General features: G+C 39.4%; 1 protein-coding gene across 10 annotated transcripts; it reads right to left on the bottom strand.

Annotated features, from left to right (window-relative positions):
* Window positions 1-7,840: 7,840 nt before the first annotated feature.
* On the bottom strand, window positions 7,841-240,648 carry PHACTR2 (phosphatase and actin regulator 2). 10 transcript variants are annotated; one of them, XM_074333669.1, is made up of 14 exons: window positions 240,329-240,646; window positions 239,786-240,105; window positions 93,637-93,804; window positions 65,965-66,045; window positions 61,065-61,223; window positions 55,327-55,566; window positions 50,928-51,450; window positions 45,411-45,613; window positions 43,585-43,741; window positions 40,009-40,064; window positions 34,962-35,023; window positions 32,259-32,396; window positions 22,676-22,752; window positions 7,841-12,336 (listed from the first exon to the last, which is right to left on the bottom strand). In XM_074333669.1, the coding sequence occupies exons 2-14, from the start codon at window positions 239,979-239,981 to the stop codon at window positions 12,321-12,323; spliced, it is 2,076 nt and encodes a 691-aa protein (XP_074189770.1). In that variant the 5' UTR covers window positions 239,982-240,105; window positions 240,329-240,646; the 3' UTR covers window positions 7,841-12,320. The 10 variants fall into 10 exon arrangements, with proteins under 10 accessions (XP_074189770.1, XP_019600025.2, XP_019600024.2 ...); XM_019744466.2 differs by lacking the exons at window positions 239,786-240,105; window positions 240,329-240,646 and adding an exon at window positions 178,944-179,261; XM_019744465.2 differs by lacking the exons at window positions 239,786-240,105; window positions 240,329-240,646 and adding an exon at window positions 123,381-123,645.
* Window positions 240,649-246,083: the final 5,435 nt, after the last annotated feature.

Raw genomic sequence — 246,083 nt, 5'->3', positions numbered from 1 at the left:
GAGAGTGTGCCTCGCGCCACAAAAACGGCAAAAGAGACCTGACTTGTCTTAACACAGAAAAATGTATTTCCTATCATTAAAATCACCCGTAACTGAAATATTATAGTAATGATAATACATCCAAACCATACTTCTACTCTCTGCTGTAATAAATGGCATGTATTTCAAAATGATTAGATAGAATTTCTGGTTTGGTTTAGGATTTGAAAATTTCCTTTTTATTTCCATATAAAATCAGCTTGCCTACTGAAACTGTGTTTATCATCCAAGGTCCAATTATATCACCTTCAGCAGTGGGTGTCTATAAGCATCACCTGAGGATCCCAATGCACCAGGAAACCAATGTTCCCAAAAGTGGAAAAAACTTGCTAGATCCTGCAGCAGTAACTTTAGGAATTATTATATAAATTACATGCTTGACAATATTAATAGAGCTTATGGAGGTACTTAATTTATAGAGAGGGTTAAGTGCATCAAGATGGATGCACCAGGATAGTCACCGTAAGAGAAAAAAAATTAAAATTCCATTAGTAAGGGATTAAACAAAAACATCCATACCGTGGTCTATTGTAATGCTGCTCTGAGGAAGAGGCAGATTGACGTGGACGGACACTTACTAAGTTGGAAAACAAGCAGTTTGCAGAATGCCATGGTAAATGGCATTTTTTTGGTTAAAAATATAAATAGAAAAAAAAACATTTTACACTGGAATATCATAGTACAAGCACAGAAAAACATTTGGTTGACTGTGCACCCAACTGTCCACAGCAATTATCCATGAGGAGCTGGGATTGCAGAAAACTTTCAATTTCTATTTGAGATATTTCTTTATTGTTTATATGTTTGCAGTGAAGATTTGAAGTATTACATTTGTATAAAAGTAAAGATACTTAAATACAAAAACCAAAGAGGGGGCAGGTTAGATACTAATATAATCTGGTTCAATATTGTTAAAAGATGATTTTTTAAAAAATGGTAGAATTATGATATATCTATATATGTATACATATGTATGTACACATGTACACATACATATGTATACATACATATATACAGATATGTAAAGTGAGCACATGTTAAAGATTATATTTAACACATTGTTAGGAGGGAATCAGTAAGATATTACAATTAGTTCAGAAGACAATCCGAAGAACAAAGTTATAGAGCAGGAATATGGAGAAGAATGTGCAAATGGAGACAAAACTGACAAGAATTATTCTACATTACTGACAGCTTTCTATAATTTACAAAATTGTAAAATAGCCCAAAGGCAAAGAAAAGTGCAAAGCTCACATAAAGTGAGAATTGGGAGGGCGTGCTTGTTTAAAAAGTGCATCGTTTTCCACTGAAGCACAAAACTTTCCCCACAATATTAAATAATAGTAGTATGCTTGGTATTCTAGCTGAACTTAGTTTCTGGGCTTTGTTTCACTCTCATTGTATAACCTGGGACAAAGGGGCTTCTTTTTTTTTTTTTTTTTTTTTTAAGATTTTTTTTATTGGGGAAGGGGAACAGGACTTTATTGGGGAACAGTGTGTACTTCCAGGACTTTTTTTTTTTCCCAAGTCAAGTTGTTGTCCTTTCAATCTTAGTTGTGGAGGGTGCGTTCAGCTTCAAGTTGTTGTCCTTTCAGTCTTAGTTGTGGAAGGCGCAGCTCAACTCCAGGTCCAGTTGCTGTTGCTAGTTGCAGGGAGCGCAGCCCACCATCCCTTGCGGGAGTCGAGGAATCTTTGTGGTTGAGAGGACGCACTCCAACCAACTGAGCCATTCGGGAGTTCAGCGGCAGCTCAGCTCAAGGTGCGGTGTTCAACCTTAGTTGCAGAGGGCGCTGCCCACCATCCCTTGCGGGAGTCGAGGAATTGAACTGGCAACCTTGTGGTTGAGAGCCCACTGGCCCATGTGGGAATCGAACCGGCAGCCTTTGGAGTTAGGAGCATGGAGCTCTAAACGCCTGAGCAACTGGGCCGGCCCAAAGGGGCTTCTTTTTACTCTTATTGTATAACCTGAGGCAAAGGGGCTTCTGTTAACTCACTTCAGTGTAAAATGGGAATTAATGTCATTAATACCTCGTAGGTTTGTTGTTGGATTAAATGAGAATGTGTGTTAAATGTCTGGACCTGTGTCTGGCTGGTGGTCAGTGCTCAGCAGAAGTGAGAGATTGTCCTGTTCCCAGGTAGGTGTAGTTACCAACCTAATTTCATTGTTGCCTCAGGATGGCCATCTCCTGAAACCAAGGCCTCCCCGGTATCTGGGATTTGTCAGGGAATGTGTGCTTTGCCTCAAATGAGGTTCACATCCTGGGAATCTGTTAGCTTGCATCTTGACCCCACTTGTCAGCTTCCTGAATCCCAGTCCTTTTGTTTCCCCTCAATCTCTGGTACCTTTCAGATCCTTTATATTACATATTTAGATTCTTTTACTTTCTTCTAGTCCTAGTAATTGAATGTTCTTTAAAATTCTTTTGAACTACAGAAACTGTTGATATTGGTTGGCTTTCTGTTCAGACTCTTGTTCTTAGGAGTCAAAAGTATACACATTTCATTGGTGAATACTCTTTGGAAACATTAATCCAAATTAGTTTTCTTCACTGTGCCTTTTAAATTATAAAGTGAATTTTGAGTATTCTTTGGTGTATTTCTGTTGCACTCATTCTAGCTTTAGGTTATAAAAAGCTCACAAATCATTACCAGTTCCCTTTCATTTAAGTGACAAAGACACTATTGAAACATGACAACTTTTTAAAAACATGGGATAATTAGATGATGCATGCATTTATGAATTTAACTCTATGCTTTCACCTAGCTGCCCAAGCCAGATACATGGGTGTAGTCTTTACTTTTCCATTTCCCTCAATTCCCATATGCAACAGTCACTTCAACTGTCCCTTGACTTCATTGTGTCACTTCATTCCAATAGTTAATACCTTAGTTGAGGCCACCATTACCTCCAAGCAAAATTATGGCAATAGTAATGGTCTCCATGCTTCCAATATTGTGCTTCCAATCCAGTCTCTACATTGTTAAGGCAGATCTGAGGCTGTTATCTCTGAGTTTAAATAAAATACTTCAGTGGATCCCTCTTGTCTTAAGAATAAATTCCAAATACCTTTAGAAGGTTTACAAAGACCTTCAAGATTTATCCATTGTTATGCTCTTTAGTTTTCCATCCCTTTAGCTGCCATCTTCAGTTCAGCTTTCATACTTAATTGCACCATCCTGAATACAACTCGTTTGTTTACGATGGAGTTCTAATCTGGTTTAACCCTTAAAGTTATAGGGATTGAAAAATGGTCTGAATATGTCTCTGTGGTTCCAATAGATTCTTCTGGAAAGTATGGAGCCCATAGAATGCATTTCTCAGTCATGGATTTTTGAATATTAAGCAAATGGTGAATCGTCAATCCAATAACTGCCTCAATATGTGAAATCTGCTTTTGTAGTGTTAAGTGTTTCTACAAGTCTGGGAACATTTAGAATTAAATGCGGATATTAAATCAAAGCCATAAGTAGTATTTTTGTGTTGTTTGTTTTGTAATTATTGAGACACTCTACATGTACTTGGTATTAAAGTATTCATAATCTCTTTAAAAACTGGAATATTGTAGAATTGGACCAATTAGCTATACGATTTCTATTTAAACTACATAACTAATTTTAGACTTGTAAAGTTGAAAAGGGTAAATATTTTTGACTTGTAAATAATACTGAAATGTTTAAGAAAATTTGATTTACTGTGTTTATAAATATATTAGAGTGTTGTTCACATGCTTGTTATAGTCACACTTGGGATTTCGAAGTAGTTATAAAGAAAATCTGTTAAATTTATATATGCCATTTAAGACTTTAAAGAAACTATAATGCAATAGCTGGAAAAGACATTTGAGTCCTTCCTAGAAGGATGGGTGGGATTTTAATAAATAAAAGAGAATTCCAGTTGGAGGGAAAGGCATAAAAAAGTTGTAATGTTGGAAGAGTGCATAATTGTATTTGGGGAAACATGAGTATTATTCAATTTGGCCCAAGCGAGAAATAAAAGGAGAGTAATTTGGAACCGTGGTCTGTGGTGCAACTACAAATCTGGAGGGTTAGGTTAAGCACCCGGGAGTCCTTTGGTACTAGGCAGCACGACTCACTGGAACATTCTGAGTAGGAATAATATGAGCGTTGTCCTTTAGGAAGAATAACGTGGTAGCAGGGTTAAAATGAATTGGTTGGGGAGAACTCAGAGAGTTAATGACCAAGATATCAGAGATAATCAGGGATTGAACTAAAGATGTAACAAACTTAAACTGACTGTGGGGAAAGATGATTTATAGCTTAAGTGTGAACTGCTGAGTACACCAACATGAACAATTCAGGGAAAATTCTCTGCTCCCTATTCCAGATTGTCTGACCTGGGCTGACCAAGGACAAAAGTCCATCCAGGAACAAATCTTAGGTCCACAAGCACTGAAAATACGAGTTCTCTCCTCCCTACGGTATTAATCAAATTATGAAAAGTCATCACCTCACAGGTTTTTTTTTCCTTTAAAATCCTAGAAATGGTACCTGTTTTTAGCTAAGAAACAAAAAAACCTTCATAGAAACTTTAGGTTCTTAGACTTTCATTAGAGTTTTATATGCTCTAATGCAGCTACCACCTTTTAAAGGGCGAAGAGTTTAAAGCTCATGAACTGAGCAGGACTTGGCTTGTATGTGGACAGCAGCCAACTAGCAGTGACTCCATGCTGTGCCTGAGCTGAGGTCCAGCGAGGCGTTCGCTCACAAAAAATCTGATGCAATGAAAGTACTACGTAAAACGAAAACATTGTCCATTTCTTTCTTCCACTGGGGTTTAGACAGTAACGTTTCAGTGCAGAACCTGCTTTAGTAAGAGCAAAAGTGGAAAGTGGTTGTTGAACTACTACGCCTACTTTCAGGATGTACTGCTAATTGTTAATAGCTGGCGCCAATTTTAATTTCCTCGTCCGAATCTCATCATATGTGTTCTGTCTAGAACAATGGGACCCAAATTGCTTTTTGACTTTCCTCTCATACCTTTGCTCTGGAGTTCAGGGAGGCTAAGCTACCATTTGTACCCACTGTTGAGAAACATGGAAGGTATATTCCATTTCCTTTTCTGGTCAAAATATGTCCCCAACCTTTCTCCTTGCTCATAGTACATTAAATAGTAAGCATCATGAGGAAGTCTGTTTATTTTCTATATTATAAATGCTAAAGGAACTACCTTTTATTTTTATACATAACAATGCCAATAAACATCAATAGCAAATATCCTCAGATATAAAAAGACAGCAAGTTTTAAAAATACACTGTAAGTTGCTGTTTAAAGCAGTAATTCTCAGACAGAGATTTGAAATAAAAGGTACAAATCACAAGGCCTTACATACAAAAAAATTTCAGTTAGACGGAGTTGAAATAACAAGCAATTAGAAAAGCTGTCTTATTCTTGCTTTACAGGTGAGAATTCTATGAGCTTTTAACTTAAAAAGACTGAGCACTGTCTGAATACAATAGAAATTGGAACAAACTAAAGCTGGGGGTTTCCCAATTATTTTATTGAGGTAACTTTTCCCAATTTTATACATATTTGCATTTATGTATACTTAAGTAAGCTACACCATGTTCTAAGGCACTTGGAATTGTGCACAGCAAAGTATCCTATAATATTATACAACTAAATAGAGCATCATTTTGCTTCTTAAATAACACAAATACCAGTACAGAATAAAAAAGATAATACATAGTCTTTCAGATTACAATAGTGGAATACATATACATATGTGTGTATACTTGCAGATATTTATACCCACATACTATAATACAGTACAGATCAATAACAACAACAATGAAGAAGAGAAACTGTCATGTTAGTTGGTGTACAGTTCCAGTTATGTACACTCACAGATATTATACCTGTGTAATATGCAGGATTAGATCACTCATTGGAAATCAGTCAGTCAGTCTAATAATGATCACAGCTTACCATCCTTATCACTTTAACCAAAGCTCGAAATAAAAAAGAACAGCTAGAGTGCTTTATTTAAAAATGACTGTTACATAGAGAAAAAGGACTAGTTTGAATTTTTGGGTAGGTACTAAATCTGGTGAAATCGGTGCAGAATGTTTTGAACACATTGGCACATTTCTAAGCCACAGAAGGAATACTTTAAAATATCAAAAAAAAACTAGTGCCTATATTTTAAGTAATGAAAGTGGTTTGACCCTAGATTCATGCAGATTGTTTTCTAATGCTACGTAGTTAGCACTGTAATGGCAACTTCTCCTTGTGGAAGTTCTCTAAGCGATGCAATAATATGAACTCTAACAAAAGCATTCAGTAAGGGAAAAGCCCCCCAAATTGGCAAGTGGCACAAATATTATTGGCATTTTAACATACCATAAAATTGACCTGAGGGTGGAGTGGCATTCTGCCTCATTTACTCCCTTCAATTGATTCTTAAAAACAAAAAACAAACAAACAAACACTGGTATTTATAATAAGACACGAATTCTTAAGCACCATCGAAAAGTTCACAATATAACCACCTTTATCAACTTTGAGTTGCTCTCTCTCAAAAAAGACATTTAAAAATTTCAGTATGTTATAAAATTTTAGTGGCTAAATTAATTCCATTCTATTAGCCACAATTAATCCACATCATTTCAAGACACATGTACCATTCAATTTTGGTGATAAAAAGCGACAAAGAGAGTAAGTATGTTTATGTATTGTTAGTATAATTTAATAATAGTGCACCTAGGTAAAACTTGTTTTGTTTTGTGCAGGGTGATCACTGAAATATAAACAATGTGCATGCAATCCAGTTAACCCACATTTCCTTCATAGCATTCACAAATCTTAACATAGTTGAACCACATGACTCTATTTACACAGGGGGAATTCAAACATTTGCATGTGGATTAAATGCTTTTTTAATAGGATAACCAGGGGACTGTTTTGGAACGCATGGGGTGCACCTTACCAGGTGAAATCTAATGGTGATCTCACAGACCACAGGTTTTGTTTCGATTGTCAGCTATCTCGTTTGTGGCTAAGTCACGCACGAGGACAAAGTCACGCATGACATTGACAAAGACTATGAGCAACAGTGGAGTTCGGAAGTAAAATGGTGAGGCCAAACAAAGGAAAGATTTTCTTCATGTGACATCTCTCGTGTACGTACATGCAGGGACTGGCCCGTGCTATGCCCATTAGAACTGCCATGGCGAACCAGTCACCTCCTCCCTGAAGAACTGGCAAATAAAAGGTCAAAATGAAGGGGGGAAGAAATGATTCAGAGCCCAAAGAAATGAATGCAAGGCAAGCTGAGAAGACATTTTGACAGGCACTTTTTCCTGTGTGTCCTCAAATTGCAACGGACAGTGGTATTGAAGGGAGGTGGTACTGCCCTCCCAGGAGGGCATTTGAACCTGGGGCATGTGGGGGAGGTCTTTATACGTTTGGTTTTTACAATGACTGGGCTTACTACTGGCATTTAATCAGCAGGGGCTTGGTACAGTAAACCACTTATAAGGTGTGGGACATTTCTGTACGCCAAAGAATCACCCAGCTCCAAATGCCAACAGCAACCCCACTGAAAAACACCAATCCACAGTGCTTTGCTCTTATACATAGCTGTACTAGCAATCTGACGAGCTAAATTATATATATATATATATACACATATAGTGTGTGTGTGCGTGTGTGTGTGTGTGTGTAGCAAATCCTAGCATAGCTAAAAATGACCCTTGCCAATAGGGTTGGCTTTTGGTGGGAATAGTTGCCACAGGAGATTCTATTTTTCTTTCTCTTTCTTTTCTTTTTTTTTTTGGGGGGGGGCCAGAAATCTTACAACATATATAATGGGATTTGTTAATTTGAAAAAGTCTAAGGAGACTATGAAAAAGCTTAAGTGGACTATGTTTTGGTTGTTTTCTAGAAAGGCTAATGGTGGTTCACATTCCCATACAGGCTAGAGCTTAATGATTGAAAAAAAAAGAGAGAATGGTTTGGGAGTGTCCTAACTTTGTTCCCACCCACCACCCTTTGGCCACGCTCAAATTATAGTGCAGTCCCATGCTGCTCTTTGAAACTTGAGTTTGAACTATCTGGAGATGTGCTCTGTCTCAAGAAATGATTCTATTAATTTGATGATTATTTTTGCCATTATATTCCCCTCTAGAACATATTTGTTTTAGAAGTTTATTTTGCTTTGTCAAATACAACAATGTGATACAGCTCACCAATAAGTAGAGAGCAAATACTCAATAGTGGAAGATTAACTATTTCAAGAGGCCAAGAGACAACTTTGTAAATAAATGGCATCTAAGTGGTTCTTTAGTGTTCACAGCATACTCTTAACGATGTGAATAAATTAATTTTTGTCTCAAAGTATATACTTTCACTAGTAAGTCAGGCTTAAAAATATGATTGGAATTTAGGAATGCTTAAGCTACCATCCTGATGAAGTCACATAGATTTATGTCTCTTGTACAATTTTGATTATCTCTCTCCTACTCTGAGGGAGTGTTCTCACTGTGAAACGTGCTGCTGGGACCACATAAAAAATGACTGACTGAAGAACATTTTGAGAAAGAAAGGAGGAAAAGAAAGCTTTCACTGTTTAAATGTGGGCATACTACTCTTATCTACTATATGGTAGACAAGACTGCCTTTTTCTATTGTGACTAGAGTATAATTTTTAAAGGTTGTGTTTGTGTGACTCCATTAAGTATAAATATAATGCCTGTTATGTATTAAAAATGTGGTACGTATCAAGATATTCAGTGTTAATGCAGATTTTTCTCTCTTTGAAATGTAAGCTACTGTATTTTTTTTTTAAGTCCTAATGCAGCACTAAATTAATTGCAGGGTGTAAGTCCCAAATTATGGGTTTTAAGGACTTACCTCTCATTTTCAATATTAGGTCATTTTTGAAGGGTGTATTCAATTCCTTTACTTTCTTAAATAGATTTTCATTTAAATTTCAGAACTTTCTACTTGCAGAATGTATTTACTAACACTAGAGAAAGATGAGTGAACAATCATTATGCTAATAAAAGACATAAAAATGAAACCAGAAAGTCAGTTTTTCTGGATAAATCAAAGAGATAGATGAGTTGAGTTTTTCCTCCATTTAAAACAGCTACTGAGATACCAAAAATGGTTCTCTGAATATTGTAGATTTCATTTAAATAATTTAAGGAATTAACATAAGGATGAACTATATTGACCATAAAAAAGGCAAGACATTTCACATACACAGGAAATTATCAGGCGGGCTGCCTTAAATTAACGCTGATCACCAGAGACTTAATTGGTAATGGCCATGAAGATGTTGATAAAGCCCATGGTATCTTCTTACTACCTTAATGTTCATGTTCCTTCTCTCCATTTTAAGAAAGATGGAAACGACCACTTTGTGTTTTACAGTCTGTCTAGTTCTTTCCCGGCTGGGACCTTCCTGGAGATGGGTTTGTTTTTTTCCTTCACCGTACCTTGGGGACTCAGGAAAAAACCACACACTTCCTCGGCCTAATGTTGCACTTTAAATAGGGACAAACCTGGAGCTATGTTACAACAATGCGATTCACACACATTTATTTTCTTTATAGAACTGCAGCTCATTGGCTGGCTTGTAGGAAGGAATGCTGACGTTGCAGAAATGCTCAGACAGAAGCATAATTAGATGGAGGCGGGGGAGGTCCAAGCCTTTGCAACCTTTCAGGGCTGCCCGGTGAGAGACCTCCAGACGGGCAGCTGGGGTGGATGTGCATTGTTTCTGCCTTTTAGATTTAGCTGTGAAAATAGAGTTTTATTCTGCAAAATACATCTTAGTTCATAATCCTTCGAGTCTTTCCACAGCTTCTTATTTAAAGAATCAATCTAATGAAGTAACTGGTGGTTCCAATTCTGAAATATTAGACTAGCAGCGATTCAATTTTTTTTGACTTTTAAACTTCTCTCTTTTAAAATTTTCTCTAAGCATGTAAATCAGTATGAAGGAAAAACATAGGTAGTTCATAAAGCTGACATGTCATACAAGAAAATTATGTATCGAGAGATCAAAGTCTCATTTTTGTACTGGGTGCATCTCATTGTGGGGATAAAAAAAATTGCATCACACACACCACTGGTGAGAAAAATTGTTCCTTTTATCAACCAAAGAGAGACTTTCTTGGGCATGTCTCCTGAGTGATAAAATGGTGCTGTCTCACTTTCCGTTTTTATGGAGGTGAGGCCTTGTGATTAATCAAAACAATATTTGAAGATCATACATAGAGAAAATTAAAATAACATTACATTCCTCAGTATTTTTCCCAAAACAATAAAATGATAATAAAATAAGGAAGAGGATGACTTCAGCCAAATATTTAGAACATAGTTCATGTTTATGGCTGGATTTAAACACTATGAAATGGACAAAACCTCAGCCAGAGAAAGACATGTGGGCATGTACAACATTTTTTCAAAGCAAAAATGTGTCTTCTCCTATTAATGAAATGATAGCAGTGCAGAAATCTAGGTTTATTTTATTAATGCACATAGCTGAGTGAGGCAAAAGGTGCAACAAGGCTGGTTACCTTTCTTAGTTAAAAATGTTCCTGGCTTTTTGTAATAGGCTAATTGGGGCTAAAATTTTTTTATTTTTAAGCAACATCATCCAATTTCAAGTAGTTTTTTTAAAGTATCAATAGATGCCAGGATCCAACTTTGTCCACCAGATGAAATGGTTGTTTTTTGCTTGAAACTGGAAATTACAGTCTTCCATATTATGAACCAGAATTATTTCAGAAAATTCTAGTCCAAGCTTTGAGAATAAAATAAAGTCTATTTAGGTCTTGTCTTGTTATTACACATCTCATGTGTAATTTAATGAAAGGGGAACAAAACAACTGTGAAAGAACAATTAAATGCAATGTTGTATTTATAGATGGTCATATGGACTTGGGAGCAGAAGCTGGGCTGTGCCCGTGAGTCTGTGGAAAATAGCAAGATGACAAGAAGAACTTCTTAATGTAAACAATACTGACTGTGGGCTCATCGGGAAACCTTCCACGACTTTAATTAACTCTGATTTTTTTGTACTGAAAGTCAATGCTATATTTACGGATGCAATCTGCAGACTGTTAAAATACAAAATGGGGTTCTTCTCACTCTCAACTTAGCAGAAAATTTCTGTGTTCTTTTAAGACTTTGGGTATTTTTTTTTTCAATCCATGTGCTTTATCTTTTTAATAGCAGCGATCCAACTTTATGCAGCACTGAAAATAAGCAGTCCTTTGAATTCTCGCTTAGAGCTAACTGCTGGCAGAACACTTGCATTTTGGTTAAGTTTTAACTTTGGATTCAGGTTTTTTAGAAAAAGATGTGATTGTCGATATCATCTTCCTTAGATCAAGGATGGTTGTTTTGACCTTGGAGATAATCAAGCTAGGGAAAGACCAAAACATTTATTTCTAAAGCTTGCTAGATTTATTGGGTCACATCATATCTGACTCTATTCCCAGTCCTGTCATCCTTGTGGAAGGTTGGTACATTAGGTGAGGAGTATAAAAAGAAATGTAAAGTGTGTATAGCTATGCTACTTAGAGCATGCAATAAAATTTGGGTAAGCATGCTGGTTAAGAGTCAGGAAAAGCCTCTCGCATTTAAGAAAAAGATGCATGAAAACATAGACTTATTTCTGGCAATTGGATTCACTGGCACAACATAAAATAATGGTACTATACTGCATCAACATAATGGTGAAACAAGAATATTCTTCTAGGATCAGGTCTTTAAGGAATCCATGTTGAGTGATGAAATCTCCAAATCCCTTAATAAGGTCTCAACTATCAAAAGCCTACTTCAAAAATACATTTGTTTCAATTCTCTCTTTTCTTCATTAACATAATGAAATATTTCTCTTTCTTTCTGATTTCAGCCCCCACCCCTTTCCAGGGCCCACCCATTCCAATCCTCGTTGTTGTTTTTTTTAAAACCCGCACTCTAACATTTGGCTTTCTGATAAAAGGGAGCCAGCGATTGTCTTCTGCTCGTCTTCTTTGATTAAAACCCCTGATGAAGAATAAATGGTGTAACCAATGGTGTCCCTTACCATCAGTACGCATGCTGGACAGCAGGTCACTGCACCCATCCCTTTGCTTGGTGGCCCCATCTGGGCTGTACGGGTGGGGAGCACTTTCCACATGCTTCCTTCACCACAAGATAAACGGAAACACACACATTCAAATCCCAGTGCAATATCAGCTGTTCGGGAAGCAAGGCTTCCCCCAAAGATGGTCAGTCTATGTTTCCAGGGTCTCGCACTTCATTACGGACGATGAAACCTGAAATAAGAAATGGAAGGTCTGTGAGTCTGCGGTGCAGAAGCACAGTCCACATTCAATGAACTGAACATGGTATGGTAATGCTTGTAATGACAGGTGGTTCTGGACATTTCCCACCTGAATTACTGTATAAACTACTGTCAGAACAGAATACTCTTACACGTTAGGTTGGAAAGTAGAGACAGCCCCCTGTACAAATACAAAAGACGCTGGTTATATCATCCAGGATACAGAGCAATCAATATACAAAACATCATTCTCCTTGAGGGTCATGTTCTGACCTGAATTGAGCAGAGTGAGATTATTTCATAAAGGGTTTGGTTACACCTGGTTTGTAGTTATAAAAGGAAAACATCAACAAATAGTCACTATTTCTTTACCTTCAGCTTCTCATCACCTCCCGTCGATGACTCCAAATCTACTTTCTACACTTGAATTTCCAAGTGCTTGCCTGGCATTTCCTTCCAAATGTTCCACAGGCAACATACACAATATAAGCATGTGCACAACTATACAAATTATCTTTCCTTGCAAAACTGCCTTTGCACTTTCTAACTTGGTACAATGTTCTATCTTTTAAGATATTTTTAGCCTAAAACCTCAGATTTGCAACTCATTTCTCTCCTCCACCCTTCCATATCCCATCAGTCATCAAGTCCTGCCTCAATTGCCCATTTCTGAATTCATTAAAGCCCTCACCACCTTTTGCTGGCACGACTTGAGCAGCATGCTAGCTAGCTAGCGGACTTCACAGCCCTCCATGCGAGTCCCTGGCAATTTGTCGCAGCCTGTGCTTTTGAACATGCTGTTCCCTAATACTACGTATGAGCCCCTGCCTTTATTGTCCATCTCCATTTTCATATTCAGGATCAAGGTCAAATGCCATTTTCTGCATAAGGCCTTACCTGGTCTACCTCTTCGGCCTACTTCTGTGACTCTTTTCAGCATTTATGCAACTCTATTCAGCATTTTGTCTTATCTAATCTATCGTTCACTTGCCCCAGTAAACCACTCTCCGAATTCATTTCCCTGTCCCAGGCCCATCGATTTGGAGACCAGTTCTATGCCCCACACTGTCACTAGCGTCACTAGCACCACCGTCATCATAAATACTCATTCAATTATTCTTCTTTGTTAATATCATTGTATTGTTCTCCATTCCCTATCAAATAAAATGTACATTTCTTAAGAGTGGTGATTGCGGCCTTTCATTTATCTAGAAACCCATGCTCCTAGATAAATCTCCCTAACTACCCCCCACATACCCTAAGTTCCAATCATTTGCCCCCAAATGCTCTCTAGATTTGTGCTGATGCATAAGAACAAGTGAAAGAAGACTGGCCATCAATTTTTACTTGGAGAAGCTGCGTCATGGATGCACAGGGTTTGTTATACGACTTTTGCATGTGTGACTTTCCAAAAGTCAAAATAAAAATAAGATATACCAAGCTTTCCAAAACATATGTGACTAACGTAGAAATGTGTCCACTCTGAGTTCAGTTCTTAACTCTACCCCGACCCTAAGCTTGGGCAGGTGTGTGAACACTGATGCTCTACATTTGTTAAACGGACACAATATTACTGTTTCTGTCACCTGGGTCTGATCATGGAAAGTTCCTTCCCACCTCAGACCCTCTGTCCTTCACCTTCTCTCTAATTTGGTTGACCCCCTTTGGGGGTGGAATGCTTTCCTCTCTCCCCAGAGCACCGATGGATTCCTCTTGTCATTTAAATCACAGAATAACTTTTATTTCCTCAGGAGACCCCTTTCTGGGCCCTCCTAGCTATACCCACCCTTGCCCCTCCCACAGCATCGTTACATTTTCTTCATAATACTTAGCACAATTTGATATTATCGTGTTTGTTTCCTTACTTGTTACTGGTTTTTCTTCCTCACTAGAACGTAACCACGTGAGAGTGAGGACGTAAAAGCCAGGACCTTATCGGACTTGTTCTAAATTCTGGCTCGTTCTGTGTGCTCAAAGAATATTTGCTGAATTCATCAATCAATATACTATATATATGTACTTAGAACGTTTTAAATTCTTTCTATAAATTCTATATAACTGAAGAATCCAATTAGGAGGCCCCTAAAATTAATTACAATTAAGTGTATGCGAATCTATGATAACCCATCCGATAGGACATTCCATCATGCTTTCTAGGAAGTCAACCATAACCTGAAGAAAAATATAAACATTCTATAAAAATAGTTCAAGAGTAATTGAAAACCTCTTAAATCAAACTTTTGATATAAAATGTGAGAGGCAGATAATTGTAATGATAGTTAATATTTACTAATGTTTACTATGTGCTCAGCACAAGTTCAACTGCTATACACATATTACCTACTTTAATCCTGAAAATAATCCTACGAGATAGGTAGGTGCTCCTGTACCCCTATGAACAGATGTGGAAATTGAGGCACAGGGATGCTAAGTCATGTGCCCAAGGCAGAGAGCTGGTAAGTGGAAGTGCCAGGCTCCCCATTCTGTATTCTTAACCTACACTAGACAATGAGATCAAAACATGCCTTCATCCATACTTTCATTCAAAGGATTATTTTGGTGTCCTGTGGGTAGAATGGAATAGAAAAGGTGAGCAAATGAATTTCCACATTTGCCAGTCAGTTTTGATTCATTTTGACCAGAGAAAAGTCCTTTTACATACCCTCAGACTATCTGATTGCTACAGTTGTCTCAGAAACACCTGCTTTTTGCCACAAAGGGAAATAGGTGAGCATGGGCCTAGCACAAACATTTTTGCAATTACTAGAAAAGCAAGTCCAGTGATGTCCTTGGGTTTGAAATGAGCAGCCTTACTGCCCTCTATGCAGGAAACACAAGCAGTGCCCACACCACGCAGAGGGAACAGGAGCCCTGGAGGCCATGACAGTACGGACAAATACAAGCATGCTGCCTCTGCAGGATATTTACACCATGAGCTACCAAACATCTGTGTTTGTTAGGTTCAGATTTTCCAGGAGTTACATACAATCTCATGTAATTCAGCAATTATTTTAGCTCTCTGCTACTTTGCTGGGCTTTGTACACCAAACATTCCACAATGTCCTAATATTCATTTGGTCCTGGATTCAAAGGACAAGTTTGGGGAAACACGACATGAGAGGTTTTCTCTTCCCATTGGGAATGTCTGTGGGACGAAGAAGGTAAATTAAAAATTGGGTTGGGTAACAAAGTGGGTCACTGGACCCAAAGAGATTTAGAACCTTTTAAAGCCCAGCATTTTCCTGGAAAGTGTCCTGCTTTTAATTTCCAAAAACTGCAAGACACTATAAGGTTTTTGGTTTTTTTCTGCAGACACTATTTGCCCATGGATTCCACCAGAGTGAGTTCCACAGTCCAGATCGCTTGGAAGGTCACAAACCATCAGCACAGCTTCAAGGGCTAAGAGAGGAAGGTGACCAACCAATAGTGGGAATGCAATAATATGCTAATAAAATCAGGCATCAGAAATGTACCCTCCCTTCATTTGGACTGCCCATATCTGGTAAAAATAAAACCAAAACCAAAAATCCTCATATATTTTCTTGCACTTTCAAATCAGAAAAGGACATTTATAATCCTGCTGAAATTAGGCATCTTATCTTCAAATTCAGCTCCAAAATTTTATGGTTAGAGGTACTGAAAATGCAAATTATGCTTAAGTTTGTTACTACTGAGTGGTTTACATTTATTTAGAAAGAGAAGTTCAGTTTTACTTCCAGAGAAGTTTGCCTACCTGACAGAATGACAGTTTTGGCTTTAGGCTTCAAGTTACTGGAGCCATAAATACATTATCTGTGCCCTAAGGATACTTCAGTTTTTCATCTGCTCTTTTTTTCCAGAACTTTCCTGAGATTCAAATTTGAAGTTATCTATATTTTCTTCTTCTTGTTAAAAATCACAATATATTTTTTCCTATTTCCATACTGTTGAAAGGGAATAAATAGGAGGAAACGCTATTTTTAAATCATGGAATTCAGGAGAAGAGAATTCTTTTCCATAAAGATGGTTCTTTCATAATTTAATTTTTAAAATTTACTCCTGTAATTTCATTCAGATAGTATAACACACAAAATTACTCACAAATGTAAACTATTACTTTCCTATGCGTCCCTATTTGATATACACAGAAATCCTGAATAATTCATTTCCTCTTTATTTAAAAGTGTAGGCACATACTCTCCTACACTTATATTAAACAAAGGAGGAAGTTCTCCTAAAACACTGCTTCTTGTTCTACGTGAGAAGCCCGACAGAATTTTATTATGTCGAATGCTGAACCAAGCTTTCAACTCTGGTGGTTAAAGCAGCATTTTGCAACTCTTTAGTTTCTGTCCAGGTAGCAAGAAAACGGAACACCAGTGGTACTTTCACACCATTGCAGAAGCAGCCTTCTTATTCCTCTGTGCAGGACTCTAATTTTTGTTTCAGTCACATGTGTAGTTCCTGCCATGTCACATTTTGATAAGTGTATCTAGAAGCTGAAAGAGTGGTTTACTTTATTTATAAATCTACATGAGATTGTAATACCTGAAGATGGTAAAGAATGAAATAATTGCTTTAAACACACACACACACACACACACACACACACACACACTATAACCACATTAAGGAAATTAGAAAAGTAGAGAAAAGAAAAAAACAAAACAAAACTATAACCCTACTCTGTAACAAACCATTAAGGTTTTTGATGTCATTTTTTTCTATGCATCTCAATTTTAAATAAAACATACCAGTGCTATACATATACAGTTAGTCAGTATCCTGAGTTTTCCACTCAATGTTATGTCAATGAGCCGTTGAGGCCCATTTTCACTCCAAAAGCATCAATCTAATGATTCTATGAGTCTTTGATAATATTCCTTAATGTAAGTATTACCTTGCACACTCTAAAAAAAAGTTCTCATTTACACAATTCAAAGTTTATTTTTTAAAAGCAATACTCTCTCGATTATAAATCTGATACAAGTTGCCATTTAAAAAAATTAGACAACAGAATTTCCAGAACAAAAATACAATTACCCATAATCTTACCATTCAGCTGTAACCACCTGAAAGTTTAGTTTTTAACTAAAACTTGACCTTTCATACAATATGCTTTTATAATTTAGAGAATTATTTTAAATAGTAGAAATGTCATTTACTATTTAAAAAAAAGTGGCTTGTCTTTGCTATGGTGATCTCCTTCCAGAATGCAATGACCATATTTAATGGCACATAGCCATTCAAATGGTGTTTCGGATTTTGCACAGTCATATGGGTGGTCAGCTGCTGGGGCAGAAAATAGAGGATGTGGCCAGACAAACATCAAGTGTTCTAAGGAACTAAGGTTAGAGCTTGGAACCTCTCAGGCCACAGGATGAATCCTCACAGGGACCACTTGTCCTCATCCTTGTTACATGGCCCTAGAATGCATTCCAATTCCGGAGAGCTACCTGGAAAATACTGGGAGAAACTGGAAGAACTAGATGAAAGGGTGGATCACTCCAACCCTACACTACACTACAGATCAAACATGTCCCAGAATGTATTCCATGATGGAGATTTCACAGGTGACTTCTTGGTACACCAATAGCAAGAATATCACAATTAATATTAGTGCCAGTACATAATTCAAGAAAAGCCAGCATGATGAAATTCTCCTTTATAGAAAGAGTAGGGAATAGATCCTTTATTTTTTCTGTTAAATGTTTATGTTTGACAAGGTAGTAAATTCCTATGTTTCAAAAATTCAAAAGGTTCAAAGGGTGAATAGTGAAAAGAATCCCTCCCATGTCTGTCCCTAGTCACCCAATTCCCCTCTCCAGAGGCAACCGATATTATCTGTTTTTTGTGTCTCTCCCCAGAGATACAGAAGCAACGGAAGCTATACGAGTAAATGGGAATGGATCCTTCCGGTGTTGACTGATACATCACTGTGTGGGAAATTATCTCTGGATAAAGCGGTACCTAGGCAGAGGGAGCAGGGCTGCCTCAACCGTGTGAACCACCCTAAATCCCCTGGGAGTTAACAGATTGAGGTTTTAAAGGGAAGGCTTACTTAATATAAAAGATAATGTCTGGCGCTAATAAGAAGAGCTAAGAAGTGAGCTGCTCTATTATCTTGGTTGCATTTAAAGAGGCAGATAATGATCCACAGCGTGTTTATTTCCTCCAAGGGTGGCTGGTGCTAAGAGCACCACTATGTTTTACATGAGCAATTTTCTAAATGTAAAACATCATCATATTTTTGTATTATTTTGATTAGACACAGCAGTGTTTACCAAAACCTTTTCTTCTTAAAAGAAATACTGAAAACAATTTGAAAATCATAAGCATGATTTTTATTAAGTCTCAGAGCCAAAATATTTCTGTATTGAAATGCAAGTTTAATGATGTAATGTAAATCAATGGAAAAATAGCAGTAGACATTTGCTTTACTGCCAAGTTTTTAAGAAAACTTAAGCAAGGCATATTTATCTGGGTGATATGAATATTTAATTTTTCCATATCTGGAAAGACATTTTGAAGAGTGTTAATCAATGTGTTTTTTGGAAAACTTTTAAAGCTTACCGTTGATATCAACTGCTACAGAAAAAAAGTCTGTAATTTTGTTTTGAAATGCGGCTCATCGCTGTTTGCATCTCTTAATATTTACTTAAACAATGAAGGTATCAATAGACTTTATGGAACATAAGACGCATACTCTAAATTTCTATAGATGAGTAAATACAGAGAAATAGCCAATAGATTTTTTGAAGGTGAGAAAATACCCTATTAGATATAAAAATATGCTACAAACCTATTCTTATTAAGCAGTGTGACAAATGCAAGGAACAGACAATAGCTTGTCTGAGCACAGAAAAGAATCTGAAAACTGACGTATGTGTATATTGAAGGAAGAATCTTACATCAAGAGGGAAATAAGTGGCATTGGGACAATTGACTATTGGTTTAGAACAAAGTAAAATTAGTTTACTCTCGTGAATCACACCCACAAATAAATGCCGAATGGATGAAATATCTAAGTGTAAAAAAAAGTATATATATAATTGAAGAATACTTTCATAATCTTGGCCTTCCTCCACAAAACAAAAAACAATGAAGTAAAAAATAACAATACAGACAAATTTGAATATGCAAACACTTATACAAAAGACCATTAAAAAGCTAAAATGTTACCAGTAGGTTGGAATAAAGTATCATGACATGCAACAAAGGGCCGATAGCCATAATATCTGAGTTTTTATGAAAAGGACAAACAACTCAAAAGAAAATTAGTCAGGGCAAATAAAAAAGAAATGGTCAATAAAGGTATGTTAAGATGCCCAACCTTAGAGAAATAAACTATTAACGTTCATTCTTCAGAATACAGATGCCTCACCACCAACATCACCCCAATTATTATGAGAGTGAGTAGACCAGCCATGCTAGTAAACTCTAGGTGACAGAATGTTATCTTTCAAAATGTAAAAAAATATATATCCAGTGACCTAGCAAATCCACTTATGGGATTACTATAAAAATATTCCTGTGTGTGCACAAAGATACATTTATAAAGCAAGTCAAGGTAGCATTGTCTTACTAATGAAAAACTGAAAATTCCATAAACACCTATCAATAGAATAATTGTTCAGTAACGTATGGTATATTACCTATGAAATGCTATAGAGTCATTTAAATGAATGAGACATACTAATATGGAAATATTTTCTAGATGTTGTTTTGTGTGTGACTAAGAAGGTGTACATAAATGCATACATATCACACACACACACACACACGTTTGTAAATGCACAGAAAAAATGTCTAGAAGGACCTACAATGACCTTTTACCAGTGGTTACTGGTGAGAATGGGAATGAAGTTGGGGAAAGAAGTGAAGGGAATTTTCACTACTATTTGATAGATTTTTGTACTGTTTGAATGCTTTATTAGACTATATTATTTGTACACTTAAAAATACATATATAAAAAAGAAATGAACTTTTCTTCTCCCTGCATCCTATTTTCTTTTTGCTTGTTCATACATAGTGTACAACAGAAAAGAACCTCTTTCAGTATAAATGTTTATTTCTCATAGAATGAGGACTTACTTCCACAAAGGCATTTTAAAATTTTGATTATTTTTTATTATAATTTAGTCTTCATATAATGCTATCAAGTGAGGTAACCAGATACTACGATTTCTAGGAAAGTTACTCAGCAGTAAAACTATCCTGAATGACAAATCCTGGGTTGGGTGCATCTCAGGGTTCAGGATTCAATGACACAAACACATGCCATCTTGCTAGTTGCCCGGAGGGCCCAGCCAGCTCGATGTCACCATAAATATCTAGCCACCTTATTATGATCAGCTTTACTAGAGAAGTGTGACCACAGGTGTCAGATATTAGTATGAACTTTTCCTGACCCCGGAAGTGGAAGGGAAAAAAAGAGTGGACAAATAGGTCCGGCTTGATATGGGCATGTGATGATGGGTCCAAGAGATTATGAAGCCTTCAAACAAACACAAATCTATACATTTAGGATGTCTGAAAGTACTACATGCATTTACAAATAAACACGATACAGGAGGAAACAAATAAGAAATATCTCTAGGAGAATGGTGAGTTTCTTGTGCAGATCAAGTAGTATTATTATAGGAGCAATAGGTATGGAGCAATGCAAGCCCCATGCATTTCAGGGAAGAGGTTTGCTATTAAGTCAGGAAGTTATGCTACTGCTTCTTTTATCATCTGACATGGTCCCCAGTATGGAACACCACCAGGAACAGGAACCACTGCTGAAAAGGTAGCATCATGATGTACAGCCTTTACAGAGGCTGTTTCCAGTCTAGGAGATCAGTATTTGTTTTCCATAAAGACCTACCATGGTCTTCTTTATGTAATCCTCTGTCCTGGTATGCTTTTTAACAACTCAATTTTTAAAGATTTGCTTGGCCTGAAAATTTCTAGGAACACACCTGTTATAGAAAGGCAAAGCACGTGAACCCGTGAGAAATACACAGCACACCTATGAAGTGTGGGGCTCAGACTATATAATCACTCAGGGCTCTTCCGGTTTTAGCAGCCCCTGAAACTAAATCGTGCTGGGAGGCAACATGGGAGGACTATAATGATTTGTGGCACCAGGAAAAATTGGATTCCTTTTCTAAGTTATGTCTTTGGAAAATTGAGATTCTATCTTAAGTTATAACTACTGTGAGCTCAAAGCAGACACATATGTGCCCACATTGGCTCTCACCATCTGTTCTGGGCATAAAACTTCAACTAAGTCTCTTCAAGTGGAGAATAAATGATGCTGGAACTTGTCTTCTGGCCTAGAAAATAAAACTAAGTAAAGAAACGAGAACAGCACCCTTTAGAATGATTCAGTGTTCATTAGATGGTGTTATGGTAAAGTGCATTTTATTAAATTACATTTATTGGGGTGACATTAGTTAATAACTATTATGTAAGTTATAAGTGTACAATCTGATAATACATCATCTGTATATTGCATTGTGTGCTCACCACCCAAAGTCTAGTCTCATTCCATCACCATATATGTGACCCCCTTTACCCTCTTTATCCTTCCCCCGTCCCATTCCCCCCCATAACCACCATACTGTTGTCTGTTCTAAACCGTATACTTTTAAAAAACCTTTAATTGTGGTAAAATACACATAACATAAAATTTACCATCTTAATCACTGATGAGACAAGTAAAAAGTTAATAGGAGTGGGTTTGTGAGCTGGCAGGACGGGACAGGCAAAGAGATAACAGGAGTGAGCTTGTGGGCTAACAGGAATGAGCTACACATTAACCACTTGGCTCTGAATCCCCCGGCTAGCACTCTACCTGCAAGCTGACAAGGCTGACAATCACCTTACATCCGTCATAGGTAGGAACAGAATAGTCTCCAATCGCAACAGCAACTCCCTGCAAGCTAACATCCATTACAGATGAGAACAGGACAGTTCCCAGGAGAAGACAATTATAATGGCAGCACAACCCCTCCCCGCCACAGCAAGCTGACAAGCACCCTACATACATCCTGCATAGAAAAATATAAAACCCCAGCACTCCTTCCCATCGGTGCAGCTGTCTCCATCATACTCTGCCCTGGCAAACTTCTGCCAGTATCTCTCTTACCACTCTGTCTCCACAGCTGTCCCTATTGGGCTCTGCCCTGGCAAAACTTCCCTTTGCCAGAACTCTCTCTCTGTCTCTCTATTTTTGATTTTCAATAAATCTTTTCTCATTCTTGTAGAGTCTCATAAATTCTTTTACATTCTGTGAACGACCAGGGGTTAAGTCTACGCCAAGACAATCATTTTTAATATGCTAAACTGCATTTTGTGTACCTACCTTGTAAACTGTCGACTCTCTTCATGAACTTCCATTTCTGTGCTTTTAAACTCATTTAGTTCTTTCCTTATTGCTGCCTAAATAGGAAAAATTAGATAAACAGAATTGTTACTTAGGTCACATATTTCCTGGGCATATTCCGCATCAGTGAAGCAGACCTTCTTTCAAGAAACGTCTTGGAAAAAGGGATTCCTAAATTCTGTCAGGTAAAGGTATGATAAATGTAGTATCATGCTATACCCAAACTAAAACCAGGATAGATTTCCTTCAAGTATCATTGACAAGGTGGAGAGGGGACTTTGTTAAACTTATCCTGGGGTCTGATGAGTCACGACCTCCCCCCCCCCCCACAATGACCACAACGATAGTGCAGGTCATGAAATTTTCTGGGAAACGATATCATTTTCCTGTTAAAGTTCTGCATTTAACACCACCCATGGCACTACATAGCTCTGACTAGCTGCCACAGAGCTACTGAGAAGGCAGTTGTTATTCATTCTTTAATACTGAAACTAAAGACAATTAGAATAAAAAATACTAGCAAAGCTCTTAAAGCCACTCAAAGAAAATATCAAATAGAATGTTATTACTATTCTATTTGCCAAACATATAATTCACGCCATGTAAGTGTTGGGGTTTGAAGAGACACTTATGTCCATCAGGTTGAAAAGCTGAGATACTCATCAAAATGTTCACATTAGTTGTCTATTGACAGTAATGGCTGGATCACAGATGGTTTTGATTTCAACTTTGTGCTTATCTTTATTTCCTAATTTTTCTACGAAGAATAGTTTCCTCGTGTAAATTTAAAAATACTAATTAAAACAGCTCCATAATCTCTTTGAAAAATGGACTCTTCAGCCAAAACACAGAATGCCATTACAAACCACAGAGAATTACTTCACTGAGAGATAAGAAAATCTGCTTTGTGGAGGGAAAATGATTAATATTACAAAAGGGAAAAGACAGAGGGAAGCCCTGAGGCCTCTCTCTGGCTTTCTCCCATTACTAGCTGTCACTCTGCAATATACAAGCTTTTCTCTCAACACCCCTTTCAATGTTATATTTAAATCCATCCTGTTGTCACAGATTGCCTCGTCTCCTCAAATATATTCCTCAGCTCTGGTAGTTTCTATGGGGAGCCTGTGGCTGCAAACTGTGGCAATAATTCTTGCTATTGATTTTTGGAAGAGATGAAGCAAGCAGAAAGATAGATGTTTTGGCCTGAGTCCCCTGTGATAAAAGTATACATATTGGCACACATGTGCGATCAACAGAGAGGATACGCATTGTTTTAGTCACTGTAAAAATTGGTAGCTAGTACCAGGAGCTGAAATAGTAAAGATGCTCTATACGAATGGCCCAGTGACATTTATCAAGAAGTCTTCTTTGAAAGGAGGTATTTTAATATGGATTGTGGCAGAGAATCCTGTCTCTATGTTCATTTTAAATTCTCCTCTGAATGAAAGGTTTCGGTAGAGAAAGTGGAAAGTAGTCCACTCGGAGTCAGAAGTCATAGATGCTAGTCTTCACCTATGCCTTCACCAGCAGTGTGACCCTCAGTGAGTTACCTGTTTTCCCATCTGGAAAATGGGCATGAAAATCCTTACAATATTATGAGACTCAATTAAGAGCATATTTGAAAGTGCTTTGTACACTGGACACTGTAAGTATTCAATAAAATGTCATTATTGTGAGGCTTTCAAAAAATGAGTTAAATTTAAGCTTGTGACTGTGACTAACAACTCTTTCATTTTTATTTATAGAGTCTACTATGTGCAAGCAGAAAATGTCACTGAAGGAGACTCAAAGACAAATAAGGCAAAGTCCTTATTCTCAACAGTAGGTTGGCTGCCGATCTAAGAGTCTGGCCAAAATCAATGAAAGCATTCTTTGAGAATTAATTGGGATATGGAATCTACAAAAAAAGTACTGTATCGTTTATTTCTGAATGTATGCTACACATCCATTATATTAGTGACATTTACAATTCACTTAATGACCATGTACATATACATACACTTTTTCCAAGAGAACCAGTTCAATATTTATGGGCGTATCCTACATGCTCATCTGCAATGTAACCTTGCCATTCCCTTGTCAAGAGATGGAGTCTATCTTTCCAACCGTGGATCTGGGTGAGTCCTGTGACTGCTTTGAACAACAGAACCCAGCGGAAGTGAGGCTGTGCCAGTCCCGAATGCAGCTGTTAACTGGGCTAGCATCTTTTGCTTCCTTCTCCTTGAAGCAAGCTGCCATGTAAAATATGTGCCTACCTTCATAGGAAACCACACTCTTGAGAGACCCAAGGTACAAGCAGAGGTGCTGGAGGATGAGATGCCAAGTGGGTACAGAGAGAGGCCAAGGAGCAACAAGGTAAAGACATGTTAGTGAAGTAGCCATTATGGAAGTAGATTCTCTAAACCCAGGCACCATCTTACTATGCCATATGGATCAGAAATAAACCGCCAAGCTGAGCCCTTCCCGAATTCCTAACTCACAAAATTGTGAGCAAAATAAGATGGTTGTCTTAAGTCACTAAAGCTTTGGGGTGGTTTGTTACAAAGCAGTTGATAACCCGAACACTATTCTAAGACTTTCATCTTACATATGATAATATGGAGACTGAATGACCTGCTAGATATCAAATGGACATTAAGGGACAAAGATGGGGCTCATGAATAGGCCTTCTTACTTCAAGACCTCCACTCTTTCCAGTAAAATGAGCTTCAGAGCCTAAGTCATCCAGATAAATACCTCAGATCTCCATGTTGTGTGTGCTGGTTTGTAATGAGAAACGATGAGTCAGTTACAGGCAATGAATGGGTTGTGAAATTATAGAACTAGTTGCTTGAAGAAATGTATCAGCAAGATGTAAATACAGGCAATTATAGAAATACAATACTCATTTAAAAAATTAACTGAAGAATGACCACACTTAACATTCCAAAAGTTACTTCCTCTTACTATCTACGGAGAAGGTTTTCTGAGAGTGTTATGAGAAGAAAAAAAAGTAAATAAGACCCTTTATGTTAGTGACAAACATGTACAATCATCTTAACTCTCTCCTTTATAAAGAAGACCAGATTTTAGGCCTAATAACTCTTCACGTAACTGTAAATGGGACTGATTTTGTTGAAAGATGTGGGATAGAAAGGTAGGTTGATGTAGAGGGATTGGAGCCCTAGTGCATTGGGTTGGAACAATGGGAAGTAACAGAGCCGAAACTAGGTATTTCTAAGATTGAAACAAAACAAGCACCCAGGAGGTAGCACTGAAACCAAATATGTAGTATTTTTTGGTACCATGAGAATTATAGAGAGGGAAAAGGAAACAAAAATGACTGAAAGTAAGTTTAAAATTGACTAGTGATGAGTGGTGATGGAAAGTCTGCTTAATCCCTGCCACTCAGCTCAGGGGTTACCCTGGCCAGACGCAACAGGTGATTTGTTTAAAATATGGGCCCTGCTGCCTTCTCAAATAACATGAACTGTGAAGGTAAGATTAATTAGAATTTCCATCATTTTGATGTCATTGTTTATTTTTTGGATAAAAATGTGATGGAAAACAGAGGGGATCCTTGACTACTCCAGCTCAACGACATGGGTAGGTAAGTGTATTCTCCTGCTGCCAGGGCAACCATGAACAGGCCAAAGAATATCTTCATATAGAATTAAAACCTCAGTCTTTTCTGGGACCTGTGTAGACAGGCGTTCCTGGGAGAATAATATGTTCTATTCATCTTTATGGCCACTGTATCTAAGATAATACTTAATGTATTATAAGGGTTTTAATAAATGATTACTGAGTAACCTGTTGGACAACTCCAAGTAGCATCTCAAAATTCTGGATTCTCTTTTACTGGATAATTTTAGACTGGATTGTAAACTGAGGCTTCAATGAATAGTGAGAATGTCACCAATGGGCAACAAAGTTTAGATTATCAATCCTGACCATGAGTGTCATACTGGTAAGAGCTACCATTTATTGATGAGCTGGAACTTGACAGATATTCCACCTTATTCTCAAGATAGATATAATTGGCTCTACTTTATTAGTGTGGAAACTCAGGTTAAATGACTTGGCCAATATCAAATAATTACCCAGTGGCCAAGTCTGGAGTCAAACCCATATGTAACTATTCCAAAGCCTATCCTCCCCTCTCTATCATGGAGCTTCCATAGCCTACCCCAGAGAGATGGCAGTGCGAGTCTCAGTCTTCAGGCCAAGTTGATGGCCTTCTCTAACTCCACCTGTCAATGTAGGGATCTTTCTCTACTTCAGCACAGATATAGATATAGGGCATCTATACCTTATTGTATGTATATCTGTTTCTAAAATTGAAAACTGTATTTTAAAGGTTAATTAAGCTCAATCAAATTCACAATGAACAAGACATTTTTACCACCATGTCTCTTTCCCAATTTGGGCAGTTTAACAAGACTATCAGATCTGTGAGATTCCTCACAGCACCCAGGACCGTGTTTTCATAGAATGGGCACTGATTGGCTATTGACTTATCGGCTACTGATCCTTTTCTCTATGATTGAAGTTCAAAAGACTTTTTAAAAGGCAACGTGGTATCTTAGTGGGGCTAAGAAAATACTACTAAGCAGAGGTGGAAATATTTACTTTTAATAGTTTTTTTGGGGGGATATATAGTTCAAAAGTTAAAAAAATAAAACCTTTTAACATGAAAGCTAAATTGCAGATTTTTATACCAATTAACTTAATAAAATACATCACAAAGTTTGAATATGATCAATATAATTACAAAACGCTTTATTTTAAGGTAAAAAGAAACAGAAACCCAGAATACTTCTTATAATAATTAGCATATGTTATTTTAATTCTAAAATAAAATATACATTAAGACCATTAATAGTTTTAGTATCTATGGGCAACGAGCAATATTTCATTATACTCATCTTTTAACATCTAGAGGAAACTATTTTTTCACTGTTAGGGAGAAAACAATGTTTTTAGAAAGTCTTAAAAATACCATGCATTGATATACATTATAATTCTTATTTTCTTTTTGTATTCTTGAATATTCTGATTTTTGCCAATGAACCCGTGTCACTTGTGTATGTACAATTATATATTAACAGCATTTTAAATTGTTGCATTTTTTTCTATTTTCTATCTTAAAAAGTACACATTTTTTCAATCTATAAGAAATTATTCTTATTTTTCGTCAAAGGAAAAAAAAATACCACAAAACCAATCCAGTTCTAAAAATGCTGTTCTTTAGACCTTAAAAAGTCTCAGGAGAAAGGAGACAATGTTGGAGGGAGAGAACGAGACTCATATTTGAGTAGGAAAGACGCTGTCTGTGTTCTGGGGCTCAGGTTTGACCTGCAGGGAAGATGACGAAAGTCGTATGCCTTTCAAGTACTTGTGAACAGACACTAAGCCTGCAGAAGAAAATCTGACCACACACAGCTCCTCTGTAGCCTAGAAATCCAGCACAAGAATCTATTTTTGTTTCCACATAAAATTCAAAATTCAAAAGAAAAATCCTCTGTTATAGCTAGAGATGGACAAGCTTTACCTGCCAACAACAAACAAGAGTCAGGAAGGACTAGGTATGGGGTAGGGAAAATTAAGTTTCCACCTGAGGGTGGTTTAGACTCTCACTGCTTGCATACTTTGTACCTGCTGTGATTTTTACTCATTTACCTGGCCACCCCTACCGGCCTTTCTGAAGTAACAAGAGAGCTGAGAATGGTTGGTGTGGCAAATTGTATTTTCCAAAGATGGCTGCAATAATACCTCTAGCTCAAAACATAACCTTGCCATGCACCATCAAAAGTAGAAAATAATTCCCCTCCCCTGGTATTGGGCTGACCTTATGACCTGCCTGTAACTAACAGAATGTGGTGGAAGTGAGGTTCGGCACCTTCTCTGGCTAGGTCAAAAAATGCCATGCATCTCTTACTGGCTCTCTTGGGACACTTGTCTGGGGAAAGCCAGTCACCATGTAAGAAGTCTGATAACTCGGACGCCACTGTGCTGAAGAGGCCACATATAGGTGCTTTGGTGGCTAGCCCAAGCTAAGTCCAGCCTCTGAGCCACCTTCACCAAGACACCGGACATGTGAAGTCATCTCAGACACGCCAGAACAGCCAATTTGTCAGCTGAGTAACACTGAGCGACCTCCATCAACATCATGACAAGCAGAAGAATCGCCTCGCTGTGCCCTGACTAAATCCCCAACCTACAAAATCAGTAAGGCATAACAAAATAGTTGTTGATTTCAGCCACTAGTTTTGGAATGGTTCACTGCACAGGAATGGTGACTGGAGTAGGGTAAATGAGGAGTCACTAAGTGAAAGGCGTGTGACTAAAAGTCTACATACAACTAAAAGGAAGGGAAGATGGAAGAAAACTGGCATAAAGGCGTATACTATTTGGTGGGTGCAAAAGTAATTGCGGTTTAAAAATTTAAAAATAATTGCAAAAACCGCAATTACTTTTGCACCAAGCTAATATTACTTGCAAAATGGTACACCAGGTGCCCTGAGTAGTCCTTCTATTGAAAAATAACTAAAATGTTGAGCTTAACATTTAAAAATTATCTTAAATGTACTGATCAGCTGGTAAAAAGAGAAAAGATACTTTGACAAAAAGAAAAACAAATGAAGATGAAGCCCAGAGAAATAAGATAAGCAGAGCACTGAAATTAGCTTTGACCTTGAGGGCATTTGTTGTGTTAACCTGTTGACTTCAAGCAGTCATTTTCATAGCCTGGTGAGATACTGAAGACCAGGGACAAAACATGTCCAAGGTGGGAAGTCTAATAAATGATCCTCCTGCCATAACGTGGGGCTCACATGGTGTATCCTCACTGTAAGGGTGAACTAGAATTTCTGACTCCCGAAGTATAGAAAAAAAGAATGCATGTTGGTACTTAGGGGGTGAAGGAGAGAGGATGAAATTTACCATGAGAATTTGAATCCATAAGTCAGCCCTCAAATGGGTTTATACCCTGAGTCAAAGTACTAAGGTGGTTTAAAATAACTCATCTTGATAACCTAGTTTTAAAATAATATCAGATAAAGCAGGCTTTACAACCAAAGCATTTCCTGAAATGGAGTCTCATAATAAAGGTTTCATCAGGAACATGTAATTATTCTAAACGTCTATACATCTATTGACACAACCTCAGAATATATGAATCAAAATTATAAGAAGGAAAAAAAAACCCCATAAATGTAGTGGGTGATTTAAAATATCTCTCTTGGTACCTGACAGATCAAGCAACAGACAAAAAAACAACAACAAACAAACTAACAAATAACAACAACAAAAAAGCCCCCAAAAACAAACCTCCCGCGCACCAAAAAAACCCCAATAAACGAGTAAGGATACAGAAATCTGAGTGAGACTTACAAGTTTGATCTTTCAGCATATTTAGAATACCATACCCCAAAACTGTAGAACACACATTGTTTTCAAGGATATATGGGACATTTATAATTACTGACCACATACAATAAAAATTCCAATGCATAAAGGTCATACCCCAAACCAATTAAATCAGGATCTTTGTGGAGGTGAGACCCAGGTATCAGCATTTTTAAACCTCCTCTGGTGATTGCAATGTGTAGCCAACATTGAGAACAACTGACATACAGGGTCATTGAGGCCTTCAGTGCTTACATCAGAAAATAAGAAAAAAATGAAAGTTAATGATCTAGACAGTCCATCTTACATTAGAAAAGAAAAGCCAAATAAAGTTTCAAAAATTGGAAGGAAGAAGATAAAAGAGCAAATAACAACACAGAAAACAAACATATACTAGAGATGGTCAGCAAAGCTAAAGGCATATCTCATACTTTCTAAAAGTGTCAATTCTCTGTAAATTAAGAACTTAAATGTGAAAGCAAAACTATAAACATTTTAGAAAACAGTGTAGGGGAATACATGTATGATTTTGGTATGGGAAGAATTTTTTTAAATACACACAATCAGTGGCTTGAGAGCACTGTGTTAAGTAAAGTAAGACAGAGAAAGACAAATGCTGTATGATCTTACTTATATATGGAAATCTAAACAACAACAACAACAAAAAAAAACCTCCCAGAAAAAGAGATCATATCTGTAGTTACTACATTTGGGTATAGAAGGCGCGTACTGCAACAGAATAAAGACCATATGTGACAAACCCACAGCTAACCTCATATTTAACAGTGAAAAGCTTTTCCTCTAAGACCAGGAACAAGATAAAAATGCCCACTCTCACCACTTTTATTCAACACTGTATTGGAAGTCCTACCCAGAGAAAGTAGGCAAGTAAAAGAAATAAAAGTCACCTAAACTGGAAAGGAAGAAGTAAAACTGTCACTATTTTCAGATAACCTGAAATTATATATAGGAAATCTTAAAGACTCCACTAAAAAACTGTTAGAACTGATAAACAAATTCACTAAAGTTGTAGGATACAAAATCAATATATAAAAATCTGTTGAGTTTCTAACACTAATAACAAACTATCAGAAAGAGAAATTAAGAAAACAATCTCATTACAATTGCACCAAAGAGAATAATATACCTAAAGAATAAATTTAACAAAGGATGTGAAAAACCTGTACACTGAAAAATAAAGGGCATTAACGAAAGAAACTGAAGAATACACAAATAAATGGAAAGATATGTGCTTGACACATAGTAGGTGCTTTACAGAATGAAGCCTCCTATTAAAAAGTGCCAGCACAGAGTGTAATTAAATACCTAGTTCTAGCATTAAGACTGGGTGTGGTATGTATTTATTTAACACTAAATTTTGCTGAGAGACAAAAATTAGAAATCATTTTTTGGGATCCTAACGTGAAGAATTTAAAAACAAATGGTTGGCAAAATTCTTTGGCTATGGAACAATAGCACTCATAAAATAATTAGTCTTTCTCATGGTAGAATCCTCTATATATTTCAGTTTTTCTGCACGGTAAGCCATGATATACATTAGAGGTTGGTAAACCATGACCTGTAGGCCAAATCTGACCTACTATCTGTTTTACTAAATAAAGATTTTTTGGAACACAAATTTATCCATTTATTTACAAACTGTCTATGGCTGCTTTCATACTACAGAGGCAGAACTGAGCTATTGCAACAAAGGCTCCATTGCCCACAAAGCCTAAAACAGTTACTCTCTGACCGTTTACAGAAAATGTGTGGCGGCCTTGATATAGATCAATACCTTTCCCATTGTTAGCATACCCCTTTAAAATAACAACTGGATATAAGTTATATTTTCTAAGAGTAAGACTAAATCATGGCTGAGGGAAAGCCCTGCTCTACCCACCTCCCCATATTCAGGTTTGAATGCAGGCAGGTCACATGGTAACTAAGAACTAGTTTTTTTCTGAGACTTAGTTGAAAGAACTATTATACATTCATACTACTAAATCTATCACATAAGTGGCTTAAATAATCAAAGATAAAAATTTGTTTGGATATTTGGTCATATCTAGCCTCCTAGAATGACTGAGTGGGGATAAGTGAGTACTGGAGCTTTTAGAAAAGCAATAAAATCAACAATAAATGAAACCATGGCTACAGCCACTGGAGTTCTTGCCTTGTCTGCAGGTGTTAACCTGGCCCAGGGCTTGTCAGCCCGGCGATCGTAGTCGGGAGAATCGGTGACTTCCACATATTCGTTAAACCGCAGGATCCTTCGAGCTTGGAGCTCTGCCACTGTGGGTCTCAGGCTGAGCTGCAGTTGAATAGGGACAAAAGGACGAATTCAGTAAATCATATACAGCCTCATGGTGGCAAGTTTTCTATAGAGAAATTCAAAGTTATGGTTAAATAAGGTCACTTCCAGATATTAAAAAAAAAAAAGAAAGAAAAAGAAAAAAGAGAAAAGGCAGCAGCATCTTGGGAGGTTCTAATGAGATCTAGGAAGCAATGTGCCCTAATTTTGAGACTATAAAAATCATCACTGTTAGGTAGGTCACAGACTTTGGCAACTGTGTGTATTATGCTATTTTCCCCAACTTGCCTGTTGTGATAAAGGCACCTGTCATCCCTGATGCAGGGAATGTGAAGCCACACAGACACAATAGAAAGCCTGATATAGGATGTCTGGTTTGGGGATTGAATTATCAAGACAAAAATCCCTGCAACTTTTAGAAATGACAATAAAAGATCTCATTTCCTATTTTATTAAACCTGTATATTCAGAAATGGCCAAAGGTATGACAAAAAAATGATCCAGGGAAGGGCATGCCTACAGCAGTCTTCCACGAGAGGTTAAGGACCCAGGCCCAGATTTGACATTTACACTTGGCCAGAAAGCGGGAGCAGGAACAAGGAGGGGGACTTGATGGAGAACTGCACTTTAGTGGGGCCCTAACTACTTAAAATCAGCTGCAACCTTTAAGGTACTTCTAGTAACGTGGATTCCTCCAGTCGTCTTCGTCAAATTCAAATTCATAGTTACGTTTAATTTTCCCAGCCCTGGGTGTCTTTGCTTTCCTTTCTCGGTCCTTTCTCAAGTCAAAGAATGAGACAGAGATGGTTCTGAGAGACCAAAGAAACACGTGCCCCTGGTTGACAGGCATCACCCACTCTGTTATTGAGGTTCACTCTTTTGTGGTCTTTCTCAGTTGGTGGGTGTCACAGTATTGTCAGGTAGGTAGACCCAGGCCTCTGTTTTACCCTTGGGTTCCATTTTCAGTATCTTTTCTCTCCATATACTATGTACTCTGCATATAGCCAGACTATCCATTATCTAAGTGGCCCTCTTGAGAGGTGTTCCTCATTTGCACAGGCTCAATTTTTGAGAAAATTAAGCACAATCACAAAAAATGTATTGTGGTAAAAAACACACCCTTTCCTGGGCTTCAGTTTCCTCTTGAGTAAAACCAAAGGCTGAACTAAGTCAATGTTGTAACATGTAAGGCATTCAACGCCTCTTTGAAGCCTGGGTCTACACCCTGAGGCCATGTGAGCTGGGATATGGCAACTGCAGCTCCTTCTAGCTTCATAAAGTCTTGGTAGGCAATGGACAAAGAATAATCTACGTGGTTCCGTTATGCTCTCAGTTGCTGTCCAAACTATACCGCTAGCTTCTTACTGCCTCTCCAGGGCAGGTGGGGTTAAGGAGGTGGAGAAACGCTTGCCTCTGGGGACTGGCCAAAAGGAAAGTGACTGATGGCCACACAGGTGAGAACTTCTCCATCCAGTCTTGCCCCTGGGGACTGTTCCAGGCACAGGGTAGCTACTAGTGCTACAGGCTGCCCTGCACCTATGGGAGGGAGCTCCATAGAGTGGGGGCAAATGGGGACAGGAGGAAGGACAGGCTCTGTTGCCTCCTGAAACGGCCCAACTAGATTGAGGAAAGACTACATAAATGCGTATCAGCCTAAAGCAATGAGGCACGGACTACTGCTTAGCTGGAAACTTAACAGCCACTGAAGGCTTGAAGAGCCATCTCTAAAAATTCAGTTCACAAAGCCTTTTTCAGCTTGATTATTATTTGATATTTAGGGTCTTTGCGATAGAAAAGGATGAATTAAGGGTCCCCCCCAAAAAAAAATCAAAAACAAAACCTCAAAATACAGTCTCCAACTCTTTCATGGGTACATACAAAATGTCTCTTCTACCTGCCTTCGAAGGCTTTTGCTGTGGACTCTCCAGCCAGCCCAGATAAATATGGGTCAGGCCACACACTTCACTGCAGATGTCATACGTGCTCTACTTATCCTGCCTTATCCAGGGTGTGAAAGGTATACTTGAAGAATTACTGAACAAGGATTTATAACGAAACATAAACTCTGACAGTGCTTAATTTTTCTAAAGACTATTATTATTTTGACACTTGCAGAAAAAAGAGATAGCCCTGGTATCAGATTTATATTTTCATAAATGGGAGGAAACAACTGTACGAGGTAAGCCTTTTGTCAATTTGCGCAGCACTGCAGTAGGCAGGCTGGATGATGACATTCACATAAAAACTTACTCACCCAGCTCAGATACGGAATAGTGGCAAATTTTGCATTTAATAATTTTTTCAAACAGGTTATTTTCATAATCATGAAATGCACTTTAAAACTTCGATTGTGAACATCAAAGTTCACATATGCAATTATAAATATAAACATAATTTACACTGTACGCATTACATTGATTTTAAAGTCTATGATCACTTAGTAGACTCACAGAAAGAAATAATTATTCCTAAGTATCAGCTTTACATGTAGAGAGCTGATCGGCACTGAAAAAATGAAGCGCATCTCAAAACACACATGATCATTCATAGTCACAATCTCATCACCTTTCTGCTGAGTCTGCGTTTAAGTTCCATTTTTGCTTCTTGCTCTTCTTCTTCATTCTTTTCTGTTTATTAATGGGGAGGGAGGGAAGGCATGAAGACAGTTACTATAAATAATTTTATAATCAGAAAGTTAGATCAGGCCATAATTATTTGACTCTAACAGATATTGATCAAACATTCCACCATCTTTAGAAAACTGTCAAAAGAGTTTGCAGCAAGATCAATCATTAATATGTGTGTGTGTGTGTGTGTGTGTGTGTGTGTGTATACATACATACTTTTTTTTTTCCTTATAGGACTGGTTTATTTACTAATTGTAAATCTTTTTGCTTCTTGACTGCTTATTTTATTCTGAAAAAACCACAAGAGTGCCCATATTCTGGCAAAAGCCTTTCGCTGCAGATCATCTCATGGGCTTATAAGCACAGTTTAACAGAATTCAGATAAAAATTTACTTCTGGATTTGGCCTTCATGTGAAAACCTGAGACATATCAAAAAGAACAAATTAGAACCATCTGATGCATGTCTGAGTTGCTTTCCACAGAAGCAGAAGGTAATCTTTTCTTTGGACTTTGCTATCAAACCAGAATATTCTGAATAGGGTTATGGTATACTGTTAGTGAAGATGATTTATTTTCTTGTGACTTTGACTTTCTAAAGTCTTCTTTTTCTCTAGTACTTCACCAAGTAGTGCAATTTAATGGCCAACTTAAATGAATGCTGCCCAACAGATGGAACTAAGAGAAAAATGTACAGAATTTTAAAATAAATAAACACCACTTCCAGGTTTTAATGGTTACTTATTTGATGAATGTCTCTCTGTTACTTCCTGTAGCTCATCATTTGTTCAGTAAGTGAGCACAGATTTTAGTCCTTGGGTACCAATGCTTACAAAAAAGTATCTTTTAGAGACCGCTGTTATGAAGTCTATTAAAGGAAAAAAATCTCTATAAAGGCTCAACCAAAATGGTGAAAAGAAAAGTCTTTTCTATGAAAAGATAATTATTTTTAAAATTCAAATAGACATCTTACCACTAAGATTATTTTTATCATGAATAAAATACCAGCATATGCAATATTTACAATATCTATGCTAAATCTCTATTAATTTTCCTTATCTGGACAGGGAAAAGTTTGTATGTTCTTCGATTATTTAGACAAAGAGTAAACATAAACTGAAATTACCCTGCAAGACAAATAACTAGTTAGTATGCTTTCATTAAGTTCTTGTGAGTGTCAAACAAATCTGGTTATAATTCAGATTTCTTTCTATGAAAATACGGTAGGTATCATTTCATATCCTTAAAATACATCCTTAGGATCAAGTAATTACCTTATATTAATTGGATAAGGCACATGGTTTGTAAATTATACGTACCAGACAAACACCAAACTTGTGGTTCACGTGATTCAAACTAGGGCTTTACAAGGTCAGCCCTAGTTTGATGATATTACTAATAAAAAGGAAAACATAATCCTCTAAACATTTCAGTCAACTTTTCCTATGCAGTGATTATGCTACATTTTTAAAGACCAAAAAAAAAAAAAAAAAAAAGGCTATCTAACACGACTCAAATCTAACAAACGCTCCAATTTTCATGAAATACACAAAATGTCATTTTCTTGAAGGGAATATTAGATAATTTTGCCTTATTAAAATAAGCATACTGCACAATTAGGTGACAGCCAGTGATGTTTAAAAAAAAAGAAGGGCCATTTGCAGTTAGGGGAGCAAAACAAACAGGATTTTACCATTTAGGAATTCTTTTTTAACATCAGGAGCTGACTTCCTTACATTTCCCACTTTTGAAATTGTGCTTCTAAAGAAGCTGGAGGAAAGCCAATATGACTGTTCCTCTGACTCTTAATAATTATTGTAAAATCTCTAACGAAGAGTCAAGATTACACCTTAAACTTAGTTTAAAAAATTCACTGAGCTTTTTAAATGTTTCCTTCTTTTGTTGGATTTATTAGAGGACTAATTATAAAGTAGGATGTAAACCTTTCTGGTCAGTTTAAACAGACTGGAGGAATATTCATAAGGGAAACGACGTGGCTCATTGACAAATCTTGCCCTCAGTAACTCTCCTCAGAGCAGAGAGAGGCGGATATTTCAGAATAGCCACAGGAAGCATTTGCCATAAACACACAAGCAATACATGAGGTTTAACAGGGTGTGCACTCAGGAAAGCTGCCTAGCTAGAGAACACTGCCCAGAGCATTTTGTGGATGAGCTAAAAGAAGGGGGGAAAAAGCACTGAAAGACCAACCAACGAGAGTGGTACATTCTTGAATCATCAATTCAGATAAAATGGGGTTAAAAAAGGCCAAACATTATTTGTGGGTTCCTCTCTTTTTGTTGTTTTACATGTTTCTGTATGGGTGTTTTTAACAAATGAAAATACATTTATAAACCTACTTTTAAATGAATCCCCCCTCCCTGCCAACACACACACAAAAAGATAGATCAATGGATGAACAGATATGTGATAAAGCAAGATGTGCTAAAGTAGATGCTAATGGTAGAATATAAATATTTGAATGTTTACTGTAAAATTCTTTCAACTTTTCTGTAGGTTAAAAAATTTCATAATAAAATGTTGGGGAAAAATACATGCAGAACTCAATGGCTTAATACATTTTTTCCCTGTAGAAGCTATAGCTGGAATTACAGTCACAACTAAATAGTATGAGAGGATCTTTATCGTTTATCCCTGTTCTGAAAAAAAAAAAAAAATGTTCCCTATACATCACTTTTCCTGATAAGCAAAAGTTGACCTTTCAAGCACCAATACTTGCTTTCTATTTTAACAATTTTAAGGAACTCGTTCTAAAATGCACAGCTGAATATAATGTTTCATGTATTTTAAAATGTTAGCTGCACTGAAACAGGAAGAAATCAAGTAAGCTGTGATACTGGGGATAATACTAAGAAATACAATGTGTCCTGTGGTTTCCAGTTAAAGCTAGGAGCTTTAGCATTGACTGCCGTCTGACTCCCGTGTATTAAACTAGTGATGGGTGGAGGTTTGAGAACTGCCAAGTATTTAATGCTGTGAATAATTTCCCTAATGTGTCGAGGAAAGACGACCTAGTTAAAGTAAGTGTCCTTAAAAAAAACCATACCATGTCACACATAGACTTTTCTACAAGTAGAGAATCAAATTGCTTTGGAACAAAAACTGGTGATGAAATATACAAACAAACAACAGCAATCGATGTGGAAGAACCCAGAAGCAAAAAAAGGGCTGAAGAAAGTATCATAAGCTATGCCATTCGGTTCCCTGGGACTGCTCGGCAGAAGCTCTGGATGGCCTCCACCAGTGCTGTTTTCTGCTTCCCTTGGCCATACAATATTATGTCAGGAGATCGTAAGCCAGTTATCTGCCTTCCCCAGCCTAGAAATGTGTCTTTTGCTTCCAGAAAAAGCATGCTTCAACAAACTGAAAAGGAAGTAAATAAGGGCTGAAGTCAAACCTGAAGTTGACTTTGGCGTTTCACTCTTTCCTGAACCTCCAAGAAAACAGGGTATGAAAGCCAGCACAGCACTTAGGATCAATGTGCGATACATTTCTAGATCTATGAAACAGTTCCTCAAATAACCAAACACCAATGTGGTTTAGCACTATTTGTCTCACCGGAGAAGGAAAGAATTACCCAGAATTTGCTCTTCCTTTTTCCCTAGGTATTGCATCAGGCATCCAATAGGAAATGATGTTTTAGGAGCTTATGGTACACATTTGAGCATAGCTACAAGTTAGTTCAACAAATATTTCCCAGGAATCTATTATCAAACGCCATGAGCCTTTTTTGGTTTTGTTTGGTTGTCGAAATTAGATCCAATTTCAGAAAGCTAAAACATTTTTTTCTTTTCTAGCCCTTTTTCCCTCTCCAAAGTGGCTCTTGTGCACACTGACACACAGTGATGGTCACTTAAGTCCTTTCTTGGGTTCCATTTATGTTCACAAATAGAAAAAAATATTACAAGGAAAAACATCCCCTAGACTGTTCAGTCCTCATTGTTCGGTTGTCGTAGTAATAGCAACCGGAGTATAAATTTGCTATTAAAACTCTTCTTTCCCTAAGGAAAGAAAAACAACTCAGATTGGAGAACAGGAATCATCCAGACAGGCCAACTTGACTCTCAAAGCTTGGTTGAAAAAGATTTTCTGCACACCAGCGGGTCATGACTATTGTAGGATTATCCGGCGTTCTGCCCATCTCTGCTCGTTGATATTTCATACAACAAAAAGCTCTTTTGAAACTGGGTTAATAATATATAAAACTACAGTGGCTCAATTTAAAAACATCCATTGCTTAACTCACTGTGGTTAGTAACCACACTGATACACTCTAGCACGACAAACTGTGCATCCATTGGTTTTATAGCTTTAACATATGAACTTCAATAATTTTAATATGACTGGACTGGTGAATGAAAAGTAAAGTAAAAAAAAAATAGAGGGAAAAACAGAATGGGAAAATAAAGTTAGGAAAATGAATGGAGAACTCCGTACGTGCTGAGAAATTATTAATAACTCAAGAGCGAAACAGAGCTATCATAACAAAGGAAAATGAAATGGACTGAAAAATTCCTTTTACCCTAATTGTGTTAAATCGAGTCATTTGTTAAACCTGGCAACAAACTGCATTATTAATAATAATATAGGAATGTTTGATTTATTTCTTTGTGTATTCTTTGGCCTTTTCTTTGACATGTATTTGCAAGCAGACGAGAGCATTTTCTTTTATTTAGTATCTGGGTGAAAGAATACATGGAATATATTTCATCTTTTTTAAAAACAATTGTCACAATCATGACTGTGGTCTGGAGGATATTAGGCTCCAAGCCATAAAATGAAATACAAACTTCTAGAAATTATTTTTTAAATTACATAAATGATGACATAAAAATGTGATATAAATGGGCCATATCAATCATTTGTGAATAAATAGATTATGGTTTCATACTGATAAGTGGATCGTCTCTACAGGGAGCTTGTTAATGGTTACACAAGGAATCACAGTATAACACGGGATACTCACGTTTTAGGATATTTCTTTGTTCTAATTCTTCTGTTGTGGGCCTCTGGCTAAGTCTCCTATGATACAAAAAGGATATATTGCAGGTTACAAACAAGGTACCCTTCGTGGGGGACACAAAATAAAACAACAAACAAAGCTATATGTTTTCATGTTTTGAGAAACAAAAATCCATTTTTAAACTTACAAAATAAAAAGTCTCCTTTCCATTAGTTTGGAGACTTGAGATTGTGGCTGATATTGCCAACTACCCCCCCCCCCCCCGCCCAGTATCCACTCTCCTTTCTTCCTTTCAGAAACACAGCCCCTGAGCTTTAGCTGTAGCCCCCCAGCCACAGATTTCTGCCTCCCGAGCAGTAAGGTATGGCTCTATGACCAAGTCCTTACAATGGGATGTGAGCAGTAGTGGTGTTTGTAACTTCCACTTTTTATCCTTAAAATGACTGGATGTATGTTCCCTTCTCTATCTTTCCTTCTTCCACAGGCTAGCACTTAAACATGCTCATGTGGGCCAGTGTGGATCATGTACATGAGACTATCTACGGGCATGGAAGAGCCACAAGACAGAAGGAACCTGGGCGCCTGACTGACTACAAGGAGCACTGCTCCCCAGCCAAGCTGGGTAGCACACTTACCTCTAAACTATCATGTGAAAAAGAAATAAACATGTGAAAGGGCCAGTTTGTACCACTGTACTTTTTAGTCTCTGTTAAAACAGCTTCACCTTTTCCCTCACTAATATACAGCCATTAGGATCTAAAGACAGGCTGCTGCTTGAGAGCTTTTATCAACTCAGGAGATGAGCAATCTATATTGCATAGTGTTTTAAGTGAAATATTGTTTTTTGTGACCTCAAATGAATTTCCAATATATACAGTTATCTTGAGATACATAAGGCCCTGCCCATCTGCCTTTAAGACAAACCAGGCCATTTGTGATTAGTAGCTAACTATTTGTACACAATAGCTGAATGTCCTAATAACCTTTTATAACTTTGTTATTGGACTTGTTTTTAATTTGTTGTTAATCACAGACAAAAACTTCCTCTGGATGTAGGCTGAGTTTGTGCAAAGTAAACTAATATACATGAAAGGTAATTTTAACATAGATACTATTAATTCTAAATTTTTATGGCTGTGACAGAAATGGTTAGAAGAATTGAAATCCATGACATTTGAAATATCTTGTTAGAATTTTTATGAAAGTTTAATCTTCATCAGAGCTACTTTGAAATTAACATAAGTAATTGAATCCAAAAAAACCCCAATGAACATCTATGGCAGCCAGACTTTGCTATGGTGTACCCAGGTATGATGTACTATGTATCTGTAATATGTCATCCCCCAAACACATCATCCTTCTTTTGTTTATGGAGTTTCCTCCCTCTAGAATGACTTTCTCCCCTCCAGCTACTGATATCTTACAAATGATTAAAAGAGTACCTTAAAGGTGGGTGTTTGACTTCTCGTGCAAGTGAGAATTAAAGGCTCCTGGTTCTTTGCTCTTATACGGTAGTTATATATAGGTAGCACACCTTTTCAAGCGCTTACCACACAGGTAGTTATAAAGATAATAATTATAGCTCTCCTAGTTCATACTTTTAAAGTCCCAGGTACTGTGCTACATGCTTAACTTATATTATCTTGAATCCTTAAAACAATTCACCAAGGTAGAAATCAGTTCCCATTTTACAGATGAGCAAATGAGAGATTAAATCACTTGCCAATGATAAAATGCTACTGACTGCTAGAGCCAGGATTCATACCTAGTTCACTTGACTGAGAAGTTTGTGCTTGTCACGTGACCTCATCATGCAATACATAATTCTGTCTTTTTCACTTGACATGGATTTCTCTGAGGCACAACAGTGGGTGATTTATCTTTGAATAACTGATTAGATGTGTCATGTTGGTAGAAAAACAATTCTGTAAAATTTACATATTTATAAGCCAAAAAAACCCTGCTCTGTTAAAATTTTTTATGTGTGTACTTACAGACTTTTGGAGGTTGAGCTGGAATCTTATATAAGACAGACAGAATAAGTGTTGTTCTGGTTGGATGGTTAGGCCTGGGATGTGGGAGTCCCCTCCCAACCCACCCCCAAAACACCCACACTTCTCCACAGAAGCCCAAGTATCACCTCCTTGTGATACACCTGTGAGTATCCAATTCTTGATGAAGGCATTAGACAACCACCACTGCTCTGTGGTTATTTCATGGCATTAACTTCTCACAACGTTCTTCATCAGTTCTCTGTTTTTGAACAGGTGGTTTGTTTTAATTTGTCAATGCTATAAATAGCCTAAAATACACACCTTTGTAAAATACACGGTTTTCTTTTTTTCTTTCCCTTTTTGGATTATTTCTCTCTTGTATAGGCTTGCAAACAGAATTACCATGTGAAGAAATAGACTGTTTTATAATTCTTTTTTTCATATTGTTAAATTGTTCTTCAGAAACACTTAACAAGGGCAATCTACTTTATGGGTCCCCTTTTCTCATAAAGTTGCCAACATTGGGTTAATTTTTAAAAGTGTGTTTATTGGTTTAAAAGATGATAATAATTTAAATTAATAAAAAATTGAATTCCATTAAGTGCTTGCTATGATCCCAGCATGAAAATGCCTTCAGTGTATCATCTCGTTTATTCCTCACAAGCCCCTGCTTCACCCCATCTGTAAAACAGACAATGGCTTCTGTAGCCCCCACCCATCAACCCTGAAGGTACACCACAGCCATAGAAGTGTCCCACTTCTAAGTGAGGAGAGGAATTTCCTCCCACCTCCAAATCCTGCTCTGGTATTCTAGACTGTTCCCCACTCCCAATGTATGCACCCTGTTGTTTATGCAGAATGAGAGAAGTCAACAAAATAACTAATGCTTAAACATGCTTAAGCTGATAATATACAATGAGAGATTCAGCACTCATTTTTATGAAAACCAACCATTTAATGGACTTCCAAAGTCACTAGTGGTAAAAGTAGAAATTCTACAATGGCTGGAGGCAGGAAGAGAAGTCAGATGACCCTTTATTTGAAGTTAAAAGGGGGACCTTTCAGCATGGGGGCTATGATTACTTGACTTGGATGGAGCTGGTCCTTGAAGCTAACTAATATTTTTACAGTCTCATAGCCCACAGGGTAGAACCTCTTGGAAGTTATAGGAACGCTAGTCAGTCCATGAATTAGGCCTGCCACCTGCTAATTAGGCTGTGCCACTGCACCACAGCCACACTCATTTGTTTATGTATGGTTTATGGCTGCTTTCATGCTACAAGAGCATAGTTGAATAGCTGCAACAGAGACCTCTTGCCAGTGAAACCTAAACTATTTTACCAACAGGTCCTTTATAAAAAAACTTTGTTGACTATTGGATCAGGCTTTGGCGACCTCAAAGCTACTGACTAGCTGGACCAAAGGACAGGTTCTTTGAGTGGTTCACCATCCACGACCAACTATAAAAGACCAGCTAGGCCAGGTGTGCTCTCACACAAAGCGTTCACAATGACTTCAGGTAGGAAACTGCAGAAGAGAGAAAAGTATGCATTAGTCAGTGCTGTACTAACATTTCAGCAATTACCTGACTAGCTTGGTTCCAATTTGTTGTCGGATTTCCTGCCTCTCTTCTTCAGATGTACGCTGCAAGATGTTTTTGTCCTCTAATTCTTTCTTAGATGGTCTGTTGCCAAGTTTGATAGCAAGAGTATCCCTTCGTCGGATTTTACTTGCCAAAGCACCTGAGGATTGGAAAAGGCAGAAATGTAGAGAAAGAGGCTCTTTTAGCAAGAGGCACTCAAGTTACAGGTGGCATGGACTTTCAACAGAGTCCAGACCAAATTCTTTGTCCACATGCAAGAGTGGAATTTTAATTAACCTAAGGAAAAGAAGTTTTCAGTTGGATGTAGTTCACTTTGGAAAACTGGAGAACTGTTTTTTAAAATGTTCTGAGAAAATGTTAGGGTACCATGAAAAACTTGTAAGTATCACCTCATCATTTGGAAAGCGGTATTTGAAGTTTATTTTGCTGTGATGGCATATCAGGATTGCATAATGCCCTTTCTTTCTTTTCTTTTTCAAGTCTTAAAAACTTAGCTCCTGTACTTATACTGTACAGTAAATCCTTGTCTTCCCTTTTCCTCTACTCAGAAACCACACTGTAAAAGGCTACCTTTGATACTAATATTTTAATCCTAAATTACCCTAGAATTGATGACATCTCCACAGACAAGATGGATAATGACTTTTTGTTTTTGTTCTTCAGTACAAACTGATGCTTAAGCATTAATATACTAATACTTTTTCATAATCTATAAATTCAATTCCACAATGAATTCCTCCCAAGTCATCCTGCTCAGCTATTTTCTTAAAATAGCACTTTCCAGTTTTCCTAGGTTATACATAAATAGTTGGCTTTATCCACTGCTATCAGTCCTTCCTAGAAGGCATACTTATTGTGGATGAGTGGTTAATTCTTAAAAGGTATTTGTCATTCTTGACTAATTCCTCACTCCCATTTCTTTTAAACCCCAGCATAAAAATAAGGGAAACTCTCAAACGTCTCCAATGAGTAATTCAGGGAATCCTGCACTGATGCTCTTTATTCCAGAAAGGTCCTGGGGGGGGGGGGGGGGCGGGGGCTGGCCCGGTGGCTCAGGCGGTTGGAGCTCTGTGCTCTTAACTCCGAAGGCTGCCAGTTTGATTCCCACATGGGCCAGTGGGCTCTCAACCACAAGGTTGCCAGTTCAATTCCTCGAGTCCCACAAGGGATGGTGGGCAGCGCCCCCTGCAACTAAGATTGAACACGGCACCTTGAGCTGAGCTGCCGCCGAGCTACCAGATGGCTCAGTTGGTTGGAGCGCATCCTCTCAACCACAAGGTTGCCGGTTTGACTCCCACAAGGTATGGTGGGCTGTGCCCCCCGCAACTAGAAAACAGCAACTGGACCTGGAGCTGAGCTGCACCCTCCACAACTAAGACTGAAAGGACAACAACTTGACTTGGAAAAAAAAAAAAAGGCCTGGAAGTACACACTGTTCCCCAATAAAGTCCTGTTCCCCTTCCCTAATAAAATCTTTAAAAAAAAAAAAAAAAGGTCCTGGGGGAAGATCCTTTGCTGATCATCCTGAGAAAGCCTGTCATTAGAAAGCTTTGACTCTGTACAAATACAAATGTGCATATCTGCCTCAGGCACGTAGATGAAGGGCTGCCTTCCCCTTACCACTCCCTGTGGAATCATCTTTGGCATGGCCTGTCATCAGAAACTAAACCTTAGGACATACACATTTCTAATTTGACAAGGAATATGAGGGTAAAGAGACCATCAGATTATCTGGCTTTTGTTCTTTCCAAAACGCAACGGCTTTTGTCCACCCACTGTCCTCCCTACCTCTTGGAACAAAGTCTTACTTTCTCCACTGCCATCCTCGTCCTCATCCTCTTCGTCGTCGTCATCCGTGTACAAGATAGGCCCATCGGAGTCCGAGTCATTGGCCCGGTACTCCCTTTGGCCTTCATCCTCCGAGGCACTGAAGGATTCGGAAGAGTCTCCCATCAGCCCAGGAGACAGGAGCTGCGGGGCTGCTTTTCCCACTTCGTCTTTGGTTGTGAAACTGTTAACGGTACAGAAACACAGGGGTGGTGTGAAGCGCAGAGCAACCCTCCAGGGCAACACCAACACCATGAGAAGCGCTGGTTTCCCCAGCATCCTTCAGGCTGGTGAAAGGAGAAAGTAGACATAGGCCAGCTACATGGAAGAGTAGGACTGTGTTACTTAATTCTGTTTTAGATTCATCATCTGTAAAATGGAAAGGATGGACTAGACGGTGTCTGATATCGTTAGCACGTGAATATGGTAAAACTGTATTTTGCAAATTAATTTTCCTGTAGCAATGGGGGTTTAGTGGAAAGAACAACGGGCTAGAAGCACCTGGATATCTATCTGACTTAGTACTTTTCTTTGACCTGTAACTCCTATTTATCCCTCAAGTCTGTCAGCGAAAGCCTCAGCTCCTTCCAGAATCTGTCACAGGTCTTCAGACTAGCTTCTTGCCCCATCGCCCTGCTCCCAAGGTGACCTGAAGAAAACCCTATTGGAGCAGTTGGCATCCTGCACCTCAGCCACCATTTACTTGTCTGCTTTCCCAAATGCCCAAGTTGCTGGACAAGTAGGACTCATGCTGTTTTGCAACCCAACACCTAGGAGGGTGGTGACATAGAAAAGTACATATTATTTAACTGATATATGAATTAATCCTATTTTCATCACAGCCAATGGATTAACAATGAAAAGTTATGTATCCTCTCTGTGCTTAAGTTCTCCCATTTGTTAACCTGCCTGCCACAGAACATATGAATAATATCAGATGGAAAGTGTGAAAGTTAAATGGACTCTTTAGAGGAAAAGTAATGCATAGGGATGCAATCATTTTCTATTGTTTAGCTTGTTAAGAGTCTCTGGTTTAAAGTTACTATAAATATACAAAGCTTGCCAACTTTCACAGACTAGAATAAAAAGTACACATAAAAACACATTATATCAAAACAATATAATCTTCATTTTAAGATACAGAAGGTTCTCAAATTGCTTTCTGATATAAATAGAAGAATCTAAATTTGGATATCACACTTCTGAAAGACTGTTTAGTGCAAAACATGTGCTTGCTGTTCTCACTAACTAAAAAAAGCCAAAAACCAGTTCTTTGTATTTAAAAAAACACACAAAAAAACAAGTAAATTTTGTCAGAATCTGAGGTATTGAAAATTCTACATTGTGCCTCAAAATTCTCAATTTTTCACATATTAGAGAAATCCAACAGCCAAAATACTTGTTTTCAGGTGGGGAATTATGAAATTTTTACCTTTTATCGTGTAAAATATACATAGCATAAAATTTACCATTTTAATCATTTTTTAGTATATAGTTCAGTGGCATTAAGTATATTCACACTGTTATGCAATCAACACTACCATCTATCTCCAGAACTTTTTTCAGCTTCCCCAAACTCTGTACCCATTAAACAATAACTCTCCATTCTTCCTCTCCCAGCCTTCGGCAGCTACCATTCTACTTTATCTCTATGAATTTTACTATTTTAGGTATTTCACATAAAGGAAATGATACATTTGTCCTCATGTGTCCTACTTCACTTAACATGTCTTCAAGGTTCATCCACGGTATAAGCACATGCCAGAATTTCTTTCCTTTTTAAGGTTGAATAATATGCCATTGTATGTGGATACCACATTTTATTTATCCATTTATCAGTTGAAGGACACTTGGGTTGTCTCCACCTTTTGGTTATTGTGAATAATGCTCCAATGAATATCAGTGTACAAATATCTGTTCGAGTATATGCTTTCATTTTTATGACCTATATACACAAAAGTGGAATTGCACGGATCATATGGTAACTCCATGTTTAATTTTTTGAGCAACTGCCATATGATTTCCACAGTATGAAATCTCATTTTAAATAAGAGAAGATCTATTTTATGAAAAATACTTTTCCAGCCTTGATTTCTAGTTAATTGCCACTAGAGGCCATTCTGGTTTGAATAGTTTGCCATTGTGGGTGTCCACAGCATGTTTCAGAGATATACCAATTAATAACACATTCTGAAGAGTAGAACAAAAGATACTTCAAGGTTGAGCCCTGGTATTTGTTCATGTCACTGCTCATTAATCTATTATGCTATCAATTATTATTTTAATCATATCATTTGTATTTTATAATGTTTTGCAGTTTTCAAAGACTTCTGCCTACAGTTACAACTTACAACTGTCCTATAATATAAGGAGGCCAGATAATTTATAGTTCGTGGAACCTAGGAAGCCATGAGTTGCCCAACCATGGAAACAATTCCAGTCGATCACAGAACCCAGCCTTAACACTCTTAGTTTACCTATTAAATGTTATGCTATATTATATTTTATTTATACTTGATATTATAAGTCATTAATATTATAACATGGGTTATATTTAATGTTAAATATTATACTCCAAATTTGTATCAATTAATTCACGACTTGTCTGTTCTCTAAGGTTCCAGGGTACACTGGGCAATATAGTGCACTCCATCGATGTTTGTGGAAATGGACTAAACAGAGTCAAGTCCCTTTTGGATATGGGCTCTGGATGGACTTATTAGTTTCTGCCTTAAATTATACCAGACATACACATTACTGATGAAGCTGCCAATAAATAGAAATCTACTAAATCATTACTACCCTGTAATATGTGAATAGAGGTCAATATTTTTGCGCATGGCCACTTGTTTTGATGTTTGTATTCCAAACAGAAGCCTTTTCATAAGATGACAGCATTTTCACACATTCGTTGACTAAACATAACTGGGGGAGTGTTCTAAGTAAAGCAAGTGACTAAGAGCTAGAAATTGGAATTCAAATGTCCACTAAAAAGCAGAACAAAGGATTTGGAAGGAAATTTGAGACTATTTATTCTAGGCTCATTAACTCAAGAGCAAACACAAACCATCCCTATGGGATGAACTGTAATTTAAACTTTTTATCTTGAATATACAGAAAAGCAAATCTCTAAGCCTTCTTCTAGGAACGCATGCTGGTTACCCGGAGTGATAGGAAAACCTATTATAAATACCTCAGTGTCTAATTATGTCCTAAGCTCTCTCACTCTGATCACAGTCCAGAAATGGAGAAGAGGTGCTCACCTCTTTTGTCTGACAATCCTGCACAAACGGGCAGAAGACTGATATTTAGCCCTTGGCATATAGCACCAATCAGTGTCCTCACTAAATATTTGTGGCAGTGGACTGGACAGAGTGAGATCACTTTGGATATAGGCTCTCTCTGTGCTTAAGATCATCTAAGGAATTACTTTATATGTTGCACCTTGTTCTTTCGTATATTCAACAATAAACCCATATACTCAATCTATTAAATTCAGGCCTATCTTAAACATTTATACTTCCTGGGCATGTTGGACATTATTTTGGTTAAAAACGAATGTTAACTATAATGTCTTGCTCAGTTTTTATCTTTGGTGCTTAGTACAGCGCCCAGAACACAGATAGCAAGCAAAAATATATGCTGAAAGAATAGCTGTTTAGGTCTAAAGGATGGAATTGACTGCATGCTGGAAAACATGCACTATAAATAAATGAACACATTTGCTACGTGCTGAAGTATCAGGGATACTATAACCATTTCTTTACTTACTATATTTATTGGGGTGACATTGGTTAGTAAAATTATATGAGTTTCAAGTGTACATTTCAATATTACATCATCATATATTTGACCCCCTTTCTCCTCTTCTACCACCCCGGCTTCCTTACCCTCTGGTAACCATTAAACCATTGTCTATGAGATTTTTTTCTTTGTTTGCCTTGTTCCTTTGTTGCTTTCAGCTTTATATCCCATATATGAACAAAGTCATATGTATAACTATTCATTTCAATATCTTCTTTTCCCATAGCATTTATTAAAATGTCAAACACATAAAGTAATTTGCAACTTAACATCTATTTATCTGTCCTTGGCTTTCCTTAGAATGATGGTGCTCTAGCTGATAAAAACAAACAAACAAAACCGCCCAGGAAACAAACACAAAAGAAATTGCAGAAGTGGAAACAACCACTTTGGAAATTCATAAAATTAGAGCATAGAATTTAGTGTGCAATTTGAATCTGTATCCTGGCTCTGCCACTTACTAACTGGGTAATCTTGGGCAAATTACTTTACCTCTCTCAGCGTCCATTTTCTAATTTGTTAAACAGAAATATTTCAGGGAAGACTTATGTGAACTCTATAACTGACAGTTTTTAACATTAAATAAGTATTTAATAAATGAAGATTATTATTATCAGCAATTGAATAATTAAAGTTGATCTTTTAGTCTCTTGATCCAAATCAATTAATGTGCTAAATTTTTTAAGTCTAATAAGACAAAGATATTTTGAAAGAGGAAATATTAAATTAAATGATTTGAAAAGTGAATTTGGTTTTATTCTTAGAAACAGGAGAGAACAGGCTGCATTTAAAAGGTGTAAGCCTTCCCTAGATAGAACTGGTTAGGGCATCTACTATACTCTGACAGCCCTCCCTCCCTACCTGTGGGACAGGAGAGCTAACATGGCTTATATTTATGGGACTTTGTGAATGATTATATGCAGGGAACGAAGGAGAATGAGGATCCTAGGATGAGATACAGGTTTCTGACCTGGGCAACGAGATGATGGCATGTCTGGGGCATACCACCTTCTATATTGGTTGCTGGGGACACAGAGGAAAATAAGACATATTGGTTAGTTTTGTCCCCCGGGTAGGAAAAAAGGGCTCTCAGAGTATAGTGGATGCAATAACCAATTCTGTCTTGATGAGCACTGAAAGGCTTCACAGAGGAGACAACATTTGAGCTCATTGGGGAACTAATGAAGCAGAAAGGGAGCATTCTAAGGCTGGAAGAAAGGAGTTGAAATGCGGAAGAGCTCTTTCCTGATGGTCTTTATTTTCTTGGAGAAGGAGAAGGCTAAATAACTTGCTGAGATGAAGGTAGGCAGGAGTGGGTGAGCAATCTGGACACAAGTGGTAAAGACTTAAAATAACCACTACAAAGCAAGAGAAGGGAACTGTCTGGGGAAAAGAAAAAGGACTGCTAAGCAGTGATGAAGTAGGCTCTAAATGTATTCATACTTGAAAACCATGGATCCGAAGTGGATCTATCAGTAGGACCAATGTCATTCTCTCCAGGAGCCCGTGGAATTCCTGGGGCAGGGCTATGAAAAACCAATGGTTGGATGACATGAGTATTTATCTAACATTCACTAGACTTAATTATAAAAACGAAGTAGGTTCCTTCATTTCCAGTAGAGTGGTTTAGTGATCTTTAGTACTCAGCTTCACAAGGAATGCAGAAGGAATATGGGGTTTGGACTCCGACTCACCATTTTGCATTTTCTCTGTTAACACTTAAGCCAGTGCCTGAGTGGACAGTGGTTCTTTTTGTCGGCTCTTCAGTCCACAGAAGCTGACTTGGGTCTAAGGCAGGAACGGGCAGGTCGTCTCCGTTGCTGACCAGGACAACAGGGGTGTCAGAAGCAACAATGCACTGCTCCTCCAGAGCAAGAGGGGGGGCCGGGGGAGGAGGTGGAGAGGCCACAGGCGGTGGAGGGACTGCCGACTTGGATTTGCCTGTGGTCAGCTCCTCGGTCCCAGGGACAGTCTGCTCCGTTTGGAGACTCTCCCCCCTGGTCTCTGAAGGCTCGGACGTGCCAGAAGTGGTTGCATCGGAGGACGGTTGAGACGTTGGCTGCTTGCCAGTTCTTTTCTTGCCCTTTGTGACTCCCACCGTCCCTGTTTTGTTAGAAACGGTCTCCTTTGAAGCTTTGGGACGAGATGAGGTGGAAGAAGTAGATGGCGAAGCTGATGTTTTGGAGCCAGTTGTTTTTTTTGAATGAGAGGAACCAGCTAAAATAGAGAGATTTTTGCATTAAAAGTCAAAGAAGACAATACCTTCAAAATAAACTGAATTGCAACTGTCAACGACAACATTCCCTGTAAAATTTTAAAATGTGTTGAATAATTGAATAAAATAAAATAGGCTTATAATGAAAATGGTTTTGTTTTCTGCCCCCTACCTGCCTCCAATCTAGGAGGGGAGCAAGTGATGTTTGAAGCAAAACCCTAAGGGACAAGTGTCCTCGGTCTTCTCCTTCCTCTAGTCTTTAGCTGGGCCAGGCAAAAGGAAATCCTCAACTTGTCTGATGGGTCACCTGAAAAAGTCCCTGTATGCTCCAAAGAAGGGACATTATCTTGTGGAGAGGACAGGCACAGGGAGCTCTCTGGGGATAGTACAAAGTAGGGTTCATCACCAGTTATACATGTTCCATGCTGACTTCCTGCAAACAGCGTTGCCCACATTTATAAGAGGCCGGGGTATGATACCACCAGCAATTTCCTGGGTCCAAAGCAAATCTACTCATCTTACTACTAAAAGAATGAACTCCAAACCAGCTGTCCTCATGGCTCCAAGAGAGCAGTTTGCCATGCTGGCTCATACCTCCATCTGTAGTGGCTCTGGGGCAGAGTGAAAACACATGGCCACATATAAAAGACAAGTCCCCTTCATAACATCAAAAGGCAGAAAATTCTTTTCTACAAAAAATGTCTACATGGATACCATTTGATAGTCTGAAGGGAAAGAGTATCATTCTCAGATCTTTTGACATGGCTTCTGTTCGTAGAAGGTCTTCAACTGAAGTTGGCTGCGGCATTTGCCTACTTCAACCAATCCATTTTCAGGAAAACAAAAAAGGTTAGCTCTTCTTTTCTTTATATCATCTTAGAAAATACATCTAAACTCTTAGGAGAATACACTTTTGTTTCTGGACCTTTGTGACCTACAAGTTTCTCCTAATTGTATGGTCCTTCTTTTTTCATGAGGGGTTTAACTATCTTCCACAGAGCTATCAGAAAATAATCTTGTTAGTATTGGGAAGCCATTCTACAATGCATACAGATGTTATTGTTATTGTAACTTACCTCTGGTTATAAATTTATTGAAGTCAGTTGCGGGGGTCAAGAGATGAAGAAGAAATAAGGAATAGACAATGAGATGCAAGACATCATCAAGTTTAATATAAGAAGCCAGTCTCGCATCATGACAAGATCCAGGCCTAAAAGAACTCTCTATAGCTTGAGGCTTTATTATTTTAGATATACACAATAACTAGAATTCTCTTCCTGCAAGTCTGGGCCTAGTAATATCACTTGTTTTTAATAGTTCTCTCTTTATAGACTCTGGTTCTAGGAAGAGCTTGCCTGTGGCTGGCTGGGGTTAATATTACTTTTTTGAAGTTAACAATCTTCACTTGCTTATAAGACAAACATATTAGGCCTACAGTCTAAGTTCATTTTAAACTTATTTTTCACAGTGAAGATGCTAAGGATTTTAAGTCTAAAAATGGTCAGTTGTTTTTTTAAATAGATTGAACAGAATTCATTCTACATATTAATTCTAATTCTAATATATATATATGTGTGTATATATATGTGTGTGTATATATATATATATATATTTTTTTTTAAGACAATTCTTTTCCAATAGCAAAGTTAACTTTAGCCTGCCTTAAGGAAAAGGACAATTTTTTTCAAAACCCAAAGTGCAAATTCATGCCATGTTATTGCAATTTTTAAGTATTTTCTAAAAATGACAGGACTTTGCTGAAATCAACCATGTTGCTGATGTCACCTTGAATTAAGACCATGACTAAAAAAGAAATGTCACTTCTCCTCAGTTAAGTACTTTTATTGTCAATGCAGTGCATAACATGGTACAAGAAAGAAGAAAAATATAGAAGATTTTGCTTTATTTCACGGGCAAAGCAGTGGAATGTGCCAAACAGATATCTGGTTGTATGGAGGTCCATACTAATTAAGTAATAAAGGAAGAACCATTGTAACAGATAGATTGTTTTAAAGAACTTGAAACATCTGACTGAAAACCAAGAGTTGCATTTGAAGTGAATCCAGAAGGTCAACATTATTCAAATGAAATGTTACCATGCAGAACGTTCTAAACGGTTACAAATGGATTATCAGTTGGATTCTGATGGAGTGTCATCAATATTTGATAAAAGGCTCCTTGCACAACAGGCGTGTTGGCGCACTTCAACGCAACCCGTTTCTCTGTAGTAGCCTCGAGAATAGCAACATTCTTAGACACACTATGGGCCAGTCGGGCCTTTTTTAATACCGTTAATAACAGGACTGTACTATTCTCTTAGGAACATCATGAGTCTATAAGTAAATCTTCAAGTAAAATATCTGGAAATAACTCAAAAATCTTTCATGGAAGTTGTACCCTGCCCTGGCATTAATCACTTTCTTCTGAGGGAAGTAAGACAAGAATCCAAGCTGAGTCAATAGTGAGCCGCTACCATGTGAGACATGGAAGCGGGAAAGTCTGTGCAAGGCAGGGTCTTAATTCCCCAGGACAGGGGATGATTTGGGGCTTTTCTTTAAGAAGTGATTAGTGCCTGCCTCACTTGAAGCACTGAGTCTAGCCTGTCCTAAGCAGTCTGGGAAAAACACAAACACCGACAAGAACGGACAGTGACATGTGAGGGCAGTTGGTCTCTGACAAAATGGCCGAACGGCGCTGTTCACACAGCACTCTGACACATTTCACTTGAGACTGTATTAGAAGAGACTCAGACACTCAAGGTCAAAGGCAGAAGAGAGGAACACAGGGAGAGAGACACTGTTTACATTCAGAGGTCCATCATAAGCCATTCTCTAAATCTGAGCTCTATTGGTATGGAAAAGATCAATACCAAGGCAAACCCTGGTAGTCACCTGTGAGAACGTTGCTACTGATTTTAGGGGAAATAAGGTTTGCTATAACACAGGAAACTTTTTATGCACGTACTAATGGAAAAAAGCCACCCAGCATGTGTACTTTGATTAATGTCTTCTAAAAGCTGGATGACATGGTAGGCCTCTTCATTCCAGTTCACTGGGAGAACAGTAGCTCCACTTTGGGTTAAGCACATCTGATTTGAAAGGAAAGCTGGATGTACATCACTTGCAGTTACTGTAAGTCACCAAAACATCTCTTGGTGATTTGCAATAATGACCTGTAGCCACACCACTAGGATGCTTTCCCTTAGGACAAATTAAGGTCTTTCGTTTGCGGGATGGAGGGAGTTGGGGGGGAGGGGCAGCGGGAACACTGAGTATGTAACTTTCAACTCTGCTGAAATAGTAGTGACTCGATAGAGAATGGTGGGGTGGAACTGAACAAAGTGATGTGAACCCTTTGTCAGTTAACAACGCATACCTCTACTGAGAAATGACGAGGTATGCAGACAGATTTAAGACATTAAGAGCCAGCAAATATGTCAAAGATATAAACGTCATATTCCTATGTGCAAACTTAAGACATTTTGAAAGAAAACCCAATCCAAAAAGCCACTCAACTCAAAGAGGCAGAAGGCCAGTCCATGTCTCAACAATGTCATATCAGATCACTGCCATTCATCAGGCACACTACTCTCTGTGTTTTACTACTGGTTCTTGGGCAGATAGTGCATACTCAGGATGAAAGAGGTCTATTCACCCAAAACTAATGAGGTCAACTCATCAACTGGTTGACTTTCCTTTGGTAGAGATAGCAACAAAGGATTCTCTTGGGCATTCTCTGTGTCAAAGCTGAATCCAATGGTGTTACATCCTAAGACACCAGACAACAAAAAGACGATCATGCCTAGAAGAAGCAATTAGCTCCCCCCCCCACTCCCAGATCTGAGAACCCTAGACTTAACCCCCCGGGGGCATACTCACCGGCCTCTCGGGTCGTGTTTCGGCTTGTTGGCTTGGGTGGAGGGATGGGGGCCTGCTTACCAGGAGCCTTGGTATGTTTTTTAATAGTAGGCGCTTCGTCACCCTTAGGGCTGGACCCAGCCGCAGCCCCTTTTGGAAGCACGGGTGGTTTTTTGGGCTTAGGTTTGGGTTTAGGCTTAGGAAGAGTTGAAGGAGGTGGAGCGGGAGCTGCCGGTGTTTCAGAGTGGTTTTCAGTGTTCTCTATAAATGAGAAAGTGAACAGAAGCAGACTGATACAGACACACACCATATAAATAGAAGGAGCGAGACATACGGCGACAGTGATATACAAACATGCGGCTGTTTGGCCCCTGGGAACCAGTGTGGAGTTCTGCACCAGAGAGAGAACAAAGTTTGGGCTAAGAACAAAGGCTGAACGTCAAACTGGGGTGTGTTGTCTGGGTACACTAATCACTCCTGTGATAAAACAGGGCTGCACAAGTTACTTTGATGAAGTTATGCTGAGGATGAGTTTAAATGTCCGTCAGGGAGTGAAGTGATACCAGCCTTGAAATGGTGGTTGCTGGATGATGACGTGGGCATGAGTGCTAAATTACATTTAACAAAACTGAAGGGCCCTTGAGAGTGGCCGATCAGCACACCACATACACCGCCATAGAAGACCGACCACGTGGCAGTGACTGGATTCAGTTACCTTCGTCCCCTCTAAGGGACTTTCTCTGAGAACTCAAATGCCATCATCCTGAAAGGGATTTGTGTTCTGTCTCTTTCAAGTCAAAAAGTCACTAATTTTCGAAGCTAAGGGAGACTCTGTAGAATCTCTTACAAGCAGCACAATGCCCTGAAGAGTAAACTATTTTCTACTATTAAAATTTTCTCAAGCTCTCCCAGTCCAGTAGGACACCTTCCTGTTTTCCAGTAACTTCCTCTGACTCTTTCGGTGTCACATTTGTAGGTACAGAGGGCACAGATAGACATATCTCAAACTTGTTTTGTAATGTAAACACAAGTAACAATTTTGAAAAGACAAAGGTTAAAATTCAGTTTTTAAAAAATTCATACCTAAGAACAAAAGCCTCTCACAAGGTTTGACCTAAGTGGAAGGGAAATAGTATTAGCTTCTCATTACTGAAAGTGGGGATGAAGAATGCTCATTCATATAATCACATCCGTATTTTTTCTAATAGTGGCTGATTGAAATTAAAATAAATTAAAATACAGTTCTGGTCCAAAGAGCTAAGCAACTTTTCTTTAAAAATGGAGCACAATAAAAAAACTTAAGACAGTGTTAAGACAAGACTAAACTTTCACTGGATATAGACTCCCTAATGAATGGCCAAGAAAGGGTTTTAATATTAGAATACATCACATTTTATTACTTCCTTTATTTCATTGCTTATCCTCGTCAATGTGAAGTGAGGACTTCGCTTTTTTTTTTTTTTTAATACATCTCCCTCAATTCACATATATAGCCACCATAAATATGATAAGTTATGGTAGGTAGCCAACAAAACTTTTCTTTTGTCCTCCCTCAGTCATGAAACCCACCCCAGTCACTACAGGCCAAGGTGACTCCTCCTGCATCAGAAATTGATCATAGCGACTGATTCAACATGTATCAGAGGCTAATTTGTGTGTTTACCTTTCTGTTTATACATCGCGTCTCCCTAACTAAATCACTAGTGACTCTCCTAACCTACCTGGTTTTAACCAGGCTACTTAATGACAAGTCAGTTAGGGTTGAGAACAATGTAAGTCAGTGCACACCTAAAACATTTTAATATAAAACATATAAATACACATTGATGCGCCAATTTTTTGATGTAGGGCAGAAACCCATTCTTGAAATAATTTTTTCTCATATTCTTTGTAAGATTAGCCCCTAGCATAATACCACGTGTGGAGATCAAGCCCAACAATAGTGTCCATGGTGAGAGCCAGTCAAGCTGAAAGGCAACACTTGCTATCGTGACTCTCCTTCCACTACAAACCCTCACATGTCTTATCTTCTGCCTTCATGGCATATCACTACGGGATCTTTTCTCCTTTCTGCCTAAGGTTTTAAATTCTACAGTTATATCCCAAAGAATCCAGCTTCTGGGTTTGGGAAGGAGGAGATAGTTTGCTCCATGACATTTGGGAATGACAGTCCCTACCAGGTTGGAAATGAACACACTGCATGCAAACTCTCGGCTGGCTCTTGGAAAAGCATGGTCCACTCACTTGTCTGCGAACTCTACCAATTATCTGTGCGTGTTTGCAACACAGCCAATGTCTATGTTTACTCTGTGGTGATTCCTAAGGGGTGTGCTTTTCTGACTAAATTATCAACTCCTTTTGTCTGGAATTTCATATCCCACCAAGCACAATGTTTTAAACATTACATCTCGTCAATGAATGTGACTGATTGGCAGACAGTTACTAACACCCATTAGTAGAAAATAAACTCTTTCATTTTATCTGGGAGGTAATGAATTCAGTCAAGTTACATATTTTATTATTACCATATGATCTGAAGACATAAGCTGATGATGTCAATGAGTATTATCTTTCCAAGAGGAGGTTATTCACTCTGGCTTGATAACAACACTGTGTTTCACACACTAGTCTGGAGGACAGCTGTTTACTATACTTCCGGGTCTGGCTCCTTCCATCACATGGGGAGTTTAGTTCAACAACACTTAGAGCAAACCTGAGAACTGCATGTGTCTGCGCCTTGCCTAGAATGCACCTATGCCCCTAGTCCTCTCCTTCATCTAACTGCCTTCTTCTTGTCACCTTCAAATCACAGTTTGGAAGTATCTTCCTCTAAGAACCAGTTTTGGTCCCTGCTGCAGACTCCCTGGCTTGCCACACTCAGGCCTCCCAGAGTACTTGGCATCTTGTATTACACTGCCTTTTGCACGCTGGTCTCCTTGTAGGTCATGATCTGCGGGACAGCAAAGGCCATTTCTCATTCACCACTCTTTTCCCGGCCCCCACTAGGGTCTTTCCCATGGCAGACCTTCACTATTATGTGCGGAACAAATGCATGAAGTCACTTGCTACTTTACTGAAAGTCCTTAACAATAACTCAGTAGCAATAATATTAGATAATCTTCAGATTTCTCCTATTTAATGCCAAGCTATATGTAATAGATTGCAGATCAATTTTTCTGCCTCTTATATGTTGAAGGGCACCTACTGTGATCAAATAAAGGGGAGACAAGGAACCCTGAAGGCCTGAGGGGAAAAGTCTCCAGTGTTGGGGCAGAGCCCAAGACCACTATCCTAAGTCCAGAATCAGGTGCCTTCAGGGGCCATGGTAACACCCACGACTGTTAGGTAGAACCTACCCCCCGAGTGGTGTGGAGGCCACTTGCCATTTGTTCTGTTTTCTTTGACACTGATGCTTCAAATACTAAAGTACTGACATACTGTTTTAAAAAGAGATACAAGCATCTGGGATTTTAAAGGCATGTGATGTAGTTTTGCAGATATAACCAATTAATAGATGAAATAATGCTCTTGGATAAGTCTGCTTAATGCCAAACAAAAGGGAGCACTGCTTCCCACAATAAAGGGTGAATTAAGAACCCAGATGGTGGATTTGCATGGTAGTGAGCTCAGACAAGTGAGATCAGAAGAGGAGCACAGGTAAAAGCGACCTTGGGGTGTTTTTTTTTTTTTAGAACTAAATGGTATCTTTCTAGAGAAATGAATGGTACCTTTGGTCACAAGGTATTTTCCATTTAACATAATACCACGTGATGTGAGTTATGAATGACGTTCTTCTCACTCCCCGGAAGTGGCTTCCATACTAGAAGCTTCCTCTCAGTCTCAGTGTGGCTGCAGCAGGTGCACTGTCCACAGAGCGCGAGGGAGGCGACTCTGTCTCATTAGTGTGTGGCAGCGTGTCCAGCGTTTCCATCTCAAGTACACACTAGGCCAGCAAGATGCTATCTTGGACCTTATTTGACCAAAAAGAACTGCATGTACTAATTCTCTAATTCTAAGAAAAGAATAAGAACACAAAAACATCTCTCAAATATTCACGGACCTCTGAGGCCTGCCATCATTTTTTAGAACATCAAGGCCTGCTGGTTTAATTAACATAAAACTGTCAGCAACTTTTTATTAGGTTGATAAGGGACACGCGCTTCCTTTGAAGTCTGGCCAATCCAATGACTGACACCCCACACGGACCAGACAAGCACTAGACGTGGTACTGTTACATAATGAAGGATGTGACTCTTGACTGTGAAAAGGGTAGACAAGGCACAGACCACAGATGGATTGGAAATTTAACAGTCTGGTGAGACAGGACAGTTGGACTAAAGAATTTTTTTAAAACAGCAAAGAAATGGCTACTTGCATGAATCCTTTCCACTGAATCACCTTAAACTCTATTTAGGTGTGTTTCTCTTTATGTTCCAGGACTATTATCATTAAAATATTAGTCAATTTCTTGTCATCAGTATTCATAAGCTTAGCCAGAGACCTTCAATGGAACAAGACTAAGTAAAGCCCCATAACACTGTCCCTAATATTGAATGAAGCAAAACAATAAACTTTCAACAAATTATTAATAACGGCTTCTAAAATTTTTAAAGGCTAATTTATAAGCAAATAATAAGGGGTTATGAACTTCCACAGTAGGTGATTTTAAGTTACAATGTCTGTAAAATGAGCTTTTGTTCCCTTTTTCTTTGAAGGATTTGGATCAAGAACAGAGGAAGAGAAATTTGCTTCCAGCAGTTTCTAAGAGTTCTCAAAATGACTACAGAACCCAAACTAGCTTTGACAAATTTTTGCCATCCAACTCTGAGGCAGACATTATAGAACAGGAAATAGCCTATTTCCTGAGGATTCATTTCTATGCTGCATGGAATCATCTGTGGGAGTTTCAGTTCAGGGTTGCAGACGTATGAAGGTTGGAGGCTCCTTCCTGCACATAATAGCAATGGTATGGAGATGTAATCACTCTGTGACCATGGACTTGTGAATGTTCTGGTGGTCCTTGACAGACATGTATTTTGCAGTTATGCAATCTACCATAGCATATTCACTCTAGAAACTGAGGTCTCTAAAGAAGCCTTCAGGGGATGGTATAATTGCCTCTGGCACATTTTGAAATTTCCAATTGCACAGGCAAATCGTGGAGCAGAGGCTATGGCCAGTAGAGCAACCAAAATCCCCAGCATTCTGGGAACTCCTCCTGCATCTCTCTCTCAGAAATGTCTAGAACCTGAACTAGAACCTACAGTTTTGGGCGTGTGGATGCCACCAGCTAAGCTCCAACAGCTGGAGAGACAGTGCTGGGCTGAAAGAGTCACCTTGTTTGATATTCCTCCATGCTGAGCTGCTCACAGGGGCCACTTCTAACCAGCAGAGAAAGATATCTGACGGCTGGCATTTTTTTTTTTTTTTTTTTTTAAAGAAGATATTGAGAAAAAAGCTCCTAAGGAAAAGAAAAGATAATATTCCCAGACATCTCTAATGATTGAAGAGGCCATTCCTTCTGATTCTTACCATTAATTAGCTCTCTTTTATAAAAAACGAAATGATGTACTTATAAAATGGATGCATCTACCTGAGGAAATCATCCAATTTTTCTTCAGTAGTTATCATTTCTCTCCTCTTTGTGTTCACAAATCTCTTCTCTACTGGTCTTAAGGTCACTATGTGGAGCCTAAGAGCCGATTCTCAACACTGAGTTGCACTGAAGTAAAAGAATAAGGGGTTTCTCTTGATTTTACCTTTCTTATCTTCTGCCTTTTCCTCCAGAGGTGGTGTTTTTTCAGCTACAGAGCCATTACCTTCTTCAGATTTTACTACATTTTCCTCTCGGGTAGATTCCTCTCCGATGGGTATCATGTGCCCGTTTGAATTTTCAAAGTTAACTGTTACATCTCCATCTAAAATAGGGAAAGAAACACCTAGATGTCTAATTTGATGGCTTTCTTAAAACCCAGTTTTCCAGTTACTCGGACCGTAGGGCTCAGGTTCATGTTTCAGGCCCTGGGAATCAAATACATCCTGTACTGTTTCACCATGTTTTACTAAATAAGTCATTCAAACAAAAGAGCTAGAAAATCCTTAATCTTGGGGGAAAGCAGCCATGGAAGGGATATCCAGGTGCCATTTCAACACATAGGGATGATTATCCTAATTATGAAATATCCCCGGACAGCAGAGCCCCTCTCTTCTTGTACATAGGTTTTGCTGAAGTCAGTATTTAGGAGTCTCTGAATGGTAAAGGAGTAATCTGAAAAATGGAATAAACATTTTAACAAGCACCAAAAACACAAGGTGAATGCAGATACACAAATAACATGAAATGTAATTACATACACAAACGATTAGTGGGGAAATATGAAAATTTCCAAGCACTATCATCTCCAAAATATTACTTCTATGCTATGCTAACTTCACACAGTAATATAACTGCTACTCTACCTTCGGGGAAAGATGGTAGCAAGACTAAGTGTATTTCAATTTTCTCATATATGGAAAAGATTAAAATGTACACAGGAAATTGTTATATATAACTGACCAAAGAGTCTTCAAGTTGGTCTAAAACTAATTTGAAAACATCAGGGAAAACAACATGTAGAAAACAGTAATTACAGAGGAATTTTTAAAAAACACAACTGAAAATAAAATTTCTCATGTATCTAAATCTAAGTAACTAATTTTAACCCCTGAAATTTCATAATTCCTAGGAGTTTATGAAGTGAAAGAGATTTTGCAGAAACTCTTAATTCAACAACCAAAATGCTTGAAAAGATTAACCCTAGTTCATATCTGGAAAATGTTAAGGGGCTTTGCTACCATTGTGAAAGAAAAATTAACAAATTGAAGTTTTTACTTAGAAAACTTGAAGAAATGCATCCTTAGAGCTGTTACATGCAATTTGGGTCAATCTTATTTTGGCAACCATTATAAAACAGAGACCATCTTCAAAATTTTCATTAAATACTCGTATAATTGCATGGCTTTGGCTCAAAAAAATCCACTGGCCTTCTTGACAAAAAACAAGCATGACAATTTAATAAGTAAAATACATATAAAATTATATCATGCACAAAATGCAAAAGCAGTTGTTGCTTAGTCATATACCTTTCCAAGAACCTATAATCTGATTCCTGCATAAAAGTAAAACAGACAATAATTGAAGGCAATGCCATTACAACTATATCTTAACTATTTCAATAAAAGGAAAATTAAAGTAATACTTTTTTAAAGAGTATATGTCAAATGAAAAAACAAACAAATATTCTTAGTTCTCATTATTGGAGCCCAAGAAATTTGCTATTAAAAAAAATAGAGTGAGGGGAGACACAATATAATGTCGGGATATTAGACTCAGGAAAAATAAAAACTAATGTAACAATGGAAAATTTCCAACAAAATAGAAAACCACTTCTTTACCTAAATTTCCTCAGTTTTCAGGTACCCAAATATAAATTTATCTTGGTTTTCTATGACTTTACTTGGTAATAAAAATATGTCAAAGTCATGTTAATGACAATTCTATTTTAACCAGTATTATATTAAAATTCCTTAGAAGGTTGAATAATTGATTTCTAAATTTCGGAACAAAAAAGCTAGAAAGGAAATGAAATAGTTGAGGCACAAGAAGAAACTGGAATATCACATAATAGAAATAATAGTCGACAATGTGAAAAGATACTTTGAGGTATGAAATAAAGTTAGTGCATATGAAAATAACTGCAGAAAAAGGAAACATTTTGGAATTCAAGAATAAAACAGGAGAATTAGTTACTAATAATTAATTGGTGTGGGATTAAGAAGGTTTTCTAGTTTTGTATATCACTTTAGAATTAAAACAAGTTAAGTCCTTGATATAGTTTAAATATGTAATTAAAATAGAAGCTTAGCAAAGGAAGGCAAAAGAAGATGCTGAGCTAGACTGCAGGTTACAGCAAGAAGCCCAGGCCACGTCTTACGGGGGTATTTGCATGCAAAGAAAAAAACTTAGAAACTGAGTCACGAGATTAAAGTAAACCAGGAGATAAAGCACACACAGAAATAAGCGGTTAAATAAGGAGCATGAGAGTATTCGAGGGTTCCCTCTTTCTGGTAAACAGGTGTATCTGGGATATAGTTAACACAGGAACAGAGATGAGCAGAAAATCATGTATGAACAAAAGGTGAGGGACTCATGAGAAGGTTAAAAAATATACCAGGAGAGAAAAGGAAAGGAGGCTGGCGGGCAGGCAAAAACATCTATGTGCCTTCCTGTTTAAGTTAAGGGAAAAGATGGAAGGAAAGAATCAGAATATAAGAATTGAGCTTGGACTAAACTATGGACTTCTCAGGAAAGAAGAATTTTTAGACTCAAGTTAGACTTTGGTATGAAAAAAGATAATCTAAAAAGAATAGTAATAATAATAATAATAGCTAGGAAGGAGGGTAAGGGGGAGATGGGACGAGGTCAAACCCAGGGTAGCTGGAGAGATTTAAAAAGTCTACTTGGCTCCCTGCATAAAAAGGGCATAATTGACAAGCACTGTCAAGAGCTAAGGCAAGGTTAAGATCAAAGCAAAGAATGAATCCTCATTGGCAGAAGAGAAGAGGTTGTCACCAAGCACAGCAGCTTCCAGTCTCTGGCTAGAGCTGAAAACAGATCGAAATTCTCAAGATAATTGTTTTTGGAAAAATGACAGAAAAATATTTTCTCCAGCCTTTGCCTGAAAAGGGGAAGGACTCTATATACAACAGGTATCCCTGGGGTCACTGAAATATTAGGTAATTTCTATAGTGGTTTCTAGAGACCATGCAAAAGGTGGAAAGTAAAATTCACTAATTTATGAGTTCCCAAACATTAAACCTATTTATTACATTATGTTTGGGTTAACAATTGTTTTGTCCTTTTATGTTTTAAAACCTGTAATGTTAGTTTGCAAAAGTTAAATAAAAAGGTCAAATAGGTCACATGTTTTGGGGAAATAAGTATATGAAATTGTAACCCATCATGCAAATAGTTTAAATAGATTAGGCAGAATAAAAATGAAACAATACTAAGCATTTCTTTAGATTGACAATTGCCACTTGTTTTTAGGAAAAGTAAACTCTTTTTTAGCTACACCTTTTAATTAGATTTAAAAAAGGGGCCTTTAATCTCTAATACTCATTAACAGTTTCAATCATAAATTTCCTCATTGTTTTCCCCCTTCTTTAAAATATTTCCAAATAAAGGAAACCAAAGAAGTGCAGTGGCCCATCCCATCAAGGTGACTGTGCATCATTCAGATTTCAGTGGATTTGTAATTTCTCTAATGCTTCCAGAGAGATTAGAGAGAAGTTTGACACTATAAACCGACCTTCAAGTAAAAAAAAAAAAAGAAAAAGAAAAAAGTTAGGGATGTGCATTTTTCATTTTTAAAAGTTCCAGACAGGAAATAAATAGCTTCAAGGTAATAGAAAATTAGGGAAGACCTAAAATTCATTCATCAAATGGAGTGAAAAAAGTATAATAGGCCGGAAAGTGCACTAAAATACCTAAAATTGTAAGGGCTCAAGAAAAATGGTAGCATTCACTCCAGACTTCCTTGTTTTCTTTGAAGCAGGAGTAAAATAGGAAAGCATTTCCTAGCTCCACTCTGGAATTACTCACATGTTGGAAAAGGGGTATCAAGTGATTTATTAAGTAGTGAATGCCAAAAGATGTTAAGTTCTTTGCAAGGAACATATATCAGGAAAAGAGAAGTACGATTATTTCAATTCCTATATTTAATAGCATTTCATTTGTTCCCATAAAAGTACAATAATAATAATTTACCCCAGTAAATGTGTGGGGGTAGGGTAAGGGATGAAGTAAATCATCAATGTTACAACAAAAATTTTCTTTAGTTTCAATAGTAGTGGGAGCAGTGAAAGTTATTTGGTATTACTTATTTGGAGAAATAACCAACCTTGGTGTCTTCTTTTGAGGGTTTATCTCGTTTCTACCTAAACCTTGTCTTTTGAGCAAGATTCCCCCTTGGGAGGATAGAGAAAAAAGGTAAGAAGATTAGACGCAGGGAAAAAAAATACTTGGAAATACTAAGTGTTGGTGAAAAGGTGAGAGACAACTAGACTCAAAGAAATAAAAAAGAGAACAATATTGAAAATTACTTGAGAGACTGCATAAAGCAGATTAATTTAATTTGCTCATTCGTGCCTTATTGATTGCACATTTGAGTGTATTATAAAGTACAAGAGAGGTACGTGGTCTCTCTTTTCTTTCACTGGTAGACTTAAGAAACCAAGGCAGGAGCCACGCTAAAACTTTGCATTTACTCAAACAATTGAGTTAACTTGTATAGAAAGATTGAAGCTCAAGAATAGAGGAATCATGGAAGCATTTGCATCTTATCTGTATCTCTAGCTACAGTGTATTTTTGTAGAGCTTTAGGTTTAGAGTGACATATGGTGAAGGACTCACCAAAAAAAGGCCATTGAAATTCTTTCCTAGAAGACCTTAGATTCTTTGCAGTTCACAAAGGCATTCTGAACTAAAGCAAGATTCTCGGGGTGCGGTACTCACGGCTTTATCTCCCAGAGACCATGATCATCTTAAATTTCAAAAGAAAATGAAAGAGCAAAGAATGAAGGATCAAATTATTTTAAATGTATAATTAATTTCCTCACCTTGATCAGGCAACTCCTTAAGAACTCCCCTTCGTATCAGCTCCTCTCTACTTTGTCTTGTGGATATCTTCCTTTCTAATACTTTTAAAAAAGAACAAGCACAAGTAAGACTCAAGTCATTGCTTAAAATAAATATGAAAAACTTTCCATGTAGAATCGAGCATATTCATTCTGTTCACTTGACGGCTCAAAGCCCAGTTTTTCAAGTTGTCTAGCAAATCATGCGATTTGAGTCAACACAATTAGGACGAGGACAGTGACTCCAACCCGTGATCTGAAACCAGCCACTGCGCCTGGTCTTTCAAATGATGATGTTTGGCCAAGAATCCAGACAAATTATTTCACATCAACTATAGAGCACAAGGCTACTTCTGACTTTGAAATATTCCTTTCTTTAGTAACAATGCAATCTAAAACATAGGTTTTCTATGAACATGAAATGTATGTAGAGGATACATATGCTTACATTAGAAACAAATTTTCAGTAAATATTCAGGTAACCCAGAGAGAAGGAACTACTTTCCCCGTGTTTTCTCTCTCACACCGTCTATTTCTCTCTCACACCAAAAGTCCAACACATCAGATTTCTATTAACTCTTTTCTTTGCCATTCTCGCAAATTTTAGGGTGTTCTGGTATATCCTCTGATATATCCCACGTCTTAGGAGAATGGAGTCAATTCATGCTTTCACAGGCATATAAAGGGATAGGAATGTTGACACTGCTTCCTTCTTCTGGGAGAATCTACATTCCAGTTACAACTTCAGAATGGAGCTTAGGAGCTCAGAGTGCGGCTTTTTCCATTCACCTTATATGTGTAAAATATCAGTTCCTGAACTCTATGTCTATGTAACTGCAAACTTCATTCCCCACTTCCAGAGCCCAAGAAGGGGTGTGAAATTAATACACGGTCATGTCATCTACTAATCCTTTGAGCCCACATTCCCCAAAGTATATTCTGTAGAACTCTCTTCTCTCCGGATGCCCTGTTGAAAAAAAGCACCTTGACACAGCAAAAAAGGGCCAGAGAAGGAGGCTTAGGGTTATTTGGGGAGAAGGAAAGGTATGTTGGTGGAGACAGGGTAGCCACTGCAGGACTGGATCCTGAGCCTCCCTACAGTTCCAATTTGTGTCCTCATCGGGAAATCCTAGAGACGCCCTGGACAACATAATTTCGAGACCAAAATTAAACCCCAGTACCCTAAGCCATGCCCTGACACATACAAACAGAGCTCATGATAACACTACGAACATGTTTTTTTTTGGGGGGTGGGGGGCTTCAGGTGGCCCAAAACAAAGACACTTTGAAGACAGAGAACAAGAAAGGGGGTGTACTTGGGCTGGGAGCTTTGTCTTAAGCACCGGAAAGTCCTCTGTAAGTGTTTGGTAATGCCATGAGCCCCAGAATTGCAACACTTAGTCTCTCTTGAAGCAGTTGGAAGTTTTTTTCCCTTTCTGCTAACTAGGAATTGTGTGTTTCTTTTTCAATCCTGGTTGCCAGAAAGGTCAGAGTAAAACTTAATATATAACACAGATTTTCTATGACAATTCGTGGGCGAAATTGGTTTCACCCCTCTCAGCAACCTGACTTTATTTTTATTTTATTTCCAGCATATGCGGCCTTTGTTCTAAGTTTTGTCAAACATTTTTTTTTATATAGGATCAGAATGTAAACAAGAAAATGAATGAATAAGTGAATAAATGAAGAGTCAAAAGAATGATAATTAACATCTTATTGGTTCAAATGGAGAGACATACAGAAAACCCTCTCCTCTTCCTTTGGATTACGTACCCACTCCTGCTCTCCACCCTCCTAATAGAGGCAAGTAACCAGATCTCACTTAAATGCTGGTGATTTCAATGGACAGAGTAAACTGGGTGTGTGTGGGGGGGGGCAGGGGAGGGCAGCAGGAACTATTCTCTCATGGGAGTTCTTTTATGTAAAAAGAATGTTGTTATTTAAACACAGTTTCACGTTGCTCAGGTTTTTGTCAAAGAGGAGAGAAGCCCGATCACACTGTCGGGCAGTTCACACTGTCGGGCAATTCACACTGTCAGGCAGTTCACACTGTCGGGCAGTGCTGAGATTGTCGTACAGGTGCTTAGAAGGACTGACCCTGACCCCGGCAGTCTCCCCAGCACTGTCCAAACTCATTCATGCTTGACTGGGGCTCTAAGGGGAGGCAGACCTCCTACCGCAATTGTCTCAGCCTCCACTCCTGGAGGGTGGGCACAGACATTCCACGCTGTGCAGCCCTAAGTTTGAGGACGCAGGTTGGCAACTGCAAGAGCAAGTGCCACTGGCTCTGGGGGATCAGGTCACATTCTGGGAAACCAAATGCGCTGCCAGTTCAGAATACAGTCATTGTAGCTGTCTGCCCCTTGCTCTTAGGAAATAGAACTTTCAATTGTTTGCTGTTTCTGTCAAGTGGCCGAAAACACAAAATGGTTGTCAGGAGTCTTGGATTCTAGTACCAGAACTTCCACAACCAGTTGTGTGACAACTGGGCAGTCTCTTCCAGTTCCAGTTCTGATCCATTATCTGTAAGTGGAGGGACAAGAGTCAATGATTCCTAAAGGACGACTCATCCAGCTCAAATGCTGTGGGATCCAGTATCATTAATCAAGGCCATTCTGTAATCTCTGCTTTGGGCACCTTCAAAAGTTTTCATTCTTGCACGATAAAAATCATCGGAGAGCCCAGAACATATCCCATTTTTGCTTTTGCTTTTCCAGCCTGGATCCCAGAGGATGCTTTAATTTTAGGTTTAAGTTTTCTGTTTCTTTAATTCTAACTTAACCTCAGCTGAAAAAAATCCCTCCTCTTTCTGCCTTGTAAATCCTGGAGCTCTGAAGCAGCAGCTTGGCTTCCTGACAAGCCTCAAAACCGACAGCTTTGTTCTTCGGCTCTACCTCCTACAAATGGGCCCTGATAGGAAAATGCCTTTGACTATTTGTTTGGTCTTTGGCTGAGCACATTTTTCACACATAAAGCAGATAACTGTGTACGGGGCCAATGAGAACAAACTACAAGTGACTGGGCATGGAAGGTATGTTGTTCGGGCAGAAGGTTCCAACCACTGCTCTCCCAGAAGAACAAGTATTTCACTCTTCATCTTTTAAAATATTTGCCTCCTGTTTATACAGTGTCTGTGTGTTTGCAGAGTGCATTCACTGGACACTTTTCATAGGCTCAGAAGGGTTTTGCATTGGCATGACTCTGCGAGGTTACTCTAGTCCAACGTGCCACACAAAGCAAGAGTCATTTCAGGAACGTTCCTGAGATGTGCTCACCTGCTTGCAAACATTTAGAGGCAAGATGGTAACTACGGCACAGCCTACCCCAGGTATTCATCACCCTCATTGTTAGGAAGGTATTTTTCGCAAGGAGTGGAAATCGCACTCCATGTAACTTATGGTCCTGAACAGAGCCCATGTTCCCCATAGCTCTAGACAGCCTGCGTTGGCTCTGTGTTCACGAAGAGCACAGTGGGTTATTGAAGCCTCCTATAATCTGATCCCAAGTACCCCGCCAGCTGCTCTTTGACTCGGAGGCTCACCCAAATCTGTGCAAGAACAGTAGTGATGTTGGGGGGGGGGGCTCACTCATAGCTGCAGCATAACCAAAAACTGCCGGGGAAGAGACGTAGCAGAGCACACATCACTGACTGGATGCACGAGCTAGGTCTATCCATGAAAAGGATTCTCACCAGCTGAGTAAATGGCTCATGGTTACTCACTTTTATCTCAATTGAAAAAGCATGTGTGATTGTTTACACCAAGATCAAGCAAAACCGTGATTGCTGTTTCACTCCCTGCATTGGCTGAATTAAAGTTCTGGCAGTTCAATCCTGATTATAACAGCACACACATTCTTCTCTAAGACGTGAAGGAAGCATGGTCCTCTGTTTCCCTGACTTCGTGCTTAAACTCTGGGCTTTCGAGTATTTGAAAAGGATCAACCACCAAAATCTTCCAATAGCTGTTCATCTCACTTTCAATTATCTCAACTCTTTGGCATGGTCTCTGAATGACCTCTAGGCTGGCCCTCCCCCATCTGGCTTCTCTCTTTACCATTCTCTCCTGGCTCTCTCTGCTCCAGCCCCACCACTCCCCGCGGCTTCTCACCTGAGACATGCACCTACATGGTGGACTCAGTCCTTATCTGGGATGTGATTTCCCCAGAACCCGCGTAGCTTACTCCATCGCTTCCTTCAAGCCTCGCTCAAAGCTCACCTTATTAGAAATCCCTTTCTTGCACACCCAGTATAGAATTACTTGTTCCCCTTCCTGTTTTTATCCATCTTACCCTGAAAAATCTGTCATCACCTTCTGACATAGGACCTACTATTTAGTGTGAGTGTCATTTTGATGAGCACCAAAACTCCATTTTGTTTACTGCCGCATCCCCACCAGTGCCTTCCAGGTTGTTGGCACTCAGAAAATATGTGTCTTTGTTGAGTAAATGAATGAAAGTAGGCTAATAACGATAATGATCTTGTTTTCTGCCTCTCTCTCACCTCCAATCTAGAGACAGCAAGTGAGGCTTGTGCAAAACTCTCAGAACAAGAGTCTTCTGTCTTCTCCCTCCTCTACTCCTTGGCTGGGCCAGCCAAGGGGAAAATCCTCAGGTCTCCATCCTACAGCTCATCTGTGAAAGTCCCTGTATGCACTGAAGAAGGGAGGTCATAGTGTGTAGGGGACAGACACCAGCCAACTAGCAGAGTGTTGCACACAATTGGGCTCATCGTAAATTACAAATGATTTATGATGTCCTTTTAGGCATAAAGCCTGCATTCAGGGGAGGAAGCTGGGGCATACGCCACCAGCTCCTTTCTGAGGATGCACAGCCAAGATTTTATATTCCTCTGGAAGTATCTGTAAGAGTAAATCTTGCAGTCAACAAGCCACTTGTGTTTTCTTTTGGCCAGAACAGAGTCCTAATTCTCAATTCTCACACCGTGTAATGACGGAACCAAATAGAAGACGATTAAATAAGCGTGCCATGTTATCTTCTTGGTTCTGAGTATGAATGGCCTTACTGTGAAACTGTGATAGAAACAGAGAACTGCTTGTCTTGTGTTGAAAGTGTTCTATAAGAGCCTGGCTTTGCTTTACCTCTCCTCAACAGTAGTTACAGAAAACAGAATGTCAAGAAACGATCTCCTTTTTCAAAGACCCTTTACTAAGGCGTAGCTTAGTCATTTAAAGAAACAACCACGAACACGCCATCCAACGGGACATTTGCAAAAACCTTCCAAAACATCTCAAGAATGTAAGGCAGAGAAATAAAGCCAACATCCCCACCTAAGAACAGTCAGGAGTCTGGACATTTTCTTGATTATCCATGCCACTCCCTACTCCCAAATCTACAGACAAGAACAAAGTCAAACTCTCGGAACAGCATCCAGGCTTTACAACGAGTCCCAACGAACCACTCTTCCTCTCACTTTGTGTTTCATCGCTCCTTTTCACAAGGCTCATGTTCAAGTCAAACTTCACTTCTTGACATTTCCTAAACATCTCCTGTACCTGCTCAGCTCCACTCTTTCTTTTATTGTTCCTTCCTCCTAGAATTAGACTGTTTCCCTGTTGCTCTCTGGTGAAATCTTCCGTAGAATTTTAAGTCCTCTTCAAACAGCACCCCCTGCGTGGGGTCTCACTATCCAAACCGGCTAGAATTAGTAACAATGCTCTACGCTCCTCAAGCATTTTGAAGTAACTAACTTCTCTGTGCCATAGCTTCTTCATCTGCAAAGTGGAATAATAGCTGCTACCTTTCTGGGTCTTATGGTGATTAAATGAGTTAAAACAAGTAAAATGCTTAGACTAGCACCCAGAATTTAGAAAGATTTCAACAGTGTTTATTATTATTATTTCTGTTATAGCACTTACTATATTTTTCATTGCTACATATGTACATAGTTGCATATTCACATGACTGTAGTCTAAGCCCTATCAGGGATGTCTTGTTTATTATTCCATCCTCATAATGCCCCAAATAATTTATTACAGAGTAGACACTGTGCACTTAAGTGTATTTTCTGTTACTGTGTAGGGGCTGGGAGGGAAGACATGTCTAGCATCCTTTTCTACTTCTTTTAGAAACAGCCCTCTTGAATTTTAGCCCGTGAGGGACCACCTTCGTCCTTTCTTAGTCCATGTCCTGTGTCTGAGGCTAACCCCACTGCTGGGCTAGAGGGCTCCCAGGCTTATCCAATCAGAGCCCAGTATCTCCTTGGCACTGGTGCTTGGTTCAGAGACGGGCACCACCCAAATTGCAACTAATGAGATCCAGGCCCAAGAATTTTGTTGGAACACTAAAAACGGAAGGCTTTCTCTTTCTTCTGGAACTGCTAAAACTAGCTGAATAGAAGCTTAGAGCAGCTCGCACTCATTCTGCAACCAGAGTGAGAGAGCCTAACTTAAAAAAAAAAAAAAAAAGCCAATACAAAGGAACGTAAAACTCAAAATTAAGACACAGATTCTTTTTTTTTTTTACTAGTTACCATTTATTATCAGGCCGTATAGCCAGCACTTTGTGCACATTTCCTTATTAAATCCTCAGGATAAACCCCAGGTCTCAGCTTCACTATGCCCATTTCACATGGGAAGAAACGGCGTCTATGAGCTGTAGGATTAGTTAGGTTCACTTGGCTTCAGGAGACGAGGTCCAGGCACCTTTACGTGGACCAGCAGCGGCTCCAGCGAGAGCAGCGCTTTGCATATGTGCTCCCTCTATGAAGACACAGATTCTTAATCATGGCTGCTAAGCACCTGGATCCAACCATGCCTGAAGGTCATTTGTCCCTAGGCTTCTCAGTTACACGAACCAACAAATTCCCTGTTTGCTAAGCCTGTTATTATTCATCAGCAGCGAAGAGCTGTTACTAATCAATGATGCTTTTATAAATTGAATTTTCTTCCAGCAGCAGCTAAAGATTCTCTAGGTTTTCGAGGCATAAATATGAAAGAAGAACTACATAGACCCTCTTTTTCCCCATGAAGAGTTTGAAACTTGACCAGGCTTTAAGAATAAGGAAGATCGAGAGATCTATGTCCCTTCCTTCTCTTGGGAAATCAGTGTCACAACTTCCTCCAGAAACCTGATGGGAGTCATTAATTTATTTGGTGCTTAGATAGCATTTTTACATTTATTTTCTCATCAATCTTCCCAGTATTCCTGAAAGATAGGCTAAGTAATTATTATTACTTCCTTAGAATACATAAGAATATATAGAAAACTTACAGAGGACAAACACATTTTCCAGTCACATACTTAGAATCTGGTTGAACCCAGATATGTTTAACCAAAAGCGTATCCCTTGCATTTTCCAATCTGAGTTGATAATGACAAAGATGTCAACTTTCCAATGAGAGGTACAATGCTTTCTAATTTTCCTTCAAGACGTGAGACAGAAGGACAACTTTTAAAAGTTAATTTTAAATGGGCAATTTTTAGATGGTGGTCCGTTCTCATAATTCAAATTACAAAAGAATACAGTAAAAATTCTCACTCTCACTCTGTAACTCTGTACCCCAATGGTTCTCACTTTGTTCTCCACCTATTCAAACTGAAAGCCCGCCCTTATTCCATGCACAACTAACCACTTTTGTTTGTGTCTTGTGAATCCTTCCAGACTTTCTTAGGCAAATTCAAAAATTCACTTTTTCCCATAAAAGGTAGATGTTTTACAAACTGTTCAGCATCATGCTTCTTCAGTGAATGATGTATGGAATACTTTTTAAAATTTCAGGTGACAGAGGTGACAGAAAAAAATGGCAGTGGGAGGAGAAAAGAGGTGATGATTTTGCCCTGGGCAAATAGCAGCAGCTGAAATCATTGTGTTTCGAGGGGGTGAGCCGGGAATAGCGATGGTAGATCAAACCAAGGGGACACCTGGTTTTTACTCCCAAAGGATTTTTAGGTCTAGAACAATGAGCAAGTCCCTGATCCCAGCTGCGTCAGGAAGTACAAGTAATCTCAGGAGAGTAATCAGAGGCCAGGATTTGCGAACTACGTGAAACACTGCTTGTCCCTCTTTCTTCTACCCTCTTGTAAACTCATGAGAAACACACATGTGTAAGACTGGTGCTTTTGGATTAATCCAGTTCGACAAAAAGTTTTCACTTCTTGTTTGTTTCCATTTCTTGTTTCTTAACAAAAGATACAAAATCAAAGACAGGGTGATACCACAAAAGGGACAGATGTTTAAAATAAAGATAACGATCATTGTCCCTAGAGTAATTACATTCTAACTTCACACTAAGAACAAGCTAGAGACCTGATATCAAAATAAATCTCTGCTTTAAATGCTGAAGAGGTTTTTTTTAAACTAGAAGATCGTAATACCATTAGAGAAATAGCTTCTAGAGGGCCTGAACTTCTAATTCTGACACCTACCTTCCCCATGATCGGCTCTAGGACAGTCTTACACATGTCAGGACTCAACAATAATATTCTATTTCACCTTTGATCAGGCAGTCAAATGAAAAGCAAGAGGGGATATGAAAGAAACCTCAGTAATATTAAGCTCTCCTAAATTAAGACATTCTCATTCACTTAAATATCGAATTCTATTATCCAGGATTAAAGCCATCTGAAATTATTCCTATCTTAGGTGAAATATTTTGAGGTGGAAAATGTACAATCTTTAACAGCCTATTTTACTTAGTTAACCTACGAACAATAGAAATTAAAACATGACCAACTCAAACTAATAGGTATGAGTAACCAGTCTAAATTAGTAAGAAGATGGAGTAGGCTTTCCCCAAATCCATGTTTATTACTTTCATGTACATATCTAATCAGAATAGGTTTCTTAAGATGATTAAAAAGTTTGTTTTCTTGAGCACTTTAAACATTGCCCTCCTTTACCCACCATCTTGCCTACACAAGAGAAGGTACACGGTATTTGTAAAAGACATTATTTCTTTGGCAAAACTGGTCCAGGACAAGACTAAACCAGGAAGGAAAACTGACATCTGAGTCCTGCTTGACTCTGCAATAAGAGAACCAAAGGTAACTTAAACTAAAGTTTATGTTTTCCATGAGAAGATACCAAAAAATGTTTGCGGACTGGGGAAATGTACCTGAAACTATAATGTGTAAGGTTTGCTAACAATGGTAACTTTCCATGTTGACATGCTCCCTTTCAGTAGTCTCCCTTTCCACTCTCTTTCAAAATTTCTGGTTATTAAGGTTGTATCAGGGTCTCACCATTCTTCTTGGGGATTGAAAAGGCTAGAACACAGGAAATGGATCAGGAACCACACAGTCTAACCCTTTTAAGAAGACATCCTGAGTTCAAAACCAGACCTTGCAGTATATTAGCAGGTGACTGTAAAGCAAGCTCCTAAACTATGGACTCCTGCCTTTGTTCCTCATAGGAAAACAGAGGTAGGAAAACCTAACTTGGGTGGACATTCGGATAATCAAAACATCTTGTAAACTCTTAGGCACAATGTAGGGGCCACATCAATATTACTTTTTTGCTCCCTAACTATCCATTTTCTCCTGTCTACAAATGCATATCCCTTTGATAATATCCTATTGATATTTTTACCTTAATATGCTATTCATCTAGAAGGCAGCATTTCACAGGGTTAAGAATGAAGACTGAAGCCAGGCCTCTGAGGTTCAAATATTGGCTATGCTGTTTATAAGCCCTGGAACTTAGGACGTTATTTAACTTTTCTGTGCCTCAGTTTACCCTTTAGTGATATGGGAATTATAATAGCAACCTACTTCATAGAGTAACTGGGAAGATTACAAGCATTGAAAATAGCATCCGGCACACAGGTAAAACAGAATAAGGGTTAGTTATTATTATTAATATCCACGTATGTTATTCTTACTTTTTATGTTTAATTCCAAATATAACTTCAAATGAGTAACAGAAATAAAAGGTTTTTAAGCTTTTATTTGTTAAAAAACACTTTACTTCAAAAAAACACACACAAAAAAACACTTTACTTCATATGCTACACATGTAGCAAATTATTCAAAGGGAACATTTTCAAATCTCATGCGGTAGTAACTAAATTGAACCTTTTAGCACTGAATTAAGAAACACAGCAAAAAAGACTACATAATGCCAGCAGTATCTCAATATCAGATTTAAACAGGTGATTAAATTTTAATTGGTGTCACTAATGTTTTACACTTGGTTCACCTAAGGTTTTCTTTAAAAACAAATTACAGGGGTGGTGGTGTTAGGGGGAGGAAATGGGTGATCGATTAAATGGGTAGAGAAATTAAGCTTTGCAACACAAAAATAGTCTCAAAATCGGTTGCAGTTCAGTAGAGCATTTCAGTTTAAGACACTTAAAATGGTTAAGATGGTAATTTTTATGTTCTGTGTTTTCTACCAAAATTTAAAAAATAAATTATAAGACATGTTTGGACTACATTAATGCAGAGAGCCATACATCTAAAATAAAAATTCATCAGAAGGAATTTTCAAAGAATTTTAACCACACTGATATATAATTGTTCATTATTTTCCAGTTATCCAGTCTTCTCTCCTACCATGCTTTTTATTCTCTTGTATTTCTCTCACATAGCTTCTCATGCCCTGTCTTATAAAAGGTACTAAGGAAACACTTATACTTTGGAATAAAGAAACTTCAAGAGTATCCGTTTCAAAACCTAGAGTGCCTGGGTTTGTTTGGGAAAGCAGCTGAAGAAAACTTACGTGGAAAAAAATGTTGTAAGCTTACAGGAGCGAACTCCTTTCACCTAACAAAAGGAAATAAGAATTAAAACTATAATTTATATTCCAAGTGGGAAACAAATCAGGAAAATGCCTAAGCCAAAAGCAGTCACTTTCCAGGACTTAGCCCTTAGTGGTAAAGACCGGATTCGTATCACAGGATGAAAAAAAACAACAACCCAAAACAAAACCTCAAAGGGAAATAATATGCAAAGGAAATAAAATAATGGACTTTCCTGACAGGAGCTCTCTGACCCAGGCCAGAAGGAACCCTGCAGTACCTTTAGAAGTGTTTAAAAGTGGCACCACCCCAAAGGAAAATGAAATTAGGAAATTATCCACCCAAGTACAGCGTATAAACAATCAGAGCCTCTCTTAAAGCAACACAAACTCAACTATGCCTCATGCCAATGGAAACCTTTTTTGTTAAGAGATCAATGGGAACAATGCTCCTTTTTTCCACATCCCACTTAGGAATTAAATGTGGCAAAGAAAAAAAAAAAAAAAAGCAAGTTAATGCTACATTACCAGATTCTAGTGAGTGTGATTCTTTTTAAAAATGTCATTTATAATCAGAAATCAGCAAAGTCTATAGTATCCATGACTCTTTTGAGAATGTTTTCATAGAATGCTCAGTGAAAATGCCCTGCTTACCTGAGTTCACTTGCCCTAGAAGAACCTAGGTCCCCCTGGGAAGGCTGGAAGCCTGAGATTCTAGTCAGCTCTACGGCTCAACAAATTTATACTTAAAGCTCAGGGTGGATGAAACAAACAATGTCACATTTTCTAGAATGTACAGGAAGTAGGGGAGTCTCAACTCCATTTAGTAATAAGATTTTATGGCTTATGTTTATATATCGGTAGAAGGTGGGTCCTGATGGTTTGTGCATTCATTGTGCAGCTGGCTATTTTAAACCAGTGATGGAAGGTTTCAATATTTATGAAACCACTAATTTCAATTATGACAAATATACAGAAAATTAGCACTCATATTACTCTTTCCGATAAATGGGTTTTACCCCTATCGTGAATAATAAATGCTCCATAAACAAAAAGGTAGGGCCGTGATAATTCTTTCCATTCACTATGTGCAGAAAGATTCAATCAAGAAAAAATTCATTCTACTGGGAGAAAGATACAGAAGGAAAATATTTAGTTCCTTCATATTTAGCGCATAGAAAACAAATCTGTTTTAATACCACCATATATATTTAGGAAAACAGAATCAACGAATTTCAAGAAAGTATGTATGATAAAATTATTATGTATTATCTCGCTTATCTACAGAATACCTAACACTCATTTGGTCTGATTAGGTTCAGTTACAAAATACACAGGCACACGAATGGTTGAACTGAAACACAACCCCATCCTGCCTCCTTTTTTGTCTATGATGCCTCCACATTGACCTTTAAAAGGCTGCTGCCATACACAGCAGACAGTAACAGTTACTTAAGTTCATTATCCATTCATGAGGGAATGAGCCCCCAACCTGTCCATTACATTTCGTGAAATATTCATTTTGTCTATTTTGGCTGTTCAGGATTCCTTAAGGCTCTTACGCAGCATTCAATGATGTGCACACAAAGAAAGAATTGAAAACAGGTATTGTCTTTCCCTCACCTCTCCCCAAATTCCAGAACTTTCCAAATCACATTCACTTGCAAACACCCCATATTAGGTATGGGATAAGATCCATCAAAAGCCTTTCATTAATTCATTCATTCAACAAACATTTACTGAATGCTTAACATAAGCCAAGTACTATTTATTCTAGTTGATTTGGGATTTTATCAGAAAAGAAAACAAAAATCCCTATTCTCATGGAATTTGTCATCTACGTAGTGGGAAGGAGGACCAGATAATAAACAATATAAATAATTTACAATGGGTTGAAAGGAAAATGTACTATGGAAAATGAGAAAAGGCAGAAAAAGATGAACCAAGAGTGCTAGGGGACCTACTTTATACCTACCAGGATGGCAATAATAAAAAAGACAGATAATAACAAATGTTGCTCACAGTGTGGAGAAATTGAAACCCTCACACACTTCTGGTGGTAATATAAAATCGTGCAGCTACTTTGGAAAACAGTCTTGGCAGTTCTACAAAATGTTAAATGTTGAATTACCATATGATTCAACAATTCCATTTCTAGGTATATAACAAAAAGAAGTGAAAACATATGTCTACACAAAAACTTGTACACAAATGTTCATAACAGAATTATTCATAATAGCCAAAAGTAGAAACAACTCAAATGACCATCAGCTGATGGATGGATAAATAAAGGATGGTATAGTCATACAATAGAATATTATTCAACAATAAAAAGAACTTAAGTACTGATACATGTTACATGAATGAACCTTGAAAACACTGTGCTATGTGAAAGGAACCAGTCACAAAATACCACATATTTACTATATGATTCCATTTATGTGAAACTTTGAGAATAGGCAAGCCTATAGAGATAGAAAATGGAGCTGGGGACTTTGGGGGAAAGTGGGGAGTGACTGTTAATGGGACAGAATTTCTTTTTAGGATGATGAAAATGTTTAAAGTTGACTGTGGCAAAGATTGCATAGTTTACGAATAATATTAGGTTGGTGCAAAAGTAATTGAAGTTTTTGCAGGTTTTTTTTTAAACTTTTTAAACTGCAATTACTTTTGCACCAACCTAATACTTAAAAACCATTGACTTACACACATTAAGTGAGTGAATTGTTCGGTAGAGCTTAGCAAAGCTGTTTTAAAAAAAGGGCGCTTGTAGGAGAGAAGAGACTGAGTATAGGATGATAAGGTATACCTAAAATAACACTGACCGATAGTAAAAGTAGAAATGCACAGAATACATTGAGATACAGCCCAGATGCTCCCAGGCACAGTTCAAAGCAATGAGGCTTGATGCTGAGTGTGGTTCCCAGGGGAGGAGCTCAGTGGGGCTAATCTCACTGCTTTGCCTCTATAAGGGTGCATGCAAAACAAACGCTGGGTGCGATTTTCACTTTTTGCTTTTTTCCATAAAAGCAAAAATCCTCTTTGGATTTCTTTCAGTTAGTGAAAACAGAGACAAAGTGAAGTGGCATAAAGCAAATTTTCGAAAGCAGGGGCTACTAGTACACAGGGTGTCAAAAACATGTATACACATTTTAAGACGGGGAAAAACGGTATTAAAAATGGTAATACTCAATATATACCGATAACAGAAGATGAATATAAGTCATGTGTATACATTTCTTTGGCACCCCCAGTATATATACATACATATTATGCAGTCTTAAAAAGGAAAGAAATGTTTTCACATACTTCAACACGAATGAGCTTTGAGGACATTATGCTAAGTGAAATAAAACAGTTATAGTAGGACAACTTCTGGATGACATCTCTAATGACGTCTCAAAATCATAGCTATGGAAAGTGGAATGGTCTTCACCAGGGATCGGGGAAATGGGGCAAACGGGCGCTGTTTAACAGGTAGTGAGTTTCAGTTCTGTAAGATTCACAAGTTCTGGAGATCTGTTTTACAACAATGTAAGTGTGCTTTATCCTACTATACTGTACATTTTGAAATGGTTGAGATAGCAATTTTTAAGATATTTCTTTTTAACTACAGTTAAAAAAACATTACAACATTATCAGGTGCAGGCAAGGATGTGGAGAAACCGGAACTTTCCTATATGGAAATAGGACTGCAAAACGCTAGGAAATAGTGTGGTAGCTGCCTATCAAGTTAAACATGCATTTAATATGTGACCCAAAAGCTCACCCTACATTATTTTCACTAGAGAAATGAAAACGTTTGCTCACACAAAAACCTTTACATGAATGTTTATAGCAGCTCTATTCATAATGACCCAAAACTGGAAACAACCCATATGTCCTTCAACAGGTGAATGGATTAACAAACTGTGCTACGTCCATGCCACGGAATGCTACCTAACAATCAAAAGGAATGACTGATGCATGCAATAACCTGCGTGAATCTAAAAGGTGATATGCTGAGTAAAAAAAGCCAGTCTTAAAAGATGTCATACTGGGGGACGAACAGCTAGCTCAGTTGGTTAGACCACAGTGCTTTTAACAAGGTTGCCCGTTCAATCCCCACATGGGCCATGGTGAGCTGTGCCCTCCACAACTAGATTGAAACAACGACTTGACTTGGAGCTGATGGGTCCCGGAAAAACACACTTAAATAAATAAAAGTTAAAAAAAAAAGATTTCATGCTGAATGATTCTAATTTTTAAGACATTCTTGAAACAACAAAAGGAGAGTGAAGAACAGAACAGTGGTTGCCAGAGGTTAGGACATGAGGTTGGGGGAGTGGTGGGGAGGCAGGCTGTCACTGTGGGAGTAATGGCACTGTGGTACATCTGATTATAATGGCATTCACACAAAACTATACATACATTAAAATTCACAGAACTGTATAGACATAGACACACACACACACACACACACACACACACACACAGAGAGGAATACCAGAGGGATGAATGACTAAGAAAACGACCTCTTTTGAGAAAGTCGTGATCACAAATGCAGTGATAGATAGTGGTTCCTTCGTATATCTGCCTCCCATGTAAGCCAGCTACAGCTGCTTCTAAGAAAATGTCAGGAGTCTACCATTAGAGTGGGAAGAGTAAGTACATCTTCTTGTGGACCACAGGCTCATTGGCTCATGGCCACAATAAAAAAGAAAAGCAAGGGAGGGAAAAGTTTTGGAAAAAGCAAAAACCTATTTGCATTTTCTGCAAGGACTAAGGTTTGATATAGCAAGCACAAACTGGTGCTCAGTGAAAAGCCTCATTCCCACGGGCCCAGTTTGCTGGGGAAGTTTACAGGAAATGTTTCCACAGGGGCTGCCAAAAACTAACTACAGGTAACCTTGGGACCTGAGGTCTGGACTGAGCAGAAACCACTCCAGTGATCTCTCAGCTGGGACCTTTGCTTTTCTGCCCTGGAGAAAAAGCGCCCTTGGATGAGCTATAAATATAAACCAGTTCTGACACTAAAAAGGAAGGTAAAAGGAGTTGGGGAACATATCCTTTTACTCTGGTCTGGAAAAGGTGAAAGATATACAGAAGGAGTAGAAAAATAACATAGGTATGGAAGTGACAAAGAGAAATGTTTTGAGGAAGAGGAGTCAAAACTACAGTAAAGAGGTTGACAGGAGGAAAAAGATAACAGAGGAAAGGAAAGGGCTGATGGCTCGGTGTGGGTCTAGAGCTGGATGGTAGGTAAAAAAGACAGACGAGAAGAGTGGTAATGAACATCACAGACACCATAGCCAAGAGCAAAGGAAAAGGCTCATGAGCCCAGAACTTTCCCCCACTTGCTAAGGTATTTCTGTGCATACAACAGACCTGGGCTCATGGCGGGAGATCCGTGAACATTTGCTGTATGAATGAACAACAAGAAAGATTCTTCAGAGCCGGCAGGAAGAGTCAAACAGTGGTTACCTAGGAGCTCTGACTGCTGTGTGTGACCTGTGTGGCTCCTCAGAAGGAATGCTATCTTCTCATAATGGGTTTCCTAGACCTGGAGGACACACCATGACGTCTCAAACCCCCTTCTTCTGATTTTTCAAAACAGGAATAACTGTTTTCCCTAGAAGCAATCAGACGGCCCATCTAGTCAGAAGTCCCAAGTAGGAAACAGAGAAGTGTGGATGGCCAGGTATAGTTCTCTTCTCTTCTGGCTGAAGATCATGATACACAAAAAGAGTGGACAAAGAAAGTGAATAGCCACTGGAATTGATGGTGTCAAAGACAAGGTCCGATTTTCTGGACAATAAATCTAGGTCTGTCGAGACACGGGGTCCAGTCCATGAAAATAGAAATGATATGCTGAAATGGGTGGAGACTGACTGAACTTGAATTAGGGAGGGAGGAAAAGCACCCAGATAATAGTAGGAAATCAGGTATCATGGAGGATAGCAGCAGCTAGGACAGAAAGAAAACAGCACTGGAAACTTCTGGTGCTTTCAGGTAAAATAGTATCCAAGAAATATGGGTATGAATGGGTACAGAGAAACAGAAAAAGAGTAACAAAATAAATGCAACCTGGGGTGTCAACACAAGAAAGTTAACTCTTTGAAACGTGATAGGACAGGATTTCTGACAACTCAAAACAGACAGATCTGATACAAAGGGGAAATCTAACGTCAGGTGGGAGAATGTGCATCTGGACACCGTAAGGAAAACGCACCGAAGTCGGTGGGGACATGTGCCAGACAATATGTACAGGTTGTATGTAGAAAGAACATATAACTTATTGTTATACAGGGGGTAAAACAAATTACCCCGCTAGGAGGACCTGGGTGGTGTTTTTCTATACAGAGAACATTAAATGAGCAGAAATGTAATATAAGTTATCAGTGGGGAACTTTCATTTCCCTAGACATTTATAAGATACTTCATTCTTACTGATAAATTCTTATCATTTTAATAACAAGATGAATTCTTATATTGGATGTGATTACAAATAGTAAAAATATAGTTGGTGAAGTGCAATAAGAATTTTTGGGAAAGTCATCATGTTATCTTAGCATTAAAAATAGCCAAGAATGGGAACATGAAGTATGGCCAGACCCATAGGCCACCCTGCGGGCTCCAGGACAGCAGGGACTTCATCAGGCTTGTCCATCACTGTGTCCCCAGCACATGACGCACTGGGCCTAGTACTCAATAAAAACTAAGTCAATAATCTAGACCATTTAGTGTGGTCCCACAGTGAGAAACTGAATTGAAAACAGATCAAGGGGATGAAAGAACTTTAAGAAAAGATGGAAGGATCATCATGTAACAACTGATTAGGAGATAGGCACACACACACACACACACACACACACTGGAGGTGCCAAAAAAATGTATACAAGTGGAAACTTTGGTCAATGTTGCTCAAGCAGTAGTTCGCCATAATCAGAAGGATCTGGACGCTGATGGTAACCACTCTGAGCACCTCCTGTAACTGCAGAAGTCAAACGTGACTTGTGTTCATCTTTTGTTATCAGTACATATTGAGTATTACAATTTTAATAGGTTTTTCCTTTCTTAAAGTGTGTATACATTTTTTTTGGTACCCTCTGTATATGTATTAGTACCAGGGGATAGTTAGAAAAATTAGAGAAAATTTGTTTCAGGGCAATATAAAAGAACACTTTCCTAATAATCAGAGCTAGGAATTGGGAGCTCAGGAAGAAGAAGGTGAATGACTATATACTGTCAGGATTGCTAGAGACAGAGAATTCCTGCCCTGGAGACAGACCTACATAACTGGCGAGGTCCTTTTCAACCTTAAAGTTCTCAATGTCAATAGAAGATTTAGAAAATTATCTACTATAGTAACGATAAATAATGTTTGGCTGTATTTGGATGAGTCTAAATAGTATCAGGCTTCAGGTATATTGTGAATTAAACTGAATTTTGTAAATTAATTTGGGAACATTCTTGTCATTCCAAGTAATATAACAAAGCAGTACTGGGGATACCACTAGTATGTAAGTTAGGGACTGTTTGAAAAGAGAAGCAATAATGCTTTATTACATCAATGTACAAATGTATTTTCTGTTGGACTCACCAAAAAACACCACCATATTATGGACTCTATAAACTTGGACTCTGTGAAGCTGGCTTTCTGTCGGCATGTCAGACTCTGGCTCTTGGATTTGAATTTAAGAAAGGAAGCCACAACAAAACATTTATATCACAGAGTTAAATCCCTTTCCTGGATTTCTGCTCCTCTTCTAATAGAATAGCATAGAGTAAAATTAAGTGATTTGCTAGGAGCCATCATGCCAGCAACAGATCAGAATTAACAACCATTTAGGTTCATGAATGGGGGAGCATTTTCACTGTTAAGTTATTGGACAGAGAAAAGTTTTTAATGGGCTACATTCACAGTGTAGTAAGGCCATTACTAGACAGAAGGAAATGCATGTGATTACTTAATAGGATTTCTCTGCGTGTTTTTCCTTTCCTCCTTCTCTTTGCTCAAATGTTGCCTTCTTGATAGTTTCCCTAATCCTCCTATTTTAAACTGTAACTTCCTTCCCACCTTCCATATTCCCTGCTTTATTTTTTTTCTCTCCTTGCTTTCTAATGTACTATCTAACTTACTGGGTTTACTTTCTGCCTCCCAACCCTACTGGCATGTAAGTACCGTAAGGAAAGGCAGTCTCTTTTGTTCCGTGTTGTATCACTAGAATCTATAACAGGACCTGACATGTAGATGTAGATGCTCAACGAACACTTGAGAGGACACATGAGTGTTGTCTAACATACAAGCAAGAAGCTCGATGTAGACCCGGATGTGCTGTGTGGTCTTCGGCTGGTTATGTAACTTCTCTCGCTATACAAAATGGGAAAAGGGGGAGATTCTCCTCTCTTCCTCCAGTATGGTATGAGGGTGAATGACACATGAAAACACTTTCATCTTCTCAGTGGAATGAGATAAAGTCAAAGTGATGTCATTTATTAATGTAGCTAGACCAGTCTTGAGCAAGTATTCCACTGGGCAAAGCCTCTAACTTTGCCCTACTTTCTAGACATACAAAATAGTTTCTAGTAGCAACATTATGCCTCTATGGTTACAGAAAATAGTATCTTTAATAAGACCAAACATAATTTTGATCCTTGCCAACCATTTTTCTATGTGTACACTGCGAAAATCAGGCCAGTCAAGAAGAACCAAAATAATTCTTGAGACCAAATCCTTCTTACAGTAAAAACTCTAATATATGAAGCAAACCCATGCATTTGGGTCACCTTTCAATGAAAAATCTTTACTGACCTGGGTATGCAGTTATCTTCTAGAGATACAACACAGTGTGATGGTCAGAAGTATTGGTTATGGTGCCATATTGCTTGGTTTCATGTATTGCCTTTGCCTCCTACCAGGTAGGTTTCCTTGGGCAAGTCATTTGAATTTTCTAGTCTTAGTGTTCTCATGAATAAAACTGGAATAATAATAGTAGCACTTAAACTTCCTAAGTTTTGATGGTTAAATGAGTTAATGTGACTGTAGTTCTTGGAGCAGGACCCGGCACATAACAGCATTCAATAAAAATTAGCCATTGTTATTATTAGGAAATGCAGAGTTCCTTCCGTAGATTAAACTTTTTACCATATGATTCTCTACAAGTTATTCTGATTCATAGATAGCTGTTAACTTGCCACATTATCTAAAAATCTAGACTGGCATTCCTTCCCCATTACTAACAAAACAACAGTCATAACTTTAATGAAAATAAGTTGCCTTGATTTTATTTGTTTTGTTTTATTTAGGAATATAACTTACTGTTAAAATTAGGGCAAAAGATAGGAAAGGAGAAATTTTCCTAATTATTTTATCAGCGTCTTAATTGTATATGGTTATAATTATGGGTACAGATGTTTTGGGTAGGTTGGTGTTTTAAATTACGGTCTTTCTCTTTTCGATTACGATTTTTCAATCTTCAATTTCTTTTATAAAGTTCTAACGCATCCAGTGCTGTATTTTTAGTTCTAGTGGATATTCAGTAAATAAGCAATTCAAGGCATATTTAAGTGCACATACCATGTACAAATTATTATATAAGCACCTAAAGGGGAAAAAGATGAGTGACAGAGTCTCTGCCCTTGAATATTTTACATAATAAATTAGGAGCAGTCACATAAACTAGAAGAGAAGTCCAAGTACACATGTCATAATAGCAGTACAAGCAAAGGAGGGGAGGTTCCTATTCAGCTGATGCAGAATCAAGGCCAAGAATATCTTCAGGAAGAAGAGACATGTGACGATCCTTGGGTGGTAGTATTTCACCAGGTGTAGTTGTGGGAAGAAGGTGCTCAGAGGGAGATGGAAGAGCAAGAAGGGCCTGGGGACGAGAAGGGTTAGGACACGCTCCGTGGGTGACCCTGTGTGACTTAAGTCCAAGGCTTGTGACTAACACAGATTGATGAGAGAAAAGGTCACTTGGGGTTACTGTGGAGTCTGGCAACCATTTAGGAAACAAGGTGGGGTCAGTCACACTTTTTGAGTAAGACACAGCAGGAGCCAAGTCCCCCTGAGGAAGATTCCTTTGCAGTGAGTGCTATCAGGATGATCTGTAGGAGAGAAATGGGTGCTTTGCCTAACTTCGCCCCCAAATCTACAACCTCTGCTCTCTCTTCCCACCCAGCTCTTGGGCTGTGCCATTCTAGCAACAGGAGTTTCAACAACTGAGGTTTGGGGTCTGAGGAGGTAACTCTCACAGAACCACTTTATACAGTGAGTTTCTGTCCTGAATCTTTTGGTAACTTCCTGTCCTAGTTACCAGCGCTATTCCTTGATTCCTTAAAAAAAAAAGAAAAAAGAAAAAAAAAGACGATGGGAGCCCTATTTGAATCTGATTCTTTTACCTGGCACCACCTGCCCATGACTACCAGCACCCATATGAAGAACGTCCTGGCTACCAAGACCTGCCTGGATTTCCCAATCTCACTCACCTGGATGCTCTGTTATTCTACCCTACCTGGTGGAACATGTGTCACTTTGGTGTGAGGTACCCACTGCTACATTTGCCTGGCCTGACACCTGGAAAATTGTTATCTTGCTTATTCTGGGGTTCCTGACGGCCTGTGCTGTCCTGAACCTTCTGTGTCAGCCTCAGCAGCTAGCTCAGGTTCCCCTTGTAGGCTTCCTGCCAGAACCCAGCCTCTCCCTGCCTTCTCTGCATCCGATAGCTTTCTATAGCTACTACAGCTAATACCTAAGTACAGCGAAGAGGCTACCTGCAATAATTAAGACAGAGTGCTAAGGACCAGGCAATGGGGACTGAGAGGAAAGGCTAATAATGTTAGCGACCCTGCACTAGGAGGAAATACATGCATCGCTTTAGGAAGTAACCAAGTGGAGAAGATGGAAACAGGCAAGGAAGAGTCAAAGAATTCCATGGTTCAAAGCCTAGATGCCAAAGAAAGCCATGTCTACAATAGCAACGATAGCTGGGGTTGGCAAGGGATCTGTTTTGGTTTGGAACATGTTTGTACATAGTACTTTTCCACTCCCTCACCCCTCACTCTCTGTGCTCATTCATAGCATTTATCAGTACCTACCTCTCTAGGATGAAAGCTCCATGAGGACTGGAACCTTGCTCACTTATTCGCTGCAGACTCCAGGGCTGCAGCACAGTACCTGGCATATACCATATTTTCAATGAGATGTATGTAGACTGTATGAATGGATTTTGAGTTAACATGCAGTCCTCAGGCAGTGCTGCCCACCAGGTATTTGGGCAGAAGTGCCTGGGTTTAGGAGATATGGGTACTGAAGGGATGTCAAGTACTGCATAGGAAATACAATCATTCACATTGCAACACCTATGTATAGTGGCAGGTGGGTACTAGACTAGTCAGGGGAATCACTTCGTAAATTATACAAATGTCTAACCACTATGCTGTACACCTGAAACTAATATAAAATAATATTTAATGTCAACTGTAATTGAAAAATTTAAAAGGGAGGGGGAAGGTGGAGGGGAATGAGAGTTTTAAACTTCCAGGTATAAAACAAATAAGTCAGAGGATGTAATGTACAGCACAGGGAACAGAGTCAATAACATTGTGATGGTGTGATATGGTGTCAGATGGTTGCTCGACTTATCATGGCAATCACTTCTTTAGGTATGTACATGCTGAATAAGTACCCCTGAAACTAATATAATATTGTGTATTATCTATATTTTAATAAAAATCTTTTTTAAAAAAGAGATGTGGGTACTGAGAAGAGAGGGTGTGTGGAGGAAGGGCACGTTCAGAGAAAGAGAAAGACTTTGGGGAGAAGACAAGGGGAAGAGGCGGGGGAAAGAAAGAAAAGTGAAAGACAGTCAAGATAACGACACTTCTGCAAATTAAGGAAGGACTAATCAGCAGTGGCGGGTCCTGTAGAAGTTGAAATGAATGGAAATCAGAGCACAATACTACATTTCATGATGAGGAGGGCTGGAGTAATCTCAGCGGAGTCCTGGATGCCGGGGTGACTGCAGTGGGAGGAGGAATGAGAGTGTGCAGAGAAAGTGGAAGCAGCAGATACAGGTTTGGTCTGGATGGTAACCAACTATGCAGAACTTAGTGGAATAACTATAAGAGGCTGTTTGTATTCTTAGCTTTGGGAAGATGAAAGCATATTTAAAGATACAGCGAGAAGAACTGCACCACCCCCCGCCCTCCACCAGAAAAAAAGGGAAGAAATGGTTATGCAGAGGGAAATTGTGTAAATGATATTTGGAGGTCTAGAGGAAAGGAAGGGGTAAAACCTAGAGATTAGGTGGGACCGAAAGAGAAGAAAAGTAAAGAAGAGAGGCACCTGGGGAAAGTAAATGGAAAAGAGGGCTATTCTCCTGTCCTAGAACCTCACAACCTGTGGGCCAGCCTAAACCAGAGGTAAAGATACAGGAAAACTTTCTGCTTTAAAACAAGGCCAGAGAACTTGAAGTTGGGGCACAGGCCCAACCTGCCTTACAGGACAAGATGGCCTTCCAAAATATAATTTGCCTAAGGACCACCAAAGCAGGCTGAGGACGGGACCCGTCTTAACCTCTCCCACCACAGTAAATGTGTGATTAGAAAGGCATTTATTACAACGGCATTCATAAGGCAGCACTGCATCCTATAAAAATTCCTACAGCAGAAACCTAGACCAGGAAAAGTGGTATTAATCGCTGTGTAGTGGAACACAGAAAGATTAACGTCCATGTGACTATAAAGCCAGGGGTTTAAGGGAAGGCAAAACAGAAGAGTTACTTTTCTTGGAAGGAATTCATCTTCTTTCATTTCCCAAGATATTATGAGTCTTGCCTAAGGTGTACTTTATAATTTGCCAGACAGCACATGGCCTTGGTCATACCCAAATAGCTAGGTTTCCCTGTTTCTGAAATAATTTATTAAAGAAGAAAACACATGTCTCTTGGTTATTTCCAACTGCCATCGGTTTTCCTCTAGATGTGACATCTTTCCTCAATGTGAAAAAAACATGATCTACCATTTTGTGCTTTCCTTTATTTTAGACTTTACACTTTTATACATTCCACAAAGCTCAGCAGAAACTTAAGCCTTAAAATAAACATACATTTAAGGTGATGATGAAATACTTTATAATGGGACACTTGATAACCTCTTATAAAATTCAAGTAAAACATTAGTAATATGGGTTTAAAAAGAAATCATGCAAGTTAATGTAGGAGGCAAATTCGCAAAGGACTGTTACCATATCTACGTGGCTTGTTTTTATTCTATTAGGTCACAACTTTAATGAAAAACAAAGAGGCATCTAATAATTTTCTCAGATTACAATGTAGTTTGGTATTCTTTAGGAACTAGCGATATAGTATCCACCAGTAACTTATTGGAGCTAAACTTTATATAAAATCCTGTGTGAATTTGAAAAGGAAAAAGACAACATAAAGACGGCCAGGTTATCCCAGTAAATATGGGATAACATGAACAACAGTTCAGGTTGTTTAAAATGATTTTTCTTAAATATTCAGGATTGGTAGAAATATGTTACAGCCTCCTTACTGTTAAAATAATTAAAAAGAAGTGACAAGGACTCATTCAACTCAACACCAAAAAAACAAACAATCCAATTAAAAAATGGGCAGAGGACATGAAGAGACATTTTTCTAAAGAGGACATGCAGATGGCAAATAGACATATGAAAAATGCTCAACCTCACTAACCATCAGAGAAATGCAAATAAAAACCACAATGAGATACCACCTCACCCCAGTCAAAATGGCTATCATCAATAAATCAATAAAAAAAAGGGAACGCTTGTGCACTGTTGGTGGGATTGCAGATTGGTGCAGCCACTATGGAAAACAGTATGGAGGTTATCTCAAAAAATTGAAAATGGAACTACCTTATGATCCAGCAATTCCACTCTTGGGTAGCTATCCAGAGAATACCAAAATGCTAATTCGAAAAAATCTATGCACCCTTATGTTTATTGCACCACTATTCACAATAGTGAAGACATGGAAACAACCAAAATGCCCATCAGTAGATGACTGGATTAAGAAACTGTGGTACATTTATACAATGGAGTATTATGCAGCCATAAAGAAGAATGAAATCTTACATTTGCAACGATATGGATGGACCTAGAGAACATTATGTTAAGTGAAATAAGTCAGACAGAGAAAGACAAATACCACATGATCTCACTTACATGTGGAATCTAAAGAATAGAATAAATGAACGAAGTAATCAGAAACAGTCTCAGAGACACAGAGGAAAAACTGAGGGTTTCTAGATGGGAGGGGGGTGGGGATAAGGGAGAAGGTGAAGGTATTGGAAAGCACAATTGGTAACCACAAGATTGCCAAGGGGATACGAAAGTCAATTTGGGGAATATAATCAATAATGTTGTAAAGATTTTGTAGGGTACCCAATGGACACTTGTCTTATTAGGGAGACCACTTCAGGAATGCTGTACCGTGTTTCCCCGAAAATAAGACCTAGCCAGACAATCAGCTCTAATGCGTCTTCTGGAGTAAAAATTAATATATAAGAACCGGTGTTATGCTATGTTATGTTATGTTATGTTATGTTATGTTATGTTATGTTATGTTATGTTATGTTATGATACTATGTTATGTTATATTACATTACATTATATTATATTATATTATACCCAGTCTTATATTACAGTGAATTAAGACTGGGTCTTATATTAGTTTTTGCTCCAAAAGACGCATTAGAGTTGATTGTCCGGCTAGGTCTTATTTTCAGGGAAACAGGGTAGATGCCTGATCACTGTGCTGTATGTACACCTGAAGCTGATGCTGAATAATAATGAATGTCAACTATAATTTTATACACACACACACACACACACACATATTCACAAGAAGCGGAGTACAGCAGAAGGAATAGAGACAGTGGAAATATAACAGCTGTACGCGACATCAGAGTGGTAGTAGATTGCGGGAGGGGGGTTATCACTTTGTGAGGGCTATAAATGATAAATGTCTAACTATTACAGTGTGTTATACACATGAAACTAATAAAACAAAACAAAACAGGTGACAAGGACAGATGAAAGGGCATTTCTTTGTAGCTGTCTTTTCTCCTTTAGAGAGAGAAGTTAGCAGTCCAGATTCAGGCAAAGGGCAGGAGAGACAACTGAAGAGACTTCCGGCCTCTCGTCAGTATCTCCTTAGTGCTATTGTCTGGACCACTACTCCCATCCTGGGTAGCTATGGGAACGTGAAGAGCCAGATTCTCCTGGGAATCTTCGGGAAACGTGAGAGGGAGGCACTTAGGAAGGCCAGTGTGGTTCCATTCACAACTGAAGAACAAGGGAGAACAAGGTGCCCAGACAGGGGTTGGAAGGAGTCAAGGACCGACATCAGAATCTGGACCTGAAAGCACCTTGTAATTCCATTTATTCAGCTCTGATAGGACTGGCTCAAGGTGACACACACCTTGGTGGCAAGGACACTACTAGAACCCAGATGTCCTCACTCAGCAGAGCCTTCTGTCCATCACTTCCCACTGCCTTGTAACCCAAGAAGCCAATTAGGAACTAAAGAGGCCTCAAGAACCAAGCTATCATTATTTCCCTCTAAGCCAAGTCGCTTTTCTGTTTCTGTCTTTTTATTATGGAAAATTTCCAATATCTGTAAGTAGATAAATGAGAATAATAAACCCCATGTATCCATGACTTAGTTTAAGCAATTACCAACTCGTGGCCAATCTTTTTTCATCTATACCCACCCCTCTTTCAGGACTGTTTTGAAACAAATCCCAGACATAGTATCAGGATTTCTTTTTAAATATTAAATGCCCAAAGAAATTACATAGCTGAAAATGCATCAGAGACCATTTTCTTTAGGGAGCATTGGTGTTCCCATCCCATATCCTGTGTTACTTGCGGTATTATGTATCTTATTTCACAGCTCTAGAGCTAACAGCCAGCTCTTATCTCAGCACAGACCAGTAAGATATGCTCTGTGACCCTCCACATACAGTGACAATATTAGGCTGTGGTGCAATAAGGAATTTTGAGGAAGAGACTGTGTTGGACTGTGAGCATGGAAAAATCTGAACTTATATCAATATACAGAGAGTGCCAAAAAAATGTATACACATTTGAAGAAAGGAAAAAAACTGTATTAAAACTGTAATACTCAAAATATATCAATAACAAAAGATGAATGCAAGTCATGAGAATACATTTTTTTGGCACCCCCGGTATATAAACAAAATACCACTGATACTGTACACTAACTTAAATCAGGTTTAATTCTGGTCTGAGATTGAAAGCCAAATTCTACCACAAGTCCACATGAAAGGTACTAAATAACATAATTCTTAAGGTTTAACAAATCCACACAATAAAATAACAATAAAAAAATTTTCACACCCGTGGGGTTATGACTCCCCTAGGATAGAAACCAGTTATTTGTCCTAAAGACATGATGGAAATTTAAAATTAAACAATAAATATAGCAACACTTTTCTGTCATACAGCCATTCAAATTTTGCCCTCAGAACAAACACATTAAAAAAAGGCATTAAAAAAAATTTTAATTAACAAATAGGATTGTGCTATTGAAACTAAGTAGATAGATAGATAATAGTGTTTGTGTGTATTCGTGTGTGTATAAATAGATAATTGCAGCTACAACATTGACAAGTAACATTTCCACTTCTCGTTTTCTACTTCACCTCTCCCTCTGTATATATCGCTATTTTATATGAATTTACAAATATATATATTTAAAACCAAGAATATATTTGAAAGCCAGAGTAAGTAGAAAAAAAAGGCAAATCAAAACTCTAAGTTGTTTCATACTTAAATAATTTCATTTCAAATGTGGATTATTTTTCTGAAAACAAACAAGCAAAAACCCGTGCAAGACACAATTTTTTTATCTTTTGAAGAATTTAACAATTTATCTTCTCTTCTAACAAAGTAATGATATTCTTACCTGCTGAGGTTTCTCTAAATTTGTCACTGGTCTTCTTTTTCCTCCATTTCCAAGGTTTAAAGATTTTACCAATGGTGGAGAGTTTCCCCTTTCTCTTGAAGGGAGGTGTTTGGGAACCTGGTGTTGGGCCATCTGAGTTTGCTATAGAAGCTTTATCCAGTCCGTCAACTGCATAAAGAAAAATAAAGTCAGAGAAAAGCTGTAATAAAAGTGAGAAATAACATCATCTATTACTTCCTGCACTGTCATTAGTGAGCATGCCCGTTTTAATTGGAATCTCACATAAAGTTTTTTTGCCCCATTTCCCAGCTGGTAGAACTCCTCTGATATCAACCAGTGAATCAATCAATCAATCAGAAATTATAGTCCCCTTAGATAATCATTTGGGGGAATAGAAAAGACTTACATAATAGGTAGGGCCAGACCAGGAAGGGTCTGTGAAACACAGCTGAATCCACATGCAACGACTACATCAATATCTCGTGCAGGAATAGAGTATTCTAAGTATTTCTGAAATAGGATATTCATCCAGAGGCTGGTTTGGCATTCTCATTAACGAAAATTTCACTTAGATGGTGCAGTAAAATTATGGTTTCTTCTTCACCAAATAAAATTTAGTGACAAGAAGCTAAACTGTAATTTTTACAATGCTAAAACTATCTTTTGCTTCTATTACAAATAAATTTTCAGCTTCAAATAAATTGATGGTTATCACTACTGACAAGAAATATATGGAAAATGTGAATACTGAGTGAGCTAGAACATAGCTTTATGTGCCTTAATCATTTCATTCGTCAGAAGAAAGGCCAAAAACCTTAAGTTGCCTTGCACTATATTCAAAATAGAAGGAAGACAGTGATGACTTACATTATCCCAACTATCAAATTTTAATGGTTAAAAACTGGAAGCAGCCCAGAATGGATAAACTACAGTATTATTCATGCAGTGAAACACCACTCAGCTATTTTTTAAAAATAAGCCACTGATACATACAACAACATGAATGCATCTTGAAAACATTGTGCTGGAAAAACAAAAAATAAAACCGACAAAAGAATACACACTGTGTGGTTCTACTTATATGAAGTTCCAAAATGAATTTATGGCAAAACAAACAATAAAAAAGAAAGAAAAAAATTCAGAACAGTGGTTACTTCTTGGGGTGAGATGGAGGTAGGAATTAATTGAGAAGAGGCATGAGGGAACTTTCTGGGGTGATGGAAATTATCTCAATAAGGGATGGATTATACAAAACACATCAAATAGTAATTAGGATATTGTGCATTTCGCTGTATGTAAAATTTGCCTTTTGAAAAAAAAACCCAAATAAGTACTAAAGTCCAATTAATGAATGCATGCTGAAGTGTTTAGGGGTGAAACGTACTGATGTCCACCAAAAAATAATAAATAAATGCATAGATGGAATGGACTGATAGATAAATATACAATAAAGTAAAATATAGTAAAAAGTAAAATGCAGTAAAATGTTATGTGTTGAATCTAGGTGCTGGATATGTGGTAGTTAACTGTATAAGTTTTTCATCTTCACAACTATTTAAACAAGATATCAGGAAAAACAAAACAAATCAAACAAAAATGGAACGGCAAGGACTTCTGCTTGCAGAAGGACAGAGCAGACTTAATTTTTTCCTATTCTTCCTGCTAAATACAACTTTAAAAACCCTGGGTGTTATATATAAAACCAGCACAAGAAGACTCAGCAAGGTGAAAAGAACGTAGAGCAACGTGGGACCCCAGGACCCAAGAAATAACATGAAGGTAAGATCTCTAGGTTTTCTTTTTGTCTCATATTCCCTGACTTGTAGCTGAAGCAATCACCAACCTGGAAACACCAATGGTCACAGATGAAAAAAGCCTCTCTAGCTAAAGGAGCAGGAAAGGAACAGTCAAGGAGCAGTAAAGAAATAACTGCTCTACTCCAGCCAAACACCACAGAAGAAACTATGACCATCCATGCCAGCAAAGGCTGAGTGGAGAGACTAGACTTTTACCCTCAGAAGCTCTAACAAGGAGCTCCAACTCCCCTGTCAGATTGATGTCAGAGAAGACCAAGAGGGACCTTCATGACTGCCAGCTGGTAATGAAGCATCCTCTACAGTGTATGTGGGCTTGGACATCCAACCCTATCTGGCAGTAATAATGTATCTCTCTTCTTTTTTTCCTTGTAATATTGGGGTGGTATCAAGCCACTGCCCAGTGGGAATAAGACCGCCCCCACTCACTGCGGTGTCAGTGGAGACCACATGGGTATCTGGAAATCCCACCATGCCCAACAGTAACAAGGAATCACCACCACCCCCATTTCTGCCACCAGGTATCAAAGGAAGATGAGTAGGGAACTTGGACTTTTCCCTCTACCTGGCAGTAATGAGGTGGCACGCCTTGCTTCACTTTCTGGAGAGATGTTAGGCAAAGCCAGTTAAAATAGAAGTTTCAATAAAATTTAGTCTTATCACAGAATACAAAAATGTCTAAGTTTCAATCAAAAATTACTTGACCTACCAAGAACCAGGAAAATCTTAAACTGAATGAAAAAAAGTCAATCAGTACATGTCGATGCCTAAATCCTTATGAGCACTCCTGCCGAACAAGGATGATGAATCTCATCCTTCCAGTGAGATGCAGTCTGATTTCAGGAAGAAAGGCAGGTTCTTCTGTGGATGGCTCCTAACCCTACTTGACCCTGCCACGTTGACCCCAGTGCAACAGGCACAGAGAGATATGCAACAGACTGATTGTGAAGCTAAGCCGGAGGAAAAAAGAGAAATCCTTATTTATTTCACTTCCACTCCGCTCCAACGGCCTTCCTTAAACTAGGGGCAAACCCAGGGAGGAACTAAGTATACATGGTGTTTCTTCTTCATTGAGACTTTATGCTGAAGGGTTTAATTTTGAACAGTTTACATGTTGTGAAATATAAAAGGGTTGACTATTACAAAATAGGAGGTAAAAGTTTCCATCTCAAAATCACCTTTGTGGCTACAGACACATCCAGTTCTGATTTTTTCTCAACCCACATTTCCATTTCCCTCAGACTCCATAAAAATTCTGCTTTGGACCCAAACCATTTAATAAGAGTTGATTTTTCTCCTGAAAACAAAAATAAACAAAGAAAAACAAAAAAATAAATAATTTCCTAGATGACAGATGGGGAGATAAAGGTAGTTGAGGAGCGAAAAATGAAACCCTTAATGTTAAATTCATAGCTGCATAATAAATTAACGGTGATTATCTTTCTTTATTATGCATTTACAAGTCTTTATCTCTGCTCTGGAAAGGGCCTGCCTGGCCCAGTGCCAGTGACCACATCAGTGCACGCGCGTGCACGGGCACACACACACACACTTTTTCCTAATTGAGTGAATCCACCTGTATTTTTGTAATTGTTGGGCTATTATAGTAAAACCACACTTGCGATTAGAAACCATATGTTGGCACAAATTGCCACTGTACTGCTCTTACAACATGTATATAAAGGGGATTGTCACCTGCTTTTGAGTAGTGTAAACACATTAACTCTCTCCTCCATTATCATGGTAATAAGAGTGATCTGCCCTTTATCAAAACTTTCCTTTTCACACTTGAGAGCAGCATTATAAACTAAAACATTATTTAAATATTTTGAAATATCATAAAGAAAAGGAAATACTGGCATTTGTTGTTTGGATGTACACAGTTTAAATGACACAGCTCAGTCTATTTTCCCATCGAAACAAGCTCAGACCTAACAAGACTTCCCCATGCCACACACTGATAAGAATTCAGAGATTACGTGCAGGTTTTATTTTTCATTTAAAAAGAAATTTATCAATTAAGCAGTCCCAGTGGAAATGTGACCATACAAGCCCAAAATGGATGTGGCTAGATAATTACCATATAAAACAAATTATAGGCTTGGTCCTCTAAATATCCTTAAATATCTGAAGGTTAATGGGAATACATTTTTGAAGCCCAATAATAACAAAAACAATTACAGAGAAATCATATATAGTTAAAATGCTATGACAATACTCTGCTGTGCTAAGTATATGCTTACAATATTACTGACAGTGATTTTATTGTACCGAAGAAAAATACACCCATTAAACGGGCATTATACAAAACATCTGACATTTAAAAATCAAGAACTTAAAGGAGTAAAAAAAAATATTAGCAAAGCAACCATTATTTCCTTAAAATATGGCTTCTAGGCTATTTTATTTTTTAATAAAAAGTTTAATTAAATATTAAAAGGATGAAATGTAGTAGATATACACATATGTAGTATTCAGTAATATGATAAAAAAATAAAACGTCAATATCAAATAGTGATTATTCCAGAAATTGAAGGCTGAACCAATATTTTGAGAAAGAATGCAATGCATCATATTAACACATTTAAGAAAAAAAATATGACTGTCTCAATAGATGCAGGAAAAGGATAGGACAAAATTCCACATCCAATCATCGTGTGTACTCCCATCATAGCTGGAACGGGGGGACTTCTATAAGCTGATCAAGTAAAGTTCAATAAAGCTTATAGTTAGCAGCACACTTCAGGGTAAAATACAGCCTCTCCCTGCGATCTGGCACCATACCCAAGCCGGGAATGCTTCTGGTTGTGGCCCAGGAGAATGAGGAGAGACGACAACCACCAAGAGGACACTTGAAAGGACTGTGAGCTGGGGAATGATCAAGGAGGCCACCATTCAGAGGGATCCCACTGATGACGCAGCACATATGCACGTTGTCACGAGGCTGTTTTCTTTGTGCCTTTGTCATTGATTATGCTTACATAATATTATCATTCTATTTTAAATTTGTATTACAGATTTTATGTTTCCATTATTATTCTGCCTCTTTCCCTTTCAAGGGCCACAGGATGTATGGCAAAGAAGCATTAGAGCAGCACTTAGGGAAGATGTAACTTTATTTCCTACATTTACACGAGGCTTCTCTCTCAACTGACACAATGACGCAGAGTAGGTGTTGTCATACACAGGAGCATACATACAATTTCTGGGCACAGAATCAAGTAGACAACAAGGTCGGAGTAAACTGATGCTAGGAGCCATCTCAGATGAGACAGAATAATGGTTTCTAAGGAAGTCAAGTGGCTACCTTCGTCTTGAGTCGTCTAAAGGAGATCCTTATTCTCTTGCTAATCAGAATTTACACTGGACTGGATCAAATCTCTTCCTTTTGGGGGGCGGGTAATGACTAGTGGAAAGGAAGACAAAAGGAACAGAAAAATCACAATGTGTGTCATTACACGGGGGTATGAGTTAACAATTCTGAAACTGCTATGCACATATACTGAGATGGAACACATGGAACAAATGGACAGTGGATGTTGGGAGCCAGGCTTCTCACTCTTGGAAAGATTACAGATAAGCAAGGAGGAAAGCTAGAGTGAGCCATGTGACACTGCATTAGAATGAACTCGATAGTGTTTGGCCAGATAGATTAAAGAGATTAGATAGATAGATAGATAGATAGATAGATAGATAGATAGATAGATAGATAGAGATGATGGAATAGATGATAGATAATGTATGGCTCAGTGCGCGTGCGCACACACACGTATTTCCTAGCTGTTTGTTCAGAGCGCCCGGAAGCAATGATACCCCAGTGGGCACACAAACACTCAAGTCTTGGTTTCTAACAGCACTTGTCAAGAAAATGAATCAGACCTCTTTTTAGAAATGGCTGTTTCCAGGGCTGGGGATAGGAAAATACTAGATAAGCCTGGAGCATCTTGTAGGGCCAGAAAGTAAACAAGTGCTCTAAAACCATACTGATGGGAGTATATCAAAGTCACACAGGAGCCAACTGAAAGAGTCCCAAAGGCCAGACCTGGAACAATTTGAACAACAAAATAAATAATGCTGTGTTAGATTATAATACAAAGTATAAAATAAATATGCATGAGCCCATACTGATATAAATACTAAATAAATAAAAAACCTGGGAAAACAGACCAATCTGTACAGAAGGATTACAAATAACTTATATAAATACTCCCCACTCCTTCAATGTGGGCTATACGAGGTGACTTCTTTCACAGAGTGCAGTATGGAAAGCAGTGGGGAGGGAGGAGTGACTTGACAATGGAAAAACCTAACAACCACTCCCTTAGGCAAGTGATCTGGATTAACTTCCTCAATGATAAATCATGTTGATAACATCTACCCTTGATATGAGGTGATGAGAATACTTCAAAACCCCTAACTCCATTGTTCCCATGAGAGAAACATCAGACAAAACCAAATTGGGGGATGTTTACAAATTACCTGACCTATACACCTCAAAACTGTAAAGGTCATTAAAAACAAGGAAAGTCTGAAAGCTGTCACAGACCAGAAAAGGATAAGGAGACATGAAAATAAATATAAGGTGGTATCCTGGATGGAATCCTGGAACAAACAAATGGAAACTAGTGAAACCCTAATAAACTGTAGAGTTTAGTGAATAGCGATGCACCAATGCTCCCTGGATGTAACAAATGTACCTTACTGATATGAGATGAACAACAGGAGAAATTAACTTGGGGGTATATGTAAGAGCGCTCGATTTTTGCAACTTTTTTGGAAATCTAAACCTATTCTAAAATGTGGAATTAGCTAGCATGGAGGTCAAGGAGGACGAGGATATAGGAGATTCCTAGGGAAGAGGACATTAGCTCTAGAGAGACCTCTGAGAGTACTGTCTTCTGACAACAATCAAGATTTCTTCTCAAAGAAATTTTGGAAAGTAATATGCTTTAGAATTGCTCATCTTTCTCTCCAAAATCTCCCTTTATTAAAACTTTCAAATCTCAGTGTTGTATTCCTAAGAGAATATTTATAAGTCATCAAACTGCTGTTTCAGTACTTTTTAGCATACGATAGACCCAAACAGGGTAAGTTATATTCGACATCTTGCAAGACGGTACAGAATGGCAGCAGGAAGCACTCATCCACAGTTACTGTGAAACCATACAGAAAGGAGACCCAAACTTACCACCCAACACACACACACACACACACACACACACACACACACACACACACCGTGCTGGGATTAGTACTATGTACTGCTAATATAAAATGACAAAATTGGAAATAATGTTTAAGTTCCCTGCAGTTTATTTCTAAATCACTGAAGCTGAGCTGTTTTTAATTTGAAAATCCAAAGTAAATATAAAGGACTTAAAGTTATTTATGACTATTGAGGATGCATTTTCTAGCACATCCATTTTTTTCCCCCGTGAACTTGTGGGGATAGGAGAAGAGTGGCACAATTCAGGAATGGAAATCCCCTAGCTCACGTGGGTGTGAAAGGTCTGATGAGCTGTACCCAACACTAAACTAGTCACTGACCCACCCTGGGTTGCATTCTCTCCTGAAAGTGGAAATGAGGGACCACTTTATTAATAGCAGAGTTAATAATCACTAACACTTCCGGAGTATTTACTGTGTCCACACAGTAAATACTGCGTGAGTGTGTGCTAATTATCACAATAGCTTTGAGTTAAGGCGCATTATTAGTCCTATTTTTTGAGATGAAGAAACCGAGATTCACAGAGACTAAACATCGAACTCAGTATCAGGGACATTGTGCGTGTGTGTGTGGTGTGTGTCTACATTCATATAAAGAAAGAGTAAGTAAATATTTATTGATTAAATTATACAACTGAACAAAGAATACATATTTCCTCAAGGGCCACACCAAGTAGGCGGGGGAGCTTGGATCAGAAGTCAAGTCTGCCTGCGTCCAGAGATGGGCCCCTTACCACCGTACTGCGAGGCCTGCTTTAACTTGGTGCTATGACTCACCCTGTAAGGCCCAGGGTGATCAGACAGGAAGACAGGATTCTCACCCTTAAGCTCCCAGTATGGTGGGAAGCAGACACGTTCAGTGGTCAATGATATCAGCCAAGTGGGGAGGCACCCGAACAAAGGCGAAAGCAGAGCAGCCCAGGAAGGAGCAATAAACTCTGGCTGGGGGGCTTGGGAACACTGCACAGGGCCTGGGAGACTTGGCCTGGGACTGCAAAGACGAGCAGCCTTTCCAGAGGAAATCAAGGAGGGAATGGCCTGAAAGTGAACAAATCAAGGACGGCTGACCTTTTCAAGTCATGCCAAGAAAAATGTTTTCAATGTCACAGTGTTGTGCTCTTACCAGACAGAGGATACATATTTATGAAAAAAGATAAAGAAAACAAACTTATAAAGTCAGGTCCCTCACGTGTGAAATGGTTAAATATGAAAAATTTTTAAAGGAATTAGAGAATTTTTGAACTTTTTATGTAGAAAGTATCTACCGCTCCTTATAAATCTGAGAAGATAATTTTAGAGTTAGAAAAGATCTTAGTTGGCACAGAAGAAAATTGCTTTTCATCAGCTGGGAGTCCCTTCAAAAAACTACTCAACGTTAAAGTAATAATCATGGCTAAAAATATGTTTTTTAATTATTTAGTCATCATCATTTTTAAATCCAGCAAGAGTAAAAATGAAAAGAATGTAAACAAGAAATTAAATTTAAAGAAAATGAATAGCATGTGAAAAATGTTACTATTATAATAGAGTTAAATGAAGGAATTTTAGTCTGCCTGGAAGAAGGCTGCTCTTACAACTTGCCTCCAAATATGTTATTTTCCATTCTTCTATCACTTGAAAGAAACTATAAAGTTCTCTAAAGGGACTGACTTGGGATAAGATTAGCACTTTCCACTGTCATTAAAATTAATAATATGGAGCTTATTCAAAATAATTTTTGAGGTACAACACACATACAGAAAGTAAACGATTTTGTACATGCAATCACCGTCCAGATCAAGGTCTATTTCATTTCCAGGCCAAGAAGCTTCCGTGTGCTTCTTCCCAGTTAAGACCCACTCTCTCCCATCCATTCCCCAAATAACCACTGTTTTGACGTCTATCATCACTGATTTGTTTCACCTGATCTTGAACTTCAACTTTAGTGGAATTACACAACAACCCTTTTTTGTCTGTCTTTTTTCACAGAACCTTCTGTCTGTGAGATTCACCTAAATACACGAGCATTTCAAAGCAAAGCTACCTAGCTCCAAAATGAGAATTACGCTATCTTAGGCAAGACCTCAGATGATAAGAGCACTTGGAAATGATGAATTTTATTCACAGCTCTTCTTATTAGAAGGGGTATCATTACCACTTTCTTTACCTGGAAAATGTAAATAATATCTCCTTTCCCTTATTAGGTTTCGGGGAGAGCTAATTACTTTTCTACCATCTTTTGAGGTTGCCCTGAAGCTGTGTTAAATTAGAAGCAAGATTAAAGGTAGAGAAGAAGTTTATTTTCTGTAAATAATGACAGTTTATGTTTATTTTTACTGTGCATATCAGAGCAGGCAGCAGTTTTGAGCAATGCAATCCACAGAAACTCTGAGTACAACGTTATCTGTTATAGGGACAACAATCATGTTTAACAGGAGTTTTATATTACCATATACATACATACGTATACATACAGGTATGTATGTATACGTATGTATGTATACATCTATGTATGTATGCATACATACATACATACAAGCACTATATATGAGGAAACTGAGACCTAACAAGGCTATGTGACTTCCCAATTCATTAACTCGTGGCAGTGACATAGCCGAGGTCATCTAATTTTGATCAAGGCTTCCCCCCCACCACTGTACAAGGCTGTCCTCATTGGAATATGATAGCTGAACTCATGGTAAACCAGCAGCATCTCCTAGTAACTCTAAAAGAGCAGTAAGACTGTAGAACAAAAAACAAAGAAGACATTGTATAATCAGGACAGGCAATAAATCTCGGTTAATGTTCTGGGTTTTGACCATCTGATTGGGATGGTTAACTGTTAGCCAAGAAGAAAACTGAGTCCCAGACCCAACTATGCTACTTAACTAGCCCTATGACCTTGAGCAAGGACCCTAATTTCACTGTTGAAATTAGGAGAGTAGGCTAAATGATCTCTAGGTTCCTTGCCAACTTTAAGAATTCTATGCATCTCAAACTGCTTTGTGCTGAGTGTATCAGTCTTATAGGTCACATTCAGACCTCTTGTAAGTGCTTTATGAATATTGCCTTATTAATTGTCACCACAACCCTATGAAGTAGGTGCTACTGGTATTTGCATTTTATAAATGAGAAAGCTGAAACCTAGAGAGACCAAGGAACTTGGCCAAGGTCACAGAATAAGTGTGATTTAAACTCAATAGTTTGCCTCCAGCGTGTCCTTTGTACAAAATGTGTCAGAGGGTCATGGGTAGGAACAGGGCTCTATTTTTAGAGAAGACAAGATGTAAACTCTAAGGACTAATAACTTAATTCCACCCCCAACCACTTCCTTGGACTAATCCAAGAGTAGGAGCAGGTACTGTTTTGCTCTCTAAAACAACGCCCAGCGTCATCACAGTGACGTTCATGCTAGTTGCAGGCAGAGGGTAAACGTCACTTGTATCGACTATGGCCATCTGATTGTACAGAATCCTTATTTACCACAGTATTAATTTTAGAAATTTGATGTCAGGTTTTTAACTTGTTTTTCTAATGGAGGCAGCCATTATTTTTAAACTCCCAAAGGGAAAAGCTACTAAAGACTTCCATCTGTCTGCAAGCACTGACAGAATTTCAGAGTTTAAACTTGCAGCTGATAGGCCGGCAGAATGAGTGTGTTTATGCAGCTGTATGACATCCTGATGCACTGACGTGAACAACATCCCCTAGACCTGCTACAAGATATTTAACAGATTAAATAATGTCACTCATGTTTGGGGTTTAAAGAAACTCTGATTGAGTAGGACAAGGGTCTCTTTGAAAAATGGAAAATCAATTTTAATGTAAACAAGAGCATGTTAAGTTTTGAATATCACTGTTACCACTACAAGCAAAGGGTTCCAGGAATGTGTTTAGAAACAGCAAGATGAAAAACGGGAAGGGAACTTTCTATCTTCCGTCCCTTCTCTAGCCATCTCCTGCAGCAGTTCCCAGAATCGAAGGGCAGGTGCTCTTGGTGTGTGGAGGGTGTGCTGTAGAGAGCGTGTGCTGTGTTTGTGAGAAGGAAGAAAATGTCACTACATCTCCAGTAGACAAACTACCAAGTGAGAGAGAATTTCACCTCCTCTGTTAGGATAATGGCTCCACACACATGGGGATGAAACTTTAGGGGAGAAACTGGCAGACCTTCTACATAAATTGTAAAATAGAAGCAAATGCAATTTCACAACTTTTAAATAAGCGGCTAAATTTTGCCTCAAACAAAATTAAACATTTTCCATAGAGGATGAATGTAACAGAAATATTAAAATAACACATTAAATCTGGACCCATATCTTTAGGTCAAAAGGCTGGAGCATACCTAAGAATCATGAGAGTCTACATATAATGTGACTGACCCTGTCTCTAGTCCAACAGTGCCCTGGCAGTCACACCACGTTCCCAAGGCTGGTATCTGTGAAGAGACTGCTGGTCACACGTAGAATTTGGGACTCTCTCTCCAAGGTAGCAATGAGCCCTACAACCTTATACAACGGAAGGCAGGATGCTGGGAGGGGAATTTACATCAATTAGTTATAAAGATTCCCCAAGGCACCCAGATTTATATCCGTGTCATTCAGTTAAGAGGTGACTACCACAATCGAGGCATCTGAACTTGGACAGGAGCAGTGAAAATGGATTGGAAATAATGAATGTACCCAAGGGACATTGAAGAAGAAGTGACCAGATGAGAAATTGCCCAGAGAAGTCACAGAGAACTCCATGGCTCGGACCTCTCTGAGGACTTGGTGTGAAGTCAAGATGAGAAAACAACATGGAGAAAAGGCCTATGGCTTGCGTTGAGGCACCATGACCTTGAGGTGCTGGCAGGACACTGAAGGGAAAACATTCAATAGACAGTCAGAAATACATTACTGGCACACTAGCATGGAGTTGGCATTGAAGTTATTTGGGATAATATTCCAAACAAAAGCAGCCACTGAGGACCAGAGGTAAACTCTTACAGAAGATTTACAATTAGGAGGTAGCAGGCTTTACGCAGTAAAGAATCAGCCTTCTTCTGTACTGAGAATCATCAGGAAAAGGAAAACATTTTTTTTAATTTGTTTTAAGTTCACAAGAGTGGAGGACTCTCAAGCATGTTTTTGGGCTGAGGGGAAAGAGCCTAGAGGGAGCGAGAGAGGGAAGATGCAAGAAAGAACAGACTAGCACATGAGGACTGAATTCCCTCAGGATAATACTAAGACTTGGAGTGGAGAAGGAGAGTCTGAACATCATCTGGTGAATATGAGTAAGTGACCAGGAAGTCAGGAGATGAGAATAGCAGCAAAGACACGTGAAGTGAAACTCAGAAGATGGCACGTACTTTGAATGAAAATGCATGCAATACTGGAAGCAAAATGAGCAGGAATGACAGTCAGGGGTGGATTGAATGTCAATGGTGAGAGGTGTAGGAGAACAGAGCGTCCATTACAGAGAGTTACAAGGGAAGAACTGACAAGGAGAGGCGGGTTTCAGAGAAAATAAGGAAGAAGAGCAAAGAGAAGTCCAAAAAAGATGAGGATGTAGAAAAATCTGCTTACTATGGAATGGAGTCATTCACTCATAATTAATTTACTAAGCAACTATTACAAACAAGGTAATGCACTTGGGTTATAATAATGAGCAAAAATGGATTGTATATCTACCTTTAGAAAGCTTACAGTCTATGAGGGAGGCTGACATTGTTATTCAAGCAACTATCCATTTCAATATAGAAATACGGCATGTAATGAGAGCACAGGGGACAGATGGGGCTTGCATTGTGGCAGTTGAGCATTAGTTCTAGTGAGAGGCATAACATAAAATGGTCTCCAAGTTCTGAGGTAAAATTCAGGGTAAAATTGTTGAGGGTTACAGACAGTTAATCTACTTTTACAATACTGTCCAAAAGGTAGAAATATCCTGTCCAAATTAAGCAGGGAACTTAAAAATCACTGAAAAGCAAAAGATTAACATTCCTTAGTTTATATACCCTGTGGGGTGGGGGGAGGGAGGAAGGGAGGGAAGGAAAGAGAGAGAGAAGCAATTCCATTAATTTTTCTTTAAAAAAATAATTTTATAGGAACGATGCCTTTAGGTTTGCTTTGGTTTTTTCCTCCAATATAGTCACTAAGGATATTCCACTTACAGGATGTTCTGTTTTGGTTTCTTTCTTGGAAATGACATGTGTGTGAATCAAGCATTACAGAAAACGATTTGTACCAGCAGGACTTAGGTATACCACCACACGGAATCCAATTAGTCACCATCAATCCAACCAGCTTATTCCCAAATCCTTTCCTGATATACTTTTTATTAAGATTTTCAATACTGGCTTGAAGGGATCTTGAATGTGAACGAGAATGAAGAAAAAGCCCATAACTGAACTTCAGAAGGAGCTAGTTGTGGCGTGCCGACTTTTCCAGAAGCTATAAAAATAATTTTTAATTGTTGTTAGTGAGTAGGGATGAAAGGTTGCCTCTTTGAGGAGCAAGTATATGAAGAAAAAGTAATATAGTCCTCCTGACTAGGAGTCCCATGAGGACAGGGACCAAAAGAGTTTTGTCCCGGTGGTGCCCCCACCCTGTACCTCAGCAACAGAAGGTACTTAATAAATATTTATAAAATGAATAAGTAAGTCATAGACAAATGCTTGGCAATAATGTACAAGGCCTGGCCTAACGAGGCTATGATTTATTTTAGCTTAAGATTTTTCACACAGAGGAAATTGTTTCCAACAGTGCCTTCCTGTACAATTCCAAATATTTTGAAAGATAATATAACAAACACTAAAGTTTGAATTGAGAAAATATCAAAGCGAGCAGGAACCATGATTAACACTCGTAAGAATGGTACAGACATTTTTTTGACAAATTTTTCAGGTCAACAAAACTTACTTGCTGCTTATTATGTAATTTTAAAAAGACAATCGATCAATGACAAAGAACTGAAAAAACAGTTGGAATAATTTATACGTGAAATAATCTTTTAAGAACTTTCTTTTTTAACATAGCAATGAGAAGTGAAAATTAATTTTTTCAAGACCTACTGCTCCACACACACCACAGTGACATTTCCTTCTTCCTTCTCTAAACACTTTAAACACATTAAGCATCTCACATTTTTCTTTAGTCTTCACCTCTTTCGCCTAACTGGGAAGTCAGAAACGCCATTTAGTTTCATGGTAAAGAAACTGGGAAAGGCAAATTACCTAACTGAATTGGAACTTAATCCAAATTGCTTTGGTTTTTCCCCCCATTCTTTTTAGGTACTACAGATGAGAATCTGAATCTCTCAAAAAAACTATGAAACCATGTAGGAAACTATAAAACCAAATTCTTTCATAATGACATTATTATGGATGTATTGATATTTGAGACTTTCGATTCACTAAACACATCAGAAACTGGTAGAATTATGAGGCCCTTTGCATAGTAGCCCAGTGTTGTGGTGGCAAATATCTGACTATATAACGTAACATGCTCAATTACCAGGAATCATTCTTTGAGACTGGCAACTAGCAACAAGTTTTTGTTTCAGTCTAAACAGAAAACACCACCTCTCCTATCTCAACTTTCAACTGGGAATCGAATACCTCCTGTTATACCAGTATCTTAAGTGGAGCAAACACAAACGGAGATATGATTGACACTTGCGTTCTATATTAAAGCCTCCAAAGAAGTAAAACAATGTTTTGTTTTGTTTAATCATTTAGCATATTTGGCACCCTGGTAAAAGTTTGTATGTGCTTTTTAAAAAATAAATAAATAAAATAATTAGTTATTTTAAGTATATACACAGACCTGCGAGTCCTACAGAGGAAAAACACGGGCTTTGGAGCCAGTAAGACTTGAATCTAATAATGTCTTCCTCTCCATCCTAGCTGGTAACCTTGGGCAAGTCACTCAACCTTTCAGAGTCTTTTTCCCTCATCCGTAGAATGGGATAATTTATCACTTGGTTGTTGCTAGGGTTAACAGAAATAATATACGTAAAGGGTCATACTGCCTCAGCAATACTCAAGAAAGGTCAACTCTTTCCACTATTTCTTTTCCTATTCCCAACAGAAGCAAGTGGAAAGGGGGCCGTTAAAAGGTTTTGAGGGAAATAAAGGATAGAAGAGGATTATTTATGGTCTGGAGCAACTGGGGCGATATTTTGCAAATATTTTCCTAGCCTTCTAGAGATTTCCAGGAACCCCCACCCCTCAACAGACTTAGAGCCACCTGGTTCTCCACTGGTCTCAGGACAATTGCTGGGAGCTGCTGAGACCAATTAGCATTGAAGGCAAATCCCCATTATCCTATAGCAGAAATGTCCTGGACTAAGGAAAGGAACATAATCTACAAGAAGAGGAGCCAGTAGCTACAACTGAACTTGGCTCTATTTCCCACCAGCTGGGAAGTTGCACAATTTATTTTTACACTTGCACTTGCAAAAAATAAAAAAGTAAAAATACAAACAAACAACAAAACTATATTATTCAAAAGACTGGTTGCTTACTTGGTTAATACAGTCCTTAGTGGATCATGGTGAAAATCCAGTTATGGAGCTTTGACGTCTAGTTGGGCTATTAACTTGTTGTTACTTTTGGTTTTTTGAAAAGCCTGAACTATGTAAGATGTGTCGCTATAGCTGCCAACAAAGGAAGTTGCATTTACTCCTGTTTCCAAATAGGCCTAATGTCGAAATACAAAAGGTTCCGTTTCATGATTCTGTTAACCTCAGATCCTTTACAGTTCAGGCACCTTTAAATACAACACAAATACCCAAGTCCTGAGGACGCTTGTGTACTGAGAATCGGTATCCACGGGACTGCCTAAGAAATCATTACCAAAGAGCCTCTGTTTATTCAGAACCATTCCTTTTTTTTTTTTTTTTTGGGGGGGGGATCTAACAGGGACCTTGTGCTCTATTTCTTTGCCCCTAGAACTGGAGTACTCAGCAATTAAAAATAAGGATGGACTGATACTGCAAAACGACAAGTAATTAATAATTAAATTTTTATCAGTTATTTCCATTGTATATAGTTCTAATACTTCATTTTTAGGCCTTTGGATATTAAATTTTAAATCTGAAATATCAGGGTCTTGGATCCAAGTGAAGAGTTCTCCCTCGGAACACCACCAACATTCGGTGACTTTTCTCCTTCCTCAGGTTGAGTGTCCAGCACATACTAATCCACAAAATGCCTTCAAAGACTAAACAAAGTGACAGAGTCATCACTCATTGGTGTGGAGGCGTGGCTATGAGTTCCGGCACATCCCTCAACGGCCCACCCATCACAGTTTGGATTTAGATTAGGGCCCAAGGAAACTGAGTTTCTCATACAGCTTTTGGGGAATACATATATGTGTATATATATACATGTATATTTTTTAATCTCAACCATCTCTAGTCTAACTTATTTCTAGGAAACTTCTGGTCCAAAAAAACACCTGAAAAATTAAATAATTTCTGAGGTTACTGGAGAGTTTCAAATCCTTTTAAGAGAGGATCTAGGATTGCTCGTTTCTCATGTACCCAAATCTCATGTGCTTAAATGACTTGAGGGACCTGTTCCATTTAAATTAAGGAATTCTGAACCGAAAGGAGGTGAGTGTGCTTTTGAAACCCCCTTTCTTCATGTGTTGCGACAAGACGCTCAAGTCCACCCAAACCATCCATCCCAGGGAAAATTTCCTGAGAAATTTAACAAGAGCTACAAAGCCATCATCGAAAGATTGTTAGGTGTTTTTGCCATGTGCATGGGGCCTAACACAAATGTGTTTAGTCACACGTGAATCATCTTTGAATTACCAACCTGATTCAATGAGGCTGCTGCATTTTCTGGCAAGAACATTCTTGTTTTGGCTTTACTTTGACAGGTGTTTAAACATTATCTTTCTTTAGCATTCCTATTCATTTTCTTTCTTATTTTAGCAGCTCTTTGTGAAGGGACATGTCACTCTGCTGGATATCAAACACCTCTAAGACAATGAAAGCATACAGAGTAAGAAAACTCAAACACAGAAAGAAAAAATATATATGTAGTGACATCTGGGAACAAGACATTTCTCTAAATAGAGGGCTTCACATTTAGGGACCTCAAAGAAGAGATAAAACCAGTCAGGGAGCACGTAGTTTCTGACCACACTGCAATTAAAATCTTGATAAGCATTTCTGCTTTTGTTTTTCACACTATTACTCAATCAATGTGGTGCTCCAATCACAAGATTATTATTTCAGACACAACTATGGAAGAAATATAATGTTCACATAGACCATTTTCTAATTTTACCCCTACATTCTATGCTTCACTTCCTAAGTGGCGCTGTATAGTGACACTGGTTGATTCTCATTGCTGAAAACTACCTTCAATTCATCCTCTTACTTAAGTCACAACTACTGACTATATAACATTGTTGGATGTGAGCAGGAAAGAGGCCGTAATCTATTTAAGGAGTAGAATTGAAGAAATCAGAAAAAAGGCAATGGATCCCGTGTGCTTCTGAGCCATTGTGAATGGATCTGAGTTTGTTAACTTGTTTTAAGGACACTGTCATAGGCTGAATTGTGTCCCCAAAATTCACACGTTGAAGTCTTTAACCCCCAAGTACTCCAGAATGTGACTGTATTTGGATATAAGACCTTCAAGGAGGCGATTAAGGTAAAATGAGGTCATATGGGTGGCCCCTAATCTAATCTGACTGGTGTCCTCCTAAGAAGACAAAGTCTAGACATAGGCATGTGCACGTACAGAAGAGACCACGTGAGGACGCAGGGAGAAGGCAACTGTCTGCCAGCCAAGGAGGGAGGCCTCAGATGAAACCAAACCTTCATCCCGGACTCCTCAATTCCAAGTCCTAAGTTCTTGGACTCCAAAACTGTGAGAAAATAAATTTCTGTTGTTTAAGCCACCCAGTCTGTGGTCATTTGTTATGGTAGCCCTAGGAAACTAATTACAGACATTTAATGTTGTCTGTAAAGCCATTTATTCATACATTTAAGGTAGAGTGGAAAATGTCACACGGTTTTTAACTTCATCTCTACCACACACCACCTAGCAGAGGGGAAAAGAAAAGTTCTTTAAAGGCTTCTGCTATGATTACTTTATAATGGCTTTATAAATTAAAACACCATCGTTTGAAAAATGAGGTATACATATTCTGACATTCTGTGGTTGGATGACTAAAGGGGATTCAGTTTTTACAGAGTACAGCTCTAGATTCTTTTTCAAAATCTCAAGGTTGATTTTATTCTTTTTGTGTTTTCTTGAAAAAATGAGCAGCCAAGTACTTCCCAAGTGACAGAACACTAGTTATGCACATACGTATACGATTCCGCTTTAGCAGATTTTAAGAAAATGAAATGTTGCTCAGTTAGGCCCACAGAAACATTCAACAGGAGCTTAGTTAACTCATTCTGGCTTCTTCCAAGTTTCCATCCTCAGCCAGCTCCTCCACAGACAGCTTGGCAGGTCAGCACAAGTTAACTTTATAGATATAGAAGAAATTTTGAAAAACACAGAATCTCTTCAAATAGATGAAATCGGCAATAGTAATCCTGAGTCTCCTCTCAGATTGCCTTTCAAATCTACCCAGGTTGTCAGAAACATTCTTATTCTGGAAGAAAGGTCCAAGGCCATGCCCAGCAGTCCCTCCTCAGAACACGGGGAGGCTGAGAAACTCTTCAGAAAAAGATTTTAGGAGACCCCAATTAGGCCTGACTGAAATTTCCTTCACAGGGGGCAATGTGGTACAAATGGGCACAACACTGAAAGGAAAAACCCCTGAAGTACAAACTGGTGAAAATAAAAAGGGCCAACCATTATTCAAAAAGGAACTACCTATGAAAAGAATTTTTAAATAAATGATTACTTCCTTTTGGAGGTTTCAGAATTTGCCGCCCACGTTTCTAAAAGAGAAACAGGGCTTAGCCTCCTTTCTTGAAATGTATTTTACAAAACTCTTTATTGCAGTCCCTGCCGCTTATTATTAAAAACCTGTTTTCATGGAGTGCCCTGTTCTTTGACTTTTGTAATTAGCCTGCAGCTACCTCAGATGAAGTTCACGGGGGTCTTCCTGAAAAGGCAACAAAGTCAAAATTCTAAGTCTTTTCCTTAAACATAATTATCATTCTGCTGATAACCTCTTTCCCTTCAAATATAACTATATTAGGCTCAAATCTGGCTATTGTGGGAAATGAATTATTTTGCAGCTTATATTAACAAAACACATGTAGGAGCAAAAAAATCTCTGGCAATGAGATTTTGCCAAAATTGTACTTGACAATGGGAACACTTGCTTGGGAACAGGACATATTAACGACCAAATTCATCAAGGCAGTAAGTACAGAATATCAGTGTTTTTGAACTGAGCATTTGTTAACTTCTACCTCCAGTCAAGAGAAGATACACATTGTTAATGAACAGAAAATTTCATCTGAAGTCACCTATTAAAAACTGCTTATCTCCAGCAGATGTTTCTCACCTTAAGAATCTTCTGAAATGCTTGTTGAAAACCCAGATTCTGAGACCCCTCTCCAAAAGACTGATTTTGCTAGTCCAGAATACTAGGAGCCCAGAAATGAGTATTTTTACCAAGCACCCTAGGTGATTCTCACAATTGGCAACTCGGTGAAATACCAATCTTCATTTTGTAATATCCTAGGACTCCTTCCAGGCCATAGCCTATAAGGATGGTGGGCCCTTCAAATAAAACATGCAGGAAAGGTACAATTATTCTATACATATCTTCAACGCAAATCTTTTTTAAAAATGTTATCGCATTATGTTTAAATATTCAGCTATAAAACTTGAATTTTCATAAAATGTTTTTTAAAACCATAACAACAAAAGCAGATCAAAGTTGAGTTGTGTGACAATCATCCAAGGAAGTCTTTCAAAGTTTATTAAAAGCTATTTGCTAAAGGGGGGAAAATAGTCTTCTACAGAAAGGGAAAAAGTTAATCATGATTAATTATAAGTGACGGTGGGTGTCTGAACATATTACAGCAATTTTGCTTTGTTACCAGCCAAATTATCAACCAAGTAGGAAGGCAGAATAAAGATATTTTCTAACACAAGGTCTCAAAATACAAAAACAAAACAAAACAAAAAAACCATGCCCCATGAGCTTTTCTCAAGAAGCTACCCGTGTGTCAAAATAAGGAAACAGACATAAAAAATAAGGCAGGAGGAAAGATCTCAGGGCAACAGCTGGGCAGTCGGCTTAGAAGAAATCCAGCCCAAGCTGGAACAGCGCAAAGACTACGGCTAAACTTAAAGACAAACCTGAAAGAATAAAGAAATTGTCCGAACAGATCGAGATCTATGTAACTGGGGAAAGGTTTGGGAATGAGCATCTAGGACTCTTACCAAGCAAACAAAACACGAGTAGGGAAAAGAAAAGCTATGCAGGAAAGAAAGTGTAATCATGGTTTACCCAGGCTTCGTTGCCATTAGCTTTTAGCTACATGGAATACTGATCTAATCAAAGTGCACTGTAAGAATGCTGGGAAGATGAGAGCATGGGAAGATGGGAAATGTGCGATTGGGGCAAAGCAAAGGTCAGAGAACATGTGAAAAAGGAGCTATAGCTTCAATTTCCATACTGTGAGGTCAGTAAGAATGTGTCAAGCTGAACAATCGCTAATTACCAATGTAAGCATGCTAGGGAGAAACTGGAGGTAAATACTAAAGAATCAGTTTAAACAACTCTTACAATTCTTGGACGCCTCCTAACTTCCCACTCAGTTCCTACCGCTTTACTAATATACAACCTGACCAAGTAGGACTATTCATTTATTCAACAAACAGTTTTTGTGGCTGGCATCTATCTAGCAATAAGACACACTGGGGAACAAGACTGCCAAGGTTCAGGTGAAGGGGGACAATGAACAAATAAACATATGGACAAGGTAATCTGAGTGGTAAGTGCAATGAAGGAAGAGAGAACTGTGACTGGGGTGGGGGTGGAGGGGCAGGCTATTCTAAAGGGGCTACTGCTGGAGCTGAAACAAGGAGCCAGCTTCGTAAAGAGGCAGGGGAAGAGTCCCAGATGTCCTGGACAAACAGGGAGCAGCAACTGCCAAGGTCACAGGCAAGAATGAGCCAGGCTTGTCTGATGACTGAAAATGAGAGTGAAGCTGGAGCACAGGTGTGGGGTGGGGTGGGGGGCAAAGTGGTGGGAGATGAAGTTGGAGAGGTGGGTGGGAATCGGGGATCCCAGAGGATCATGTATGGCCTTGAGGGCCACAGTACAAAATCTGGATTTCATTCTAAGTGCAATGTGAAGACACAGGAAGGTTTTGAGTAAGGAAGTGTCATGACTTGGGTTTAAAAAAATTACTTTAGCTGTTGTATGGAAAATGAATTGCGGAAGGTTAAGAACAGAAGCAAGAGACCAGCTCGAGTCCACTGCAGTTGTTCATGCAATGGATGGCCAGGGCTTGGATGGTGGCAGTAGCTACAGAGAGAAGTGAGTAGACATGAGATACATCTAGGAAGAAAAATAGGACATGCTGAAGGATCGGCATGGAAGGGAGAGGGAAAACCTAAGGATGACTCCTAGATTTCTGGCTAGAGTGAGTGCGTGGTTGGAGGTAGCACTTGGTGAAATGTAGGAAGTAAAAGACCACTTTGGAGGGGAAAATCAGCCTTCTGTGTAGACCTTAACCTGTGAGCCGCCCATTAAGGATTCAAGCAGACCTGCCAAGTAGGCAGCTGCATATTTGAACCTGCAGAGCAAGAAGATGGGAGAGTTGCAGATACAAATCTGGGCATCACTCGCCCCAGGTCTCCAGCTACCTCCCATGTCAGGCATTCATTTGCCCTTGTTGAATTGTTGCTGCCTACCTCTTGGTTCTGCCTTCAGAATGCCCCCCGAAATCAATACTGCATGCAGCAGGCAGATTCATCCCCTTGAAGCAAAGCTCTAATCACTTCTCATTTGATAAAAAACTGCCAGTGGTTCCTACTGCCCGTGTCTTACAGTCTTGCTTTCCACCCATTTCCATCTCAGAGCCTGAATTCTTGTCCTTCTTTAATACTTTTCGTCTTCCCTGATTTGTCCCCCCCGTTTTCTAGGGGCCCCTTCCCTTCTACCCTCATTTCTGCAGATCTCCACGTAGTGCGTTTGAGGCTCAGACCCTTGTGGGTAGGGTCTGTGTATGATTTGTCTTTGAACCTTCCCGCATGGCCTGGCACAGTACCTCACACATAATGACTTTACTTTAGGAACCGTTTGTTGGATGAAGGTGCCACTTTCTCCTTCTTAATAGCCCCTCACAAAATGAACGGATTTGAGGGATATACCTGCCAAGCACATACCAGCACAGCTTTCCAGAATATTCTTAAACAAAATACCACTTCAGTCCTTCCTTTGTCAGCCAAAATTTCCTTGGTGTTAAGGGTTGGAATGTTATACTTGCCAGAAGGTTTACATGAATAAAAACATCCACCCTCTTGAAATAAAAATAAATGGAGGGGTAGTTTACAGGTATAAATGATAATAATTAGACCAAACTTTTAAATGTTACATGCCCATGACCTTCTGAGGAACAAGACCTGTTGTTTTTGTTTTTCATCCCCCTGTTTCAAATGGGGGCTGGGGGACAAGGGACCAAGACGTGTTTATTTTCTGAACAGTATTTCAATGCCAATACCACTTTTTATAGAAGTTGAGTCCTCATTAAACATGAATCTTTATTCCCAAGAAGAGAGACTCGCAGTTAGCCTGTTACACTGAAGTACCCTCAAGGCAGGAAAACATGTTGGAACTTTTCCTCTATTCAAATAAAAGAGGCTTAATTAGGGGATCAACAATCTAGGGGTCTTATCTCCTTCCCTACTGCATTAACTAGGTGAAAGGTAAAGCCTGAGTAGTGCATTGGTTGTTACCCTTTCAGACTGCTGAAGATAAAATAAATTTAAGCTAAAACTATTTGGGATATTCCTCATTGACCAGACCTAATGAGCTATGGACCAAAGAGAATTAATTGAAGTTTAAAGTTTTGCTCATTCTCTTTCTTTCAAGCAAGTGACATCTGCATTATGATCAAACAAACTAAGAAGAAAATTAAACTTGTAAAGATGGCTATCCTAGAACCTATAGTTTTGTTTTCATTAATGAATTCACAAGGAAGGAAATAAAACTGGTTGAAAAAACATCCATTGAACGGAAAACTGAGTCCGATTCCATGACAGCTAGAGAAAAGCTAATACAGTTGCACGTCAGCCTAGAGCTTTAATTCCAGTGAAAGTCCAGGTGGACACTGGATGTGGAAGCCCTGGCTTTGGTCAGGTCCAAAGCAGAGGAAAGCCATGACGGCCACCCTACCTCCATGAATGAATTTCCTCTCTCCCCACTTTATGCACATATTTTAAAAATAGAACCATTTACTTTAAACCTGCCATTTCACATTTTATGTTATCTACTGTGAAAATCACTTTTCCAAAAAAAAATTTTTATGTCATTTTTAAATGGCTTATTCTATTACATGACTCTATCTTAATTAATTCAGCAAAAACTCTTGCTGTTTGACTATTAGTCATTTCCAATTTTGGGCTTTGATAAACATTGCTCCAATAAGCAAATAATTATTTCCTTCACAATATGCTTCTAGAAGTGGAACTACTAGGCCTGAGTGTATGCACATTTTAAGGATTTTAATATATATTACCAAGCTGTTCTCCTGATAGGCTCTACCAATTTAAATTACCACAAGACAACCATCTCCTGGGAATCATTCCTTTTAATCTTTGCTAAATTCTTAGGTGATGAATGGCATCCTTTTTTTCCTTGTTTTAATTTAATTTACTCCATTCTCCAATTAGTCACTTATGTTTCTTTTTTGCTTAAGTAATGTGGGCAAGTTACTTAGCTCTTGCACTTCAGTTATTTTCAAGTTACAATACATGAAAAACTCAAAGTCTAGAGCAGAAAGTATAATATGCCTTGCTTATATTTTGATAAAGATACATACATGAATGAAACCTATCTGGAATTAAAAGAAAGAAAGCTGTCCATACTGGGTTGTAATTGGGAAGGGACTGGGGAGCTAGGAGGGAATGAAACTCATTTTTATCCTGAACCATCTTGTAAAGTTTGACTTTTGACCATGTGCATGTTATTTTCATTAAGAAAAATAAACTCTATCCATTTTTGCCTTTATGATCTCTTCTTATACAGGGTTTACAAGGAAATTGTTAAATATCCTGGGCAAGATAAAAATAAGGTCCCAAATAAAAATAAGGAAACCCAGAAACACAGATAGATACAGCTTCTATCATGGCTTAGGTGAGGTCCTGCAGGTTTTATTCACTTGAGTGGCTTTGTCTGTGTTTTCCACTCAAGGCCAGAGGTTAGGCAGCCAAGAGGGGGTCTGTGGCACAGTGGGGGTGGGGTGGAGGTACAGAAGACGGGAAGAAATAGTGACTAGATTCAGACACCACCCTTCAGAAAACAGAGCCGGAGTAACATGCAATTCTGGAAATAAAAAAGAATAAAAATAATACGTATCTTTCATTTATACATTCGTTAGCTTTGGCTTAAAGTAGTCAGGCTTTTTATTGAGAAGATTTGTTGAGTCACTCATATGTTCATATTGTTGTGAAATGTCATTCACTATAAACATTTATTGTGTCCAATCTACTGTGTCCTGTACTTGGCAATGAGAATACTGTAAGTTTCAGCCCTTCCAGGGAAAAAAAATCACCCTATTTGGGAGGATACCTATTCATTTGTGATTAGAAATAATGGATCCAATCCTCAATAACATACGAGCAAACCAATCCAGCAAATAATAAAAAGTATTATATACTATACCCAAGTAGGCTATAACCCAAGGATGTAAGGTCAGTTTAACATCCAAAAATCAATTAATGTAATATGCTATATTAATAAAGAACAAAAACCATTTGATCATCTCAATAGAGGCAAAAAAAAAAAAAAAAAGACTGACAAAATCTAACACTCTTTCATGATAAAGACCCTCACAAACTAGGAATAGAAGGAAACTTTTTGATAAAGGGCATCTACGTAAAACCCATAGCTAATATGACGTTTAATGGTGAAAGACTGCTTTCCCGCTTAGATCAGGAACAAGACAAGAATGTTCACTCTTGTCTCTTCTATTTAACATTAAGTATAATGAGTGAGGGCAATTAGACAAAGAAAAGAAATAAAAGGCATTCAGATCTGGAAGGAAAAAATAAAGTTATCTCTACTTGCACATGACCTTTGTATACAGATCTTGGATATAGTATGATCTTGCACATAGGAATCTGCTGAAAAAAAAACTATTAGAACAAAAAAAATGAGTTCAACAAGGTTGCAGAGTATAACTTCTGTATATTTACACGCTAGCAAGGGACATTCTGAAAATTAAACAAGAATGCAATTTCATCTACGATGCATCAAAAACAATAAAATCCTTAGGGATAAATTTAAAAAAAGGAAGAGCAAGACTTACACATTGAAAACTACATTGTAGAAAGAAATCAAAGAAGATCGAAATAAATGGGAAGACATCCAAACTTATGGATTGAAAGACTTCATATTGTTAAGGTAGCAATATTATTCAAATATATCTACAAGTTCAACACAGTCGCTATCAAAGTCTCAAGCTGGCCTTTTCTTTTCTTTTCTTTTTTTGCAGAAGTTGACAAGCTAATTGTAAAATTCATACAGAAATGTAAGGAGACCAAAATAGCCAAAAGAATCTTGGACAAAAAGAATAGTGTTAGAAGACTTATATTCTTCTGTTTCAAAACTTACTACAAAGTTACAATAATCTAGACAGTGCGGCATATTAATAGACATAGGTGGGATAGAATTGAGAGTTCAGAAAGAAACCCTTACATATATTGTCAATTGATATTTGACAAGGATGCCAACACAATTAAATAAAGAATAGTCTTTTCTGCAAATGCTGTTGGATAACTAGATATTCACACACAAAAGAATGACACTGTAACCCTACATCACACAATACATAAAAATTAACTTAAAATGTATCATAGAGCTAAATGTAAGAACTAAAACTATAAAACTCGGGGGGAAAAATAGCTGTAATTCTTCTTGACTGTAGGTTGGGCAATGGTTTCTTAGATATGACACCAAAAATACAAACAAAAGAAAAAACAGATAAACTCAATCAAAATATTAAAGTTCTGAGTTGCATACCATAGTATCAAGAAAGTGAAAACACAACCCAGAGAATGGGAGAATGTATTTGCAAATCATATATCTGATAAGGGACTTGTATCCAGTATATAAAGAACTCTTATAACTCAATAATAGGAAGGCAATTAGCCAATTAATACTGGGCAAAAGCCATGAATAGACATTTCTCCAAAGAAGATATATAAATGGCCAATAAGTAAATGAAAATATGCTCAATGTCATTAGTAATTAGGGAAATGCAAATCAAAACCACAATGAGATACAACTTCAAACTCGCTAGGACAGCTATAATCAAAAAGATAAGTGTTGGCAAAGATGTGGAGAAACTGGAACCTTCATACACTGCTGAAAGGAATGTAAAATGGTACAGCAGCTTTGGAAAACTGTTTGGCAGTTCCTTAAAACGTAACACAGTTACCATATGGCCCAGCAATCTCATTCCTAGATATCTACCCAAGAGAAATGAAAACATATGTTCACCAAGAACTTGTACATGAAGTTCATAGCAGCACTATTCATAATAGCCCCAAAGTGGAAACAACCCAAATGACCATCAAACTGATGAATGGATAAATAAAATACAGTATATACCTACAATAGAATATTATTTGGCAATAAAAAGAAATGAAGTATTGATACATGTACAACATGAATGCCCCTTGAAAACATCATGGTAAGTGAAAGAAGTCAGACACAAAAGGCCACATGTTTTATGATTCCATTTATATGAAATGTTCAGAGTAAGCAAATGTACCAAGACAGAAAGTATATTAGTGATTAATTAGGGGATGGGGGTTGAGAAGAATGGGAAGAGGGATTGACAGTTACACAACAGCACTGTGAATATACTAAAAAAAAAAAAAAAAAGAATTTTATATATATTTGTTAATTTATTGGGGGGACAATTGTTAGTAAAGTTACATAGATTTTAGGTGTACAATTCTGTATTACATCGTCTATAAATCCCATTGTGTGTTCATCACCCAGAGTCAGTTCTCCTTCCATCACCATATATTTGATCCCCATTACCCTCATCTCCCACCCCCACCCCCCGAAGTTTACACTTTCAATGGATGAATTTTGTAGTATGTTAATTTTATATTAATAAAGCTCTTTTTATAATAGAAATAATAGGTCTAATGGCATGTTTTCAGAAATAATTATTAATGGTCTTCCTAGATCCCAGAGAAAACAGATGTAGCCTTAAGCCGAAAGGTTCAAGAGTCTGAAATCAAGAGAGTGAAAAGCAAGCTAACTTGTAGCCTATGACGATGATTCTTACAAAGCCCAAATTGAGTAAGTATAAACTATTGGACTCTGTTACTGATTCATTAGACACAAACAGATTGTCCCCCATTAAGTATTTAAAATTAGAATCATCTTCACCACTGTAATCCCTGGTAGCTACTCTAGGCTTAAACAATTAGTAGATGACTGAAATCAAAGAGAATAAGAATCTTCACACCATTTGTAAAGCCAGAGTTAAACAGCTAACAAGGAGTGAACAAAATTCTTGGAAGAGTAGAGAGTGTGACATTCTCAGACTCAGAGAAGAACACCAACATGAATAGAAAACTTAGACATGACAACCAAATGTTCTTTTTGTGTTGTTGGTTTTCATTTTCGTTTAAGATCTGATGGCAAAACTTCAGGGAAATGGAGTGATGGTACTAGACTTCAAGAAACTATGTGGATATCATGAGAAAATTACTCCACACTTAAAATACCAAAACTTGAGTCATAACCTCTTTCATCCCTTAACTGACAGAACAAAATGGGAAAACCCTCTACTCACATGTCTACATTGGTCACTTCAACATATACAAACTTTTAAACAACTAAACAGAGGACCTGCAATTTAACACCACTCCATGAGCTATTTCTCTGAAATATCTTTTATGGTCAAGCATAACTTTTTGTCTAAATTACTTTTTGTATAATTAAAATGCACAATCTTTCAACATGATTAGTCATTTTATCAGGAATTATAGCAATCTGGGTTGATTTTTGGTGTACTGGGTAAGAGGCTAAGACGGTCACTTTTTAGGATTCTACTGTGCTTCTTAGTCATCATTTATGGGATATTCCTTGATTTTTTGTAAAGGCAAAATTTACTCTCCTAATCATAACCCCTTAACAATATTTTTTTTTCTGGCAAAAGAACTAAATTTAGGGCAGGACTTTATACCTGACATACTAGAGGACTGATTTAATTCTCTGCTTTGCCAGTGCAGACATTTAAAAATATAACTCTTCCTTAAAATGAAAAGAAGTCACTTTAAATTTTAAAAACAAAGGAAACTAAGCCTATTTGCATAAAATAGTTTTCTAAAATTAAGATCCAAATCGACACCCCTTCCTCCAAATCCCCAGAAAGCTATCAGTATGAAGTGTCTGACGTTCTGGAGGGAGCCCTGTACAACCTTATCATTGACGGTAAGGGAAGGTGCGACCTTTCTTTGGATTCTCATTTCTCTCCTTTGCAGAGGGTTGTTCTCTTGGGGCATTCACATAAGCCCCAGCAAAGCTTATGCTACTTCAGGGAGTGAAGCTCCACAATATAAACAAACCCATGTGGGGAGAGATTGGGATGATAGAACTCTATCTAGTTAGAGACATCCTGGAGCTGATTAAAAATACCTTCATCTGTGCCCTGTCATTTCCTTTCAGCAAGATCCTGTTGATATTTACACAAATGTCTCAAGGAATAACTTGAATTGTCAGTGGAAAAACATCAAAATAATACCTTTTACATTTATTTCATTCTCCAATCACAAGTTACGCCATCAAAAAGTTGTTTATCCCTACACTGCTGGAGAAATGCCAGGCGTACCTTCCTTCCCTTTTTTCTTTTTTTTTTTTTTAAGAAAATGTAAAAAACAAACTTAAAAAGAGGTATTATAACTCAAAAACGTCACACAGGTTTCCACAAAACGAACTGCAGCCTTCCACAGCTGAGTTCATGGGCTATGTTTCCCCCCAAATTTACAGCTTATGCGTCTTACATCAACAAAACAAATATCATTTGAAACAAGCATTTTCTTTTTGTCGTTACTGAGTATTCAGCGTTCTGCCAGGATAAGAGAAAGAAGGCAATCAGCACTTCTACCGCGAAAAACAAACCATAAATCAGTTGAAAAGCTTGAAAGAATTCAGTTCTGGTCTGCTCAGAAGCCAAGCGTAAAGACAGAAAAAACCTGTTGGCACGTTTATCTGACTCTCTAAGTTTCGCGTTCTAAAGACACTGTTAATACGCAAAAGGCGTTTCTGTTCAGTTTCAGGCTCACAAGTTAACTCAGATCAAGACCAAAGAGGGGCATCTCCTACAGAAAATGGAGCCTGTGCCTTTAAAGTAAAATCGGCCGGATCCCAAAAGACATTCCACTTTTCCACGACAAAGAGTTTGGGGGAGCGCTACCTCTCGGGTTTCTCCGAGGGACTTGGCGGGTTCGGGCAGAGCCAGACTAGTCGAGGAGCCCTCGACCGTCCCAGCTGCCCCGGGGAGCCCAGCGCCGGCCCGCGCTGCGGGGGCGCATCGCGTGCGCCCGGGACTCACCGCTGCTGGGCTGCGGGGACAGCGTAGAGACCGAGGTCTGGCCCATGTCTAGGGTCGCAGGGCCAGGTCCAGCGATCACGCGGCTCTTTTGGTCCTTCGATCATGGGTCCGCTCGCAGACAGATTTCCAAGCGTTCATTTCCCGGTCTGTGCGGAGCTCCCCGCCGGGTCCCCTCACCTTCTCCCCTGCGCGGGTCTCCCAGCCCGGCCGGCCGCAGCCGGCGCGGCGGATCCTGCCCAGCGGATGCCTGTCATTCCTCTATGCAGATTAGCTGGGGTCAGGGGTCACGGAGGAGGAGTGAGGGGGAGAGGGCCAGAGGGAGGGTAGGAGGGGGAAGTAGGGGGCGCAGATGTGGGGAGGGGAGAGGCCCGGGCTGGTCCAGCGGCGCCCGCGGGGGCGGTGAGACCGGCACGTTTCCCCCCCACCCCGGTCCCCCAGGGTAGTAGAGAGTTCGGGCGACTCCCTTTTAACTTAAAAGGTTCAATGTCAAATGATCCTTTAGGGCTGGAAGTAAAGGAATTAAAGTACTTAGTCACGGTACTTAATTTAAGAAAATTTGTTTCTTTAAAGGTTAATTCCTTCCTCACGTTCTCTTGCAGTATGGCAGCACTGTTAGATGTCTTTTATGTGTGCATTTCTTCTTGTTTTAAAAATTATCTTCCTTTTAACATATAGAATTGACAAAAACAACATTGGCAGTCTCAGTCAGGTCGGACAATAAATCTGAATGATGAATCTATGTGTGAGATCAATAAAGTGTACACTTTGCTCTCTACTATCTAAAACTCAAAAAAGATGCTTACCTCTCCTATATTATAAAACAATCACTGTGAGGACTATCAGACAGTGGTAAAGTGTTTAAAATATACAAAAGGTGAAAACAACAAAGACAACAGTAATTTATTTTAGAAGTCAACATTCCCCAAAAGTTGAATTAAATTTTATTATAATATCCTATTAAATCTCAGTCTTCTTGAAAATGTGAATGTAAATAAATACTCTTGGTATTTACAATTAATGATTAGACTGATGAGTAATCCAGACCACACACACACACACAAATATGTCATTAGACTGGATGGTGGTTACATAAACGTATTAGCTTTATGAAAACTCATTGAGCTGTATACTATGATTTGTATCCTTTTTTGAATGTATATGTTTTATTAAACAGTAAAAACGTGCAATACATTTAGGTTACTTGCCACAGCTTTCACTTTTTAGACCTTCCTATATGTTCAACTCAAAACTATATAGTGTATATATATGATAAAATAATCTGTTATCTAATGCTTTAAACATGAAAATCATTTTTTCCTAAAGTTTATGTCATTTGCTTTATTTTTAAAAAAGATATTTGTTTGTTTCATCATGGTTAAGTAAGTTGCCCTATTTTTTAACACCCAATAGCCCATCCTCATTGTGGAAAAGATTTTTCCCCCTAGAATAGTGTGATTAATTAATTATCTACTTTGCCAAATTCACTCTTAAGAAACCCTAATTTTTTTAATGAAATTGAGTACCAAGATGTGAGTTCTAACTAGGACACTGAAATTAATCTTAACTAAATTTCCTTAAAAGTGCAAAAATGTTGTGTTTTGGGAACACATTCCAGCTGGAGGGTTCAGCAGTGAAAATAAACAATTATAATGTTTTTTTCCATTTCTTTGATTGAGGTTGCCTTAAAACAACAAAACAACAACAAACGTAGGTTAAGTGTTCTCTCAACCTAAATTGAAAGGAGGGAACTTCTCATTCTTTCTTCTCTTGATAGAGGCTAATTAATAACAGAGTTCACTGAGTAAGGGAAATACATACTAAATTTTGCACATTAAAATATGTAAATTTAATGATTTTTAAGATTGACAAAAGTTAAACTTTGAGGTACAGTATTTTTGCTATTGTTACTTCTTTTTCTTGAGAAACGATAATGTGTCTCTTTTTATTTCTTCTACAAATTCTTATTTCAAACATCAAAGAGGTACTCTATAATTCTAGTCTTTCAGGACTCACTAACTCTATCTATATTTACGTTATTCAAAACCTTTCATGATTTGCTAGTTAATATAATCTTAACCTCATCTGGGATTCTTATAATCCCCTGATCAGGTTACCTGCTTTTCTCTGAAACTTTTCCAGTTCCATTACATTATCCATGAAGCATGTCAACCAAAGTTGCAGGAAGTGTACACTAAGGTTTCTTTATAAGGGTGGGACAGTTATTCTATTCAATTTGCAGAGCTTCTGATGGGACTTGGCATTTATGTAGCCTTTTTATCACAGCTAACAAATTATACTAATGAGCATAGAAAAAAGTCTATAGAAATCCCTAAATTTCATTTCTAGGTCATAACATAAAGGTTAGAATTTAGCATTTAACAAGGGTATTTTAAGATAATTCCCCCTCCTCCCAAATTGCCTTATTCTTGCTTTATTAGAGCTCATCTGCTATTATTCAGCCAACTCACAGTTTTCTAAGCATTCTGGGTGTTAATCCTATGGGTCGATAGTTTAAGCTGTGGGAATGTTTAATGTCATCTGAAAAATATGGATATTTCTCTATTACCTCTTTCCAGGGAATTTATAAAAATGCTAAACAAGATCAGTGCCAACAGCTATCTATAATTCTTCAGCATTTGTCGCACTGGTCCTGTTCTTTGATCTATATTTCTAAACCAATCTCTTATTTGGTGATATCCTAATAAATATTTAACCACTTTTGTCTGGGGGTAGGTGACAGCACTGAGTTGTGATTTTTTATTGTTTGCCGGTTTCCATGATGTAAATACTCCTACAATGGCCAATTTGACAAGCAGTCAACTGGCTTGCAAAATTTATGTCAACTGGTTTGCAAAATTACTGGACATTTGACAACTAGCCTATATGAGTTGACTTCGGCATATCACTACTTTCATCTTTTATAATACACTGCCACCAAATCATACCATGACTGCATTTCAGGAACCATTTATGTTAAACCTTCTTAAAAATACAGAATGATGGCATCTACTGATTTTTCAACTATTCAGTCTAAATATTTTTCGATCCCTGACAGAACTTCTGTGAATTAGTCATTTAATTCTGAAAAGAAATTAAATTGAGTGGATTAGTCACCTAGAATTTTCCCTTCCGGAAGCTGGTTTGTCTTTTGACAAAGAGGTTGTGCTTACTGAGATTTTCAAGCATTTCACCCTATAACACAAATTTCACTGGTTAGTCTGATTGCAGGAGTTATTGAGCTCACCCATCTGGAGTACCCAAAGTTACACTTGCACTCCTAATGAATGGAAAACACTATGTTTACTCTATCTAAAAGTAGACATAAACCTAAATTTTGGCATCTATCGGTGGAAAACTCCTTCCCTACTAGGTCAAAGTCCAAATTGCAGACATAATTTGGTGGCTAGAGAAATGGTTTACAATCACGACAGTCACCACTACTAAGTCCTGTAACTTAGTTCACAGCCAGCCTTTTCTACGTGGCCAAATCTAACCTTGGAGTGGGAGAGAGTGAGGTCTTCCTCCCTGAGAGCACAAATGCTGTGAATAGCTTCCTGGGTGTTTGCTTTGCCCAGATGATGGGTCACAGCAGGGGTGGCCCAGGAAACAACAGGGGGTGGAGGCCACTTGCGAGTAGATGAAGGTCCTCTTACTCAGCACCCTTATTCCTGAACTTAGCCATGAAGGTCCCTCGAGTTACTGATATATTTCCCTGAGTAAAGGAATAGGAGTCATGGAAAACCCTTTCCTAGTGGGAAGGAAATGAAACCAAGTGATTAAAATTAGTAGTTTATCAAATAGGATTTTTAAAAAATGTATGTTTGTTTTCCAGATACAATGGTTAGAAGAAACAACAGACATTCACAGATCATCTGAAGTATTATTTTAGCCAATCATTTTCTTTCTACCTACCATTATCAGATTTATTAAAAGGCAGAACGTTATCTTTTCTCCCTTCCTCTGATGGAGGTGCTAGAGGGCAATTTTTATACTTACGAGGCTATTTTAACACAAGCGGTTCTAATAATCACAGAAAAGAATATATAACTCAAAAACTAAAAACTGATGTGCAAAACTTCTAAGTGTTGAGATAGTTTTCTTTGTTTTTGTTTTTGTTTTTACTAGAATATCTGCTGGTTTTTAAAAACTTTGTATTATCTTAAAACTTGGCTGCATTTTGTGAGAGGCAGTTTACTTAGGAAAATATAACTATTAAAAACCAAATAGAAGTTTAACTATTTCTTATAATTTCAGTTGAAATTCTGTATATGTAACTAGTGTTTACTTTAAAAATATTACTCATTAGCAATTGCAACCAAATATTTCCTATGGCTTTTATTTTGACAGTTCTGAGAGATTTGAGTTTTAACACAATAATATAAACACACAAAGGAGAACTTTGGTTAAGAAAAAAAATACAACTTTGGACATTCTAGTTATATTAAGCATCAGTAGGAGAGTAAAACCACATTCCACAAGTGTTAGAACAGGAAGTAAACCTGTAAGACAGGCTTTCCTTTCCTATTGTTCTCATATTTTTATATGATTTATTTCCTGAGTTTTCCTTCTACTGCTTGCTCAAACTGAAGAGATTAACAAAATACCTTGCCCTCTGCCTTTGTGCAGAGGGTGTGGTGTGTCTCACGTGTGCTTACTTAGTGACTGGGCTGGAAGTTGGAAGATTTACTCTGGAAAATAAAGACCTTGAGGGGTGGTGCTAAATTTCCTTTTCCAAAAACTTTCTCTCACCCCAGGTGAAAAAGTGTGTAATTTACTGCATTTCATTTCATAAGAAAAACAAATACTCATCTACTGCATATAAAGCTCTGAAAACTGTTATAAAATTAATAATCTTTAATTTACTGACCAAAAATCCATATAGAATAGTGCTTAAAGACATCTTTAATAATTACTGCCCAATTTACAGAAAATAATTGCTTCGAGTAAGGTCCAAATCACTGTTTTATTAACTATCACATCCATCCCTAGACTATAACAAAATATTGGGCACATAGAGGGCACTTAATACACATGTGGTAAATAAAAGAATAAACATTGATACTATCTCCTTAATTATAGCAACTTGAAGTATGGATGAGAAAAAAACGTACATCTAGGAAAATGTGTATGATTTTGGTAATAGTATTAATAGTATATAAACTCCATAGTAAGACAATATCAAGTCTGGCAATGACTGTAAGTTTCCTTTTCTACATATAAGGTTCTGTACTACCTGTGGTTTCAGGCATCCACTGGGTCTTGGAATGCATCCCCCGTGAATAATGCAGAACTACTGGATATACTCATATTTACTGTTTTTTCCCCCTGTATATACCTACCTGTGATAAATATGATTTCTAAATTTGGCATAATAAGAGAGTGACACCAATAACTAATAATGAAATAGAACAATTAAAACAATACACTGTAATGAAAGTTCTGTGAATGGCTTTGGGGCCATTGTTAAGTAAAATAAAGGCTACTTGAACACAAACACTGTCCACCACAGTCAATCTGATAATCAAAAGGGCTACTAAGTGATTTACAGGCAGGGAGCACTTACAGCCTGGATACGCTGGACAAAGTGGTGATTTGTGTCCTGGGCAAGACGGAGTGGGACAACGCAAGATTTCATCACGCTACTCAGAATGGCAGCAATGTAAAACGTATGACTTGTTTATTTCTGGAATTTTCCATTTAATATTTTCAGACGACAGTGGAGTGTGGGTAACTGAAACTGCGGAAAGAGAAACCATGAACACGGGGGGAACTACTGTACATGGTGGAGGGTGGGTGTTGTAGCTTACAAGTAAATGATTATAACAATTATGGAGGGCTGTCCCACCAACAGGTAAGGATGAATGATGATGGGCTGCTAGAGGGAATGTTATTAATTGCTAAATCCACATCTCTCCCATACAGTCAGCAATTCTTTCTGACGATGCCTCAAGAACATGAAGCACTTCCTAAATAAAAGAAAGATCAAATTCTGATTGCAAGCGGTTAGTAGTCACTGTATTTGTTCCTTTATTGCTTACAACTTGTTGAGGAATGATTCTAAAACTCTAGAAGCTCCCGTTTTAAAGTAAACAGTTAAATGAATTTTGGTGAATATGTACAACCACCACCACAATCAAGTTTTAGAAAACTTTGAGAACCCTAAAGAGCTCCATCGTGCTCCTCCGTGGCTATCCCTATCTCACCTCTTAGCATCAGGCAGCTGCCGGCCTGCTTTTCTTCCCTAAAGTTTTGACTTTTCTAAAATTTCATATAAATGGAATAATACTGTATGCAGTTTTTTATAGGTATTTGGTGTATTTCACTTAATGCTTTTGATATTCATTCATGTTGTTGTATGTATTAGTATTTTTTTCTCTTGTTCTGAGTAGTGTTCCATTGTGCAGCTATCCCAAAGTTTGCTTATCCATTTACCAATTACTGGGCATTTGGGTTGTAACTGTATTTCATTGTATTTCTATTCTATGAAAATACATAGGATCTACATTATAGCATATGTATGCTAGTTCTGTATAAATAAGAATTCATTTATTGGTTCATCATTCGTTTATTGATGCATCATGTATTATGCATCTCCTTTGTTCTAGTACTTGAGATATAGAATTAAACAAGTAAAAATACTACACTCATAGAACTTATATTTTAATGAAAAAAAACAGAAAATAAGCAATGAACATAATAAATCAGTAAATTTTATAGCAATTTAGAAGATGAAAAGTTCTTTAAAATCAATAGAGACGGGTAAGAGAGACTGGATTGGTGTGTGATGGTCAAAGTAGTCCTCACTGAAAAGGTGATATTTGAGCATAGACTCGAAGGCGGTGATAACGTTAGCTATGTGGGTATCTGGGGGAAGAGTGGTCCAAGCAGAAGGACCAGTAACATAAGACAGGAGCATGCCGTAGGCCTGTTTGAGGAACTGTAAGAGGCCAGTGTGGTTGGAGTTAAGTATGGGAGGGGGAGTTGAGGAGGGGATTATAAGCCATGTAGGGCTTTGTAGTTGACCAGAAAGACTTTGGCTTTTACTGCAAGTGAAATGGGGAAACAATGACAATTTTAAACAAAGGAATGACACGATATGACCTATATTTTAAGATCACTACGACTTCTGAATAGAGGATAGAGAAAAAGTTGAAAGCAGAGAGACCAGGAGAGCCAACAGGAACAATCCAAGCTAGAAATGACAGTGACTGAGATCAAGTTGGCAGCAGTGGGACAGGTAAACATGTACCTGGATTCTGGATATATTTTAAAACTAGAGCCAAATTTCTTCATGGGTTGAATCTGGGGAGTGGGAGAAAAAGGATGAAGCAAGGATGACTTCAAAATTTTATTGGAGCAATTAGAAGGACAGAGTTGCCATGAATTAAAACCAGGACAACAGTGAGTGGAATGGGTTTGGAGTAGAACATTAGAAGTTCAATTTTGAGTAGTTTGGTAAACATTCAAGTGGAGAATGAAAACAATCTTAGGTGTCATGAAGGAAAAAAATCAGTCTATACCTAGGCACATCCTAGTGAAATCGAATATCAAGAATATAGAGAAAATTTAAAAAGCAGATAGAAAGGACAGATGCTACTTGAACAAATCACACAAAAAATCCCAGAAGACAATAGAATGGTATTTTCTTGGTGGTATGGAAAAACAACTGTCAACTTACAATTCCATACCCAGATAAACAATCATTCACTAAATCAATCACTCATTAAAAGTGAATAATCACTAAAGGAAATTCTACACAATATTCCTCAGTAAGAAAGAAAATGAGACCAGATTGGGGGACTGGGGGAGGAAGGGTGATGCAAGAAACAACAGTAAGCACAGAAATGGATAAAATGATAGTGAATTTAATAACTACTGGCTGTATAAAATGGAGAAATAGTGAATTTTTAACATGTAAAGGTCTTAATGTTGACCAGAATAGACAAACTGGAATTTTTTTTACTTTGTTAGAAAATGTATTGTTTCAAATAATAAGAAAAACACAATAATAAGCTTCCAAATCCATAATTAAAAGTAAGGGGTATAAAAAAAAGTTTTACTAATTCAAATAATGAAGAAATAAAATGGGTGCAAAAAGAGAAAAAGAGCAGGCTAAAAAAGACACAAATGAAAATGGTATATGTAAGTCCACATCAGTAATTGCAATAAATATGTAAGGAATATTCTTATCTAATGAAAGAGACTAAAAGATTGGAGGGAGCAGGGAGCAGAAATACAATACATCTCTCTATCAGGTAATTTTAGGAGATACAACTAAAATAGCAAAAGCTGAACATAAAAGTATGAAAAATATGTACCAAGAAAATACTTACCAAAGGAAAATTGGTATATCAATATCAATAACAGATTAATTAAAATCAAAATAATAAATAGCATAAAGGGACCTAATATTTAATGGTAAAAAGAATAACAAGAAGGTAGATGTACAAATTATCAACTAGTATGCCCCGACCATCACAACCTTGAAATACAAAAGGCAAAAACATAGTATTACAAGGGCAATTTAACAAATGTACAATAATACGGAGATTTTAACATGCCAGAAGATCAATCAGACAAAATGTTTTTAAGTTTATAGATTTGAACAATCCAATTGAAAAGCTTGATGTAATAGATATATGTAGAGACCTGTACTCAAGAAATAGCAACTATATATTGAATAAATACTGGGTCATAAGAGAAATCTCAATATATTTTAAAGAATTCACTATACAAACCACAGCCTCTGACCGTAAAGTAATCAAATGTATTGGCTTTTCAGAAATCAGTAAGAAAAACAGTTAAAAATAGAAACAAAAACCCCTCTCACAAATTTTTGGAAACTAAAAAAAAAAAAAAAAAAAAAATGCACTCCTAAGTGATACAAGGAAATCAGACTGTAACTTAGCAAATGTTTAAAACTAAACAGCAATGTACTACATTGTTGACTTTGTTAGAAAGTACTAGGGAGCATTTGGAATTGTGCTAATGTGGTAATTAGAGATATTTAAAGCCTTAATTGCATTTATTTAAAAAATAAGAAAGATTTATTTGGGGAAAAATAATATACTAACAAATAAATTAGGTAAGTATTAAACTATTAAACTGCTGAAGCTAAAACAGAAAAGAAAAAAGAAAAATAGCAAAGTAAGGAAATAATACAAATAAAGGCATAAATGAAATAAGAACTAAAAATCAAGAGAGGTGATTCACTGCTTTGGTATATTGAGTACCTTCATTCATCCATGTGAAAAGCAAGGGTTGACTCAATGAATTAAGAGAACGCTCTGCATTTTTGAATGGAACGAGTAATTGGAATATAGGTGAAGACAACTCAAGATGAAGAAAGGAACTACCAGGTAGTTGTAAGAACTGAAACATCACTAGTAGGAAGGTGACTTTATAACTTATTTTGCATTCAGGGAAAAATACAGATGCATTTTTAGTGTTATTTAAACCACTTCCATCATTAAATAGCTCAGCATTCTATAACTAAAAACAGATGAAGAACTCGCATCCACTGCTTAGCTTTGTTTCCTTTAGAGTAAATATCTCCCTGTAATAATTTTTATTTGTAGTACAATGGTATCTTTAAAGCTTTAAATGACATCTTAAGGGAGTCACAAATAAAACCAGTAGTTTCTCATATTTAACAGGCTTACCTTCAACTGTTCCTTACTTTTGTGCTTCTGGTATTTTAAAACAGGGGGGGGAAGCCATAAGTTTGTTCCTAAAAACGTATTTAGTTTTATTAGAACTTAAATCTGAATCTAAGACATGCCAATAAGTACAACAACCCTCTAGAGAAAGTTCTACCGTGTTTCCCGAAAATAAGACTTAGCCAGACAATCAGCTCTCATGCATCTTTTGAAGCAAAAATTAACACAACATCCAGTCTTATTTTACTATAATATAAGACTGGGTCTTATCTAACATAATATAAAATAAGACCAGGTCTTATATTAATTTTTGCTCCAAAAGACACATTAGAGCTGATTGTCTGGCTGGGTCTTATTTTCGGGGAAACATGGTACATATTGAAGAGGCTTTATCATATAAAATAGATTTCAAAAACTGCCAGTTACTTCTCAATTAAGGAAAGTTGATACATTCTCCAAATAGCTGATAAAGATGGGAGCCAAGAAGCAGGGTGAGGCAACTTGCAAGTGTTCAGATTTAATCTTTCATCAAAACAAGATTTATTCAGGAGAAAACATATAACCACACAGTTAAGAAGTAGACATACAAAATGGGCTTGGAATACAGCCACTTTAAATCTACTCACCACTTTCCAAAGCAACGAGGCTCTTTTACTAAAGGATTTTCATTCCCCAACTTCTCTAAAGCAGAAGACTTTCAATTACAAGAAGGCACAAGGGAAAATTTTTACAAGTCACAGAGGGGCCCACTATATAATAAGAAGCAATCTTTACCTGAAATAGTGATTTGTTATGCTTTAAAGGAGTATTGTTTTACTATTTATTTGTTTGTTTAGCAGGAGAAAATGCTGTGGATTTTGCTTTGCTAAAATTTTCTAAAACCCACATAAAGCCCCAAAGATTTCACTGTTTCTTCAGATAACTATTTGGTTTTTTTCTTTGTAGGTGTGTATATAGCATTGTTTTATAAACCAGTAACATAGTGATTTGTTTCTGCAAACTAGTGATGAATGCAATATTAAGCTACATTTATTAATAAAACAGTCAACATTAATATACATTTTTCCACTTGAGTCTATGATTTTGGGGTGATAATTTTTGCTTTGTTTTCAAGTTAAATGTTACCCTATTTCATCTAGAGTTTTTCATAATATGCAAAAGCACTCTTTTGTATTTATATTTTGGAGTATTCTATTATTTATGTTAATATAGAAATATCTAGTACCTTACTCTGAAAATTGATATTACTATCTAGAGAGTGAGACTTTCTTTCACAGCTGGCCAACACTGAAGATACTAAAAATTCATGGCATATTTTCTTCCCATCTTTTATGTAGGTTTACCTAAAGTCTTGGTCCTCAAACCTCTGTTCGTCTCCCTCTTTTATTAACATCTAGAGGACTCATCCTCGGGTTTTATTTTCTATGTCTACATGGGTTGATTAATTCTCGATATCTGGCTGCCAGTTCTCCTATATCTTGTTTTAAAACACATATTCGCTTAGACGTTAAATCTTCTGGGACCTAAATCTATATATTTCCGTAGCAATCTCTACCATGGAAATTTATCCCAAGGCTGTCCTCTCATCTCTCTCCTGCACGGGGCTGAATGTCATTTGGAGGTCAAGCCTTGTTTACCATTATGAGACCAACACAGAGCCAGAACATGGGTAAGGGCTCGGTAAGCATGTATTTTATATATGAATGAATGAATGAATGAATGAATGAATGAATGAATGAATGAATCTGATCTGTATCAATGCACTATTTAGATCTGTGGGTACCAGGGGAACAAGGAAAAGGAAATTGAGGATGTAGTAAAAGTACTGTGCGGTTCACTGTCAGGTCTAAGCAGTAGCGTCAATAGAATACCATTTACAGTTGAGTCCTTAGATTTTTTGATTCAGGAATGGAAACAACAGAGAATCTGAATGTTGCCATCATCCACTGACTACATACATTTACGTTTTCAATATCCCCAGTTAAAGCTTTGTTCAATGTCTCCACTGAGATAACTGGCCTCCGACTTGTCAAAAATTGATTTGGTTAAAATATGGCAGTGATAAAGCTAAACAGGAATGTTCATTAACACACACATCACTGCATATAGCTCAACGGACTGGAGGGAGGGTTCTTGTTTACTCGGCTTTTGCAGGAAGGAAACGTGTGACTAAACTAAGGTAATACAAGAAATGTTCCTAAACATTGGGGGTGTGGTGGACAGACGCTAAGGTGGCTCCCTGGTATTCACACATTGTGTAAGCCCCTTCCCTTGAGGGCAGATGGGATCTGTGACTTTCTTCTAACCAACAAACTATGGCAAAGATGTATGCGATTCCGTGCATGTGATTACCTTACGTAAGATTGTAACATCGGTCTTGCTAGGAGACACTCACTCTCTTCCTGGCTTTGAAGAAGAGAGTTGTCATGTTGTGAGGTGCCACATGGAGAGGGCCCCAAGGCAAGGAACAGAGGACAGACTCTGGCTCGCAGTCGGCAAGAAGCTGAGGCCCTCAGTCTGGCATTCAGAAGGAATGGAAGGCTGCCAGTAGCCACGTGAGCTTGGAAGCAGATCCTTCCCCACTCACACCTTAGATAAGACCACAGCCCTGGCTCACACCTTGATTGCAGCTTTGTGACATCTTCAGACTCTAAGCAGAGGGCCCCATAAAGCTGTGCCCTAACTCCTGACACAAAAACTGAGAGATAATGTGTTGTTTTAAGCTGCTAAATTTTTGGTAATGTTGTTATACAGCCATAGATAACTAATACAGTGGGCATATAGATTATTTGAGAGGAAGTAGAATATACGAGAAATTTAATTTGAATTAAAGGAGAAATGTAGCATGGCATGGGAAGAAGAGACCTTAGCATCTGAGGAGAAAGCCAGATGGTTAAGGTAACACTTTCCCCTCTGATGAGTTCAAAGAGGGACAGAGCCAGCAAAACAGACTACAGATAATAGTTGAAGAGAAATGTAGCTTGTATATCAAAATACGTAGCTTTTCTGAAGCTATGTCATATTTCATTCAAAATATACCGGCATAGCTGAGCTGTCCACCCCCATCCAGCATATCTGAATTGCAGAAGCAATTTTTATGAAGTCACTTAAATCGGTTAGAGCCCAAAGTGCGTGTCTGACCCCAAAGACTGTGACCTGTGATCTGTTCTTAACTCTCAAACAATTAGCTGGACCCAGATCTGTAACTCTTAGACATCCAGCTGTGAATGCCTACTGTGTAGTATAATGCATAGTAATATAATAATATAGCATAATGCAAGTTATATACATTATAGCATCCTATCTTTCTAGTTACTATCCCCATTTAAAAAAATATGGACTGAAAGCCCAAGAAGAGTGAAACTGCTCATATTATCTATCTATCCACCCATCCATCCATCCATCCATCCATCTCCTATCTCCTCCTACTACTGGAGTACAAGCTCCATGAGGAAAAATATGTTTTGTTTGTTGGTTTAATACCTATCCCCTTGCATTTTGGTGGCAATCAATAAATATTTGTTGAATGAACGAGTCGTCTCCATCTTTCCTTATTATTTCCTCATTTGTAAGATAGGGATGATGATAATAGTATCTACCTGAATCAGTTGTAAGGATCGACTGACGCAACACATATGACATGATTAGCACACAGCTTTGCATGTAGTAACTGATCAGCAAAACTTAGCAACTATTAAACCATATTATTTAAATATACTTTATTGAAGCAACCTGTGAGGAAAAAGAACCTGAGCACTGTAATTCATTTTCAAATATAGAACCATCCATTAAAGAGGTTCAACTTGAGATTAAATGTTAAGTTCACATTTAAGTTTAACCTGAACTTTAAGAATTTAAAATGATTTTGAAATAAATTTGGATATGGCGGTACACCTCCAAAACAACAAAGGATTTGAAGTCAACAGGTTAAATGTGATTTTTGCTATAGAATTTGTGCCTTTGTATATCATAAATTTAGAATTTGTTTAGTCCAAGCTCGAACCCAGGAAGAAATCCCTGTGGCATTCCCATCCAAAGGGTCAAGAAAATTTTTCAAAAATTAAAAAGACTGGCCACCAAGGGTTAGTGAGAACATACAGCAACTGGGACTTTCACTCATTGTTGGTGGGAGTATAAAATGATAATTTAGAATTTGGAAATTTGGTCTGGCAGTTTTTATAAAGTTAAATATACATTTATTCAATGACTCAGAAATTCTACTTCCAGGCATTTATCTGAGAGAAATGAAAACATATATCCATAAAGGACTTGTTCAAGAACATTCATGGCAACTTTATCATATAAGCCAAAAAAGGAAACAATCCAATTTCCATCAATAGGAGAGTAGATAAATATACCCTGTTATATCCATCATTGGAATATTACTCAGTAATGAAACACTACGCTTCCCAGAACCCCCTCAGAAATGCAGGACTTATTCCCTTTCTGCTGAGAGTGCTGCTAGAAGATAGCCCTTTTGGTGTGAGTGTGGGGGTTCTTTGGCTGAAACAAACATCCTTGTCCAAAGAACCTTCTTTCCGGAGAAGCAGCCCACATCCAATGCCTGATCAACATGGGGTGGGCAGATCTTGCCACAACTTGAGACTCTGACCGGCCATCCAACTCCAGTGCTCCCACTGGCAGGCGGGAATTCTGCCAGTGAACTACCACCCATGCACCGATGGCATCCGTCATGGAGAGCGCCCACTGAGATCAACTGAGGCTCGGGTTGGGGCTGCATCACAGCTCCACTTCTCCCTCTGCTCAGTCCTGCTTCTTTCCCCTCCCTTCCAAAGCTGAAGATCCCAAGAGTCCTCCTTCATAAACTCCCTGCATGCTAATCTTTGTCTCTTTTCAGGGAATCCAATCTGTAAGAAATTACTGATAAACCCAACAAAATGGATGGCCCTCAAAACCATTTTACTGAGTGAAAAAAAGAGACACAAAAGAGTATATTTTATGATTCTATTGATAAGAGTTCTAGGACTGGACAAACTAATGGGTGGTGAAAGAAATTAGAACAGTGTTTGTCTCTGGGTGGGGACAGACCGGGAGGGGCCATTAAAGATCTTTGTGTAGGGATAGGAATATTCTATATCTTGATAGGGGTATGAGTTGCAAGGATACATGCAGTTGTCAAAACTTACTGAATTGTTCTTAAAATTATAGATTTCACCACATGTAAAGTATAGCCCAATCAAAAAAAATGTAAAAAATAAAAAAGCAACCACATCAAACTTGGTTTAAATTGAATTTATGGTCATCTAACATTCAAAATATTTATTGTTTGACTATAGTCAATCAAGTGCCTAGTCATGTGGAAACTGGCAGTTGGTTTTTTGAACCTAAGTTTGGAAATTAACATGTTTGTTGTGCTCATCTTTTTGTGGATTGCAAAAGTAGTGGACACACTCCTTCTATTTGAGTCATTAATTTATAATGCTTTGCTAATCAGTTATAGCTTCAGAAGCTTGTAAAAAGGCATGAAAAGGCTTTTTCTATGATGATATCTATTCATTAATCAAAATATTGGGTACAATATTCATTCAACTACAGATTCATCCATCTATATGCTCATTTAGTATTGATCATTAAGAGGATTTTAGATGAGATTATGAAGTCATAAAATCATAGACTTTTAGAGTTGAGAAAGACTTGCGATTCCTCGGTTTGCACATGAGGAAGCTGAGGCTCAGAGGAGATAACTGAGTTGCCAAAGTCGGTTGCCCTCGTCTAGAAAGGAGTAGTTCTACATCCTAGCGCACATTCCACCAGGTAACCCGGCCACATTCTCTGTGCCTGCGCTCTCCTCTGAAGTCAGCTTGGAGAAGGAAACAAAGAATATACTTTACCTTGTGATTTCCTCTTCCCTCCACCAATGTTTCTTACTTTAAAATACTTCCCCTTGTAATCTAACTTTTGCCATAAAGTAAGAGAAAACAGCATGTCTGCTGCCTCTCTTCTTTCCTCTACCTCTCATATGGCAATTTGTTGGAAGTGAGTTCGGTGAAAAGGAAACCATATTTGATTCTCAGTCAAGAGGTTTGGCCAAAAAACAGAGCTTTTTATTAAAAGTTTTAGATGAGATTATGAAGTCATAAAAGCATAGACTTTTAGAGTTGAGAAAGACTTGCAATTCCTCCGTTTGCACATGAGGAAGCTTAGGCTCAGAGGAGATAACTGAGTTGCTCCGTATCTATGGAGAGATAATAGCTAGTATGTGGTAATAGGTACAAACTCAAGAAGTAAGTCTGTAATAGGAACAAAAAGTAAATCATAAATGGAAACACTCTATTGCAATCATCTATTTCTCTCTAGATTTTTCTCATAAATGCTGTGGCTTCCACAGAATGAGTTGCAAATCTTTTTTTTTTTTTTTTCATACATTTTCTAAGAAAGACCTGGGAAAGCAGATGAACGGCAAGAGAGGAGAAGGAGAGAAACCCTACAATTAATGACATACTCTATCCTCTCTACCCACCTATTTTTTTATGGTTGTTTTATTATAACATTTTAATTGACCTATAATTCCCATAGCATACAATATACCCATTTAAAGTGTACAACTGAGTGTTTTTAGTTTATTAACAGACTTGTGTGACCACCATTACAATCAATTTTAGAATATTTTCATCACCCCAGCAGGCAACTCTGTACCTGTTAGCATTACTCCTCATTTTCCCACAATAAATACCCCAGCCTTAGGCAACCACTAATATACTTTCTGTCTCCAGATGTTTGCCGGTTCTGAACACCTCATGTAAATGGAATCATACAACACATGGTCTTCTTTCACTTAGCACAATGTTTTCAAGGGCCATCCACGTTGTAGCATGTATCAGTACTCCATTTATTTTTATCACCAAATAATATTCCATTGTATGTATACACTGTATTTTATTTATCTATTCATCGGTTTGATGGACATTTGTTTTTACTTTTTGGCTATTATGAATAATGCTATGAAATTCATGGACAAGTGTTTGGTGATCATGTTTTCATTTCTCTTGTGTATATAACTAGGGGTGGAATTGCTGGTCATATGGCACCTTAATGATTGTTTGAGGAACTGCCAGACTGTTTTGCTAAAATGCCTGTACCATTTTACATTCCCACTAGCATATATGAGGGTTCCAGTTTCCCTACATCCTTGCCAGCACTGGTTATTACCTGTCTCTTTGACTATATTCATTCCAGTTGGAGTGAAGTGGTATCTTATTGTGGTTTTGATTTTCATTTTGCTGATGGCTAATCTTTTCAAAAGATAAACATCTTTTCGTCTGTTTATTGGCAATTTGTATATCTTCTTTGGAGAAGTGTCTATTCAGATTCTTTGTCCATTTTTTAATGGTTATTTGTTTTTATATTGTTGCCTTGTAATAGTTCTTTATGTATTCTGCATACAAGCCCCTTATCAGGTAAGAGATTTATAGAAATTTTCTCCCATTCTCCAGGTTGTCTTTTCATTTTCTTCATGGTGTCCTTTGAAGCACAAAAGTTTTTAGTTTGATGATTTCCAAATTACCTATTTTCCCTTTTGTTTCTTATGCTTTTGGTGTCATAGTTAAAAAACCATTGCCTATTTCAAGATCATGAAGATTTACACCTATATTTTCTTCTAAGAGTGTTATAGTTTTAGCTCTTACATTTAGATCTTTGGTTAACTTTGAGTTAATTTCTTCCCATATGGTGTGAGGTAGGGTTCTCATTTCATTCTTTTGTATGTGGATATCCAGTTTCTCTAACATCATTTGCTGAAAAGACGCTTCTTTCCCCTCATTGAATTGTTTTGGCAAGTAATTTATCCATTTATGGACATTTATCAAATTTTCATAAATGTGAGGGTTTATTTCCGGACTCGCAATATTCTTCCAGTTATTCCACATATAAACTACTTCCACAAAATAAACTTGGTACTTGGAAAGATACGTTAATTCTTTCAGTGTCAAAGCACTTATAGTGTCAAAGCACTATAACAAACAGCTCGTTATAGCTTCAGTATCTCCATAGAAGATAAGGGATTTGGCAATAGCAGTGTGGAAGCATCCTATTGTCTCACTCCAGGCAAGAAGTTGAAGTTCAGGGACAGGAGCTAAAGCAGCCTTCATCATGAGGGTGGAAAGACCAATGCTCTCTTTGTAACACCTTTGCCAACATAGAGTGAAACCTCAAAGCGGCCCAAATTTCTAAACACAAGTCATCTTCCTAAGATGTCCTGTGACTGGCCCTGTCCCCAAAGGACCGTAGTATACTTGTAGGGACACCTCTGAGACAGCTGGGTCAGAGGCACCCAAGACAATGGCACCTGTCGTGAGACAACAATCACACCCTGTGGAACCAAGTGTGCCTGTCGGGCTTTGGGAAAGTTGCCAATCACAACTTTTCAGAGAGAAAAGGGAGACCGCTGCTAGGAACACCTGGTGCTTTTCTATTGTCTGCCAGGAGTTTCTGGCCTAAATCTTGCTGGAAATAACATGGATGTTCCTGAGATGACCCTGGGTGCGGTGCCTGCCCAGGGCTTACGAATGATCCTACTTAGAGTGGCTCCTAAAAAGCAACTGAATTTCATAGTGTCATGCAACTATTATAAAACACACACACACACACACACACACACACACACACACTACCAGAGTAGACAAACAGTCTAGGTGTGACAGCTCAGACTTAGCTCCTGGTAGGCGTTCAGCCTTATTTCAGCCCTTGGGTGTGAATGTCACTGTTCCTGGTAAAACCACCCTCAGCACTGCTTACTTCACAATAAACTTTCTGTTTACACAGGATTTGTGAGGGCTGCTCACCTTTATCAACAGGAATTAGCAGCCCGCTTGGATTCCCGAAACTCTGAGCTTTGTAATAAGCCCTGAAAACTGACCCAGCTTAGAGGGAATCTCTCTGATGGGGAAACAAAAGCAATGCACATGTGTGCACTCACAATAGGGATAGGTAAGTCACACATCCCACAGGAAGAAACACAGCTTGAGTCACTGTGCAGAGATTTTCATCTGAGAATTGTTGGCTCCAAAATCCATTCGGCTGAGCTAACGCAGTAGATACAAGAAAGAAGCAGGTGCCCCAGTATCCTTGTGTGGCCCAAGACTGCTAATTTATGCACTTAGGTAAACTTCCTTTACCTTGGAAGAAGTTTTAGAAATGTTTTTTTAATTGGGGATTGTACATTTAATCACAAAAAAACCCCAAAAACTCATCTGTGCTGAATAAATGCATTTCAAGACATAAGCAATCATTCCTTTTTGGTCAAACATCCTGAGGTTCTATACTAAACTCGGCCCCATAGCTCGCTCGCTCTCTCTCTCTCTCTCTCTCTCTCTCTCTCTCTCTCTCTCTCTCTCTCGTATGAATGAGAATTGACAAAGTCTGCCAACATTTCAAAGCCAAGGCAACAACTTCATTCTTGCACCTCTCAAATGCTCTCTGATTCAGGTCCATTTCACACCTTCCTTACCCCTCCAAACTTACCCACTTGGATCTGAAGTTTACTATTTACAAACGTACACACAGAAAGAAAGGAACAAAGGAAGGAAAAGCTGTTGACTTTGGATGGTGGTTGGTACCGCACCGGCCATTTGGAAGCCATGAAAGGAGACAAGATCTAGCTGTCTTTATTTAGCTGCACAGGCATACGTACACACACACACACACGCACACACACACGCACACACGCATGCACGTACACACATGCACGAGCCCCTATTCTGGGGAGGAGAAGCAGTGGCAGAAGGAAGAGTGGAACACCAGTCTGTCTACCTCAAAGAACGAGGAGCGGGAGGCCATCTTCTACTGTGCTAGGTAGCATGGCACATTTAGAATATTCGTGTTTCAGAGCATTTAAAAAACCCACTGGCTAGTCACTCCTTTCTTTCTACCTCAGGCTACAGCCTCTGTGAGTGACTTCCAATTTCTTTACCACTTTGTGTCTCGTCTTTCCTTACTTATCCCACTGATCACAGCCTTCCCTCTAAATCAGCCCTGCCTTGCTTTTTCTGTGCCTCACCTTCTTCCCCCTACAATCATTCCCAATTTATAATCAGATCCATTTATTATCCTTTTGTCCTTTGGATTTAAGTCTTGTGAGAAATCTACCTAGAATTAGGATGAATGCCTACTAATTAATAAGGCCAATTAGTGGCTAGATGAGCTCTCAGGGAAATGCAAATGAGGCTGTAACAGCCTTCCCCCATCTCAAAATACCCACCAGGTCCTGCCTTCCCCAAACAATAGGCAGGACATACATGGAAGAATTACAATGCAGATCTTCATCGGACGTTGTCTTTATTGTTCCACTATTCTGAGTTTTGTTCGTGTCCCCAATTAGATAATAAATCCCGATTTCTCAAAATAGACACCAAATGCAATCACTCACCAGTCCCTCCACTGCTACTGCTCTCTCTAGGCCACCACATCTCACTGGGCATTGCAGCATCCTCTTAACTGCACTTCCTATTTCAGCGATGGCCCCCCTACAGTCTATACTCCACACAGCCAGGGTCAGTGAGACTCCATCTCTCCCAAAGCCCAACACTTTATTGGGTTCCTATCACATACTTTAAAAAAAACCTCATAAATCCTTCCCATGGTCTACAAAGCCTCCTGAGCTGGTTCAGGCTGGCTCTCTTTCTTCATTTTCCCCTATATTCTCCTCTGCCCTCCCCTCTCCGTCAACACCAGCCTTCCTGTGGTCCTCAAACATGAGCATATTCCTGCCTCAGGGCCTTTGCTGTTCCTTCTGCATTGAGTGCTCTTCTCCCTATATATCTGGATGGCTTCCTCCTCCCTCATTTCATCCAAGGTTTCCCATCAGATACCAAATTCTCAGGGAGGCCTTCCCTGCCCCTGCATAAAGTTGTACCTCCCATGACATTCTATTTCTCTTTCTTTATTCCCATATCACTTAACTAACATTAAGCATTTATTTGTTTCAATCAAATGCACACCCACAAGGGCAAAGACCTAGCTTCTCTTCACCACTAGGTATTACACTGGGGCCTAACTCTCTGCAGGTGTGAATGAATGAACATGTTAAATTGCTGCTAGTGACTGCAGGAATTTTGAAAGGGAAAAAAGTCATTAATTCATAGAAGGATTTGGAGTTGGGTTGTTCTAGGTTTGAATCTTGCTGTTACTTATTAACTGTGTGACCTTCTCACGTTTTATAACTTCTCTGGATCTCAGTGTCTCATCTGAAAAACAGGTACTATCACCTGCGTGAGAGAAAAGGCTGTTAAGTGCACACTGCAGCAGACATCACTTAGTACTGGTTCAATAAGTTGTAATATTTCTGATTATCAGTGGTCACCAGCAACCAGTCCCCATAGGACCAGTCTACATTGTAATGGGGACCTAAAATAATTCTCTTTTGTGTTTTTTCACCCCTTAGAGAAATGTGACTATTGACAGCAAAGTAAGGATTCAATCTTTAGAGCGTTGATAAAAACACATTTTTAAATTCTTAAGAAGCAAGCCCTACCCCACCGTAGGAACTTAAGAAGTGCTGACTATAGAGAGTAATAATAATCACAAGGCTATTATTTTAGCACAGACATTACAAAGAACAGGAAAATGTTGTTCTTTCCTGTTCTGAAACTAAGCTCTGGCTTATCGTTGGCATGTTGAGCATAACTTCTTGTCAAGAGAGAGTAAGGCTTTTCTTGCGTATTTTTTTAGGCTATTCAGATATTACTGCTTGGGGGGGAAATTCCTTGAGAAGTATGTTGACCAGCCTCAAATCCTCTCATATATTTGGTTAAATTTAAAGCTGAGGTCAGAGTGCATCTGCCCTTCTTGACATTTCAAGAAAAGTGGAATTCTAATTATCTTCTCTGCTTGTTCCGTGAACACAGGAAACAGAGCTGTGGTTCAATGATAAATCATACAAAGTGGGACACCTTTTCAGTTGTAATTGGAAGGATAAGGTTATGTCTAAGAAATTACTGTTATATGAAAATACATGTGTTTGCATGTGTCTGCCAAATAAGGTTAATTAGGTCTTTGAGGTCTGTCACTCATTATACCACAGATATTTGGACGCTACTTAATTATTTTAAACAGTACACACATTTTAAGGAGCTATGTTATAATGTTAGATAATGCCTGTTCTATCTAGAGGTTTTAAAGTGGCATAAAGTTTTATCATTTAAAAGTAACCATTTACTGACCTAGACACTCTAACAATGGAAATGAAACTGTAGATTTGGGGCTCTTGGAAGGACCCCATCTGAGTCTAATCTTTCTCTTTCTTATACCTGGCCTGACTTCAGACATGTTAGACATGCTCATTTAAATACCTCTTAAAGGACTGGAGAACATGCATTTAAGGTTTAAAAAAGTATTTATGCCATTGTTTCTGACATGTATTATTTCTGACTAAATATTTCGCCCAGTTTTTTTTTTAAATGTGTTTTTCTTATAGAGTATTGTTTTTTTACAATTATGGGTACTTAAACGTTTCAATCATTTGTTTTATGGTTTCGGGTATTACTGTTGTATTAAGGAATGACTTTTATACTCTAATGGTATAAAAATACCCTTTTTCATATGTTCTTCTGGTACTTTTTACTTTTTACATGTAAATCTTTAATTCATCTGTATTTTATTTTTATGTACTATGTAAGATATAATCTCCTCCAAATTGTTAATTACTAATGCCAAACACTACTTATAAAATTTATTTGTTCTCTATTGATTTAAAGGGCATTACCATAAATCAAAATTGTAATCATGTCACATACCTATAGTCTCAAAAGTGAGAAAGATAGAGGTTTATAAATCCTAGCACAATCATTCTTAATACCAGGGGTACCAAAAAAATGTATACAAGTGCACACTTTGGTCAGCGTTGCTCAACCAGTAGTTCACTATAATCAGAAGTGTCTGGAGGCTGATGGTAACCACTTTGAGCACTTCTTGTAATTGCAGAAGTCAAACATGACTTGTATTCATCTTTTGTTATCGGTATATATTGAGTATTACAATTTTAATACAGTTTTCCTTTCTTAAAATGCATGTACATTTTTTTTTGGCACTCTCTGTATATTCACTAGAAAATTTCCCTTCCAATGGGAAAGTCACCCCTCACGAAAACAAACTTGCAAAATGCTTTCACCTTTCTTTTAGCTTGGGGATGCTGGACCTATAGCATGAAATTAGAAACAGCACTTTCCAACACTAAGTCTAACTTTAAATAAACAACTCATACCTTCTATTATGAAAACAGAAGGAGACTAAGATACTCATGAGGCCAAGTAAGTGCCACCAAGTCACTGGGGTCTAAATAATTATAATAAAACAGACTGATGACTGTACTACCATGCAACATCTCAGTGTATTTTATGCATCTTCAGCAAATAAATTAACTTTTACTTTCAATACAATGAAAAATGTGCAAATAGTACCTTGACATGTCAGCTATTAAAGATTTAAGAGACACTTATTTTATTTAGAATTCTGTTGAATTACTTTTCTTTAATGAGGATTTAAAATTTGAAACCATGGGGTAGGCAGATGCTTATTCTTTGATCTGAAATCATGCTGTCTCTAATCTCTTTTGAGATCCAGAAAGAACATGACATGTGGTTCTTGTAGGGGCTTGCACAAAGGAGAAACAAGTTGTAATACATTACTTCTTTCCAGTGCTTTATTTAATATCAATGAATCATGGAAACAGAACACCAACTTGCTGCTTATAAACTAAATGGGCATTTCAAATAAAATATTTAACATTCTAAAGAACTAGATTAAAGATACCTAGAGGTCTGATTTTAAATGGTAACAAAGGTGGAAATTAAATGTTGTTATCTAGATCTGAACATTTATGAACTATATGTATCGTGAGTTTTTTACTTTTACTTCTGTTTACCTCTAATGAGACCACTGCTTTGTGGAACTAAATATCAAAGTTGACTGGAATACATTATATCCTGCCTCAGTCTCCATGACTTACATATAGGTGAATGAAACAATTCATTATAATCAAGTGTTATAAGCAATTGATAGAACACTATTATAATCAGTAATGTAACTCCACAAAGAAATGTTACTAAATTTTATTAAATTACAAACTGAGCTAAATCCAAATCATAATATTTTTAAACTACAAATCAACCAATTTGCATAAGAAACCTGTTCACAATATAACACCACCTATTGTTTTAAAATTAAGCTACTAAAATATCCTCCAAATAGTAGTGATGTTAAATTTGGTTTGAGATTATATCTATTCCAATACAATTCTGAAGCCAATCAAAGTCAGTGGGTAGGTTATTAATGAAATAGTATGCCTTAAAAAAGACCTGTTTAAGCAGAAATTTATATAAATTGCTCACCAATGATGTGTCTGTAAGATAATGATGTATTTGTTATTATATGTGCAATAAGTAATCTTGTTAATATAGTTAATTCTAAAATACTTTAGGATGAAATCACCTGAAATATAATGTAAATCGAGTCTTTTCCTTTCTATTGTCCTGAGCTGTCTTGGAGCACATGAACAATTCCCAAGCAAATTAATAGGGAACAAAATGTACTGTGTTCGTTTGCTAGAACTGCTGTAGTCAAGTACCACAGACTGGGTGGCTTAAACATCATAAAATTATTTGTCTCATAGTTCTGGAGGCTGGAAGCCCAAGAACCAGGGGTTCTGTGCCTCTCCCCTAACTTCTGGTGGTTTCCTGGCAACCTTTGGCATTGCTTGGCTTGTGGAAACATCACTTCTCTCTATCTTTATCTTCACATAGTGTTCTCCTTGTGTGCATTTATCTGTGTTCAAATGTCCCCTTTTCATAAGGGCATCAGCCATATAGGATTAGGACCCACTCTACTATTACATCTGCAAGGCCCCTATGCCAAATAAGGACATTCTCAGGTACTAGGGGCCAGGACTTTAACCTATGACGTTGGAGGGACACAAGTAAAACCATAACACAAATAATCCAACAAGCCATGCCCAATCCAGAACCTCAGATGGCAGTAGAGTTGTGAAGATAAGAAGGTTCAAACCCTTAACTCAAGTGAAATGTTTGTTTTATTGACGAATTTAATTTGCTTGTGTTAATGCAGTCCTTCATGGGTCTGGCCAACCAATCATTTTTTTTAGGTTCTCACAGTGCTTCCAAAAGAAAGCCTATTAGCAATTCAGACAATAAAGAACTTCTCCCCAATAACAATGTGTTATAGAAATGAGGTCTAAAAACAATAGGACTTTGATTAAAATACTGTTCATTTTATAACAAGATTAGTACAATGCCACTGAAAGAGAAAGGACATTCTGAATCAAGGATCTTGTGACAGAGTGATGCTGCAGTACATCTGACCCCAGAGCAGCTACATACAACTTGCCATTATGTACCTTTGGCCACACATGGGGGGCAATAACACAGTTGTCTAGTGCTGTGCAGGAATCTCTAGGCCTTCTTTAGTATTGCAAGAAGAAAATGTAAAACTATTATTTCACCGAAGCAACATGGATTAGTTTCCTGTGGCTGTCGTAACAAATGATCACAAACATGGTGACTTAAAATAGAAGCCGTTTATTCTCCAACAGTTCTGGGGACCAGAAGTCCAAAATCAAGGTGTGGTCAGGCCAGTGTCATCCTGGTCTCGAGGGGTGAGTCCTTCCTTGGTTCTTCCAGCGTCTGGTGGCTCCAGGTGTTCTCTGACTTGTGACCACGATCTTCCTGTCTCTGCCTCTGTCTTCGCGTGCCTTCTCCTCTGTGCATCTGTGTCTTCACTTCTGTCTCTCATAAAGACACTTACGATTGAATTTAGGACCCTAAAATCTTGGTACTCTAGGAGGATCTCATCTCAAGATCCTTAACTTGATTACATCTCCAATGACTTTTTTCCCAAATCAGGTCACATTCACTGGTTCAGGGGATTAGGACATTGACATACCTTTTATGGGGCCACCATTCAACCCTCTAGACAACTTCCCAAGAATGTCTCTTGTGTTTTTAAAAATGCCTTAAATTATCTTTCAAATTAAGCTGTGTTATATTAGTGTATCAGTAGTAGTATAATATATTAGATGACAAAAAACAGAAATGGGAAGTTCATTCTGGAGGTAAATCAGGAGGGATACAGAGTCCATTAAGTTTTTCTAGGCTTTCACCAGTTCTACTACTGTGTTTCTCCAAAAATAAGACCGGGTCTTACATTAAGTTTTGCTCCAAAAGACGCATTAGGACTTATGTTCAGGGGATGTGATCCTGAAAAATCATGCCAGGGCTTATTTTCTGGTTAGGTCTTATTTTCGGGGAAACACGGTAGGTCTGCTTTACCTTCCAGCCTCCTCTCCTGGGTCATCTCCTTCAATGTCTGCACTTCAGCTAGACCACAAGTTGTTCTTCTCGTGTCTCTCTTCAGGGCTTTTGCCTAAGGACCTTACTCTAATTCTGTTGGATTCTGAGTCTCCTGGTTAACTTTGCTCACCAGTCCATCCTTTGGGTTTCAGTCCAAGAGTCACTTTTCTAAAAGTGGTCCTGACCCAACGATTCTGTGTTAAATGTCTTCCCTATGGGAATTCATAGCACCACGACTAATCTATCCATACAAACAAATATGAGAATCAATGGAGTAAAATGAGCATATTACTAACAAGTTGTAGCCAGTCTAGGAACCACAACATACTATCATTAAGGTGGCCACGTGGACTTCTAATTTAATTCCATTGTAGTTAGAGAATATTTTCTGCATCAAATTCGTCTTCTAAAGTTCTTCAAATTTCTTTTCTGACTTAGTAAGTAGTCAATGTTTGTAAATGTAGCATGTGTACTTAAAAGAAATGCATGTGTATCTATCTGATCAATTAGATCAAGCTTGTCAGCTATGTTACTCAAATTATCTCTATCCTTACTCACATGGGAGTGCTCTCCATCCATTGACTACGGAATCTCTCTTGCTTTGATTCAGGTTTTATCACCCTGAAACTCAAAGACTTTATCCCCAGGACAATTTGATTCTTTTTGAAGGGGCCAAATATCATTTAGATATCAACAGTGAAAACAGGTGATCTACATGGGTATAAAACAAAATGTGAATTCAAGATAATTCTCTTCTCCTTGTGTCAATTGTAAAGTGGCACCAAATACATTGTTACTTAGGAGATTTTTATAAATGTTTTGAGCAATAGTAGCCATGTTGACACAAATATAAACTCCCAATGTGACGAAGCTACAGATTAAAACTCTTTTGACTACATAAAGTTCTATTTGTTTGTTTTAGAATGCTACACTACTGTAGGCACATCTCACCCATTAATTTATTTTGGAAAGACAGATGGTACTGCAGAGTCCTTTGCAGCAATAGTCGTTTGATGAGGCACCTCACTGATGGCGCATAAAAGCAGAAAGATAATAATTCAAAATTATTCAGTTCAAGAGTAGACACTGTCAAAAACTCCATTTCTAATTCTGTAGATTCAACACACATTATCAGCCCTCTGCTAAGGCTGCTCATGCTACACAGAACCGTTTGATTTCTTGACACCTCGGCAAAGAGAAAATTATAATTAAGGAGATGGTGTCATTCATTGTTTTGGGAGAAGCTATAAACTATCTAAATTGCAATTTTGAGATAGAATATATTATGTAAACTACTGATTATTAAGGTCAAATCTGCAAGTGAACAAGAAAATGGACAGAGGAAAAGAAAGGGATTTATCAAAGCTACTAGAACACACTTGCAATTCCCCTGTGCAAAAATAGTGTCGATGAATTAGGTATTTTTAATATGTTTGAAGGAAAAGTGTGGTGAACCTGCCTGCTAAGTAACGATTCATGTTCTCACTTGTCTGGTTTTTTTTTTTTTTTTTTTAAAGTACTACGTATTTTATATTTTTTTCTGGAGCTAATATGTATTTGAGAGGATTACTACTTAATATAATTGAAAAATTAACTCAAAATTGGTACAATTATCTTAATCACAGTTTTATTTCTGGCATTTGAGACAGGGACTAAAGCACTCTGTGTGTGTGTGTGTGTGTGTGTGTGTGTGTGTGTGTGTGTCTCCCAGATGCCCTAGTGTGCATTCTAGCAGTTTTATAGAAGAATCTATTATACTCATAAATGCATACTATGATCTGGGAGTCTTTTGTTTGTTTCTGTCACTTATTATTGTCAAAACTCTTACAGAAATGCCTTATCAAAACATTGCAATGACTTTCCATTCTACTCAGAGTAAAAGTCAAAGGTCTTCCAGTAACTGCAAGCCTTTACATGAATCCCCAACCCTCCATCTTTTAATTCTCACCCTCAGATCTGTTCCAGCCTCAGAGGCCTCTTTGCCGTTCCTCAAAGAATGCATTCTTCATCCGGAGACTTTCCACTTACTGTCCCCTCTGTCTGTAATGCTCCTTTAATTAGTAAATCACCACCATTGGCATCATCAGCCTTGTCATAGGTGGTAGGAATGAACTTTTTGCAAATTTTCACCTCGATCAGTAGAGCCAGATTGATATATTTGAGCAAGTGGTCATGTTAAATGTTCAGTAGTTTCCTTACTTGCTGTTTCTACTTGGTTTGTAAATCCAAGCTCACACATATAGGTCATTGGGAATGGCAGCAAGTCTTTGGGGGCTCTCCAGATGGTACTGGATACTCAAAACAATCATAGAGCCAGGAATTTGGAGATTTTAACCCCTTTAACAAAGCACTGTCATTTGATAATTTTGCCTCTCCTGCTTCCATTTTACCATGTAAATATTCATTATTTCCTCAACAACCCTTTTAATAATAAGTACCAACTATGTGCTACATAATAAGCAAGTCATTATTCCTACAAGTTTTTTTCTCTGCTTCTTTCAAACCATAATAGTGATTACTGAATTTGTGACAGGCTATCAGGCTTTCAGAAATATAATGACTTATGTCTCTTTTTGCTACAAGGAGGGCCTCAGTATCTTTTTCTCCATTGTTACTGAAATGATTCATCAACTATATACCAAAAATATTATATTGACCTTGATCTGGAAACATTTTTTGTTTCCAGAAATGTCATTGTCTTTGAAATTAACATGAAATCTTGGCTGGCTTTGCATTACTTGTGGTGGACACACGCTAAGGGGGGGTCTCTGTGACAGCTGCCTCCTGGTGGTCACACCTGTGTGTGATCCCCTCTCCACCTATGGGTAGGACCAGTGACTTGCTTCTAATCAATAGAACATGGCAAAGATGATTGGCTATCACTCCCATGATTGCGTTACTTTATATGGCAAAGGTGGTGGGATATTTCTCCTGCGATAGTGTTATGTTTCTCCTAGATTGTGTCATGTTGTATAAGACTTCTGCCGTGATAGCAGATTTGCTTCAGAGACTTGCTGTCTTTGGTGACTCCTGCAGCTGCAAAGAACTGAATTCTGCCAACAACCTGAGTGAGCTGGGAGCAGATCCAGATGCGAACCCAGCCCTGGCTGACACCTTAATTGCAGCCTTACAGAGAACACAACTAAGTTCTGCCTCAACAAATGAGGCACAAAAACTGTGATTATAATTAACGGGTGTTTTAAGATGCTAAGCGTGTGGTTATGTCACATCAAAATCAAATACATTAATATTTGGCAACATTTATCATTGAGAACATAATGAGGACTAGGAATAGATGGACCAACAGCTAATAGCTTAAGAAAATCTAAATATCATTGTTATATTTCATATGTTCTTTTCTTTTTTTTAATCCTTTCTTTTTTGATGGAGAAAGATAAAAATAGTTAAACAGAAAAGGAATTAATTGGAAAGATACTGGGTGGCTCATGGATCATGGTTTGGGCAAGAACAGGAGAGAGAACTAGGCTCAGCAAGGATCCTCAGAAGAACACCTGCTTCGGACACTGGCCCTTGCAATGCCACCACAGGACACCACACTGATCAGTCATACTGCTGAACTCGGAAGCCCCTGGGCCCTCCCTACCCACCACCGGATGTTCAACTCTGTCTCAGATACCATGAAAAATCTCTAACAGACCTTGACTTGATGACAACCCTCAGAGTTGAAAACCTGGAGCAAGTGCATCTGATGGTGACACACCTTGGCCACATACCCAAGTGATGTCTGCTAGGGGATGATGGCAGAGGGAATATCTCCTCAGTTTCAGGTGGAATTATGTTCCCCCAAGTAATACAGGTACTAAGATATGAGACGGAACAAAAGACTCAACATTTATATTTTAAGAATTAATTTGGAGCCATTCATCTAGTTTTGTGACTTGAGAACATATCATAGCCCAATAGAAATAAAAAAGGAAGCAAATTTCATAATGAAAATAATAGTAACCAATGACCTGAAAATTCAGTTTTTGACAAAATATACCCTGTTAAACATGGTAGCCAAGATGAGCTAACTCATAGTCAGTGTTTAAAAACATGACAATGATTAAGAAAGAAATGGGATTTCCATGGAAATCATAACTAGTTTTATATTTTAAGTTTGTGAATCAAATGGTATAATCACACTTTTCTTGGGAAACAACTGCCTACAGACTGCTTGACAGACCACAGAGGACCTTAAGTGATATAATGACTGCTATTTGAGAAACACTGACCTAAAGCATTCAGAAATAGTCCAAACATATATAGCAAGTAGTATATAATAAAGGTGATAGTTCAAATGATTCAAAAAATTAATGAATGGTATGTAGACGTACATTGGCAAAAAATAAATAAATAAATAAATGGAGATCCCTACCTCACTCCTTAAAAACACATTTCATATATAATACATACAACATTTCATACACATAGCAAAATATGTATAATATTTCTTATATGTAACAAGAGAAAAATCAGAAAAAGCATGGTTCAATTTTTGAAAAATAAATTAGGAATGAGGAAAGCTTCTCTAAATGGGACACAAAACCCAGCAGAAGCCTTAAATAACAAATAACTTTATAAAGGTGATTACATAGAAATAAAAAAAGTTCTGCATTTACATCATTTATGAAAAGGAAAACATCCTAGATATAAAAAGTCATTATAAATCAATGAGAAAAATAGAGTAACATGGGCAAAAATCAAGAATGATGAAGAGATTGGTCACAGAAAAGAAGTAGATGCGACCAGGACTAAACAAAAACAAACTAAAATAATAATTACAAATAGATTTTCACCTTTTGGATTGGCAAGGAATTAAAAGTCTGATAATATTAATTGTTGCTGAGGGTGAGGGAAAAGGCACTCTTATGCATTGTTTGTAGGCGTGTAAATTGATAGAAATCTTTACAAGGACAGTTCGGCAGTATCTATCAAAATTTTAAAATGTATGTTTTGATCCCATAATTTCACTTTGTACTATAGACCTATTTAAGTGGACAAAGACTTCTGAATATGTGTGCTCGGTGTGGCATTTTTATGATAGAAACACACACACACACACACACACACACACACACACACATACTTCCTAAATGCCACCAACAAAAATGGACTGGTTAAATATATTTGGGTAATTCTAAATAATGGAACAGTATTTAAAATAATCATACATGTCAATATGAATAGACAGCCAGTGGATATCATTAAGTTCAAAATTATTATTACATCACAATATGTATAATCTAATTTGGGCTAAAAAATATGTACTATATGTAAATGAGATGACACTTGCTATCTGCAAATAACAAGTAAGTGGAGAGGATAAATGCCAAACGTTGGAATACATAAGGACTCCATGCACCATCTTAATGATAATAGTAAACCTAAGAAAGCTTCCATTTCCTGTAGTAGATAAATGTTCTGTGCATAGAAATTACTTCAATTTCTAGGATTCTCTAAATTAACTTTTCTGTCCTGAAAAACACTGAGAAAAAGGTTTAAAATATTGGTGCTGATTTTTAAATTTGTAATGACTCGCTATAAGGTCTCATGGGGACAAGACCAAGGTTTATATCTGCTGCAGTATCTGTTTCCTTTGCCAGCCAGACCCAATGAGCAAACTCTGTGGCATGCAAATCACCCAGGACTTGCCTGCAGCGATCTGCACGTGCCTGCTGTATACTCATCAGCTTGACACCTTGTAACACAGATTCTGTAGGCCTTTATCGTCCTTGGCAGGAACCCAAGGCTCACTCTCCAACGAAACAGTCAAGAGATAAATCCTCCAACTGTCTTGGCCTTGCTGTCATCAAGCTGCTTTGTTGTGAACATTTATACAATGAACACAAACTGATCAGTGTGAGTCACAGCTGGCCCCACAACGGGAAGGTAAAAATCAGACCGTGTCTTCTTCAATAATCTCTGAGTATATTAATACCATCTTCAAATAGACAGAACATTATATATCAAAATGGGAAAAAAAATACAAGTTTCATTTTTCAGCCAAACTGCTCTCTCATTGAATGAACAGGACTAAGTGTACTCATTCTGGCAAGGAATCAAATAGCAGGAAAGTATATTTGCTTTAAGTACAGCCTTTGAAGAGAATAGTACATTCTTAGGCTGCAATGTTCTAGAAGAGAACGTAGAACATATATTAAGACCTTCCTTGAAAGGGGTTCCAATTCAATAATTATATTGTTTTTGTTGGATTATCTACAAGGGAAAAAATACTGTTCTTAAAATTATTACATAGAGTAAGGTGAACATGGGACTTGGAACTTAAAATTTTCTAGGCCATTTTCTACATGAGGTTATTTTCCTTTCCTAGTGGAGACCTATTGTAGTCCAGTAAGAATGAGGCATAAAAATAGAATGAAATATAACTGTCATAGTCACTGCATGATACTGTCTTGATAGGTAAAATATTTGCTTTTAGACCAAGACTATTTATATTTCAATCATAAACCTATATATCATCTTAAAAAGTTCATTTTAAAAGTTCATATTAAAAAAAACAACTGGATACACATATACAAAAAAAAATGAATCTAGACACAATCTTACATCCTTCACAAAAATTAACTCAAAATGGATCACGGACCCAAATGTAAAACATAAAACTATAAAACTCTTAGAAGATAACAGAGGTGAAAATCTAGATGATCTTGGGTGTAGCAATGAATTTTTAGATACAGCACCAAGGTTACAATTCATAAAAGAAAGAACTAATAAGCTAGACTCCATTAAAATGAAAACTTCTGCTCGGTGAAAGACAATGTGAAGAGAATGAGAACACAAGCCACAACGTGGGAGAAAATATTTCCACAAGATATATCTGATAAAGGACTGTTGTCCAAAATATATGAAGAGCTCTTAAAACTCACTAAGAAAACTAACAGCACAGTTTAAAAATGGGCAAAAGATCTGAATAGACACCTCGCCAAAGAAATAGAAATGGCAAGTAAGTATGGGAAAAGATGTACAACATTATATGTCATTAGGGAAGTGCAAATTAAAACAATGAGATACCTTATACATTTATTGGAATGGTCACAATCTCAAACACTGACAACACCCAATGCTGGCGAGGATGGGGAACAGCGGGAACTCATTCATTGCTGGTGGAAGTGTCAATGGTACAGCCAACTTGGAAGACAGCTTGATAATTTCTTACAAAACTAAACACACAATTATCACACGACCCTGCAATTGTGCTCCATGGAATTTACCCAAATGATTTGAAAGCTTAAGCCTGCACATAGATGTTTACAGCAGCTTTATTCATAACTGTCAAAATCTGGAAGCAATCATGATGTCCTTTAACAGGTGAATGGATAAACTGTGGTCCATCCAGACAATGGAATATCATTCAGTGCTAAAGAGGAATAAGCTATAAAGCCATGAATAGACATGGAGGAAACTTAAATGCACATTACTAAGTTAAAGAAGCCAATCTGAAAAGGCTATTGTGTGATTTTCATTATAGGAGATTCTGGAAAAGCCTAAACTATGGAGACAGTAAAAAGATTAGTATTTTTTAGGGGTTAGAAGGGAGGGAGGGATGACTAGGCAGAGCACCGAGGATTGTTTGGGCAGTGAAACTATTCCGTCTGATACCTCAGTGGTGGCTACATACATACCATCACACATTCGTCCAAACCCATCGAATAGACAACATCAAAAGTGAACTGTCACGTAAACTATGGACTTTGGGTGATAATGACGTGTCAGGGCAGGTTCATCGATTGTAAAAAAACGGACCACTCGTTCAGGACGTCGATAGTGGAGATACCGTGTTTCCCCAAAAATAAGACCTAGCTGGACCATCGGCTCTAATGCGCCTCTGGAGCAAAAATTAATATAAGACCCGGTCTTATTTTACTATAATATAAAACTGGGTCTTATAGAATATAATATAATATAATATAATATAATATAATATAATATAATATAATATAATATAATATAATACCAGGTCTTATATTAATTTTTGCTCCAACAGATGCATTAGAGCTGATGGTCCAGCTAGGTCTTATTTTTGGGGAAATACAGTAGCTGTGTGCGTGTGGAGATGGGTATCTGGGGACTTTCTGTACCTACTGTTCAATTTTGCTGTGAACCTAAAAACATAAAGTTAATTAATTAAAAAAATCCAAACATTCAAAAAATATTTATTTGGCTACATTTATAAATTCTAGCTATATTATTTTAGTCAATTGGCGGGGGGGGGTGTGATCTATTTTATGTTTTTACTATAACATAAATATTTAGGTAAAATATAGATACCTAGGATAAGGTATAAAAACTTACTTATCCCCAAAATAGAAGCAGTCTAAACAACAGTATGTGGACCTCAAAGAAGCAGCTGTCTCTAGGTGAGTTTCAGCCAGTGCTTGAGAGGGGGGAAAGAAAACAGCTTAAGTTTCTCCTTTTGGTGGTTAAGGTACTTTTGCTTCTCCAATTCTGGAAGAATGCTCATTGAGCATTGGCTTAACAACAGGTCAAGGACGGGTCAGTCTAAGGTGGTTTGGAGGTGGGGAGCAGGCTTGGGAAGTGAACCATCTCAGTTCTTTTCTCAGGCTTCAAAGGCCAATCTATGCCAATGAGTTTCCCACTTAGTTCCATCACTACTTATTTTCACATATTAGTTTCAATTTTCTAGAATAAATGGCATTGTACCATAACAGAGATAGATTCATAACCCTAGAAATAAAACAGATTTGATCAAAAAAGGCACTGCAGAATAAAGAAAGAATTTTAGCGCTTCCATCATTTTTGTTCTTTTCTACTCACTTTGTCTCTGAATGATGCTTTATAACGTGCAGGCACTTTATGAGAAGCTCAATATTTCTACGATGTACACAGAAACAGTTCCGAGAGCTAGGCTTCAAACTTCCCTTTGTTGCTGAGCCCCAGTTTGTGGGCTTTGGAAAGCGAGCTGGGCATTTTAGGTCAAGAACTCAGCTAGATTCAAGGCCTTATCTTTTCCCTATTAGAGTGAGACAGTCTTCAATTCAGTTTAGTTCTATGTTCTCAATGGGTGTACCATAGGCGCAGATCCACTGTGGGCTATGTGGAAGGGGCCAGGAAGGCAGTCTGAGAACCGATTTCCTTGAAGGAGCTTAAATCTCCTTGAAGTGACACCATACATGGAAAGTTAGATACTATATAAAACCCCTTTTGACGAAAGCCTAACATGGTGTTCAATATTTGTGTGATGTACTTTATTTAATTTCCTGCTTCATGACTTTCAACAAGGGAGGCTGGTGTTTAAGGGAGAGAAGAAAGGATTTAGGGTATAATGCGTCTCTACAGCTTGTGTTGCTTCAATTAACCATTAAGAACATAATTTGTATGAGGCAGTGGTTAAGACCTATGAGTAATTTATTGTGAGAGACACTCAGAGTGCAAAAGATCCTTTCATTGCCGCCCCAGGAGAATTAGGTATGCTACAGACCTGCTCTATTAAGTTTCGATTAAACAAAGGAATTTACTTTGCCGTTATCAAGAGTGTTGCATGAATGGAATTCATTTGCATGATCTTTATTTATTTTATAAATAATGTGTCAGGAATGGGGCTTTACAAATACTAACTCATTTAACCTCTGTAACAAACTGACGAAGGGTTAATGATAGTTGGTTATGGAGTCAATAATAGTTATTACAAATTTTTAAGTTTATTTTTGAGCCATAATTAGGGCATAGATGGTTCAGATTAGTAATAAAACTTGGGTAAAATTAGCCAGGAACTAGATATCTAGTATTTGCCGAGATCCTACCACTGCAATTAATTTAAACATGTTACCAAATCAAAGATTTGATGTATTGTTACCTATTTCTTAAATTTCCTCTAAAAGCAGACAGAGATAATATGCCTGACTGTGGCTTTCTAGACATACTTCATTTCCTGAATGTTTGCATCCCCACAAAACAAGAGGATTTTTTTTCAAATAACAGTACAATAAAGACTTTCAATTACTTAATCTTAAATAAAGAATATTTATAAATACTCATCTTAGTATTATAAGAAAGACTCAAATCCCATTGTTGAAGTTTTTTTGGCCATGTGTCTAAGATTTTCATCTTCTTCTTGTTACAGAGATTACCTTAACAGAAAATGCAAGCCACAAGAAGATGACACTGTCTGAGCAGCAATCCTGCTGACGACTTTGCAGAGGTCAGCTCAGCTCATGCCATCTGCTCACTCACGAGGTGTACGATGCCACATATTGCCAATGGCACATTTTACAGGTTGTTCCCAGCAACACATTACAGAGAACACTCCAGAAGAAGCTGAGCAGCAGCCTGAACGTTCCTTGAATTTGAATTTCATGATCTCACGGCTGACAATTTCTGTCCTGGAAGAGCACACTGCTCTGGTTTGGGCTCTCTTTCAATAAGTGTCTTCTCGGAATGCTTCCCTCCTTTTGGCAGCACATTCAACAAGTAAACAGCTCCACAGGACTTACGTGCAGTGACACAACACTTCAAGCTAAAGGCCACCTACACAGCAGTGCCTCCTCATGCCCCCAAAAGTGGCTAGCAAAGTCTTCAGCTTCCAAGTACCCACAGCCCTCAGTAACCTGTATCACCTTCCATCCCAGTATTCAAGGACATTTTGTGGAGGGACCATTCTGATGCCAAACTGTGTTTCTCCATCACAGAAAGGTACTGGTTACTTGGGAATAAAGCCTAAATTACCTAATTTAATATTTAGCTGAAAGTGGGGCTTGATATACATTCAAATGCTAAAACTTGTTTTTAAAAATACCACTGGAAGGAAAATTCGGACTGGGCACCAGAAATCCATTCTGCCCTTTCTGAGATGGTAAAATTCTGTCTCTCTCGGCTGACACGGATGGCCACCTTCTACCTCTTTATGTTTCCAGAGATGTATCTAGGGAGAGGGCATATGATCAAAATGATTTTCATATAATGTTTTCATACTTGGAATTAGAGAATCTTATCATTTCTATGAGCATCTTTAAGAAAAGTATAAAATTATACCCTCCCTCATTACAACCTCTGTAAGGTAACCATCACCACCACCTTCTATATGGACTGAGTATGTGCTTTGACCTCTTTTAGGCATCAGAGATGAATAAATGAGTGAGGCCATGTCTTCTGCCCTCAAAGACGTGCAGTCCAACAAATTTTTTTTTTTTTGCATTTAAGCATTTATCTCTTTATCAGAAAGTGAAGGGAAGAAACCTGAAAAATAAAACCTTCAATAATCAAAACATAGCCTAAAGAATGTTGGGACCAGGACTACTAAAGAAATCAGACTTTGATCAAGTGAGAAAGACCGCTATGGTAGACTGAATAATGCCCCTTACTCCATGATAGCATCCTAACTCCTGGGCCTGTGAGTATGTTACCTACCTTATGTGACAGAAGACGAGATTATCCTGGATTCCCTGGGTGGGCCCGTTGGAATCATAAGAGCCTTTAGAAAAGGGAGGCAACAGGGTCAGAGTCAGAGGGAGAAGATGTAAAGGCAGGAGCAGATGTCAGAGATGAGAAGATGCTATGCTGCTGGCTTTGAAGACAGAGAAAGAGGCCATGTGCCAAGGAATGTGAGGGGCCTCTACAAACTAATACAGGCAAGAAAACTGATTCTCCCCTAGAGCCTTCAGAAGGAATGCAATCCTGCTGACCCATTTTAGACTTCTGACCTCCAGAACTGTACGATAAATTTGTGTTGCTTAAATTATAGCAATTTGTTATAGCAACAACAGGAAATGACTATAGACACCGAACCAGCAGCTACACCTGGTTCCCAGTATAGGGACAGATAAATCTCGCAATTGATCCTTGCAATTCTGAATAAGTCTTCAGCACTGGGTCTGTTTCAAGTGGACTACTTCTTTGAATTTATCTCCTCCCACTCTCCTTTGAAATCATACTTCAGCTATATTGGCCTCCACACCATCCCTCAAATGGGTACAGCATGTCCATAACATTTTGCTCCCTTCCCCTTCTACCCAGTTTCCTCATGTATCTGCACGTCCTCAGAGATGTCTTCCATTGTAGACCACCCTTTCTTGGACAGCAGTCTTGTCATGCCCCTCACACCTTGTTTTATTTTGCTTCACAACATTTATAGCTACCTAATATATTTGTGCATTATTCATCTCCCCGGACAGAATGCAAGTTGTGTTTTATTCACTGCTATATTTCCAACTCTGAGACAATTCCCACAACATAGTCGGTGCTCAATGCATAATTCTTGAATACACGAAAGTACTCTTGGGGGCACTGGTTGCTACAGCAAATAGTGTTGGGGTCATCGCTCTTTCTCGGCATAAAGAACATTGGCTCTAGCCCTTTCCTCATTCTGACTGTCTAATCTTTGTACGCCTAAGGACTTATGAAGAAAAATGAGTGGCAACTTTCACTGGGAATATTAAAAAAAGATGTATTTCACTTTCTAGAGAGTTTTATTTCTGGTGAGGCAATAGAATAAATATGCTGTATTGAAACAATTGTTGAGTTGAATTGTTGAAATCTAGTTCAATACCCCTCCTTGTCCTAAAACTAACTCTGTCTCTCTCCATATATACATATTTATATTTTAAAATTCTATACTAGTCAAATATATAAATATACAGTTTCACAAATTCTATATTAGTGAAATACTTCATTAATATAGAATTTGTGAAACTGTACCCACAGGCAAAATCTATAGCATCTCAAAATGCTATTAATATAAAGAAAAGGGTAGATCATATTGAGTAACTTTCTCTAAGACCCAAGTTATTACAGAGGATAAGCTAATGCTTATGATTGAGAAGGCACCCATGAGCTCATGTTTTAACCAATGTGACAACAGTTGTGCTTAATATAATAAATATAAGAACTATAAAATAATAAGATTGGTTTTTAAACAATCACGCCATAATTTTCAGAGCCAAATGAATATTGTCTGCCTAAAATCAGATCTCTTATGAGGTGCTTCAGATATTTCAACAAGATTATCATTGCTCAGAATATTTTGGCCAACAAGAACATGAAAGAATGCTTAACATCATTAGTCATAAGGGAAATGTAAATCAAAACCACAATGAGATAATACTTCACATCCACTAGGAGGGCTATTATTTAAAAAAATGGAAAGTAACAAGTGTTGGTGAGGATGTGATAAATCAGAAGCCTTGTATATTGCTGGTGGGAATGTAAAATGGTGCAGCCACTGTGGAAAACAGTTTGGCAGTTCCTCAAAAAGTTAAACAGAGTAATACCATATGACCCAGCAATTCTACTCCTAGGTATGTGCTCCAAAGAATTGAAAATAGGCGTGCAAACAAATACAAATGTTCACAGCAGCACTATTCACAATAGCTAAATGTTGAAACAACCCACACGTCCATCAGAAGGTGAATGGATAAACAACATGTGGTACAGCCATACAGTGGAGTGTTAGTCAGCCATAAAAAAGGAATGATGTACTGATACATGACATGACATGGATGAACCGCGATAACATTAAGTAAAAGAAGTGAGACACAAAATGTCATATTTCGTATGATTTACCAGACTAGGTAAATCTATAGAGACAGAAAGCAGACTGGTGTTTGTAAGGGGCTGGGGGGAGGAGAGAATGGGGAACGACTGCATAATGGGTACAGAGTTTTCTTTTGGCTGATGAAAATATTCTGGAACATAGATAGAGGTGGTGGCTGTACAACATTGTGAATGTACTTAATATCACTGAATTGTACATTTTAAAATGGTTAATTTTATGTCATGTGAATTTCACCTGAATAAATTTTTTTTTTTTTTTTTTAAAGATGGAGAAAGACTCTTGAATTCTCCCAGGCTACCTACACAGTGGCCCAGCATATTGCATATGGCTAGGTGCCTAATAAATATTTACGAAATTGAATGGTAGAAAATATTCATGTCTTGTAAGTAAATTTATTTTTTTAATTAGTCAAGATCACTTCAGGTTATTCAGATGAACAAGATAGGTTATCAAACTGAGTCATGCCATCTTAGTTTTGAAAATAAGAATGTGTAAATACAAAGTAAGAGAGACTACTGCCAGAAACTCATACTTCCCTCCGCCTAGAAAACTTGAACCTGTTCTTCAAACACTCCAGTCCAAATGTCGCCTCCCCTTGGAGCTCCCCTACCTTGCCAAGCTTCCCTCCCAGCCCTTCCAACTTGGACTGTTCATAGTTATCGAAGCACTTCCAGTTTCATAACTTATCTGTCTCCCCACAACGGTGTCAGCTCAAAATAAAGCAATGGCTCTAATGTATTGACACACTTAGTAAGAAGCACCGCATCAGCGATACAAGGCTTCACAAATGTTTGTTGAATGACAGCATGAATGAACTAATGAAGGACTGAATAAATAAAGTTTTGGTCCGGCTTATAAAATGCTCAAAGGGCAACTCTAAAATCAGAATTCTATATTTGTTTTGAGTAATACCAAAATTTTGCAATGAAGTTGTGCTCGTCCAATATAATTCTTGAAAGAACCTCTCTGTTTAAATTCTAATGTCTTTGCTAAAATACACCCCATTCTTTTTTTTTTTTTTTTTGCAAAATGTATATTTTCTTTCTTTTTTTTAAATTAGTTTCAGGTGTACAAAACAACATAGTGACTAGATATTTATACACCTCACAAAGGAATAACCCCAATAAGTCTATTACCCATCTCACACTACACATATTTATTACAATATTATATCCCAACCTTCTTTAATTGACACACATTATACATTCTCCCTAGGGTGACTGACGTGCATAGCATAGCCAGGCAGGTTCTCTTAAGAGCAAAGTTTTTCAGAATAAACATGTACTAACTTGTTTGCTATAAGGGTAAACAACAGTCTTTGTCATTAAGGAAGAAATGTTTTAAAATTTTTGTAATCAAGCTGGCAGCTCAATTCTGCCAGGCCTCTCTTATCTCATGGGAATATCCTCTGATAGCAATGTAGTTTTGTGCTAAATTTCAAACAAATCTGGGCCACTGCAGGTTTGTCAGGGGTGGGGCAGTCATGTAATTATGGGCCTTCATTCTGTTGTCACACAAAACAAGATGGAATTCTTAGCATTTTCCTTTGACCTTGGGCCACTTCTTGAAACTTGAAACAGCATGAAACTTAATGCAGTCAAGCAGATTGAAATAAGAAAACAGTGTTCACCTGAAACTTCACCAAACGGATAAAAGCTATGCTTACAAAAGATTTTAAAAAGCTATGCTTACAAATCTCCCTGGTTTTGAAACCTAGTTCCATTTAGACAGCCAATCATTGGTATATAATGAACATTACCTACAACAACCCTTCTATCAGCTCAACACCTCTGCTTTACTCTTCTTCAGGATTCTTATCACTACCCGGCATTCTGTCATACATTTGTTTGTTTATCTATTTATTTTCTGTTTGTCCCAATAAAATGTGAACTCTGTGGTAGCAGGACTTGATGTATCTTCTCACCACTGTATTCTCTGCAGCTAGAAGAGTGCCTGAACAGTAGGTGCTCAGTTCATATTTGCGGAATATGTCTTTCATCTATTTCATATTCCAAATAAGAAAGAAGTTGTTCCAAACAATAAACTTCACCCAGTCATTTTTAGCAATTGCAAAATGCACACACTCACGAGTGGAACTGCATCTGTTAGAGACACACTGATATGCCATACAGGAAGACATAAAACCAAGTGCCTGTATCTCCTTGCATATGGTGAAAAGTCGAAATCAGTCCGTAGCACAGACTTATCTGATAAGTCATCAAATATTATCTGACTGAACTGTCCAGGTAGCACTTTAAATTCTGAGTCACCAAGTAAAACTTTGATATGTCTCAAAATAAACACAATTCTGGCATGGAAATTATCCTGTTCCATTGTACGTATGCGTGACCATATTTTTAACATCAGACAAATGACGCACTCATCAAGCATTGATAATAGGAGATTGGGTACTAGTCCAAGCTTTGCTCCCACCATGTTCCTTGACTCCTGCTTTATTATGACATTGTTTTCATCTCTTGACTGTGGGCAGCATCTCTCATTGCCATCACTGCTGTTGACTCTTAGATCCAATGACAAACTCAGCTTCGCCTCCCAGGTCAAGCCGTTACACACTCACCCTCTGGCTTCCCAGCTCAGCCCCTTGAGGAAGCATCTCACCTGATTCTGTGCAACCCTGGGGTCCTACCACTGGCCTGCAGCTCCTCAAAGGCATTGAACACAAGGCCCCTCCCAGACACAGGTGGAGTTTACCCATCTGAACACAACTACATGTGATGAAAATAAACTGCTTCCTACAACATCAAAAATGATTGGTGACATAGTCCCAAATTGCTTATTTTATCCATACGGCTCACATCCACTCTCAACATAGGAAGACAGAAGAAAAGCCAATTAAAATGTTCCTGTTGTGGTAATATAGCATGCAAGTTAATCACTCGATCCTAAGAGTTAAGATTTCACGGCTAGCTCTGATTAATAAAAGAGCAAGTTCAATAATAGCTTGTATTGTTTGAATTGGGGCACTGTGGGGAATGGGTGGGGAGGTAGGACCTTCAAACCATCCACTCCAGGTTACTGTGGGGTTCGGGCCCATTTCATGAGCATCTGACGTGTTCCCAGGATCCGAGGCTTCTCACATGGTAAGGCAGTAAGTACATGTGCTGTTTTCCAGTTAACTGATGAAAACACATTATTGGCTTTTGAACATTTCTAAAAGCGGTACATGCCTATTGTAAAAGCAAAACCAAAAAGACTTCAAACAAAATAGAAAAGTATGAAGTAAAATATAAAAATTCCCCTTTCATTCCCCAGGGATTGAGAATTAACAGCTTGGGATATACTCTTTCCAGACATTGCTCATGCACATGCAAAATGTTTTTATAAAAACAAAACCAACTTTATATGCCATAATCACATTAACTTATTTTCAACACTAATTCGGAATTATTTCTCTCTCGTCTGAGTAGTATGACTGTTTTATTTTCCCCTCCACATATTAAGAGCAGGGGATAATTTAAGCATATGATACATTTTAGGGATTTTGGAAAAGAATTTCTCTTTCTAGAGAAGGTAATTGAAAATGTTCAAAGAAAATGAATAAAAAATATCATTAGACTGACTTTTTTCCAGGTTGAAGGCTGGTTCTTTTTTACTCCCCACTTATGGCCAAGCTTCACATGGCTGATTCCTGTGATATACTGAAATCCTCCTTCAGAAAAAAGAATTTTCTTTAGATATATGCTACTTCCTTCTTCATGAGATATCAAATTCAATACACTTGCTACTATAATTATTACATGTCCCATCTTCCCCTGCAAGGGATCCTTACAAAAAATACACATTTTAAAATTCTAAATTTGGTTTAAGGGCAGCCAAACAGAAAAAAAAAAAAAAGAAGATTCACAAGAACTATTTCTGGATGTATAAGGATTTTACCAGCATCTTTGAGCTGATAACCATGTTTTGCATTTTTGCATCCAACTGCGTTTCCTTCAAATGATCCATTTCCCCTTAAACTTTAAAAAAAATGCATAACGAGAACACATAACTACAACATTGTGCTACATAGCACATTTTGCAGCTTGGTAACAACGGCACAAGCAGTGAGTCAGCCAGCAAGTACTGCGTGCCTACTATGTGCCATATACTGCTTCAGGCATTAAGGAAACCAAGGAGAAGATAACTTTGCCCTTGAGCACTGTCCCCACTAGCTGGGAGAGTGGACTTGAAGGACCAATGGCAGCACAATGGTCTATGTGCCAGGTAAGCTCAGGGAGTAACTAAGCCTGAACTGGGGAGGGGAAGGATTTCCAGCTGGTGACAGATAAGCCACATGTCCTGAAAGACAAGCGTATTCACCAGGTGAGGAACAGGGAAGGGACAGTGGATGGGGAGAAGAACATGTAGCGAAGGAGAGAAGGAAGAACGCAGTATCGGGGATGAGATGAAAAGTTTGGGGTGCTGGGGCCCAGGACTGAGGAACTAGAGGTGGGTGACACAGGGGGGAACCAAGCAGACCAGAGCTTTGTGTGACATCGGGAGTTTTCATTTAATCCTGAGGGCTTGGGCAAGATCATAAAAGATTGTGTGAAGAACTAGGAAATAAACCGACCTGCCGCTTAGTCCAAGAAAAAGTAAAGAAATTCATGAACTCCAGCCCCTACACGGGAACCATAGGAAAACGTCCCAGGCCCTCACTGGGGTCTGTGCCCTATCATTTGGACAAAAGGATAACAGTCTCAATTACCTGGTTTCCCAGACCACAAAAGAGAAGGAGCAGCGCATGTAAACTTCTTTTAAATCTATATGAGATGATGGATGTTAGCTAAGATTATTGGGGGAATCATTTCAATGAATATATATCTCAGGTCCTTATGCTGAACACCTTAAATGGACACAGTGCTCTAGGTCGATTATATGTCAACAGAACTGAAAGAAAAAAGAAATAGCACATTAAATAAGGGAGGGAAATGGGAACTGCCAAAAGCATGGAAAGTGACAACAGCAAAAAGAGACAGTTGAGGGTCTGAAGACACAAGGTAAGAATGCAAGGGGGCCAGGGCAGGTGGAGGGTGGGGCCCTCATGACCACCTGTGAGGATTAAACGTGTAAATAGTTGTACAGATTTAAAATTCGTGTCAGCCCTAGACTTGTCTGTTGGTTACACTTCTCCCCAGTGCCAAGTTCTTTGCATTGTTCCACACTCTTGAACTATTGTAGTATATTCAATTTGAGAAGGCAGGCAAATGTGACTAGATATAAGAAAGAGTGGCCATTGAAGAATGACTCTCATGCAAAATGTAAATTAAAATAAAATGGTTGTGGTTGAAGGATGAGCCTCCTGGTAGCTGCCTGAGTCTTGTGCTATTCCAGAGAAAGAGATAGAACTATGGCAACAAGCTGCCCGTCTGCATTGAGGGGGCCTGAGGGGACTCAGGGTGCATGGGAACTCATCCCTGATCACTTGAGTTTTCTTTGTTGCCAGCTCACTCCAAATAAATAAGCAAGAATAAAACCTGTACAGCCCTCCCCATGTCTTCTGTCAACTTGTTTCATAAACTAGCATCTACCTTGGTCTCTCTCCCTCTAATCTGTCCAAATACCCTACCCAATACTCCAGTCCGTCCCAGATCTGGAACTGGATCCCCACGCTCAATCTCTGTGGGAAAATGCCAGGGCTACCTTAATCCTCCTACTCTTGTCCTTTCCCTGGGGGTTTGTACTGTCCCCCCCTCTGCCCCCCACCTGCCATATAAACATATACCCTTCCTATATGTGGTCCCCAAATTAATAAGCCTCTGCCAGAATTTCCAGCTGCTATCCATTCCCTGATCACCTGATTGCATATCCTAGCACAGACAGCTTCGAGATAACAAATTAGGACACTTTTGTTTCGTGGACACTGTGACCAAAGCCATTTGGCTGTCCTCCCCAGAGACCGTCTTTGTAGCTAGGACAAACATAACCACATTTCCCTGAAAAACAATATTGCATGCAACCCGAAGGGTAAATTGTGTTTGGCTTTCCTTCTGCATAAAAGTCAATGGGAATTAGATTTGCCATGACCCATGTCTCATGAGTTGGCAAATGGCCAAGCATATACTCAACCAGACAGGCTTTTTCTATGTCAATGCAACATTTTCCATGTGCAGTTAAGCTGTGCACGAAGCTACTCTCTGAAAATAAATAAATAAATAAATAAATAAATAAATAAATAAATAAATACACTTCTGTGTCTTCGTTTCATATCTGCAAAAGTAGATGATCATTTGAAATGTTTACATAATTCACTGGAGAACTGTGAGAAATGAACTATATTTGTAAGCATTTTTGAAGATGAAAGGGATGTAACTGAAGAATGTACAGCATTCTAAAAAAAAAAAGGAAAAAATCACTTAGTTCTAGTCCTGCATTTAAAACATTGTTTCGTGGGACTTGATTTTGTTTTAAAATAAACCAGGCATCCAAAAGTACCTTAGGAGTTTTTATAGTTTTAAGGCTCATGAAAACTTACCCTGGAGCTGCAAGGGACAAAGCCATGTCTGTTAGCATAAGAGACACCTTTATTTACAGAATGTTAGGGTTGTGATAAAAACTGACAAAAGCCAGGAAATTGAAAAGTTAAGGGTGGTGCTTCCTTCTAAATGGATGCTACAGGGCTCCTGGTTTTCCACGAAGTCTGGATTTTACAGACAAAGTTGGCTTTAATTTTTAATTCTCTGGCTTTTTTCAATTAGAATCATAGTCACACAGTTATTTAAACAAATGTCTTTGAACTTCCTTAATTTAAAGAAGTGACCCTTAGGTTAATGAATGTTGTAACATGCTTATTGTTTGAGCAAATGAATTGGCTCCACCTACTTCCGTCTGTTCTGTAAGTACCACAGACAAGCATGGTGGGTACTGTGAAGAAAGTCTTACATAGGAAACCTAAGATATTTTTTATTTTTATACCATGCTGACCAATCATAAAGGTCAGGATTGCCAATCTTCCATTTTACCTCCTTATTAAAAATGCCCTAAGTTAAGCTGCTTGTAAAGATGGATGGTTGCCAAATTTCCATTATTAGGCAAATAATACCCAAGTATCTGAAATGCAAACAGAAACATGCAGCAGTTGACAAATGAAAGGCAAGTTGGGTGGATGAAGTTTTAAGCAAATCTCAGTCACCGATATGGAACCTAGAGAGTGCCTCTCCACAGTACATAGATGAAGAAAATACAGACTTCACCACCACGCACCAGTCTCAGTGAGAGGTGCTGCTTCATTAACAGGTCAATGAAGGCTTCCAATAGGATACATCAGAGCACTTTTGTGAATGGCACAAGATCTTTATGATTCTAAACAATGATTGCTTTCATATTGACAACAATCAACAATCTTTACAACACACAAAGCAGTAGAAATCTGCTTTGTCTGAGCAGCTTCATTATATGTCCCTTAGGCTGACAAGTCTTAACAGAAGTGTGCAATGAATCACCTAGGAAACATATTTTTCAAAACTACAACTATCTCTTGCCCTCCATGGGAGATTCTGAACTATAGGTCTGGTGTGGGGCTGGGATGGTGATAGATAGATGGACGGATGGATGGATGGATGGATGGATGGATGGATGGATGGGTGGATGGATGGATGGATGGATGGATGGATGGATGGATGGATGGATGGATGGATAGAGAGACAGACAGACAGACACATTTTAACTCCCAAGTGATTCTGATAGGCTCCCACTGCTTGTCTTAAGTGGTATATGGCCACACCACTCAACTGCCAATAAAAATTAATTCATCGTTTCTATGCAAGTATTAGCACAATAAAAGGTAGACATCAGGCTTTATTTCAATCAGTTTATTCACTTGCCCTCTTATTGTACACTTATCTTCTACCAGGCCAGGCTGCATGAGGAAATGAGCTCATGCAGAAGAGAAGGCCCATCCTGGAGGAGCCTGTGGTCTAGTTGAAGCGGCAGATGCATAAAATAGTATTACAGTTCATCTGATCCGTGCTATAAGAGGGGTAGGCAAGTGTTCTGTGGGAGTCAAGGAAAGAGAATGCCAGTTCTATCCAAAGGAATGACAGAAGTTTCCACAGAGGAGAGGCCACTTGAGCCGGGTCTTCGTCAATGTGGAGGCTTTTCAAGATGGCGATGAGAGATGCAGCCAGGACCTTCATGTAGAGGACCAGCATGTTAAAGTCATGCGTGTTTCTGAGGTCTACCAAGAAGTGCAGTGTGGCCAGACCATGGTGCACGTGTGTGAGGGGGACAGGAAGAAGGAGCAGGAGGGGCAGTTACGGTGGGGATATGAGGGACATCTGTGCAGGAGTGACATCATAGGCAAAAAACAAAACAAAACATGATAAGGGTCCCCTGGAGGTCTCCTTTGTAAACCCTGGGGGATCCACCCAATCCTGTATGCTTCATTTGTAAACACGTTTAGAGTGAAACCCCTCTGTCAATTACACTTTTTCAAATGATCCTGGCAACCATGTTAAGTCAAATACCACAAAAGATGGTGGTGTTTTGTTTTGTTTTTAATTTATTGTTGTTTCCATTTAGAGGTAGATAGTAAGCCTAATATAAAAAGCATGCCATTTACCAAAATACTCACAAAAGCAAGTTCATCAAATCATCCCTATGTTTTGATATTTAAGGTCATTGTCAATTCAAAATGATCTGAAACTCATTCTGAGGTGTGTGTGTGTGTGTGTGTGTGTGTGTGTGTGTGTGTGTGTGTGTGTTTGTAGGGGGAAGTATAAGGTGGAACAGGACCTATTTCTCTATCACTAGAAAGCAGGCCGCCGGTGGTGAGTCACATGGATACAGCAAATATAGCATCGGTGTCTAATAGTGGCTCTGACCCAGCCGCTCGGCACAGATACCCGGGTTAGTGATGACTAAATCATAGCAGTGCTATTTGTGGGGTCTGATAATGTATCTATTCTATTATAAACACTTGACAAGGCATGTTTAGCATCTCTTATTAATTTAAAACTTTACATGTTCAAGTCTCACCAGAAATAGTTTTTGCCACTGTGATGAATCTTCACTCAGTATTTAATTTGCTTGAGAGACACGGAAGGAGAAAACAATCTTCCTGATTAAGATGTATGTGGCTCAACCTCTCTCCCCCTGTCTTCTTTTGACCAGGTCCACATACTCCAAAAGGATCAATTGCAGAAAGCCTGGGTTCCATTGTCCTATCCTGATACATTGTCCAGAAGCCTCTGATCTTTTATTTTCAGCTTATTTCCTTGGAGGTCTCATTTAGTCACACAGCCTGACATTCCACCAGGAAGCAGATAATTCCCAAGCACACATTCTCAGCTAGATTGGCCTATTCAGGGAGAGGGAGAAGGAAGAGCAGAGAAGAGGAAGGGGGAGAGAAACGGAGTGCTTACTTCTACTAGGTAACTATTTCTGAGTGTCTATACAGTGGTTCCCATCCTGGTTGCCCATTAAACTATTCTGGTGAGCTTTTAAACAAATACCAATATTGGGACCCCACGCTAGGGACTCTGATCTAGTTTGTACAGGTTGGGGCTCACAGATTGGTATATTTTAAAAGCTCTCCAGGTGATTCTAACAGGTGGCCAGAGCTGAGATCACCTCTCGAACTCTTTAGAGGATACAGCAAATCTCTATGATGTGTCAGCTGCCCTCAAAATGCTTAAAATATGGTTGGGAAGAAAAGCTAGAAAGGGAGGGTAATCTCAGACAGACTCCCATCAAGTACAAACTGTACGGTGGGTTCTGTTAGTGCCCTGAGAAGGGTACGGTTTCAAGATCCGTTAGGAAGGTGTCATGAAGATGGGCTGTGTGCTGGGCACTAAACAACACTGGTTTTAGTTCATTAAGTTCCCCATCAACACCGCCACCCCAAACAAGAGCCTTGTAAGTAGATTTCATTCTAAGGAGCTTACTTTCTTGCCTCTCTCCCATCCATTCTTCCCATGATTATGCCTTGAAATCACCAGTCTTATCATGTCATGCCTCTTCTTCAAACCTAAGGCTTCCCGAGAGCTCATAGAATAAAAGTCCCTTCATGATTGGCCTGAGGCTGCTTGCCCATGTAATACCTATGAATGTTCATGAAAGAAACACTCATATGTCTTCCTACCCATGGATGGACTTCCATCTAATAGTGTATTTAGGTATGTGATATGCTGATCTTGGACACTGCTATTTAAAAATGAATCTCCTCTTGGAAAAACTGCTCTGAATTAATTCAATAGCATACTTGATTTAATTTAAAAATATATATCATATGGTGACTACATCCCAGGTACTGTACTCGATGCTGTAGAAGACACAAAGATGAAAACTCCCCACTCTCAGTGTAATATGACAATATGAAAAATGCTGGGTTGAATTTTGCTCTTGTGAAAAAGAGCTGAATTCCAGTTTATAAATCACCCACTTCTTTATTGAGTGAGCTGTCACTTAGCCTCAGTTTCCTCATGTGTAAGTTGGGGAAAATAATATTTACTTACAGAGTGATTACAAGAATTAATGACATGACATGTAAAATACTTAAGTTGGTGCCTAGGACATAATGACATTCAAAAAAAAAAGAAAGCTCCCTTCTTTTCAAGACATTTAAAACAGAGGGTGCCAAAAAAATGTATACATATTTTAAGAAAGGAAAACTATATTACAATTGTAACACTCAATATATACCGATAACAAACGATGAATACAAGTCATGTTTGACTTCTGCAATTACAAGAGGTGCTCAAAGTGGTTACCATCAACATCCAGAAACTTCTGATTACGGTGAACTACTGCTTGAGCAACGTTGACCAAAGTGTCCACTTGTATACATTTTTTTGGCACCCCCAGTATCTAGTTAAATATAATTTGCCTTTGTTAGATATGTTTGCGATGCCTGACTTACAAAACAGAACTTTGAAATTAACTTTTTACATATAAAACTCTTATCAATTTTAATAATTCATGTGACATGTTAGTTTGGATAAATAAAATCTGTACATCACTCCTAATCCCATAGATGTAACTGAATTCCATTTATTTCCAAAGCAGGTTTAAGTCCTAGCTCTCTTTTTCTCTTTCCTTCATAAGATGGTGATGCTAACAAGAATGAAATGCTCCAAAGGCTAGAAACAAAGAACAAGAGGAACCCTGGACATACATAATACAGATATTTAATTCCTAAATATTCAAGCTTTGATATTTATGCAAACAAACCGTTTGCTAGCTCCCAAAAATGGCTTCCTATATCTAGAAACAGGAAGTTGAGAAGAATTCAGGAGAAGAAGAGTAAGGTGAAAATGGAAAGCAAAAATAAGAATGAAGGGGTTTTAACAGTGATCCCCAAATCTGAGTTATTCACTTTGTAATTAGGCATGACCTGTGGTTTATATGACTAGGAAATGCTGCATTCTATATTCCATCTTGGGAATTCGCAACAAATATTAGCACAGGCAAGGAATTATATGCTAATCTATTAGCATGTTAAATAACGTGTTTGACCCTGTTAAACTCAACAATTCCCCAAATTGCCTGAACACTAAATACTGTGTGTGTGAATTAATTAATATTCTATGTTAATCAGTATACTATGGAATTAGGCAATGGCATATTATTTAGATAATGATGGATTATTGATTTCTTTTTCTTTTTTTTTTTGCCAAAATGCATTCTTGCTAGTTCTCCATATCTTTTCCAATGCTTCTTCTTGATCCAAGCAAGCCACTTCACAAGAATCCCTATTTTAGCCTATGGATGTATGAACACAAGAATTCATTTTGCCTTTGGAAAGATGAGTGGTGGCAAAGAAAAGAAAAACATTCAGAACTAATTCCAATGATCTGAAAAATAAAAACAAAAACTTTGTTTCAGAAACAGAGACTTTGTCCTGCTTCTGTGCACTCTTAAACCATGTCTGTTGGTTTATTCTCAGGCAGTCAAAGGTGTTCTACAATCAGTAAAAACTACTAAGAACCTGCAGTGCCACTCATGGAGTACTTTCATGTTTTAAAGTGAACCTATTTTTCGTTTTGGCATTTATGTTTTAAACTGCCAGTGACTCCTATAGTAATATCATCATTTTGAAAACCTATGTTCCTAGAAGCAGATGATCAAATTTTGGTCTCTCCCTTAGAAAGATATATTTATGTGAATCCTGGATGCTCACAAATACTTATTTGATGAACCAGAAAGTGCTACAATAGCACAGTAGTCTTCACAAGAAAGTCAAAGGAAAATACTGTAATTACTTATTTCATAGCTAGTGAAATATTCAAGAATAACTATTTTTACAGTGTAAAAGGCATTTCAGAGAATAAGAATGAATTTCTTTTTTAATGAAAAGTCTGCTTTGACTGGACTACTTCCCCTGTCTCCTAATCCACTCATCATGCTCTGCTGATCCACCACCAATGCATCTCTCCATCCCATCCCCATAGCACCACCACCCACATCAACATCAACGGCACTCTTGGGACAGCCACCTGACTGTCCTCTGCTTGGAAATGCTTACCTTGCCATAGCATCATCACACTGCTAAAGACATCCTGCTAGAGTATATATTTGCTTAGAAAGCAATCCTGCTTTAATTTTTGGATGGTTGTTTAAATAGCCAAATGCATTGAGTATTACCACACGCCAGCCATTGTACTAAAAGCTTTCACATATATTATCTTATTTTCTCCTCATCACAATCCTGACAAGAGTACAATCATCATTGTCCCTTACAGATGAGAAAGTACACGGCTACGGAATTTATACAGCTTGTTCGTGGTCACTGGGATGGCAGGTAGCAGAGCTGGTTTTCATCTCAGCTTATTTGACGCTCCTGACCCATCCATTATAAACCTTCCCTCGACCTGGCTCCCAAATAATTCTCCATTCTCTTTTGCAAGGAGCTCGTAGTCTGTGAACTTCTCACATTCAGTGGTTATATAACAAGGGTCAAAAGCCTTTAAACCAGAATGTGAGGGACAGAATGCAAGATGAGGACACAGCAGCTCTCACAGCTGCCACTTCCCCTCCCAAATGAATGCACCTCTCAGGACCCATGCACAGTAATGGAAATATCTTGGTCTCAAGTGAGGAAAAAGGCACCCAAAAAATGCTACAGAACTTGTGCTAATACTCTGTTTCTGAAGAATATGGAATTACATTTCAAAACATTGGGTTTTTTTAAGATATTAATCACATGCTACTCATCAGCTCTGCCTCCGCATCTCTTTCCACACCTCACCCACGAGAAGCACTTGGTGAAGGCTAGGGGGAGAGGGAGCAAACAGTCACAAACGTAGGCGCAGAAGAACATGGACTGCAGCTGCAGTCATAGACTTGTTTAATAAAGGACCATCCCCCTGAGTTGTTATAGAACGCATAAGAAGAAACAGTCACATGAAAAGGAAGAAGAAGGTTAGATATTGCTAAAACTGCCCTGACATATTCCACACACACACACACTGTTTGATAAATATTTTATTGTTATTCCAGGAAAAGCTTTTAAAGGACTACATAAGCCAGCAATTATGGGGAAGGGATGTCTCCTTCTCTGAGATAGGAGGAATGGCAGCTCTCGCTGCTAAGGAGAGGGTGGATAGGCTCACACACCATACCTGCTGAAATGTGCACATAGTCACCCAAAGAGCCAAGTCCCAGGTCCCAACTCCTCCGTATTTGTTAATAACAGAAAGTACACACAAATATGCCTGACGCAGCCTTCTGCGTGATTTAAGTAAGTCAGAGGCACTCGGCTTGTGTGTACCCACTGTTGTGTTTCCGCCTAACAATTATCCAAACCCCGGCACAGAAAGCCCTGCCCGAAAGAGGCCCGAAAGAGGGTCCAATTGTTAAGGTGCTCAGCTCTAAACTGTCAGCCTCTGATATCCAGGCCTAAACCCATTTCTGATTGGAAAATACAGGCAGATATTCAACATCATGATCTTGTTTAAACTAAATTGGAGAAACTGCAGTGCTCCGAGTTCATGGGGTGTCTAGGTAGAATGTTAAAGATATTTGGAGATTTGATTTTTCATTTTTGGGGGGTAGGGGGCAATTACGAGTACCATCTTAAATGCTTTCCTTAGAGTCAATACAAATGATTGAAGTGAGTGTGTGTATGTGGGGGTGGGGGGGTGATGGATGTTCACATTTCCCTGCTATAAGAAAGGCTGCTCACATCATCCAAAAATTACCATACAAAATGATCAATGACAGCCAATTCACCATTCTAAGAAAGACGTTACTTCTGAAATATTCAAATGATGTAATTTAAAAGCCTATTATTCCACTCAAAGGTATACATACATACCTACATTTGGGATTTCACCTAAAACTTGAAATGATCTAGAACTTGCTGCTTTAAAAGCCACTTGACACAGTGCATATTCTTAAACATGTCACAAGCAGAGGCATTTTATAACAGCATCAAAAAGCATAAATAAATATAAGTACAAATGGTGAAAACACTTGTCCCCTTAAGCTATAGTTGGCCAAAAAAATCATACCCGTTAGCATTTTTTAAACCTACAAAAAGGCTGCTACAGTAAGTAGTTCCATTCCTTTTCTTAAATGGCCTTTAAATAAATACATGAGTCAGTTAAGAAAGGCATTTACTTGAATTAAAGTGATAATTCTGCCAGGACCTCAGTACAATTAATTGTGGGTGGCAGAAGTTTTAAATGAGGCTAAATTAGGGATTCTAGTTTATTTATTTATTTTCTACTCTCTACTGCTGTAATTAGAGAAGCTTTGGGTTGATCTTGAAATTGTGCCTTGTCATGGAACATCATACCTACATGCTTTCATGACAAGCCCTATGGCACATTTTTTTTAATGACAAAAAAATGTGGGGTATAATTCAGATGCATCAATCCAGTCTCGTTCTGCTATTACTACTACTACAACTACACACACACACACACACACACACACATACACACACACTCACAGACACACACACACACACACACATACACACACTCACACACACTCTCTCCATTATACTTACTGTGTTTCTTTCACGACCCTGCAAAATTCACCCCTAGTACTGTTCCAATTTATTTCAATGCCTTCAATGTCAAAGACAAAATTATTTTAGTCACAGAGTCTGATTCCTGGTAAGTTATTTCATAAAAGAAGTCAAAACACTCCGCCTTCAAAATCTCTGCTTGCCTGTGCTACCTGAGCCAAGGCTCAAAATAGCCACACTTCATAAACAAATATGTTTTACTAAAAACAGGTGGTCCTGTTGTGTAGAATGTGTGGTACATGATGCATCCTCCTTGCAGAGCTGACCGGGTCTCCAGGCGCTGCCTGGTATTGCTGTGAAACTGCTACCAGCTGAGCAACTGAACTAATGAGTTTCAGGAGACAGAGAAACCATAACACACTTGGGAGAATTCTGCATTTAGTGTCCATAACACTGAAATGGGGAATAATTGTCTAAAAGTGCAATATAGCAAAGAAAAAGAGGAAAGTTCTACATAAGAAGTAATTTTTTTGCTTGTCATTTGATTGGCATTAGATGACTACCACAGTCATGTTTGTCCAGCTGTCAAGGAAAGATATTACAAACAAATAGGTTTTTCAAAGGTCCCTGATTGGCCACTAATGTCTATACCCTGAAATCAAAATATCACAGGACATTGAGACATTGTCTCCATTTCATCTGAACATGAAGACTAAGCATCAGACACAAGAATCTGTCTATTACACTGTGCACACTGTAACCCCGAAAAAAAAAATTGTGTTCAGCTCCTTAACTCCATCTACCTTTGGCCACCCCTTAGCAAGTTGTTTCATGAACTATATGCATTTTTCACCCACTGTTCTGAGCACAAAAGGATCAAACAGCACACTTCCTGCAGCCTAAATAAAAGAACAGTGTAGTCTTCCAAAAGGTGACTGTGGAATTATAATTTGCATTCCCAATTCTTCAAAATAAACACCGACTGACTGCCTTGAGGACAACGCAGCAGGGTTAACACATTCCATGTTTCCCCGTCTTGAATATTTAAGTGCAGTACAAGAGCAACACACAGGCAAACCTTCTGCAGAGAAGGATGCAGACCGCACTCGAGCCCAGAGGAAGAATTCATCCTGTTTTACCTACCGGCATTGTCCATGTCTCAGGAGTGGCGAGGCGAGTTCTGTAGCCTGGTAGCTGGGAAGCCGGGCTCTTCTCCTGGCTAACGAAGCACCCTGCCCTACTGCTGATTATCAGTTCTTGCTGGCACACACAGCATACTTCATGCACTGTCTGCAGGAGACACCGCCAGGAAATTTATATCTCCAAGGATGACAAACAGCCATTAGCTCCATTACAGGCTGATTAAGAGAGACCGAGCCTATCAAGTGGATACTTGAATCCACTGAGGTTTTCACCTCTGTTCTAAGCAAAAGAGGAAAAAAAAAAAAATCACTGCAATGTGGAGAGTACTGCACATTTCAGGAAAGAAGTGCATATGCTACGCAGAACACAGTGCTTTCCCATAAGATGCCAGGACAAACATGAGCAGGGAGAGGCACAGATAATTAAAAGGTAAAAAGGAATCTTTAACAAGACAATAAATTAGTCTTTCTTTGGGGCTGTTACAAAGGTGGTCCACCAGCCTTATCGCTGAGATCACTGAATGACTGGGCAACTTTTCAATTTAAAATTTTAAAGTTTTTTTGTTGTTGTTGGGGGTGAGCAAGGAATAGCCAGTAAAACATTTTAAAATAAAGGCGATCTTTAATATTGCCACTCTAAATAAATGCTAAGAAGCTGAGCACTGCCATTCCATTTTGGTTATGTTTTCATCATGACTAGTGTTCCTATTTCTGCTCAGAATTTCTGCCCACCTAGCCTAACACAAAAATTCAAAAGCATTGCACTAAATGTCACTAATAATACAAGAAATGATGGCCAGAAGATGTCAGGGGAGTCTCTACTATGTTCCAATCTGTAGCCATCTCAACAACAGAAATCTGAGAATCAAGACAAATGCATTTGCTAACAGAGGAAAACCCATTTCACTTCTTTTCTTTCATTTGGCTATGTAAAGATGACCTTCAAAGACACCTAAAAGTACTCACAGAATCAAGGCATAAGGACGAACAGAGTGCTGAAGAAATCATACACCACCATGCCTCGTGATTGTTATGACATTAGAATCCGGGGACAGCATAATTCTGAATTTTCTGCATTTTCTCAGATATAGTGAAAAAATTTACAATGGCCTCATTTGACCTATGCATGACACAATGAATTCACAGCACAGTAAGACTCTACAGGGTTTTTACTTTGACAAGTTTTGTTTTAAAAACAGTTCTTAGTGTGATTATACACCCAGGTTGAAAAGCAATTCATTTATTTAGCATTTCTTTTTGCCACGGGAATTTCTAGTGACAAACCACTTGTAAATTATTTATAATCTAGTCTTCCAGTTCAACAGGCTTCTAAGTATTTTTTGTTTTCTAGTGTAATTTTAGGTTTTCCTATAGGGTTGAGGTTCTGTTATTGTTTAATCAAAATACTTCATTTATATCAGTACTGGGACAGAAATGTTTTCTTAAAAGAAAAGTTGAATTTCTCAGTGATTATGCCCTGATATTTTTAACCCCAGTATTTCACTTCTGTCACAAACTTTTGAGCATATATCACTCTATTGGTTTAAAAAAAAAATGATATTTTTAAAAAAATACTTGGATTCCATAAAACTGTAATCACTGTGGCTCCCATACCTCATCTACTGTACTTGTCCTGATTAAGAAGGCCAACTACCCAGAGTGACTGTCATCAATAGAAAATCTAGGGCAAACAACTTTTTTTTAAAGAGAGGAATTAGGGAAATGCAAAATATAAAAGAGAGAAAACACATTATAAAGTCTGAGATTTTGGTAAGGAGTAGCTAAGAAGTGTCATTTGTTGGCAGTGCACATTGAATAATATGAATATATTTATAATAGCTTTGTACACAGTTCAAAATGTGTCTCTGATTATCTTTATTAGTACAGTCAGTCCCCAAAATACAAATGGATTGTATTGCAAAAGTTTGTTTTGTTGGTCATTTGAAAAACACTTTTCTCATAAACAATGATTGCTGTTCCAAGGACAGACCATTAAACACTACTTAACTTGGATGATTTATTATAAGATCCACAATCTCTTACACACAATTGCAAAATGCAGAAAGTCCTGAAAAATCTTAAGGTGCTTCCCCCCTCCCTCCAAGTTTGGCCCCAACATGCATCTGTGTCCCAACGTGAGTTGAAGTGATAGGAGATTATTTAAAATCTTTACTTATCTCAGAGTAAATAATCATGTTTTGCTACATAAATGTTAATGTTATAGCTTACGGGAATCTATTCAGATCCTGCTGGTGACTATATGTAATATATAGTATATACATTATATTACCTTTCTAAAATGCAAAATTTCTGAATTCTGAAACACACCAGAACCCAAGGGTTTCAGATGAGGGACTGGGGTCCTTCCGTACATTTTTGCCACTTGAAAGGATAGAAAATGATCCTTTCTACTGCTTTGCCACCAGACCCATTCCTTATTTAGGAACTCACTCGCTCTCTCTTCACCAGCTAAGTACCCGACCCTCTCTAACTATTGATGATGTAAGAGGTAAACATGGGATGGGCAACATAGAAAGAGGCCTAAAATAATGAAACTAATGTTGAGTGTCTATTAGGGAATCAGGATATTTAAAAACTGCATAAATCGCCATGGGCACATCTGCTTCATGTCTCCCTGCATTCGCCACCAGCACCACCACTGTCCCTACCTGGCATGAGAAGAAGGCAATGTAACAATGAAAAACCACAGTGAGTGGAACACTTTCCTCAAGCTCCAGTGAGAATCCACTCCCTCCCTTGATTTAATTCAGACCCACAATTAAAATGCTCTTGTTGGGGAATTCCTGAATATAAATGTTCACCAGGCCCTTTCTAATTGTCCCAGAGACGTTATGCGGCACAGTAGCAGCATCAATAAGCTTAATGTTCAAAATCGTGTTTTAAATATGTGTTTAATTCCCATTTTTATTAGCTTCCCATATCTATATTCCTCAGCTGTCTTAGAATCAGACTAAATTTGTTTGAGACCAATGGTAATTTGGAGCACCTGTATCCAAAATACCCTCAGTGTTATCCTACCTATAGAAAGAAGGCTACAACCTGTCACCATCTGAGTTTTTTAAGGATAGTTTGCCGGGGTTAGTCGTAAGGTGTATGTAACTCCAGGTCTGACAAGCTGAGAGCAAGGGCAAGGCCACCAGTAGTGTCCAGTGCCTTCAAATGTATCAGCAAGCACCTGGTGATAACCTGGCCATTGTCATATCTTTCTCCAAAAAACTATTAGCAACCTTCTTGCTCTCAATGTCAAAGGAGAAGAGAATGTCTTGGCATCCTAGAAAAGTTCTGTTTATTTCATGTTATTTCTTAACTTTTCCATGAGACGCTTTCACACGTGGGGGACACAGGGAAGAGCTGGTGGCAATCATGCACTGCCTTTTTTTTTGACTAAAATCTGAGCCCAGGTGGACCAACAGCAGTTCCAATGGATGCTGTGGAGAAAAGAAAGAGGCAGAAACACTTTTCCAAGAGGTGTAGCAACTCCAGAATCTCAGGCTAAAAATATAATGATTTGGCTTTCAGGGGACCAACCAGGATCCTTCTCTACAACCTTAGACTCTGTTCCTTAGAAAGGAAAAATTAAAAGAATAAATGGCCCAAGTAATTACATTGCTTGACCCCGTTGATCTCTTGAATACCCAGATCAGCCTAACAGACCTTCTCACTCTCAGATTCTTCCAAAGAAACAAAGAAGTGCTGGAATATTGACTACCAATTAGGAAGTAGTCAAGCTCACTCCCAGTTCCTTTGGGAACAGATTCTGCTGTAAATCTGTTCTGAAAAGATTTTGGCCACTGCTTTTACAAGAGCAGCTACCGGATACAGATAGTTTCAATGAGCAAAGTGCTTGGATTTATAACTCTCCTAAGTACTAAACCAAATCCCGGAACTATTAAAAAAAAAATTCACTGGAGGAAATCTTGCAACTGAGAGTATTTCCAGGAAAATCTGGACCAAAAAAAAAAGAACAAAACACACAAACATATATATACACACACATACATTCATTGAACGTTCTATTATCTGGATTTTAGGATGATACTTACTTGACATGCCTGTTTTTAATTATTTCTAACCATTGTCATTTAGAGATTTCTCTTGTGGTGTCAGAGGGCAGGAGAGGTCTCCTAATTACTCATTAAAGTTTGCTTCTCTTCCCCTGTACGCTATCCTTAGATTATGTCTTCTAGTCACACAGACTCAAATAGCATCTTAATGCAGAGGCCATGAAACATTTCAGCACACCTGGAGCTTTGCCTGACGTCTAGACCTTAATGAAGTTGTGGCCATCAGACACAGTCCTCTGACATGTTTGGACTTTCGGTCAAGGTGGTTTGGTGAGTCCTTGCTTGGGCACCACTCTTCTGCTCCAAACACACAGCGACGATAGGTAAAATATTAAATAGGTAAGTCACAGTTGGGCTTGAAAAGCTAGATAACCACTTCTATGAATTAGAAAGGAGCCAAAAGCTTTTATTTTTGGAGCCAAAAGCTTTTGAGCTTTCGACTGAGCACTGACTGACGCTTCTACTGAGGCCTGTTGTGATCAAGGTGCTTTGTGGTGGAGGCTGGAGGCTGGAGACCAGGTGCTCGGTTCCTTTGTGGGGAGGAGTTTAAGAGCTCCATCTGAGGAAGGCGGCATCAGAGCCTGGCTGAGGCTCTGCTTGAATGAATGGGTCTCCCTGACACAAGAAAGGAAATTGAAAGAAAAAAAAAGGCTGTTCACCTATTTCCAAAAGCCATGGCTTTATAAAGCCTAGATGGGGTAGGGGGAGGATAAATCCTTCCAACCAAGAATGGACTAAGCTTCATGCAGGCTCCCTCAATACTAGGTTGGAATATCCCCCTGAAAACAGCAGGAGCCCCAGGATGTCTTTTGGAGACAGGACTCTAGATTGGAGGACCAGAGGGAGAAGGTGTAGGCAACTCCAAACCATAAAACTATTAGAGAGGGAGAGAGGCAGAGAGTCCAAACCAAACCAAAGAAGCAAACAAAAAAGACCTTAAGCTCAAAATGAATGCGCAAGCTGAATTCCAAAATTGTTTCAGATCGCTAATATTTAAAGGGCAAGTAAACAAATAGCCAATAAAACACGATTTCAATCTTGATGATGCCACATCATAGAAGTATCTCATAAAGATTTTTAATAACTAGGGTTACCAAAGAGATCAGTGAAGGCAAGACATCTATTAAAAACAAATATAAAAATATGAAATAAAAAAGGTGGACATGAAACAAGAATAGATGGATATGGAAAATAACTCAAAGAAAATTGTGGACATGAAAGAGAGAGATGACATTTAGACTGACATCAGCTTCTCACTAGTAATCATAGACACCAGAAGACAAGATGCTGCCCTTAAATATTATTTCTGAAGGGAAGCTAAATTCTGAGTCTATAAATCAAAGCAGAATGATATATGCTTACTATTATCCAAATCAATTTATTTACCACTTGAAGGACTTTTAAAAATAGTTTTCAGTAACTTTACATACACTTCATTATGGCCAATGCTCAAAAAATTATTCATTGAGTCAGCAACAATACAACCGGGTCACCATAACGGACAGGAAGGCGCCTTTGTCTGATTTGGTGCTGAGCAATTGGCAAAAGAGAGCGTCTGACTCCATCCATCGGCTAGAAGTGGGGCCTGTTGCTTACAGGGCAGTTACAGTTGCTTGTGGGTGAGTCTACGATTATAAAACCAGCAAACAAAGGGAAAAACTGGTTCACAGAATGTGCTCCAGGATTATACAGCCTGAACAAATTCTCTCCACAAGCCATCACTTAGTTGAAAGCATGATGGGTACCCACCCCAATTAGATAGCATGTTCCCCTCAACTGACAGATGGCTGGGAGGTGCATGCTGGCTTGATTGAGGGAAGCTGGTCACCCAAACTCACATAGGCGATTGTCTCTAGCAGGCTTTAAGAAAATGTCAGATTACTGTTTTCTAAGGTGAGCAATCAATTGGCAGTCTAAGCAATCTGGTCTGCTAACATGATCATTTGGTCAGGCCAGACTTTGAAAGCTCTAGGCAAGGCATATGCTCTCAATTTTCCCAAATCCCCACCACTCTCTATTGTCTTACATTGAGTCACACATACCTATATGACCTGCCTGGCTCCTGAAAGCATTTGTGCCCAAGTCAGCAGAATGGACTGATGACCTCTCGAATCCCTTCCAGACTCATGGCTCTATAAAGAAAGGGTGTAATGTTTTACTTATCTGGATAGCAAGGAAAGGGAAAAGGTTTAGACTGGGTCTTTTCGAGCTATTTCTACAGGCTGGCAACAGCAACACCACTTTGTAACCAAAAAAAGTTCCTTCATGGGATGCGTTGCTGGGATTCATCAAACAAGGTATCTTGGGCTCTGAATGACTTAAATGGCTAAACATTTCTTGAGTAACAGGATGTTTCTTAACTTGGATAATTCCTTGTCAAACATGAATTGATTACCCCTGCTACAATATGCAATCCCCGAAAGCAGGGAACCTTCATAACTCTGAGAACACACCTACGTGCTCAGCAGTTGTTTTTACAATGACACCTGACCGGATAAATGATGCATGGATAAATAAACAAACATGTGGTCCAGGCAAGGCCCATTCTTCATTTCAGCCATTCCGAATTTCACCAACTGGAGAATCCATCATGCCTAAAAAGTACTGGTTACGTTGTCACCCATTTATCAATTTTCACCTGATGTCCTTAAATAGCCCAAAGAAAATTTAGTTTCCTTCTACAAAAGTACACTTTGCCATCTATTAGTAAATAATGGGTAAGTCCTAATACTTATTTAGCTTTCAGATGAATTGGAGAAATGATTCTTTTTTACCATGCTGCTTATATCTTCTTCTCCAGCCACTCCCTGAAGAAAGAAGTGGAGGCTACCTGAGTTTTGCACATTAACTCAGGACACCTACAGCAACGTGCTGAGTACACGAGAGGTCGTCAGTACATGGCTGGCTGATTTAACTGGGGGCTAAGTGCTCAGACTTTGCCCACTAAGACCATTTTCCTCAGGGAGTGAGGGATTAGATCTTATCTATTAATTATCAGGGAGGAATTTCATGTGCTTACTATTCACACAGCTAAACTTGGCACAGGTAGCAGTGAGCAATACCAGCCATCTACCATGTTTCCTTGAAAATAAGACCTAGCCGGACAATCAGCTCTAATGCGTCTTTTGGAACAAAAATTAATATAAGACCCAGTCTTATTTTACTATAATATAAGACCAGGTCTAATATAATGTAATATAATACCCGGTCTTATATTAATTTTTGCTCCAAAAGATGCATTAAAGCTGATTGTCCGGCTGGGTCTTATTTTCAGGGAAACACTGTAAATGGTTCTCCAAAGACTTGTGAGGACCAGAGCAAACATCTAGCTACTGTCTTTGAAGGAATATAAGGCCCCGTGATTCCTCCAAGACAGTTGTAGCAAAGTTTCTGGGAGCCATGAGGGACAAAAGAGATAAACATTTGCTTCTGATATGAAGAGCAAGACAAGGAAAGGTGCTGGATAACAACCAGGACTTAACCAGGTTCTAATATCACAGCAGGGAAATGGGCCAAGATAGGGGAGACCATGAGGTTGTTCTTAAGAGCAGTAATTATCCATCCTATGGCTGCTTCCTCTACCTGATTCACAGTTTCGCTTTTGATTTGCTTTTCTCGTTGTCTTTTCATCTGTACTAGCTTCCTGCTGCCACTGTAATAAATCACCACAAATTTAGTGGCTGATAACAACCTACGCTTATTCTTATAGTTCTAGAGGACAGAAATCTGAAATGAGGCTTACGGGGCTAACATCAAGGTGTCCGCAGAGCTGAATTCCTTCTGGAGGCTCCAGGGGAGAATCCATTCCTTGTCTCTTCCAGCTTCTAGAAGCAGCTGGCATTCCTTGGCTGGTAGCCATAGCACTCCAATTTCCATTTCTGCTGTCACATTGCGTTTTCCTCTTCTAACCTTCCTGCCTGTCATTTAGAAGGACCCTTGTGATTACACTGAGCTCAAAAGAATAGTACAGGATAATTTCCCCCACTCAAGATCCTTAACTTCATCACATCTGTAAAGCCCCCTTTGCCATGTAAAGTCACATATTCACAAGTTCTGGAAATTAGGATGTGGACCTCATTGAGGGGCATTATTCAGCCCACTACATCTTAACAAACTATGTGTCATCAAGCAAGTCATCTTAATAAAAATTCTCTCTCCCTGGGAACTGCTCAAAGATAGCCACGTCCCCGTGGGGGCACCTGAGGTCTTGAGTTTTGGGTAATAGGTAGAAAATATGGTAGGTGGTGGGAAGTGTATTAGAAGAGGCACCAGTCATGGGATCTGCGCAGGTAATTAAAGAGTATTTAGCAGAAGAAAAGAGTAGAAGAACTGTAAAGAAGAATGTCAATATAATGGGCTTAGGGGACTTCCAAGAATCTAACTACATATGGCATTCAAAAAGCTGGGTCCAGGATGCCCCTGAGGCCACCACCAAAGTGTTTAGGCTAATCTTGGATTAAGAATTTAAAAACCTTTTAGGAAGGACACAGATGAAACTACGTGTTGTGTGGGGGAGGATGGGGGCATCAAATCCCCCAACCTCTGTATCACTGGCTCCCCATCAGGAAATACAGACAGCAGAAGAGAAATCTATGAGTCAGAACTCTGCAAAGATGACAGATGCAATACATCTTATTCTGACCTTGTATGCCCACACGTGGTGTGTGGATTGTAGGAAGTAGGGATTTCACTTTATTTTTTAGGAAGACCTACAGGTAGAGGATGATACTCACCCTGGATAAAAGAAATCATATTTAACCATTTAATGAAAATGCATGAGGACTTCACTACTTCCCTGGAGGCCAGTATTATGTTGTGGTGCAACTATTCAAGGTGAAAAAGCAAAGCTACTGAAGTACCCTTGACCTCCACATCACTCCTTAAAGGAGGGAACAGCAATCAGCTCCTAAGTGCATGTCTTTCATTTCTGGGAGGCTAGGGTGAGTAACTGTCTTCCTGGAAGTCATTCCTGTTCCTCTTCTACAATGGGATTTCCTGAGATAAAAATGAATGTGCTCTTCCACAGTATGGAGAGTGAGAACACAGCGGGGAAAACATATGCCAAGAGTAGAATGAAAGATCCGGAGTCTAGAGCAGAATGACACGGCCTTGATATGGAAACCAGGGGCAAAAGCAAAGGAAGGAAGGAAGCAGGAGTGAGAGCAGCTCTGACAGCGATAGGATTTGGTGGTGCAGGACACAGGACAGAGACAGAAAGGGTGTGGGCCCGCGGAGTGAGTTCACAGGACTTGTAGCAAGTCCACAAGGTCGGATGCTGTGATTCTTAGAGAGAGATCTGGTTTTTCTATAGAAAAACCATTCACTTGCTGAAAACCGACTACATTATCCACTCAGAAACGTTTGCTGTAAATGTCTATTACTGATCCTCTGATACAAACACAAATAAGATGGTCTTTTTGCTAATGAAGCCCAAGTAAATGGGAGCTTCTGCAATGGGAATAACCACCAAGAGGTAAACCTTCTGAGAAAGGATGACAAGCTTCATTAGCCACCCTCAACTTGGAAAATGGAACATATGCTAAAAAGACTCGGTATCAAGACTGCGAGAACACAGGGCATAGTGTGATATGAAGATCTGTTTTGCTGGGGACAGGGAGGTATTTTCCACGGCCAATTTTGCAGAACCGATGATCAAGATTCAGTTACCATTTGCACAGTGCTCTAAAGTATCCGGAATTCATTTGAGATAGTTAAATTACTTAATAAGTTTGATGACTACTAAACTGTGTCAACTTTATATCACCTCTGCAAACAGGCTAGTTCTCAAATATGCTCTTATTCTTTAAAGCACTATTCTAAGAGCCCCCAGTAGCTATTGCTTATATAAGAAAAACTTTGAACCATGGAAAAACTTAAAAGGACTCTGACAGGAACAAGCTCTTCTCTGACTCTACCTATAACCCACCTACTCATAGACAGGAAGCGAGTAGGAAAAGGTTACCGAATTAACATTAAAATAGTAACATCAGCATGCAATGATTCACCAGTGTGTTTCTCTTCAGAGGGCTAAATTAAGTAGAACATTCTGGCAACATTTCTTTTCTTTATTCTAACAGCATTCTTTCTCTCTTCAAACACAACAACCAAACAAACACTAGTCCTTTTCATGGAAGGCTTCACTGGGGACTAGAAGTAATGGAGGGCTCTGTTGCCTCGAAATTTAGGTAACATTTTTAATTTTTACAATTTAAAATGTGAATTGAAATGAAATACGGGGCATGGAACTTCCAGGTAACATCCATTTATCAAGGCATTCTACAACATTTGCTTCAGGCACATCCTAAGGCTTACTCTGTGAACGTCTGAATTAAAAATATGTTAGCTCATCAGTCATTTGAGTCTGGAAACATTTAAATAATTAAGCTCCAAACCCAGACAGCAGCATAGAATGCTCATGACCCTGGAGATGTCCCGGGCCTTGCGTGCTCTGCTCACCAGATCAAAAAACTACCCCCGAGCCAAGTAAATGTGGCATAAAACCCTCCCTCCACCTAGTGAGTGTGGCACAAACCCTTCCACTTCTGGTTCATGCTGAATAAAGCTAGACTATCCGGAGCCTATCACCTGCACACCTTCCTTTACCTAATTAGCCTTTAGTGAATCATTTGACATACTTACCTCAGTTCATATATATTTTAGTGACCATCATCTAATTGGACTTCCTAATGAGCAACATCATTCCTTGCCCATCTATATTTTGCATCAAATGTGTCACACCTCACGAAGGTTGCTAAATGTGATCGTACTACACGAGTCTAAAATTGGCTTGTTTCTAAAACCTGACTTGAAAAGGGAACAGAAACACGAGTGACTTCAGGAAGCTGTGCGTTAATCATCCAATCATTGTGTAACAGTCTTCCTTTCAGAACTCCTTCCCTCAGCTGATGTGTTTGCAATACAAGCTGACACAGCTCACACGAGCTGACTGGAAGAAGAGCCCCTCCAGTGTCCGACGACGTCCCCACAGACCCGATTCACCCCGGCTCACCCCACTGACAGTCTGGTTAATGAGGGTGAAGCTGGGCCAAGTGCTTTGTAGTGGTTCCAGCACAGTCTTCATGCACAGCAGCAGGCGCCAAGCCCTGCATGCCCAGAAGCGCAGGCTGCTGGCTCCACACCAGTTGATGGCAAGCTCCAGAGGATGCCCACACGCCGGCCAACTCAGTCTCACCAAGGCCAACGCTGAGGCAGAAGCCCAGGCTTGCTCCCTGGACGGTAATCAAGTTGAGGGCTTTCCCTATTTCACTTCCTTGGAGGCAGCTGCGACACCCCGTTTTCACTTAGAAGAGAATTAGTGGCGTTCAATCTATGCCAACCCCAGCGTATTGTTTCCAAATTCTACCAGCATAGTTGTACGGACTTTAAACGCAAGTAATTAAACTTTAATGATTTTTCAGGTGAACGGCTGTCAAAAACACACATATATTTTACAATTTCATTCAAGCCACAGTCACGGAGCATGGACACAGGCTGGGCACTGAGCAGTGAGGGGCACTGCACAGTGAACAGGTCGCTGCTCTGAGATGCCACATTAGGTGTAGAGAGCAGAAAAGTGCACGTGTACAGATGGAAGTCCACGCCCCATATGCCTAAATATTCAGAAGTTATAAAATCAAGCTAACAAACTACTAACTAAACGATGCCCTATCCTCCAAACTGAACAAATACACCTTTATAACGACCGGGAACATGGCTGCCCTGGAAGCCAGCTTCTGGCACGAGGCCCACGCTTCTCTGACCATCCTCAGGTCTGTCCCACACTGTGAGAGCTGCACACTGGGCCCAGGTCCACATGCACTTTCTGTCAACACAGCCACCCCTCGGCTTCCCCAGCACTGCTGGGGTACAGTCTGCCCACACCCTCACAGACATGAGTCTAGGGAAGCAGCCCAGGCAGGCCCTGGATGTGGTCTGAGGGCTGTTTGGACCGGGAATTCCAGGACCCCAGGAACCCGAGGTATGGCCCAGGACAGGGGGTCTGGGCTCCAGGCAGCACATTCCCTGCCCTGTGACAGAGAGGTGACCAGAGGAGGCCCAAGTGGAGCCCAAGGCAGGGTCTCCTTGGGCCTGAGTGTAAGGGCAGCACCAGGACCATCCGCTGTCTGCAGAGGCGTCCTCTGAGAAGTCCTGAATCCCAAGGACCTTTCCGGCCTTGGGTCGGAGGCCCATGGAGGTCCCTGCTGTGTCCTGTCTGCTTCCTGAACTTACACTCCCTCTGGTCTGCGGCTGCTCTGTGCCCCATTCATGCGGCTCTTGGGCACTTGGAAACAAACATTCTGCACTCTCACATAACTCTGGGCTGGGGAAAAGCTGCCTCAGTGCCCTCCTGGTCTCACAAGCTCATTCTCTGCTCTGGTGCCACACTGTGGGGCAAGGAAGTGGGTGACACGCTCAGGCTAGCGGCCTGGAACATCATGCAGATGTTTCTTTTTCTTTCTCAATGTGCTTGATGCAGGGTCATTCCAGAGAGTCCTCAATGTGTCTGGGTCTGCCTGTCTCCATGCTTATCCTCGAGCAATTCTTTTATCTCATGCCAGGCCTAGGCTTTTGAAACCCAAAAGCCAAGAATTGGCCTCACTGTTCTCTGCATTCTGCTCTGTCACCATTTCCTAAGGAAGTGAATGAGGAATGCCCCAGCTGCCTGGGCTAAACGAGGCACAAAGAATTACAGGAAGAAAATCTGTTAATATTTCCAAATGATGTCTCAATAACATACATAAAATTACTGTAAGAAGTGCTGTCATTCATATACAAATCTAATTATACTGGCCCACTCTCAGTGGGATATAAATGTAGAGTTTTTCTGGTAGTGGGTGTTCCATTTCATTTATGGTCTCAGCCAATCCACATAGTGACAAGCGCATGCAATGGCAAAATGGCCCTCTGGGCTTGGGGGACAGGAAGAGACCGCACAACAGAGCAAATTAATCCACCCACACGAAGACATCATAATGGACCGTTCTGTGACCTGAATTTCCTCACCCCAGTAACCTCAGCTAATAAGACACAAGGCTTTTCTTTCTTTGATCTTCAGATATAACATGTAAGACAGCTTGTTCCTGTTACTAAATAAAAAAAATAAACATACGAGAAAATAAATCCCATTTGAAAGTCAAGCTCCTGGAGTGATATTTAAACCTAAAAAGCTTACTGAATGGTCTTTGCTTGGTGGTATTTCCTTCCTTTCTTTCCTTCAATAGCACCCACTTGTGATTGCAAATGCCTATGGACCTTGCAATCCAGAATACTGTAATTAGCTTTCCAACACTGATTTTATATTAAATCACATAAATAACATGGGGGAGGTGAAACACTAGGTTCTTCTCGATTAGTGTCTTAAAATAACCAGACGTAAGCCACACGCTGATAGACCTTTGATCCAAAAGTACATTGGAAGTCGAAGACTGGCATTGTTGTCGGAACAATCAGAGTGACTTGTGTTAAAACCAGGATGTTTGTATGAATGTGGATCCTTCAGCTTCATGGTGCTGAGTTCCTGAAAGGCGTCTAGCTGCAGTATGTTTAAAGTTTTAGTATCTCCCCAAATACAGGAAAGGTATCATAATAAAAATCAGTTTTATTGAAAAAAACAAAAACCTATAGATTTTAATGACTGTAAGATGACCCCAAATTCCAGTTCTTATGTAAATTAAATTTACTTTCAAATAAATACATGTTGTTCAATCACTATGCACTGGCAAAGTAATCCATTTTAAACTCCGTTACCATGAATTTTAATGACTGAGCACAGATTATAGTGACTATACTATTCTGTAATAAACTCAGCCTGGGCATGGTTATTATATTTCTAAATACACTGTTAGGTTAGGTTACAATCATTTTGTTTAGAAAATTTCCATTTACTTTTATAAGTGAGATTTGTCTGTCATTTTCCCTTCTGGCTTTAAAATGGGCTGGGGTGCGTTTCATCATTTTCTGTAATATGAAACAGTTTGTGTAGTATTGGTGTCGTGTCATGGGCTAAATTGTGTTTCCCAAATTCCTATGTTGAAGCTCGAACCTCCAGTACCTTCGAATCTGACTGTATTTGGTAGTTGGATCTTTAAAGTGATTAAGTTAAAACAAAGGCCCTTAGGGTGAGCCCTAGTCCAACCTGGCTGGTGTCCTTTCAAGAAAAGGAAATTTGAACACACACAGAGACACCAGGGGTGCTCACTCACACAGGAGAGACCATGTGAGGACACACGAAAGCAGCCATCTCGGCAAGCCAAAGAGGCCTTAGAAGAAACGTAACCCTTGATCTTGGACTTCCAGCTTCCAGAAGTGTGAGAAAATAAATTTCTATTAAGCCATCCAATCTGTGGTTATTGCAGCCTCAGCAAAGAAATACAATTAGAATGACTTGTTGCTTGAATACTGAGTTGAACTCACTAGTAGTGCAAAATCTTTCGGGTCTGGTGAAATATTTTCATCATTGATTCAAATTAGCCAATAATTATAGGACTTTGCAATTTTCTATTTCTTCTTGAGCCAGTTTTGGTAAGTTACATTTTTTTAGGAACATGTACATTTAATCTATTTTCAAGGTTATAGAAATCAAATTGTTTAAATATCCTCTTGTTATCTTTCAATGCCTACAACCTTTATAGGTCTGTTCCTTTTCCATTTCTAATAGTGTTTATTTTTGTTTTTCTTCTCTCTTTCATGGATATTTCCAGGTGTGTCATTTCCATAGAACAAACTTTTGGCTTTGTTGATCCTCATGTATTTGTTTTTGTTTCATTAATTTTTACATTTATCTTTATTATTTCCTTCCTCTGCTTTCTTTGGGTTGATTCTAGGAAAGCCTTACTCTGAAGACTGACATTTGGGACATCTCATGTAAATTAGTGGTTTTCAAACCCTGCTCTGCAAGACCCTGTGATATTCCTTGGTGGTGTCTCAAAGATTATCTGACTCTCAGTGAGAAAGGTCAGTTATTTTAATCAAAGTAGCTCTATTTTGATCAGTTTTAATGTAGGACTCCCATAAAATTTGGGGGGAGAATGTTTGCATTTTCTAAAAATGAAAATGTTTTTAAAAATTTGAAGACTACTGAAGGGCTGGGCCAATGAGGTATATTTCTCCCAAATCATATGACATTAGTACTTATAGACACACATATTTCTATTGACAATGTGAGTTACTAAGTACCAATTTAAAGCTAGGAAAATCTCTCCACATTTGTCAATGCCAGAACCCTTCTAAATTGGGATCCTGTAATTCTACCTACACTTATAAGATCAATGATCGTAAGTATAAAATAATTTAGATCTTTCACTGCCAGTAATGTTTAGAATTTGTGCTGACTGAGTAATGGACTAAATTTTTACTTTTAATAACCCTTCAAGTAGAGTTCCTATGGAATAGATGAAAGAATAGTGTTTCTCAATTTCAAAACAACTTTCTTGCTTTCAAATATTTCATTCGATTGTTGAATATTTCCATGAACTAGCATCCCGGCTTTTTGTAAACAGGCTCCAGACTTAATCTTTTAATTTAGTCTTGCATGAGCTGCGAACAGGTTTTTGGTACAATTATTCCATTATAGATCACAGCCATAAACCATTTCATGTTACTGAGAGATGAGTTAAGAATAACGCCAGGTTATATTTTTCTAGCATAAAACTTTGGATAGCATTAATTCACATAATATGTGCCTTTGAGTCCATGAACAGAAATAATTCATGAACTTACCTATATGACTGGGCATAAATAGTCTGTAAATGTTTCTTTAATGTCTGTATCACATTCATTGTCCAAAAATAAAGTGTGGTTTCTTACAAAAATAATTAAAAACTCAATTGCTATAGAACAGGACTGAGTCTCAGTTACACCTCTCTCTCTCTCTCTCTCTCTCTCTACTTGCAGCTAAGTAATTTGATTTAAAATTTAGAATAATTATCATGTCTTGCCACCATGGCAAATAGATGATTATCTGTCTTCATGCAGATGGTGTGGATTTCACAAACCAGAAGCAGTTAATTAGCTGAAACTGCTAGCTAATTATCATCAGGAAAAAGTGACTCAACAATAACAAAAATTTCAATTGCTGATTTAGACAATCTTTACTATCATAACACATGGTGCTAAAAATCATTGAATATGTGCCTACTTTCCGAACTTTTGAGAAAGAGTTCAGCTAAGGCTGCACGATGCACCCATGCCAGGTTCACTCAGAGTCACACATACTGTGGTTCCTTTGAGCTGTGTGGCCTATTGGTACTATTTCCCTTGAAATAATCCAAAATAAAAACTTCTCTTCCACGTTATATGATGTAGAAGGCCCAGGCCTCACCCTAGCACATTACAATATGTTTCCAAGTTACATGTTTTGTTTTAAAGAAAAAAATAACCTGTTTCTTCTATGATAGCATAGCAACCCCAGCTTAAATCCCCAGCTGCTGGGCTCATCCATGCCCCCTAACATTCAGGGAAACATTAATTCCCTGGCCAAATCAACATTTGAAACAAATTACCTAAGAAGTCTCATTCTTCCAAGTCATTGTGAGGTGTTTGGGGGACAGTCATTCATGCAGTTCATTCACTCACGAACATTTTTTTGAGCACCGATGGACTTTGCCAAGTCCATTAATCAGCAGTACTCCCAAGACGACACCATCAGCCTCCTGTATTTCTCCCTGAGTCACAGGGCACTTGTGTTGTATCCTGCTTGGTAAGAGGCTCTCGCAACTCTGGTTCTGAATTCAATTGAGCCCTCCTTAAGCCCTAGGTTAATAGTAAATCTGGTCGCCTACTTCCAATGTGTTGTCCCTGTCCTGTCTGCTCTCTCTGTTTCTACTTTGCACAGAGATTTTGCCTGAGATAAATCAATCTTACCCTGAGAGTCAAAGTTGGCTTCCAAAACCCCGTCCTGGTGGCTGGAATCCTGCGCCAATGGACAGACCTGCTTCCGGACACTCCGGAGCTGGGTTTCCACCCCCCCACCCCCCCCCACCCCCCCCACCCCGGTCCAGATTCCCCTTCACTGTGCTCTTGGTGCAGATGACGTTTCCACCCAGCTGAGTCCCTCTTTCAGTCCCAGCAGCCTGTTCCCTCGGTGTGCAGGCTGAGTGCTAAGCCCTGCCATAACTGCTGATTGCATTGTCATGTGCTTCCCCTGCTGAAGTTATGACAGGAAATCCTAGGGGCGGGTGGGGCTTCCTTTATCTGGGCAAGACAAATCAGGCTCTTCATAGCTAAAGGAGAATGCCAGCATCTCTCCCACCGTGGCTCCTAGCCGTACATTCTTCTCTCCGCTGGTGCTTGAGTTCTAATCTTTATTACCTGGGCATTACTCTGGTCCCTAAGCGGCTAACTTCTGCCCCTAATTCAGCCACTCCCTCTAACTCTATACTCATCCCCCATGAGAGTAGTGGCAAATCATCATCCAGCCTGACAGTCACTGGGCAAGGTTTTGTTAATGAAGAGATCACTGTGCCAACAGACAAGGCACATGGGCGCATTTCTTACATCATGCAGTAGAAACTGACCAAGGTTTGTTGAATAACCGCATCAAACCCTATACATCATTTGATCCCCCTGAGGTCTTCTTCCAGGATGAAATTCTGCCTTAGGGTCCCCAGGGAATGCCATTAAGCAAAGCTGCCATGACTCAAGGTAACGCGATGCCTGACTTAAATCAGATACTGCTTGTTCCATTCTTTACCATTTTTCCTCCAGAACTGAGGCCACTTGATCTTCCCTTGAAGTAGCAACTGGGACCAGTTCTTGCTGTACAATGGAGGGATTCAGACACCTAGTCCAACACTCTGAGATTCCACATCAAGCCACTTTTCCACTGATTTCTGTTCATATCGGAGTCTCCAATTTTTGTCCCAGCTACTCCTTATCGCTTTGATTCCAAGAGCTGATCCATCTGGACCCCAATTCTAATCATTGGCTCCTAAGGCTTTGCTGGATTACCTGCCTACCAGTGTATTTTTCCAGAACTGGTAGTTCAATTTTGCAAGTTCCCCCACCCAAAAGCTTTGAAGCTTAGTCTGGACACATATGTACTAAGCACATGCTAGATGCAAAACAATCATTGGTTGATTGAAAAATACTTGGACTACCTTAATAAGTGTCAGGCAGCACACCCAGAGAGGGACCTCGAGTAACCAGAATTCCTTCAAAGGAGGTCTTCCATGTTTCTGAGGGTTCTAGAGGGCAGGGACTGTGTCTTATTGATCACCATTCCTTCTCTGCCTACCACCACACCCGGCACTCAGAGCATTCTTAATAAGAATTTAATAAAGGAGTGGATTTACAAATGGCAGCTGAGGCTCTTCTACCCACTGGCAGACTAGCTCCCTGAAGATGCCTGTCTCCCTACCTGCCTATTACCTCTGAGTACCTCCTGCGTCAGGATTTCCCACTGCTTTGCTGTACCGAACTGCCCTGACTCCTTACTACCTCCCGTGAGAAGCGTTACGCTGAAGGGAAAGAAAACTAATCTTCATTGACCCCCTACCAGCCGCTAGGCTCTTAGCATGTGTGACTTCATTTAAGGCACGTTACAATCTCCTTGAGGTCAAGAACCATGTCTTTTAAAATTTTGTATCCATTGCACTGAGCTCTGGTGTTTGAAATGTATTAAGGTTCAAATTCAATAAACACTGGTTGAAAGAGTGAATGAAGTTGTATGGCCAGGTCTAAACCTACTGCTATTTAGTTTAGTTCATGCTCTTGCCATTGTGACACACTGTCTTCCAATCAAGACAGAGGTGACTTACAGCTCTGGTAGTTCTCGATTCTTTGGTATTCGTATTCTATAGTTCTTGCCTTACTTTTGTGATTGAGCAAAGTACCAACATTTCATTGTGTCACCTGGCAACTTTAGGGTAAACCTTGGGAGGGTAAACCAATGTTCTATCAACCTCAAAAGTGAGAAAGGGATTGTGTTTTCTCTGTAGATGTTTCTGTGCCAAAGACAATCTGAGGACAGCTGCTAGCATGCATTTCTGTAATCCATCTCCATGTGGTATGAAAAGTGCTTTCGTTAACTAAACCTCTGTTACTAAAAAATATTGAATCTCAATTCACAGAGGTGGAAAGATTGTGGAGGAGGGCTCCTTATTGCTCCTGTGAATCATGGTGAAGTCACTGGTACCGAAGTGGCCCAGATTCTGGCTCTTATGGCATAAAGAGCTGATACATAATTACTATTCAAAGACAGGAACAGAAATTTACTAACTCCTAAATCCTCTGAGACATTTCCATACCTAAAACAGAAAGACCCAGTATGGTGCTTCTAATTCAAGCATGTGAATATTGACCGCACATTTTAAGCGCATCAGAGTTTGAAATTAAAGTCTACCTGTGCAAACGATTATTTATATATATTCGTATACTTCAATTCTTTGTAGACTTTCCTCTTTCAATACAGCTGAATCTTTCAACACAATCTGGGCAAAGCCATCGATTTTCCTAGGGCCTTTCTTCCACTGATGAATACATTAAAAACCTATTTAAGCGGAATAAAATATTTTTCTCTGGCTAAATAATTGGGAAAGCTGGACACTGCCACATTTTAACAAGCAGTTTTGGATCTTGCTCTTATCCCTTAATGTTGTATTGTAAGCACATTCCCATGTCATTAAAACTGTTCATAAATATGAATAATACTTTACAATTTCTATGATTTACTTATTCATTGCCCTATTCTGGCATACGAAGGTTGTTTCACAGTTTTACCTCCACTTCAAGTCCTCTCATCATTCTGGGCCACTTCACCATTCCTGTGGGTGACCATCCAGCACCCCAGCCTCTTGATTACGTGAACTTCTCATGTTTGTGACCTTTACCATCACCTTCCTTCAGCCACTCACACTATGAGCTTTTTCCACCACAGCAATGGTACCCCCTCTAACACATGTTAATTCCGTCATGTTACTGTTGGACCACAATCTCTTATATTTCCAATTATCTTATTTAATTACCTCTTTGATATTTCCAGACCCATGATTCCTCCTTTTTACTTATCTATCACCTCCAGTCTTCCCTTCCCTCCCTATGCAGTTTAAATCCTAGAGTCCACACTTCACCACTCTCAGTCCATCTACTGTCCTTCAGATGCACCAGCCTGAACAAAGAAACAAACTCTGTGAATCCAACAGTCCACCTTTTTCACACCTTCCCCTGAGCTGCTGGGAAAGCCCACACAAGCCATGGAGGTCATGCCTCTCTTACTGTGTTTCCCCGAAGATAAGACTTAGCTGGACAATCAGCTCTAATGTGTCTTGTGAAGCAAAAATTAATATAAGACCTGGTCTTATTTTACTATAAGATTGGGTATAATATAATATAATATAATATAATATAATATATATTGTAATATAATAATATCAGATCTTATATTAATTTTTGCTCCAAAAGACGCATTACAGCTGATTGTCCGGCTAGGTCTTATTTTTGGGGAAACACGGTATTCAAGGTACCTGGTGGCTCTAAACTGCTCAGCAATTCTCTTAAGTATCCACAATGAATTCTCTCTTCCGTGATCATTTCAAACTTTCTCTAGCAAACTGCCACTCTCCCCACAGCCCTTAACAAAAGAATTGTCTTCCTACCTCACAGAAGAAACGGAAGCCACCAGAGAACTCCTGCTTTCCTGCCTAATCACACCATGGTGGGCAGCCTTTTCCAATGGTCCCTGTTGGTCCCCCACTTCCTGGTATTCACCCTCCTGTGTAATCCCCTCCCTTTGAACATGGGCTGGAGCAAGTGACTCCCTTAGAAGGAACAGGCTCCAGGGGCATCACTTCTGAGATGAGGTTACACAAAGACTAGGACTTTCATCTTGTTTACTTTCTTGCTTTCTCTCTGGCTCCTTCTGCCATGCTGTGACGAGGCCCAAGTGGCAAGAAACTGAGGGTGGCCTACTGAACAACTGCCAGTGTCCTCAGTGCAACAGCTCACAAAACTCAGAATCCTGCCAACAACCTTGTGAGTGCGCGTGGAAGTACATCCTTCCTGAGTGGAGTGTGGGAATGACTACAGCCCTGGCACATATCTTGACGAACCTATGAGCCATTCTGAGAACCCAGCTTTGCCTAGATATGCCTACATTCCTGACCTACGTAAATAACCAATGCATTGTTTTAAGCAGCTACATTTAGGGTAATTTGTTATACAGCAATAGATAATGAATACATGGACCCATTCATCCTTCCTGACATTCCTCTCGTTGCAGTAGCAATGGAGCTTCTCCTCCCATCAGAAGCAGATCCCACTATCAGTAGAAGGGAGCCTTTCCCTCTCATCCTCCAAGGTCTTAACGAGTCCCTCACAAACAAACCTCTCTTCCAAGATCTTGCCTGACTTGTGGGCTCCTTACTCCTTCTCATAACCCTTGTGCACGTGCCTCTTTCCTTATCTTCCTTTGCCCTGAGCAGGCAGGAGGACCCAAGCAAATCCTGATCATTGTTTTATCCTCAGTTCCTACCATCATCCTTGGAACATAGAAGGCCCTTGATAATAACACGAATGTATCATGAATGGATATTAAAAACATTTTTTGGAGGCAGTCGCATAACATTTTTGGGTGTTGGTTAGTATTAGCATCCCCTCCTTGAAATGGTAATAATAATGAAAATCTAGTTAAAAACTACACAAATAACAGCGTCATTTGCTGAAATTGGTGTTTTTGCTGGGTTTTGTTGTTGTTTTCTACTAAAGACTCACCTTCCCCACCCCCAAATGAAAATATTTTCCTTCCTTCAACCAGGACCTCCCTGAGCCAATAAGGCTCTTTGAAGCAAAAATTTTTAAAAGATGCCTTTTCCTCTTGGCAGCTTGCCCAACTTGGCAAGCAGTGTACAGGCCGGTTGTCAGGCCGTACTCTCTCGTGGCCAATGCTCTTGTGCAATGAACAACCTACACATCCTTGCATTGTTATCCTGCTCAACCCTTCTCACAGGGAACGCCTAGGGCCGGGTATTTACTCCATTGAAGAAAGTCAAGAGTCCACATAAGTTGAATTCAACTAAATTATCCAGGAGGGAGGGGGCAGATTGAGGATGATGCCTGGCATTGAAAAGTGAGACCCAGTAAATCTGGCTGTGACTTCCCTACCCTAGACTGTGAGCCTGGCAGGTCTGGGGGCTCACCTCCAGCAGCCACGGGACCCCACATGTCTCTGCAATGTTCGGGGGAGGAGCAACAGCACCAGTAACCACAAAGGGCAGAGAAAGAGGCCCCTTCCCCAGGGTGTGTGCACTGCTGCTGATGTAACAACCCACAAGAGGGCAAGAGGCCTGGCAAGACGACTGATGGTGGCAGTCTCACCAGGGTCAGCAAATAAATGAGCGATGGACCAGACTTACATTAATTTACAAAGATAAATAGTGAGATCTTACTTGCACAGTCTATTACATCGTAACACTGAATCTATATCCCCATTTCCTTCAGCGTTCCTCACTTGCATTCCTTGTTTCTGGCTGCATGTATGAAAGCTTTGCTGACGCTCTGATGATTTCATATTTAAGGTACATAAATGGGTGCTTCATGGCTCTCCTGCATCTCTCCTCTCTCAATTTTTCCCCCATCTATTATACGATTGCCATTTTAATATCTTACGAACATGACTTTTCAGGATATCACTCTGGTACTCAAACATTTTCAATGGCTCCCCACTGATTAGAGGCTGGAGTTCAAAGTCTTAGCCTGTGGTTCAAGGCCCTTGCCCAGCAGAGACTGAAGATATCTGCTTGGCTCCATCCTTCCTTCCCCCAACCTGTGACTCCAGCCAAACTGAAAATTCACCTGGAACTTTCTCATCTCTCAGTGCCTCTATCCAGACCATTTCTTCTAGTTGGGTTTTTTCCCACACTTTTTTTTTTTAATCAAAATCTTACACAACCTTTAACACATGAACAGTTAACACATTAACATTAAAATTTTTCCTATCTCCCAAAGCCTTTCCTAACTCCTTTTACCCTACGGTCCTTTTCTCATCTTTCATGTTGTTTGTGATTGTAATTTCATGTCCCTGTTATGCAAGATTTTATTTCAAAATGCTGATGCCCTTACTGTGAGTTTGTAGCGGCAGGAACCAGACCATGTTGTCTAATTTGTAGTGTCCCCCACATTGCTTAGCATAGGATTTGCACAAAAACAAACAAAAAAGACTGATTGATTGATTTTTCCTTTGACCAGGAGAGCCACTATAACAAAATTCTTGGTGGACTTAAAATATGACTTTTTAAATCAAAAATTATTTTTACATTCCATTCAACTTCTCAAAACAAAAGTTCACCGAACTAGAAAGTTTAATCACAAACTCTGAAATGTTCATCTTATCAAAATTAAAGGACTGAAATATATAACCTGACATAGAAGTTTTTTTGCTCTGTGTGTGTGTGTGTGTGTGTGTGTGTGTGTGTGGTATAGCATTTTAAATGGAGTATATTTATAATATAAGTTGCGTCATTCATACAAAATTTGAACCTCCTCAAAGAATTTTAGGTTAACGTAAAAAAGAACAAATATTACTTCTTGCAACATATGTTTTAAAACTGAAAAGCTAAATATTGGAAATAAACCTTTCACTTGATGCCCTTTTGGATAGTAATGAACGCTACTCCAAAAGTTAATAAATTTAAAATCTGTTAAGCATTTTGTTTTCTTATATTTTTAAACACAGGTTTCCTTTGAATGAATTCAAGTCGGCAAACTTCCTTTTTCAGGAATAGAAAATTATGCTGTGACTTGTAAAATATGTAACCCAAAAATGCAGGAGAGGAGAGCCCTTCCAAGCTATGTCACAAGAGCCCAGTGTCAAGCGAGCACAACAGCATCTCTCACGAGTTGCCCCCTGGGCATTTGTATGACTCAAAGGAAACCGAGGGATTCCGGCTTCCATTGCAAATCCTATCACAAACAGTAATCTAAAGTGAGGACACCAAGTTTGAAGATGCTCCAAATTTCTAGCCAAGATAAAGAAAAACCCTACGGACATATACATTATAACATCTACGTTAGCGCTGTTGGCCATCAGTTTAAAAGGCATTCAAGTTAGCCAAGGGCATTGGCTTTCTTTGACATATCTCGTTCCAGAAATATGGTTATGCTCTATTAGCTGGAAACAGCAACTCTTAAAAAGTTTCTAAAAACTTTCTGAACATTTGTTCACAGACTGTTTTTTTCTAAATTGAAAACAAATGTCCACTTAGAAAGACTTAATGTATTTAAGAATCAATTGTATTCTGAAAACAATTTACCCCAAGAGGGACTGGATTTTTATTTAATAAAACAGTCCGATAGTGGTTTTAATAGATTGGAAGATAAATAAACATTAAGTAGTTTAAAAACAACAACAACAATTCATCTAACATTGCTTCTCAAGGACTGTAGTACTTTGCAAGAGAAAAAAATTTAAGCCACACATTTATAGGTACATCTGTCCTTTGAAGAGAAGCTATTAAGTGCAGTCTGTGTCTGACAGGACGTTTGCTGATCAGTGTAACCACTACTCCATCTAGTGCCCAAACTGCAAACAACAGCTAGGGAGAGATTTTTCTCCATCTTTCTGAATGCCATTTTGTAAACTGGTGTTTTAAAAGCAGTTTTTTACCAATAATATAAAAAAACCCAGATTGTTTATAAATAAACTATTTGCTACTATAATATTTTCCATATATATTAGTAAATTAATACCTGGCACTTATAAAATGTCATACAAACTATTTAATTAAAACACACACACAGGTAAAGCTAGGAATATGGTAACCAACTTACTTTTTAAAGACTTTTTTTTTTAAATTTTAAGTTATGCTTTTCAACTCCAGGATTTCAATTGTATTCTTTTTAAATATCTCTTTATTGATACACTCTAATTGATGTGACATACCTTCCTTCAATTCTTTTTTTTTTTTAAGATTTTATTGGGGAAGAGGAACAGGACTTTATTGGGGAACAATGTGTATTTCCAGGAATTTTTTCCAAGTCAAGCTGTTCTTTCAATCTTAGTTGTGGAGGGTGCCGTTCAGCTTCAAGTTGTTGTTCTTTCAGTCTTAGTTGTGGAGGGCGCAGCTCAGCTCCAGGTTCAGTTGCCGCCACTAGTTGCAGGGGGCACAGCCCACCATCTCTTGCGGGAGTCGAACTGGCAACCTTGTGGTTGAGAGGATGCGCTCCAACCAACTGAGCCATCCGGGAGCTTAGCAGCAGCTCAGCTCAAGGTGCCCTGTTCAATCTTAGTTGCAGGGGGTGCTGCCCACCATCCCTTGCAGGACTCGAAGAATTGAACTGGCAACCTTGTGGTTGAGAGCCCACTGGCCCATGTGGGAATCGAACTAGCAGCCTTCGGAGTTAGGTGCATGGAGCTCTAACCGCCTGAGCCACCAGGCCGGCCCCTTAAAGACTTTTTATAAAAGAAAAAGTTAAGATATCTCATTGAATCATGAACTGTGGCTAGGAGTCATGACATTCAAAGACTATACAAAAAATGGGGGGAATAATTAGCAGATATAAAGTCAAACATAAAAATATCAATATACATGCAAAAAATCATTTATTGACTGGAAATGTTTTAGGAGTTATCAAGGACTATTTGTTTATTTGCCTAACTATAGCTCTTAATTATGTTCTAAATGGATATTTTGATATAACTAACTAGCCAAGTAAATATTGAGAAATCTAATCTGACAGTCTTTTCTAGCCATTCTGCATAGATAAAGAAAAATCTGGCCAAATTTCACAGGTCCCTATTAAAAGTGTTAATTTTCATATTTGGGAAGGGAGGTTTGTGTTTTTTTAACACCATTCTATTAGTGAAAAAACAAATGGCAGAAGGCCAGCTGATAGAGTTAGAATTGAAATGAAGTATCTGTAGGAGACAGTACCTCATCATTTGTGGTTCTTTTCAATATTGCTATTGAGTCGATCCTGATTTGTTTGGAAAATATTTACATCAAACCTTCAATGTAACCAACTCTAGGAGCTGCTGCTTTTTTAATGTCCTCAAAAGAACATAAAAATATTTTGAAAATTCAAACATGTCCTCCAGAATCATTTTATGACTATTTGTCAAATGACTCAACCTAAGGAAAGTACAGGTATCCAGAAAAAGAAATTTCAAGTAAACTCAGTGTCTCTCCTGAGTAGAAGAATAAGGCAGCTTTAATTTTAAAAATATAATTTAATTCTATGACAGCTAGTAGGTTGAGAGATATAAAACCCATTTGTGGAACTAAGAGAAGATACTTTAAACACAAACATTTACAGGGGCCGCCGCGGTGGCTCAGGCAGTTGGAGCTCCAAGCTCCTAACTCCGAAGGCTGCTGGTTCAATTCCCACATGGGCCAGTGGGCTCTCAACCACAAGGTTGCCAGTTCGATTCCTTGACTCCCACAAGGGATGGTGGGCAGCGCCCCCTGCAACTAAGATTGAACATGGCATCTTGAGCTGAGCTGCCGCTGAGCTCCCGAATGGCTCATTTGGTTGGAGCGTGTCCTCTCAACCACAAAGCTGCCACTTTGATTCCTCAAGTCCTGCAAGGGATGGTGGGCAGCGCACCTTGCAACTAAGATTGAACACGGCACCTTGAGCTGAGCTGCCACTGAGCTCCCGGATGGTTCAGTTGGTTGGAGCGCGTCCTCTCAACCACAGGGTTCTGCCAGTTCGACTCCCACAAGGGATGGTGGGCTGCGCCCCCTGCAACTAGCAACGGCAGCTGGGGCTGGAGCTGAGCTGCGTCCTCCACAACTAAGACTGAAAGGACAACAACTTGACTTGGAGAAAAGTCCTGGAGGTGCACACTGTTCCCCAATAAAGTCCTGTTCTCCTTCCCCAATAAAATCTTTAAAAAAAAAAAAAGACACAAAAAACAAAAAACATTTACGGTCGTGTGGAGGATAGACACTAAGGTGACACACCTGATATCCCACCTCCTGACAACCATGCCTTTGTGTAATCCCCTAGTCTTGAGTGCGAATGGGACCTGTGACTTGCTTTCAGCCAATGGACTGTGGCAAAGTGGATGGGATGTTACATCACGATTATGTTACATTGGGTAAGACTGTTTTAGCAGATTAGAGCGAGAGACTCTCCTTCCTGGCTTAATGAAGGGAGCAGCCATGTTGAAGGAGTATAGCAAAAAGCTGAGGCCCTCAGCCATACAGCTCTAGGAAGTGGAGTCTGCCAACAAGCTGAATGAGTTGAGAGGCAGACGCTGCCCCAGTCAAGCCTCCGGATGAGAACACAGCCTGTCTGACATCCTGACTGCAGCTGGAGAGACCTGAGCAGAGATCCCAGTTGAGTTGTGTCCAAGCTCCAGAACCTGACTTTCAGAAACTGACTTGTTTTAGCTACTAAGTTTGTGATAAGTTTTCACGCAGCAATAGAAAACTAATACAAGTAGTTTATTAAATAAAATTCACAATTCCAAAAATAGCTACTAAGAACTAGACCCAGCTCTGGGCCTGACAGAGTGTAGGCCCAGAGAGTGAAGCTAAATGGATGTGCTATGTCCTCTACAAAGATCAGAAAGGTAGATAAAAGTTTAATGCACAGTTCCAAGAATATCATAATCTATTTGTGGAAAAATGGACATGTAATTAACTACAAGCAGTAATTAAAATAAATGCAAATGCAGGTACAAATAATATGATTGGCTGCAGAGAAAAGAGTCTGTTATCAATAGCAATCTTTGCAAGCTACAGAAAACCAAAACGAAAAATAATTAGCAAAAAAAAGGGAGGGAGGATGAATTCATTGATTCACAAAACTGAAATCTGGAGGCCGGGCTGACCTCAGGCTTAGTTGCATTCATTCTCAAGACTCAGAAATTATCTAGGCTCTTCCCTCATAAGTGTGTCACTTTCACACTTGGGCAGGCTCCTCCCTGTTGACAAATATGACCACAAGTGTCATAGTATACCCTCTGGGTACTATTTCCATGGAATACAGAAGAAAATTCTCTTCCATGCACCCCAGTGAAAGTCTCCATGCATCTAACTGGCCTGAGATGGATCATGTAAACACACTCCAACCAAGCTCCACACTAAGGATGACTGGCCAAAGCCAATTAGAGCCCAGCCCTGGAGTAAAGAATGGATCATTCCTTCTAAGCCACATGGAGGATAATGCTGCATAGAGTTGGTTTCCCCACAGGAAAATCTTAGGGTTACTGGTGGAGGTAAAAGGAAATCAATGCTCAGGTGGTCACCAACAGATGTTGACCATAGGGCTCTACTAATTCTGAGTGGGAAGGTCATAAATGTAATATGTAATGAAATACATACAACATAAAAGGAAATTATACATATACCTGAGTGAAGGATATATGAGAACACTATGTACTAGGTTTCCACTAGTTTTGTAAGTATAAAATTATTTCAAATTAGAAAGTCAAAAATATTTCATTTTATACTCTGGATTAGATATGACAAAGATGGAACTTCCACAGACTAAAGAAATTAGGTTTTTGAAATGTGATAATGAAAAATAGATTTGTAGCTGTAAGATTTGTGAATTTCAAAAGAAAATATGCCACATTTGGAGCCTAAAATCAATCTCCATAAGAATATCTCTCTCTCTTAGAAAAAAAAAAAAATATGTGATTGGAATACAGTTGATGGAGACATTTAGACCCTTTAGATTTGGCCAAGAAACTTTTTGGTCCACCTCAGTGTTGAGCTGTATACATTGATTGAATTGACTAGAAAATGGGTGCAAGGGTCAGAGAAACAGAGAGGCTATACCAGGAATTCAGGGAAGAGAGGTGGTGTCAGGATAAAATATGAGGCCAGTAAGGAGCTAAATTGCAAAAGAGAAATGTCACAGAAAATTTATATGACCGAGAAAATTTTTTTTTTAGCAACAACAAAGTTACTAAAAGCAAGGAAAAGTCTAAAAGATATTGACTCTGTGGTCAGGGGCAGAAAAGAAATATAGAACCAAGAAAGAACACAGCAGATCTTTTGGTGTGGCTTCCCTAATTGTGAGGCTGCCCTTTTTTTCTTTCTTAAAACCATACATAACAACATAGAATATGTTTGGTGGACCAATGTGTCATAATTAATCAAGTACTGTAGATGGTAGGAAAATATCTAATATCTTCTACATAAACATCTCCCACAAGGCAAGTATTAATTTTCAAAGAATATGACTAGAATGTTAAAAATGTAACATTAAGGGCGGCTGGTTGGCTCAGTTGGTTAGAGTGCAGTGCTCATAACACCAAAGTTGCCAGTTTGATTCCCACATGGGCCAGTGAGCTGCGCCCTCCACAGCTAGATTGAAAACAACGACTTGACTTGGAGCTGATGGGTCCTGGAAAAACACACTGTTCCCCAAGAAAATTTTTAAAAAATGTAACATTAAACAATACTGAAATGAGGGCTTCTAGGAGAAATGGCTGATTCCAGGATGAGGGCAGGGCACATAAGATGAGCCTGGGACATCATCGAGTGCCAGAAAATAAGGAAGTGCTTTAAAAAAATATGGTGGGGTCAAGTCAAAAGGATACAGGAGCCAATTTGAACGAGTTCTCGATAGCCAAATATGCAACAATTTGGGCAATAAAATAGGTAACAATAGTAATGGATTATAACATACACAATAAAATAATTATCCATGAGTCCATACTGATACAAATAATTTGATGAATAATACATAGCTCAGAAGAGACAGCTCTTCCTTATAGTGGAATCCAATTAATAAATGTAGAAGGAATAATGGAAATAAAAAATCATCATGTGGCAAGCACCACAATAAAAATTGTTGCAGGCAAGATTTATTTAAGGCCATGAGTGGGATAGCTGGCTAGATGTGAATAAGAACTGCAATTAATTAGTATTTGATCAATGTTCATTTCCTGATTTCCATAATTGTACTATGGTTTTGTAAGATGTTATCATCTGGGGAAGCCATGTGAGGGAGTATACAAGTATGAGAACTCTATGTACTAGCTTTGCCACAGTTCCATAAGGCTAACATTATTTATTGTAAATTAGAAAGTTTTTCTAATTTTATGAGAAAAAACATGAACAAAATTTGCCTGTTCAGATCTCAGGGTCATTATGATAAACATCAATCACTACTTTCAGAGCCATTGCTTAGGTCAGGAAAATCTGGGCGATGGTCCTGGGCCTGAATTTTGGAGGGAGGGGAGGGCTGCTGTGGGTTCAGAAAGACAACCAGCACAGCAGTAGAGCTGACTGCCACGCCGGAAGTACTTGAAATGGCACATGCAAAGTCAGCGCACAGGTTCTTCTCCCAGAACAAGAGGATGAATCCCCTAACTCCTCCGCTTGCATAAGCACCTCTCTCTGGCCACCACCTTGTGGGTTCTTTATCCATTGTAGGTATCTTTAAAGCTGCTGCTACATTGATCAATCTCCCTAACAATGGGTGGGTCTGGTGTGGGGGTGGGAGGAAGCAAAGAGGGAGAGAGAGAAACCTAGGAGAGTGGGTGTGTGTGTGGCGGGGGAGCTGACACTCCCAGCGTGAGATGCCCTTATCGCCTCAGGAACTGCTCTGGTAGCTGTAACAACAACAACAACAACAACATAAAAAAAGCCAATCTGTAGAAAGCTATTGATAGAATATCTTCTTGGTTACATTTGAAATGAAATATACGTTACCACAGAAGGACAATGTTTATCGTTCATGTCACTAATAAATATGGATCTACTCATCTCATGCTTTAGTGTCCAGCATAGTGAGAGAAATCAAAGTACCAACTGGACATAAGATGATGAATACAAAACCATTGTGATTAGAGCCCAAGGGATGGCAAAAAGGAAGAACCAACAGGCTTACACTTATGACTTCGGTCAGACCAATAGTAACATCCCTTCTGATGACCAGCGCAACAAATCTTTGTTTTAAAAATGTCAACTATGCTCACAACATTTTAAATTCTTAAACGTCATGATACCACGAATGCTAACCTTTGGTTAAATCTGATTTGAGCCTAACACACTTACTGAGAACAGAACCTCTTAAGAGTAGAGAAGAAGGAGACAAACATTGCACTGACCTCAAAGAATTGGATGGGGGCTTTTATTGTTGATAAAAAATTTTATCATAATATTCACTCATTCAAATACCTTTACTGATTCTAACGCAAAACACCGGGTGTCAAAACTGAATGTCTCCCTGTCTGGTGGAGAGCTAATAATAGACATTCCATCAAACAATTTACCATATAGTGTTTCACAAGCCTTCTGTCATTTGAATACCACCTCCCTGATTTTTGCCATATCTTCAGGTGATTATACTTTTTATCTATTGGATATTTCTCTTTAAATCACTTCATTTTCTCCAAGTTTAATTTAAAAGAAATATTTATGTAACTACTATGAATGGAAAATGAGAATCACGTGCCATAAATAAAAGCAAATTATAAATGTGAATAAATACCTAAAATGCAAACAAGTCTATCTGTATCTCACATAAAATTATCTCACATGCCACTAATGGTATGCATACTAGAGTTTGAAAAATACTTTGCTATAATCTAAAAAATACAGACACATCAAAATTTTAAGGATTTACTATCTGTGTACAGGAAAGGCTTAAAAGTCAAAGAACAGGTTGAGGCAATTTTAGCAATGGAATGTGCAGCAGTCAGGATGGATTGTGCCACAGTAATAAAAAAAAATCCCCAGATCACATTGAATTGACGCCACCAAAATTTATTTCTCAAATCATAGAAGTCTCTCTGGGGCCAGGTAACAAGGTAACTCGTCCATGTGATGGCTGAAGGTCAAGGCTGATGGAGGCTTTCCCATCATGTACATAGCTGCAATATCGTGAACTTGTGGCCTCCCAGTTGATGATGTGAGGGAAGAAAGCCTGGAGAATTCTGCGCAGCTTCTCCCTGCCTCAGCCCGTAAGTGACACACATCTTTCCCTCAGTCTGCTGGAGGAATTAATCGCACAGCCCTGCCCAACTGCCCAGGAGGCAGGAAAGTGCAGTCATTTCTCATGGACATGAGTGAGCACTAAAAGTCTCTACCAAATATGGGTTGGGACGATTAAGAGACTAGTCCAGAAGAAAACAATCTCCAGGGAGAAATGTAGCTGGGAATAGGAATAGAGAAACGGCCAAGGGAATAGAACTGAATGATAAGAGAGATTGTCAGACCACATCCACAGCTCTGATTAATAAAACCCAAAATGTGCATATTGATCTATTATACGGCAGAAATGCTGCAATCGCCTCTTCAGTGATTAGAGAAATGTAAATAACTACCGTATTTCATGTGTAATTCTCCTCTGCTTATATCTTAATTCAGGTCAACACAGATTTACTGGACTCCTACAGTATGCAAGAAACTTGCTAAGCTCTAAACACATTCATTCTATAACACAAAAATAAAATGGCATGTGAAGAATCAGATGATTTCACAAATCTTCGTGAAAGTATCAGAAGCATATGAGATTCTCAGCTCCATCCATAATCAGAGTAACAATTCTTCCAGTACTCACTGCACTCTGGGTTTAACACTTCATCTACGCTTCAGCAATTTTCCACTGCTTATATGCAGGAGGGTAGGGTTGAGGAAAAGAGTTCATCTTCCAGAAAGAGCAGCTTGACAGCTATTCACTGAGCCCCTACTCTGAGCTAGCAACTGGAGCACAGTCTGAAACAAATGCGTTCTCTCTCAACTGTCGGGCTCTGCTCTCAAGGATTGAGTTCCATTGATCAACAGAGAGAATGACCATTTCTACAACTTCACTTACTGGATCTAAATGAAGACATTAACAAGTTATTTCTGAATATTAATTTAGAGTTTACAAAGGTCCTACAACTTCATTATTTCATTTAATCTCTGTAACAATCCTGGGGAAGAAGAGATACTGTCCCCATTTATTGGAGGAGAAAACTCAGAGAAGTTAGGGGAAAGACCTTCGGTCATATTTCTAATTAGTGGCAAAGCCAGACTTGGGACACAGTTCTCCTGACTCCAAATGTTCCTTTTACTACCCAGCAGATTCACCTTTCCACCAAGAAAGAATTCCTTGGATATTATGAATCTTTAAAAAGTTAAGGTAAAGATGTAATAACAGAAATGTTTATGATATCATAGAGTAAAACTGTGTAAGTGATTACAATGGTCTGAAAAGGTACACAGCAACCATACTAAAATTCTGTTGATGAAATTGGGAGAGCTGGGGGGGACTGCTGCAACCTTCCTGAAGCTAAGGTTTGATGACCCAGTGATGCTTTGTGCGTATTTGTCAGGCCCCCTTCCTCTCACCTGCCCTCTCCCCCACTGCACACGTTAAACCTTGAGGGCTCTGAGGGTTACACCGACAGGTCAAAAGCCTAACACACAAACCACAAAGAGGGAAGTTCTTTCCTCAACTCAGCAATTTGTCTGTCTAAGCAAGGTCCAGGAGGGTCCACTTTGAGAAGGTTCTGCCTGAAGCAAGCAGCATTTGAAAATATAGGACAAAGCCTATATGGAGAGGAGGAGGAGGAGGTGAAGGAACCATCTTTGTTTTCATCTCCAAATGGGAGAACACGGGAGAAGGGGAAGTAGGACAGTAACGCTGCATATCTAGCTCTTTGGGGGTTTTCAAAAGCCAAACTCACCTAAACCACATCTGCCACTTTCAAAATGACTCCAGGATACTTTCAGCACTGAAGCCACTTGGGTGCTTAGTAGCAGTGAATTAAAGAAGTGAAAGTGTTACAGTCACAAGAGGAAGGCATCTGACCTGGCAGAGACAGAACAATGAGCACAACGAATGGATTACAAGGAACACAAAATTGAGTGTTTGCTAATGGCTTTCGACAAATAATCTACAAATATATCTTAGGAGGAAATTCTGCAATGGATCAACCTTAGTTGGATCTTGATTCAAACCATCATTTTTGAGACAACTGGGGAAATCTGAAGACTAGTATCATGGTTGACTAATATCATTGAAAATTAATATCATGGTTAATGATATTAATGTTAAAATGTTTTTAGTGCACTATGGTATCGTGGTCTTGTTTTCTTAAAAGAGTCCTTACTCTTTAGCGTTACATACCAAAACATTTACAGAAAAAAGGATGTCTCGAATTCAAACTTCTGAGGTGGGGGAAAGGTGCATAGAAGACTAAGTTGGATTAAGAGTTTTTGTTTCATCAGCATCCCTTCCTCTTCCCTAGAAATAGCACGCACGCACACAAACACTCTCTCTCTCTCTCTCTCTCTTTCGCTCTCGCTCTCGCTCTCTCTCTCTCCCCCCCCCTTGGTCAATTTTGTTCACTTGAGACTGATAGTCACCGTCCACAGAGGTGACACTATAGGCCCGTCCATCTAGTCAAGCAGCTTAATCAGAGCCCATCAGAGTCCTGTGGGATTTTGTGTGTAGGCCCCACAGGAGAGAAGGTGTCTCGTTTCTCTGGGGTTTCTCACTAAGATGATTCCACCTGGAGTGCCTGGCTACCTGATCCTGCGGTAGCAGAAAATGAACCCACCCAGAGCCGAGAGAACAGGGATGAGCAGGGTGGGGGAGGGGCATAGGGGAAAAGAGACAGAGGATAAGAGATAATGATGGCTACTTCAGAATCCCGAGATCCAGTCACCCTTTCCTGAGTTATGGAAGCCACTAAATTCCCCCATGCAGGCTTTGAATGTCAGAGGTTTACCTCAGCCTGGTCTCTTATCAGAACTCCAGACTCAACTTTGCAGATGTGGTGAATTTCAGGATCTTGTGAAGGGAAGATTATCTAGGTGGACCCAATATAATTATAAGTGTCCTTACAAGAGGAAGGCAAGAGGATCCGAGGAGGAATGTGAAGACGAAGCAGAAGTTGGGGTGAAGCACCCTGAAGATGGAGGAACGGCCACAAGTCAAGGAATGCAGGCGGCCTAGCAGCTGGGAACGTCAAGGAAACAGATCCTTCCCTAGACCCTCCAAAAGGAGCACAGCTCTACCAACACCTTCATTTTAGGGCTTCTGACCTCCAAACCTGTAAGATAATAAATCTGTGGTGTTTTAAGCAACTACATTTGTGGTAGTTTGTTACAGCAGGAATAGGAAATGAACACATCGGCTGTCTGTTCCACACCTCCTCTTGGGTGTCTGATAATCTCAAACTCCATGTGTCCAAAGTGGACTCCTGACCTTCACCCCAAACCTGTTACAACACCCACAGCCTTCCCGCTTCCAGACTGACAACTCCATCTTTCTGCCATTTAGGGTAAACTCCTCAGAGCCGGACTAGACTCCTCTCACGCGCCATAGTACCTCCACCAAAACTCATGCTGAGCCCACTTTCAAAATATATCCAGACCAGGTCCCTTTCTGAGGACACGTACTGCCACCAGCCTGTTTCCCCTGGAGTGTGCGCATAACCTCCTCACAAGCCTTACTTCTACCTGTACTTCTTGTCTATTTTCAGCACAGCAGTAGAGTGAATCCTTTGAAATCGAAATCAGGTTAGTCACTGCTCTGCTCTGAACCCTGCATGGGCCACTGGAAGTGGAATAAGCCCACAAGGCCCTCCTCTCCTGTCTTCTCCTCAGCTGGCCCTGCAGCAACCACAGGGCCTGGAATCAACAGAGCGTGCTCCAGTCCTGACACCTCCACCCTCCAGGGCCCAGAATGCTCTTCTCTCGGGATCTGCTAACTTCCTGCTCCAAGCCTTCGTCTTGTATCACTGTCTCCACAAAGCTAACCCTGCTTACCCTAATGCAGCCACCTGCCTCCCTACACCCCACACACCTCCCTTTGGCACTCGAGTTTCCTTTTCCTGTTCTACCTTTTCCTTTTGCTGTAACACCACTTTCTCACATATTACACAAAGTACTTATATATAATGCTTATACCTTATTTTCTGTCTCCCCCTGCTCGAACATAAGCTCCGGCCGGGATGGCAGAGAACTTAGTCTTGATTCAATTCACTGATATATTCTAAGTACCTAGAACACTGCATGGTATATAGTAGGCGCTCATTAAATGTGAGCAGAATGAAAGAATAAATATATGAAAGCTGATTTTAGTTCCATTCTGGCCACTTAGAACCAGAAACCTCCTCACACACATCTATTGACTTGATTTGTCGTTCCTACTAGAAGATTTCCAATGGTGATCAACGTTTTCACACCACCCTCCTTTGGAGAAAAGGGGAGCAGCTCTTCTTGTGATCACTATGCACGCATCTGGACAAAACACCAATCAATACGTTTCCCATTATACTTCCCACATATAACGGCTCTCATTTTGCTGGGGTTGCAGTGGTTATTTTTAGGGCCTGTTACTGTTTGTGACTTTGCCATTTAGGTTCTGCCAAAGCCTCTGCTTCTGATCAGCAGCCCTTCCGAGAACCGCTGTCTGATCAGTCAGGGGCATTTACCAGGCACCTTCTCTGGGCGCCGCACCCCTACGTGACCCAGACGTGGCACAGGCCTCGTCGTGAGCTCTAACATGCTCCTCGAGTCCCACACAACTCACCTCTTGTTCTCTGACTCTTCATGGAGGGAAATTTTAAATCCAGGCTTCCCACTTTAATGAGTTCCCATAAATGTGCATGAGAGTCAAAAATACAAAAGTCAAGCAAAAGATTATCTGAAATAACAGAGGGCTCCAATAGCCAGGAAAATAAAAATATATAAAACCCTTAACCATAATATAATAGAAGTGTTTATTTCATTTTCACCCTTCAGTATTATTTGTAAGTGTATAATATTAAAACATAGATTAAAAACTAAAAGTAACCAGTGAAATAAAATTTCTAAGGCATTTATTTCAATGTCCCAACTTTGAGTTCTCTCAGCTTACTTGAAAGGAAACTTTGTAGACAGAAGTTTAACTTAATGTTGGGAAAAAGCACTTGCTGACAATAATTTTGCCGTAGTGTAAGAGACTATGATGCTGACATTGATGGAATCTTACTGAGTTCCTTAACAATCATGTGAAGAGAGAGAACACAGGTTTTATTCTTTTGATGAAGAGTCTATAGTGAGTTGTGTCCCATTCAATTGGTCTTCATAGTTTTGAACTGCTCTCTACAATTGCATCTTTGGAACATTTTACTGCTAATTCTTGCATTTATTTCTTCCCTATACTTACTGCCTTTGTTTTTAATGGGGGTAAAATATAGGTACATAAAATGTACCGTTTTAACCATTTTACATGTACAATTTAGTGGCATTAAGTACAGTCACCACTCTCTGTTTCCAGAACTTTTCATCAACTCAAACAGAAACTCTGTACCTGTGAAATAACAACTCCTTCCTCCCCTCCCTGCAGCCCCTGGCAACCTCTATTTTACTTTCCATCTCTATGAATTTGTCTATTCTAGTACCTCATATAAGTAGAATTATACAATATTTGTCCTTCTGCGTCTGGCTTATTTCACTTAGCGTAATGTTTTGAAGATTCATCCATGTTGTAGCATGTGCCAGAATTGTATTCTTTTAATGGATAATAACATACATGCATTGTATGTATAAACCACATTTGTCTTATCCAGCTACACATGGCCTTTTAGAGAAAATTGTGGATGGTATGTTTTTCACACTTTGAATGTGTTTTTTAATTTTGTTTTTATCTTTCATAACCAGTTACTGTGTGAAATGAAGAGGGGATACACACACTCACTTTAAGGCAAGATTATTACCCTTGAATACTCAAGAGTCACATTCAAGAGACACTTGTGTAAACAGATTATTTCAACATGGTTACAGGCACTGTGATAAGGCTATGAGACCACCGCGGAGAAAGAAGGACCTGTGGACAGAGGAGCTAAGCAAGTTTTCAGCGAGGCCACAGCATCAGACCAGGGTTTTGATGGACAAGTGGAAGCTCGACATGAGAATAAGAGGACACAAGGGGCCCTCAGAACCCAGGGAATTGCATATGTCAAGACATGGGAAGAAAAGAGAAGGCACATGTGGAGAATGGGGTATAATTGAGAGACCAGGATCTATTCCATGGAGACATCAAAGGAAGAGAAAATATGCTACTGAACCTCAACCAATTATAGTCTCGATGGAGGTTAACATCAAAAGCAACCTGAATTTCCTTGGACATCATACACCAGAGGTTAAGGGGGAAATCACATGAGTGGTAATAACCCAGCTCTCTCTGGCTCCCTGCCTCACTATTGATACAGGGTTCCTGGTCCCCCGTAAAGCTGTTCCATGAATCTGGGAATCTCCATTCCTGTTCTCCCACTCCCCTCAGATGTCCTGCCTTCAAGGTCCCTTGATGAGTCGTCTCACCAATACACCTGTGGGAATACACCTCTGGCTGTGCCAGAGGCCCTCGGGGGTAAGGTGTGCACTCCCCACACACCTTACCGTGTTGGGCTACACCTAGTGCTGATCAGACCAGGGGACCGTGCATCACTCCAGCCTCTGGGTCCACAGCAGCCCCTGTAAATTCAACCCATTTTAGTCTTACAGCTCTTGTCTCCAAAGGGCTGAGACCTAAATGATGGGGCTTAAGTGGTGTCCACCACAAAACGTCTTCCTGAAAATTCTTCTCCAACAACCTCCTGTATGTAGTTATTCATTCAGCAAATATTAACTGAGCAACTATCTAATATTGTAGGCACTCAAGATAGAGATTAAAAGAAGATGGCAGGCAGGTCCCTATTCTCACGAAGCTTAGTTTCTAGCACACGTGTGTGTGTGTGTGTGTGTGTGTGTGTGTGTGTGTGTGTGTGTTTGCTTGTGTAGGGGAATACAAACAAAACTCAGCAAGATAATATTAGTGAGTGGACTGGGGGTAACTCAACATTTCATTTGTATGAATAGCCTATAAATGTCACTTTCTCAGAATTATAGAATTAATATCAGACCTGAGGTATGAAACAGTTTTAATAGTAACTAGTATTTATTTTAAAAGATAGGCTAGGGGCCAGCCCGGTGGCTCAGGCGGTTAGAACTCCATGCTCCTAACTCTGAAGGCTGCCGATTCGATTCCCACATGGGCCAGTGGGCTCTCAACCACAAGGTTGCCGGTTCAACTCCTCGAGTCCCGCAAGGGATGGTGGGCTCCGCCCCCTGCAACTAAGATTGAGCACGGCACCTTGAGCTGAGCTGCCTCCCAGATGGCTCAGTTGGTTGGAGCGCATCCTCTCAACCACAAGGTTGCCGGTTCTACTCCCGCAAGGGATGGTGGGCTGTGCCCCCTTCAACTAGAAACGGCAACTGGACCTAGAGCTGAGCTGTGCCCTCAACAACTAAGATCGAAAGGACAACAACTTGACTTGGAAAAAAAAGTCCTGGAAGTACACATTGTCCCCCAATAAAGTCCTGTTCTCCTTCCCCAATAAAATCTTTAAAAAAAAAAAAAAAAAGATAGGGTACATACTAATAACATTCCATGTTCACATTAGATTAAAAAATTTTTTTCCCCACATTTATTTTTTTTTTTATGTCCATATGTAATAAAAGCAGTAATAGCTAAATAATGGAAGGAAAAACTTTTGGTTAGTCATTTTCCTTAGGGGCAGCTCCTTCCTTCCTACCCAGTCTATATCTGATGTGAGGTCACCAAGTCTTTTTGGACAAGGCCCTATAGTGGTCGAGTCAGCTTAAAGAAGTGGGGAATCACAGTTTTTATAGTATCTTGGAAATCCAAGAACTCTCTGCTGGTGTTGGAGGGGCTGAGGGTCTTCACACCCACCCAGCTCAGAGTTTATAAGCACCCTATGGATGCCTTGGTTGAACAACACTGGAATGCCCCACCCCCCGCTACTGACAAACCACAGCATCCCTGAGTGCTAAGACTGTCGTCACATGGATAGGGAAACCGTGCTCAGAGGGCACGACCCTCCAGAGAGCAGCAGAATGGCTCACCAGCAGCATGCACATCAAGGTCAGAAGGAGGTCAGTCCTGCTGCATCTCCTCCTCCTTCAATCCTTGCTTGTGTTTTGAGGGGTGCTGGGCCTGGGCCAGGCTGGCCACCAGCTAAGCCTAACAGGGCCCAAGACTGATTAACCCAGACTGGCGGCCAGGTTCAGGTTCAGGAGTCTGGCCAGATCATCACTTAAAGCTCCCCAGAGTCCTTACTGGTCCTAAGCTTGGAACTCCTACCAACTCCTGACATCACCCACCTCCCATTCACCTCTGATCTCTCTCTCTCTCTCTCTCTCTCTCTCTCTCTCTCTCTCTCTCTCACACACACACACACACACACACACACACACCTCTGTACCTTGCACTTTAGAGTCCAACCATCCAGAGGTTTTCACTATTTCCCACGGTCCCTATACTCCCTCTCATCTGTGTACCCACACTGCTCACCTTGCTGGGAACGATTTCTCCTCCCTCACCTGGTGAGTGCCCACTTAATACTTCATGACTCAGTTCAGGTATCCATCACCTCCTTTGGGTGACCTCTCCTGACAATTCCTGCCAAGGTCAGGTCTCCTGCCCATGGTAGCCCATATTACACTTGAAATACAATGGAAACAAGCTAGTCAGCTCTATTTATGCCATAGGAATAAGCTCCTAGATGCAGGGACTAATGCTGTCTTATCCGTTTTTATACCTCCAGCACTTTCCACATAGTGGATTCTTAATCATCGTTGATCAAGTGAATAAATGAATAAATGGTAAAATCAAAGTGAGAGAGCTCAAGACAGTTGCCCCAGACTGGGTTGGATTTCTGGTCCTTTTTTATTGGCTACTAGTCACATGGTTTATGTGCCTAATTTAAGGTGAAGAATTGAATACTTGCTTCAGTTTCTAATCAATTAATTAACTGATTAGATCAATCAAACTGCAGGGCTCTTTTTACATTCAGAAATTTTGCAACACCCTTTCCCCAAAAATCTCTCTTTATGAGTAGTTATTTAATTAAGGGGTTGATTTTAATTTTTAAAACCTAATTAATTATATTTTAATAAATAATGCTATGTAATAGTTACTAAAAAGGTTAAAAAAATCAAGTGTTTATTTTCTTCAAACAATTCCCATATGTACGAGAACTCGACGTTTCAATTACGTCTTCGTACAATCCTCATAAAATCTGTTCTAATTTTTTTTTTAAGTATTGGAAAATAACTAGTAACATTTGCTATATGGCGAAGTAAGAGAGGGAAGAAGAGAAGGAGTTACCTTACATGCTCATGAATGAATTATACTCAATTTCTTCCTCCATTGTCTTTTCCTGCTTCAGACCCAGGAAGAGTGAGGGGTGGAGGTGGGAGGGCCATATGTCAGGATAGAGTTACCATTGATATACATAGTATCACAAACTAATAAATAACTCATAAATCTTCCACTTCTCCCTCTTCTTCCTTTCTCCTGACATTTCCTCAGTAGGATCAGAAACAATTTCTAAACAGGCTGGACTTACGTTAGATCCAAGGGATTCTGACTCTGAATGCACAAGGGCCCAAGAGACATGGTTAGAGCTGATCCACTTAATCAGGATACAAATAAAAAGCAGATGCCTGCAATGAGGCTGTTTCAGCCAAGGTCCAAAGTCATCCCCACAGGAGTACAGTACAAGGACACTTGCTCTATGGGGATAGTCAACCACATGTTACAGTGAGGGGAAGCCTTGCTCCCATTCCAGGATGTCGTCACAGACCACTGAAGATTAGGTTCTTAGATTAGATTCCTTCCTTATTTGGCCCAGCACCCCCAACTCACTCCATGTTTGGTAGAAGCCAAAGATGGGCCAGGAGGGGCTGATACCTACTATTATCTGCTTCTGAATGCCAACTGTCTTGCGTGACCCTTTCCTCCACTGGTCTTGGTAACAGAGGGACTGGGGGAGGGAGAGGCCTAAGCCACATCCATGCATTCCAGCTGCTCAATCACCAGAAAGGAGTTACGCATCACCAAGCTGCCTGATCACCATTACTGGTCCACAGTTTGCAGCACGGTCCTGAAATTCTCTTGCAAAGTGTAACAGTCCAAATGTCCCTGTTTCCAGAAGTAGTGTCCTGTTCAGAAATAAACACCATTAACTAGCTTGTGGAAGAGGATCACTACCTCTTCACCTTGTAAAAACAGCATGAACCTACCTTGACCTTGCAGAATTTACTTCCATATCCTCTTTACCTTCCCCTGCCCAGAATATTACTCAGAAAAATGATAAAGATAAGAATAAGGAAAATAGTGAACTTCCTGATTCCTCCACCATGTGGCCTAAAAGTGAAAATGAACCTGGAAACATTTAATGTGCTTCTTATAATAGATCTGAGACTCACGACTTTAAAAAAATACCCAGTACTTTTCCTATATATGAACTTAGAAATTTAGCATTTCTAATGCAGATAGAACATGTTTATATGGGAAAGGTGAGAGGGAGAATTGAACATTTTGGAGAAAAAAGGGTAGGTAACTTTCTTTTCTCCCTAATATTGTTACGTGCAAATAGAGACTCTTATATAAAAAAAAAAAAATTACTGCAGTATCATATCAAACCCAAAACCAATTCATATTAATACCTAAATATCAAAAATACCCCAAATAACTTTTTTTGTACAGTTTGTTTAAATAGGAATCCAAATCAAGCCCATACATTTTGACAGTATGATGTTTCTGTTAATTCTCTTTCAATCTATAGGTTCCTGATCCGGGACAACAATAAAGACATGGGACATGCGGTAACAAGGAAGGAGCACCTGAGGCCGCACAGGGGTGTCCCCAAGGGGAGACTCAGAGGGAAAGGGCTTGTGCTGGTGGGTCTCCTGAAGGAGGTGAGGCTGTATTGGACATGAGGGACGCTATCCGTCCTTCACAGGGGTTTCTGGCAAAAGGAGTGAGAAAAACCAAAGCAGCTATATGCCCATTGCACTCACAGGAGAAAGGTGGGTTCCAGCTTATTCCATGCACTGTGGCCCTAAATTTGACCTGTTCAAGAACATGATTTATGTTTCCACTCGCACGATGTCACCTTTGCTACCATCAGAGTTGAGGCAAAAGAAATTACATGTTTCTGTTTCCTAGGTGGCAGCGTGCTAACCTGAGGTGGGGGATAGAATATGCAAAGAATTGGTCCCTCCAGGTATGAGACAAGACCATCTGGAGGGAGAAGTTGGCCATGTTGAACAGCTAGAGTCTGGAGGAGCTGGACCAGGTCTGCGTGGCCAGGTCAGTTCCTGGAACAGCAAGACCCTTGGCAGTGAGAGAACAATCTCACCGTGACTCTCACTGCCTACACCACCTCTGACACCTCATACCTGTCTCTTTCCTCCTTCTCCAGTCGCAACCAAAGTGCCTGTTCCCACAGATGTGGGAGTGTAATCAATCTGATTATCTGCGGTGGTGGCACCAGGCCTAAACTTGGAACCAGAAGACCAGGGTTTGCCGGGGTTTGAATTCGGCCTGCCATTCACTGATTGTATGACCACAGGCTACTGACCTCCCTCCCTTTCATTTCCCTCATCCCTGCAATGGGACACGTCAGACTCAAACTGGATTCCCAAGGTTATGAGGATCAAATACAATAACAGTGAACTTCTCTACAATACTTTCCTTATGGTGCTGACTACTCCTTTGATTAAAGTCATTTACATACATATGAATGTGAATGACCATTTAATGGCCTTTATCCTTCAGGTAATGTTTACTCTTTAAAAGGAAAGTCTATCAAACCCAGTGAATTTCTTATTGGTGAACTCTGTAGAGAATGTACTTTTCAGAGAGATGCTTGGCCAATTCCTCTGGCTCCCTTTAAAGTGAGGCTGGGGCTAGCAAGGCCCTTTCATTCTGGCCTCATTTTTATTTCAATGACAAATGTGGTTTTGAAATAGGAATATTTTTCTGTGAGCCCCCAAATGATGTAGGGGACTTTTGAGTGAGTGAGTGGGTGCTGGGATCGTGTCTCATGAGACCGAAGAATGGAAACACGGACCCATGAGAGGCAAACAGTTTTAAAAGAGGATAGTTTATTAAAAGCAAAGCGTCGGAGCTCCTGAGCGGGAGGGGGTCCCGAATGGGGGTGCCCAGTGACTGAGGCAAAAGCTCTTACTTTTATACCTTCCCCTGCCTGCTTGGGTGCCTTCTAATGGAATTCTATCAGGTTTGTCCTGTTTGCTCATCCTGAAGAGATTAATGAAATACTAACCCATTCCTATCTATCAGATCTGGTCCTTTGTTCGGCCAAAAGGGATTTGAGATCATTTATTAACCTCAAGGCTATTTTCATATCTTTGTCCTGGAGTGAAGGAGACATTCCAGAACCTGGAGTTTCAGGATATGGCTGCCTTTTGTTTATTCCACCAGGGATCCCGTGTCTACCTAGCAATATACTAACTAACCTGTCTCAGTTTCTAGGAGGAAGGAAGAGTGGGTGTCTTTGGCCACTGCTTCCGTTACTGCTGGCCCACTTTTTGTACCTGGCACCCAGGAGCACTGGAGACACGCAGACCAAAAGTTCACACTTAATGTCTTGAAATAAATACATTGAAGAACTAAAGTCCAGAATAACCTGGGGTTGGATTATATAGCAGCTGGTGTCACAAACTTCTGTGTGGAAAAACTCTCTAGTTAAAGTTGGAGAATTTGGTAATTATCTACAGAGAACAGAAACCTGCCTGAGGTCCCTGAAATATGTTCTTTTATTCATTAATTTTGTAAACATCTTGAGTTTTCACTGTCCTCTCTACTACACCTTCAATGTAACATTACAAATAGATTAACTACTAAAAGTGTGGTTTCTTTCTTTCCTCCCCTCCTCCCTCCCTGCCTTCCTGCCTTCATTTTCTTCTTTTTCTCTTTCCTTTTTAAAAATTAATTGTGAAATGTTAGCTTAAAGGCATCAGTTTAAAAAACAATAGTTTTAAAAAAAACCACTTAAATGTCAAAGTGCCCTAAATTCTTTTGTGCCTGTGATTACACTGTATGAGGAGAAACAATTCTTAGGTGATAATTAGATTTTATCTGCAAATGGAGGTGGGAGGATGGGAGTAGGTGGTAGTGTCAACATTTTATCAGAACAACAGGGCAATTCACACGATTAGTTAGAAAACACACACACACACACACACACACACACACACACACTCAAACAAGTGGCTGGGGTTCTATCTATCTGATCAAATAAATTCTGACACTCCAGTGAGGTGGTTGTATATTTAATTTGCCTTTCAACAGCCAGAAATTTAGGAATGCAAACTGGAGCAAGAGGAAAAGCAGAAAATAAACTAACACATGTAATATAAAATACCTCTGTTGGTGATCATCATGGTAGAGAATAGAACAGACCAGAAAGACCACTCCCCCCCCCACCCCCGCGCGCCAAGTTTTCACAGATGGTTATATTAGTTGTTTCAGAATACATCCAAGGGCTGGGGGTTGGAGGGAATGAGATTTAGCAGCTGGTGTTAAAGCCATAAGGCTTTTGGCTCCAAGTGATACCTTCTGATCTGCACAACAACAGAAACTTGCTTCAGGCAAGGTGGTGTCCCACATTTTAACTCACCCCCAAGCAAATATCCTCAATTTCACAGGGTTCACAGTCATCTGACCTGATTGTAAATATCTTCTTTCCTGTATTCCCCCGGGTTAGATGAAGCTTTGCAGGCCCAATGCAAAGGCAGAGACAAGAGCAAAGCAGGAAGCCTCCCACACTACAACGGAAGAGAAGACTCAGACGCAAGAATGGCTTCTACTGAAGGGCATTTCAAAGCAAACGTAGACATCCATGGCGCGTTTGTAAATCCTCTGTATGTGTCTGTCAGTATGGACCTGCCTGCACACATCAAACCTGGATTTGTTTCTGAGCAACCGAAGCTACTGAGAACAAAGTGAAAGCAACTGAATAGCAGAAATACCTCCAACGTATACAACAAAGAATTACTACCCTTAATTCACCAAGGGCTAAGAAAATAGTGCAACAGAAAAGTGAGCAGGGGATATGTACAGGAAGACCACACAGGGAAAGAATATCAATGACTAATAGTATCAAGTACTTCCAAAGTTCAATAGTGATCAGAGAAACATAAAATTAGAGCCACAATTTATACCTCTTCGAGGAGCAAAAGCTAAAATACGTTAATAGTTTTCCATCCTGGCAAGGATGTGGGGAAGTAGGCACTCACACACTCTGCTATAAGTGTAAATTCAACAGACTTTTAGAGAAAAACATGCTGTAGCTATTAGATTTCAAACACCGATAACCCTTTGCTCTGGGAACCTTGTCATGGAAATACACCCACATATACAGCAGTATATACAGAGGGTGCCAAAAAATTCAATACATATTTTAAGAAAGGAAAACTATTAAAATTGTAACACTCAATATATACTGACAACGAATGATGAACACAAGTCACGTTTAACTTCTGCAATTACAAGAGGTGCTCAGAGTGGTTCCCATCAGCGCCCAGATACTTCTGATTACGGCGAACTACTGCTTGAGCAATGCTGACCAAAGTGTGCACTTGTGTACAGCTTTTGGCACCCCTGGTACATGTTCAAGGTTCACTGAACATTGCTCATGTCATCAAAAGTACAGGGAAGAGATGCAATGTTTAAAGGCCTGCTCACCTCACTGAGGTCACATTCTATACCCTTCTTCCCCAACTCACTCCACACCTCAGGCCAATGTTCTGCTCCTTAGACACAGAAAACATCCCGTGACCAAACTTGCCCTCTTCTGAGCCCTGTTCCAAGCTTTCTTCTTAACTAGGTCTCAACCTTGGCCTGTAATTATTTGAAACTGCTCACATAGTTTCTAATGTCTTAAGGTCGCATCCCTAGGGTGACCATAGCTCCCCTTATGATGCCTGAGAAAACTCAAGGCTGCCAAAATGACTGACTACTTGTTCCAATCAACAGCTGAAGACAGAACCTCTGTCTCCCAGCCTCCGTGGGAGGGAAGGAGCCTAACTTGGGAAAGCACCAGTTAACAAACCTAGATAGCTTCACAAGGACCAACCTCCCTAGGCCCACTTTTTGTAATTTTTCACTTTCCTGACTTTACTGAACTCCCACTCACTCTCCTCCCTGTTCCTTTATTCTTCCTTTAAAATGCCCAGTCACCTCTGTACAAATTAAAGTTGAGTTCAATTCACGCTAGACTCTCTTCCCTATTACCGTAGTATGTTGCTAATTAAAATCTGACCTTTCCACTTTAACTAGTGTCCAGCTTTGTTTACCGTTGATATTTCCTATGATAATGTAGGCTCCTTGGGCTGGATTTTGTTTCACAACTGGCACATAGTACAGACTCATTAAGTATCTGCTGAGCATCGTTGATGGACCAACATTTATACATGGGTTTTGGTCCCTCAGCCACACTTCCGGGCTGGGATAAGCATGTTTAGACTTGTGAATGAAATATCACTGCTCACTTCATTCCTTAAATACTTGGCAAATGACAGGTGGCTGAATATCACAGAATGTGCCAGTCTTCCTAAACTTATCTTCAATTTGTTTTTAATCTTTATAGGGCACCATCTGCCACATGCTTAATATCATCCATAAACATACATGACTGAACACAGAATACCATGCTAATGAGAGATTACTGAAAGGTGCTGTGAGGAAAGTATTTGCTTCACAGGAAGACTTTTCTTGCTGGTGGTTGTTTCCTCCACTCCTCACCCCTTATTTCCATCTGTGGTCCTGGTCCTGAAGGTTCCCTTTATCTTCAACTCCCCCACATCCTCTCTGGGTTCATATTCCCAGGACTTTGCTGAAAGTGCTTTGGCCGTCAATTCCAGTAACTTCCTTCAGATGCAATGCAATGATGTCTTCTCAGAGTTTATTCCTCAGGGTCTCTTTGGTGATTTGAGTGTTGCTGATAACCTTGCTCACCATACTCTTTCTCCCTTATTCTCTTTTTATTTTTCAGCTGTGGCTTCTCACAGTTTTTAGATGACTAGAAATAGTCTCAAATATAATCTGTCACTTCCAATAAGTGATTTGTAAGCAATTACTATGGGTGAGGCACTATGGAGATTACAAAAACCTAATACTCATGCTGTACTTGAGGAAAGAGGGGGTAGTCTATCCTCACATGAAAAGTTACCGTTTACTGCATACTGGTTGCTTTAATAGTTATTTGTTGAATGAAATGGTTATGTAGGAAAATCCTGGTGATATCCAAGGCACAATATACTGTCACATGATTGACGCATCAATGCATCAAAGTTCTCCTTTTAGAGCCATAGCCTCTACCCATTGTTATTTTTCTCACTTCTGCAGGGTGTTTCCCATGGGTATTGCAACATCAACCTCAACTGATAAAACTAACCTATCTTCTTATTGCATCCTCAAACCTACCTATTTTCCAACAACCTCATAATTATCAGGGATAATACCAACATTCATTATGATACTCAAGTACATCTCAGCATCTTCAGTCACCTTAGAATGAGATCCATGCCAGGTCCATCACCACAGTGATATGTGAGGTCTCCCGTCCTTCTGATTTCTATGGTCATAGCCCCTGGTATGAGCATGAATAAATTCAACTCTAGTCTCCTCAGCCTGTCCCTCTTCTGCTCTATAAAAGGTATCACAGACACTGAGAAATGAAGAATTAAAACTTTTCAAAAATGTACAGTCATGTTTTACGCTTGTCTTTACATGTTTTGGGTAGTGCCATCTTTAAAAATGGATTTGAGTGCTGAGTTTCCAGTGAAGAAAGTGTTTTAATCTTTAGTAAAAGGAAAAAAAAACAAACACTCTAGATGAAGGTGGTCCAAAACTATAAACTTCCAGTTACAAGTCAGTCCCGGGGATGTAGTGCACAGCCTGGTGACTAGAGCTAACAATACCGTACTGTATGTTTGAAAGTTGCTAAGAGAATAGATCTTAAAAGTTCTCATCACATACGCGAAACTGTAACTATATGTGGTGATGGATGTGAACTATTGTGGTGACCATTTTGCAATATATACTTATATCAAATTATTATGTTGTACACCTAAAATTAATCTAATGTCATATGTCAATTATATCTCCCAAAAAATATTCCACCTCCATCTCTCATTCCTACTCTCTGAAAACCCTGTAGACACTAGACACTAGAGGGTTTAAAGATAAAATCCTAGGAACCAGTTTACATGCGCACTCTTGAAGCAAAATATCCTGCATAGGTGGAAGTTCTAAAGGCTTCTTCTCTCTTAAATCTTTCAGAGCCTCCACCTCCTATAAATAATATATAATAAGTTTCATCAAACAGGAAAGCACGAGTAGACTTTGAAACAGGACGTTAGTTTCCATGGATGGAATTTTAAGACATTAGTGCAAAAGGGATCCATCCTCAAAGTAGTTGACAAGCCCAATAAAAGCTGTCCTCAGAGGCTCGATTCTCATAGCGTGGTTCATGGCCCAGAAGCATCAGCAAAACTTCGAAACCTGTTAGGAAACGCAGAAGCTCCATTTTCACCCCAAATCTAGCAAATTTCAACAAGATCCCCAGGTGATTCATAAGCAGAGTAATGTTTGGGAAATGGTACATTAGATCATATAACTCGGAGACCTAAATCAGATGTGAACTCAGGCGAGAGCTCTGGTCAGCAGGCCACCGCAGGGGATCTGAGTTACCCACTGGTGCAGGGAATCATCCCCCTGGGACCCATTCAAAGGAAAATGGTAGACTTGGTGCTTTGTGCTATGGCTGACGAGGGCTCCTTTTTCTTGCTTTGTGGGGCGCTTTTCTTGCCTTGTGACTATGTACAGAGCACTGAGGTGATAATTTAGGCTGAAAACCACAGCCTGGGATTAAGGGCTTCCTTGATGGGGCACAGGGACCAGCTGAATCATATCGAGACACCTCCACCCCCAGTCCTCTGTAACACGGTAACACAGGTGAGGGCACACAAATGAACATCAAGGGACGCCTTGGAGGAAGAGGGCTCACAGAGCAACAGTTAAAGTAGATGTGTGCAGAAGGAGAAAGGAGAGGTGGGAGCCAGGCAGCCCAAAAGGGGAGATGGGACAGGGGCATTTGCACATAGATTTGGATGTACAACGTAGGTTTTTCCAGCACCACAAAATTAAAAACACCTCTTTCTTCTTCTGCAGCTGCTTGGCCTCTGCTGGGTCCCTCTAGTGTGTTCCTGGGCCTAGGCCAACAGCCCCATCTTGCCATGGCCTGAGGCCACAGACTTCTCTCAGATCGCAGGTCTTTGGGAATTAGTCCATTGCTTAAAGAGGAGTCATCCTCTTTAAAACTGGGAAAAACTGCCCATCTTGCTCTGGATAATCACTTATAACCCAATGCCAACTCTAACTCCTTCCTGAGAAATGTTCTATCAGGTCAGGCCAGCGGAATGCCATCCCACACCTCAGAAAGCCCCAGAAGCCAGCATCACCACCTGGGACAACTTCCTCCCCAGAGCCAGGGTTTGCATTGGCTGCACTACCACAGGGTCCACTTGGACGGAGAGGCACAGGCCCGAGCTGCTGGGGGAGGCCCACTATTAATGTTCGTTCCTAAAGGACTGGGAAGGTCTGGAAAGATGACCACTGAAGGCTAATGGAAATAAAAGGAGCCCCGATGGCACCATGGTCACGTACACTCTATACCTGGTGTGGTGGTAGCTGGGGAGGAAATTGGGTAGCCATCCCGTCATCAACCAGGCGAAAGAGAAGAATGTCTGTCTTCATGGCCCTGTATTCTTTATACTCCACAAGCTATAGATCTGCTCCCTTGTGACCCACCCCTCCAACAGGGACCCCCACCCTGTACCCCAGCCAACAGCTTCCATCATCCTTGCTATTCCTACTTTGTTGTTCCCTAGGAAAACGCCTCCCTCTTGCTTCCTTCCCCAAAACTGCATAATACCCCCACTGTGCTATAGATCATCTACTTCATTATAGACAAATGTTTTCTTATTCTCTATAATTTTCTTACCCCACCCTTTCTCTTCTTTCTTACTCATACCTTAATAGGCATTTGCCTTTTCTCAGTGACACTTCTGCATCCCATAAGCCCAGAATTCGTCACCTCACCAGTCCTCTGGTGACATACATTGAGGTAATGGATACTTTGGGTGTGTTTTCCCTTTCTCTCCAACTCTTAGCTAAGAACTATCCTCTCTACACCTACAAGAGTACATGCCGGCAGCCTGACTTGTCCCACATAATGGATACAGTTGGTTACAGGAATGGCTGGCTGCCTGGCCCAGGCTGGGCATTTGGAATTGAGATCCAAGGGCGCTAAGGAGCCCCTCTGCTGGCTTGAACTGAAGATGTATAAAGTTAGGGAGCCTGAGGTAAGCATGTGCTCATAATAGGAGAGAAATCTGGTACGACTGGGTAGATGGACCGATGGATGGATGGATGAATGGATGAATGGATGGATGGATGGATGGATGGATGGATGGATGGATGGATGATTGATAGATCCCAAGAAAGAAAAAGTGATGGAGAGATGGGGAGACAGTACCCTCCTTGGCCCCAGGCAATGTACCAGTTCCTGGTTCTAGGACCTCATGATACTCAAATCTACTTTCTGGTTTGGGGCTGCTCTTGTATCCTTAGTTTTTAAAACTCTCTTTTTCACTCAAACAAGGAAATCTTCATTATTGGCTACGGATATGTGTTCATTTTGATCAAATCTTTGCTCTCACTTAGTCATCCTCTCATTCGTACCTTCCTGAGTTCCTCCCACAAATGTCACAGTGGCCTTCTTTAATGTCTTAATCTCATAGTCACTATGTTAATAGTCCAAACTGACCTGTTTGCCTACATATGCTGTCCTTGCATAGTTATATATTTTGGGGGAATGAGGTATTATTGTAAAGTCATATGAATGACTTAAATATCCAAATGATTATTATTCCCACCAAAATAATCATGCTGGGAGACAACACACGTCTTCCCGCAGTACAGCCATTATCCCAGACACTTCTGGAATGCTGCTTCCAGTCTTCCCCAATGCCAGTAAATCATGGCTCTGAAAGATAGGCAGCATTTTTACAAAGAGCTACAACTGTGCTGTGATCAGGGCAAGTGAATAAAACGAGGGTTCAAATACTTTAGTTATAAAACTTTTCTTAAACATTGTTTTACCCAGGAAGATCATAACTGGAATAAGCATATACTCTTCCAATAGGATAGCTCTAAAAGATAACATACATTTCTCCAAATGTATACGTTCTCCAAATCATTCGTTCTATTACATCTGTTAGACACAAATCACATTCTTTATCACTATCATGTCTTTCGGTCACCTTCATCCAGGCATCTGGAACAGAAATCTTTTTTTTCAAAGATTTTATTCGGGAAGGGGAACAGGACTTTATTGGGGAACAGTGTGCACTTCCAGGACTTTTTCCAAGTCAAATTGTTGCACTTTCAATCGTAGCTGTGGAGGGCGCAGCTCAGCTCCAGGTCCAGCCGCCAGTTGTTAGTTACAGGGGGCGCAGCCTACCATCCCTTGTGGGACTCCAGCAATCCAACTGACAACCTTGTGGTTGAGAGCCCACTGGCCCATGTGGGAATCGAACCGGCAGCCTTCTGCGTTAGGAGCATGGAGCTCCAACCGCCTGAGCCACCAGGCCGGCCCTGGAACAGAAATCTAATACCTATAATGCCTAGTAGTTTGGTGAAGAGGGGCTTAATAAATGTTTGTCATCAAGGTTTAGAGTACTTAGTTATTACTTAATAGAAAGTAAACCTTTAAAGAAGATGTGCCAAACATTCAGGTAGGTAAAAACATACATGAAGACAAAAGACGATTCAAGACCAACACTGATGACCTGATTCACAGCCATGAATTATATATTACATGCTTAAAATATGGAAGCCATCGATCCAATACCGAAGCATCACACCTGTGATATGCCCTACCCACAGTCCTGAGCTCTGGATATAGATAATGTACTTTTCTTTCAGTGGCAACTTTCTTCCTGTTATGAGGGAATAAGCAATAGCTACTTTTTCTTAAGCCTTCACAGAAGCATCATGAAACTGCAAAGTAAGCTATATAAATGTCACGTTTTAGTCAATAGATCACAAAGCAAGCTAGATCTCAGAAACCTTTCTAAGGCAAGCTGGTGCAACCTACTTTGTGCAAATTTCAGCTAGTGTGATCAAAGATAATGAGTCACCCAGTATGGCATTTTAAAAACACTAAAGCTGCTTCAGTGTTTTTTCCTGAGCTTTGCTGTAACTGAAACTACACTTGTACTCTGAGACGAGATAGAGTTCTCATGAGTGAATTATACACCTGACTCCATGACTGAATAGTTTTAGGTCAAAAGAATGCACATAAGTAAGGATAATTGAAGTGTGCTAGCCTGTAAATTCTGGATCCCAGAATCCCATCACGATCAATCCACATTTGCTGTTTACACTGGAAATCTGAAGTGTTGGGTGTATCTTGAAATGGACAGACAATTGCCTGGGGCCTTAGAAAGACCTTTTGATGGAAAGAAATGTTGACTCTAATGATCTCTCTCATAATGGCACTTGTAGAGTAAAACATGATGCAATTTCCTCCTTGCTGGTGGGGGTCCCTGTGGGTGGTTTTCCATGTAGGGTGATGGATACACACTGAGGCATCATGCAGTAAGGAAAGGAGAGTGAGCTTTGAGGTCATAAGATTTGCGTGTTAGTTCTACTACTTCCCTCCTACCTGTGGGATTTGGGTGGGTTAGTCCACCTTACTGAAGCCAGGTTCCTTATCTACAACGTGGAGCTGATAGTTACATCACAGGGTTGCTATAAAGATGAAATGTGATAGCATGTGTAATAAGGCCAGGGTGGGTAGGCATGAGAGTTCACTTCCTCTAACCCCTCTCGTTTACACTCTTGCATCCAGTACCCAGCACCTGCATCCCAAGGAGGCTGCAGGACCCCTGTTACTTGGATTCCATCATCACCAGCCTGAGGCTGGACTGACATTCACTAATTCCCTTTCACAAACGTCTATACATGTCACAAAGTGAGTTTTGCCCCATACCCCCAAAGAAGCTCTAATTATCTCATGAGCAGCTCTTTAAAAACATGCTGGTTAGTTGTTGTTGTCTTTTTAAATTTTAAAACATTGAAAATCAAAGCTTTTACCCAATCTTCCATTTATCTGTTTTATCACTTTGCCTACCTTTCGATTTATAGATACCCGATGTCCAAAGAACTGACTTAAGTAATTTATGCATTAATTCTATAAATACCTAGTAAGCACCTAGTATATACCAGGCCCTGTATTAGGTACTGAGAATGTGAAAATAAATAAAACATATTTTCTGATCTCAATGATTTTACAATATGAGGAAGGAGACAAACCCATGCATAATTTGAATATACCATAGTAAGTCCTATAATAGAGGTGTGCAAAAGGTGCCACCATTTACACAGCACTTTAAGGTTCAAGAGCACTTTTCATATGTTTCAGCCTCACAAGAATCCTATGAGCTAGGTGTTACTGTTACTAATCATTTCCAGGTCAGACAGAAGGAAGCCGGGCAGACAGAGGAGAAGTAAGTTGACCAAGATCATATGGATATGATCATGATTCTGTCTCAAATCTCAGTTCTGTCTGTTCTTTCCTTCATTATCCTTCAGTGTCCATATTGGAATATACTAGAACATACTTGTATCACGCTTGCAAATGCCTTACAAACGTCACCCATATTGTGTCTCCCAGGAGACATTCAGACACAGGAACCTCTCATTCTCTGCCGTGGCCTAACACCCTAATCTCCCTTCCCTCCCCTCTCCCATAGAAATCCCACTGAGAGCCAAACAAACTTCTGAGTACTTTCCAGTGATGTCAGGTTGTTTCAGGTCTTGGTACTTTTGCATGTACTGTTTCCTCTCCACAAATCCTTCTTCTCCACCTCACCCAAATCCATCTTCCTGTTCCTCCTTTTGCATGGAGATAGCACAGATTTCACCTCCTCCAGGAAGTCCTTCCTGACTACTCCCCCTCCAAGTCATTTCCTATAGCTGTGTCTCCTGGGTGGTCTCTGTCCTGCCCCAGGACACAGCATGAGTCATAGTTCATACTTTATTGCATTGCAGTTGTCAGTCTATTTGCCTGTCTTCCCCCCACTAGATTGTGAGTTCCTCAGGGATGACTTTGCAGCCTGTGTGTTTAGCCCATTAGTTGTTTGTTGGTTGAAGGAATGAAGGAAAGAAAATCAAGATACGCTCCCTCACCTAGTGTACTCCTTGCAGTAGCTGAAGCTCAAAATAAATCCACAGCTTTGCCATCAGTCTCAGAGTTACCACTGAACTACTGAGGCAAACTAGAGCTTGCCAATTTCATAATTAGCAATTCGTGCATCCTCTGAAAACAAGAACAAGCATCGTCATCATCGTCATCATCATCAGTCATTTTTTTTTTTTTTTTAGCCCAATCATAGGAAAGTAACACTGGCTTAGATCACTAGACATGCTGCTGTATCTGGCCTGTCCCACCTTTTGTATTTTCAGTCTTACCCCCAAATTGCAGAATCACGTCCTCTTACCTCTGTACACCCAGCGCTTAGAACAGTGACTGGCACAGAGTAGCCCTCCCTTCAACAAATACCAGTTGAATGAATGAATGAATGAATGAATGAATGAATGAATGAAAACTACCCTGGCTCCGCCCTTTCTGAGTGGCCACATTGGCACTGTGCGATGACATCACCCTCCATCACACAACTGGTCTGAGTTCAGGTGGTTGTCATCAGATCAAGGACAGACAATCCATAGGCTTCGTGGTGACCTCTGACCTATGGCCTGCTATAAAAAGGTGGCTTCAAACAGCAGACCTTTTCTAGGGAATTCGAATTAAGAAATACAAAGACATTTTTCCTGGTAAATACAGGAACAAGAGCTACCGTGTTTCCCCGAAAATAAGACCTCACCAGAAAATAAGCCCTAGCATGATTTTTCAGGATGACATCCCCTGAACATAAGCCCTGATGTGTCTTTTGGAGCAAAAATTAATATAAGACCTGGTCTTATTTTTGGGGAAACACAGTAAGAGGAAGCAAAGGTAAGGATGGGGCAGCATAGGTCGAAGCCATGATAAGCATTTATAAGTAGATGGATGAGAAAGCAGCTGTGAGGGAGAATCTGTTCAGATTAGCCACTAGGAAGGCCGGTCAGCAGAGGCAGAGGGAAGCTCGGGTCAGGTGAGACCGCGCCATCCTTGAGAAAGTGCTAGAGACAGAAAAAGGAGCTGGTCTCTAGGGTTGCCTCAGTTCCTCACAGCTTCTTAGTTGCAGCTCCAGACACAGTGACACGTGACTTCACACGTACACCCTTATTTAACAGGTGATGCTTTTTAGTGTTTCAGCCTCTGCTACAGGGTATCAGGTGAAGATGAATTTTAAAATGTGCCAACCTCAGGTACAGGACCACCATCAGCTTACATGGGTACCTTTGTAAGAATTAGACAAAAGGCACCCCTTCCAGGATGCGGCCTGATCAATGGTCGGCTCCTAGCTGGATAGAAGCCCATGGCCTTTGGGCAAAGAAAAAGGTTCCCTGCTTGGGGGAGGGAGAGGGCACGCATGTCCACACAGGGGGTGCCGCTTGACCAGGGCTGGACACAGGCTGGATTTGAGCCCTCCTTCTCCACTCTGCCCAGCACCCTTTGCACTTCCACTGCTGCCCCGCCTTTCCCTGACAGGGTGGCTTTGCTCTTCTGTGAATAGGCAGAGACAGAAAGTAAACTTACAGCCAGATGGTCTTTGTTTGGTAAGAAACCACACTGAGTTAAGCAAATGGGAAGTGAGCAGGCATCCATTGTTCCTGGCCCAGGGCAGCTCCAGCCCAGCCTTGACTGGGGCCACTTGGGACCCAGCCACCCTGGCAAAGCATTATGCTTTGGAACCAATGGCTGACCGTGCAAGTATCGACTCCAAGAATTATAACCTTGGAGGTCAGTGAGAGGCTCTCTGGGAGAACCGGCAAGGTGTGGACAAGCAAGGACTTCCCCCAATGGGACAAGTGACCATCAACTGCAGAGCTGGTCTTGGACAGCTACACCTCGTGGCAGTGGCCAGGCCACAGGTAAGGAATGACAGAACATCCAGGTGTGCTAGATCTCTCACCCCCTCATCACTGAACACACCGGGGATGAAAAGACAGAAGAAAAAGATGACTGAATTAGCAGTTATATATACCCCTGTATGCCAGGGCAAAGGGATGCTGGAGAGATGAATCAGGGTACCAAATATCTACACATCGAGCTGATAAAGTGATCCATTCACTCACACCTCCCTTTTTGGAGGTGGCTGGAGTGATTCTCTGATCTGTGCAGCTCAACATGCAAGATTGAGTCATCGCTTGAAGACAGCAAACACCGCTTGGCCCTCCCTAAGGCCAGAGAGGTCCAGCAGAGCACCTGGCACACAGTAGGTCCACAGTCATTACTTGCTGAAAGCGTACAACAGCAATATGCCCTGGGTTGTGTCCTAAGGTTCGGTATTCACTGAATATCGGGCTTATCAGAAGAGCACATCAGAACACACTGAATATATCAGAGTCTCTAATGTGGAAAAAAATTGGTCTGAACATTAAGAGAACACCTGTCCATTAACCATGAAAAGCTTGTTTCAGGATTTTTTTTTTCAAGATAAAATATCACTATAGTTACAAAGAAATAATAGATTTTAAAAATCCAGAACTTCTGTTGAGTTCCAGAACTGTGAGTTCAAAAACCATAAAGCAAAATCAATCTGCATTTTTACAAAGTAAAAAAAAAAAAAAAAAAAAATCTCAGTTTTGATAAGCTCAATAAAAGGACTTATAACATCAATATCAATGTTGCTTAAATTACATTTTAAAATGCACTTACATAAAACAATATTTGGTTTTCTTCACATTTTTTTAATGGATTTTAAAATACAAAACATTTTGCTGACAACACACATGCATTTTTACCATGTGAAAAAATAACTGCTCACATCACAAGTTAAATAAAAGTCACTGAAGTCTGGGGTGCTTTTCTTGGCAAAAATCGAGTAATAAAGCAGAGACAGGGAAAGTGGAATCTCTTGTGCTAGCCCCACAGCATCCACTGACACAGCGCCTGCGCAGAGCAGGTCTTCGAAAAATACGTTTCACATTGGAATGACTCTTATTGCCATTCTTGGCAAGATTCTCGAGGCCAGAGTTTCAAGTTTTTATTATTCTTTCATGGGAGAAGGGTGGAGTGGAAGCCAGGGTGGGCGGTGGGGTGACAGCTGGGGGTAGCTGGGAGTGGACAGCTGTTTTGAAGTGAAAGTCTTTGACAGTCGTGGAGAATACCTTCCAGTCTTCCCTTCCTTTCTCTCCTCTCCTCCCTCCCAGCCACACATCATTGCAAAATGTGATGTCCCTTCCCCCTTCACACTCTCACGAGGACTCACGCCTGGTCGTTAACTCATTATGAGAAATTAACCTTAGGAAGAATGTATCGACAACTAGCTGAAATGGAGAAAGGGAGTGAGAAAAGCCCCTTGGGAGGTGGTAGTAGCAGGACAGAGTATCAATAGGGATGTGAGAAGGTACTAAAGCTAAATTGTCAACCTTCCACTTGCCCAGGCCAACCCTGGCCGCAGTATCACAATATATAATGGCAGCATATACTGTGTTTCCTCAAAAATAAGACCGGGTCTATTAATTTTTGCTCCAAAAGACGCATTAGGGCGTATTTTCAGGGGATGTCTTATTTTTTCATGTACAACAATCTACACTTATTCAAATACAGTCATGTCACCTTCTTCTGGAACATCGTCAAAATGTACTAAATGCATCCGTCTGGCTGACCATCTTAACAGGGGCTTATTTTCGGGGAAACATGGTATGTCCCAGGACAGTGGTTGTCAAACTTGGCTACACATTAGAATCACCTAATGCCAGGCCTCACCTGATGCCAATTCAATCAGCATCCCTGTGGGTGGAACCCAGCCATAAATTGTTTTGTTGTGGTTGTTGTTGTGTATTTTAATTCTCCAAATAACTCCTATGTGCAACCGACTTTGAAAACAGGTGACGAGAGGCCTGCTTCTCAGTTGTGAATGTGCCTATCAGACAATCCGTTACCCCAGCCCAGTCATCTGACCGAATCCCCATCCATCCGGCCTGGCTGCAGACAGGGTTCTGGGGAAGCACTCCGTGTGTGCCAGTGAGGGACCAGCGCCCTCTTTTTCTCTCTGATCCACAGAAGTGCAGGAAGCACTTGGTCATGTTTAGGCTGCTCTTAAAGCTGCCAAAGGCTCAGCTCTGTCAATGGAACATAGTCATGTCAAAGAAGCTCACTCTTTTACACGTGGGTCATCATCCTGAGGCATAGAGGACAGCTCAGCTGAAAGCTGTCACTTCTTAATATCCTTTAAGAGCACACAGAAGACACGGACTTCTCGGAATAAAATAGTGTAAAATGAAGCTCCTCGTTCACATGCTGTACATTTTGAATACTCCCATTTACAAGGCTTTTACTGCCCTTTTAACGCTTATTTTATCTACAGTCACGAATGGTCTTTTTAGAGTCATCTGAATGGTTAATCTTCGTAAAAATCGAGATTATCCACAGGTTGAGTTCAGTTTGGTCAAGACATAAACAGGAGGAGGTAAAGTACATTCAACTCAATGTTTTTCACGATATGAATTCGGCAGCATCTTCGCACAAATCTCATGACCTATTATACATCCCCACTATCTGTACCAAACAATTCTGACCAGCTGTCCCCAATTGGTCTGCAAAGTCATTTCTTTGATGTTTTCTAAGTATACACATTGTTTGGCAAAAACAATATCAAAAGAATAAGAAAACAGAGGGCTGGGATGGACAACAGAGCTAGCCAGCGAGGGTTCAGTCAGACACATGATGTCTTTTCTGATTGGGAAACTTGGCTTCAGGTGGAAGGGAGGTTGAGACAGAGCTAAAAGGCCTAGCACAGAGCACAGAGCCCAAAAGGGATAACGGTAGAGGGTAGGAGACCCATGAACTCCATCGCAAGGGCCTTGCTCTACTACGGGTACTTTTCCTGTTAGTTTTATTTCCAACCTCCAGCTCACCTGCATCCTCCCTAGACTGCAAATAAGAAAACAATCTGTGGAAACTTAACAAATCTGGTGGACTTTTAAAAACAGCTCAACAGTTCTTAGGATAATGCTTTGTAACATAGCATTTGAAAATGATTAGTTAATCATTCCTTCGAGATACGAGAGACAAGGTTAAGTGATTTGGCCCATGTTATATAGCACAGCGCTGGCAGCACCGGCCGTCGGCCGAGTGCCTGGTTCAGCCAGTCTGGGTGCAGAGTGGCCCGGGAGCGGCCGTGCACACCGAGCCGAGGGGGAGCCAGGGAGCCAGGCCAGCGGCCAGGGTTAGCGCGGAGGTGCTGCTCCAGGCTTTATCCAATAACAGTGAAGGGCCAGAGGATCAGACAGCCCCGAAATTCTCGGCACCTGCATGGGTTTTCACAGGGAGGGAGAACACTTACCCCCAGTCCTCTGACCAGCAAACCCTCAAAGAACGCTTTATTTCAGAAGCATGAGCAGTTGGGAGTGTTTCCATGACCTGCATTGGCCCAGCCCCCTGAGAGGACCGCACCCTTCCGAGGGACCAAAGTCGCCCCCAAGAAGGTTCCTCTTCCCGGTGGCCAAGCCTGAGAACCAGAGCGGCCGCTGCACCCGGCGCCGCACAGCTGCGGGAGGGCTCTCGAACGCGGAGGGCTGCACGGTCGCCCCTCGCACCAGCGGCAGCCGGGTTAGAGCATCTCCCGCGGAGGAACCAAGACGCCGGCAGCCTAGGAGGGCGGCGGGGGTGGGTGGGGAGTTCAGCCCCTACCTGCCCCAGCCCCTCCTCTCCCTCGCCAGCCTGCGGGACCAGTCCAAGGACGCCCCAGGCTGGCCGAGTCGCCGTCGCCGCCACTTGCCCGCTCCCGCCCTCCGCTAGCCCACCCCCAGCACCCCGAAGCGCCCTTACCTGAGCCGGAGATGTGGACCCGGAGTGGGCGACCCCTGCTCGAGCACGACGACAGGTCGCTCTGGGAGCGGCCGCGGGGACTCGGGTCCCCGGGCAGCCTGCGCAGGGCCGGCGGCGGGGGCTCAGGGACTTCGGCCGCCACCTGCTCGACTGGCTCCCCCGGGGACTCCCCGGGGCTCCTGCCCGCCTCGGCCATCGGCTCCCGCGGCTGCCGGTCGGGAGGGCCGGGTGGGCCGGGCGCCGAGGGCTGCGCTGCGGAGGGCGCGGTGACCCCGAGGCAGCGTGGAGGGCTGGGAGGCTGGACGCCCGGCGCCGAGAAGCTGGTCGGGAGGGCGGGAGGAGGAAGAGGACAGAAAAGTTTGCACAGGAAGGAGCCGCCTACAGCCTGTTCTCCCTCCCGCCGGCAAAAGCCGCAGGGCTCCGAGCCGGGCCGCCCTCGGTGCCCGCGAACCTGCCCGGCTGCTCCTCCCCCAAGGCCCAGGCGCTGCCCTTTGCAGGGTGGCAGCAGTAGGGTCCCCCCTGGCTGTCACTCAGCCCGCAGACCTCAGATAAGTGGAATTTGGGCTTCAGAAGCTAGGATGCAAGGTCAGGGTTAACAGTGCCATTTCCATTTGTTGCGGGCAGCGTGGCGAGGAAGGCCATGAACACACACGTGAGCCGCCCTGTGGTGGAACAGAAATGACCACATACAGTTTACAGATATGAAACTGCAGGAGCCAAAGAGCACTGGACTTGCTGGTGGGTTAGTGGCAGATCCTGGAGTCCCTGAAATTGAGGCCAATCACCTTCCGCTCTCACCACTTGCCTTCAAAGTCCTGCTCTCCCTCTCACTGTTGCCCACATTCCTGGGTTTCTGTCTGCTGGGTAGACTCAAAGGTCGTGTTTAAAAGACTAGTCTTCCAAGAACTGAATAAATAACACAGATTTGATGTCTGAGTCAATGTTTTCTAACGGTCTCTCAGCTGCATTGAATGGAAATGTCTTAGTTTACACCATGCCTTGGAGGGGGTTTGCAAGATGGGCAGTGGAGATTTTGTTGGTTCAGCTGTTGATTTCACAACGAAAGCTTTATCAGTTTCATGATTAGGCCCCCAAGTTATGACTTGCCCAGGATCAAAAAGCTGCAAATCAGGCTCAGGGGTCATCATTCCTGAAAGCTTATGGCAACGGAGGGACATCCCTGGGTTCACGTGCAGGCCATAGATGGGCAGCAGGAAGAGAATGGGGGGAAGAAGGGGAGGGGGTGAGGAGCAGGGTTAGCAATTAACATTTATTGACACACGCCCATATTACATGTGTTATGTCAGACACTCTGCACACATTATATCTTTTAATAAGAAAAACAACCCAAGCAGAAGAGGTAAGAGAACAGAGGGACAAAACTAAGGGGTGCAAGCTAGAGAGGTAAGTAATACCTGCAGAGGCCTTTGTGGCAACTGGGTCATGATAACAGCTCACCCTTGGTAATTTAAAAGGGCTTTCACCTGTAATTCTCACAGCAACTCTGTGGGGGTGGGTATTATTACAGGTTTGCTATGAAAACTGTTCACATACATACAGGTCCATTTGCACAAAGTCAGCCATGCTTGCCCGTCTCTCCCAGGCACTATGTCCTACTTTCCCACCTCTTTACATTTATGCTCTTCCAAATGTTACTTCACTTTCTTGATTCTCTTATGTTGTTTAGGACAGAAAAAAAGGTGTCTCTGCTCCAGAGCATTCACTTGTGTTATTTTCATACCTAGGTCACTGACAGGATTGAAAGGACATTGAGATGAATTTGCCACTTTCCCTGAATAATCAACGTTCGATTATAATGGTATTTCTCATCATTACTGGCTCCCTTGTGTATTGGATTGCCAGGTGATGCTGTGTGTACCCCTTACGTCCTCATCCTCAGCAGGTAGCTCCACCTTGAAAGCTGCCTTCTCTCTGGGGCACTCATCCCTGTTCTCTGCACAGGGGTCTCACCCCACTTTCCTCTCCCCATGGCTTACAGCGTGAGTGCTCCCACCATCCTCCCAGGCCTTCTGCTTCTCTCTTCTCTGGTTTGTTCTCTATGCCATCTCTTCTGAAGATAAATAACTTCATAAGGTAATTAAATACTGCAAACACATGAAGTCTTCCCTGGCTCTTACTCAGTTATTCAGCAATTAAATCCTTCCAGCTGTTACTCAATCAATACCTATCTGAGTGCCTTTCGTGGGCCACGCACTGTGCTAGGCACTCCATGACTTCATGGAAGTTCTCAGCACTGTACTCGTCCATCCATTTTCCCTTCACAATCGAGCTTCTAAGCAGAGCAGCACCCACTTGCTAATCCCCTGTTCTTACTATAATCCCCCTCTCCCATTCCCTCCTTTACCATCTGCAGTATGGAACTTCGGCATGGCACTGCTTTGGCCAAAATCTCTTCTGAGCACCTAGTTGCCAAATGCACTAGGGACCTCTCAGGTATGACATAATCTACCCCACACTACAGCTTTGGACACCCTTGACCACGTGCTACTCTACTCCCCTGGTTTCTGGGACATTCATCTTGCTGGGTGTTCCTCCAGGCTCTCTGCCTCCTTGTTACCTTCATCTCAGGATCTGTTTTTTTCCATCTGCTCTTACCAAATGTTCCCCAGGGTTCCAGCATCAGCTCTCTTCTCTTCACATGTGACATATTTTTCCCTAGGAAATCTCACCTTCAGCTTTGAGCTGTGCACAGATGACTCCCATATCTCTCCCTCCAGCCCAAACTTCTCTGCAGGTCTCCAGCTCCCAATGTCCAGCTGTCTACTGGGCTTCTCTTCCTGATGTTTCTTTGACACTTGGCAGTCACCATTCCCAGAGTTGAACTCCTTCGCCTCCATGAACCTCTTCTATCTGTTCTCCATCTGGAATAAATATCTCCAGAATCATTTTTCCCCCTGCTCTTCCACTGTCATTTCTTTAGCTCGTTTCCTCTAAAGGAGAGAGACTCCACCTCTAGACTCACTTCCTTCCACTCTGCCTCCATCTCATTCCTAGAATAATGTTTCCAAAATGCTCACAAAACTTTACATCCCTTCAAAACAAGTATCCATGACACATATTCAAGGCTATGTTCCTCAGTAGGGCACATCAGGACTTCCCTACCCTGCCCAAAACTCTTTCCTTGCTGCTATTATGCATACAAACTCTGCTCTCTGGCATACAGATGTATTACTATTTGTCGGTCCCTGTTCCTCTTCTCACAGTACGTTTGCACACCCATTTCCTCTGCCTGCACCATCATTCCCCTCATTGCCTAGCTGACTGACCATGACTCACCCTTTGAGCCTCATCCATGAAGCTTTTCTGACACCTCCTAACCTCCGAGCCAGGCAAGGGCCCCTCCTGAACAGTGCCATCATGTCCCATGTGTATCTCTGTTAAGTCACTTTTCACACAGGATTGTGGTTGTTGGGGTGCTACTCTGTCTCCTCTACAGTTCCTGTGAGCTACCTCAAGGCAGGAAGTACCCAGACTGGCCTTTGTTCTCCTAGCACTGCGGTATGTTGAATGAATAAATCAATGAACGGACTCTATTTGGGGAGACAGACATTAATAGATAATTGCCTGGCAATTCAAGACAAGTGGCAAAACTGAGACGTATATGGAAGGTGCTGTGGAAACCCAGAGGACAAGGCACCTAACCTGCCTGAGGTGAAGGATCAGGGAAGGCTTCCCAGAGGAAGTGGCACCTGAGATGCAAAAGTACTCCAGGATGAGGGAGGGCATCTGCAAGTACACAGAAGCTTGAGGAAGTGGAGCTGCTCAGGACTCTGTAATGTAAGGTTGGAGAACAGGAGTCCATTGGGGGGGGGGAGGGACAGGGGAGGGGTGCAGGTGGCTAAATTTTGAGCCTGAAAAGGTTGACAAGAAGTGGATTAGGATTCATTTTTTTTTTCAAATACCATTGTGCTTGTGCAATCCTAAAACGATTAGACATTATATTTACTTGGGGTTTGGTTTATTCCCAGTTCTGTTTATCCTGTCTAACCCTTGCTGTGAGAGTTCTATGTTCTTTGGCCCTGAGGACAATATTTTGCCCAGCACTTAATAAATGTAAGCTATTTGATAGACTGACAGAAAGAGAGGCACAGGCTTCAGTTTTGCAAAGTAAAATGTTTGCAGATGCTATTTGCTAATTCAGCCATTTTCATTAAATATCATTTCAGAAAGATTAGAAATCAAAACAATATGAAAAAGGAATTACTTTTCATCACATGGTGATGTCACAGAAATTTAACACACCAAACAACCTCATTGTCTTCCATTTTCTTTCAAATTATGATTATGTAAGATAATAAAAGACATAAATGAAAATGTATTAACTCCTTTCATTTATCACTCATTTCACAAATGCAAATTTAGTCTGAGGAGCCCATGAGTGCTTAGAACACCCCGCTTTCAACAGGAACAAAGGATGCGGTATGAAATCTATCTCTTGTGTGGCCAGTGGCTTCCTCCTCCCTCCCTGGGCCAGGTGTGCCCCCTTTCCTAAAGCCACAACAAACTTGGAGGGCACTTTGTATATTACAGTTTAACTTGTGGAAGAAGGAATTTTTATGCACAGACTTTGAAGCAGAGTGAAAGATGCTGATGTATTAGGTTGGTGCAAAAGTAATTGCGGTTTACAAGGTTAAAAAGAATGGCAAAAACTGCAATTACTTTTGACCAACCTAATATTTTCAAATTAGACGCTAAGGTTAAGGATTTCAAATTGGTAACTGATTGGTATTTCAGGGTATGGTAGTTTTTAAATAGGAATGGTATGCAAACAGTTGTGCTGCTCAAATAAAAACCAAACCTCAAGACCTTTCTCGAAGATATGGTAATACCAATGCCCTGACTTGGATTACTTTTATAATTATAATTGTATTTTGCTGTCTTCCGCACCCTTTGTACAAAATTCCATTTATCAGACTATACACAAAATACATACATAAAAAGACAGTACAAGTGTTTGTTTAGGAAAAACTATTCCCAAATGCATGGCATTAGAAATGAGTGTCTTTTATGGACAGTATTGCTTCTTTAATACAGCTAGATAAAATCACCAGGAGTGAGAGAAGGGGGGTCCAAGTAATATTTGAAAAGAAGTGGCAGAGATCAGAATGGATGATATACAATCAAAATGAAATAACAGAAAAGCAAGGATTCAGGTAATAAACAGATCTTGGTATCAAAGGAAATGAAGAGAAAATACCACAATATAGTGAAAGCGGGCCTGCAGGTACGGTCACATTAAAAACAGAAAAACAAGGAAACTCATTTTGATGACCTCTAAGGTTTCTTCTGGTCTGAGATTTGATGGTTCTATGAAATTTTGTGTTCATATTCATTTAAAAATTGAAGATGAAATTGTTCTATAAGCGAGGTTAAGCTGGTTCATAGTTTTGAGCCCAAACTACCATTCCTCTCTATAGTACTCGGCTGTAAAAGTAAACATCTTCCTCCTTTCCTCTCTCACTCCCTCTCTTCCTTCCCTCTTCTTGCTCTAAAAACAGCTACTCTGTCTACTATATACCCAGGCTCTGTCGCAGGCACAGAGAAAGGAACCTCTCAAAGCTCAGACCATCAGTTGAGGAGACGGGGTGTACCAACTCCAGCTGAGAGACAAGGGAGGAAAGCATTGAGTCTTTTCAATGAGTCAGGGAAGCTTCAATGGAGAGGTCACAAGAAGGGGGTCATAAAAGTAAGTAGGGATGTAAAAGAGGAGGAAGCAGGGAAAGCCTCTCAGGCAGAGGGAACGCGCTCAGGTGCCCAGGGCAGGGAACAGCAGAGGGGAGCATGGAGGTGAGTCTGGATGGAGCCGTAGAGGAGAGTGGGGACGTGATGGGATGTGAAACGGAGAGAGCTGTTAGTGGATTTAAACAGAGTATTAACATGATCAGAGTCATTATCTTTTGTTTCAATTTTGACACCTAAATTGGATACCTAAGTGATGCATATATTTAATTTGTTGGGTTGTTTTAAAGATCGAAAAACAATGTACATAAAGTGCGGAGTGTAATGACTGGCATAAACTGGGAGCTCAATATACTATTCTAAGACATTTGGGAGAAGCAATAGATTTCTTTATTTCTGTAAATCACATCCAGCTCAGCTCCATCTACAAAGGTCACCCCAAAGACATTTCCCAGAATTCCTTCCTTCTCCTCGGATCAAACAAGAACTGTAGTACGTACGGCTCTAGGAAGATGGGAGGGACTGGCCTAATTCTTAGGGCAGTGGATTCCAGGTCAATTATAGCGTCCTTCACCTAGACTTCCAAGGCATCAGCATG

Source organism: Rhinolophus sinicus, linkage group LG05 (assembly GCF_036562045.2).
Source record: "Rhinolophus sinicus isolate RSC01 linkage group LG05, ASM3656204v1, whole genome shotgun sequence".
Taxonomy (NCBI): domain Eukaryota; kingdom Metazoa; phylum Chordata; class Mammalia; order Chiroptera; family Rhinolophidae; genus Rhinolophus; species Rhinolophus sinicus.
The sequence above is the reverse complement of the archived record's forward strand: the minus strand, read 5'-3'. Positions and strand labels throughout refer to the sequence as shown.

What these genes read in the sequence shown, in the direction of transcription:
- PHACTR2 (XM_074333669.1), bottom strand. Translation starts at nt 239,981, where the DNA reads ATGGCCGAGGCGGGCAGGAGCCCCGGGGAGTCCCCGGGGGAGCCAGTC. An exon ending in TAAGGAGTTGCCTGATCAAG is followed by an intron (nt 61,224 to 65,964) that starts GTGAGGAAATTA and finishes TCCCTATTTTAG; the next exon opens with ATGGAGATGTAACAGTTAAC. An exon ending in AAAGGCAGAAGATAAGAAAG is followed by an intron (nt 55,567 to 61,064) that starts GTAAAATCAAGA and finishes TCTCATTTATAG; the next exon opens with AGAACACTGAAAACCACTCT.